Source organism: Homo sapiens, chromosome 13, assembly GCF_000001405.40.
Source record: "Homo sapiens chromosome 13, GRCh38.p14 Primary Assembly".
Lineage (NCBI taxonomy): Eukaryota > Metazoa > Chordata > Mammalia > Primates > Hominidae > Homo > Homo sapiens.
This window is the reverse complement of record NC_000013.11, coordinates 39977493-40265850: the sequence shown is the minus strand read 5'-3', so window position 1 is coordinate 40265850 and position 288358 is coordinate 39977493. Positions and strand designations below refer to the sequence as shown.

The following is a 288358-nucleotide window of genomic DNA, read 5'->3' as shown; positions in this document are numbered from 1 at the left end:
ACGGGTTGTACGGTGATGAAATGCTGTCTAAATATCCCTATTCTATGGAAAAAAGTGTACTTCACCCAAATTGTCTAAAGCTAATTATTCTAAAGTGAATTTGCTCCCTGTAATTAACAATTTGTAGCATTAGGAGGAAAGTCACTAACTTTAAATTGGGAAAGAATTAAATGTTAAATGAATATACAAAGGTAAACAATTTTATGATCTTTGAGATATGGGTTGCGTTTTCTCAAATGTTACTTGTCTTTTTTATGTCAGTTTTAAATATTTTTACCTATTATTCATTCTGACCCTAGTAATATTCTCCTTGCTTAGGAGATCTCTTGTTTCCATACTTCCAATATTAAGAAATTTACTCTCTTCTCCTGCATTCTTACCATTTATAATTACAACATCATCTGACACCAGTTAAGTTAGGATTGTTTGATGATCATTGGTTGTTTGACCACTGTGCCTTGAACCCATTTCTGATTTAGTCTTTATACCACCTAGCTGGGATTATTTTTTTCAATTCTGTCTCCACTACTAGTGGGAACTTCTTTACCAAATTTATTATTGTCTGCCTTAAAAGCAGGAGTCATATGCTATTCATCTTATTATCTCCAGAGCATACCCCAATTATCATCTACTAGCAGGTACTCAATTAACATTTGTTGAATGAATGAATGAATGTAGCATGTGATGTGCTTCAGCCTGCAAATCTCATAAATATAAGATTCGAGGTCCAAACTCATCATTTCTGATTACTTGAAATTCTGCAATATTGAGTCTATTTAAAAGGAGCATAAATGCTGAGGTGAGGGAGAAAGGGAGGGTTGTTGTTAATAGAGTTTCAGATTTGCAAGATGAAAAAGTTCTGGGGATCAGTTTCACAACAATGTGAATATACTTAACGCTACTGAACTGCACACTTAAAAATGGCTAAGATGGTAAAGTTTATGTTATATATCTTGTACCACAATAAAAAGGAGGGGCCAAAAAGGGGAGTATAGATATTTTCTTCTTAATTGGCTCCCCTTTCTGTTGATGGTACCACCATGCTACCAGGCTTCCCATCAGGAAATTCTGGAATCATCCTTGAGACTCTTTCCAGTCCATTACATGTCATATAGACCAGTCACCAAGTTTTGGCTTACTAAGTCTCTCAGATCTGTCTCTTTCCCCTACTTCTACTCAAATAATCATGTCATCATATTACACTTGAATTAATGCAAAAAACTCTGATTGGGGTTCTTATCTCTAATCTCTTTTCTTCCCAAATGACTTTAATCACACTGTGGATGTACTGCACAGGGAGCGATCATGGCTCTCTCCTGCCTAGAGTCAAGTCCAATCTCTCTAGACCCAGATCTTTCCAGTTTCCCCCAGTCAGATTGTACACCCTCATTTTTCCCACTCTCCTCCCCCTGCCTGTACAGCCTCTCCTGACGTCCTGTATTAGGGCTCATTTATTTGCTGGTAATCATACTTTTTCTTGCTTTTGTGGCTTTCCTCTGCCTCCTCTCTTGCCTGGAAACCTTTGCTTCCTTTCCATATATGTTGCATGTATCCTCCTGAAAAGTTTGCTTCCTCTCCCAGTTCTTCTGGAAAGGATTCTCTTGAGACTCCAGCATATCTTGAATTCTCCCATCCTGGGATTCTTGTATCATTTGTAGCCTCCATTATATAATTGGGTACTTTATAATTTAATACAAGTCCTTGCTTGCTTTCATGTCCTCAAGTCTTCTTATAAGACCATGAACCTCTTGTCAGGGGCTGCTGTCCATTTTATTTGTAAACAACACCAAGCTTACTATAATGATAGGCTGTAAAATGTGACCCACTGATGAACTGAATCTATGAATATAGTTGTAGTTTGGGTTCTTAGAGAGAAGCTCAGCAAACTTTTTCTGCAAAGAGACAGATAGTAAGTATTTTAGGCTTGTGGGCCATATGGTCTCTGCCACAACTAGTCAAATCTGCTGTTGTAGTGTGAAAGAAGCCATAGACACTATGTAAATGAATCAATGTGACTGTGTTCCAATAAAACTTTATTTACAAAAATAATTTTGGCTAGAGGGCTGTTTTCTGACCCCTGGCTTATAGTATGGTGTTAACGAGACCCATATCTGACTCCCTTTGTGTCCCTATTCATTAGCTTAGTTGCAATACTAGCATTTCTAACCCTGGCCAATAGTCTGAAAAAAGAGTGCATTGCCTCTGTTGAAGAACTGATTAAAGCAGAGGGCTACCGCTTAAGGACATGCAGATAATGCATTGCACAACTCCAGAATTGCCACAAACAGCCCTCTTGATAAACCAGATCTTTCTAGGGCAGATGAGTCCTGTTGTCCATCATGGGCAGGAAACACAGCTGTCATTGATTTGAGTACCTTCTGTGTGCCAGGTATCCTATACATTGTATGTCACTTCATTAAATACAATTATCCTTTGTGGTATGATGTTACCATTTCCATTTTTCAAATGAGGATACTGAGGCACAGGAGGTTAAATAATTGATCCATGGTCACAGATAGGACATGAGGGATCCTGGATTGGTTAGTCTTTTTTTTTTTTTTTTGAGACAGGGTCTTTCTCTGTCAACCAGGCTGGAGTGCAGTGGCACGATCTCAGCTCACTGCAACCTCTGCTTCTCAAGTTCAAGAGATTCTCCTGCCTCAGCATCCCCAGTAGCTAGCATTACAGATGTGTGATACCACACCTGGCTAATTTTTGTATTTTTAGTAGAGATGGGGTTTTGCCATGTTGGCCAGGCTGGTCTTGAGCTCCTGGTCTCAAGTGTTAAGATCCGCCCGCCTCGGCCCAAAGTGTTGGGGTTACAGGAGTGAGCCACTGCGCCCAGCCCCCGTTGGTCTTTCTGACACTGAGTTTGTGTTCTTTCCACTCCACCATCATACAGTTATTAACATAACAACTCTGGTGCATGAAAAACTAAACAGAATGTAATGCTCCTGACAAGAAAGACTGATGGTAGCAAGTTCGTATTTCTGGTCTTATGATCTTAGCTGAAATTCTGCAGTTAAGTTTATTAATTATCACATTTCTTCTTTTCTTATACTCATTAGAACAATCGGTGAATAATGCACTTGCAATGTCATGTATAACTAAATATCAGAGATCTTACTTTAGAAATAACCACTCACCTGGATGTACCAATATTTTCATTCAGTAGTAATTTTAATACAAATTGTAGTCTCAATGTAAGCTAAAAGGAAATTTGAATGGGAGTTAAAATAATAATTTTTCTTGTTGTAGTGTTTGTCTTTGTTGTGGTAAGTCAATATGAACCACACTGAGTTTTAAAAAAATGGTCACCTCTTTTCTGCACTTACAGCCATCCTCAGGGTAGTCAGATTGTTAAGGGAAGATGTTAAAGAAGACTATCTCAGTAATTCACAATCCCCTTGTGTCCAGGTTGTATTACTCAGGCCAGAAGGGAATGGAAATAGGGGAACAAATCATATTCGTTTTCGGATTTTTAAGGTTGAGTTTTCTAAGACCAAATAACTGCATTTGCTATTTGTTTCTATCTTCTTTTCAAAACAAAGTACAAGTTCAGATTCTTTTTTGCCTTACTTTCTTGCTGTTTTGTTTATTTCTTCTATTTTCCCCTTTTCTCCTTTTTCTCTTGCTCCCTCTCTCCTTCCTTCCCTCCCTCCCTCTTCCCTTCCCTTCCCTTCTCCTTCCTTCCTTCCTTCATCTATCTATCTATCTATCTATCTATCTATCTATCTATCTATCTATCTATCTACCTATCTATCTATCAAAATTCCAGGTTTTAATACTATTCAATGGACTGTGTTCTCCTACTGTCATTGTGTCTGTTGCGCCACTGAGTCTGTCTTGTCTGCGTTATGTTTTTCTCAGTAGTCTTTAACATATACCTGCATCCCCAAATAATTGTGGTTATCATTCTTGATTTAAAAAAAAACCAAGGTATACAGACAACTTATCTTTTACAGTTATACTCATTGTTGTCTTATCCCAGCATTCCTGTTTTATTGTTAGAGTGAAGATCCCAGGAAATGCAGAACAGTGGGAAAAGAATCTCATTGCACTTGGTGCCCTTTTTAGTGGTTTCCCAAAATACTGGATTAAACAATGACAATGACAACATGAAAAACACACTACAACTACCAGCCACAGAAGTTTGCAAACCCAAAAGATCACTGTCCTCCCAGTGCCGAATACATGCTAATGTGTTGTACTTTTGAGCACATGAAAATCAGGGACTTGCTGGGAGATGCTTCAGTTTTGGACCAAAAGGCTTCAAAGGCTTACCGCCCAATAAATGAGGCTTTGAAGTGAGATGGGTGGTGTGATGATGAGAGGAAGCTCACCCCTCGGTGCAGCTACTCTATTATTCCAAGCTTTTGATTTCCAGCTGCAAAGCAAACAAGGCCCCCTGGTGCTCTGACTTACCCCAGGTTATCTTTTACAGGCAGAAAGGGCTAAATTTCCAATGAAGCTAGAGATGCTAACCAGTCCAGTTCGTTATATATTCAGGCATCTGTGCACTTCTCCTTATTTTGATTTAGTTATAATCACGTGCCTTTTGACACTGCTTTTTGGTGTGAAAATTGGAGCTTAAGGAAGTGTAATGGTTTGATTATATACTGTGGTGGCAACCACTAAGTGGCTAACTTCACAGCCATTCTCAACCTTCTTTCTCCAGCAATGGCAAATGAGCCAGTTATTCACTTTCCCAGCTGCCTTCACAGCTAGGGTGGCCACGTAGCCCATTTCTAGCCAATGTTGATCGTAGTCCTGCTGGCTTTTGGGAAACCTTTTGCTTTCCTTGATAAAGGGGACAGTTGAGATGGTGCCAGCTTTTCCTTCTTTTTCCTGTCTTATATGTAGATAAGATGACTGGATCCTCTACAGCCATTTTGTGATGAATCAGTGACAATTACAAAGACATGCTAAGGATATTAGAGATGGTGGAAGGAAAAGATAGGAAGAGCCTAGGTCCTTGATGGTTTTATTGAACAGGTATACCAACATTATTTGCAACTAGTCTTTGGACTGCTTTGATACATGAGAAAAATAAATCTCTACTTGTTTCAGCTCCTATTAGTTGGGTTTTCTGTTACTTGCAGCTGAATGCATTCTTAACTCATGTAAATAAAATAGCAAATCAATGGTAAGAGCAGGAGGGTTTTTGACTTCTACTTTAAATTTGTGTGACCCTGGCAAGGCACTAGTTTTTTATTTATTTAATCAATGAGCATATAAATAAAATTGTAAATCAACCTTTAGAGTTTGTAAGCTCTGACCTCTGTGATCCTTGTGGAGTACTTAATACATTATTCAGTAATTAATGATGACACCAAGATACACACAAATGTAGCACTTTAATTGAATACTTTCTTGTGAACTTCCTCAGCACAGCTTGTTTAGTAAAGCATAATCTTCTCTCTCAGGGTCCCCAAGAGTACCTTTATCATAGGAGAAGCACCTTTTCTCCTAAGTTATAGGAAGTTTTAATGAAAAATACCTTATACTACACATATTAATCATCGAGTGTTAGTTGTACACACAAACAACAAGAAATTCTGGGCCATTAAGGTTCACAAACCTGCATATTTTACCCACAATCAACAATATGTTATTTCTTTTCTGAATCAGGCATGTGAGTTCTGAGATACAGTTCTTTTTGTGTTCAGCCTTCATGGTTTCTGAAGAATCTAGAGGAAACGCCAAGTCTCAGAGGAAGCCAGGAATCTCTCTCAGTCTTGCTCCAGTAGGACTATCTCTTCTTTTCCCCTCCCTACTTTCTTAGGCTTGGCAATAGTCATTGCTTATCTCTCTCCCTCCAAAGAAAACAAGTCACCAAATCCATTTTTTATTTCACCAGTGGGAGGAGAACTCTGTTACTTTTCTTTAGTATACACAGGATAGTCATTAAATGTGATCAACAGGACAAACTTAGGAATTAACAAAGACAGATTCCCAGTCTCTAACACTATCTTCTTTTTCTATGTACCTATATTCCGAAAAACCACTGACCTAGTTTAGAGATAAAATAATTCCTTGTAGTAAGAGTGAAATACAAGTCTGGAGAACCATACACTGCATAGACATCTTCCTGAAATGAGAATTTCTGAGCAGTTTGACTCCAACAAGTGTTTGCTTGGTATCATCATCTAGTTTCCAGAATGTGCCTCCCTTCCTATGAAAACCTCAGTACTAGAACTTTTAATTGTACCAGATATGTTTGCATGTATGTACCTGCCTTCCTTCTAGATTGTAAATTCCTAGAGGGGATCAGTAGGCTTTGATCTGTCTCTGTATTCCCTTACGTTGCCTAGTGTAAGATTTTATACTCATGTGATAACTGATAAGTGTTTGTTAAATGGAATTCTATCCATGCATTTGTAGCTTTGGAATATCTTGATCTTTGAGGTGAGTGACCTCTGAGTCACATACTCAGATGATTCTTAGCTAGGCTTCTGGGATTGTACTGAAGATCAATTTGTTAGTGTCACCAAGCTCTGATTAGTTGATGTTATATGATTATGCTGCAATTAAACTAAAAATAAGCAGCATTTTTAAATAACTCTAGCAGAATTAAGGTGACTGGGTGATTCACACAAACGTCCCTGCTCCTCTTTTCTTGGGGATAAAATTAAGTGTATCATTAGGAAAGGCTGAATCTTTCCAATATTCACTGGCCTCAGAGGCAAGTACACTTACTGGCAATTTGGATTGATATGGAAAATAAAATTAGGCCATTATGTTTTCCCTTTTAAAAGTGCCTATAAATAACATGACTTTAAATAGTAAATTTAAAGTCTGACTCTGTTTTTGAAAATTTAATTATAATCTCTGAAAAAGAAAACAATAAGAAACTTTTGTAAGTGGCCTCTTCTGGGGAGGAGAACTGGGAGCCGAGGTGCCAGGAATGGCAGAAAGACTTATTTCTTACTGAAAACCTCTTTGCGTGCATTTATTACCTATTTCAAGATAAAGACATAAGCAAACAAACAGATAAATCTCAATGCAATTTTGAAAAGGAATAAAATTGGAAGTCTTGCACAACATGATTCTAAGACTTACTATAAAGTTGAAGTATTCAGATAGTGTGGTATTGGGGTAAGGAGACAAATATAGATCAATGGAACAGATACAGAATCCAAAAATAGACCCCCACACATATGGCTACTTGAGTTTTGACAAAGATGTGAAGTTAACTCATTCCAACAACTAGATTCCACCAGGAAAAGAACTTTGACATTTACCTAGCATGACAAACGCCAAATTAACTCAAAATGAAACATAGACCTAAATGTAAAAGCTAAAATGATAAAACTTGTAGAAATGAAAATTGGATAAGATCATTGTGACCTTGGGTAGGCAAAGATTTCATAGGACACAAAAAGCAAAACCATAAAGTGAAAAAAAAGAAAAAAATGGACTTTATGGAAACAGAAACTTCTGCTTTTCAAAAAGCATCATTAAGATAATGGAAAGCAAGCCACAGACTGGGAGAAAATACATGCAAAGCATATATGTAGTAAAAACATTGCACCCTAGAATATGGGCAAAATACTTGAAGAGATACTTCATCAAGAAGATACACCAATGGCCAATAAGCTCATGGAAAGATGCCCAACATCAATAGCCATCAGAGAAATGCAAATTCAAGCCATAATGGGAAATTAAGATGACTGAAAATACTAAGTGTTGGTGAGGATATGAAGCAACTGTAACTCTTTACATTGGTAGCTGAAATGTAAAATTTACTGCACTTTGGAAAACAGATTAGGCATTTATTGTAAAATTAAACATACCACACAACCCCTAGCAATCCCACTTCTGGGTGTTTATGCAAAAGAAATAAAAATATATTCACACAAAGATGGGTACTTGAATGCTGGCTTATTTCCTGGGTTGCTGTAACAAACTCAAATTACGATAAACTGAGTGGCTTTAAACAGCAGAGAAACATATTTTCTCACAGTAATTGAGAAAGAAGTCCAAAACCAAGGTGTGGGCAGGGCCATGCTCTCTCTGAAGGCTTAGGGGAGAATCTGTTCCCTGGCTCTCTCTTAGCTTCTGGTGTTCGTGGCAACCCTTGGTGCCCTTTGACTTGTAGATGCGTTATTCCCAGCTCTGCCTCATCATCTCATGGCATTCTCCATGCAGGCCCCTGTGTCTGTGTCTCTTCTCTTCTTATAAGGATACAGTCATATAGGATTAGGGCCCATCCTGATGACTTCATCTTAATTCAATTACATCTTCAAAGACCCTATTTCTGTCTGTGCCTATCTGTGGCATTCACAGGTACCAGGGGTTAGGACTTCATCCTGTCTTTTTGGGGGACACAATTCAACCCACAACAAATGTAGACAGCAGCTTTGTTGGAAACACCCCAATGCCCATCAGCTGGTGAATGCATAACCAATTCTGATATATCCACATAATAGAATATTACATAGAAATTGAATTTCTATATAATAACAGATGAATCTCAAAAGGTTTTGCTGAGTCCAAGAAGCAAAAACCAAAGAGTACACACTGTATAATTTCATATACATGAAATTCTAGAAATGACCAATCTGATCTAGAAATCTCTCAAAAAGCAGATTAATGTTTGCCTGGGGTTGGGATCAAGGGAGCACGGAATTGTTGGACTGATTGCAAATTGGCATTAGGTACTTTTTGTAGAGATGGAAATATTCTATATTTTAGTTTTAGCAGTGGTCACAAAAGTGTATAAGTTTGTCAAAACTCACTGAACTGAACATTACCAAACTGAACACATGTAAATTATATCTCAATAAAATTTATTTAAAAGTTCAGTTGCAAACAACTGTTTAGTAATCTATGGCATAAAGCAAAGGTTACCTTTTTGAATGAGTTTATATTTTTACATTTACTCTAAATAAAGTTTGATTGTAACATCTATGGAAGGTAGTAGAATCTACCCATTTACCACTGGGAAGTTGGGGAGATGTCTATGTTTTTTTTTTTTCTTCCCTAGTGCCTTTTATCCATCTTCTGCAAGTAGCATTCCCTCTTTTTCCTTCTTTTGGTGAACTGCTTCTTTCTCATTCCAGCCACATATTTTTAGGTGGTCTTCCAATTGTAATGGACTTCTTGACAAACCCCACCCGCTTTGCCTAACCCCACCCCCTTTGCATCCCGCCTTTACACCTTCCAACTCTGCCACTGGGAGCACATGGAGAACGTTGACCCACAGTAGAAGATAATAATGCTGAACTGGTACAAAGAAGCCACAATAAAAGGAGGAAGAGAGAGAGAAGGTCCAGAAGTACGAAGTCTCTGGCCTCAGAAATCTGCCAATCATTCTCCACCTCCTTACCCCATAATTCCCAGTTTCTTGAGCCAATAAAGTAACACAATTTTACTTTTTGTTGAGAACTTACAGTTAAGTTTCTTCCAATTCCAACCAAAAAAACTTCATAAATTAGGATTAAAAAAAATTGTATTCACCGTAATCAGGCTGCCTCTTATATCAAAAGGGGGCAGTTTCTGTAAGAACACCCACCAGTCTATATATTTTCAAGTTGTCAATATTACTCTTAATGAAAGTCAGCCTGGACTTTCCTATTTCCCAATATTCCAGTACATACTCTTGCCTAGTATATTGAAGCTCTGACCTAGTTTCATTTTATTTTTTTCAACTTTAATTAATATGGCATAAAGTTGGGTTAGACACTTTGGTGGCTGTCTTAGTTGTTGCCTTATATTAAGCATGAAGGCAATGAATTAAAACTAAACCTGGATTTTAAAATATAAATTGCCATCAAGCTGGGTTTTCTTCATCAAATGCTTTTGCAGGTGACAGTTTCAACCCCTAAAAAAATGTGCATTTATTGCTGTTCAATTAAATTCTGATATTTTTCCCCTTTCTGATGGTTTAGAAGACCATTGAATCCGTATTCTGTTATCTGTGGTACTCTTCTCAGTTCAGTTTCATCTATTAGTTTAATCATCAATAAAGTAGAAAAAACGCTTTTTCATGTGCATCTATATCTGTCGTGGTGTCCTCCTAAGAGCTCACCAAGGTATGCCTAATACTAGTTTGGGAATTTCCCTGGAAATCCACAGGAAGCTTACGGATTGGGAGCCCTTGCCTTGCTATGAACAACCAATTCTCCCTTTTATGACCATCAGGAAACCATTTGCTATATTTAACCTTTTGGCATTTCCTCCATTCTCCAGGGTATTTAGAAACCCACTAACGTGGCTCTCTGATCACTTCTTCAATGCTTCTGGTAGTTACTTTTGGAGCCTAAAGACTTATACTCATTTTAAGACACTTAATGCTCTCCGAATACATTCTCATCTACTTGGGGCATTAGTTTCCTCCATCTGAGTCTCATTATCCTTGGTGCAGAAGTTAGAAACAAAATGAAAATATAATTATTAACTTCCTGAATTCCCTGCATGACTGAATCCCTGGAGCATCATTTTCCCCTTGTGGGCCTTTTGTGAGGGATCAAAAGAGATGGTATGGGCAAAGTACTTTGTGTAAGGCAAGATGGTAGTGATTGCTGGGCATTGCCCCAGAACCACTGCCCCTAGCAGGTTAATCCCTGGCGTGGACACCACTGATAGAGCAGGTTCTGTCAGGGAGTAAGGGGTATAACCTTTCTCCCTAAAGAGCAACAGCTCTTTAGGCAAATAGTGTCTCTGCCCATCCTGTTGTTGCTTCCAGGAAAGGTCAAGGACAAGGTTTCAGTTCCTGAGAAAGACTGACACAAAGTCCCAGTTCCTGAGGGTTTTGTCGAAAGGAGTCAGGCTTGGCTCTTGAACACCAAAAGGGTGCCCCATGATGGGGGGCAGGGGTGCTGAGACTCAGGGAGACCAGTGGTCGCTGGTGGGACACTGCATCCTCAGTCACATGAATGTGGGACTAGAGTGGCTTAAGATGAGAACAGTAAAAGTCTTGATACAAATGACTCGTTTGACCACTCACACTAAGAGACTTGACCAAACTCTAGAACATCTTCTATCAGCTCAACGCCACATCCCTAAGATGAGGACACCAACTTCCTTAAATGCCTGCCTGAGAAAGCTCCACCATGCCAAAAGCATTTGCTGCTTGTTCCAGCCAAAATCTGACTACAGGCTCCTGACTGCCCTTTTCTTAGAGCATTTACCTTAGAAAACTTATGACTGTAAACTCTTCCTCTGTCTCTTTAAGATGTATCTTCTGCAACCCAGGAATGCCTTTCTCAAGGACCTGGGAGCCATACCTTTGCAGTGAAATCATCAGGAAGGAGAGGGCTGCTGCTCCTAGTCTCTGTGGGAGATGCCTAATTACCCTGCCCAATCTCCCTGGAACACCCCCCAGGACTTTTCGCTTGGTGCACCCCAGCATTGAAAAAGCCTCCGCCTTTTCTTTCACTGAGGGTTACCTCAGTTTATGCTGGAGTCTTTCTCCCTTGTTGCAGTGGTCTGAATAAAACCAGCCTTGTTTTTTTTAAACAACTGTCTGGTGAACGTTCTCTCTTTGACAAGGAATTCAAATGATTACTGGTCTGAGATACTGGGGTAGAACCAAACTTTATGGGATGGGAGGTAAAAGTGGATCCAGCTGAGGTGGGCCAAGGTGGCAGAAGGAGGAGGAAGGAGGTAGTATTTAGCAATGATCCACCTTGAGGACAAGCTGGATAGATGCCAGCCTGGCAATAAGAGGCAGGGTGTCAGATCAATGAGTTGATAACAAAAAAAGAGCTCATAAATTAAGACAAGCCAACAAGTGGCCTCCAGTGGTCATACAAAACTCTATCTTTAGCTCTGTTACCCTTTGTATCAGTAGTTTAGAGAACTGTTTAAAAGCCATGTGTGTAGCAGTCATGATGGCATGATTATAATTCCAAATAATCTTAACAGTTTGAATAAAGAGCTAAAATTGTCAGGATGAAATCTAAAGGAAACAGAAGGGTGGGGAATCTAATATTCTAGGCAGAGCAGGCTACAGAATTTGCAGGGCCCAGTGCAACATGAGAATGCAGGGCCCCAGCCAGGACAGGGAAATTGTCTCCCTGTCAAACAGGCTCACTGCCCCAATCCACACCAGGGGTTGGGGGTTGGGGAAGATCCTCAAGAGACTGCAGCCTTGGTTCCAGGATATTTTTCATGCTTGAGTAGTTAAAAGGCTGACTGTGCTGTGGCACTGTGAGCCCAGGGTAGGACGCTTCCACCTTGCCATGGCCCAAGTTTCTATAGGGTACATGCTTGACCTCAGCTCTCCCTGGCCCATGCCAAGGCCCTTGCTGAGGGTGAAGTTGGCTGTGGGGCAAGGACAGGGAAGTGGAGTTGAGTGGGACCAGGAACCCATCTCAGGGAGGCAGGGCGGTGGTGGGAGGTGGGACTGTGCAGGAACTGAGGCTCCATTGGCCCATGGACTGACAAAATGCAAGTTCACAGGCACAATTCTTAAGAACTTCAAGATGGCGACCATGGAGCATTAAACTGCAAATAACTTCAAGATGGTGAGCATGGAGCATTAAGTCACTTTCCCTTCTGAAAGTGGAACCCTGTGCGAGGGCCCTGGTCTTACACCCACAAAGCTGACCTGGATTTGAGGCTAGAAAATAGTGTTTGAAAGACTGGAAATGAGAACCTTTTTTTTTTTTTTTTGTACAAAACACTTTGAGTAGATAGAATGGTTCTGTAGGGGAATGAGAAACGAGCTTAGGAGGCAGGTTGAACACTAACTTTAGAGAAACCAGATTGGGGATTCATCTATAGAGAAGACATCATCTATAGAGAAGACTGGAGAGCTGGGGAGTGACAAGGTGAACTCGGTATTTTAGAAGAAGTAATTTCCAGTGAGATGTCTTTTAGAAGCTTGTGCCTTTCAACTGTTCTTTTTTGTTGTTTTCATACATAAAAACTGAAGGAACACTTTTTTTGGATCAAAGAAGAGCAGTTGCCTGGAAGGCTTTTTTTCACTCACTTTTTCCTACTGTTCTGTGCCCAAAATCTACTGGAACTTTTGACATTTTGCTCTTCTTTGCCTCTGGATTTTAATGCCAGCAAATTAATGTGTAAGATGTCGGCAGAAAATGACTTTCACAGGACAGAGTGACCTTGCATTTTTGGTCAGGAGAAAAGGAAAGCAGCAGACACACTAATTGCTGAATTACAACGAACATTTCTATGAGCCTTTGAATCTCTCAGAGGAATCAAAACAAAACAAAATTAGAGCAGCGATATCAAGCACCAGCTTTGCAGGCAGACAACAGGTGGAGATAAAAGCCAAATGCTCAATTTCTCTCAAATATCAGAAAAAAAAGTGACTTCTGTTTCTAAGGGACTTGAAATAATTTTCATCTGTATTCCTCTCAACTTAGTAGTAATTTATAAAATCAGGCATTTCCATGGCAAATACATGTGCACACACCCACACACATGCACACATGCACAGGCATGCCCCGTAATACTTACTCCACGTACATGTAATTGAAGCTGCTAGAGAACTGGTAATACAGAACTTCTACAGAACTGGTAATACAGAACTTCTACAGAAGCTGTTGAAATGCTAGTGTTGTGAGAAAGAAAACTTCACCAGAGTGGCCTGTAGCCAGAATAAGATTTTTTTGTTTGTTCGTTTTTGTTTTTGAAACAGGGTCTTGCTCTGTCATCCAGGCTGTAGTGCAGTGGTGTGATCATAGCTCACTTCGGCCTCAACCTTCTGGGCCTAAGTGTTCTTCCCACCTCAGCCTCCTGAGTTGGGATACAGCTATGCGCCACCATGGCTGGCTAACATTACTTTTTTTTTTTTTTTTTTTTTTTGTGGAGATGGGGTCTTGCTAGATTTCCCAGGTTGGTCTCGAAACTCCTGGGCTCAAGTGAGCCTCTTGCCTTGCAGAATAGGAACTTTTATAGTGCTGAAGCATTTGCCAGAAAAAAAAATCTCTGAATTTCTCTAGAGACAGAAAAATGGATGCAACCTTTGAGTGGAAGAGTTTTGCTTTCTCTTTGTCATTCTTTCACTTGCATCACTGGCCTTGAGAAATCTGCCTATTTCCTTGGTTGCCATGTTCTGACTAAGAAGATGAGACAATCTTTCCCCCTAGTTTTCCTGTGCATTTTAAACTAGCCTCAGCCACTATAAAGCTCACTCTACCCCTCAGAATATGTTCTCCTTGCCTTGGTTATGTGCTCTTCTCATTCCTTTGAGCAGCTTTTAAATATTTTCAGCTTTTTGGACAGCTCCCTGCATAAATACACACATTTATGAAGATAGCACTACTGTACCTTTGTTATTGGGTGCTTTTCCCTTGTATAGACAGCGTGGCTTTTCTGAGAAAGTGTGGTTGAACCAGGGTCAGCAGTGGAGCCAAGCTGACCAAGGTCCCAGTCCTGGTACTGTCCTTTGTTGTCTCTGTGACCTCTACCCAGTCACTTGGCTTCCACCCTTCCTGACAATAGGGATGGTGATGATGCCCTCTCATGGGTGTGTTGTGAACATGAAAAACAATCATGTGTATAAAGCACATGAACATAGTAGGCACATGGCAAGTGTTACCACATGCTTAATTCAGCTGCCTGCCCTCCCAACAGTTCACAGAGTCTTGAGCCATAAAATCATGTGAGCAAAATGTTGCAGGTGAAAGCCTGTGCCCTGCTATGACCAGGCTTCCTTTCCTGCATATCAGAAATTCTAAGATGGCAGGTTTGCTTCTCCTCAAGATGTCCAGCAATTTCAATGAAAACCTCTTAGTTTTTCTCAATGAAGTTCAGAGAATCCACTCTTTTGTTGCTTCCTTTATTAGATCACAGTTGAAATTATCATCAGGGCAAGACTGGAAACTTGGCTGATGATCTGTTTCTGGGACACCTTTTCTAGAAGATGCCCTAACCACTGCCACAGGCTTCCTTGGGGCCATTTTGTGATGTCCATCAGGAATGGCCATGTTCCTTATAACACAAGCCCATAATCTTTAATTTCATAAGTTAGAGTAGACTCAATGGCAACTGGCCCTGCCATCTAATTATTTCCCCCCAAAAAGCCTTTCATATTGACTATTTTAAAATTTATTTTTTTATAGATATTTCTCAATAGCTTTTGTCGAATAACAACTGGATACAGTGAAACAACATTCATCTCTCTCTCTTTTTCTTCTTCCAATGAAACATTCCTCTCTTTTGATGTAACATTTTGCAGCCCATTTTTTATGGAAATTTTATCAGGAAGTTATGTAACTCAAAGTTAAATGGGTGCTGCTGCCCCTTATTATTTTCTAGCCGAAGTGAGTATTTGGTAACATGTACTTAAAACATTTTTTAAGTTAAAATTATTATGTCTGTATTCTACAGTGCATGACTTTAATCATCCATTTATTTGTATATAATGTGGGATCTGCATTGAAGAGAATCAATATTCTCCTTGGTCCACCTCCATTTATAAATTAAATACTTGTCTTTTGCCCACAGTGGTTGTGCTTCTGACCTGCAACAGAGAAGAGCTCCTTTATAGAGATTTGTTGTTAAATTTAACTTCAAACTTACTGCTGCTCAATAATTAGAACATACATAAATGAGAGGGACAATATTTATGAAGCATTGCTGAGAAGGTGTGCAACCCATTGTATTTGATACACTAAAATCTTTCCTTGGTTTAAGCTAAAGATTTAAAGTTCCTGAAGCATTACACTATCACTCTGTGTTGAAGGACATTGAGAAAAGCAGACATGTAGAATTTACTGCTGTATTTACTATAGATACTATTGCTGAGAACAGTATTCACTTCATCACTACTTGTCCTCTTTAGAAGACAAGGGAGAACTTTCTCTTAGTTCTTAGGATAAGGCATTTGCCGTGGATTGATGGTTTGAATATGGTTTGTCCACATCGAATCTCATGTTGAAACAGGATTCCCAATGTGGCAATGTTGGGAGGTGGGACCTAATGAAAGGTGGTGGTTGGATCATGAAAGCACCACCCTCATGAATGATTAATGCCATATCATGGGAGTAAGTGAGTTCTCACTCTCACAGAAATAGGTTAGTTCCTGCAAGAGTGGGTTGTAATAGGTGAGGCTGCCTCTTGTGTTAGGTTTCTTTGCACATGCTGCACACCTTTCTGCTTCTTCGCCATGTTGTGATGCAGGACATAGTCCTTCCTGGAAGCTAAGCAGATGCCAGCACCATGCTCTTGGACTTCCCAGACACCAGAATTATGAGCCAAATAAACCTCTTTTCTTTATAAATTATGCAGCCTTGGGTATTCTATTATAGCAACACAAAATAGACTGAGACAGTACCATAGCTGGCTTTCTCTATTATTATCTTGTGGACTCTTTGGCTCATTTAAATGTTACATTTTCCTCTTTGCTTGGGCTGCAGAAAGCTCAACCCAAATTTTCAACCTACGTTTCCTGAGTGTGCAGAGTGTATGGTAACCTCATATCCACCTCTATCCCATTGGAGAGGGTTCCCCAGTGGTCTGGGTGCTCTGCCTCTCTCCAAGCTTTTGCACCTTCATCAGCAGAAATAAAGACTCCTCATGTATCACATTCTTTAGTAAGAGAACAGTTCTTCTTTTCAATATTCAAAGCTTGTCTGCCATTATCTCCTTGAGATCATCATGATGTGTGCCTTTTATTATCCTTACTTATCAGTTACCACTAGATATGAAGACTTCCTAAGTCAGTGCTCGTTGCGGGATTCTCATCCCCTAAGGGTCTCCCATTCCCTTCTCTAATCCCATATCCTATGTCTCAACACCTTCTACATTTTCTACTGTGATTTCCAGAGTTCTGGGTCAGTTATTAGAAAGACCTCCCATATTTCCACCACTTCTAATTCTCTCCACCTTCTTCCTCTACCTGAAATTTGACTCTCTGCTGAAGTCAATATTTTTCCAGCAGTTTTTTCAAGTGGGTGTTGTTTTCTTTCTGACAGCCCTCCTACCACTGGGCCTAGAGGTGGGGTGCTGTCCTTCTTGCTCCACATTACTGTTCTAAACCATTCCTATCTGTCCTCTTTGCTCCCTCACCCCAGCTATGTAATTTATACCATCAGCATATTCCACACCCATCTCTCCTAGTTTCTGTCATCCATAGACCCCTTCCCCTAGGTCATTCTCTTTCATTTTCTGAAGATTTTAACTCCTGGTTCACTGACCCTCTCCTCACCATAGTCCTTTTATAATTACAGGTAAATTCAAGTAGATATCCCAATGCATTTTAGTTCCTCAAGTTTATCGTCTTTTACCCAACCTTATACTCTCAATCCTTTGCTCATATATCTTAAAACTTGACATTACCACAAAGGATTGGAAAGGAAATAAGCACAAGTGAGTGGCTTAAAACAAGACCCATTGATTAGCTCAAGGTTGTGTAGGTTAGACATCTGGGCGCACTGCTGGGATTCTCGGCTCAGTGTCTCACCAGTCTGCATTCTCAAATGGCCCTCACATGGTTGTGGCAGACTTCCGTTACTTGACGTTGTGAACTGAGGTCCCCATTGCCTTGCTGGCTGTCAGTCTGGGCCATTCTCTGCTCCTAGATGCCACCCACATTCCTTGACACGTGACCCCCTAAATCTTCATAGGCAACAACGGAGATTCTCTTTTCTATAGGGTGCTTCTCAAGTTTTGAATGTCTTTTATCAGGGAGAGCTCTGTCCCTTGTAAGGACTCACCTGGTTAGGTCAGTTCTTATTGGTCAGTTCTACATGTCTGATTAGGTCAGACTATCTGAGGCTAACTTTCTTTACTTAAAGTCAGCTGTGCTATGTAACATCACCCAATCACCTATGCAATATTCATATCTTCATAGGTTCCTCCCACACTCAAACAGAGAAGACTATCCAAGGGCTGAGTCATGAGAGAAGGGGGGGTCATTTTAAAATTCTGCCTACCACACCCTCAATGTTCTTAACTTGAAGAGTTCTATTCTTAAACTACCACCTACTATCTCTAGCTCACTTCCTCTGTCTCCATGACTTCAATGATACTTTGAACTCACAATCTCCCACATTTTTATGTCCCTCATCCCCATCCTCTCTCTACTGCCCTCCTTTATCAGCATATGATCAATCACCATAATCACTCATTGAAATATACCATTAGCTCTCTTTTCTTCTCTCCGTTTGTTTAATTTGCCTGACAAAACTCCAAAATGGTTAAATCTGACTCTACTTTTTTCTCATCCCTGTATCCATGTAGATAAAAGTGGCTAGAGAAAAGCATACTCCTACACTGACTGATCATCCTTTAAACCTGTGAGTACTAATTCAAACAGATTCTTAAAGCTGCCTAGCACTCATAAGACATTTCCCTACAATTAGATACCCAAACTTTTAGACGTAGAACAAAGGTATTCAACCATTTTTTACTTACAGATTTCCTAAAATAATTTTTAAAAACTCTGTACCCACTTGCATATTTTACATTGATATTGAAATTTTCATCAGAAATTCAAATAGTTGAAAATCTTATTACAATGTATTATATTTTTAAAAAGTTGCAAAACTCTTTTACTCTAAAGAAATATCATAGCAATTTGATATCCACCATTACCATTAGAAATGTATAAATAAGTTGGGCTGGGCACGGTGGCTCACGCCTGTAATCCCAGCAGTTTGGGAGGCCAAGACGGGCAGATCACGAGGTCAGGAGATCGAGACCATCCTGGCTAACACGGTGAAACCCCGCCGCTACTAAAAATACAAAAAATTAGCCGGGCATGGTGGGGGACGCCTGAGGCTGAGGCAGGAGAATGGCGTGAACCTGGGAGGTGGAGCTTGCAGTGAACCGAGATCACGCCACTGCACTCCAACCTGGGCGACAGAGGGAGACTCCGTCTCAAAAAAAAAAAAAAAAAAAAATTAGAAATTTTATATCATTCTTTTTTCCTTATTGAATTTATATTTCCACTCCACATATAACATAGAATTATATATTTTAAAATTTAAGATGTTTTGTTGTTCACCTTATCATACATTACTGCAGTCAATCACATATGTGATATATATGTCCTGAGTGGAAGGCTCTAAATGTTTGATTTTTTTTCTGACTTAAGGTATCATTACAATCATGATCATTATGTAATTAATCAAAATTATGCAAATATCTATTTTAGTAAATAATCACTAAATATAAAATAATAAAATTTGAAAGCTACATCTTACAGTAAACATAGAGCTGATGTGTATTTCCCAAAATTTTATTTTGGAAAATTTTAAATTCACAAAGTTGCAAGGATGGCACAATGAACACCCATATATTCTTCACATAAATTCAACAATTGTTAACATTTTCTTGTATTTGCATCCTCTCTCTCTCTCTCTAGTTTTCTTTTTCCATGGAACCTTTTGAGACTGTTCAAATGGCAGTAAGGACATGCGTCCATAATAATACAAGGGAAGGCAGAGTGCATGGACATGATACAGATGGTGGGCAAAATGTGGTGGGGGACATATGGAAGCTTCTATTTTTTTGTGTATGTGAAAGAGGAATCAGGAGGAAGGAGGAGGAGTTGTTGGATGTTTATAAAAAGATGAGAAAGTATGAGTCATATTGACCAGTGAACTTGTGTCTGGGGTGGAGAACCCCCCTTGACCATTTTTTTAATGGGGTACAAGACCATGAAGACCTTTTTTTTTAAATGGGGTACAAGACCTTTTTTTTTAATGAGGTACAAGACCATGAAGAGTTTTAAGCAATCCATTTCCATGTGTATTCCTTCCTTAGAATTCTGCCTGCCACTCCCTCCATCTTCCCAACTTCAGGAATCCCATTCTTAAATTACCACCTATTTGCAACTCATTTCCTCTATTTCCATGACTTCAACAATGCTTTGGACTCCTGTTCTTCTCCTTGATGCACTTTCTTTATGAGCCTTCTAGGACACCATATTCATCTAGTTTTCCTTCTGCCTCATTGTTCACTCCTTCTGGGCTTCCACTGCTTCTTCACCCTCAGCCCTGACTGCTAAATGTTGAAGCACGTAAGGCTGAAACCTTGGACCTCTTCTCTTCTCTCTCCATACCATTGTCTATATTATCTCATCCAGTCTGATAGCTTTAACAACCGTGTATGTGCTCACAACTTCTCAATTTGTATCTCCAGCCTGACCTCTTCTCTCAGTTCAAGATTTGTGTATCTAACTACCTAAATAAAATCTTCACTTCTCTGTATAGTAAACATGCAAAACGTTTTAGTCAAAACCAAACTCTTGCTACTTTTGTCTCCAAACCTGCTATACCTGAGATCTTCCCCACCCCATTTATAGCAATTCAATTCTTTTCAGTGCTCAAGTCAAAAATTTCAGAGTTACTCTTTATTTCTCTTTCAACTCCCATTGCCAATTCATCAGCAAATCCTGTTGGCTCTACCTCATAAACATATTCAGAATCCAGCCACTTCTCATCATCTCCACTGTTACCCCCTGGACATTGCCAATGCCATGCCACACCTGGAATTGTTACATCAGCTGCCCTACATCCACTCTTGCCCTCTTCAGCCTGTTCTCAACACAGCCATAATTCTGCTGGCTGCTCAGAATCTGCCAATGGCCAGAGTCCTTACCATAGCCTACAAGCCCCTTCCTGACTGTCCCCATTACCTCTCTAGGTGCACCTCCTGCCATCTCACCTACTCCCATCCTGTTCCAGCCATACCAGCTTCTTTGCTGGATGCCCAAAGTGCCAGGCATTTTCTCACCTCATGCTTTTGCACCTGCTGTTGTTGCTTACAGGGCTTATGCACCTGAGAGATTCCAAATCTTAATTTTCATTAGCTTTACAGTAAACCTACCTCTGACTATTGGTCTTGAGAACCTGACAAGACAAAACTAGGCTCCAGCCCAGAAATGCACTGACACCATGATGCTACATAGGATTCTTTCTGGCCACTGCTATGGTTTCTGACTTGCCCTGACTCCTGTGATCGGGGCTTGGCAGCCACCAACATCATATTGATGGGTGGTCCTCCCAAGGTGGCCAGTGGCTTGGATGGCTCCCATGTCTTATGAACCTGATCCAGTCTGTCCCATTTTTTTGTAGACTGGTGAGGTGAGTGAGCACAAATACTGTTTTGGGTTCGGGGATGGCAGTCAACTATGATTTTTGGCTCTTTCCTCTGATATTGGCATGGATCACTTATTCCGGTCTCTGCTCAAATGCTGCCTTCTCGGTGAGGTTCCACCAGCAACCCAATTTAAGTTAGCAACCCCCCCACCCCCATTTTAATAGTACTCCCTTTTCCCATTCCCTGTTTTATTTTTCTCCATAGCACTTATCTGTTATACTACTACGTTTTGCCTACTTGTTTACTATCTCCATCCAGAAAAACAGTGATTTTTGTCACTGCTAGATCCCTATACTATCTTTTCTTTAACATACTTTCCTGAATGCCTCTCCCTCAAGTTTGAGAATATCCATAGAGTTATATTTCTTCTTGATATGTAATGTGACTCTGCTTCCCCTCCCAACAAAGCTATTTCTTTTGACTTGAGTTTGAGCATACCTTCTGCAACTGCATCTCAACTAGGAGCTCCAGACAACCAAGGTTTTTTTTTTTTTTTCCGAGTGGGGGAGGGGGGCACAAGCTAAGTTGTATTAACCAATTCCCTTATTCATAACTCATAAATGAACATTAAAATCTGATGTCATCAGTATTGCTTCTGACTTCTTGGCTGTTTACTGTTTCGAGTGAATTATTGGGTACATCCCATCCTGTTTTCTTCTTTTTGAGACTGACCCCCTCCGTGTAAACAAGCCTAGGCTCTCTCTGTTTTCTACTCTTCCACATCTACTTCATATTATACTAGCCTGCCCTCCTGCCAAATTATTCTGTTGGCATTTTGAAATTCTTTACCTTAGAAGCTGGGAAAAAATTGGAGGCTGAAGCATGGCATCATTAGAAGTTTTTATGGTTGGGAGTAATCACTTTTATATTTTTATAGATTTGACAGCCTAGCTTTCAAAGGCACAGCTGTAAAACAACACATATTGGAAAATGTCTTGCTGGAGCCCATAACCTATGCTATCAGATACTTCACCCATTAATTATTTTCCCCTGCAAATAGAAGATTAGAAAGTGGCTGACCAAAGGTGCTAAGAACTGATTCAAGACAATTTGCATTTGCACACAGTTTAAAAGCACATTCGGAATGATTTCCACCTTGTAAATGTGTTAGTTATTATTCTATGGTGTGTAACAGCATGGCAAGAACGACATGGTTAATGCAATAATATAATCTTCCATCACTTTTATGAGATATTTGCATCCTTTTATGCAATACCTAATTGACAATTGCCCCACCAGTCCTCCCCAGTGGAACCACCTATTAAATGGAATTTATGGTCGTTGCCTTTTAAGTTAGTTAGATGATGTGAAATGAAAATCTATTTTAAATGATGATCAATGAAATCTTTTCTCTGGCTGGAAAAATTACATTTCAAAAATACTTGTTTATTGTGTACCTCCTGCTGAGTGATCGTGTCAATGTGTGTTGTGTTTGAGCGACCCTTTCTTGTGGGGTTACCTGCTTCTGTTTGAAAACACCAGTCCCTGCCCTTGCTGCAGCCCTTCTGATGCATATCAGGGCAAAGCCAAAGAAATGCCTATTCTCAGGAAACACATACCTCTCTTTGCCCCAACACTCCAGATCTTCTGTATCCTGCACATGCCATCTCCCTGATCTCTCAGCTGTCACTGGTTGTCTATCTCCTTCTGCTAGAGTGTCAGCATCAAGAGGACAGCGATCCTGTTTTTTTCATAGATGTGTGCTCTAACACATGCTAGGCACTCAATAAATATTTGCTGAATGATTTAATGAATCAATATGCTGATCTTGGCCTTGCTATTTAAGTTAGCAGCCGCGCCCCCCCCTCCCCGGTTTTAGTAGTACTAAAGAACTCAATGTACCTTGCTGGCCTTGCTGTTTTTGTGATTTTGAAACAATTTCATTTTTATCCTCCCCCAACCTGTTAAACCCTAACTCTACAAAACCTTTGAGTTTTGTAGTGAAGCCCAGGAATAGATGCTTTATTTATTTATTGTTTAAATGGGTGGATGAGCTCTGCTGTAGCTAATAACTGGCACTTCTTCCAGCTTGACTGGTGGGTGGTCCTCCCAAGGTGGCCAGTGGCTTGGATGACCCCCGTGTCTTATGAACCTGATCCAGTCTGTCCCATTTTTTTGTAGACTGGTGAGTTGAGTGGGCACAAATACTGTTTTGGGTTTGGGGTTTGGGGAGGGCAGTCAACTATGATTTTTGGCTTGGTCAAGGATCACTGTGGAGATCCATGTCCACATCTTCTGTGAGTCACAGGATCAAAAGAGATTGGATGGATGGTCAACTGGCTCTTTCCTAAGCTGTAAGAGCTGAACTGAGGAATTTACCTCATTATAGTGAACGTGAATTATAGGGAATGTGAATCTACCATGAGCTCACTGATGTCCTGACAGTCCTACAAGTTCTCAAACACAAGGACCACATCTACCTTGCTCGCCTGTGTGGCCCCAGTGCTGGGCATTCTTCTCTTCAACAACATTCACTGTGCTCTGTGAGCATGAGTTGGTATTTGGCAAATGTTGTCAAATGAGTGAAGTCATTCATTCTTTTTTCGTGTTAACACTATTTTAGGGGCAGTTTCAGGTTTTGTGGAGCCTGAAGCCTACCTACTTTGTGGGAGGGATCATCTTTAAGAAAAATAATACAAAATTACAAATTAGATATGAATATAAATATTTATTTGGAATGAGTAAAGATATTGTAACAAATTACTGGAAGCTCAGAAATTCATATCTCTTCTTTTCAAGCTCTTTTTGGCCATTTTGCCAGAAATGCTTTCTTAGGAATACTTCCCTCTTCTAAACTGTCTTTCCCTCCTCATTTAGAATTCTTTAAAAGTGTTAGTTATTCTCTGTACTACAGGGCTTATGCACCTGAGGGGTTCCAAATCTTAATCTTCATTAGCTTCATAGTGAACCTATCTCTGACTATTGGTCTTGAGAACCTGAAAAGACCCTAAAAAAAAAAAAAGGGGGTGGGAATGGGTGGAATGAAAGAGGATGAAGTTTTTGACCAAGGTAGGCCATTGACTTTCTAAGAAACTGTAGAAACAATTTGAGGCCCTAACCAGTCTCCAGCCCAGAAATGCACTGACACCATGACACTACACAGGATTCTTTTTGGCCACTGCCATGGTTTCTGACTTGCCCTGACTCTTGTGACCAGGGCTTGGCAGCCACCAACATCATACCTTTGGGTGGCTATTCAGTCAAGCCTCAGGCATACATAGAGTTGAATAAATTCCCATGCTTTGTAATCTATTTGTCAGCAATCAATGGGGCTAATGTAAGGTCAGTTGTTCTTTCTCTCTCTCTTTCATCCGATGTTTTATCTTCTCAGAGAGGGGAATAATAGATGAGTATCTATGTTCTTTGTTCCTCTTCTGAAACCTGAAAAGAAGCTTCTCAGAGTGATTTATAGGAACACATGATAGTTCTGTTTGCTTTTCTCTCCTTACGTCTTCCCAATTCTTTCATAGATCTGTAAGACCACATTTGCATCACACACATTGGATGTTATAGGCCTCTTCCATAATATTTCTGAGATAAAAAGCTCTGTAGGTGCAGTCATGTAGATCAAGTGAATTCAGCAAACATACAGTGTATGGCATTGTACAAAGGATGTTAACAGGGAATTTGGATAGACATGGAACCCTGCGGGGAGCATGTGCTCTGGAGAGGGCAGAGGAGAATGGCAAATGTATTGTAGAGCTATAAGACCAAGCAGATAACAATGATGTATAACAAGGAAAGTTAAAACAAAGCTTTTGGGATGTAGGGTGTGTAGAGAGCTACAAGAATTCAAGAGGGATAAACAGCGCATTGAATTATATATTCTGCACGAAGAGGGTAATATGTTCTATGGAACTTTAAAAAGAGGTAGGATTTCAGCATACATAGATGGGCTGGGAGAGGAGGAAAAAGAGCAACATTCCAGGCAACAAGCACAGCATGAGCAAAAGAAGAGAATCAGAGGAGCATGGGGGCATGTCCAGGGAAAAGTGAGCACGTAGCTTAGCTGCAATGTGGGAGAATATATTGGGAAATAGTTTTTTTAAATTAGAAAGAATAAATTAGGTAGCAATTATGAATGGCCTTAAAGTATTGGGCTTAACAGGTGATATGAAAAGGAGTGTGCTATGTTGAGGAAATTAGAAAGCATGGAATGAGGAGGTCTGAGTTGGATTCTGATGTTATGACTTGTGAACTGACTTGGGCAAATTGTTAAATACTTGGAGGCTGCCCAGTAGAATGGTAGGGTAATGTCTGAACTGGTGGTTACAGGATTATGATGAGGATCAAAATAGAGGAAATCATGTTTGGTCATTAATGCTTGCCAGAAACACATATTTAGTGTAGGGATATCGAGGGAATCAGGCATACAAGTTTATGTTCTCAAAGAGTTGGCATGTTGGTGCAGAGAACCAGATGAAACATGCACAGACCTGCCCAAAAGAAATAATAAGATAATTTCAGATAGTAATAATTGCTGCAAAGTGGGGAGAACTGACAACTGGATAAAGAGTAATGAGATACGGGTAGAAGACCTAGATTTTTGGTGCTTTAGCTGCAACAGTCAAGGAAGGCTTCATGGAGGAGTAGATGACTGATGAAAACAAGTCAGAAATGTGATGATCTGGGGCACTGGAGCTCCAGGCAGTGGTAACAGCAAGCCCAAGCCCATGTTTTAGGATCAGCAGGAAGGCCAGTGTGGAGGGAGGGCAGGGGGAAGAGAATGGAGGAGATGAGCTTCTTCAGATGGTCAGAATGGATGTCTTAAGACCATGAGGTCTTGGGAAAGGAGCTTTTTTTCCCATTCCAAGACCAGTGAGAGACACTGGCTGGTTTAAAGCAGGGGAAAGGCACAATCCAATTTATTCTGTGAGAAGAGAATTATAATGGGATGAGAATGGAAGGAGGAGATAGCCAGGAGACTTGTAATAATTTAGGCAAGGAATAGTGGTGGCTTAAAAAGAGTGGTTGTTGGGAGACTGAAATACATGGTGTGATGGTGAATTGTACGTGCAACTTGACTGGGCTAAGGGATCCCAGATAGCTGGTACAACATTATTGGGTGTGTCTGTGAGGGTGTTTCTGGAAGAGGTTAGCGTTTGAATTGGTAAAGTAAAGAAGTAAAGAAGATTGCACTCCCCAGAGTGGGTGGGCCTCATCCAATCTGCCAAGGACATGAATGGAACAAAATAAGGAAGAGTGAACGAAGGGTGAATTTTCTCCTCATCTGATCTGGGCCATCCATCTTCTCCTGCCTGCCCTGAGACACTGCACCCACCCCATCCCTTTAGAGTTGGACTGGGACCTACACCATTGTCTTTGCTGGTCCTCAGGCCTTTGGATTTAGATTGAATTACACCACTAGCTTTCCTGGTTCTCCAGCTTGCAAATGGCAGATGGTGAAACTTCATGGCCACCATAATCATGTGGGCCAATTCCTACAATAAATCTCTCTCTCTCTGTCTCTTCTTCTTCTCTCTCTCTCTATATATATGTAAATATATACATACACACATACATATATATACACATATATATGTATATATGTATATGTGAGTGTGTGTGTGTGTGTGTGTGTCTGTCTGTCTGTCCATCTGTTTCCTGTTGGTTCTATTCCTCTGGGGAACCCTAATTCAACATAGTTGGATTTGGGATATTTGGGGTATTACCATAAAATTGCTGATTAGATGTGACCTTAGATAAAATGCTAAATGAGAATGCGTTATGATCTGAAAGTCCTGTCTACATGCATATGAAGTATTAGCATTGCCTGACTTGAAATACTGAAAGTTGAAGATTATGAGTTTGGGAGTGGCATGAAGCAGCACCTCGGGGAGTGAATCAGGTAACACCACACAGCACAAAGAGAAGAGGCATAACCCAGGAAGGAGAACATGAATCTGCCCAGTGGTTCTCACCTTGAACTGGCACATGAATCATCTGAGGATCTTGTTAAAATGCCGATTCTGATTCTGTAGATCTAGGGTGAGATTCAAGATCCTGCATTTGTAGCAAGTTTCCAGGTGATGCCAAAGCTGCTGGTCTGTAGGCCACACTTCCAGTAGCAAAGGGTTCAGGAGGATAATTCAGGCATAAGTTAAGGAGGGCTTAAACTGGGTCGGGAGTGTGAGTAAAGAGAGACTTTTCTTTTGTAGTGGAGGTAGAGATTGAAGAACAGAAGAGAATCATTTAAAAAGATGATGTTTTAAATCAAGTTGAGCAATAAATGATGGGGTAAATCATATAAATACTGAAATCAGGAGGAGGTTTGGGGAAGGAATTTTCTAGGCCCAGTTATTTTTTCTTGTGTTACAGCTTGGGATCTGACTTGGGTACCTGGGTTGGGAAACACCCCTCATCTATTCAGTTTTGTCTGGAGGGATGAAGGGTCAAGTTTGCATCTTCAACTCCTCTCTGTTAGACCACAGAGACTGCATGTATTTAGACAGCCCCAAGTGGAAGGAGGATGGAGACCCTCGTTCCAAGCAATGTGATTGGAATTTGAACAGTAAATCATCTTGGAAGTCAAGAAAGGCCAAGTTTTCGTGGACTGTGGAGTCTTAGTCCATGCCTATGTACTGCTGAGTGTCCTACAAGGCCAATCCCCATTCCTCTCTCCAACACATGACGTGCTTCTGGCTTCAGACATTAATGCCATAAACCCTCAGAACTAGTACCAGTGCATCTGTATACTAATATTAATGAGAGGCCACATTATTGAGCATTTGTTATGTGCCTAGCACTCTTCTAAGCATTTTATGGATATTATTTCATTAAAAGCTCACAATACGAGGAGGAAGGTATTATTATTACCCCTCCCCATCCTAAACACCACCCACCCCCATTTTATTAATAAGAACATGAAGTTTTGCAAGGTTCAGTGGTTTGCCGCGTCCCCACAATAGGGTGGCAGAACTAGAATTCTGATCAATCCATCAAGTAATTCTTTCAACAAGCAAGCCCTGGGAGTCTGGTTCCAGCAGCCTCACCTCAACCATTTGTGAAATGGTTTCCCTGGCTGCACATCTACAAAATTACTGTTCTGCTTACCTGGAGTGAAAAAACTTGGCCCAGCAATTGGGATATCTAGGCTCCAGTCCTAGCTCTGCCCCTAGTGATCAGTGTGACCTTAAGTAAAGTACTTGAATTCTTTGGGACAAAATTTTCTCATCTAGGAAAACAGAGAATTGGATGAGAGAGTGCTTTCTCAATCCCTGATATCCATTAGAATCAATGGAGGGGACTTTCACAAATACTTATGCTTCCTCTTCAGAAGTTCCATTCGCATAGTTTGGTGGACGGCCGAGGCATTCGAGCTGTGAAATAGTTTCCAAGGGATTCCAGTGGACAGCCAAGGATGAGGCCCCAGAAGATTGATCACTCTTTAAGGAAGGTCCACACCTTCCACTGTCTTCCTAAGACTTCATCATACAAATCTCTGCATGATGTGCATGTCTGACTCTTGTGACCACCAGAACAAATTTCATGATTTCATGAAGGCTTTTATTCTGGTCACAAAGCTGAGTGGCTCTGTGGTCTGCAGCATTGGGCATTAGGGAGTTCTGATCTGGTAAGAAAAATTTCAGATTTTACATTTGAAAATTATGAATATGGGAAAGAGGATTCATTTTTTTTTTCTGGGTAAAAGAAGCTCCGTCTTGGGTTGATAGGTGCAGCAAACCACCATGGCACACGTATACCTATATAACAAACCTGCACGTTCGGCACATGTATCCCAGAACTTAAAGTAAAATAAAACAAAAAAGAAACTCCATCTCGAGAATGGCTCCTCTGAGGAGACTGAAGCAGCCCTGGTACTTTGTGTGCTGAGAAATAACCTGGAGTTGAGAAATGTACCAGACTCCAGAAGCACCCGCCTCAATTTGGCCAGGAAAGTGCAGTCACTGGATGTCTGAGATATTACGCAGTGACATGAATGTGAGGCACGAGTGCTACATGGAAATTATTTCTTCCTTAGGGTTGGATGTTGAATATTCTCCTGGGCCTCTGGGAACTTGTGCTCCTATGGGGTGCATGTGGCAGCACGTGGAGCCCCACAAAACCCCACTGGATGGAGGTAGCATCACGACCAGTAATCCTTGCCCGAGGGCATTTCAGCAGCATGATTCCTCCTCACAAACTGCTTCAATACATTTTATTTTAAGATGATTTAGTTGTTAAGAATTGAGTGCATGTCTCTCTACGTTGTCCCGATGGAGTTAAGCCTGGGTGGATGCCCTTTGGATCCCCAACTTTTCTCACTTCTGGTTCTGAACTGCTGAACCCAGAGATGTTTGCCTTTCCGTGGCAGGATGACATCAGCGAGGAGGCAGTTCCTCGGCCGAGGGAGCCAAGTCCTCAGACACCATCTCGGAAGCAGGACAAGTACATTTTGTTTCTGCGATTCAACCCAGAGAACTGCTTGGTCCCTGAAGCCTGTGCCAAATGTGTTTGCGCAACCTCAGCGGCGGCTTCCAAAACGTAGTTCAAGAATTTGCCAAGGGTGTCATTTCTTTTGGGAGTGAGGATACATGGATGGCATGACTCGTGCTGGCCAGACATGAGTGAATTGGAGGCTCAAACCTCAGAAAGGGTTAGGGTCCAAAGTGACAATCTTCCTGGCTAGACTAGACATGAGACATTGCTCCAATACTCACCCCAGTGGGGACACACAGCTGTGGAGAACATTGAGATCAAGTTGGCCGGGGCATGGTGCCATCTTGTTTTGGCTAGGGGCATGCTAATGCAGTGGAAAGGAGCAAGAAAAGCTACCAATTTGGCTGCGACTCCTGGACATTTGCTCTGCATTCTTGAATCCTCCTGGTCAAAGAGAATTTCCTTGCAAGTCCTTACACTCCAGGCAATGGTATAAGAACACACACACACACACACACACACACACACACACACACACACCAGAGTTTAAACCTTTTAGGAGATAAAACTCATCTATTGCATGTGTGTCCACATACATGTGCTACCACTAGGAGAAATACAGGACTACAAAAAGTGTGCACATATAAATGACCAACATTTTAAAGGCTAAAATGGTATCTTTCAAAGGCCAATTTTATAATAAACTCTTAAACTTTGTAGTATTTTACAGTTTATAGAACAACTTCACATCTCATCTGATCAGCCTTACAACTTTGTGTATGTATTAGTTTTTTCTCTATTTTAACATCTGAGGAAATTAAAGATCAGAGAGGTTAAGTGACTTGCTCAAGATTGCACAGCAATTAAGTTCCAAAATCAGGGTGAAAAACATGGCTCCTCCCCATCTAACCTCTCTGCCACATTGGCTCTCTAGTCTTGATGTTAGAAAGACTGAAGGCCAATAGGCATGTGACTCATCTATTTATAGGACTAGATGCCAGGACCTGATACCTCGAAGTGTGGTCTGAGGGCCGGCAGCAACATCCGCTTCACCTGGAAGTCATTTAGAAATGCAGAATCTCAGGCCCACCCCAGACCTTCTGATTTTTAATCCGCATGTTTACAGAATCGCCTCTGGTGATTCATGGGTTTAGTCAAGTTTGGGTCACCCTGGAGGAGGGAGCTAGGGTTTCAGTCTCATTTCTGCCACACTCGAGAGCCCCTAAGGGCCAGAACTGCATAATCTGGGGAACTAAGAAAATGATTATGCCAGGATCCCATGCCTGCAGTTCTACCTCTGGAATGGGAGTTGGATTAACTTGCTTAGAAAACTCTCCTGGTGGTTCTCATATGCAGCCAGACTTGAGAACCATGTGAATGGATCATCTCTGAGGTTTCTTCCCATCTTTTCTGAGTCTGTGAGCCTGGTCTTTAGGGAATGGGCCTATATATGCCTCACCCCCATCTAGTGCTTTATTGACATTTCAGCATTGGTAGAGCATTTTGTACTGAACCCAGCCTTTTTCCTTCTGCCCAGAGACTTGACTTTAAAAAGCATCCCTGAGGCCGGGCGCGGTGGCTCACACCTGTAATCCCAGCACTCTGGGAGGTTGAGGTGGGCGGATCACAAGGTCAGGAGATCCAGACTATCCTGGCTAACATGGTGAAACTCCATCTCTACTAAAAATACAAAAAAATTAGCCGGGTATGGTGGTGGGTTCCTGTAGTCCCAGCTACTTGGGAGGCTGAGGCAGGAGAATGGCGTGAACCCGGGAGGTGGAGCTTGCAGTGAGCCACCGCACTCCAGCCTGGGTGACAGAGGGAGACTCTGTCTCAAAAAAAAAAAAAAAAAAAATCCCTGAGTAGGTCAACCTCATGTGGTAACTATACAGATTAGATGGGGTATTTGATTCCCTTCCTCTCCCAGGGCAACAAAGTTAAAATGTCAAGCAGGTCCCAGGCTCCCTGCTTCTATCTGAGGACCTGTGAGAGGCGTAAAGTTTCATGCAGAAGCCCCTGGGATCAGGAGGAAGGACCCGCACAGTCCACTCTTTAGGTGAAGCTCTCAAATGTCTCAGGATTGGTGGAACAGTCAGTATATTGCCAGTGCCACTAAGAACACCATGAGAGCCAGATCCCAGGGAAAGCCTGGCTGGTTTTGGTTAGGCATTGAAAGCCTCAAAGACATTATTGTGTTCATTGCACCTCTTAAGGAAAAAAGCAAAAACCAAAACACAACCTACATTTTCCCATGTGTACAGAGTCATGCTGTAAGATTTGGGAATGCGTTCACTCTCCTGTGGAGCCATCTGCTTGAATATCAAGAAAGAAAATTCATTAGGGAGAGATTAAGCCCGGGTCAGGAGAGGACAGCTGTACAGCCGAGGCCACCGAGCCAGCCCATGTGTGAAGGAGCTCGTAATTCTAGATGTCCCATATTTCACTGCTTTTTTAGATATGCAGGGATGACGCCAGGCAGTGGGACCCAGACTGATTTACTGGGTTTGGCAAAACAGTCTAGAAATTGATGGGGGTTTCTTGTAGAGGCCTGCCCTACTAGTGTTAAGGCAAGCCCGGGTGCTCATATTTTCATCTGACATCTGTGCTTGTCAGGCCTCACACTGGACATGTGAGGACATGTGCTTAATCTGGGTGCCACACACACACAAATGGGCAGCTGTCGCCATTCCTGGCTGCCACACTTGTGCCTGCTCATGTCTCACTTTGCTCACTGCTGTTCCTTTCTCCTTCACTCTCTGCTTCATGGCTTAGCAGCTGCATGGCTAATTATTTTATTTTCCCCTCCTAAAACTTCTTGGATGTCTCTCATTACCTCTCTCTTGTTTCTTCCTGACCCATCTACTCAGGGCACCATCCAATTCCTACAGAAAAGTCTCCCACTCTCCCTCCCATGCTCAGGATCCAGAGAACCAGGAAAGACCGGGGTAGAACTTCTCTTGGATCTTGGGCTAGAGGCATAGCAGGTTTTGGGCTCTTGGTTCCTGGAGTCTTCGATGCTTAATCTCTCCACATAAATTGGCTGTCCTTGACTACTGCACGGCCCGTCAGGGGTGTGATCATCCATCTGATAAAGAAGAGGCCAAGGCGAGGAAGAGTCCTGATCTCTCTGCATGTCTAACAGTGGGATTGGGATGGCGTGGTCAAGTGGCCCCCAGATAACAAAAGCCAGCGGTTCTCAATCCTGGTATATTTCAGAATTCTCCAAGATATTTTAAAAACATTTAAATTCCTGGGCCCCACTCCTGGGATTCTGACCTTATTGGGCTGGGTTGATGTCGGGTGTCAGTATTTTTTCATAAGCTGTGGGCTAGTTTGAGAGGCACTGCTGTTCCACCTTCCTTGGGTAGGGTCTTAAAGAGTGTCAAATCGCCAAACCCCTATCTCCAAGACAGTGGGTATGCTACTTCCTGAATTCAAATTCTAGAGTCCATGTAAAAGGGAGCAGGATAATCTCATGTTTGCTGATCCAATGGGGGAAGGCCAGTGTGAATGAAAGTGTTGGGGAAAATGCAATTTGGCTGCTGCCTGGCACATGCAGTGGCTTATTAACTGCTAACTAAGTGTTGCCTGAGAGTGCTCCCGGAGGGGCTGGCTGTAATGAAAAAGATGGAGGAATCCGGCTCATTTGTAATTATACATTAGTACAGCTGAAGTGCTGCTCACACCTACAGCTCTCCTTACTGAGTGTCTCTGAGGCCAGTCTCTGTGCTGGGGGCAAACTCTCCATTGCGTATTCAATTATGTTGTGTCTCTAGCTAATAGCTTTTAGATTTGCCTAATTCTTCTGCAGGGGAACACCTCTGGAATGGCTACTATTTGTGTGTCTGTCTTAATTACCCTTTTCCTTAAGAGGAGAATGGGAACTGCCACTCTTAGCTGAGCTGATTGAGGCTGTGGGGAGAGGAGGAGCTGAGGACTCCTGCCTGTGGAATCCCAAACCTCTGCTGCTTCCAGCTGTCCCCATCAAACTGGCCTCAAAGACAAGTCAACATGCCTGTCTTTCCTTGCTCACAGTGGAAGCCACAAGTCCTCTTTGTGCCCTTAGACATCATCTCCAACTATGGCAACAGATGGAGAAGGAAAGATTTTTTAAAGGGACACTTGTGCAGTGGCTGTGATGCCCCATAAAGAATCTAGGGTATCAGGGCTGAGAGATCCGAAATGTCACCTAGCCTGGAGTTATATATTCGAATGTGTATGCAGCCCCGCCTAATGGAACTTTTTGCGGCAATGAAAACGTTCTAAAGCTGTGTCCCGTGCGGTGGCCACCAGCTGCCTGTGACCCTTGAGCACTTGAAATGGCTAGTGTGACTGAAGAACTGAATTTTAAAGTTTATTTAATTTTAATTAATTTAAACTTAAATGTAAGTAGCCCCATGTAGCTAGGAGCTACTGGATTGGATGGGCACAGTAGGTCTCTATAGAGTCAGGCAGAGCAGGTCAATGTTTGAGGTGAGCTGGGGGCTCAGATAAGCTCCCACTCAGGATGTGGTAGGGACTCGTGTCCTGTCTAAAGAACGACTCCTCACAACTGCAACAAACAGTTGCCATCTAGGAAGGCGATAGGCTTAGGGATGAGATATTCTAATTTTTTAAGAGAAGACAACAATTTAGATTTTTATTTGAAATCTACTGAGTTTTAAATGTTGGAAACTATTCAAAAATTGTAAATCACTTGTGACTTTTCTTCTAGTACAACTCCATTTTACTGGCGAGGAAACTGAGACTCAGGGAAATTCCAAGTCTTCTCCAAGGCTATGAAGGAAATGAGTGAGCCAGGCTTCCCTGGTTTAGGATTCTAGGTCTACCCTCTCATCTTGAAATCAGTATCCATATTAGTTCTGTATATTCTCATTCTAGACAGTATCTATTTTTATCCTCCAGACACTTTTCTTTTGTCAGACTGACAGAGTTTATCCACTCGTCTTATTCTTCCAGGAAGCAGGAATCTTGCCCAAGCATCTGAAGTACCCCCGTGGGAGAAGAGAGAGAATCTTTGCTCTTTGATTTAGGGGGCTGGAAGCAGTCTGTCTAGAGGTCTAAAATTTCTTTGAAGTCTCATATTTTATCTTTAAAAAAAAAACCCATGCAAACTTGGCAGCCTATTCTTTAATATATTTGTGCTTATTTAATATTAAGACAAAATTCCCCTTCAAATCTAGTAAAACTGAAGTTTTAAAGAGAAGCAACAGTTTTATCTCGTGGTTTCATGAGTCATCTGGCCCACAGCTCCTATCATTGGGCACCTCAGACTCCAGTTTGAAAAGTGCTGATGATGCATGGCAAACGATTTTAATGGTCGATTTAAAGTTATCTGCCATTCCCACTTACCATCATTTAACAGCTAGAGAGGAGACTTCTTGCTTGGGAATGTCAGGATTTCTAGTCATTTCCAGGAAGATGTGAGCAGTTTGGGGGCATGAACTTGGATCCTGTCTTATTATCCTTGAATTTAAAATATGTCAAGGGCATAAATACAGAGATAGGGTAAAGCAGAGACTATAACCAGGAGCAAAGAGAGATCAATCAGTCCCTGGCTGTTTGAATGCCATTGTTTTCCAAGGCTGCTTTTGTCTTCAAAGGAAAAGACACAGCAGATGTTATGGAAGTCATGAGGAAGGAAACTGTGCTGTGGGGAGATAGTAAAAATGGATGTAGGTCATCTTTCCATAGCATGTTCTTTAGGCAGGTCAATGTGGGGAGTGTTGTGATGGATATTCTAGTGCATGGACATATACCTTGAAGGGGGAAGCTGGGATCAAAGGTAGGCCACTGTCACAAAGAGAAGCCATGAGCTTTTAGTCCTGGGTCGGTTTTGTTGCTCTGTGGCTTCTCGGTGAACCAACTTATTATCTATGTATTTTGCGTTATCTCCTTTTTATCTCAAAGACTTCTAGTCAGTTAAAGGATGTAAAGAAAAGTTCAAGAATCCTGACAGTGAGTTTGTAGCTCGTCATGGCTTAAGAGAGGTAGTAGCAGAAAAGCAGTAGCAATGTAGCCTGAGCATTTTCTGCTTAGAGGAGAGGTGAGGAAAATGTGGGAGGCTTTGCATGTCTATTGTCCTCCTCCACAGTGATTGACGCAGGACGCAGTGCCTCGTGGGTTGTCCTGAGTGATTGATCTTACAGGGTTGCTCTGAACGGATCTTTGGGTCCCTTCGGTCTCCTTCCTATATTTTGTTTTATGGTTTGGTTTTAAATCTTGAATTCATCAGATGACATCCTCAAACTCCTAGATAGTTTCAACTATCACTCTTCCAAATTCTTGTGTCCCCAAAACATCACCCCCATATTTTGAATTGCCTACCAAATACATCCTCCCTATTGAGATAACATAAGCATCTCAAAGGTAAAATTTGCTAAACAGAATTTGTTGTGTTTCTCCCAAACCTGTTCTATATCTTACACATTTTCTCTCAGAAAGTAGTGAAACTGGCTCACTCAGTTTCTCAAGTTAGATAATCCTTCACCATCTTTGCTTTCTCTTCTTTCTCTCCTACCACATTCAATTTGTTGCCTGTCTTGCCAAATTTCTCCTTATATGTCTGGTAACATTCTCACTGCTATGATTTGATTCATATCATTATCATGTCCTGTCTAGACTATTGCTATGGCCTTTACACTGTGTTTTTTTTTTTCTTCTGACCATTTCTCTCTTTCATATCTGGGGTGACTTTAACACCATCTTCCTGAAATTATTATTATTTTTTTTAAGATTCAATATAGCCATCTCTTGCTTCCAATTCCATGTTGACCCCTGCTGCTCTAGGATAAGGTGTACATTCTTTGTAAATGTTGCAAGATTTGTCCCAGACTGAGTCCAATCTAGTTGTCCAGCCCATACTTTTGCCAGTTTTCACCTACATACTCGACAATCAAGCCAGCAGAACTGCTCGCCATTCCTCAAAGCTGGCATCCCATTTTGTGGCTCTAGAGGCATTTTCCCCTCTGTCCAGGATGCTCCTTCTTTTCTTTTTATTTTCTATTCATCTTCCAAGTCCAGTTTCAAAAGTCAACTCCTTTTAAAATTTTCCACAACACCATTAATCTGGATTAGGTATCCTGTCTCTTGTACCCTCCAATGCTTTGTCTATGACTCTTTTACAACAGTGATGTTTTGTAATTTATGGGTTTAAAATTTATCTGTGTTCTCTAATAGATGGTGAGATACCGAAGACACATACCTTGTTCATCTCTGTCTCCAGGGTCTGGCAACAGTTTTACTAGTCAACTGTGAATTCCTTTAGAGGAGGGATCACATCTTGTATATTATTGTGTCATCATTGCCGAGCATAAGTGCTCTCTAAATATTTATTAACTCAATGAATCAGCAATCCCCAGAAATCAAATGTAGTGATATCTAAGTCTCTCTCTGTCCCCTCCATTTTGTGGCCTTGGAAAGTTATAAGTCACTGCTGGGAACCAAGACTTCTAAAGTCCATCATGGTGCCACACTTTCTGTGTTTGTTTTATTTATACCCAGAAATTATACTAAGAATAATGATAGCTATATTTATTGAGGGCCTGGCATGCGTCAAGTTTTGCATTAAATATTACCTCATCCAATTAGCATTTCTTTAAAGGCAGCTATGATTGAACTGAGGGCTATCATCAGAAAAACCCTGGAATTTATTTAAAATTACCTTGTGCACATCTGAAAGTCTCAAATTATTGTTTGAGCCCCGCAGACATTACACCACTAATCCTTTTCTAATGATCTCATCTTAAGAAACAGCACTGGCAGGAGGACTGTGGAGCCTCCCCTCTAAAGACGTAATGAGCAGATGTGAGTATTTACATAATATCTCAGAATGATTTCAGGGCATTTTAGACAAAATATACAACCACTTAGATTGCTGTCATTGCAGTTATCTCATCACTCTTCAAAATTAAATGGAGACGGAAATGGAAAAAGCAAAAATCTAGGAGTTTTTGGATGTGTTGCACTTGGTTGAGCTACTTAAATGCTTTGGGTTTGTACCCAAGTGCCACAATTAGGAAATTTGGCTCATAGAAAATGCAACCATTAACGCTTCGAGCAAGATATCAAAAACTGATCTGAGGTAGAAACAACTAGATTCCAGAGATCATTTTGAAAATGGCTGCTACTTCACATTTATGGTGGTAGAGAACTGTCACTCCTAGGGTGAGATAAGTTGCCTAATTACCTGTTTCTGACTCATACGCTATTTTTGTTTAGTATTTTATTTCTATCTCTTTTTTTAACTTCACAAATTGGATATCACATTTAGTATTTTGTACCTTAAAATATTTACCCATATGTTTATTATTTTCTTTACTTCTGATTTCTTCTTGAGAACCATTTAATTCCTTTTGAGATCATTTTCTTCTTCCTGAAATTCATCCTTTAGAAGTTCCTGTACTGAGTGTTTGTTGGTAAAAATCTCTCAGGTTTTTCTTATTTGAAAAAATGTGTTAATTTCACCCTCATATTTGAAGGAGAGTTTTTCTGGGTTGACAATGACTTTCTCTCAGTGTTGTTGCTGTTCATGAATTAGCTGTTGAGCTAATATTGTTTGTAGGTTATCTGTCTTTTTCTCTGAGTACTTCTTTGTCTTTTGTGATTCTGCATTCTCATTGGGTGTGTATGGGTGAAGATTTCATTAGGAAATCTTGATGTTCATTGGGCTTTATGAATCCGAGGATCATTGTCATTAATCAGCTCTGGAAGGTCTCATTCATGATCTCTTTGTCTCACCTTCCCCATTCTCACCATTATCTCCTGTGGTGCTCCCTTTAGATGTATGTTAGAACTTTCCCCTCAATCCTCCTTGCCTTTTAACCTCTCCTTAGTATTTTTTATCTTTTTGTCACTGTATACATTTTGCATATTGGGTAATTTCTTTTCTTTTCTTTTTTTTTTGAGACAAAGTCTTGCTCTCTCACCCAGGTTGGAGTGCAATGGCGCGATCTTGGCTCACTGCAACCTCTGCCTCTTGGGTTCAAGTGATTCTTCTGCCTTAGCCTCCAGAATAGCTGGGATTACAGGTGCCTGCCACCACGCCTGGCTAATTTTTGTATTTTTAGTAGAGACAGGGTTTCACCATGTTGGTCAGGCTGTCTTGAACTCCTGACCTCAGGTGATCCACCTGCCTCGACCTCTCAAAGTACTGGGATTACAGGCATGAGCCACCCCACCTGGCCCATTTTGGGTAATTTCTTCAGCTTGATATTTGACTTTACAAATTTTCTCTGTAGTTCTGACTAGTTACTTTAGCTTTTGTTTCTCAAATTTCTAACTGATATTTTTATCAAAATCTGTCTGATTGTATTTGGTAGTCTCTTTTTCTCTGCCAACTTTTCTATACGATGTTTCTTTTTCATTGTTATAAAAACATGAAATTAATTATCCTCAATACATTTTTAGGGTAGAGTGTATTGTTAACTATAAGCACAATGTTGTCCAGCAGACCTCTAGAACTTTTTAATCTTGCCACCTTTTACCTTCATGTTTTATTTTACTTTATGTTTTGTTTAAGGCTAATCGAGTGAAGCAGTGGGAGTGGAAAAAGAACAAAGACATTTGTAACTGGTTGTAATTGATTAGTTGTAAACACCACTGCACTCAATTGGACCAGCCGCCGCCTTTCAGTTTTTAAACATATCAAACAAACATATCTTACATTCTCATCTGATAATCCTGTTCCTGTATTCTTATATGGTCTGGTTTTGCAATTTATTGGTTCTATTGATCCTTCTCATGGTGACTTGTTTTCTTTCGTGTTTTGGGATCTCTCTATCTCTGTCTCTGTCTCTGTAAACACCAGTTACTAGAACTTTATTGCAGCAATTTTCTGAGACATGGGTTGAAGTCTATTCCTTTTTAACTGCGTGTTTGTCTTGCATTTTTGGAATGAATTCCAGCCCCCAAACCTCTTAAGTGTAGGCTTTGGATAGATATTCTCTGAGGAGATGTTTTTCCTACTGATGCTCCCCGCCATCAAGGGCCAAGAATGAGACAGACTTATATCCAGCTTCTTCTTCGGTAGATTTTATTTTTTAAGTTCAGTTTTTGAGAGCGTTTCCCTTCTGAGGTCCTGTTGTTTGTTTGTTGCCAGGGTTCAGTCTGACTTTTCATCTCTAGCTGAGGCATTGTCTCCTGTCTTTTAGGCACAGAGCCAGTTAAAACCCAGGCTCGAGGTATCCAGTGGTCTTCAGACAACACAGGACAGCACTGGCTCCAATTGTAGCTTACCTCCCTGCGCTCATATCTTCTCACTGTTTCCAGCCTCTCAGAATTGTCCTTACTTCCTGCCAGCTCTGCCATACGTATCAAAACATATTTTAAAGGTATTCAGTGTTTCAGATATCTCTGGATCTCTAGTTAGCCATATTTCCCGGAGCAGAAATTTCAAGAGTGACTCCTTCCATGTCTGATTAATACGATAGTTGTCTTTACCATCTCAAAGCTGAGAAGCGCATGCATCAACAGGAGAAGTGATTTTCTTGATAAGTAATCAGTGTCTACACCAGATCCTGCGCCAGGATCCTAGGTATCACCTTAGCTGACAAGGCAGCAGCATTTGTACTAGCTCAGATGCTGAAGATATACAAAAGGCAGATGATGACCTTGCTTCATACTTCTTTGAGAACACAGAGTTAATTAGATAGGAAATCCCTCATCTTCTCCCTGCCAAATCTGCCAACACACCTGCTTCTGTGCTCACATCTTCACTGCCCTGCCTTCTGGTTCCGTGGGTGAACTTTCTGCTTTTACCCAAGTCAGCCTTTTCTCCTTGCACTTTGGGTCCCTTCCTTCTCACTATGTCCTGGATTTCCTCCTTGCATTTATCCATTTTATTTGCTGCCTCACTATTTCTGTCTCTCCACTGTATTTTATCCTTATCACTAGTGTTCCCACTTAAGAAATTCCTCCCTATGACCCCACCTCCACCTCCAGCTACTACTTGCATCTGCTGCTCTTTGTAGCAACTAATTGAAAATTTATTGAAGCCATGGTCTCTACTCCTTTTTTCCATGTTTTATCTTCAACCATTCCAACTGGGTTTCCATCTCTTCCAATTGCTCATGTCAACATCACCTTTGTGTCATCAAGACCAGTGATCACCAATCAGTCCTTTCCATGCTTGACCTCTGCCAGCATTTGGCACCACTAACTAACTATTCTTTCTCCTTGAAACACTTTCTTTTGCGGCTTGCATGGTATCCCCCACCCTGCTGGTTTTCCTCCTACCATGAAAGCATCCTCTGTTCTTAATTCCTCCTCCTCTGCTGGACCTTTAAGTTTTGTCGTGCTCTGGGTTCTGGGCTAGATTCCCCTTCTCTTCTCTGCCTACACACACCCCAGGGTGATGCTGTATTCCAATGGCTTTTAATGCTAATCATGGTCAATGACTTTCAAATCTGTATCTTCATTGGTTAATGGGTACCATGTATGTTATTTGGATACCCTAAAAGCCCTGACTTGACCACTGTACAATCTACACATGTAACAAAATTGCACATGTACTTCATAAATTTGTGCACATAAAAAAATAAAATCTCTGCTCTTCCCCTAAGCAGCCTGAGGTGATCTGTTAAAATGGTTCATTATTCATTTGAGCCAGAAAACTCCACAAAATCATGCAAATCAAGAGGTTCAAATCTTCTTGTTCACTTTAAGAACTCTCGTGCTCTGCCCGTACATGAACATTCCCTGACACATTGAAATGATCCTCACTGAAAAGGAACAATCGGCTCTTAAACCAGAAGAGGAGGTTGCACAGAAGAAAAAGATATCCCAGAAGAAACTAAAGAAACAAAAACTATGGCATGGGAATAAATTCAGCATAAAATAAATGCAAATAAAAGTTAAAAAAAATCTGTATCTACAACTTCAATCTTTCACCCAGGGACCCCCGGCATCCCCAATACCCAGAATAGTGTCTGGAATATAGTGCAGAGGCGTGAATACTGAGAACACAAGAATCAGAAGACCAAACAGATCATCTCGAAAACTCTAAGTCTGAAGCAAGAAGTGCTTCCAATCAGGCAAAATGATGGTACATTTTAGGATTACTGCCCCTCACCTGGCACATGCTGGCATCTTCAAAGACTTAATGGCAAAAATCCATGAAGTTCTTGGTATCCCTTAAAAGAAAAAATTCAACCTAAGTCTTCTCTTCTATAAAGCTTGAAAACTGACTGGTTCAATCTACTGTTCCTTTAAGTACCCAATGTTTTATTACATAATAAATTACTTAGCAGGTAAAAGAAATTCACAAACCCTGGGGCAATCCCCAGCAGAGCACTGAGGGAGCAAATATTTTTCAAAATCTGGACTGCTTTATTTTCAAAAAAGAAAGAAGTGTATATGTATGTGATTATGTGTGTGTTTGTGTCTCTGTATGCATGTGTCTCTGCACATGTGTCTATGTGTGTGTATGTGTGTGTGTGTGTGTGTGTGCGCGCACACATGCATCAGGGGAGAGGTGGTGGTATGGAGTGGGGAGGGGGCACTGACTGCCACATCAGTGGAGGAAGGACGGGGAAGATAATCTTCCTTACAAAGGCAAAACCTGTCCAGTGTCATGTCTGGGAGGGAAAATACAGATTGCTTCAGATATAAAATCAGGCCCTGGAATCGCAAGGCCTACAGAAGATTAATTAATGTCATGCCCACTTCAACCCAAGGCGCTCTCAGATGGAGTCCTGCAGGGGTCCCCATTAGGCCTGGGCTTATTTGAATTCTGGCTAATGATCTGGAGGAGGGTGTTGCCAGTCCACTAATGACTCTGAATCACATTAATTTTGAGGGCTTAAATCATCAGCATAGACTGCAAAAGAATGCACATTGTATTAACTTTCTATTGCTGCTGTAACACATTACCACAATTTAATGGTTTAAAACAATGTGTATTTATTATCTTACAGTTGTGCAGGTCAGAAATCTGACAAGGGTCTTGCTGGGCTAAATTCAGGGTGTCGAGGGGGCTGCATTCCTCTCTGGAGGCCTTAGGGAAGGACTTCTTTCCCCACCCTTTCCAGCATCTGCAGATCTCTGTCTGGTCCTTACAAATAGCCTGCTACATTTTGGGACCAGGACTGGGACATCAACTCTTTCTGACGCTGTTGTCTCTCTTGGGCTCTCTGCAGCCAGGAAAGCCTCTTACCTCACCAGGGCCCTTATGATTATATTACACCCACTCATTTAATCTAGGACACTGTCCCATCTCAATGTCCTTAACCTCAGTTGCATCTGCTGAGGTTTGCCATGTGTGGTGACTATATCTACACGTCCTAGGGATTAGAATGAGGTTATCTTTGTGGGGTGGCAGCATTCTTCTGTTCACTGCACAGGTAAAGGGATTAGAAATCAGAGCCAGGTAAAACTCCATCCCCCAGATGGAAATGAATGCAAAAGGGAAAATGGCTGATCCAAGCTGCTGGGATTCAGCAGGCCAAGAATAAGGAGAAACTGGAGACGCACTGCAAGCAGAGAACTGAGACACATTTCAACTGTGAGCAGGAAGCCAGCCATGTAAGTACCTTTCTGGGCTTGGCCCAGAGAACCCATTCTGGGGAAAGGTAAGGGCCAGGCCATTGCTTCAAGAGTCTATGAATATTCATCTTAGTGTTTGTGTTTAGTTCCAAATCCAAAGTTGGACTAATGTGTCTTAAATAATAAATTATTTCCTTGCGTAGGGTGTCTTGGAAGGAGACTTCAAGGGAGATAAATGTGCATGCTAATGGTTAAAAGGAAACCAGGAGAGGCCTGAGGACAGTTTACAAAAATGATGTCTGTGAATACACCCTGAAAGCATAGCCAAGGAGTCTAATGAGGAACAATAGGCCAAAATGAAGGTTAGTCAGTTTCAGTCAGGTCTAAAAAATAAGAACTATTGACATGGGGACTGTGGGAAGCAAAATAATAGTCCCCCAAAGATGTCCAAGTCCTAATCCCTGGAACCTGTGAATATATCACCTCATATTTTGGCACTACCTGGTAAACGGACTTCGCAGGTGTGATGAAGTTAAGGATCTTGGAGTGGGGGGATTTCCTGGGTGATCTGGGTAGGCCCAATGTAATCACAGGAATCCTAAACAGTGGAAGAGAGAACAGAAGAGTAGAGAACCAGAGAGCTGGTAGTATGAGAGAGAGCTTGTAGCATGAGAAAGACCCGGTCTGACATGCTGGCTTTGAATATAGGGGAAGGGGCCATGAACAAGGATTGTCTGTGGCCTCTAAAGGCTGGAAATGGTAAGAAAATGGGTTTTCCTTGAAGTCTCCAGAAGCAGGCCAGCCCTGCTGACAACTTGATTTTCACCCAGTGAGACCCAGTTTTGACTTCTGACACTCTGATCTGCAAGATAATAAATTTTTGTGGTTTGAAGACACCAGGTTTGTGGTAATCTATTACAGCAATGATAGGAACTAATAGCAGGAACATGCGTCTTTCGCGGTCTGTTTCCTGTAACAGAGTCTAAGGCTAAATGGATGCTCGCTCAGAGTTTGATTGAAAGAAAGAAAGAATGAATGAATAAATGAATATGTAAACTATGGAACAATCTTCTCATCCCAGAACACTTGGAAATGATGTCACTACTTTGCTATTTAAACTTCTTTTTCTCTTTCATAAGCTTTCTTTGATTAGGAGCATAGAACACCAACAAACCCACAGACACACACACTCTCAGAATACACACAGATACGCATACAAATGAAACAACTGTGGCTTCCAAAGGACAGGCAGAGGCTCCCCACTACCCCTCGATGTTTTTAATTTAAATTAAGCCTCGGTTGGAGAAAACAAAAGGCTGTCCAGTTTGGGGCCCCACAGTGGTCTGGTAGGATGGCCCGTAGCACCTCTAATGTCACAACCCAGGCTGTGAAATGTTCTGAATCACATGACCTTAGACTTTTGGTTCAGGCTAATTAAGCCTCTTCCGACCGTACAGAATGTTCTGGTTTGCAGCAGTTGTTGTGCAATCATTTAAACTGTACACCTTTGTTCCAGAGAGCTAGTTTGATTCTCTCTGCTTCTCTTTTGTTTTTCTGTGGAGAATCCAGGCCCAGGTGGGCTGTTTCCTTTTAAATAAATAAGAATGTAATCTACTTGGTGCTCTCATGAGATGTCTGGGCTTGTGGCCATCAAGGAGGCTATTTTCAGAGGTGGGCAGTGGGATAGAACCAGTTAGTACTTCCACCCTGCAAATCTCCTCTCTGCCTAATGGCCTCTTTCTTCCCTCCTGGGGAGGGCTTACCTACACGCACTCTGTATTTGAAAAGGGACAGTGGTGGGAAAGGTCACTGGGAGTCAGTGGGAGAAAAGTTGTTGCAAATGAATCTCTGTCCACAGAGTTAGTGTGGGAGGGAGAGGAGCAGGTCATAGTTTAAAATTTATTTTATCAGATGTTCCATAAGCATGAACTGGGCTTAATGATCGGACTATGTGACTTGGGTATTATGGTGTTATCATTAAATTACTAGTGAATCCTTACTAGGGGTGAATAAGGAAGAATTCTCACCATCTGTGGAAGTGAGACGATCGCTTGAGGCCAGGAGCTCGAGACCAGCTTGGACGGCATAGCAAGACCCCATCTCTACAAAAAAATAAAAACAGTTAGCTGGGTGCTGCAGCGAGTTATGATTGCACCACTGCATTCCAGTCTGTGAAACAGAGTGAGACACTGACTCCAAAAATAAAGAATTCTCAGAATTTGAGTCTGTGGTGTCTACACATTTCCCACTGTTTCAGCGTCAGCTTGGACTAACGTTTTTACAACCCCCAGTTCTGCAATGGCGTTAGAGGTTTTCTCAATTTCAGATTGCTTTACCTACTGTATATCTAAAGTGATAAAGATCTTGGAAAAGAAAGTAGTGCTTTCACTTTGGGGCAAGTTGCTTAGCTCATCTATGCCTTAGTTTCTTCATCTATAAAGTGGGGATAATAGCACCAAACATAAACAGTTGCTGTGGGGATTGAATGACTAGTGCATGTGAAGCTGCCAGTGTGGTGCCTGCCTCGGGGTGAGTGCTCTGCGAAAGTCAGCTACTCTTGTTATTGACAAATGCTCATGAGGTACAACCACGTGTCAGGTAAAGGCTAGGTGACTGAGTACGAAGATAACTAAGACAGAGTATCCTGCCCAAGGGATTGTTTGCAGCTTGTTTGGGGGAAAGATATGTGAATAAATACGATTAAGAATCACGGGTGCTGTGAAAATTCTGAGTAGGGTAGAGTGAGGGGCCCACTGTGCCTGGGAAGGGTTTGAGGGTGGTCAAGAAGGGCTTCTAGATCAGACAACTCTGGAGCTAAGGCTTGAAGTATGAGTAGGCGTTTACCAGGCAGATGGGTGGGAAGGCCGTTCCAGCGGGGACAGGAAAGCACCCCTTTCCCCCTGCTTGCTTGAGCACCCATCACAGAGGGCCTGGCAGTGAGGCCTGGTGGCACAACCTGGAGCATTGCCTGCACGCCCCTAAACAGACTATTTACTCGCCCTTGCTGCCGCCTCATTTTGGTTTGCCGAGGGTGGGGGAATATGACCATGTACAGGGCGTAATTGGAGACGAGAACAGCCCTCCAAGATAACTCCGTGTTGGTGATCACAGGGCTTACAGGGAATATGGGGGAGGCCCTGCACCCCAGCTCAGCTTCTTCAGGGGCCTTTCTCAATAGGGACTTTGACTTTCTGCAAAGTGATTGACTTCGGCCATGTCCAGCCCTTGCTTGTAGGGTGCGCAGGTGTAAGGAGGTGTGAGAAGTGTAGGGAGAAGGTAACTCTGAGAAAGTAGGCTCCTTGCACAGACACATAAGAAGGCTCTTTTGCACTTGCTCAATAGTAACTAATTCTTTTATTTCTCTGGCCTAAAAATAAGGCCCTTCACAAATTATTCTGAATCTAACTCTCAAGACATTACCTTCTTTTGCCATTCGCTGTATTCAAATGGTACCACTTGCCATTCCATTAATATTGATGTATTTCTATCTTCATAAACTTGCTTGTATGAGTCTCCACTCCTGGAATGCAATACCCTGCTACTCAGTGCTCAGTTTGAATGTTACCTTCACTTACGTAGAGGCAGAGGGAATGAAATGTTAGAAGTTACAGGGACCTCGGGATCTTCCACTTCTGCCTCCTTACTTCGGGGAAACCAAAGCCTAGGGAGGTGACAGGGTTTATGTTAGACCAACATTAAAACCAGGGCTGAGAAAAAAATCTCCTTGTTCTTAATTCACTATTCTTTCCATGTGGCAATGCCCTTCATTCACTTTCAATAACTTCCCTTAAAACACTTTTTACATTCCATTTTGTTTTACAATTTCTTTTAATTGTATTTATAGCTCTGAGGGCAGAGACCATGTCTGAATCATTTTAGTGTATCCCACAATATTTAACACAGGCTTACACATGGTAGGTGCTTACTATGTGTACTAAGCTTGAATGAATGAATGGATGGATGGATGGATGGATGGGTGGGTGGATGGATGGATGGGTGGGTGGTCAAACGGATGAATGGGTGGATGGATGGATGGGAGGATGTGTGGGTGGGTGGATATGTCAATGAGTCTTTGGATAATTGCTGATGTAGCAGTGCCCCAGGAATGTGCTCAGGTGTCCTATTATTCCCATAGAAGACTTTATCTGCAAATGTGTGTGTCATATAGCAGAGGTAAATAGAGCTGCAGGTGTGGCTTGCTCATTTTCTGATGTGGTGAAGAAAAGATTATGAGAGGGGGCTGGGTGAAGAGTATACCCTTCCAGGTGTGTACAATAATAATAACATAGCTCTTTATTTGTTCCAGGTTATGTATTAAGTACTTCTGTGTACATTATCATCTTTAATCCTCGTAGCGACTTTATGAAACAAGTGTTCTTATCGCAGATTTTCACACATTTAAGGAAGTTGAGTAATTTGCCAAGGAAATTTCAGAAGTAGGACTTGAACCCAGGTTGTACTGACACAGAAGCCCAGGCCCTTATCCACTCTATGGAGCTAGGAAATGTCAGGGTGGCAGCTGGCTGCGAGGCCTTGGAAATCTTAGCTGCTATGTTTGAACTGAGTCAGGCCACTAATTTCCTGAGTGGGCAAATCACTTAATTTGGCTTCTTGGTTTACTCTATGGTTTAATGGAAGTAATAGAATCTTCTTAGCAGGAGTGCTGTGAAAATTAATGACCGTGTATAAAGTGCTTTAAGATAAAGATTTTCAGATCAAAGGAGCTGAGGAAAGGGAGTTTGGAGTGCTATTAGGAGAAAGGGAGGACCTTCTGCTTATTCTATTTCCATGGACTGGTTGGTGAATGGGCAATGGATTTGCAAAAAAATCAGCTTCAAATCAATTTTCATTGATGAGGAGTTCTGGGGAGGATGTGGAACCTGGTAAATAATTTCTAGATTCAATTTTCACACGTTTATGAAACACTATTTTTAGCACTATATGATTTTGAAAGAGAATTACTGTGATAAATTAATAATGATGGTAATTAAACACCACTGGGGAACCAGGGGAAAAAGTACACCATAGGTTTCATCTCTGAGTCAGCCTGACTCCTTCATTGACAAACTCAGCATGTCGTATTCTTCTCCTCCATCTGCTTGCACTCAGTCATGGACATGGGAAAGGGACAGAGAAAGAGAAACTCTCTGTATGTCACCACATCCCCTTTCCCCTTCTCTCCAGACAAGAGCATCTCTTTTTTTTTTTTTTTCAGAATCTTGCTCTGTCACCCGGGCTGGAATTATGTGGCATGATCTCGGCTCACTGCAACCTCCACCTCCTGGGTTCAAGTGATTCTCTTGCCTCAGCATCCTGAGTAGCTGGGATTACAGGCATGCACCACAATGATCGGCTCCAAACAGGAGCATCTTGGTATGATTTTTGTAGGTAGGTGTATCAGTCAGTTTTTCTGTTGCCATGAAGAAATATCTGAGTCTGGGTAGTTTATAGAGAATAGAGGTTTAATTGGCTCACAGTTTTGTAGGCTGTACAAGCATGGCTCCGGCATCTGCTTCTGGTGAGGGTCTCAGGAAACTTCCAGTCATGGCAGAGGTGAAGTAGGGAGCAGGTGCTTCAAATGGTGAGAGTGGGAGCAAGAGAGAGAAAATGGGGGAGGTCCCAGACTTTTAAACAGTCAGATTTCACTTGAACTAACTGAGAACTCACGTATCACCGAGGCTACGGTGCTAAACCATTCATGAGGCATTCACTCCCATGATCCAGCCACCTCCTGCCGGGCCCCACCTCCAACATGGAGCTCACATTTCAACATGAGATTTTGACAGGACAAACATCCAAACCTGATCGGTAGGATTTCTGCTTCTTGATTTCTTCACCCTTTATCAGATTGTAGGTGACCACCACACATGCCCTCTTGAATTAAACAACAACAACAACAACAACAAACAAGCCCTTGGCCTCTTCTATCCCAGGCAGGCACTACTGTAGATTCACATATGCTTTCCCATCCACTCCTTTGTTCATAATGATGGAATATTAGCTCTGTGCCAAGTGCTGCTCTAACACGGGGAGCACAATGGATGTGATCCCTACCTCATGGAGACACTCGCTGTGAAGTAATCACACTGCTAAATAATTAAGCTGTGATGAGGGATGACAAGAGTGTTGAGGAAAATTGAACGGAAGTGGGAAAGCTCACGACAGAAGTCTGTGACCCAGTAGGATGAGGTTAAAGAAGGCTCCCTGAGGATGTGAGTTTGCAGTGAGTCTGAAAGACAAGCAGGAGTGAACAGGATGGCCGGTGGGCATTTTCTGTGCTAGGTGTGTGGGATGCAGAGATGAATAGAACCGACAGCATAGCCCTGATCTCAAGGCTCACCTACTCCCATCAGGGAGATGAACAAACACACCAGTGGTGACAGCACCCCGCAGCAGGGGGTGTAGATGGAGGGAGGAGGAGGGCTGGGGCATGGAATCTTACCCGCAAAGTCTCCAAGGAAGTCAGACTGTCTGGGGCGTTTGAACAGCTCTGAAGCAAGAGTGGGATTAGAAGATGAATGGCAAGGGGGCTGGGGAGGAAAATAAAGAGGGGACATTGCGTGCGAAGGTGCAGGTTGCTGAAGCATCCCTTTGAGAAAGGACAAGCAGCTTTTCAAATCCGGGGTGCAGGGACCTGTTGAGGAGTGGCAGTGGCCAAGTTAGAAAGAGCCTTGTAAGTTACAGTAAGGAACTTGAACTCGATCCTATTTTCTGTGGAGAATTATGGAGGGATTTTAGTTAAGGGAGTGAAGTGATGAGATCTGCACTAGAGAGATCTCCCTCTGGCAGGAGTGGGCTGAATGTGGGCTAGATGGGAGGTCAGGAGCCACATTAGGAGCTAACATAGAAAGCATCAAGAGTGCAGATAGGAGAGAAGGCAACTTTGGAATGACCCTGCGAGATGGAGTGACTGACTGCACCTGAGTGGAAGAGTATGAGAGGGAAGTCAAGGACAAGAATCTTCACCACAGTCACTCAACAGTGACAGAGCTTCACTCCGCAGTGTCCTTGAGGACTCCTGCAGCCCAGCTTCCTGATGGATGGTTTAGGTTCTCCAGATGTCTTTGACCATAGAACCATTTCTATTTTTAATGTATTACAACGTTTACTAACATCCAGAGTGATCTTGCTGAATTTAAAAGCTGAGCATATTTGTCCCTGCTTAAAATCATTCAGTAATTTTTGGGTAAAGTTCAAATTCCTTGCCTTTGACCTTGAGGCCCTTCTTGAACTACTGTTTGGCAGGACCCACTTTGGGAGAAGGGTTCCATGATGACTCTATTTGTAGTTCCTCTTTTAGGAAAATGTCTTTTCAAATCTTTTGCCTATTTTATTTGGTTGATCTTCTTTTTCTTATTGAGTTGTAGGAGTTCTTTATGTACTTTGTATATTTCTCTTGTCAAGTGTCTGTGCTGAAAGTGTTTCCTTTCAGTCTGCGTCTTGAGGTAACAGGAGGATGTGAAAGTTCAAGGGAAGTGATGGTGAACTGAGTTTTGGACAAGATGAGTTTGAAATGCCTGAGGGATATTCAGAAGCAGATTCCATAGAGACTATCTTGGTTAAGTTTCTACTTTTTTTTAAGAGGACAACATCTTGGCTATTGTCAAGATCTATGCATCTATGCCTTAATTATTAACACCACTTGCTGTCTACATTTTAGGTTGTGGGCCAAATACTGAAACAGAGAAGCCTTTATTATCTGATCCCATGAATAACTTGGTTGTGAGAAACAATAAGTATAGGAAGATATTTTTTAATAATTTGCAGTAAATATATTTCTTTAGATGTTCAGATCTTCACTTGCAAACAAGCCAGACCATCACATAGTTGCATGGTAGAGCTGTATTGTTTTGGACTCTTAAACGCTCGCTTTATTGTATTATGCCTTGGCATTATGTCTCAGCTTTATAGAAGAAGATTTTTAAACCACATCTATGTGCAACCTGTTGTTGATTCTAGGGTAGGGATGAAGTCCAAAACTTCCTCCGAAATATCCAAAATATTACAAAGCCAGGTTCCCTGCAAGAAATTGTTTAGGATCTAAAGAGAATAAATATTTAGTTTGCTTTTTATTTAGATTTAGTAAATCTAGTAACTATCATATTTCCCTTTGAACTGGCTGATAATGAAGCTGAGATAATTCAACTGTTTAGGGTTACATGGGATCCTGTGACTTTATGATTTTCTTCGCTATATCTTCCCTTTGATATTTTAATCCTTCATCAAAATATAAAATGTATATTATAAATTATATTATATATAATATATATTATATAATATATAATATAGAATCTATATTATATAATATATAATATATAATATGTATTATATAATATATAATATATAATCTGTATTATATATTATATAATATGTATTATATAATATATAATATATAATATTATATATAATATATTTTATATAATATATTATATATTATATATTTTATATAATATATTATATATTATATATTTTATATAATATATTATATATTACATATTTTATATAATCTACAATATATTTTATATAATATATATTATATATTTTTATATATTATATATAACATATATTTTTATATAATATATATATTTTATATATATTGTTTATTTTTTATATATTATATATTTTATATAATATATACATTTTATATATTATATAATATATACATTTTATATATTATGTAATATATACATTTTATATATTATATAATATATACATTTTATATATTATATATAATATGTACATTTTATATATTATATATAATATGTACATTTTATATATATTATATATATATTTTATATATATAATATATATATATATATATAAAATGACCTGTTTCAATGTTCCATGGAAAAAGGTGAGGTGTAAATACTTAAAGAACACTCAGTGAAGATGGTGTGGAGATAAATGAATATAATGGCTAGAGGGTAGTAGGGAGTTCTCATTTAAAAATATGGATTTGGAAGTCATATTAGTGCAAAGGATAGTTGATGCTCTGGTGATAGATGAAGTTCACATGGGATGATGACAAGGGCAAGAGGCAGAACCTAGGGGGTGATGCATAAAGAGCAAAAGAAAGCACAGAGAACACAAAGTAGGCTGGGAAAAATATTTATGGAAGTGGGGGAAAAAGGGTGGTATAGTTCCAGCAAAGAGTGTTATCACTAAAGATGGGGGGAGGAATTAAAATAGAGAGAAGGGGTCCACAATGTCAGCTCCTGCAGAGTTCAAGAGAAATAAAGACATTGGATGTGGGAATATGAAATTTGTTGGTGGCTTTAGCAAATGAAAGATGTCATTTGAGGAAAGAATCCAAGTACAAAGGAAGAAGTTGAAAATGTAGAAACGAAAGGAGAAAATTGGTAAAGAAAGAACCTTGAGGAGGTGGAAAGAGATGAGATTCAAAGCAGAGGGGGAAGATTTGACCTTGAACAAAAGAGGGAGACCATGTCTACTAAGCCTGAGGGCAGAAGGAATGGAGAGCATGGGCCAGGCACGGTGGCTCACGCCTGTAATCCCAGCACTTTGTGAGGCTGAGGTGGGCGGATCACCTAGTTTGAGACTAGCCTGACCGACACGGTGAAACCCTGTCTTTATTAAAAATACAAAAATTAGCTGGGTGTGGTGGCACGCACTTGTAATCCCAGCTACTCAGGAAGCTGAGGCAGGAGAATCGCTTGAACCCGGGATGCAGAGGTTGCTGTGAGCCAAGATCACACCACTGCACTCCAGCCTGGGCGACAAGAGTGAAACTCCGTCTCAAAAAAAAAAAAAAAAAAAAGGACAGCATGGCAGAGGCCAGGCAGCTGTTCACCAGACTGCCAGACCATTTTTCTTTCTTCTTCATATGCAGCCGGTGACATCCTAGTCTTTTTTGCCATTGGATGCAACATATGGTTGAGTTCTAGCCCTTGGAATGTGATTGGAAATGCGTGTGCCACTTACTGAAATTCCCATGCATGCTCCTCTAGACTCTCCTTCTTCTGAAGGATGGGGATGACAACCTTCAAGGAGGCTTTGAAGACCACGTGGTGGAGATAGCAGAGCCTCCTTCAGCCTGAGTGCCAGACTTTCTGTGTTGAGCAACTCCCTACGCTCCTAGTTCCTTTCTCTCCAGCTTAGAATCACCCTGGATTATCACAGGGGTGAGATATAAACTTCTCTTGTGAGAGTCACTAAATAACTACAAGTTGTTGCCTGTCACAAAGGTTGTATGCTATAACGATCCTGAATTAGAGAATATCTTTTATTAATAAAAGGAAGTGAGGGAGGGCCTTTTTGAGGAATGGCATTTAGGCAGAAAGCTAGAGGGTAAGAAGGTAGCTGTGCAGAGAACCAGGGGAGAGAGTTTCAGGCTGGGTGAAGAGTAAGCACAGAGTCTGTCGGGGGAGGCAGGTCTGCGTGTGAGTTGTCAGAAGTCCAGTGTGACTGGAGCACAGTTTGTGTAGGGATGACGAGGGGAGCTTGGATAGTTTGGTAAGACCTGGATGGAGTGTGTCTCAAGATCATGGCGGGATGTTTGGAATTTCTTCTAAGTACAATAGGAAACCATTGAGAGGTGCTAGGTAGAGGAACAACTTGTTTACTTTAAAAGCTCATGCTGGCTGCTGTGTGCAGGAGGAAGGGGTTGTGGAGGAATGGGGAACCCATTCATAAGCCTCTATTTTGTGGTCCTAATGAGAAATGTTGGTAGTTTGGATTATAGCAGGAATGTTTGAAACAGAGAGAAATTGATTAAGTGCAAATTTTTGGAGTAGACCCAATAGGATTGGCAATAGATTGAATGTGAGGGTTGAGGAAGAGGGAGGGATAAGAGATGACTCCAAGATTTCTGTTTTGATCATTTGTGTGAATGGTGGTGCCAATGAATCAGTTGAGGAAGATGGGAAGATCAGTTTTTAGGGGACAAATCAAAGCATGTTTGAACAAGTGAAATTTGACATGCATTGGAGTATGCAAATGGACATGTAAGTAGGCAGATGGATGTAGGAGCCTACTGCTTAGGGGCAGAGCAGGTGAAGATGGAAATTTGGTAATCATGAAAGAGATTAAAATTCATGAGACCGGATGAAACTACCTGGATGGAGGGGAGCAGGAGCCCTGAGGAATGCTGACATACCGACAGGCAGAAGAGGAGAGGAGGGAGGAGGCTGAGAAGAGGCAGTCTGTGAGGTAGGAGGAAAGCCAGAAGAGGGCAGATATCCCAAATCTAACAGAGGAGAAGGCTTAACAAAGGAGGCCATGGTCAACTGTGTAGACAGCTGATGAGAGATCAAGGAAGAAGTTGTCCACGGAAACAGAATGTTCCTAACTGATGGCCTCATTTTCTTAGTGGAGTTGGAGGGGGTGTAGAGGAACTGAGATAAACAGAGGTTCAAAGGCAGAGGAGAAAGTTTGGCTCACAATTGTGGGAGATGGAAGAGGAAGGGGGTCAGGGGAATGGGAAAGGGTCACTGGGCAGAGATTGTCAGAGGTGAAGAGGGGCAGCCATGGGCAGTTGTTGGCCTCAAGTGTCTGGCTCATGAGTACGTTTCTGACTGACATGTGGATTATTGCCTCCTGGAGGCCCCTTTCCCTGTTTATTCCTCCAGAGCTCATTTTCTCCCCTCCCCTCCCCTTCCCTTCCCTTCCCTCCTTTCTCCTCTGGAAGAAGCCTCTGCCAGTCTTGATCTAGTGCTTGGGTGAGATCAGCACCGTGAGCCGGTGAAACAAAGACCAGCTCAGGATTTCTAACACTGGCTCTACCACCCGCTCACTAGGTGTCTTGGGGTGTGATGTCAAGCTTCTCTGTCTCCTTTCCCTTATCTATAAGGTAAATAAATAAAACAGGGGTAGTAGTATCAGCTTGCTCTCCTTCACAGGGTTATTGTGAAGATAAAACAAGATGAAATATAGCCATTGGTGCATGGCTTTTCACTTTTTTAAAGTGCTTTTTCAAGTAAAAGTAAAAGCACTTTGAAAAAGTGAAAAGCCATGTACAAGTGGTCAGGCTATATTGAAATTGTGCATGTTCCTGACCTCTCCCAGAAGGCAAAGACTTGGCACACCTTTCAGCTCCACATCTGTTCTATCTCTTTTCTTAACTTCTTCCTGGCTTGCCTTACACACCTGTAAATTACAAACAACACTATTATCTGTTTACCTCTCACAGTTGTTTGTAATTGGGTATAAGGTGTTTAAAATAAAGCCCTGAATAGGGTACAATGTGCAAGCATTCTGGTTCTGTATTTGTTTATATATTGGTCATTATCTTTATTCAAGTCTTCATCCAACAAATATTTATTGCTTTTTAAACTATATTCCAGACATGGGGCAAATGACAAAACAATACACAGTTCTTTCCCTCATGGACTGAAGTCTTTAGTGGGAGACAATCAGATAATCATTATAATACAGATCATGAAAGGGTGCTATAGGAACATCAACGAGGGACACCTAAGCCAGAGTTGTGCCATCATGGAAGCTTCTAAAGGAGTCACTTAGTGGAGGAAGCAGAAAGGAACCCTTCTCTGCTGTTAGCCTTCATTCCCAAAAAGCACCCATTAGAGGAAGTGTGGATTCACAAAACCCATGCCTCATTTGTCCATGTTAATCTTTCCTTCCCATCCTTTTTCAAGGTTAGTTGATGGAGGCTCAAAAGGATTCATTTTCCTTTTCTTTATTTTTTTTTTTTATTTGAGACAGAGTCTCGCTCTGTCGCCCAGGCTGGAGTGCAATGACGCCATCGTGGCTCACTGCAAGCTCCACCTCCCGGGTTCACGCCATTCTCCCTTCTCAGCCTCCCGAGTAGCTGGGACTACAGGCGCCCGCCACCACACCCGGCTATTTTTTTGTATTTTTAGTAGAGACGGGGTTTCACCATGTTAGCCAGGATGGTCTCGATCTCCTGACCTCGTGATCCACCCGCCTTGGCCTCCGAAAGTGCTGGGATTACAGGTGTGAGCCATCACGCCCGGCCTCATTTTCCTTTTCTAGCCCTCTCTTGAAAGGGAGAATGACAATAAGTGGCTCAAAACCATTCTGCTAAAAAAGAGAAAAGCTGGGCATTTCCCTAACTTGAGTGCCAACCCTTGAGGAATTGACATTGACAAAACTGCCCCTCTCAATGACCACATCCCACCATTGTCCCTAGAGCTATGGATTCAACTGGATCCTTCCAGATTTCCACTGGTTTCATGTCACCTTCTTGCACTGGAAGACAGAGAGCTTGGGCTTTGTGGCCATGATGAGCCCTCTCTGTAGGGTAGATGGTGCTTGGGATGACAAGCACCCCTAGAAAGGCAAGCTCAGGCTTGTGCTGTTGGCCCAGTACTGCCTTGGGCCCTGGACACTCTGCCCTTGAGTGGGCTGTTTGGTGCATAGAGCAAAAGGCTGTTTGTGCCCTGAGTAAGAGTTCAGATTAAAGGATTTATATAAACTTTTTGTCTATGGGCCCTGATGGGTGCCTGCTGTCCAGATGTTTTGCTGAACAGATGTTTTGCTGGACATCTCTGAGTGGGCATGTTGTGCTGACTTCCCCCAGAGGCTGCCCAAAAAGAAAACATGCAATGTGAATCTCTTGTTACCTGCTCTGCAGAGTCAGTGGCTCTCTCCAACATGATGCTGTAGGCCAAGACATTTTAGATACAAATCAACTAAAAACTTAATGAGAGCCTGGGAAATTCACATTGCCTATTCTCCATGCATCTCTGCTCTCTGTTGCCGTGGTGATGTATCTGCATGGAGCATGAGGCCTCATGGCTTTAATGTTGCGTTTTAGATGAATGTGCCCCTAGTTGTCAGGTATGAATCCCCCTTGCTTTAATGGAACCATAGCCTGTAATGTAGCTATTAACTGGTAGGCTTTTATTTTAACCTCCTGTACTCTTCAGAAAAATAATAAAAGAATTTCCCCAATGAGGGAATGTGGAGTTTAGGTTTTACTAAACCCAAGTGATGTTAAATCATCCTTCTTGTGCATGCTTTGCCATTTAACGATGGCCTAGTACAAAGCATGCCACCTAGTAGGGCATAGTAAATGCTGGGTCCTGCCTCCTCCCTAAGTGACTGGCAAGGAATTTAGGCCTCTGGCCTGGGTTCAGAAAGGTTGAATTGGGTTCTGGATGGGTTATTGGTGTAATAGAATTGATGGAGTTTGAGAAAGAGTGTTCTGTTATCTTGTGTTGGAGGACGTGGCTCATCCTGTGATTATCTCTACACGCAGGTGTCATCTGTTGAGACCTGGTGGCACCACCCTTTGTCTTGCAGGTGTGAGAATCACTGCTTTCTTGTTCTTATAGAAGTTGGAAAGGAAACTCTGCCTTTCTGTTTCGGAGGCTGCCTGCAGCCTGCTGATCTCTGCTTGCTGCATGCAGGACAACCCAGTGGCTGTTTCCCCAACTTGGTGGGTCTCAGTCTTCCATGGGCTTCATACTCATCCGGGGTCTATGTTAAACTTCAGATTCCATAGTGCCACCCCCATAGTTCTGATCTGTAATATCTGGGGCAAGCTTCCATGTGTCAAGAAATACTATGCCCAAGCTTTGCGGTTGAAGGGGACTCTGCAGGTTCATAAGACTAAGACTAAGAGAAAGAAGGCCTGCAGCTGGGAAGAAAAAGGGTTGGTACATCCTCTTGTCACTGCTGTACGTTGACCATGGGTCCAATGCTCTGCGTGCCAAATATGCTATGTGACGTTCATTTCTTTAATACCAACTAGGTGCCAATCCCCATGCTATGTGCTGGGAATACAGAAATGAGCAAGAAATAGCTCCTGCACTACGAGATTCATAGTCCAGTGTGTATGGGCAGACAAATACAAATCAACTACAATACATGAAGACAAATGGTGCAATAATGTAGCCTGAGCCCAGCCTGGGGCAATTCATCAATGCGAGGAGCCATGGCATAGAAAAATATTACCTACCTTTTATTGAGCACTTATTATAGCCTGGGCTTTGTTTTATTTATATTAAGTAAATTTATTACAACAAACCTGTTAGGAAAGAGTTCTAGATTATTAACAGTTTGCACAAGGGTGCCTAGTTTATAAATAGCAAAGCCAAAATGTTGTTGCCAAGGGCCATATTCCTAACAGCTATAAAGTCTTTCTAGAGAGAAGGGACATATTATTTACTGAACATATAGTATGTGTGGGGGTCACTTAACTGAACACTTGTGACATTTCTGAGGGTGGCCAGAACTCTGTAAAGAAAAACACTGCAAGCACTGATAAGCCAGGCACACCCATCTGGATGCCACCATGACATCTATTAACCAGAGCTTGAATGGATAACAGGTATGCTGGGATATTGATTCCCTTAGCTTTCCTGCTGGCTGGGAAGGGCTCAACACCTCTTCACTATAGCTCCCTAGTCAGTTTACCCAGCATGCTCACAATGCAGGGCACAGGCTGCCCTGGTCTCTATAACCTTGCCTCCACAAGCAATGGATGCTGCATAGACAACAGCTATTTCAGCCAGAGTTATGATGGAGGACTGTATTTTGCATTTCCATCGTCTGGCCACTTTTGAATATGAGTGAGGTCTTCCCCCAGTCCTTTGAATGAGACGCATCAGGTTGGTAGGTTAGTGCTTGGAAAAAGCCCCCATCTGCTGGAATAGGAGTTAGACTTTTCAGTTCCTCACAGTCCATTTGCATCCCACTGACTCACTTTGCACACATTTTGTCTGTTGGGGTTTCAGTTGAAGACACCCTTCTTCACTTCCTCTCCTAAAAACAGTCATGTCTTGTGTCCCAAGAAACATGGCTGCTCCAGTATTAGCCATGCGTCATGGGTGGTCCCCGGCACCTCAACCTGACGATGGGCTTCATGGACAAGTCCTTAGTCAATGTGCATTTTCCATTTTTCTCTTTTATGTGTTACCGTTTGGGGCCAATTATATTTTTAAAAAGGCACTTCTTTTTCTTTCACTAGGTTCATCAAAAACAGGAAGTCAAAGGTCTGAATACTCTTCCTGTGAATCAACAGAGAAAGCTTTCTCATCTGAGCCCATGAATACGCAGCCTAGGGCCACTGACTTGTAAGAATGGAGAGTTGCAAGCTGGACCCTGGGGTATCAGACAGGCAGGTATGGGAGGTGGGAGCTGTCCCTCCCTTAAACCTGGGAGGTACTAAATAAAAGAGGCATACAAGAAATGATGGAGTGATAGGGGTGGAGCTAGGGCAGGAACAGCTTCATTCCAGGGTGTTATGAATAAGGTAACAGGAAGTGCTCACTCGCAGATCAGATGTACCATGCACTTCAGTAGCAGTGCAACTAGAATGACAGTCCTGGCCTTCTGGGGAGCTAGTGAGAGGGGTGGCTTTGTGTGGAGGTGTAGGGTGGTGGATGTAGGAGATGGGTGCATTTCTACACATTGTGCTGGATCAAGCACACACACACACAGACACACACACAATTGTTCCACAGATCCATTTGGCCTCACTGATTCAGTCCAACACTGAATCACAGGTTACTAATTCACGATTAGCGATATACATTTCAATATTAACCAGTGAGTCATAGGATCAAGAATAGAAAATGGACTGATATGGTTTCAAATCATTCCATGATGTCACTGGGGTTGAAAGACAGTCCTTTCTTGGCTGTTAAGGCGGCTGCTTGCCAGAGAGGAGCCATTCTGCCTGCTCTTGTCAAAACAGGCCTATGTGCCTTCTGTAGCAGCCACCTGCCTGCTTCTTCCCAGAGCAGAGGTAGGGTGAATGAGATCATACATAGAGAACGCTGGAAGATCTGGAAACAAAGGCCCTCTATATCTAGAAGCTATTCTGTCACTATTCCCCGTCCAAAAAACCCAGCCTTTTCTGCCACTGTTTCTGAGTGCTGAGAAAGCATAATAGCATCTGTGCCAAACCTGCCAATTCCTCTCATTCCCACCAGCTTTACCTGGAATCGTGCTCAGGCCAGGCTCTGAGCTTCCATATGGGTGTCTCTCTTTCTCTTGCCCACACTTTGAGCCTGCTCTTGGCAAAACCCTGGCCGAGGCACCAGTTTCCTCAGCATTGCTGACTCTTACATGCTGAGCCAGATATCTGGGGTGGCCCACAAAAGCCAGTCTTTCTGTGAGGATGTCATCTGTGGCCTTTGGCCTTGTTCATCTCTTCATTTTTTCATCTAGATTGTATTTGAGTTCCTGTCCCTATGCCATCTACTGTGGGGTGAGTTGGGGGTACAGAGGAGAGACTGTATGACTCGTGTTCTTGTGTTGCTTCAAGTCCAGCAGCAGATCAAGTCTGTCTATGCAGCAGACACAAGGCACCAAATGATCAACATGATTAGAGGTGCTATCTCACCACAGGGATACCTACGTAGGTAGCTTGTTTCATTTGCTGCTAGATCTAATGGTTAAACTGAGCCCAACTCTCCCTTTCTGTGAGTTTTAGTCATTTTTCCAGATTCCTTTCTCTGGAGCCGCACACACACCCTAGCCTTTCAGAATGAGGGCTTTTTGGATATGTGAAGATGACTATCTTTCTTCCATTACCTTCTCTTCCAAGGCTAATAGTAGTTTCCTAATTCTCACCTGTTTCACCCATGTCATTGGGTCCAGACCTGTCCCTGTTTTAATTGCTCCCTTCTGAATATATTCCTGCTTCTCAATGTTCTTATTGAGTGGGAAATCTAGAACAAAATACAGTATTCTGAGTTTATCTGGAGAGAAAAGTCAGAAATATAAATAAATGAAGAATAATAAAAATAATAAAAAGGAGCTTTGGTGTGTGTGTGTGTGTGTGTGTGTGTGTGTGTGTCTGTTTAACACATGGGTAGAGAGATGGAACATGTTTTTATTTCTAATTTTACATAATGCAAATTCAGTTCAAAGACTTCTCAGTACAGCATAATTGATTTTGACTTTCTTAGATCATAACATATGATACTTTTATTCTCTGGTGTTTTTATGCTAAGCTCTAAGAAATGTTGATGAAAATACCTGACCTACTTCTCTGGGCAGGTATTGTGGCTATCAGGCTGTCAAGTCAATCTCAACTTCCACTCGACCTTCCTCCTGTGGTCATGGCCTTAGCACCTTGGGTGGTGGATCCTCCACAATGTGTCCATTTCTAAGTAGCTCCTTAATCTAGTCATATATATGGCTTTCTTTCCATATCAAAGCTATAACCAAGACCTGCTTTGATGGAGACAGCTCTTGAGAAGACTGGCATAGATTATTCATTGAGTAGCTTCAGGGTTGGCCACTCTATCCATAGTCTCTGTGACTAGTGCTCAACCTGAGGAGTTCATTCCTTTCATATTCTAAGGAATGCACAACCTGTGCAACCACATGTGGCACCTGAATGCAGATTGCCTGTGATGTCTGCATTTAAAGCACAGACCAAGAATCCCATTTCTAATCTGTCTTGGGAGACACTGTTGATATTTCCAAATTTCTGGGTTGTAGGTATAGTAGATTGGCATTTGGCATTTATTCCAACTCTGTATCTCCCAGAATCCCTTGCAGCTAGAGTCATGGAAGCGAAGAAGTTTCCACAATTAGATGTGCCTATGCAAGATTTGAAAAGAGGAAATGTGACAAAAGGGCAGAGTTCTGCAGCTTTGACTACTTTTGCTGGCATGCAAGGTCTTGAAGATGCTGTGCTTTCCTGCAGCCAAATTCTACTGTATAGCCACAAGCTTCATGTGAGTAGAGAAGCAATTGTAGCAGCATGTTGGTAGTTTCTGTATCTCACAGCTCCAGGTTGTGTTCTGGAAGTCAACCATTCCTGTGGCACCCCACCTTCTAACTGGGGTAGAGGGAGCAGCTGCCTTGAAGGCTGGTTCACAGTGTCGTACTGGAAGGCATTCCTGGATCCAACCTTTAGCCTACCCTTCCAGCCCGTCCAATAGTTGTATGAACACTGAATTTCCTGTACTAAATCCCTTTCAGTTTAAAATAGCTAAAATCATTTCTGTTTTCCACCACTGAGTTCTGACAGATAGATTTATCAAAGGCAGCATAAAAAAGGTGATTTCAACTCTTTTTTACCTCAATTAAAAAGTGTTTTGTGACTGTTGCTAATAACTTCATCTCAAGAGCACTGTAAGGACTTGAGTTCTAGTCCTGTCTCTGCTGCCCATATGTTTGTGTGTGTGACCTTGAATAAGTCACTTCAGCCTTCAAAGTTCTTTTCCTTATCTATCAAACTGGGCACATAATGCCTGCTTTGTATGTGTGCCCATAAGTGGAGAGAATGTGAATGAAAGTGGGCTTTGGGCAATAAAATGTGACTGCTGTCTTTTTGCCTTAATATAATATAGTCTCCCTATGAAATCCTATCTCTTCCTCAAGGAAAGTACTAGTTAGAAAATGTCTATTCATCACAAAGTGAGAAATAAATAAAATAACCTGTCTTACATGTTGTTCAGGATTTTCTATGGCTATTGTGTTTGTCCATTTTGCTTTGCTGTAAAGGAATACCTGAGGCTGGGTAACTTATAGGGAAAAGAGGTTTATCTGGTTTACGGTTCTGCAGGCTGCCCGGGAAGCATGGTGTTCACATCTGCTTCTGGTCAGGACCTTGGGAAGTTTTTACTCAGGGTGGGAGACAAGGGGAGCTGGCATGTCACATGGCAAGAGAGGAAGTAAGAGAAAAGGAGGAGCTGTCAGGCTTTTCTTAACAGTCAGATCTTTCATGGACTAACAGAGCAAGAACTCATTACCGTAAGGGATGTGCCAAGCCATTAATGAAGGATCCACGCCCATGATAAAAACAACCTCCCACCAGGCCTCATCTCCAACCTTGGTGGATCACATTTCACATGAAATTTGGAGAGGACAAATATCCAAATCATATCAACTATTTTCAAACCAAATGTCCTGAGACACTCTGGAGAGAGAGTTGACATACCTGCAGGCATTTATAAATGAAGAGATAGATAGTGAGGTCAGTCAAGGGACCTTTGAAAGTCAGACAACTATCAAGATAAACATTAATATTATTTACCATGTCAATTTAATGGCTTACCAACAGATCTTGTGGAAAAAAGAGTCAGTTTATAACATCAAATAATACCATGTTGATGGCAAACCATTCATCCCCCTAGTTAATATATGTTGAATATTTGCAATGTGCAAAGTTTTCAGTTAGACATTGGGGCCCTATGCTAGATGTTAAAATAAGTATATTAGGGGAAATGTTACCGTATGTAAATTATACATCAGTTAACGTGACTAAAAAGAAGACACAAAAGTACGTCTCATAATAGGTATTCATTTTCCATCCTTAACAAAGCCTGTTTGTCGTGAATAACAGACTCACTGCACAATGTGCTATAATTCATGTCTCTGTAGAGGTCATTGCTCTTTGCCACACCCATGCCTGCCCTCATGCCACTGTTCCTCTTCATGGAAATCCCTTTCCCATCCATCTCTGCCTACCCAATTCTCAGCTCCTTTTGGGCCCTCGTCAAAGAAAATCACATACTCTGAGAAAGCTTTCCTGATTCTCTTTAGCCTAAATTAATCCCTCTCTGCTATCATAGTCCTTCATATATAGTATATGCTTTTTAGTATATAGTATATACTTTTCTAGTATATACTTTTTCTGTCTCATACGATTTTTTGTATTATTTTCCAGTTATCTAGATACATAAATATAAAATATTTATGTTTGCTATTTTAATTAATAGAATTTGGCATATTATAGTAGTAGATGGTTAATTAAGTTTGCTGAATTCAATTTTGAATGGATCTTACATCTATTTCACTGTACTGAATAGTTGAAAGAAAATAGCCATAAAATAGATATTGGTGCAGCCGAAGTGAAAAACAACATCTAAGTCTCCATCTTTCCTGTGATTTTCTGTCCTCTTTCTAGCCTCTCCCTGCCTACCTTTCCGTGTGAACAAGTGCACACCTATCTTGTTTGAGGCAGATAATTTATTATCATAGGCAAGGGATATTAGAGTGATAAGAAATGATGTCACCCTTGGGCCGGGTGCAGTGGCTCATGCCTGTAATCCCAGAACTTTGGGAGGCCAAAGTGGGTGGATCACCTGAGGTCAAGGGTTCAAGACCAGCCTGGCCAACATGGTGAAATCCCGTCTGTACTAAAAATACAAAAATTAGCTGGGTGTGGTGGCAGGCAACTGAAATCCCAGTGACTCGGGAGGCTGAAGCAGGAGAATCACTTGAACCCGGGAGGTGGCGGTTGCAGTGACCCGAGATGGTGCCACTGTACCCTAGCCTGGGCAAGAGAGCAAGACTCTGTCTCAAAAAAAAAAAAAAAAAAAAAGAAAAAAAAAAAGAAATGATGTCACCCTTTAGCTTAAAGTTTAATTCTATATAGTGCTAAGTGCATGACATGTCAGGGAGGAAAAAAATGTATAATTTACTCACATCCTGATTAAACAAAATAAATGAAATGCATAGGTGTATTCTGTAAGTGGTTATCCTGTTCACACTATTGAATTGCTAGTTAATTCTAAGGGTTATATAGATCCCTTTGAATTAAGAAAGAGGATGAGAACAACAGAAAGCCAGGAAAAAGAAATATTTAAGAAAGAGTAGAGGGCTTGCAACTGCCCGCCCGATGAAGTGAAATCTAAGGACTCATTAAAAAAGATTAATGTTATTAATAAAATGTAATACATTTATGTAGAGTTTTAAAGTGTACAATTTTGTTTACATGTATCATCTCATTAGACCTTCACAGTAACCCTACATGGTAAGTGTTATTATCTCAAGTTTGCATATGAAGAAATGGACTTTAGTCCTGTGATATGTCTCTTTGACCTCTGCACATGCCAAATTTCATTGTATATGATTTAGAGAAATATGCCAACCTGAAAAATTTATCAGCTACCATTTTATTACAAGATGTCAGACTATATCCCTAATAAACTTAATACCATTTGGTGGTAGCTTACCAGTTGGGGTCAGAATCATTCAATGTTACCCTGGACCTGACAGAAAACAAAATGATTTTCTTTGAAATGAGGAGTTTGCTCTTTGCTCATATGGGCAATAATGTTGGCATGACCATGGTCATGAAATATGTATTCAGCTTAAAGTCTGCACAAAGCAAAGGATGCTAAACATTCTAATCCAGATGTCTGTTCCCTCTCTGCTTTGTAGTGTATATCCATGCCAAATAGACACAAAGCTGGAAGGGGCGTGATTTGAAATGCTCTGGGTTGGTTACAGGTGAGTGAGAATGAAATCTTGTCTACTTTCAGCTCTCTGTCCAGCTGGTGTGTCACCAGCTAGAAATCATCCAGAAGTATGAGCTGTGTGATCTCAGGAAAGAGATTAGGCAACAACTCTCTTTTGTTTCAAATAGAGGCGTGAAAAATAAAAAGGTATTACAAATATAGCAGAATTTTCTCAAGTTAGCTATTCATCTGTTTAGCTAAGAAAATATCACTGTGCCATGCTCTGAGGGCACACAGATAGAGATTGAACAGTTCTCATCCTTGAGGAGCCCATGACCTAATGGAGCAGATAAATAGGCAAACAAAAGCAATGCAAGAAGAATGTCTACAAGATTGTGGAAGTGAGAGTGATGACCCATTTGAAGGGATGGGGAAGCCTCCTAGAGCAGGGGATGCTGCAGGGTTCAGAAGCTAGTTTTAATTAGTGGAGAGTAGGAAAATTATTCCAGGCAAAAGGAATAGTGTAGGCAAAAGCACAGGAACAGGGGTCTGGATGATTTGCTAAAATGGGCAGTGATTCATAAAATATGTGGAAAAATCCAAATTAAATGGGAGGAGAATACACATAAAAATAAAGAGAATTTCTAATAAGATGCTTCCATACTCAAAAGCTTACCTCACCTGCCTCACTCTGGGGAGCACAGCTCTGGAGCAATGTGTCTCCAACTTTAATGAAGTGCATAAAATTTAAATAGGAATCTTATTTAAATGCAAAGTCTGATTAAGTAGATCTGAGGTGGGGCCTGAGATTGTGTATTTCTAACATGCTCCCAGGTGATGCTGATGCTGCTGGTCTGTAGACTGATCTGGGGCTATGGATAGCAAGTGGAAGAAGGGAGGGTGATAAGCCCAGCAACCCCTTCGAGGCCAGTGGGGTATGTGTGTATGCAGGGTATTGCCATGAGCTGGATTTGATGCTCTTGGGCAATGGGCAGCAACCAATTTTGTTTTGTTTTGTTTCTGAGACAGTGTCTCACTCTGTTGCCCAGGCTGGAGTGCAGTGGCATGCTCTCAGCTCACTGTAACCTGCACCTCCTAGGATCAAGTGATCCTTCCACCTCAGCCTCCTGAGTATCTGGGACTACAGGCATGCACCATTACCCCAGCTATTTTTTTTTGTGTATTTTTAGTAGAGACAGGGTTTCTCTATGTTGCCCAGGCTAGTCTTGAACTCTTGGACTCAAGCAATCCACCTGCCTTGGCCTCCCAAAGTACTAGGATTACAGGTGTGAGCCACCATGCCTGGCCAACCAATGTTTTTAAACAGAGCAGGGACAAGATCATATCTGTGTCTGGTGAAAATGTGAAGAATGGCCGGGAGTGGTGGCACAAGACTCAAGGGTGTTGTCAGTAATCTTGGGGCTAATACTGGGGGCCTGAACATCACCAATGACAGCAAGCAAGAGAGGAGAGAGTGGATTCAAGAGATACTCAGGAGTTAAGATAGAACATTATCATTGTCTGGGTTGGGGGGTTGTGAGTAGAGGCAGAAGGAGGAGGAGAGAATGACTTTTTTTTTTTTTTTTTGAGATGGAGTTTTGTTGTTTTTGCCCAGGCTGGAGTTCAGTGGCATGATCTTGGCTCACTGCAACCTCTTCTTCCCAGGTTCAAGTGATTCTCCTGCCTCAGCCTCTCGTGTAGCTGGGATTACAGGTGCGTGCCACCACGCCCGGCTAATGTTGTATTTTTAGTAGAGATGGGGTTTCACCATGTTGGTCAGGGTGGTCTTGAGCTCCCAACCTCAGGTGATCCGACTGCCTCAGCCTCCCAAAGTGCTGGGATTACAGGCATGAGCCACTATGCCTGGCGGAAGAGGATGACTTCTAACGATCTGTCATGGAAGAGTGAGGTTTGGTGTTGCCACGATGAGGTATATCATGCAGAAAAAGGAATCAGTTATGTGAAGAATAGAAAGGAGCCTATGTGTCATGCAAGCCGAGCTCAGAAGGCAGTTATGATTGGGAACCAAGGTCCAGGAGATCTGGACACAAACCTGGGATGTACAGGTGCCACCACACTGTGCAAAGAAAGAACAAGAAAGCAGAGAAATGAATGCAGGATTCAATAAGAGGTGGTCTAGGGAGTAGGAATAGATCAGCAGACAGTGTTATAGCACGTAGAAGCTAAGTGCTTCAAGAATTAGGTAATGTCCGTGTCAAACACTGCAGAATGGTCACATATGGATGAGGATGGATTTAGCATTTAAGTGTTCAAGATGACTTTAGTGAAATGAGTTTCAGAAGGGGATGAGGGCCATGTATTAATGGGTTAAGGAGAGTATGGTAGGCATAATACGCCCCACCCCTCAAAGATGTGCCTGCCCTAATCCTTGGAGCCTGTGAATATGTTATCTTACAGAGCAAAAGAGGCTGCACAGTTGCGACTAAGGGCACAGATTTTGACATGGGGAGATTATCCTGGGTTATCTGGGTGGGCCCCAGTTTAATCACATGAGTCTTTGTAAGTCAAAGAGCCAGCAGGAAGAGTGTCAGAGAGATATGATATTGGAGATGGAGGAAGAGGGCCATAGGCCAAGGAAATGTGGTGGCCTCTAGATGCAGAGAACAGTTCTCAGTTTATAGGCAGGAAGAAAATAGAGACCTCAGGCCTACCAGTGCAAGGAATTCTGCTAACCACCTAAATGAGTAGGAAGTGCAGTCTCTTCTGGGACCTTCAGAATGGAGCACGGCCTGTCAACACCTAGACATTAGTTGGCTGCAATGCATACCAGACTTCTGATCTACAGAACTGTAAGATAATAAACTTGCATTTATTTTAAATACGAAATTTGTAGTGATTTGTTACAGCAGCCACAGGAAAATAACACAGAACCATTAAGACTTAAGAGTAATGACAACAATGAAAACATCAACTACTCTTTCAAGATGTCTGATGGTTGAAAACATAAGATTTTGATAACTGGAAATATGCTAACAGGAAAACCTTTGGAGTCATTTTCTTTGGAGCGGGAGTTGGGATGGTTTGCTGCAGACACCCAGATGTTTGATGCTATGTCCTTTTATCTTCACCTGCATGAGGCCGCTTGATATGTAAGTAATGCTATTTACTGCAGGGAATATCGTACAACTCCCCAGATCCCACGTTTGAAATTTATTTATTTATATATTGACTTTATGTCCTAGAGCAATTTTAGATTCATAGTCAAACTGAGCAGACAGTACAAGGATATCCCATATATCCCATTCCCCTCCACACCACCTCCCCCACTGTCAATATCCTGCACCAGAGGGTACATTTGCTACAGTGGAACCTATACTGACACATCATTATCATCTGAAGCCCACAGTTTACATTAGGGTTCATTTTTGGTGTAATACATTTTTTAACCTAAAAATAGAGAGGTCCCATCAGCAACCTTTCGTTGCTCGATTTCCTTCTTCAGTGATCTCACTGCAGTCCTCACTACATAGCTCATTGGAGTCCACACCATGGCTTCGTACGAGTGTGCACATGCAGTCAAAGGCACCCTTAATGCCTGCTGCTCTGCGTCCTTCGATGTCTCCTGCTCAGCAGTCCAGCTATTACAGTAAGTGCTTAATGTGTGCTCCAGCATTATTGTGGTATCATTTGGATGATTGCATGCTGGGCCGCACAAGTCAGAGGCAGCAAATGCATTAAAGGCTCATCGTTATCAGCTTGCTGAGGATGCAGTTGATGGAATGGTGGTAAACCTCAGATGTTCTGCTGAGACACAATCCTATTTGTGCTCTTTCCTCACCCTGTCCCTTCTCCTTATATTCTGTCCCTCATAAAGGCTGTTTCTCTATTGTTTGATGCAAATGTGTAGCCTGGCTGCTTTTCTAGTCTTGCCCACCTGCTGGGATCGTAGGAATATGATTGGTGAAGACATTGTTATTGGCTTTCAAATGAAAAAGCGTTTGGGGGCACTGTAGTAATGGGACAAGGGTGTTTTTAAACATCTTCAGAAATAGCTATGTACATTTCAACGTACTTTAAAATTCCTGTGAGTATTGCAGTTGTTCCAACTGTACTTATTTGGTGCGAGAAGCAAGACCAACACGCATTTAATGTATACTAAATATGCCCTAAGTATAGATTCCAATGCCACACCACTGATTTCTTAACACTGGTAAAGGTCTATACATCAAAGCAAGTGCTTCCTTTACTTTTTTCTGCATCCATCTATATTTTGCTTTTTCATCTGTCATATGAAACTACTATTATTTAGCATTTCTTTATGCTCAGCCTTCAGTCCAATTATTGGACACATTACAGGGTGCTGGGCACTGGACTAAACACAACTACTGGCAGTAACAATTCTAATTATGATGATAATGATCATTGGTCCAGTTCTGTCTCTCAGGTGCTCTGTGGGACTGAGCAGGCATCCATGGACACACGCATGCTTTAATGGGCACACCCATGCTCTCCTTTCCCACAGAGAGGCACAGAGCTGAGCATATTGCTTCAGACCCAGAAGAATCTCCTCCATCCCAATTGGGTACAATTGTGAAGGAAATGTGTTGGAGGAAGTCACCTTCTGTGAGCTGCTTATCCATCAAGTTGCACTCTGTGTGGGTGTGTATCCTTCCTATCTTGGCTGTCTTAGGTCTCCATATCCTAGGCAGTAGCCGGGTCAGTATTCCTTACCATGCACATTTGGGCAATAGAGGTACTGGACAATATAGGTAAATTCACAACCAATTCTTTCCCTGCATTTTCTCCAAATCTGTGGACCAAATCCTACTTACCCATGGCCCTACAAAGTTGTCTTTCCTATCAACACTAACACACCACACCTTGTTTCTCCTAACCTTCCCAGAATTCCTTGAAGGCTTTCTGATATTTGAGGCTTGACAAAATTTATTCATGCATTGATTAAGCAGCTAGGATTTATTAACCACTGTGAAACAGAAATTTTGCCAGGCAATGAAGATATTTAGTTGAGTAAGACAGTGCTTCTGTATTCAAGAAGTCTACCTGTGACCTATTTTAACTGTATGTTTCCCTGAATTTGGGGCATTCGAATGGTATGTACTAAATGTCTTATTGGATGGTTCATCCTGGAGGAGCGGCTAATGGAGGCTGGAGTCAAGCTAGGTGTCTGGGCTCATGTCTACCTTCTTCTGAGTATCAGAGGGCAGACTCTGATGTTCTCAGAGATAGATGTTCTCATAGTCTTCGGCTGGAGGAAATGCCCTTGTTCATGCCATCTGTTGACCTGTAGCTACCATGTAGACCTCTCTGAGGGCCTGTGGCTCATCAGGAGATCCGATGGACACCTGAATCTCAGAAAAACTGACCTATGGCACTGTTGTGATGCACAGGTATAGGCACATCTCAAAACATACCCGTAAATGTCCCAAGTTTGAATATTTTCAAAATTATAAGCTTGTATATAGCTTATATATTTGCATTGTAATCCATTTGTACAGTACCTAATTCAATGCGAGCAATTACTAATTTGGAAATTGTACTGATATAAATAATTCCTCTCTTTATTGCATGTAACACTGTGTCAGTGATATAAAAGCTATGTGTGTATATATATACATATATATAATATACAGATGTATTGAAATAACTTTTCTATTTGTAAACATAATGGAATTACTGTAGAATATCACCCTCAAGGGAAGGAAGAAATACATGTGAGCACTTTCAGGGTAGTTTGCCTGCATCTGAGCAGTTGTAGATACTTTGGTGGTATAACTGGTGATGAAGAAGAAGGAGGGAAGTTGCAGAGGAAAGAAGCTTGGAGATGTTTGGGATAGCTTTTTTAATTTTCACTGGAGTCGATTGTGCTAGGGCTTGGTTTTGAGGATCTGTGGGTAAATGCTGAGAGGGGTGGGTGCAGTTGCCTAGGCACAAATATCTGAATAGAGCAGATATGGATGAGTGGTTCAGGGGAGGAAATATTATCTGCCTTCTTTTCATTCTGCTTCATGCTAGGCAGGGCAATGATGATTGGTTTTCATTCAGCTTGTGCTCCAAGAGTACCTCAGAAAATGGGGAGCCATTTTTCCCCAGTTTTGGTTTTTAGAGGTTTATATCCCCAACTGGCTATGGTTGGCTGGCAGCCTTTAGCTTCAGTGTAGCCACACATGATTTCACGTCGTCTGTACATTCTTCGGCAGGAACCTGCTCCTTTTACTTCCAGTGGACACAGAGCACTTCAGCTATGGGCATCCATAACTACTTCCTCCTGGATCTGAGGCTTTCTTGGCTCTGAGAGCTTCCTGGGTTTGCTGACCTCACCCCTGTGAGGAGGAGGATTGGCCCGGCTGCTGAAAACATACGTGTAATTGAAGGAATTCTATTAAGAAAAAGGAAAAGAAAAAAAACACAAACAACAAACTCAACCAGATACATCTTCCATGGCCATTGTTCAATGCTGGGAATCTGTGGTTCGGTGCCATGGTAGGGAAGGAAGAGTGACTGTGAGAGGCATTTCCTCACTGAAGATTATAAAGAGCGGGTGAGGCTGGAAGTGGCCGAGCGGAAATGGAGAATAGTGTCTCCCTCCAAATAGGGTGATTCAGAGGGAGTTGATTTGAGGGAAATATGTGACAATGGGAGCCTAACAACTAGAAATCTTGAAACAAAATGAAACAACACACCATTATCAGCACCTAACCAGCCAGGAGCTTCCGTAGAATCCAAGGGTTCCACCCCTTACTACGCGGTAATTAGCCAGACCCATGGATCTTCCGCAGTGTTTCAGCATCCTCACTCAGTGATACATTCTAGTCAACATTCCTCAGGCTGGAAAACTTTTCTCATGTCTCACTTGAATCTCACCTGCTGCAGCTGAAGTTCATTTCTCCTTGCTTTGTTCCGGGGGACATGGAAAAGAACCGGTCGCCGTTTTCTCCTTAAGAATCCTGCGGACATGTGATGAGTTAAAAACACATTTTCCCCTGCCCACCCCTACTTAGCTGTTCAGAACTCTCTGAATTGGTAAATTCTGGAGAAACTCTGTTAAATCTTTATGCTCAGGGGAACAAGATCCAGTTACCAAGCAAAATTAAAGTGCAGCAACAACACCCCTGTTCTGGTTTGTCAAGGAAAACCCTTTGCCTGGACTCTCGATTTCCAAACAGAATGCAGCACAGTTTAAAGAGTATTTTGTTTTCCTTTTCTGGAACCCATTGTGTGTCACGTCAGAGACAATGAGCTGCTCATACAGCTGCAGTTGTCCAAGTATTAAACTTCCCATGCAAGTCCAGGTTAGCTTGGAAGATAGTAAAACCGCTGGGTGAAGTGTGTGTGTCCCCGTGTGTGTGTCTGAGTGTGCGTAGATAGGGGTGCCCGGGGCGGAGGGCTGACTATGCCGTTTTCCAGCTTGAAGCATTCATGGCCTCTTTCTTTCAGGCTCAGGAGGCTGTCCCCACAGCAACACTCACACACTGTGGAACTGAATAATCATTGGCAAGATCTAGGGGACAGTAAGCCAGATTGGGCGGGGAGAGCATTCCATTATTATAACACAATGCCATAATAGGATACAAAATTCTTTTCATATTAATTCTTATACAACAGGAATCTTAAATCTCGACTTTTACAGTGGAAGGGGAGGTAAAATGCAGCCAGCTCTTTGTTGTATTTTTGTAACTAAAGTTATCTGATGCACCTTGGGGGGCCGTGTGGGCCTTAGCTGCCTGTACTCTGCTCCCTCAGTGTCTAGAAAGGCTTTCGTTTCTCCCAAGGAGAAGCATGGAGCTCATTCACACCGCCAGGCTCGGCACCTTCTCTCAGAGTCCTTCCCTGTGTGTGGGTGCTGCTCTTGGGAAACCGTCCCTCCCAGAAGGCTGTGCTCATTCTTCTTGCCCCACGACCAGAGTGCCTTTGAGTGTGGAGACAGACTGTAACCAGGTCTCCTCTGAGGACTTGGGCTTGCAGCGCCTGCAAAGCTGATGGGGACCACACTGGTCTCTGAGTGACATCCAGCCCCCACCCACCCACCCCTGAGGTGATGGCGAGATGCTCACTGCCAGGGCTGTGGAGGACGGGAAGCCCTCCTTCCCGGGCCACTCTTCCTGAGCCTGGCAGAACCCAGCATGTCCCTTGTCCATGTTGTTGACAGGCCAACTCACAGACTGGGCATGGACACTGGGACCCAAAAGCCTGAATGCTATTTCTAACTTGGCTGTGTCCCTGGGCTTTGGTTTCCTACCACAGAGCCTGGGTGGAGAAGTCACTGGGCAGGGGCTCAGCTAGGCGGCTGACTTGGGGTGGATACTGGGAGACGTGGGGATTTCGCTTCATAAAAGTGTAGAAAATGAGTTTAGCAGTCTTTGTGACCTCATCCATCTAACTCCAATCTCTGACTTTGGCCATGGTAGGGATTAAAATATATTCAAATAAACCCCTACAAACTCTGTAGCATTTCAATATGTCTTTGATAGGAATTTAAACTCTTATCCTGAATTCATTCTTGTACTTATTCTTGGAGCATACATTTATTTAGAATATTTCAAGAGAGCCCTTCCTAAAAATCTCTATAAACTTTAAGTGCAAATAAGCTGTGTTTGCCAAGCCTCCAGCCCCCAAGGAGATCAATTCCTTCTCAAGTACCCTACAAGTTTGGGGCTGCCCAGGCAATATTTCAAACCTGTTTAATAACACCTTGTGGGGAAATGATGACACATTTTCTTATTTTCCATTAGTTTTCTATTTGTTCTTTGAATGAAAGAGACTCCATATGTAAATGTGATTATTATTCTCTGAACTTCCTCTGTGCAAGTTGGGTACCAGAATCTCCTGGGTTGTTTGAACAGGATTCAGGCTGGAATTTCAACAGCCAATATCAATGAAGGAAAGCAATAAAATCCATGAAAAATTAACATTGCTAAAGAGTACCACAGGCCCCCCAGGGCTACAACTATGAGGGTCACCAGTAAGTGACCACGATTTAATGAAGTGGCGCTCCCTCTGATTAGGAAGAAGTGGGCCTGGCATCTTCTACAGCATAAATACCGTGTTTCTGAGCATGCCAAGCCAATGCTTTCAGCGTCTGAATTTTCTCCCAGCCTGAGCTGGCAGTGGACAGCAGAGGACATTCCACTGAAATCGGGCCATCGGGAGCTGAAGACAAAGGCAGCTGATTCAAGTGCACCAAATTGGAGTTTCTCTAATCAAATATATTAAACCCACCATCATTCTTGATTGTTTTAATGGGAAGAAAGGGCAGCTGTGGCCTTCATTTTCTAAGCATTTTATTTAGTGCCATGGGGGTTGGAAGAAGGGGAGGGGAGGGAAAAGTGGGTGGGAAAGGAAGAGAGGTAGAGATGGCTAAGAAAGCTACAGGAAGCTAATGTCTTTTGTCTTAAAAGTAAAATGATTTTGCATGCTGTTCAGATCCACACAGAGAGTTCCCAGAGCTGTTACTCACTAAGAAAAACTTGAGATAAGCAGTTGATAAAGCACTTTTTCATAGGAGTAGAAAAGCAGCCCCAGACCAGGGCTTGGAATACTCGGGCAAAGAAATCCTGGTGACTAGCATTAAATGGATCTGCTTCACTAGTTACATGGGAGCCTGCTCAGTGGAGCATTCCCCCCACCTAGCCCCACATATATTTATGCTTTCTATAAAAGGATTTAATTTTCAAGACACTTGCAGGAACTTATCTCCACTCCTTTTATAACCTTCCAGGCTAAGAGCAGAATTCACAAAAGGCTTTTCTCACCATTTGAACAATAGGATTTGAAACTCTAGTTAAGAAACTGATGTCCCAACTTTTTTTTTTTTTTTAAATAGTTTAACAGATGGTCCAAGGGTGATGTTTCCTGGCCAGAGTGCAGTACCACATACAGTGTCTCGGTATGCACCTCCAGCTTCAAAGCCGAGCTTGGGCACGTGATGTCACTTCCTCCAGCTGCTGAGTTGATAACAGGATGAACCTGAACAAGATAGGAACCAGACACTCCACTGTGTAATTAATTATTTCACTCCAATGTAAGGCAGGAGACTTAGGTAGACACTGTTTTAGTACTTGGAGCTTAAATGCACTTTGCAAAGGAACAAAGGTCTGGGAGCTGTGGTGTGGGGCTCACAGGCTCACACAAGCTAACGTGAGTCATCTGGAGAAAGGGCTTTGGAAGCTGGTGCCTGTTACAGCCTGAAGCCAGCCTGTTTCTGAGCTGGAACGTGAAAGGCAGCTGGCTGTGTCAAAGGGGCAGAGAATAAAGCCGCAGTGTAAAATGAAGACACAATTCAGCAAAGAGAAGATGCTATTAAAATGGTTTCTGCTCCTCCAGCTTCTTTTGGAGGGCCCCCTTTTGGAAACAAATGATTCTGTTCTTTAAAAAAAGGAGGTGGAGGTTCCTTTCAGAAAAATGTTATTGGACTCTTTTTAAATGTCCCTATTTGAAGGGAATTAAAGGGAACGGCATAAGGCAGCGTCTATATACTCAGGGGCCATTGTAGCAAGTGACACAATGCCAGCTAAATGAAGCCCTCTGTCCTTTGGAGGAAATCTAATAACACAATCAATCAGCTCCAGTCTCCAGGCATCCATGGTGGGCTGCCAGCCCCTCCAGGGAGGGTCCTTCCTTTGCCACGAGACAGCTGGGCGAGGAAAGCTTTGGGAGAGGAAGAAATTGCCAGTGCATTCCTCCCCACACTCCCTCCCCACTCCCTCTCTCACACACAATGCCCTTTTGTCCCTATGACCCCCATCCCTTAGCATGGCTTGAGCTGGCCTGGAGGCGATTGCCAGGGAGCAGCTCAGCTCCCAGCATCTTCTTCTTGCAGCAGCTCTGTGGGATGGGCCTCCTCCACAGCACTGGAGTTGTGTCAGGAGCTCTGGGGAGGCATCAACTGTTCTCAGCTTGCTCTGGTCTGGAGGGTGCTGAGGATGGCTGTCTCTTTTCATCTATGGATAGTGCCTGGGGCACGGCTGGGGTAGGGGTGGGGGTGAGGGTGGAGAGGACACCAGGCAAGCGATTTAGAGACTGAGTGGCAGCCAAATTTGGTGATGAATTTAGCTACATCACCAAATTTACTGAGTAAGCCTTAGGCAAGTAACCTAACCTCTGCTGTAGCGCATTCTTCTCTGCAAAATTAGAGGCTGGTGGAGTTAACATCCAAGGTCTCTCTCTGGTCCAGTGCTGTGAACCTCTTTTTGGTAACTGAGGAGATAGGATAGGAAACATCGTGGGCTTCTGAGTCAGACAGGCCCTCAGTTTGTATTCTGCCTTCACCACCTGTGGTTTTGTGCAAGGTATAAAACTTGTTTCTCTTTTGAAAAAATATTGGGTTAAGTCGTATCTACTGTATAAAGATGCGTAAGTTTTACGACCCGAATTAAAAGACAGAGTCTGGGATGATGCCCAACACACAGTACATCCTTCTAAACATCAGCTTTCCTTGTAACCCATCTGACATTGAATGTCAAACAACTGCTTAATAAAAATCCACATTAGTTAAAGAGGCTTGAAATTTGAAAACAAATTATATAGCACTTCCATGTCATAGGTTACAGTTCCTAGACATTTCAATATCAGAGACAAGTAAAGTTGGAAAAACAACAACAACAACAACAAATCAATCAGGATTGGTAGCAAGGTAGAATTGCCAGCTTTTAAAATTTTGGCCAAGTAAGTTTGTTAAAGCAAAAGTCTCATCTGCTCTCATTATCCTTTCAAAAACAAGGTCACAGTGACTAATCAATCTTCACTAGGGATGGACACTTGTCCTAATTAAACAGACATATGTAGGTCACATATGTATTCTTATTATACATCCAATGCATATGAGCATTGTCCTTCCATTCCCTGCTATTTACAATTCACTGTGCGTGTGTGACAGTTTGTCCCATTCTGCTACCAAGATGGGGCTGTTAGTGGGAAACCATGGTCTTCATAAGTAAACTTATTTATGTACTTTTATGTGTAAAGTAGCCTCTGCTACTTTCCTTCTTTTCCCTTTTTACTTTTCTCTCTAAGACCCCTACCCCTGTGTACACCCCCGTGTGTGTTTACAAACACACATAACGCTTATGGTGCATTGGGCGCCCAATCTACCCCAATTTTTTCAGAAATAAGCCAACTGAATCGCAAGTGCCATACATTTTGATTCTGTACCCTTTCCCCCTCCTCCTTGAAGTCAAACGGAAAAAGTTGCTCCTTCCCTTTCCTCGGGAGCCTACTGAGCCTTCTCTAGGAGAGAGGGCCCTCCTTTCTTTAGCCTCCACTGGGTTTCGGGGCTGCCTGGCTGTGCTGACCCTTCTGGGCAGAGAACAAGGTACACAGAAAGCACAGCAGCCTCCTCCCTTCCCCTCCTGTGGCTTCAGTGGGCTTGGGGCATCTGCAGGGCTTCCCGCCGTCTCCTCGTCTCAGCGGCAACTTCTCCTCCTGTCCTGGCAGGAGTCCTAGGAAAGAAGGGCTTTTGAGTCAGTCGGTTTGTCTCCGTGCTCCTTTCCTTCTTGGTAGGAGAAGGCAGGCGACCTCTGGGCAGACGCCTGGGCTGCTTTCATGAGCTGGGAATCTGCACCGTCGCCCCCAGCTTGGAGTCGGGGGCGAGGGCTAAGCGTGCGGGAGTGGGATGGGAAACTGGACTGCTCTCCACCTCCTACTGATTTGAGTTCTCACACTGCGACCTCATGTGTTGTGAATTATAGAAATGCCAGACACACCCACAATTAAATATAAGCACCCAAAGGCTTTTGAACGCCAGTGTTAAGGGACTTTGAATGCTCCCTTGTTCGCGCCGCCTCCACACGGCTCACTTCCCTTACACCCAGTGGGGTGGAGCTTCTACCAGCTTGCACCCCACTGCGCTGGCCTGTTTCTGCTGCTTTCCTTTACCTTTCTGCCGCCAGGAACACGCCAGGCCGTGCTGGGATCGCATTTTCCTTGCAAGGGCAGTGACCCTTTTGTAGATATATTTCGTCTCTATGGGAGGTCTCTCTATGGTCAGAAAGGAACACACAGAAAATCCATTAAGCCCAATATCCAATCTCTTTCTGGGGTAATAGATGTCAGCGCTACTCGCTGAGATCTGAGTGAGAAATCTGCAGCCTCCTGGAGCTGAGTGCGGCTGAACTCATTGATCCAGCTGGCGGGCCACACGGACATGCAGCACGGTGCTACCTCTCTCCTCAAGGGGCCCAGACCCTGCAATACGCAGGTGGCAGTCACGCACAGAGGGTGGCCAGGGACTTCGCCTCTTCTGTCTGTTCCCTCCCCCACCCCCTGCTGTTTAGTGGAGCAGGTTCTGGCAATGCATGGGGGAAGGAGCCAGCAAGGAAGTGGGGTGGGGTGCACGTTTAAGCTGGGCTTTATCTTTTTTGGGCTTGTAAGTCTCTTTTGAAGTGATTTGGACCATAAAGAACAACGGTGCTTGTTTTTCATTTGGGAGGCTTCAGTTCTACCAAGAAGCGTCTTAAGTGTTAAGAGATTCACTGAGGTTGGCGCGCTCTCTCTTCATGTGGTTCACAGTTCTCATGTTTTACTTATTTTTGATGTGGTAGCTGTAGCCAATGAAAGCTATTCCCCACCCCCCCCTCCCCGGCCCCAGTTCAAAGTTATAAACTGAGAGTTTTGGGTTTCTGTCTTCAACGTTTCCTCTCTTTGACGTCTCTGTAGGACCAAAAATGCCAGTTTTTCAGTCACTCCCAGAGCCTTCATAGGGGCCAGTGGGTGGCTTGGGAAGGAACATGGGGGGAATTTGGCCTTCTGCCTTGGCGGGTATCCCTGAGTGCAGACCGGGTTCCAGGAACTATGTTAAGAGCTGAGGATGCCTTGGACACTCCCACCTTACCTGGGGACAGAGAGAGGACTCCACCATGCTCTCTTGAATGCCACCAACATCCTCTTAAATTGGCAAATCCAAAGATTGTTTTCAGTTTTCATAATCCTTTACCTCCTTCCAGTTCTAGATCCTGGTGACCCTCCCGTCTTTATTCATTGTTTTATTCAGTATATACCTAATAAGTGGCTAATTCATGTGCTATGGGGAGTGGCACAGCATCATGGTTAAAGGCAGGCTCTGGTGTCAGAGCGTCTGTCTGCACAGCCAGCCCTGACGTGTCTTAGATGTGTGACACAGGTAAGTTATGCAGCCTCTCTGGGGCTCAGTTTCCTCACCTATTAAATGGAGTTAATAATATTACCTATCTCATAAGGTTTTGTGAAGATTAGATAATACAAGAGACGTGCTTAGAACAGTGCCCTGGCACATTGTAGGTGCTCAATAAATAATGGCTGCTGTTACTGTGGTCTCTTCTCTCCCAGAGCTTACAGGCCAGTGATGCGGGACAGCCATCCAACAGGTGAAAGTGAGTTGCTCCGGTGAAAACAGCCAGGACAGAGCTATGCTCTCATGACCTGTGCTGCTCACTATTCCTCATTCCATGGTCTCTAACCCTTCTTTCTCTTTCTCCACCCCTGACTTGTCTTTCTCTTTTCTTCTACAATGTAGTGACTCCACAGGATTCTGTTTTTATTTCTTCCTCATGCTCCCTACACCTACTTCCAGACTTTCCAATAGGGCTAGCAGAGAAGCCTCAGGATGAATCGAAATATTTCACAGCCGTCACCCAGGAGTCATCTGGGGCAGGGGTGGAGTAACTTACATGTGCAGGCTTCCTTGTGACAGGGAGGTGGCTACAGATGGTCTCCCTGCTCAGCTGTCAAGTCTCTTTCAAGTCATCTAAGCTCTCTGCAATTCAGTTTACTCATCTCTAAAAAGGAGAGAATCCCTTATGTGGGATTAGTTGAATACACACGTACATACACACATACCCAACATACATATATATATACACACACACACACACACACACACACACATATATGTTCTGAATTAAATATACAATGTATATGCACATATAAACATATATACATAAATATATGTCTATGTGTATATATGTATATATTTACACACATGTACATATACATACACACATATATATTAATTTTAGTATACATAAATGTGAAAAAAATCTCAGTTCCATGTCTGACCCATAATAAGCACTCGGTCATTCGTAGCTGTAGCTCTTATTATGAGCTGGAGCTTTCATGTGGATTGTGGTTATTAAAGCACAGTTTCTGAAATATGGAAAAGTAGTCCTGTATGGTGCAACTCAGCCTTGTGTAGTCACTAAGCAAGGAATATGGAGACAAAGTTGACCATGACAGGGTCATGTCCTTAAAGGGGTTCACAGGGCAGATTTGTGCACGGGTAACTATAATGCAAGCCAAACTCTAGAAGACGATCAAATTGAGGAAGTCCAGAGGGGAAACAATTCTGCTCAGGCCATTAGAGAAGGTATCTTTAAGCTCAGGCATTTGAACTTACAGAATCAGAAAAATAACCATGGGTGGATAGGGCTGGAGGGAGGGCATTCTTAGTGGAAGGCAGAAGAAAGTGTTTGAGCCAAGGCACAGGTTCAGGCAATCTTGTGGCTGGTTTGGACTCTAATCATCTGGTTGGAGTGCAGAAGACATTGAGAGGCTATTTCTGGAAAGGCAGGCTGGAGTCTGCGATAGAGGGTTTGAAGGTTGTTAAAGAGTTTGCAGCCAACCACTCTTTTGAGCTACAAAAGCATTGTCCTAGAATAACTCAAAGGATCCATCAGGAAGATCCTAGCTTTCAAGGAGAAGACAGATTTAACAAAAGGAAGAGAATTTATAAAATAAGGAAATAAAACTGAGTTGAAGCATGCCAGCAACAGCATCTTCTTTGTTTCTACTGGCAAAGGACTCTGACATGAATAGTCACAGTACCATGGCTGCCATCAGATTAAAATTGTCAACAGATTTCTATGTGTAATAGAAACTTTAAACTTTTTTTATTACTTAAAAGAGAAAACATGGAGCCAAAGCCACAGACATTTTGGTGTTATTAAGCTTTAGTATTTGAGCCTGGTTATGTTGAGGTAATAATCTCAATACCAATCTTTCCCCATTGGATCCATCTTCTGTACACAATAGAACCTTCCAATAGCTCCTCACTGCTGAATAAATAATTTTCAAACTCCTAAGTTTGATTTATATTCTGCTTTACTCCTTCAGTCACTTCTCCTTGTGTTCCTCCTACCCCTGAAGATTTATATATTGAAATCCTAACCCCCAGGATGGTATTGGGAGGTGGGCCTTTGGGAGGTGATCAGGTCCTAAGGGTGGAGCCCTCATGGATGAGATGACTGTCCTTATAAAACAGGCCTCAGAAAACTCCCTCATCCCTTCTGCCATGTGAGGACACAGTGAGAAGACAGCCATCTGTGAACCAGGAGGAAGAGGGCCCTCATCAGACACAGCATCTGCTGGTGCTCTGATGTTGGACTTCACAAACTTTAGAACTGTAAGAAATACATTTCTGTTGCTTATAAGCCACCTGGTCCATGGTAAGTTGTTACAGCAGCCTGAACAGGCTAACACACCTTGTTGTTCTTATGAGTCCTTACCCTGAACATATTTAACTCCTCGTAGTTGCTTGAGCACGCTCTGCTCCTGTCTGCTCTGTGCTTTCGCAAATATGACTCCCTCTTTATCTTCTTGACCTGGTTAATCTCTTCTCTTTACCCAAAGCCCTTTTCTGAGGCCACCTCCTCTGAGCAGCTTTCCTAAACTCCTGTCTCAGGTGGTGCTCCTCTTTGGCTCTCACATAGTAACCTGTGCCTGTGTTTGCAATTGCAACTCTTCCACCTTACTGCAATTGCCAGTTTAACTGAACATCTTCCCCATGTGCTTGCGAGCTCCTGAGGGCAAGAGCTGCTTCTCTCACCCTTATATCCTCAGTGCCTGGCACATAATATGAATTATAAAACTGTTACCTAATTGATGAAGAGCAATTTGATAAGCACAAAACATATTGTTCATCTCAACAAGGCATTAAGATATTTTCAGGGCCTGGAGACAGCACCTAATCTTGAGTACTTAGTATGAAAGAAATAAAATAATCCATCCTTCAGGAAAAGGCAGGGCCCTCTTGAGGATTTAAAAAATGTTAACTTTGACTGAGGTCAGTGTATAAATGCAGTCTTAGACTTTCTTGCTTCAAAATCAACAAATCTGTAGCTAAAAATTCAGATTTCTGTGCCTCTACTTTATATCTTCTAAATCAAATCCCTGGGGGATGGAACCTGGAAATAGACATTTTTAACGTGTTCCCTTAGTGATTCTGATCTACTCTTAAGCCTTGGAACCCCTGACGTGGGCAAAGTCTCAAGTCAATGCAATTGTAATATCAGTCTGGGAGCTTGAGAAGGGACAATGCACATTGATGCAGTTTTTGTGGTTCAAGAATTCTCAGTGACACTCAAACCCCTAGAGTAAACTGCATCCCATGCAGGCCATCATGGGAGAGCAACTAGACTTCAGCATGAAACCTCGCTTCTGCTTCCTTCAGTTCTGTGATTTTTGAAACATTTAAAGAACAAGGAATGGGAACAAGATCTTCTGAATGTTACATTATCTGACTTGGATATTGGAACAAGGGCCATAGACATGAGCAGTCAGAACAGCTTGACAGGCAACTGAAGGTCATTAGAAATGGCCCCACCGTGGAGGGAGTGGGGAAGACCCGCGTGCCTCGATTTGCAAACAGAAATAAATAGACCACTCTGTAGGGCCCCAAGTAACAGGTTTTCCAGTGTTTTTGCCACTTTCTGGTTCCAAAGAGCAAACAATAAATTAACAGACAGGAGCTCTCAGCCTCCTAACCGGAGGGCCGCCATCAGACTGTGGCCTTCCCTCAGGTTACAGATGACGGAGAAATTTGAGGTTGTGGTGGCTCTGGTGTTACTTAGGTGTAGTTTCCATTGAAAACAGGAGACAGAGGGGGCTAAGGACATCTGGCTGGGCTTTTCTGGTCTATCTCTTACTGTACGAGAGGGGGGACCTGTTCCTAGCCTTGCTTCCAGCCTACTGTTTCCTCCCCGAGATAAACTGTGGTTCAGTTAGTGTAGAGAGGAAAGGCTCTGGGCCACATGGTAACTGAGACGAAAGGGAGCTAGGTGGTTGTGCCCCATCAGGATGCTTTGCTAATGGGTGATTCTGGTAGCATGACATCACCATCTGGGGATAACACAGATATGGAGGTAAAACCCTATTCAAGATAATGCTGTAACTGCAAGGAGACAAGAAACATCAACAAATAATAGAAGCAAGAGGTTGGAAATGTCCCTTATCTGTGAAAATAAATGCAGAAAGAAAAACTGAATATATGCTGCCAGATGGCTAAAGAGAAGATTAAGGGATGTGTCTCTGATGAATAAGCAGCTGTGATCTATTTCTTCATTTTATATATTTTTATTTTTTGAAATTGATAATGAGTTAGAAAAACCTTGGAGATTAATTTGACCTAGAAGCAAAGGCGAACATTATTGTGTTTTTTTCTGGTCATTCTCCCTAACACTGAAGGTCAAGGAGACAAATTATTTTTCTTTTCTTCTTTTCATTCATATATTTTCCCCTCTTTGCTTTAAATTTTGTCCTTGAAAATAAAATGGCTTTAGCTAATACAGGATTCTAATCACATTGTAAGACTATCATGATAAAATTGTAACCTTTGACAATGCAAATCTGCAAGATGTGGCAAGATGCAGTGATTAATATTTACTGTGCAGGTACTTTAAAACTCATTTGCCCTGAAATAACCAAGAGAAAGTTCTGTATGATAGAACTTTATCTAAACTCTCACTTACCTTGTAACATCTTTAAATTCTTACTAGTAAAATCTAGAATAAAAGAAGTCTAGAATAAAAAAAGTCAAGTAAAGACCCTCATAAAAAATATAAATCCTGGCTTATGTAAACTCAATGTATCTATCCAATTATAATAATAACAGAACAAACCCCAAAATATAAAATGAGGGGTGATTGTTTCTATTTCCATAGATTTTTTCAGATTTGCTGCAGGATTGTTTTAACCGAATATTCATCATAATTTACTTCTCCTTTTTTTTTTCTGCACACAAATTTTAGGGATAGATTTAGCAAATAAAACAAATATATATAATTACCCATTCGTTGAATCAGCATGTCTCTTGTAACTCTGTTCTTTGACTAGTTAGGTGTCACTTTTTCAGCTGTTGCTTTAAAAAACACTGATACCAGGCAGGTCTTCGTGACCCTACCAGATTGACAACCAAGGACTATTGTGGTGTTTACATTTCTTGGGTAAGTACAGCTTATCTGCCTCACATGCTGTGGGTGTAGGATTCTGGAACATAATCTAATATATGACTCAGCATTGTTAAGCACTGAAGGACTTCATGTGTCCATGGCTAGTTAGACGCATGCTTGCCACACATGGCCTCACCACATGTAGTAGCTTCCCACCTTGGCTAAACTCTCTCTCTTCTGCTTTTCTCAGAAATATGTTTCCAGACTTCTCAGTGAGAATGGCATTTGGGTACCTGTTATATTTCTAGTTGGCCATCCCTGAGTCACCAGGGTATGCCAAAGCATCACAGGGCCTTTTATTGTGATGTTAGACTGAATGTGATCGACGTGATAGACTGAATCATATCTCCCAAAATTGGTATGTTGAAGTCTTAAGCCCCAGTGTGACTATATCTGGAGATGGGGCCTTCAGGAGATAATAAAGCTTAAATGAGGTCATAAGAATGGGCCTCTAATCCAATAAGACTATGGTCTTACAGGAAGAGGCAGAGAGAGCTCTCTTTCTCTCTTTCTGCCATGTGAAGACACAATGAGAAGGTATAGTCTTCAAGTCAGGAGGGAGTCTGCACTAGAATCCAACCATGCTGGCACCCTGATCTTGGACCGCCAGTCTCCAGACCTGTGAACAAATGAATTTCTGTTGTTTAAGCCAGCCAGTCTATAGTATGTTGTTATAGAATCCTGAAAAGACTATTACACATATAAAACCTGGTAAAAAGAAATTGCTGAGAGGGCAATTTCTTCTAACTGAAAATACCTTGCCTCTTTCTATTCTGTCTTTGGAAATATTATTCCCTGTTTCTTCTATGGTGTTATGACTACTCATGGAAATACTAACAATTCTTATACTAATATATAACATTTACTGAGCTCTCACTATGGCCCAAGCACTGCTTGTACCATAAGTGATTACACAGTCTTTGGTATATAAGCCAGACACTGGTCTAAATTATTTTAAAATGTTAATTTTTATAACAACTCAGGTTGTTAATATTATCACCCCCATTTTACATGGGGTAACCGATGTTAAAAAAAAAAGGTTGTTTTGCCAAGGTTATTAATAAGCAAGCTGCAGAGCTCAGATTTGGACCAGGAAAGTCTGGTTTCAGAGTTCATACTGTTAACCCTTCTGTTATCTTGCCTATGAAAAGTTTGTTATAGCTCTTAAACCACACCACAGTCCTACAAGGCAGATGTTATTCATTTCCTTATTTTGCTGATGGAGAAACTGAGGCACAGAATGGCCATGTAATTTTCCCAGCATCAGACAGTCCAACCTGAGCCAGATAATTCTAGAGGCTTCCAGCCTTTTCTCCTCTGTGGGTCACCTCAAGATGACAAGGCTGGAGGCTGACTGTCTTCTGCAGGTGGTATTTAAGAAGAACTTCCATGCAAAGGGTCGAGGTGGTTAACAGCTACTGAAGAAGGGGGTGTGTGTTTGAGAGAAGCAGACAGAGATTTGTGATATTTTCCAGGCTGCAGGTACCAGATCTATGCCCTACTGAGTTCCATATGCTTTACCCAGGAACTACCATCTCAGAGGCAGTGAGAGAATTAAAATCTCTGGGCTCTGACTGTCAGATTCCATGTGTTCAGGAGTCAAAGCTTCATCTGGAGCTGGAACAACTTCTCTGGTTCAAAGTCTGCAGTGCACCTGCAGATTTCCCATTAAATTGCCTGCTGAATCAGGAATAATGATTCTCAGGGGGAAGAGATATTATTTGCATTTGAATTAATGTTGACTTTGGAGTCACAGATTCCTCATCAAGAAGGATTTAGAGCAATTGCTGATATCCTGGGGATCTGTGACCAGCTCATTATTTTCATCTCACAGGGTAGTACTAGAATTTTTAATTTTTTTTCAAGTCTTCTTTCGAAAGTTTGGCTCTCTTTATCCCCATGATCATAATTATAATAATTTTGAAACATCAGTCTGCTCAGATATCAAGGTGTTGAACGGATAATTTCACTTTAATGAATTTGTCTCATATGGGCTTATTTTCCACATCTGTCCTAAGCTGAATAGCTAACTGGTTAATATGAGAACTGTTCCGTCTCATTAGCTTCTCCCTGTTGATTTCCTTGAGGTGGAACTGATGCATTGCCAGTTGCAAGCTCTGTCAGCTCTTTCCTTTTAGGCAAAGCACACATCTAAATTCTATTCTAAGGCACTGATGCCAACTAAGAAGAATAAAAAATGAAATAGTTTGATCATCCAGATAAACTGCAGGATTCTATATACCCAGTGGCTTCTGAGAGATTAGCAAGTACTTGTTACAAACGTCATAAACCCTTGTACCTGAGGCCGTGGTGGGTAAATTGTACAAGTAAGGCCACAAAGCCCTGGCAGGGATGGGTGTGGGCTGAGGAGTAGAGAGTGAGAAAGAGGTTTGACTGGTGAACTCCAGAAGGGAGAGGACAGAGAAAAAGAAGGAAACAGAGTGGCAGTGGACCCAGGAGGCCTTGGTGAAGGTCTTGAGTTGGAGTATAAAATCTCCAACCTTTCAGCACTTTGAGAGGCCGAGGCAGATGGATCACCTGAGGTCAGGAGTTCAAGACCAGCCTGGCTAACGTGGTGAAACCCTGTCTCTACTAAAAATACAAAAAATTAGCCGGGCATGGTGGCAGGCGCCTGTAATCCCAGCTACTCAGGAGGCTGATGCAGAAGAATTGCTTGAATGTGGGAGGCAGAGGTTGCAGTGAGCCGAGATCACACCGTTGCACTCCAGCCTGGGCAACAAGAGCAAAACTCTGTCTAAAAACTCTGTCTTGATTGTTCCAGTAGCTAGGAGGGTATTTTGGGAAGGAGTTTAAGGTGAATGAAACTGTTAGTGGATTACTTAGCCTCCTGGAGAGAGAGGGGTGGTGCCTCCTTCATGGGGCCCTAAGTTCAGCTAAGATGGATAAATAATCAGTTAGGATGCTCTGTCTCTAAGTGAGATGATGACAAACAAGAAAGAGGTGGATCACCTCTCACAGCAAGAACCAGAGTGCACTTAAGGACTAGATCATTCCATGACTCTGTTCACAAGGACCCAGGTTCTTTCTGTCGTTCTGCTCTGATGTCCTTGGCAGTGTTTTCATTCTCAAGCTTGTTCTCCTCTAGGCCGTATGATGACTCCCAGAAAAGGTCAGGGCTGCACGCTTCCTTGCTCACTTTCCTAGGGCAGGGGAAGGGGAGACCCTCTCTGCATTCATGGGAGAAAAATTCTTCATTTAGAGTCTGATTGGGCCAATTTGACCAAGAGACAGAGAAAGAATGAAGCACATACGAGGCCTTGTGCCAGAATCCTTGTGCATCTTCCTTCCTGTCAAGTAGCAATGTGTATGACATGCTGTAGGGTGTGCCTGTGTGGCTCTCCCTGCACCCACCAAGTTGTTCCAGCTATGAAGTAAACAAAAGCGACACCGCAGCCAGCAGGAAACGAGCCGCCAGGCCATTCCAGAGACACTTGAAACTCCTGATGAGGCATAAAGAGTTAAGCAAGTTTGAGGGCTTCCTTGTGAGGGGAAATGGAAGACAGTGAAAAGGATGGAACATACTAGTTTAGTGGTAAGGAGGCCACTTACTGAGTTTAATGCCAGTCCAACTTAAAACTAGAGCAGCTTCTCAACCTCAGTACTGTGCTACTCATGGACGTTTCTCCATCGTGGAAGGCTGTCCATGATGGAGAAACACGTTGAAGGATGTGTAGCAGCATCCTTGGTCTCTACCCACTAGATGCCAGTAGTATCCCTCCTCCCCCAGTGTGACAACCAAAAACATCTCCAGAACATTGCCAATGTGCCCTGGTGACATTTTTGTGCCCTCATTGAGAACCACTGCCTTAGAGTGAGGCAGGAACTCAAGTGGTCAGGAATTATGGGTTTGGTTAGATGCTTCTCTCTAAAATGTTGAGGGACTGACAAAGGTGGCCAACAACATGTACAGATTGCCTTACAGCTGCAGAACTAACTTTGTGCCCATGTGTGAGGAAACTTCCAAAGGAGGTTTTAGGATCAAGAAACCATCGGATTAAAGCACTGACCAGGGCCAGTTTATGCAAAAAGGAGTATAGGGATTGATTGAGAACTGCATGGAATATAACTAAATATCTAAGCATGAACAGAAACCTGTATTGCATGTGTATAATGATAATAATGTGGATGACAGGACTACAAGTTGCTATGTACCTGGTAAGTGACAGGAACTGTGGCAAACGCAGATTATACCCAAGTTATAATCCCACAACTGCCCTGCAAGGTGACAGTTGCCCTCTTTTTACAGATGAGGAATCTGAGGGTTAGACAGGCCCTGTGACCTACTCAAGCTTCCGCCACCAGTTGTGGTGGAGACAGGCTAAACCCCAGTTCTGTCTAATTCCAAAGGCTGTGCTGTTTTCTCTACAACATATTATATATTATCAGGATGTGGGGTGTGTGTTCCACATAAACTATTGTGAGAACTTAATTATCATGTAAGACGCAGTGTGTATTATATACACACATATCAAATATGTATATGGGTAGAGATGCTCTTAACATATAAGATCATGTGGTAGCTCACAAAACTTTATTAAATTCATAAAGCAGCTGATATTTACTATTAGAACCCCAAAACCCTCATTTGCTGGGAGTTCAGAGTTCTGAGACCCCTTGAGTTCTTTTGAATCCAAGAGAGGAGGAGACTGGGTTGTAGCAGCCGGCTAGCTGCTGTGGGTGGAAAGGGTTTGCTGCAAGGGCCGGGATCCGGGAAGGAGCCCCCTAAGTAAAGGCTTCTTCTTCTTCTTCTTTTTTTTTTTTTATCATGGAGTCTTGCTCTGTCACCCAGGCTGGAGTGCTGTGGCACGATCTCAGCTCACTGCAACCTCCGCCTCCTGGGTTCAAGTGATGATTCTCCTGCCTCAGCCTCCCAAGTAGATGGGATTATAGACATGTACCACCACGCCCAGCTAATTTTTGTATTTTTAGTAGATACAGGGTTTCACCATGTTGGCCAGGTTGGTCTCCAACTCCTGACCTCGTGATCCACCTGCCTCGGCCTCCCAAATTGCTGGGATTAAAGGTGTGAGCCACCGCACCCGACCTGGCAAAGGCTCTTGAGAACTGAAATGAAGATTCTCTAGAGCAGCTCCTTAAACTTTCATGGCAAAGAAGTCATCTACTATTTAGTTAAGCTGATTCGGATTCAGAATCTAGGGTGGGGACTGGAATTCTGCTTTCCTAATGAGCCCAGAGTGCTACTGCTGGTGCGGGTCACCCTTTAAACAGCAGCAGCAGCGGCGGCGGCGGCTGCAGAGAAGGAAACCTTATTCTTCTGAATGGTTCTCTATAAAGCAAGTCCATTGAGAAAGGAACTGGCCATAAAGAAGCTACCAGACACAAGTGGGCCAAAGTGCTAAGATGACCAGTGGAGAGGCAGGGAGAAAGGACAAATAGGACCTTCCCCATCTAATACACTATCAGATGGAGAGAGAGAGAGAGAGAGAGAGAGAGAGAGACAAGGGGCACAGTGTGGCTTAAAACATTAGAGAACAAGGGTTTTGGAGGAGTTTGTAAAATTACAACTTCATACAGCAGGTAGTAAACTTATGAAACTCATCATTTCTAAATAGATATTAAAAATATAGTTACAAAAGTGCTATAAATAAAATAGTAAATTACATCCTTGCAGTAGGTTACTGAGGGAAGGGAGGCTGTGTTGGAACATCTCCCTAACTTTTGAGGTTGGCACACATGTAAGCTCTGTGCTCATAGTTTCTAAACCAAAAATGCAGATTTATGATTCAGCAAAGGATTCTGTTTTTTTGTTTTCTGTCTCTGTCTCTGGGTGTGAGTGATACTGGAGAATGCAGTATGGATGCTAGGATATTAGCATTTCTAAGAACTTTGGATGGTTTCTGAGAACAAAATGTTAAACATTTGAAGCCAGTGTTGTACTGGGAGTATTGTACTGTTTGTGGACAGTTCTTCAGATGCTACCTTGGGCCAAATTCCCAGGTTATTCTAGTAGTACTGGGTGTGTGGAATGAAGACTGGACATGTTGTTCTGTGCTTTGGAACTAGGTGGTCTGGACCTCAATCCCTCTATGCCAGCTCTCTATTTATTCCACTACATCAGCTCCTCTTCCCTTACTTCCTAAGGTGGCTTTAGGATGTGTCTTTAAATATTCCTTTCATTACATTTCCTAAACTCACTTATTTATTCACAGATATTTGTAAATTACTATGTACCCAACACTGGGCAAATAAAGGTGAACAAAACTCTCTCTCTCCTCTCATGAAGCTTACAATTGAGTGGAAAAAAGATGGGCAGCAAAGTTTGTCCTTACTTCTCTTAATGATAACTTATTTAAAAAGTGTTAGGAAGCATAGCGCACAATTACACACACCTGGGGACAGCCTCAGATTGATGGGTCCCAGCAGGCCTCTAAGGAAATGTATTTCCAGTTGGAACCCTGAGGATGAGGGGGAGCTAGCTGGACAAAGAGTTAAGGAGATAAGAACGCTCTAGGGGTATGGCAAGATGCAAAAGCAGAGAGAGCTTGGAAGCTGGTGTTGGTGGATATCATGATTGGAGTTAAGAGTGCTCTGTTTGCTGAAACTGGAGAGACTGTTCTTAGGGGGCCTTCTATGCTGAGGTCCGTTCTGGTTCCCTCCTCCATGCACTGGAAATCCATCAAAAAGTTTTGAGCAGGAGTCTGCCTTCGTTTGCTGTGGGGCTTGGAATATTCTAACCCCAAACCCAAGACAGAGGCTTGATACTGAGGCTTGAGTTTGGACCCGGCAAGCTCAGCTGCCCAGTGGGCACTAAGATGGGCAGAAAGAGCTTCCTCAGTCACCCACTGGGATAAACTGAATGGGTTCTGTGTCATGTCCAACCTGTAAGGCACAGGTTGACTTAGTGACAGAGAAGAGGGGTGGTACGAACACGGAACACAAGAAAGGAAAGAGCTACTCATCTCCATGATTTATCCTTTGGCATAAAGTAGGCGTAGTGAGTCTCACACAGAACCCTCAGGCAATTGCCATTAATTACGTTTTGTACTAACAGAGTCTTCTTCCAGGAGTAACTAACAGAGTGCTGTGAAGACCTCAAAAACTATTTTATATTCTGCATTCTCTCACCTGCATATAGTATTCCCTCAGGTTTGGGGGATAATTTAGATTATTATCTAAAAGGATTAGCCACTTAATGGTAGCTGGTAGATTAAGCTGGAAAAGCATTTGTTTTCAATGTGTTACCATGATGAATTAGGAAAGTAATTTGCTTTCTCTGTCTCCTTTTTAAAAAATAATCTTATGATGAATGTAATTGTTTAATTTGAAGGAAGTACATTCACATTATTCTCATATACCTTGGTCCCCAAGCTAGAAATCTCTTAGCCCATAGACAGGGGGCTGATTTTTAGCCCATACTACTGCTTATGAATCAGATATCCCTTAGGAATAAAAGGGTATGAGTTTCAAACCAGAAAAGAGAAATCTTTCCTTAGCTTATAGACCCCTAATTAAATTTTCTGGAGATCCACTTGCAGTCTGGAAAAAAGGGGAAAGATGGAGCTTGGAATTCTGAATAGTTTTTAACCAAAGAATTCACTTTTCTTATATCCGTTTAACATAAAAAGTTTTCAGAAAGAAATTCTGATACTGTTGTACTTCCCTCTTCACCTATAAGCCCCCCAAAAATATATCTCAAAGGTGGGATCCTGCAAAAAAAACAAAAAACAAATAGATGAAATTCAGTGTTTGACTCCATGGGAGGGCAAGTATCGGATTAGAGAAACCAAACTGTCAAAGACTCTAAAGTCAGTATAACTGAGAACTTTGTTTAATTCTACCCAAGAGTTATCACTATTTATTTGTTTTCTGAGTGTCTTAAAGCAGTTTGGGAAGAAGTTGGGGCCATCATTTCATTCTAGCTATTTTGATGTGAGATTTTCCCCATCAATCGCCACAGATGAAGAGCTTCTCCAGATATCGTGTGGACTTGGAGATGAGGGAGAAAGTAAATCCTTAGAAGATTTGCATGTCACATGCTTAAGGCACTGGGAGATGGCCTAAGTTTAAGGTTTCTGTCTCCCTGTGAGACCTCAGCTCAAGAGTGAAAACATAAATAAATAGAAGCTCTAGAATTTCCGAAGAGAAGTGCCTGTGATACACAGAAACAATGTTAGAGAATGATCCTCTGCTTCATGATCAGCGATAACAATAATTAAAGGGTTTTGGGACCTCGGTGGTCACCGCTGCACTGTTTAATAGTAATTATTGGGTAATTACATGTTATTATAGCAGAGATATATAATCATATAATTGTTATTATTAAGCATGATGTTGACCATTGCGGTTCCAAACCCATCTTCATTTGCGGGGCCTCTTTGGGGATGGTAATTGAGATAATAAGGGATAAGGTAGAGAAGAGGGAAAGTGACTGGGTGGGGGTGTGTTTGCTTGGCTCAGCTAGAACAAAGGACTGGGAGACAGACCCTGAGGAATCAGTGACATCTGTGCAGGAGCGGTTGGCTGGCTGGCATCTCTGACTGACCCGAGAGATAATTATTCTCAAAGAATTCCTGGCACAGAGTTTTCTGGCTTCATTTCCCTTCACTGACTTTGCAGAGTGTCTGACGGTGGCATTGCACGAGGGCACAGAACAAATGTCCCCACCTCGGTGTCTACTCTGTGAGGTGCCTGCGAACCCAGGGGATGTGGGGGACAGAGAGGTGGGTTACCAAAGACAGCTCAGACCAGGAGGACAGTTTCCGAAGCCTGTCACCCTGTCTTATTTTATTGCTCCTCCAGCAGCCCTCAGAGGGGAGGCAATGTGTTCTAACCCACAGAGCCCGCGAGACTTACGGTCAAACCCAAGTGCCAGCTCTCCCTGTGCTGTGTGGCCTTGGGAGTGGGGTGACTTAATGTCACCTCGTGTGTCAAGTGGGGAGAATAACGTCCACTGTGCGAGGTGGCCGCAAGGATGGAGTCCAGGTGTGCACAGCATCTGCAGCGGCCTGGGCTGGGATGAGTGTGAGTGACAGCCGTGGGCAAAGGTGGTCCTGGACTGTCTCTGCTGTTCCCTCAGGAGAGAACTGAGCCCCAGGGAGAATGGGAAGTTTGACCTGGGTCGCCAGGGTTTCTCAGTGGCAGCCCTGAGATTAAACCCCCGCTCTCCTTACCGGGGGCTGCGCTCCCTACACGGACGGACTATGACCGCCCTCCATCCAGGCTGCCCCCGTGGCAGTGGCCCTCGGGCGGCTCTGAGGTGCAGGGTTGAGCCTGGGCTTTCGGCGGCTTCCTCCGTTTTTCGGAGCGAAGGGCACGCCAAGGCTTGTTTGCCTCTGTCTTGAGTGTCGCCCAGGTCACAAGGAGGAGTTGCTAAGCAGTGAGGGAGCCTCCCGGGCGGCTGCGGGAGAAGGGGCGCGGCCGCGGCAGGAAGAGCCGCGGGGACCGAGGAGGTACAGCACGGGTGTGGCCGAGCCCCTCACCCCGCGCAGCTCCCCCTCTGGAGGGGTGACAAAGTTACAGGAGTCTTCAAAATGGAGGTAACAGTGGAGGCTAAGCGATGAGAACGCATGTCACAAAGAGGAGAGTAACACACACCGGGGCCTACTAGGGGGTGGAGGGTGGGAGGAGGGACAGGATCAGGAAAAAGAATTATTGGGTACTGGGGTTAGTACCCTGGGTTTAGTACCCCAGTGACGAAATAGTCTGCACAACAAACCCCCGTGACATAAGCTTACCTGTATAGCAAACCTGCACACATACCCTGGACCCAAAATAAAAGTTAAAACCACCACAACAAAACAAAATGGGGATAATGCCCCAAATCATTCCATAAATAAGTCAATTACTTATTCACAAGCACATTTTCAAATGCTCAATAGGAAAATGGCCCTCAAATACACACATTTAGAGTAAGAGACACCATTGGGAGCAGGAGAGGATTCATCTCTGTGGTTTCTTCTAAGAACATTCCTCCTGGAGAGAAAACCAGTTAAAATTAATGGAAGAATGCAGGAAAAAAAAAAAAAAAAAAGGATAAGCCAGCCCATGAAATTAAGTCTTTCAAACTAAGCATTGAGTTTCTCTGGTTCCTTCCGTCCTGAGAGCTCGCATTATTTATATCTTCCTTTAATAGGAAAGAAAAGTAAAAGGTATAGCTAGTCTCTCCCAGTGTGGGCAAAGTCACATCTTAAAATAAGGATCTTATGACTTTCATTTACCGAAACTAGTGCTTCTACCTCCAGACTCTAAGATTAACAAGAGTTTTTTTTATTTTTTTGTCTAATATGTATATGAATTTTTCAGTCTCCTCAGAATCAGAACATCAATTTCCTATTTTCTTATTTAAGAGACTATAAGGTTGGTGTGAACAGGAGGTAAATTTAGCACTGAAATGAATAACTGGCCTGGGATCAGGGAAGTTGAAGGGTAGAGTGGTCATTTTGGGTAGATCAGTGCAGCCAGAAGTGATGAGTGCTGGGTATTTTTAAGTAGCGCTTGACATTTGGAACCTTGGGCAAGTCTGGTTGCTGTGGCAGTATTGAGTCAGCCACAGTGAGTCAAGAGAAAGTCACCTTTGGCGCTACCACCATTGCCAGCAAGAGGTCCTTCTTTCTCAGGTGAGTTTCACTTGATTTGTCACTTGCTATAATCCATGGGGGAGCCAGAGGAAGCGGCTCATTTTGTTGGCTGACTGGTGTTTCAGTGACCATGTTGGAGGTGTGGCCATAACAACCTTGGACCAAGAGTTATTATAGGACTAGGTTCTGCTTTTGACCTGTGGTTAGGGAGACAATACACTTTACCTTTTTAAGACACTCTTGAGAGTCAAACTTTAATAGTTACTATGCAAGAAAATATGGAAACAGGGATTACCAAGGGCAAAGTGATCCATACAGTTACCCCACATTGGTCTTGGGTAAGTCGCTTAACCTCTTTGACTCAATTTCATTAATTTTGAAAAAAGAGATTCTGTCCTGTCTATCTCAAAGGTTTTGAGGCTCAAATGAAATAAATGTGGAAGGTGTTTTGAAAACACCTTCAACTTTACAAATTTACAGGTAATTTCCAGATGTCCAGAAGGGAGCTTAGCGGCTTATCTCTCCTTTACAGTGCTGAACCTGCTAATAAGCTCTACGAGTTTCCATTTTTGATTACAGAGAAACTGCTTGATTGCCATTTTCATAATTCTTGTACCCCTTTGGAGCCAATATCATTAGTGGATTTATCTTTTGGTGTAAGGAGGAGATATAACGTCCACCACGCGGTGGTGGAGGTTATACAATATCCTCATTTTCCTCTCCTGGTCAGAGAATGAGGAAGAGGAGTTTTCTTACTAGTGTTTTGAGACTCCTAATCATGGTCACAAGAATTAGCATCAGAAAGCCAAGGAATGGCATCAAGTTTGAGGTTTTTGTGTGGTTTTTAAAATGTTTACAGAATGACTGGCTATCCGAGCTCATCTGTCTCTGCTTATAACTATTTTGGTGGTCTCTAAGTGGCAATAATCAAAATATCACTGGTTTTGTGCCATATAATTTCTTCATAACACAAAGCCTAAATATATTCCTCTAGGCTTCCTTGGAAGACTGTTGCTGTAAGTGTGGGATATGGTGATCTCCCCCACATAGTATTGGGGGGCCCTCTTGCAGTATCCATGGCCCCCCAGAGCCTCATTAATTCACTGCTGCAAATGCTGACCTTGGCTCAGAGATAGAAGCTGAAGATTTAAGGTCAAACAACAAAAAATATTAGGAAAGTTGTTATAATTACATGGTGGGAGCATAGTATGCTGGGAGCCAAATGTTGATTAATGTTAATTTTAGGGTAAACAGAGGGAGAGAAAGACAGGAAAAGCAAGTGGACTCCAAAGCTAAAAATATTCTTGAGTTGAGACTCAGCATCAATGGATGTTCAATCTGATAATTACTCCTGAATGGTGATTACCTGTTCTTACATAATTAACCTTGAGGCTCATCTGGACTGCTGGATCTTCTTTCCTGGAACGTACCAGTCACTGTGATTCACAGACCACTGAACTAAATCTAGAAATGCCTGCACACTCGGTGACTCCACACTGCCGATTCAGAACAAGTGTCTTCTCTTTCTGGAATATAGGAGAGATATTGTTCACTGGAGACTAAACCTGTTGGGAAGGTAATAAAGGCAGCAAAGTTGCAGATACTTGCCTTGATGAGGGCGATGTGATTTAGAAAGGAGACACAGAGGAACTTAACAGCTTCACTTAATTAAGGCCACTTGAAGAGCCTTCCCATTCTAGAGTCCTCTCAGTCTCACTTGGGAAAGCCTGGACAAGAAAATGTAAATCAGCCCTTCAGCATTCTGGAATTGATTAGTACAAGTTGTATCCAAAATAAAGAGAAAGTGAGAGACCCAGGGAGGCAAAAGAAGGATCTTTAAGTCTGTGAATGTGAACTGAAATGAAATGTAATACTTTAAACTAGAACTGGGTTGAAATGAAAAGGAAGTGAAGGGTGGGGAGGGGGAGAGAATATTGTGCTCTTTTCTCTTTTAGAGACCTTCTGAGACTTGGCAGGACTACAGTCAATCATAGCTAATTGATTTAATTCTTTTTCTAGAGCAGATATTGTTGGTTGCTTAGCAGTGGCTATCCTCCCTTTCATCCTTGGAACAGAACCCTGGCTTTACTTGGAGAATCCACCCTCCTCCACACTGCTGTGTGGCTGGTCATTCCATGTCCTTTCCAGGCACTGGTTTAGGCAAGAGCCTGTGGTGCAATTTTGCCCAGTGACATGAGAAGGAATGTTTGCTGGGGCATAGGGGCACCTGGGAAAGCATTTTCCTTATAAGAAGAGATTGCCAGGAGGAAGAGGGAGGCAGCTTCAGCCTCTTTTCCTGGATGTAAGTGTTTGTATGTGGGGCAGGAGGCTAGTATCTTGCTTCCATGAAATGAGCTACCTTCAATACAAGCCAAACTGTTGAGTAGAGGGGGGCAGAGCTGAAAGACAGGAGCTTTGCTCACCTAGGAGATCTAGAAGCCCATGGATTAAGTAACCTTGGAGCTGTCCTTCCTTGGAACTTCTGACTAGATGAATAAGTCCTTTGTTGCTTGTAGCAGTTGAGTCAGGGTTCTGTTACCATTGGCTGAAAACATCCGAACTGATATAGTATGTTCTTAGGCAAGTTGTATCAATTTCTTTGTCTATATGAGGAGCCTCACATCCTTAGGAGGGAGTCTTCTGAACCCTCCAGTGGACAATGCACAAGGTTAGTAATAACAGCTATAGTAATGAGGTTGGGCATGGTGGTTCATGCCTGCAATCCCAGCACTTTGGGAAGCTGAGGTGGGAGGATTGCTTAATGCCAGGAGTTCAAGCTTACAGTGAGCTACGATCATGCCAATGCACTCCAGCCTGGATGACAGAGCAAGACCCCATCTCTAAATTTAAAAAACAACTATGGTAATAATTTGCACTTATTTAGGTTACATACTTTCTGAAATACTTTTACATTGATCCTTCATAACAGCTCTGGGAGGCAGGCGAGAGGAATATTATTAGTCTTATTTTCAAGATCAGAAAACTAACACAAAGAGGCAAAATGAGTTATCTGACATGTCTAATGACATGTTGATGGCAGAGCTAGGGTAAAACCTAAGTCTGGGAAAGAGAAATGTTTTGACAGTGAAAAAAAGTAAATGTAGGAAAAGATTTAAAAGCGTGGACTTTGGAGGCTGCCAGAACCGGGTTTAAACTCCTACCCTACCTCTTGTTAACACTGGGGTCTTAACACAAGTTATTTAAGTCTGTCAGAACTTCCTCACCTGAAAAACAATAACGATAAAACCCATATCACCAGGACATTTTAAGAAATACAAGAAAAAAAAAGTACTTCAAGTACTGAATTCAGTGCTTGGCATAAAATAGACTTCCCTCTCCTGAGTACTACTCACCTCTTATGAAAGAAATTGTGGTGACCCTGTCCTTGAAGCTTTTAAAAGATGAAATGGGCAACCATGAGTCCCAACCAAGGCAAAGAACTAGTTGGAACTAATTATTTCTAGAAATCCTTCAAAATGCATGAGAAGAAAAAATAAAACAGAGGATTAACACTGAAAGTATTTCTGGCCAGTTGATGAAAGCGAGTGATAGAAAACAGGATGCTGCATAATGGACACAGGGCTGGGTAATTTATATGGGAATGAAAATAAGGCCATAAAAACAGGCCAGGAAGGAGCTGGCAATGTACAAGTATGGAAGAAAAGGAGCTTGGGGTCGTCGTGGTACGCAAGCTAAATGTGAGTCAGTTGTATTTTGCTCTTATTAAGAAAAAGGCTGTCGTGGCTTTGGAACTCATGAACGCACACCCAACATGCAGGAACACAAACTTATCCACCCACCCTGTCCAGCCTCTGTCAGGCCTCTCTTAGAGCTCTGCATTCTCTGTGGCCCAGGCTCTTAAGTGAGATGAAGTGACCAAGAAGGGGTTTGAAAAAAATCCAGGGAAGGCAAATGGAAATGATTAAAGGGCTATAAAGCAGGATAGAAGAAACTGCAACGATTTCTCTTGTGGAAATAAGGGCAGGCAGGGAACCCACGAATTTCCATGCATGAAGGGGTGCAGAGGTCAAGAACGGCCTTCCACTCTTCTGTAGCCTCTGCACCTGAAATTTTTTTGAGTGCTGACTTGATGCTCAAAGGAATGCTCACTGGAACATTAGGATTTCAGATTTTCAGGTTTGGGATGCTCAGTCTATGGTGACTGTTAGTACTTACACAGTGCTTAGGATGTAGGAATAAGTCCATTAATATTAGCTATGATTATTGAGTAGGTAGAGAGTACCAACTTACTCATTTCAGGAGATGCTTTTCAAATCCCTTTGTCTTGGACTCCCAGCTTTGGTGGTGGTGTTCGCTCACTGTACTGCCCCACCCAAACTTTCCTTCCATGTTAACTTCTACTTCCTCCCACCTGAAGAGGGAGAAGGGGTAGTTGTTGTGGTCATGTGGCCTCGACTCTGCCCTGTTCACAAGGTGGAAGGTGTATACTTCCTGACCCTGAGTTGGGCTGCTCATATTCTGTCTCTCCTCCCCTTACTCTTTCTTTGAGGTATTTCAACTAAGAGACACAAGAGACCAGGACTCAACTGGTGGTGGTGTTTAAAGTTGGGAGGTCATATAGATGTGGTGGTGGAGGCCTCCTTGTTAGGACTGGCCATGTAGACCAAGCTGGTTTCCAGAGAGGAGACAGTGAAACAGAGGGGAGTGTTCCCTGCCTGGCAAGCTCCCCATTCTCCTGAGGCCTGGCTGTCCTTCTTCCAAATTCTCCATAAGAAACCCCTTTGTGATTTGAGCTGCTCTGAGCTGCTTAGTTCCTTGAAACCAAGTGACCTCTATCCTGGATACTGGCCCACAGTCTCTTCTATCAAACCTGAGAAGCCAGTCAGTAAATGTCGATGACGATGACAATGATGATGACAAGAAGGACGGGAGGGGGACAAGATGAAAAATCTGTTTTAGAGTCTATGTGCTTCTTAGATACTGCTGTGTTCTTCTGAAACCATCTAAGAGGGTGAGGGGTTTTTGTTTGTTTGTTTCGTTTTGTTTTCATCACTGCCCTGCCCTAGCTGTGGGTCAAAACAAGATGCACACCTGGTGAGTTCCTTGTTTTCTTGGATAACAGGAGAACTTCAGCTCCAGCTCCTACTAACTTCTCTCAGTCTACCCCTTACTCCTTTGTCCTTTTCTTCTTTCTTTAATGTCTTTGACCCAGACCCTTGGCTACCTAGCATCCATCATTCAGCTGAACCCTGGGTCCTTCAGGCTAACATTTCTTTAGTTTACAGTTCTACCAATTAGCATCATTAAATTACCATTTATGTTTCCTTAAAAAGTGGAGATTGCATCTTTTTTTGGAGATTTGGTTCTAAAGTCAGTATGTGAGGCAAAGAGTGAAAGCCTCTTATCTTATCCTAAAGTAGACAGCAGTATATGTGGTTTGTGTACATAAGCCTGTGCAGTAATACTTGAGTATACAAGATTAATAACACATGCAGTAATGTGGATTGTCTGATAAAGACTTTTATACAAAATAAATTTCCTACTTCCTCTCTCCCTTCACCTCTCTTTTTGCTGAGTGCACATAGTTTAATGCACAGGACAAGCCCTGTGCTATACTGAAATACCCTGTCTTTTCTGACATCGGGGGCTCCCAGTGTGGGAGAGGGCATGTGTCATCTCTGGTTTGTTGAGGAAGTTCCTATGGTGCTCCTGTCTCTGTGCACACTTTCCTTGCAGATGCTTCTGCAGCCCTGCAGGCAAAATACCCAACTGAGACCTAATCAGGAAACCAAAAGGAAAAATGAGGAGGTGGGAAAGATACTAAACAGACAATTAGCCACCCGAGACAAGTACTATTGGCTTCCGTGGCATAGACAGATTGTGAAAAGTTGGGGGAAGGGAAACCGAGTGGAAGGGCAATGTGGGGCTCTCCATCCATGGATCATTTTGCCTGCTGCCTCTGCTTTAAGGGTCAGATGTTAAACGGAGACAGCTGGAGCCTCTGGTTTTCACCAGGTGTGGCTAAGTTTCATATTGGAAACTGGCAATTCCTCTGAAAACTTAGATCACCCTTCAGATACTGGTAATGCCACCCCCAGGAATAAAAATGATCTTGTGCCCCCAGAGAGCAGGCTATCTGTATGTTCCTCACAGTGATTCACGCCTGTAATTCCAGCACTTTGGGAGACCAAGGTGGGCGGATCACCAGAGGCCAGGAGTTCGAGACCAGCCAGGCCAACATGGCAAAACCTCGTCTCTACTAAAAATACAAAAATTAGCCAGGTGTGGTGTCCTGTGCCTGTAATCTCAGCTACTCTGGAGGCTGAGGCAGGAGAATTGCTTGAATCCTGGAGGCAGAGGTTGCAGTGAGTCGAGATTGCACCAGTACACTCCAGCCTGGGTGACAGAGCAAAACTCCATCTCAAAAAAATAATAAAATAAGTTTTGAATTCGGCATGACTGACTTTTAAATAAAAATCACCTATCATGGTTTACCATATGTCTGATGAAATCCTGTAAAAATGAAATGCAGATCTCTGCCATTCACTCTTGAGCAAATACATATGCTGTCACATCTCAGAGCTATTTATTTCTCCTTATTTTAAGTGTGCCCGGTGCCATCCATCCAGATGCACATCAAACGCACAAGTAAAAATGAAACAGAATTTCTCAGTCATTTGAACATTTAGAATTTATTTGTAACATGGAACAGATATTAATTATGTTTTGGAAAATAAGAAAGGAAAAAGCCCACGAGTATATGGGCCAAATGTAGATCTCCTAGGAGCTGGAACCTAGATTCAGGGGTTGGCAGATGTCATGTGAGCCTTACTCAGGCTCTGTCCTGCCTGGGGTCATTGGGTAAGTCACCGGACTGCTCAATGACTCATTTCCCTGACTCTCCCTGGAGAAGAGTAATTCTGCCTCGATCATACCACCTTGACCCAGGATGATGATCAGAGGACTGAGAGAAATAAATGCATAAAAGCAAACTAGAGTTCAGAAAGTTGGTCTTATATGTGTATGATTTCATGCATCCTTTTGAGCCCAGCAAGTGGCTCGCTAGTTACTTTCAAGAATATTGCAGAAAAAGCTGCTCTGAAGTGGCTGCTCTAAACCTGAGCCTGCTTCCACGATGGAGGCAGATTGTAGCAAGGCAAGGAACTGCCCCTCCATGGTCTGAGGCCCAGAGAGAGCCTCAACACTGTATGGAAGTGGGTGTGATCAGAAGGTTGGGACCAAATAACTTTGCTGCCCACTCAAGGGGTGCCAGGAACTGAAGCTTCTGCACTGGAGCATGTGTGACTGTAGCTAGCTGCAGGCTGTCCTTGTCTCCTACCAGCTCCTTAACATTCCAGCTTCCTGTGTGGCCTGGCAGCATCCCTGGAGAGGCCAGACTCTCAGCGTCCCTTGAGGCCAGGGAGCTCTCTGTAACAAAGAAGAGGGCGCTCCATACCACCACCGTCACACAGTTAGACCTGCCCATTGCCCAGGAGAACACTTACCCAGAGGTTGGCTCTGACGCCACCTGACTTGTCAAGCAAACTCCTCCGTGGAGAAAGGAACAGCAGATTCATGCCATGCGCTGAGAGCCTGGCTCTGGTTCTCTACTCCATTGGCTCTTACACAACACAGGCCAGGCCCTCCACAGAACAGATGGAACGTTCAAACCGCTGACCCACCTGCATCAACAGCATGATCAGCTCAGCTTGCTCTTCCAACCAACAGACTCCCCTTCTACGGCTACAGGAATCCTAGGATTCTAGTCGAGGAAGAGAGCTTAAAAGATCAGCAAATCCACGTGCACATTGCAGAGATGTCATTACACATGCTAATGACTTGGCCACAGACAGTCTGCAAAACTGGCCTATCTCCTGCCTGTGTCCAGTGAGGATTTGGGGTGGCAGCAGGTGGTCATAAGCCAGGATTCTTAAGTCTTGGCTCAGAGACCTGCTGTTGTGACACTCATCCCTCTGCTGAGCAGAAGCCCTGTGAATTCCTCCCTGAAGGCTATGCCAATCTCTATGCAGTTGTCTCTTTCTTTTATGAGGCCACCTGTATTAGTCAGGGTTCTCTAGAGGAACAGAACTAATAGGAGATACACACACACACACACACACACACACACACACACACATAGGGGAGTTTATTAAGGAGTATTGACTCCCATGATCACAAGGTGAGGTCCCACAGTAGGCTGTCTGCAAGCTGAGGAGAAAGGAAGCTATCTGAGTCCCAAAGCTGAAGAGCTTGGAGTCCGATGTTCCAGGGCAGGAAGCATTTGGTATGGGAGAAAGATGTAGGCCAGAAGACCACCCCTTCCTCCGAGAATGTGAGAGCCTGTGTATTAGCCTGTGTATTATGGCACCTTGGGCTGCCATAACAAAGTGCCACAGATGAGGTGGCTTAAGCATCAGAAATTTACTTCTTATAGCTCTGGAGGCTGAAAGTCCAGGAACAAGATGTCGGCGGGTTTGGTTTCTTCAGAGGCCTCTCCTGGCTTGCGGATGGCCGCCTTTTTGCTGGGCCCTTACATGGTTTTTCTCCTGTACCCATCTCTGTCCTAATCTCCTCTTCATGTAAGGACAACGGGCTGAATGGGTTAGCACCTGCCCTAGAGATCTCATTTTACCTTAATTGCCCCTTTAATGGCCCTATCTCCAGTTAGGAGGTTAGGACTTTAACACATAAATTTGGGGAGGGGGCATAATCCAGCCCATAACATCTTGCTTATATTTCATCTGTCTGGAGCCCACTCTCACCTTTCCCCAAAGCACTGGGCTCCCAAATGCTCAGGAAATGAGTGACCATGCTGGAAAACAAGGATGAGCCCAGCTCCCAGCCCACCTCTCTGGTGGGCATGAACGGCAGCAGGGTGTCCCTGCCTGAGCTTCTTTCCTCTCTGTTCCTTAGAAGGGAGCTCCAGGCAGGAAGAAGGGCTCAGTTCACTGGTCTCCAGCAATGCAAACTGAATCCCTGTTCCCCCACAGCTGCTCCCCTTCTGGTGTTGAGCCCTCATGCGTGAACATTAGCAGTTGTTCTTCATGTTGGCAGCCCCCAGCAATCTGCCTGTGGCTCCTGTAAGTGGCAACTGTCAGGCAGTTATTCTCCTCACCTAATCACAGTAGTAGTTGCCACTTATGAGATGCCTGGCATGTGCCAGCTTGGCTTGGTGCTAAGAACTTGATTGAATATTAGAATATTAGTCCCATAATAATCTGGTGAGGTCACTATTACCACTCTCCTGTTAAAGGTGGGAAAGTGAAGATTTTAGAAAGGCTAAGGGAACATAGCTGGGGAATAGAGGAATTCAAAATTGAACCCAAGACTTAACTTCAATATTTCACTTCTAACCTTGACATGGTACTGCCTCCCTAGCTAACCCCATCGGCCTCTCTTTCAAAATCCTGTGTATTTCTATGGAACATTTTCTCACCTCCTGGAAAAGTTCTCAGGTTCTAACCTCAGTGTCACTCTTTCAGTATCACCTCTTGAAGACAGAGCTCAGACAGTGTGGTGTAAAGGGGAGAGGATGGACTTCGGAGTCAGGGTTGGGTTCAAATACTGGCCATACCGCTTACCAGCCATGTGACCCTGGGTAAGTTACTTCACTTGAATAAGCTTCAGTTTCCTTCTTTGTAAAAAGAGATAACGTCTGTCTCACAGGGTTGAAATAAGACAAGGCAGGCCAGGCCTCTTGCATATTGTCTAGCATGCACTAGGTGCTCTGAAAAGGCAGCCTTGGGCTAAAGGAGACTCAAGAAACATGACAATTAAGTACATTTGGGAGCCTTGATAGGATCTTGATTCAAAAAAGTACACAAGCACACATATTGGGGCAAATGGAGGAATTCGAATGAGGACTTTATGTTAGGTAATAGCGTGGTATTAATGTTAAATTACCTGAGTGTGGTCATGGTATTGCGGTTACAGAGGAGAATGTCCTTCTTCCTAGGAACTACATGCTGAGTCCCCAGGGACCCCAGGAGAGTGTCACAGTGACTCATGCTGACTTACAATTCTCTGGAGAGGAGAATGCTTGAAACGAAAGAGCCAGTTTCATACTGAATATCTGATATAAACTCTCAAATGGTTTATCAAACAAACTAATAAAAATGTGTGTATATGTTCCCACATGCACACATACACCATGGGAAAGAGAACGCCAATGTGATAAACGGGTATTCATTGTATGATGATTACAACTTTTCTGTAGTTCTGAAATTTTTCAAAATAGAAAGTTGTGGGATGAAAGAGCTTCATGCAGAGCATGGACAGTGAGCCTGTAGAACAGCACAAGGCCCACGGGCATTTATTTTGTTTTTTCTCCTGGGCCTGGACATGTCATAGGCCTGCCTCTGTCCAGGGCAGAAGGAACTGCCTCCCTTAGCATATTTCCCCAGAGGGCCTTCCCACACCCACCACCACCTGGACTGCAATGCAGAGCCCACCTGCTCCCTGGCTGTGTTCCTATTCCACATTTTAGAGGTTTTCATAAGCCCACATTTAGGGTTGCTAAATTTAGCAAATAAAAGTACAGAATGCCCAGTAAACAATGAATAATATTTTAGTGTGTCTCAAATATTACATGGGACAAAACTTGTACTGGAAAAAGTATTAATCTGAAATGCAAATGTAACTGGACGTTCTGTATTTAATCTAGCAACTCTAGCTCTATCAGGCTGCTGCCTCCCACAACCAGAGTCAGGTCATCTATGAAGACTGAGTCTTAGGAACACAGTAGGGAGATTTTCAGCCCAATGGCAAGATCTGCAAACCGTTGCAGAGACCCTAGGCCCTCTGCCCCACGACTTATAAAGGAAACACACAAGAGGGTTGTTGGTTGAGCCAGGATAGACTCATGGGCCTTAGGGAGAGAAAGAACTGTCTCAAAAGCCCTGCCAGGGTGTCTAGGCTGATCCACCTGGGTCATGCTCATGCGGGTGTGCCTGAATCCTGGGCATCTGCCTCTTTGTCCAGCTCCTCACCTCCCCAGCTGTGCCAGTCTCACACAGCCCAAGGGCTGTGAGCAGTGAATCCAGGGCTGGCCTGCTTGGGTTTGAATTCTGGCCTTACCACTTACTGGATGGGTACATTCAAATCATCTACCCTATCTCAGTTTCTTCATCTGTGAAATACAGATAAATAACAGTAACTCCCTTGCAGAGGAATAACTGAGCTAATATTTGCAAAGTACTTGGGACAGTGTCTGGCATGTAGTAAGCCTGGTATAGGTGTTTGTTAAACAAATAATCTACTCAGGGAAGAAGACTCGTGCTGTTGTGAGGTCAGCCTTATGGCTTGAGGCCCGCAGAGCCTAGAGGGACTGTGCTCTGGGTGTCTTTGGTGACACAGGCAATGGGCTGAGCACTCGCTGGGATGAAGTCAGGAAAGTGATGTGGAGGTAGAGAGGCTGGCAGCTATAAGGCGTGACTGTGTCCCCATCCCAGCTGGTTCCCATCTACGAGAACTGAGGCACTGGGGGGAAAAGAGGCTCAATGTGGGCTATTCTGTTTATTTTGTGTGTGTTTTTCTTTTAAATTTGAGATGGAGTCTCACTCTATTGCCCAGGCTGGAGTGTAGTGGCACGATCTTGGCTCACTCCAACCTCTGCCTTACAGGTTCAAGCGATTCTCCTGTCTCAGTCTCCCAAGTAGCTGGGATTACAGCCACACGCCACCACGCTTGGCTAATTTTGTATTTTTAGTAGAGATGGGTTTCCACCATGTTGGCCAGGCTGGTCTTGAACTCCCGACCTCAGGTGATCTGCCCGCCTCGGCCTCCCTAAGTGCTGGGATTATAGGCGTGAGCCACTGCACCTGGCCAGCATAGGCTATTTTGGAAGTAACTCTCAGGAACTATCCTATTGCCATGATAGTTTACTCAAAGTGTCTCCTTCACTCTTCGATTCTTTTCTTTCTTCCAGCTGGTGCCCCCTTCCTATTCTCTTTAGTATTCCATTTTGTTTCATAGCTTCTTCTCCTCCAGTCTGACTTACATTTCTTCACCTTATTCCTGGTTTCAAAAAGGAAAAAAAATTACTTACACAGTGTGCAGGGTTAAGGTTGGGGCAGGTCTGATGGCACCCCCAGCCAGTCCCATGCCATATTGATCATGGCACATTACCTGCAGAACAGGGGCTGGCCTGAGCCTTGCAGTCCCAGAGTGGAGGAGACCTTAGGGACGCCAGGAGAGTGTCACAGTGACTCATGGTTACTTACAATTCTCTGGAGAGGAGAATGCTTGAAACGAAAGAGCCGGTTTCATCAGATACAATGTGAAATGTGACTGCCATGTGGCTCCTTGACCCCTTACTTTCCTCATAGGCAAATTCTATGAGAAGCTGAATTATCAGAGGCATAGACATACAGGTATGTGATTCTTATATTAAACAACGTGAGTCCCTGATAGGCTGAGGTGTGCATCTTGACAACAGGACTCCACTTGCCACCTGCTCAGATGAGTGTGTCCTTCAGTGTGGATGCTGTGGCAGATTGCATTTTCCAGAGATGGCAGCGACAATACCTGTTGTCCTATGCCATTTTCTGCAAGCAACCTTGCCACTCCCCCATCAAGAGGTGGAGTTGAATACTTTTACCCTTGAACTTGGGCAGGCTTGTGATTGCATGGGCCAATGGATCTGGCAGAAGTGATGCTGTGTCACTCCTAAGGCTCAGTCATAAAAGGCAGTGCAGCTTTTGTCTTGTTCACTGGACCACTCATGTCAGAACCCTGAGTTGCAATGGGAGGAAACTGCTTACCCTGAGGCTGCATGCTGTAAGGAAGCTGAATCACACCCAGAGAGGCCACATCTAGGGACTCTGATAAGCAGTCCTGGTTTTGGAATCATCCCAGCCCGGGGCCTGAGTGAAAGGGCCTCCAGATGATGCAGTTCCTAGCCTTGGAGTCAACCCAACCTTCAGGTCTTTCCAGTTGAGGTCCCAGATATCATGGAGCAGGGATAAGCCCATCCCACTGTGTCCAGTCCAAATTCCTGACCTGCAGTATCCATGGGCATGGTAAAATGGTTGTTGTTTTAGACCGTTAGATTTGGGGTTAGGATATTACACAGCAACTGCAATGAGGACCGACACATTTCCCATTGTCAGGGAAGTGTTTGCCTTATTACTTTCCTTTTCTTATACTTCCATGGCTGACTAATCCTTCTTATTATTGACATATCTGTAATGGTGTTTTCTGCAAAAATAATATTGCTATAAAAATAGAAATCCAAGATCTAAGACATAAGTTACCCGCATTCCCATCTCCTAAACAAATATTTTTATTTGTCCCAGCTCATCTTTTCTTTAGATCCATGAATGTTTCCTACTTGCTTGCTGTGTGACCGGAAGTAAAGAGCCAACAGTCCCTCTTTTGATGCCCTCTGACAAAACTGTCTTTTCCAGAGTCCAGCCCAGGCTCATAAGATTAAAAAAAATAACAGTTGCAATTAGACCTTGTTCTCCTGAGATATATTTTTTTTCTCGTTAAGGTTGACTTTGGATATCATTGATATTGATCCATTGCATATTAATTTAGTTTGGGGACAGGGGTATGTTATTTACCTAATTTGCAAGTTATTGTTGGTGATGGTTGGCACCCACCTTCTTTCACCCCCATATTTCACCTGCACTAGCTTTCCCTTACTTGTTTTTCTTTCCTCCTATTTTGATATTTTTGCCCAAGATGGGGTTGTCAATCATATTGTCTAAGACATGGGGGTTTAATGAAATCTCAAATATCTAGATAACTTGGAATTTGGACTTAGCCTAATAAGATGTTTATATGTTCTAAGAGTTTAGAAGATTCTAGACAGAATTCACGGTTTATGTTTCCAGTTCTAAAGTCTTCCCCCACCACTTACTTGACAAATAGAAATTGTACATATTTATGGTATACAACATGATGTTTGGAAATATGTATGCATTGTGGAGTAGTTAAATAGAACTAGTTAACATGCACTTTATTTTGACTGAGAGATTTTTATTTATTTTTTACTTAGAGAGCATCTTTAGATTTGTGAAAGACGAAATGCAAGACCCAGAGCTGGGGTTAGGGTGGGGTGAATGTGGCATGACTGCCTAACTGCAGAGTTGTATCTGCCTTTACTTAAAAGTTTGGTATTTTGTTGATGGTGAATTTGCCTTCATTTTCATTTTTTAAAATATTGCTTAAAAACATTTATCTTGACTGCTGAGTTACAGGAACCCCTTTAAATTTTGTATCCTAGGCAAGTGCCTGCGTCACTAGCCCGTCTCTGACAGGACCACCCACCCAGTTTCTTTAAAGATTTATTCTTGTTCTAGCTCTTGCTTAGGGACAAAGGACACAGGCCTTCCTGAACTACTGCTTTTTCTCTTCCTCACGCTTGCTGCACTCCATCATCGCCTTTTCTTAACCTTGTGGGACCCCATCCCATGAAAACACTGAAACATTGAGTTGATGCTGCACCTGCAGCAGGAAATAAAGGACTGAGGCAACCAACAGGATTAATCAGAGCACAAGGTGACTCTCAGTTGACAGATGTGGAGAAATTAAATGGCTTTTTTTTCCCATGAATTATCAGAGCAGTTATTGCAATATTCTTATTCATGCTAGGTGTCCAGAAATGGCACTCCACTGTGACTAGTGCTAAAGGATAACATTTGATGCAGATGTGTTGATGCATCAAGATGGTCTGGTCAAATATAAAAATCATTTTTTAAAAGCAAGTAATACCTGCCCCACAAGTCTCCTTCCTGAACCTCCCCATCTCGTATGTGAGAACAGCAGTCTGAATTTCAAGGGTGAAGTATGGGCTTGTGTGAGGCTTTGGAAGGGGGGCGGTTATCTGCTTCCCCATTCATTTCTAAAAGATAAAAGCTGAAATTTTTTTTAAACATGACAAAATATTCTTTCATCAAAATAGTTGTATCAAAGCAGCAATGTCAAAATGTCATGCCTTGACTTTGCTGATTCTAGGTTCTCAAACTGTACTTGTTATTATGATTGTTAATTTCACCTGAAATTTACAATGTAATAAAACTTTGAAAGAAAAGTTAATGAAATGGCAGATTTCTCTGACATTATGAACATATGCATATATATATATACACACATATATATATGCTCCTTTCTTCCTTCCTTCTTCCCTCCCTCCCTCCATTCATCCCTCCCTCCCTCCTTTCCTTCCTTCTTTTTCTCCCCAACTCCCTCCCTCCCTCACTCTCTATCTTCATCTTTAAAATACTGAAAGTAATTTGGGTTGGCCTGTTAGCCATTTACAGTAATGTATTATGCATATCCTAATGAACCAGATACAGTTTTGTATACATTTTAAAGATGGATAAATTTGGTTGAATAATGACAGTCTAAGGTTTTGCTTGGCCTGACTAGACACAAAGGAGAATATCTTTTTCCAGATGTCTCTGGGCATTGGCCAGTGCAGTCTTCTGCTGCATAGAGAAAAGACACGTTGAGATAGACTGCCATATAGTACATGGCACATCAGAACATCAAAGCTCTTCTTTCCAGAACATGTTTTGACTGTAGCTTAATTCACTCCGTAAAGGAATTTAAAATAGATTCTTTACCTATAACATATATTTGACAACACTTTGAATTTTAATGTGAACCTGTGCAATGTAGACACAACTAAGTCTGGCAGCATATTCATGTCAGCGATAGCACATTTTATTTATAGAATTTACCATCTCCCCAATTCTCAGCTAGAAGCCCATACACAGTAATTAAGCCATTATAAAAACACAATAGGATATAACATAATAGAACCATCCTGCTGTCAAGGCACACAAAGCGGGGAAATCAGGATTAACACAGAAGAACACAATGCTTCCAATTCAGCTCTGCTGCAGAAATGTCACAAACTAGTACCCTCCCCAGGATAAGTAGGGGGGGAAATTACTTCCACAGACAACTGGGTTAATATTCAGAAAATGGCAAACTGACCAGCAAACTAGTCAATCAATCAATCAACCAATATCAATCAATCGATGTCTTTGTATTCAAGAGTCTTACAATCATATTGTGAAGTAAGGCTTAAAACGAAAATACAGTACAACAATGATACCAGGTATGTCACAAGAAGGATGAGATTAAGCAAAGGATGTGCATAAAAGCAAAAGGAGGCCAGGTTCCTATGTCTAGAAATGCCAGGGAACTCTTTACTTGAGGAGGTAGAGCTTGAACTGGGCTTACAAGGAAGTGGAAAATTTGGACAGGAAAAGAGGAAAAAGAAATGGTATGAAAAAAGAAAAATATTGGGAAGGCAGACATTCAAGAAAATACTTACGTGCAAATACTTGGTGCAATAGTTCCCAAAATAAAACATTAGACAAACTATGGATATATTGTTTTCCTTTTAAAATGTGGCAATGCTCTATTATTATCTAATTATTATTAGCAATTTTATATAGGTATAAAATTGTAATATATGTATATGCTTCCATCCATAAAAAATGTTTATATGTAACAGAAAAAAAGGATTGGAAGAAAACACATCAAATGTTATAGTATTTTTTAAATGAGTGATAGTAATATGGGTAATTTTATTTTTTCTGAGAAACTTTTTGCTTTCCAAATTCTAATTTAAACAATAAAATTTCGGGTGCAGCACACCAGCATGGCACATGTATACATATGTAACTAACCTGCACATTGTGCACATGTACCCTAAAACTTAAAGTATAATAATAATAAATAAAATTAAAAAAAACAATAAAATTTCTACAGTGAAGCAAGAACAAAGGGAGACCAAAAAAAAAAAAAAAAAAAAACCACTAGAAATACACTTTAAAATGGCATCTATATATAAATTTTACATTCTACCATTCGTTCATCCATAGATTAATGGACAGTGTATGTTAAAAGGAATTTTTTGAAACTCTCTGTTATGGACTAAATTACATTCCTCCAAAATTCATATGTTAAAGCCTTGTCCCCAATATGACTGTATTTGGAGATGGGGGCCTTTACAGAGGTAATATGAGGTTATAGGGTGGGGCCCTAATCCAATGGGACTAGTGTTCTCATAAGAAGAGAAAGAGATACCAATGATGTGTGCACAGAGAAAAGGCCATGTGAGGACACAGCAAGAAGGTGGCCATCTTCAAGCCAAGGCGAGAGGCCTTAGGAGAAACCAAACCTGCCAATGTCTTGATCTTGGACTTTCAGCCTCCAGAACTGTGAGCAAATACATTTTTGTGTTTAAGCCACCAAGTCTGTGGTATTTTGTTATAGCAGTCCTAGTAGACTCATATACTATCTCTACAAAACTTACATCATGTGGAAAGTATAATTTGTCTACCTATTTATTTTACTATAAAATTAACATAAAACAACTTGTGACATTCATCCACCAAAGTGAAACTTCCACACCAGTTATGTCTTCTACTCTGGGTAAATTCTTCTGCTGAGCACCACCAGAAAACTGGCCATGGGCCAACACTGGAGGAAGCTGCAGATTGTACAAGGAGACCCAGAGGACCTCTGCAGTGCCAACAGACAGAAAAGGGTAGCACTAACCGGCACTGCTGGTGCTGATGTCCTGAATAGGCCATCCAGGTCGGAGATTCTATTTGCTTGTTTTCCTGAATATGTGACTCTGCCAGATCTTCCTTCAGGATTGAAGGAACTGTTTCTGTAGCTTCTGGGCCTGCTGCTGGCTGACAGCACTCCATTCTCAGCTCTCTGTGGGCACTGAGCTCTACAAAGACAGCCTTCTTACCCATGAGCCATCTGCCTGGGACTAGCCTCCATTCAATGACAGGTCAATGGAGGCAACTAAAGATCTGACCCCGTACCCCAACTGAGGATGTCTCTGAAAGGCCAGTCTAGTTTTGGAGCTCCCTGTACAGTGAACTGAGACCTTTTCAGAGTCCACAGCCCAATTTTGCCCTCCGGTAAATCCTGTTTCCTTCCCTTCCTTGACAGGTGTTAGTCCCGAGACCGCACCCTAATAAATTTCCTATTTGGTAATGTCTGTTTCCGAACTTCTAGGGAACCAACCTGCAATATTTCTCAATTTGTTTGCACCAGCTATTCCTGCCAAAAACCCAGGTTGCTTATCTATGTAATCACAAGGCAATTATCTGTCCATCTAGGATTATAGTTGACCTTTTGTGAAACATCTATGTGTCATTTCAAGCCTTCTGGTTGAGGTTGAAAAGGGAAATTTATTTTATCTCTGATTTGATTTCCTACTGAAACTGTCCTTGAGCACTTGGATTAAATCATGAATTTTTTTTAGTTCTATTTGCCTTTCCTACCAGGTAGCTTTGTCCTCATCCAGCATTAGGAGTTTGAAATGAGAGCCTGAATGGGTCTCATTTGGTCCTAAGTGGTTGGTCTATCTATATCAGAACTGTACGACACAAAATGTCAAATCTCAAAAGCACCTTAGAAGTTATCTAACTCTAGAATGACTGAGGGATTTTCATACACATTTTGACTTGGACCAGGTGGTAGTGGCTGTTGGAATGCTGTCTTGAGAAGGGCTTAGCAGGAAAGAGCACTGAGTGGGTTATGGAAGTTGGGCAGGCATGGGTGTGGAGTGGGGACTGGTGCAGTCACCTCACAGACATTCTTGATAGTCCCACTCTCTCATATCACTGGAGATGAAACTGGCTCAAGATGGAGACTTACCCGAGGTTGTGTGGCTGGTTACAGGGTTTGGACCATAACCAGTGTGCCCCAACAAACAGTCCAGACTTCTTCATCCTATAGATGGTATATTTAGCATCTTTGGCTACACCTCCTCCGTTGCAGGCCCTGGTCTACCAGAGCACATGGGTCTTGAGTCAGATTCTTGTCCCCTCCTCCTTCCTGACTGCCCTCTGTTGCCATAAGTGAGCATGACTCCTTGGGCCAAATGCCAACAAATAGTTTCTGTTTCTTCCGTGTTTCTTGGTTAAGCCCAGCAAAGTTCCAGCCCTTGGAAATGGGTATTTTTGATAGATTAATTTTCTGCCTCTGGCCTGCTTCCCTTCTCATTTTTTTCATTTGTTAATTTAAAAAATGTTTAGGGTAGTTGTTATTGGGAATATTAAATTTCCTAACTACAGAGCCCACTAATATCTTTGAGCAGTGACTTAAATGTGTAGTAAGGCCCAACCTGCTTTGAAGGGGACATCTTTTCTCTTCTTTTTCCGCTAATAGCATCCTATTCTTCACTAGGGAGTTTCCCCTTCCCTCCCTTTCCACATGGTTCTGTTGGAGCTGTCAGTCACACCAGCCCTGGCCTGGCTTCCCTAGGTGGATATTTGACCAAGCTCTGGCTGTGGTGTCCACATAATGCTCCCTCCCCAAGGGCTGTGTTCTATCCTCAGAACCCTTGAGTATGTTTTACATATTCATTGCCATTTACATAAGTATGCCATTTATGTATACATTGCCATTACGCAGCAAAAGGGACTTTGTAGATGGAATTAAGGTTGTGGACTTTCAGATGGAGAGATTCTCCTGGATTATCTAGTTGGGCCCAAAGTAATCACATGGCCTCCTGAAAGTGGAAAAGAAAAGCAGAAGGATCAAAGAAATGTGATAACAATAAAAGAAGCAGGAGAGATTTGAAACATGAGAAAGACTTGACTCACCATTGCTGGCTTTAAAGCTAGAAGAAAGGGCTATAACCTAAGGAATGTGAGCCCTTCGAGAAGCTGGGAATGGTCCACAGATGGAGACAGGTAAGGAAACCGGGATCTCAGTCCTACAGGCACAAGGAACTGAATTCTGCTAACAAACTGAATACACAAGGAAACAGGTTTCTCCTGGAGAAAGGAATGCAGCCTTCTGACACCTGGATTTTAGTCTAGGGAGACCCTAATATGGTTTGACCTTCAGAATCATGAGGTAATACATGTGTTTTGTTGTAAGCTAATAAGCCTGTGATAATTTGTTACGGCAGCAATAGCAAATGAGGACACAGGCTAAATCTCCTGGCCACAGGAATTGGTCCAGGGATGAGCATGTGATTCAAGGCCGTACCAATGAAAGTCCTTCTTTCCAGACTCCAGGAAAGAGACATCTTTTCTCTTGATGGGAGCTATAAGGATGTGTGGTCCTGGAAGTATAGCTCTGGCCCCAGCGAAGTGGAAAAGCTCATAAGAACTGTGACAACACACCGGCAGAGCTGTGATGGGAGTCAGTGCAGGTCCCGACGGGGTTCCTCCAGCCACCCCACCCCCACCCTTCCCAGTCACATAAGCCAATTAACTCCTTCTTTCATTCAAATTCATTTCAGTTGGCTTACAGTTACTTGACTAATCTTGTCCAGCCCCTTTAGAATCCCAGTCCTTGGTCATCCATACTTAAAAATACCATCTTCTCCAGAAGGAACCCAACAGGCACATATATTCTCTTGGCACATTAGCAGAAATTATTCTCTCAGATAACCTGGTTGTCACGGAGTGATGACAGAGCCCAAAGGAAATGGTGCACACCATAGGAAGATCTGGTAGAAGACAGGTAAAGGAAAAGACCTGGGTCATGGGGGAAACAGAGGAGGGAGGGTGGAAGGAAGGTGTAATGTTGAGTGAATGAATGTTGCGGGTAGAAACAAACCATTACAGCCCTAGACATCGAGAGAAAAATGGAGGTTAAAAAAAGAGAGGGGAGGTCAGGTGCAGTGCCTCATGCCTGTAATCCCAGCACTTTGGGAGGCCAAGGTGGGTGGATTACCTGAGGTCAGGAGTTTGAGACCAGCCTGACCAAGATAGTGAAACTCTGTCTCTACTGAAAATACAAACAAATTAGCCAGGTGTGGTGGTAGGCACCTGTAATCCCAGCTACTTGGGAGGCTGAGGCAGGAGAATCGCTTGAACCCGGGAGGCAGAGGTTGTGGTGAGCTGAGATCACGCCACTGCACTCCAGCCTGGGTGACAGAGAGAGACTCTGTCTCAAAAAAAAAAAAAAAAAAAAAGGGGAGGTGGCAGCTTCTCAATTCTACCTCATGCCTCTCCACTCCTACTAGGGTTTTCAGTTATTCTTGACTCTCATAAATCTCGATAATGTATTCCAATCACAGTTCCTGGAGCAGGTGGGTCAGCAGTGGGCCCATCCTAGGGGAGGGAGTCCACCTATTCCTGGATGTGCTCCGTGAGCTGCTGGGAGTGGGCACGGACAGAGTGCCCACAGCTTTCTGGAACATCCCACGGTAGAAAAAGGAGAGCCACAGAAAAGCAACACAAAACAATCTCCTCGTGCAGTTTGCTTATTGTTGGAGTTTGAAATTCTGCCAAGTGCTCATACTTCTTTGTTGTCAGCAGTTTAGTTTGAGACAATAGAGAAAACAGCTCTTTTGGCTTCTACCTAAACTTTAGCAGAGAAAAGAACAGCTTCAGAAGTTGAACTCAAATGGTCTTCTTACCTTATTTGCCCTGACCCTGAGTTGCACTGTGCTAGCAAAGAATGGAGAACATGGGGCCTGGAAATGCTGTGTTTATGAGACGAGGCTTGGGCTCACACATTCTCTGAGTCACAGCCTCTGGAGTTGGTGGTGATTAAGTAGGGATGTGGGAGGGAAGCACTGTGCCAACTTGAGAACCCCCTTTTTGGACTCAGCATTTTAACCAAACTTGAAAACTCAAATCTTTCAGCTTTAGGAGTTTATTTTCTCTTGGAAAATATCTGGATCCTTTTTATTTTCTGTACGAGGGAAGGAAAAGGCCAAGAATAAAGATGACAGGTTTATTTGGACATAAAATCATTGTTGGACAACTGTTTTTTGCTGAGTTAAGTGTCAAAAATGTCTGTAATTTACAGAATAAATTTTCCTGAAATTACACAGGGGGTGGTTAATTGACAGCAAACTGCTTGAGCTGTTTGGCTGTGGCACTGTTGTCCTTTCAGAGAACTTGGGTCCCTCCCTTCCAGTCCAGAGCTTCTGGGGCAGAATATTTATTTTGAGCACCAGGGTCTGACCCACACCTGCTCAAATCTTCAGTTCCCAGCTTTGCCTAAATGCCCTCATTTCTGAGCAACCATGAGGCTAGCTTCTAGTTTGTTTGTAAGATCTGCAGGCATCCATTTTGATGGTGTCATTGATAATTTTGTATGTGAATCTCAAAAACACTTGTAAAGAATTTGAGTTTTCTATGGCCTGGAGGGGAGGGAAGTTGTATCCTCCCTATTTAGTAAAGATGACTGACAGCTTTCCTGTATATGGCAGGCTGTCTGTCGATTGGTGGCTTTACATCTTAGAGGAGGGCTCTCTGGAGTTTTCCATTCCTATATCTATGGGTTCTGACCCATGGCTGTCTCACTTCCCTGTTTTCTGGCTGGTTTGGCAGAGATGCCTTATTACATGGGTCCTATCTGGAGGCCCAGAACAGCCTATGAAATTTTATGTCACTGCAGAAAATGGCTTCTTTCAAAATAACATTTTACATAGCCTGGCTTTCTTAATTAATGTGCTGTGGGGAGTTTTCTTAACTCTTACTTGTTCATTGGCTTTCTTGTGCTGGTGTAAGGACTCTACATCATCATTAATTGACATTAATGACATTACTTGACATTTAGGTAGCACCAGATCCACCTTTAAAACCTGAGGATAAATTATAATTTGTTGTAATACATAAGGAAGGAAGAGAATCTGGAAGGAGTCATGAAGCACAGGGAGTGAGACCTCCCTAGAGAAGCTAGCGTAAGCTTTGATTCTGCCTTAACAGGATCCCATACATCTCAATGCAGAAAGAAAACAGTTTCCAGGATGTGGCACCAGGCTTCCCCACACAGGGTCCTGTGGCACAACACAGTTTACTGCTCCATGCCACAGGGTCCCTCGCTGTAAGAGCAAGAATTGGGTCCACTCAGGGCCCGTCAGGAGGGAGAGTTTTATGTTCATGGTATTCAAGTGTTCTGACGTGGGAACACTATGGGGAAGTTCCCTTCCTCTGATATCAGACAGTCTGTGAAGAGGTGAAAGCTCCCCAGTGAGCAACCTTTCCCCAGCCTCTCCTGACTGAAGTGGAAATGATGTCTGAGCAGAATAAGCCAGTCGATGAATTCATTCTTTGAACTTCTCTGACTGGGAAGTGGTTCTGAGACTTTGAAAATCTTCAAAGATCTCAGCTCATGAAATCAATAGTTCATTTTTTAAGTTGCCAGAGTTAAGGCAAGCATTCTACTCAGAAAAGAGTGGGAAGGTCCTCCTAGTTGAAGACCCAGACACTAAAAAGAATAAAAAGCTAGGAAGGCTATGGTCCCTGCCCTTAAGGTACTTTCTAGGGAAGAATGAAGGTCAAGACTGCCCATGGCCCTGGAATCAGCACAGGAGTCAGAGGTGAGAGCAGGCACATTGGGCATGGAGTGGGCGAGGGAAAACAAGGAAGGGATAAGGGCCTTTTCTGTGTAAGTGATTATATATGCTGAAAGTTGAGTGACAATGGAAATAATCTGAAATATGTCCCATCTGTGTGCATTTCTTGACTGATAATTTTGAAACAAGGTACTAAGACTAATGACACATAATTTTTTTGATATTTTCTTTTTTTAAAATTTTAGTTTAAGTTCTGGGATACATGTGCAGAATGTGCAGGTTTGTTACATAGGTATACATGTACCATGGTGGTTTGCTACACCTATTAACCCGTCTTCTAGGTTTTAAGCCCCGCATGCATTAAGTATTTGTCCTAATGCTCTCCCTCCCCTTTCCCCTCACCCGCCCGACAGGCCCCAGTGTGTGGTGTTCCTCTCCCTGTCACATAATATTTATTAAGCACTTACTAGGTATCAGGTATTATGCTATGAATTTACATGAACTCTCATGAATTATCTCATGTAATCCTTACCATAAATTATATGAGCTTTGTACAATTATACCCTCTCTTTTTTAGACAAGAAAACTGAAATGCCAAGAGGTCAAATAACTTGCCCAGGGCCCCTCAGCTAGTTGATGCAAGAACTAGGATATAAATTCACGGTTATCCCACTCCAGTGCTTTTCCTCTTAATCATCTTTTTTGTTGGATAGCTTGTTTTTGGTTTTTGTGTGTTATTGAGACCTGAGTAACAGTCTTACAGCCCCGGATCCTGAAAGAATCTGCCAGAACTGAGGAAGTTGTCATGCGTCTCTGTTTTGGAGTCGTGTGCTGCATGGCAGAAGTGAGCATGGCTAGCGTTCACCTATCTCCAGGATCATCTGCAGGAGGCCTGGGCTGTGGCGGGCGCTATGCAGGGAGCGCCCTGCATGGTTTTTCCCTCTCAGTCATGCTGATACTTCATCCATCTGCCTTGTTGGCTCTTAAACTGCAAACAGGAAATGAAACTGAAAAAAGCGGAAAACGGTGCTTTCAAGAAAAGGAAAAGCATCTTCCTTGAGGCACTGGCACTCTGAGAAGGGGAGTGATGACTAAGAGGTTTGTGAGACGCTGTTACCTGGTGATGAGGAGCCACAAAAACTAGATGCAGAATAGGAGTGCCGTGTGTGCCTGTGCATAGCTGGAGCCCAGCCTCTTGTCAGTGGATGGTGGAGTGTGAGTTGTCAGCTTCAAGCAGGATGTCAACTAAGCCTGCAGCACCCTGAGGGCAAACGGTTCAATAAAACACACACTTGATGAGAATGTTCAGCTTACAGATGTCACTAAGCTTCAGCCATGGTTGCTAAGAGTAAATAAATCACTGCTTGCAACTTTGGATCCCACAAACCTGATGCTCTCTTTTCTCACCCACGGGGGAGAAGAGATACAGGATAAACCCTGCTTCTTGGCAGTCAGTCTCAGCAATATCGTTTTGTGTTTTGAAACTGCTAGCAAATCATGACTGAGCCAGTCCACTGCTTTGAGCAGGTAGTGGTGGACTATTCATTTTGTGTTACCGACGAGAATCCCAAGAAGAGCAAAAATCCCGAGATGCAGGGAAGTAGGCAACATCAGAGTCCCAAGCTCGTCCTGCATTTATTCCTTCTGACTCAAGATGGCAGGAGTAGGGTGTGACAGTTGCTTGATCCTGGGAGGGGCATGATTGCATTTTCTCCTGACTTCAGTGGTCATTGTTCTTTAATGTTGTATCCTTGGGCAGCATGTGATCTGTCAGAGTCTGGGGGACCTGTTCTTTCCTGGTGAAGAAACATTGCTCAGAAATAGCAATGGTGTTTGCAAACAGCAGACACAGGTAGCAAGCAAAGGATGCTCTGCTATGTGTGTGTCTAGGTAATCCTCCCACATACATTTTATCTTAAAAATATGTATTAAATTATAAGACTCTTAGAAAATACTTGTCCCTATACTTGGGAAATTAAGAAATAATACAGGCATCACCTCACCCTCCTCACTTCCCAGTCATTATCATGTTTGCATGTGAATTTCTACTTAGGAAATTTCTTTACATCTGTGGTGTAAGTCCACAAACATTTGCTGAGCCCCTAACACGCACTAGCTACAGAGCTGGCTGGAGAAGGTTTGGGAAGTTTTGGGAGTGTCAATTTAACCAAATGGTAAGTAACTTAAATATGGTTTTTAAAAAGTAAAACAAATGGGGTTATACTATGCAGTAGAATTTTTAAAAGTGGATGAATCAAATTTTAATATAAACTGAGACTTCAAAAAGGGGCTACACAGCTTCTGTATGAAGAATGGACTAAATGGAGTAGAGGGAAGAATGTCTGCAGAGGCCCTTGCAGTTGGTTGAGGTAGACCCCATGGCAGATGAAAACCAAATGAGGTCAGTGAGTGAGAAGGAAGGAAACAGAGTGGAAGATAGAAGTTCTCATAAAGTGGAGCTGAGAGGACTTGTGATTGGTGCAGATGGTGCGAGAGGCAGAGGGAGGTGTTAATGTTATTGACTGCTTTCCTTGACTAATTTCCAGAAATTAGATGTGTCGACTCTGAAGCCACATCGCAGCACTTTGTCTTGTGCCATTGCCACATGATAATGCAAACAGCAGTAATCCTATGAGCTCACGTTGGTGCGTTCACACCACATGCTAGGCATCATGTGACCTCTTCCCACGCGTTCTCTTGTTTAATGTTTACATCCACCTATGAGGTAGGCTCTATTCTCATACTTCTTTCACAGATGGAAAAAACTTGAGGCTCAGAGAGGTTAGGCAACTTGCCCAGGATTAAACAGTTATTCATATGCCAGCACCCAGGTGACTAGAACACCAAGAAGGCATCTTCCAGGATGAAGGACCATACATAAATACAAACAGCAACTCCTCAGTTTTATTAGAATCCATTGACTATGAACCTTTCTTCATAATCTGCTTTGTTTTGGATGTTAGTAACATACCCCCACTTTACGTACCTTCTATAACATTTTAACAATTTTGTAAGAAGCCCTCTTAAGAGGTGTAAACCCCTGACCTCTTATATAGAGAATTTTGCACATAATTCAGCCTTTGGTTGAAACTTTATTTTGCTATCAGGAACACCCATAATGTAATTGGGAGAGACCTGGGGTGCTGAGGTGAGCAGGGTTCTTCGCTCCCAGGAGGCCAGCTCTTCCCTGTTTCTCTAGAGCCCACCTCACTCCACTGCGACCTCCATTCCCACAGCCTTCATTCCCACCTCATCACCCGCTCTGATGCTGCTTCCTTGTCTGCCGTCTGCTGAAGCTTCCCTCCGTCCTCCTGCTTTTATCTTCCTGTCTCCCCTTCCCAGCATTTCTCAGCTTTCACAGGGAACACGCTGTCTTGTACTGATGCTAGATCTATGATATGCTGACTGCCAGACACTGGGAGAGCTCTACTTCCACAGCCCTGCTGAATCCTCACCACAGACCTAGGGGTGTCTCATTCTGGTTCCAGCAGAGAGCAGCAGGCGCAGGAGGCAGCCATTTACCTCCGCAGGCATGCCCACTGCTCTTGAGTGTGGAGCTGGGATTCAAACCCACGTCTCCTTAATTTCAATCCTGCTTCCTTAGGTGCAGGGAGTGCTACCTGTAATAAGGAGGCCCAGGGAAGGAGATTGCTCTTGGCCTTCCATGTAACAAACCCAGACATAAGCTTTAGTCTGTGCTGCTTCTGTTGTTTTTATTATGGCAGTGACAAGCTCAAGGGCAATTCTTAGGGAGGCTGTTGAGTCCTGCCTGGGAGATGGTAAGGAGCACGGGCTCCAGAGGCAGATTGCTAAGGCCCAGCTTTTCACTTCCACACGCTTGCTGCGCGATGTGGGGATAATACTGGTACCTAGCTCATCATGCTGTAAGGAGTATATGCAAGTATATAAGGAGTATTTAAATCAGTCTTACAAGTAATGATGATAGTAGTAGTAGTGATGATGATGATGATGATGATGCGATGATGGCAGCTTGCTCCATGTCAAGTACTGCTCAAGTGCCTTATGCAGAGTAACACACTTACCCCTCACATCAACCCTCTGAGGTAGGTGCTGTGATTTTCCCCTCTCAGGGGTTGAGAGAACTAAGGCACAAAGCGACGAGGCAGCTTGCCTGAGTGCACACATCAGGGAAGTGGTGGAGATGAGGTGCAGACCCAGGCGGCCCTGCTTTAGTGTGTGGGACATCCTGCTCTACCATGTGCCAGGCAGAGCTACTTTGTCTGCCCCGCTCCCTCACCCTCACTTTTATGTCTGGGTGGGGTCTTTATGGCTTCACTCTCATGCCTCTCATTCACTTTCTCCCCTTCTCTCCTCTCTCCTCCTCTTCCGTTCTCCCTCCTTTTTCTCACTCTCTCTTCTTTCCAGTCCCCAGTTGTCCTCTGTCTCTAGAACCTGCGGTTGCTGCAAGGTTGCCTCCAGGTAATGGAGCTGTTGCTGCTAGGTGTGTCTTGCCCCCGCTGCATGGCCGCTACCCCCATAGCCACGCCTGCTCCTGAGCTCATCTGCTGCAGAGCATTAGTTGCTACCTTGCCACCCATTAAGCCCATGTATCATAATTGTACATTTTTTTGGTTGAAAGCCAAATGATGAAGCTAATAAGGTTCATGCTGGGAACAGATGTTCTTACTTCTGCCCAGATGCTGTACATGACAAGGACTTGCTGGCGCTTGGTGTCAGCGAGACTCTTGTACTCTCATTTGAAGTGTTTCTGGCTGAAGGGTTCTTAGGAAGGGCTGAAAAGTCATGCTGTCCTTATATGCAGGAGCTGGGCACAGGTCTTGAGGGGTAGGAGGTAGTCATCCTCGGTACTTTATAATCCATCTGCTTCATGAGGACATCATCCCATGCCTATTTGCAAACTGCCTTTGTTTGCATTTTATAATGACGCATTCAGATTTTTGCTTTTCTGGTTGTTTCAATCTCAAGCTAATTGGCAGTGAACAATTCTTCCATTTTCTGCTTTATTTCCTCATCTCTCCCTACTTGGAAATCAAGAAAAGTTTTTTTTCTCCTCTCATTAAGAATCTTAAATGATTATGCTAATATCATTCATTCATTCAATGTTTATTGAGTGCTTTCTATGTATAAGGCACTGGGATGTAAAACCGGATTTCTTCTTTTACGGCATTTACATTCTAGTCAGGAGAGATAATAAACAAATAAATAAACAACCTAATTTCAAATTAGAGGAGTGCTGTGAAGGAATGAAACAAGAGGATGAGAGAGAGAGAGAGAGAGAAACTAGGGCATAAAGTTTACTTTATATAATGTAGTCAAGGAAAGTATTTCTGAGGAGGTGACAGTTAAGCCGAGGTGAGGAAAGAACATTCCAGCAGGGACTGGCAAGTGCAAAGGTCCTGAGGTAGGGAAGAGCTGGGGAGCTGAAGGCACAGGCAGAAGGCCAGTGTTTTGGGTGCACAAGAGGAAGCAAGGGGAGGCAAGATGAAGTGAGGCAGGGACCACATCTTGTAACACCCTCAGGCTTCGTCTTCCACCCCTTGCATAATTTCTAAAGTCAGTCCGCAAAGGATGACTAACTAGAAATCATTCCCTGGGATTTGTTTTTGAGTTCTGGTCTCCTTCCTGAACCACTCGACAACTAGTTTGTAGCAGTCTGCCCTTCACCAGCTCTCTTCACATGCACTTTGTCCTAAGGGCTATGATGCAGAAGGAGAATAATATAAACTTACCTATATAAGCCATAGATGGATTTCTTTAAATCGAGCTTCCAGACTGTGGTTAAATTGGCCCGCAGCCACAGCTGGCATTTCAAAGTATCATGCCAGGGTTCCAGCACCGTCCTTGTTAATAAATTATCTTGATACAGAGATAAAATCTTGCTGCTTGACTTACATTGCAACGCATACACACAGACAGGGGAAATGTGTGAGTTTTAATAGCATTGTTGAAGCCAGGGAGGTGTGTGATGATGACGGCATACTCTGACTCCTGACAGCTCCTCCTGCTCCCGCGAATTTGCTCCTCATTCATCCCACTCTGAACAGGCAGAGCCTGGGGTTTCATCATGGAGTAGCTTGAAGTCGTCTGTGGCTACATGGTCAGCACCATACTGGAGACCCCCAGGCAAACCTGTGTGGTCCCAGTTCAGAAGCAGAGGCTGTGGTCTTTTCACAGAGCCCTGGGCCTTTTCAAGAACTGGCCAAGCTTCCCTGGGCACTGGCCACTGACCCAGCTTGGCTATAAAACCTGCGTTAAACCCGTCTTCAAAGATAAGGGACAAGGTTAGCTCAGGCGCTTATCCAATTTCATTCATGAGGAAACTAGATCTACATGTGGTCTAGAAACATCACCAGGTGAGACTTTTTTTTTTTTTTTTGAGACGGAGTCTCGCTCTGTCGCCCAGGCTGGAGTGCAGTGGCGGGATCTCGGCTCACTGCAAGCTCCGCCTCCCGGGTTCACGCCATTCTCCTGCCTCAGCCTCCCGAGTAGCTGGGACTACAGGCGCCCGCCATCTCGCCCGGCTAATTTTTTGTATTTTTAGTAGAGACGGGGTTTCACTGTGTTAGCCAGGATGGACTCGATCTCCTGACCTCGTGATCCACCTGCCTCTGCCTCCCAAAGTGCTGGGATTACAGGCGTGAGCCACCGCGCCCAGCCCAGGTGAGACATTTTGATGGACTTTGTGATGTTGATTCCAACTACCCCAATAGGCATTTCTAGGTTTCCCCTGGTTACTCACCAAAGTCAATCCCTGTGCACCTGCCACACTCCACTGCCCTTTGATATCTGTATGCCTATGGATGGCTATAAACACCATCAAACCAAAGGTATCTAATTCTAGCTAATGATAGGCCAGGCATGCACTGGGTGAGGGTCAGGAAACTGTAAGAGATGAGAGAGAAGCAAGGATAGAATGGGCTTTGAAGAGGCAGGGAGCTGCCAAAAAATGTCCTCCAAGTTACAGGAGAACTGGACCTCAGAACTGTCCTACTCAAGACAAAGGTAGGTCATCTGGGCTTGGAGGGTTGCTTCTGTAACAACTGGAGGTTGTTACAGAAGGTACAAGAACAGAACTTGAACCTTTCTTGGTGCAGCTAGAAGACCCATAACTGCTGTCTTTAAATATATAAAGTGGAAGAGAGTATTGGTCTTGTTCTTTGTCACCCTGGAAGGCATAACTCCATCAGTAACTGTGATGATATATTAATGTATGGCATTAATTGAATGGATACTATATCTAGGTCCTGTCTATACTGTACAAGCAGTTCTTTAACCAATCCTCACCGTAGCTCTCCAAAATAGGTAATGACTGGATCCCCTTTTTACCCATTAGGAAACAACAAACTGAGACACAAAGAGGTTATGCCTTTGCCCATGGTCACACAGCCAGCAACAGGGAGGGGCAGGATTAGACTCTATATTTCTCCAGCTCCAAAACCCATCCTATTAATCAGTGCGTGTTGTCACATTGTGATTTGAAATAAGGAATAACATTCTTAAACAATGGAAGGAGAAGAAGTGGGCTCCCGGTGGCCTGAGGTGCTTAAGCTGAGACTGTGTCCTTGTTCAAGGGAAGTCTGTAGGAGGAATTCTCACATTGGAGGTTGTTCAGAGACGTGGTTTCAGGATTGCTGAATCCGGTTCTAACCATGAGACTGTGTCATGACTGCTGGGGAGCTAGGGAGTCACGGGCCAGCTTGTTCCCAGTTGACAGGGAGATGGGGAGTCCAGAAATAGCCTAGACTCATCTAATTGTTCCGTTCTAGATCAGCAACATGTTCCAATAAGGGCCAATATGTATATTGTCTTCTTTATTTCACACACTTCAAATCTGTGGAAAATAAAATTGGAAACCGTGAGATACTGGCCTCAGAGGATGCGGCTGTCAGTGACTCGCTTTGTGTTTTCAAACGATATCCAGCCTGAGCTACTTCTTACAGTAAAAAGTACCACAGTTATTAAGTAAGGCTTTTCTGTATGAAGAAGCCCTTCTTTTCATTTGTCAGAAATGTCTCCAAGCTTATAAACACACTGCACACTGCACACTGCTTGATTTCCCTATTTTTGAATATGGTGATTTGGATGAAGAAATGGTGGAAAAGGGGAAATGGATACAAGTAGGCAGAGACGCACCAAAGCATTGACCTCCTGGCCTCCCAGACCTATTTGAGACCCCACCCCAACCTTCAGACATAGTTTCTCTGGTGTCAGAGGGAAGGGAGCCCCCCTTTTTCTACACCTTGGTTTCATAAAGGTAGCAATTAATATTATTCACTTGAACCTTTGGAAACTGCCATTTTTATGGGTTAAAATGGTCAAATATTATCATAATTACCAATATTATATAGAATAATAGAAAAAATACTAATAATTGAGCAAGTAGTGGGGCATTGAAATTTACTCATTAGTACTGAGATTTGCAAGGAACTAAAATGTGCTTTGATTTTCTCTCAAAGCCTAATTTCTCAGTAGCAGAAGGGCAGATGAGGAAGGGAGGGAACATTTAAATTTTCCAATTTAATGTAATTCTGTCTCTGATTTCTAATGGCCTCTTGCAGGTTAGCATAGTTTATTTGGGGAAGCTGGGGTAGTCTTTGTGGATTTCTGTTGCCCTTCTTTTCTTTCTCTTCTTCTGATGGTGCCTGTGTCTAAAGGGAAGCCTGTGTAGCACCTTGATGGCAGGGAGAAGTCCTCAAGTGTGTCCCAGGTGCTTGCTGGCCTCGCCTGAGACAGTCCTCCTCCCTCCTGGGGCTGGCCATCCTGCACAGGTGTCTGTGAGGGCTCCTGTGGGTGTCTATAGACTGAGTCTCCACTTCTGTCCCGAGAGCCCTGGATCTGCAAGCCTCTCATTCCTGACCTTCTGCCCTTTCTGGTCTTCTAATCTTTGCAGCATCGCTGAGGCCTCTGGAGGCTGGGGAACCTTCAGCCACATTCTCCCTACCCGCCTCTATCATGTGAGGCTCAGGAGGTGGCTTCCGTGCCCTCCCTAGATCTACGCATTTCTACCTGCTCCCTCACCCTGCTGGCTGCCCTGAATCCTAATCGGCCTTCCACAAAAGTCTTTTAGTCTTTCTGATTGTGCCCAAGGAAAGAAGGACTTGACATCAGCACTCTGGCCATTTCCTAAACTTGTAGAGTCCCTCCCTACTACCCTGCTCACCCTGACTCCTCTCAACGTTCACTTGAGGGCTGGTGGATGAAGAGATGTGGGGACCTCCCCAGGGCTGGCCAGTGTCCCGTCCTCTCCTCTGCTCCTGCCTCCCTCTTGTTCTTCCCTTCTAGCTGGAAGGAGCATCCCTTAATGTCCAATCACCCTCTTTCCCACTTGATGGAAGATTTCTACTGATTTATTTATGCATTTCTACTTTATGACCTTCTTTAGTCTAGGTGGAATTAACTTTACCCTTGCTTGGGACAATAAGCCTTGGAAATTTAATAGGATATATTTCAGAAACACTGTTCTCAATGTCTACAGGGGGCGAGATATGGTGCCAACCACAAGACACATATTATTAGATTTGCTCCTGCTAAAAACTAATAATAAACTCATTTTACAGGTGATACAATGCATGTGTAGAGATGGCGTGATTTGCCTTGGGGTCACACACAATGAATGGCGCCAAAGAAGCAGGATTTAGACCCAGGCCTGCCAGACTATGAAATGCGAGGACTTCCCATTAGCTGTGATCCTCACGTGCTGAAATCTCACTAATACATCTGTGGCATACATATCACACAAGTACGGTTTTAATGGGACCACCATATATTTATATGTGTCAGAGAGCATGCCTCTGAGGGAAACAGGAACCTTGGCTTTTGGTAATTTATGTAATGTTTCAACTCCTAACGTTCCCTACCTCGGTTTTTTCATTTGTCTAATCTGAAGTGTGTTTCCTTTCCCTCACCTCTGAAAGGCTCCGTTGACTGCTTGAGTCTTTTGCCGACTGTTGGGTCAGTCACCAACTGTCCCAGATGGGAGTCTGCAGAGCTGGAGCCCCACAGAGTCAGGTTTCCTGCATGCTGTCTTCCCTGTCCAGCCCTACAAAGTCTAGCCCTGTGCACTCCCTGTTCCACATTAGTGTTGACCGAATGACTAGCTAACTGAGAGAAGCCACAGGGTAGATGGATGCCTCTGGCAATAAGAACTGGAGGGCATTGTTTTTGAGTCAAAGTGTTGGGGAACTCTGAACTCCAGATGCAGGTAGGAGGAACTCCAGACTCCACAAACATTGGCAGCTCCCACAGACCAGCTAATGGGTGGTGTGAGCTCAGCCTGAAAAAGCGCAGTTTGTCACATGTCGGGCACCCGGCCTGGGCCTCAACATCAGGCAGTGGGGATTGTCCCATTCTGACCGTGAAGGGCAATGACTAAGACATGAGCTCAGTGTGGCTCTGACCACTGCTCCTTCTCACCGTGCCAGCCTGTCTGCCCCGAGAGTGAGCTTGGGGAGACATGGCCTGGGCAAGATCCTCCCACTGCTCTCACCCATGCAGACTCATTTATGGCACAAATGCCATGATTGATTCAGGGACAGAATAGATCCCACAGCTATGCAAGGCCAGGGACCCAGACTTGGATACCGTGGGGTGCTGTGTGGGCTCACAACAGCGTTGACATGTGAGTTGGCTTGTGAAGGGTGAGCTAGAGTTTGCCAGATAAAACAGGGAGAAGGTATTCCAAGGAAGAGGGAAGAGCAAATGCAAAGATGGGAGAGTGGAAATGTGTGGCCTAGGTGGGGTCTGGAGAGTGTTTTGTTGTGGGGCAAGAGCCCATTACACAAGTGTGCTTTGGAGATAGCATTCCCTCCTTCCCAGTGCACCTTTGAACGTCATCATGATGACACATGTCTGCTCCTCTTCTTTGGTCTCTGACTGTTTCCCAGTGTCTCCCTGCATGGGGTCACCCTCTTAGCCCAACTTACGTCAGCTCACCCTAGTCCTCAGCACCAATTGTTGACCTTCATATCTTAGGAGGGATCAAAACAAAAGAGCTCTGGTTTAACTCAATTCTGGATTCTATCTAGGCTGTTTCCCAAAGACTTTTGCCTGGTTCACATGGACTCATGGGTAGGCCCATAGACCAAAGGCCTGCCTAGTTTTAAGAATATTTCTCCAAATATTTGAATCTTTTTCCTAACTTTAGTTTAATGGCTGTAAGACTTCCCTGGTACAAGCTGCCTCTAGATTGATCCTGTATTTGTATAGAGGGGCTAATTCTTCCATTATTCTCTGAACAAAAATCCGGCTTCTGATTATTTATGGTTCCCCAGATTGCTTCTGTCTGTGTCTGTTGGCCCTGAAGCTTTCTCTCATGTATGGCTGTATATACCCTGTGCTCTCAATTATTGGTTCTTGGCACTATCTTTTGTGTTTTCTATACTATGTCATATCACAGGTACTTCCATTCATTCATTCATTCATTCATTTATTCAGCAGATACTTACTAAATACTAACTATGTACTAGGCATTGGGAATGCAGAGGTAAGCAAGACAAAGTTGCTGCCATCACAAAGCTTTAATTTTAGTGAAGGGAGACCCATAATACCCAAGTAGAGAAATCAACAGGCAAGATATTGAAACACTCCGAGATATGCCAGGAGCAACAACAACAAAAACACTGTGGGAGAGAGAGCCTGGTGGGACAGATGAGGCAGTAGTGGGATGACCTTTCAAGAAGAAACCATTTAACATGAGAAGTTAATGATGAAAATAGCTAGGGAAAGAGCACTGCAAGAAGGAGGAACAGCGAGAGCAAAGGCCAGGTGGTAAGAGAGAAAGCTTGGAGACGTGCACGACAGGGTAAGGTAGGCGAAGAGACAGAATAGTAAGACAGAAAAGCCCAGTTTTGGAGAGCAAGGCAAGGAATTTGGGTTTTCTTTTGGGTTCATTCTCTGTTGAACCATATTATGTGGGATCTACATTAGTAAGGATGGATTCATTAAAAATAATTGCATTGAAAAATCCAACAAGCGTGTGATTAAGATAGAGGCTTCAGTGAGGGTACCAAGTTCTACTTGAGAGCCAATTCAGAGATAGAAGTTCATGTTTCTTGGCAGTGTTCAAGGGGGCTACAGTGAGATAGCTGATACTGATCTTAAATGGCCATAATCAAGCAAAAACTGTGAAACTACCCAGAGGATAGCAATTGCTACCACCCCTTTGACCTGGCAGCATTATCGTCTCTCTTGAGAAGGGGTGTGTGTTGGGTGGGGGTGGAGATGGGGCTTCTGAAATGTGTAAACCTGCAGAAACCCCCATCCCCACCCCCACCCCCACCCAACACACACCTCTTCTATCTGCTGTGGCTTGGATAAACTACAGCCATTTCGTTCACATTTTATTGAAGAAATTATTTTGTTTTACTATTAAAAAGTTGTTTTTAGCTACACTGGCATAGATTTGCTTTGTGTAAAATTTCATTTGCTGGAGATAGCCCTAATTCAAACATGTGCTGCCACATCTCATTTTTTGCAAATTTTATGCTAACGCTTCTCTTGCCATCTCAGGTGAACTAGATCATTTCCTGGGCCCCCGAGGCTGACCTATTTATTTTAAAAGTTACTCTTCGCAAGTATTTATCTGTATAAATCAAAATTTACTTAAGCTGGTGTAACCAGAAATAAAATAAAGTGGATTCTGAGGTTAATATAAGACAGGAACTGCCTTTTTTTTTTTGAGACAGGGTCTCACCCTATCACCCAGGCTGGAGTGCAGCGGCACCCTCATGGCTTACTGCAGCCTTAACCTCCTAGGTTCAAGTGATCCTCCTGTCTCAGCCTCCTGAGTAGCTGAGACTGCAGGCATGCACCACCATACTCAGCTAATTTTTTCTTTTTTTGAAGGGATGAGGTCTCTCTATGTTGCCCACACTGGTCTCCAACTCCCAGACTCAAGCAATCCTCTTGCCTCGGCCTCCTACAGTGCTGGCATTATAGGAATGAGCCACTGCATCCAGCCTGCCCTCTTAATATAAGCAGCAACTGCTTAAAATATTGAAATGGCTTCATTGTCTTTATTAATTTAACTTAATGTGTTCTATAAATACTGGCACTCACTGAAGAACTATTGTCATAGGAAAAAAAGTAACCCCAAGTGAGGACAAGAGTAAGGAAGGCACAGGCAGGTGTGGAGCTTGCTCTTTACGGGTCCTCCTCTGGTCTTGGAGCACCAATATCTTTATACTTGCCTTTGACATTGGTTATAATTTCAACAGCTATTCCAATATGCATATACACAAATGCATATACATTTACATATACATAAACATAGACCTTTATACACATTTACTTACATGTACATATATATTTGTTTGTTACCAAAATATTTTGGGAACATTCCTGCCTTAGTCAATTGACTGACAAATGTTTGAGTCTCGACGATGTGCCAGACACTATTCCAGGGGGTAGAATTATAGCAGTGAACAAAACAAACAAAAATCCCTGCCCTGATAGTTTCCATTTTGTTGAGGGAGACAGATAATAAAGATGACACATAAATAAAATATATAGAACATTAGATATTGACACATGCTAAGGAAGAAAGCAAAGCGGGGAAGAGAGATAGGGAGGGAGGGAAGGGTTAGAATTTAGATAATGGCCAGAGAAGTTGAAATTTGAGCCAAGTCCTGAGAGAGAGGAGGGAGCAGGCCCTGCAGGCAGGAGGAACAGTAAGAAATGAGTGCACAAGGTGAAGAATAGTCCATATCTATGTCCTTAAGCTCTGAATTGTAGAAGCTTAGGTAGCAAGAAGCAGAAGCTTTTGGCACCCATTAGCAACCCAGGCCCCACCCCAGGGGCAAGCTGTACAAACAGGGGAATGTGTCTCCTTCCAGGCTATCTTTAAACATTATTAAGAAACCAAACACTAAATATATTATCTAATGAACTGATATTTTTCAAATTACATCTTTTCACATCACTCTTTATAAACATGAGCCTACTCCATTAACTCCAATAGTTCTACGGTATGCTATTAGATGCTTGGGCCATATTCTGCTTAACCATTCTGCTGGTTTTGGACCTTTCAGTTGTTTTTCACAATGATTAAAGATATTGCAGTAAACATCTTCATGTGCATATGAACATATATCTGTATGATAGAGTTCTTACCCAAAATGTTCATAGGAAGTTATTTTCTCCAATTAAAAGCTTTTAAATGAGTTTTATTAAGCTTTGGTTAATGCCATTTTGACAAAGCCATAAAATCATGTTAATAAAAGGTTAGGGAAAAACTCCTCTAGTGTTCTCTTTCAACTTCTCGCCTTTTGCCATATGCCAAAAAGCCTTTTTTTAAATAAGTGATTTTCTTGCCAGCAACTGCTTTTGGTGTAGCCAGAAGCTGAACATCACAGTGGGGGTGGGCAGGGAGGTTTTGCTTTGAATTGCATAATTTGGCAAACTCTCCTGCTATGGCAGTCATGTTTTTGCAAGATTCAGTGAACTTTTTTTTTTTTTTTTTTTTTTTTTTTTTTTTTGAGATGGAGTCTCGTTCTGTCACCGGAGCTGGAGTGCAGTGGAGCGATCTCGGCTCACTGTAACCTCCGCCTCCTGGGTTCAAGCAATTCTCCTGCCTCAACCTCCTGAGCAGCTGGGATTACAGGCACCCGCCACTACGCCCAGCTAATTTTTTGTATTTTTAGTAGAGATGGGGTTTTACCATGTTGGCCAGGCTGGTCTCGAACTCCTGACCTTGTGATTCACCCACCTTGGCCTCCCAAAATGCTGGGATTACAGGCGTGAGCCACTGAGCCCTGCCAAATTCAATGAACTTTCCAAAGGCTGCTTCTCCATCCATAGCTTGCTACTGTAAAATCAGTGACAGCATGGCTACCTGTCCTCCTGGATGCCTTCTTCCTTACAGCTCAGGGCTCCGTGGAGATCATTCACTCAGGTCCTTGGGGGTGTCTTCTTGTCCATGTTGTAGGTCTGCTCCTGCTTTATTCTTTCTTACACTTAAACCCTTTCCCCTTATGAATAGGATACTTTAGAGATGATAATAGGATGAGCAGTTCACCCCCAAACTACACTGGTGTGTTTGTGTGTGTGTGCACATGCAGGGTCCATAAACGTGCTTCTTGGATGACTGATAAGATGCCATTTCACCTTTGTCTAATGCAGTAATAATAACCAAGAGTTGCAAATATTGTCGAGCACTTACTTTGTGCTAGGCACTATGCTAAGCCTTCATCCTTTTATTTCATTCCCATAACAGCCCTATGAGGTAGAAACTATCCTCCTCAATTATATGGGGGAAAATCAAGAATAAGAAAGTAACTACCTAAAGTACATGCAACTAAAGGGTGACTGGTTTGGGGTTTGAAGCCAGGTCTTTTGGACTCTAGAGTCCTGCAGTCTTGACCACTGTGCGTTCTGCCTCACCTCCAGCGTAGTCTGTGTTTGAGGGCTTTTTCCTGTTGAATGAGCGTCTTCTCTGTACTCCTCTGATGCAAGTCAAAGCCACAACCATGGGCCAGTGCTGGATTTCAGAGAAATGTGATGTAGGTGTTTATGGCAATGCTGGTAATAACCATGACTCATCTTCCAAGACAGACCTACTATGTGGGGTAGAGGAGAAGAGTGGTTTAGAGTCAGAGACCTGAGTTAGAATATTGTCTGTATGACTTAATGAGTAGTATGACCTTTCTTAGTTTCTTAATTTGGAAAATAGTGAACATAATATCTCCTTTATAGCTTATTGTGAAGGTTATGTGTATAGTACCTGGCATAGATAGCACCTGCTACAGGATATTTTTATTATTTATTATTATTTTTTCCAAGGGAGTCAGATAAAGTTCTATGGGAAGGAACAGCATGAGTTTGAGTTCCTAACTGAAAAGACACAGATGTTTTTGAGAACTACAACATGGATGGAACTTGAAAACATTATGCCAATGAAAGAAGCCAAAGGCCACATATTGAATGATTCTATTTATATGAAATGTCCAGAATAGGCAAATCTATACCAACAGAAAGTAGTTTAGTGATTGCCCAGGACTGGGAGGTTGAGGGGAAATGAGGAGTGACCACTAATAGGGACAGAATTTCTTTTGGGGGCAAGAAAAATGTTCTAATATTGATTGTGGTAATGATTGTACAACTCTGTGAACATATTTAAAATTGTTGAATCATAGACTGAAGTGAGTGAATTGTAAGGCACTATAATTATATCTCAATTAAAAAGTATTAAAAATAAGTTTCTGGTATATGTTTAGTTAAAATAAATGGATAAATACCATGCTTATATTGAATACATTTCCCTGAAAAGACATATCCTATCTCTTTCTTAGCCAAGGCACTGAGAAGAAAGTTTCAAAAAATGGATATTAATTTTTTTTTTTTTTTTTTACAAAAAAGCGAAAGGCAAAACAAACTCAGGAAGAGAAGCCAGATGGAAAAAAATAGAAAGCCCGGAATGAGATTGCCTATAAGTCTGCCCTTACCCTGACTCATGCTCAGCAGGGCATGCATTTAAGCTGTTTGTTACAAGGGTGATGGATCTGCTGTGACTCATCCACACTGTCTTGTAGGGACTACATGTGACAAAATGGCCTCCAGGAAAAAACACTTTGACCTTGCCCCATGGGCCACACAGATGTGTGCACATTTGTGAGCCAAGGAAGTGGAGGACAACTTGTTGTTTGTGGAATCAAACCAGGGTGTCTGAATCCCAATTAACTGACCTATCCAAGTCCAGCTCGAGGTATTTAATCCTCAGCAGGTATAATACCTGCCAAAATATGAGAAGATGCAGAAGTTACTTGGTCATAAACATATTGTTTCTTGTCTTTGAAAAAAGAAAATAAACTATAAAAGCACCTGGCTCATGTGAGGACCTTACTGGATGTTTGTGGAATCTGTTGTTGTTGGAATGAATCCAGCCATGGAAGATCTTGTCTCCATGACTTTTACGTAATTAGTGAATTCAGCGGAAAAAAAGGAGTTGAACTTCTTTTATGACATAGAAATAATTTTTATTTTTGTAGTCCTTACAGTTCATAGAGTGCTTCTACGCCAATGGCTCCTTTAATTTTTGAACAACACTATGGAGACATGGAATGCTAGAGAGCAGACTCAGAGCAGGTGAGTGGTTTTCAAGGCCACATGGTCAGGGCAGGAACTAGATCCAAGTCCAGTTATTTTCCCAGGACATGTGAGCTGAAATTACTTGCCCTAGTTGATGAACTCAGTTTTTCAACTTTGCAAGGGATTACACAGATGCGCCCTAGCATCAAAGAGTATTGTTGGTAAAAACATTACATATGACAATGATAGGGGATGGCCAACCTAGCCACTACTTCTTGAAGCCAAATGAGTGTGAAAGCCTAAGAGTAGAGAATTCGCCTCCTATGGGGAAAGGAGCTTAACAAAGGGGTTAGGAGTGCAGGTTTGGAACCAAATTCTGACTCCACTACAGTTTCATCACCTGTAAATTAGGGGTAATATCACTACTATATAAGATTATTGTAAGGATTGAGTGTGCTGCTGTGTGCTAGTGTTTAGCACAGTGCCTGGCACAGAGTATGTGCTCATTAAAAGCTATTTTTTATTGCCCATTTCTTTCTCCTACTTCTCTTTATTTCATTCACTCATTATCATCCTCTTTACTGTCATTTGCTTGAGAACATGCAGGGTCATCTCATAACAACTGTAAATTTACATCACTTGTGAGGAGGCATAACCACAGGATTCCATATCTACAGAATCAGGGTAATCTGACTTTAGGAAGGAATGATGAGCTCCCCTTAGCTTCCTTAATATTTGAGAGCTGAGGCCAGTGTGGTTATGCTTGTTCTCCAAATGTTATTCACCCATCAATTCAATTCTCCATATTTTTTTCTATCATTTGTTAAGCTCCAACCATGCTTCGAATTTAAAGCCAAGGCAGTTCTACCAGTGAAGACTGGATCATCTGCTGAGCTGGAGAGAGCTGGTGGCTCTTTCAGGGCCAGGTCACAGAAGCACAGGTCAGAAATTGAGGCAGGAGAATAGGGCCTGGAGGCAGGGAACCTAAAGCTGATTCACTCTGACTTTCTAGAACTAAATCAAAAGGAAAACCCTAACTATCCACACCCAAGTAACAAAAGGACCAGAGGCTACTCCCTTTGCAACGCTCCCCTTTTCTGTGTGGCAGAAATTGAAAGTACCTCTGATTGGTCCCCTCCCACAACCAATCAGGCTGGTCGCAGGCCAAGTCTTCATTTACATAGGAGTATAACTTTGTAACTTCATTTCAGCTTCTGATTGGTTGCTTCCTGCAACTAATCAGATGCTTGATAGGGCGTAACGTTGTAACTTTGCTTCAGCCTCTGATTGGTCCTCTCCTGCAACCAATCAAACTGGTAGTGGGCCACTACTTCATTTACATAGGGTATATACCAAGTAACCAATGGGAAACCACTAGAAGGTATTTAATCCCCTGAAAATTCTGTGACTGTGATCTCAGCTGCTTGCTCGGCCCGCTCCCACCCTGTGGAGTGTACTTTCGTTTTCAATAAATCTCTGCTTTTGTTGTTTCATTCTTTTTTTGCTTTGTTTGAGCATTTTGTCCAATTCTTTGTTCAGGATGCCAATAACCTGGGCACCCTCCACTGGCAACAAAATGACCAAAATAATTTACAGCTGGGCTTGGGGATGGACCATCTAAAGAGCACATGGCACCAGAGGGCCAGGTGGTGAAATAAGAAACAGGATTGTTGTTAGTGTGAGTCACAAAGGTAGAGCTGTGGTCAGAACCAGAAGGCATAGCCATGGCCTTGCATCCCCATAGGCCAGAGGAGGTTTGCCCTTATCTGTTTGCCCTCTTGTCAGAGGTCCAAATGGGGCAGCAAGTACAGGTAGGGATATGGTGAGGGTGGATGTCACAGCTCAAGACCTCAGTCATGGAGGCTAAGGCAACAGGCACCTCAGTGTTGCAATCTAAGCTCTTAGACACAGGCCAGTGCAGAATCTGGGATAGGTGAGTGGTTCACTCTGCTCCCCACCACACACTGGGGAATGGTTGTGCCCTGTGTCGGGGGCATCACACCTCTAACCTCCAGGCAGGCCCAAGCCAGCAGATGCAGGTGGTTGCTTCTTTTCCAGGCAAACACTGTCATTCAGAGACTGGGGCTTACAGCAGAGGACCCTAAAGGAAATCATACTAGCTTTCAAATGCCCTAATTTATTATCGACCTGCCTAAGAAATGAGAGGTAAATGTAAACCAATACAAGGTTCAAGTTGAAAATCTTTTGATTTCTAAACTACAAGAGTTACTGACCCATTAATCAACTCTGTTGATCAGCAAAGGCTCTTTGACCCCAGGAACCAATCACCACAGCTGCAGGTAATCTCTGTGTGGCCAAACATCCATCCTCTTATCTTCTGCTAAATCTTTTGGTGGTGTGCACCTGTGCAATGAGGTAAACTACATTCTTTGCAATTTGTCCAGCTTAAACCAGTTCTTGCTGTAGGTGAATGTTGATTAAAAATCTACCTTGCATGAATTGTTAATGGTGTGCTATTGGGGAGAGTGGAAAATACTCTGAAACGCATCTCTGTGAAGAGATGAATTAAGTAAGCAGCATAATGAAAAGAGCATTGAGTTAGGATTCAGAGACCTTAATTCCAGTCTTGGCTCTATTAACTAGACTATAATCTGGATTGGCCTCAGTGTTATTGACTGTTAAATAGGGATCGTACTTTCACTGTCACAATGATCTGATGAGATAATGCAGGTAGAAGGATTTTGGAAACCAAAAAGTACTTAATTCTTTCATTCAAAAGTATTTGCTAATAGCAGCATGTTTGCTAACTAAACGTAGCAGGCCAGGAGAGGGCAAACAAAGAGGATGAACAGAGCTGGCATCATCTGGGACTCCATGCCAACTAGAGGATGAAGCTGGGCCTCAACTTTTATGAGAGAAGGAAGCATAGTGGGGAGGCCTAGAGAGAGGAGCAGGGTCTGGAGCCTGGGAGATAAACTGAGGCGGGAAGGAAGAGGCAGCTGCCTCAGGTTCAACAGGCAAAGATTATATCCAGGAAGCCAGACTGCAGGGACCAGAAACTACAGCCAGGAGCCTGAAAACAGAAGATGAGAGGTTCAGGAAGGGGGACCTGGGAAGAAATGGCCAGTAACCCCAGCTGCTATTCTGCATCAACAATCAGCAGTCTGAATGGAGAACAAGCACTTTCAAAGTTTCTTCCCCTTTCCAGACCAGTTGAACAAATGGCCACAAAAGCAAGCTCTAAGAAGCATGAAATGAAATAGTAGTTCTCAAACTTGAGTGCACATCAGGAACTCCTGAAGGGCTTCTGAAGACACAGGTGGCTGGGCCCCACCTCCAAGGTGTCTGATTCTGGAGGTCTGAGGTGGAGCCCTCCTCTGGAGTATTTGCATGTCTAATAAGTCCCCAGGTGCTGCTCATCTGTAGGGCCTGGGGAAGACACTTAGAGAACCCAACAAATTGCATCAGTGACTGTGAATTCCTAACCCAGGAGAGAAAAGGTAAGCAGAGGGAGCATGTGAGGAGCACCCTGGCTCCCTTCCTTCAACCTGCCTTCTGCAGCTCTTCTCACCTGGTTCCAGTGCAGGCTCAGACCCACCCAAGGAAGGGTCCCAGGCCAAGAGCCCTGGTATGGATTGCACTGCTGCTGCCTTCTCCATCTCACCTTGATTTGGGGCATGGGCAGATTAACTCTTCACCAGAACACCTGGTGCCCTTTCTGCTTTGCCTCGAAAGACACAGGTTTAGAACTTCCACTTACGGACACAAAGTTTGGGGGTATTTTTTTTTGTTTGGAATATTGCAAGTGGGAAGATCGTGGGCTGTGCCATGTTAAATCTCTTCTCTGATGCTTTGTCTGCCTGCCTTCTAGAGTTCCATGTTCTCGCTTTCTATGATTCTTCTGCAGTAATGGTGCAACTTAAACTGGGGGATGTTGGGGTCAGTTTAATATCCATTCTGGCAAACTTTGCATAGTTTTAGCAGTGTGAGAGATCATGCATGTAACTTCTTCCTTCCCCACCCCTCACTTCCTGTCCCCACCCTAAGAATACACCCAGAGGCTTACATTCTTCATTCATTATTTTCTAAATGCTTTGGTGGTGAAGAGAAAAAGACTAAGTAGAATAAAAGAAGTGAACTGCTACTGAGGCCCAGAGGAGGGAGTGGGGATGGGCATGACTGGGACATAGAAGTTTCTCTAAACTGGTATTTCCAAACTTTGGCTACTCATTAGACTCACCTGGGAGCTTTTTATAACCACTGATGCTGAGGACATGGAATTCTGATTTAGTTGATCTGGGGCCGGGGCCTTTGCATTGGAAAATTTGAATCTCCCTGGGGGATTCTAATGTGCAGCCAAGCCTGAGGGATTCTGTTTGCAACCAATTTTATTAACAACACCTGGCTGCTGAGCACAGCTGCATTTTTGTTCAACTCCCTTTTAACAACCACAAGCCACCTATAGAGTAAAAGTCCATGCTGCAAACCTCTAAATTTAGACAGGTAAGAACCGAAACCTCCTCTAGATATCTTGAGACTAAGTGGGATGGCTCATGCCTCTAATCCTAGCACCGCAGGAGGCCAAGGTGGGCAGATCGCTTGAGCTCAGGAGTTTGAGACCAGCCTGGGCAGTATGGCGACGTCCCATCTCTACAAAAAATACAAAAATTAGCCAAGCGTGATGGCATGTGTCTGTGGTCCCAGCTACTTGGGGGGCTGAGGCAGGAGAATTGCTTGAACCTGGGAGGTCAAAGCTGCAGTGAGCGGTGATAGCACTACTGCACTACTCCAGTCTGGGTGACAAAGTGAGACACTGTCTCAAAAAAAAAAAAAAAAAAAAAAAAAAAAAAAAAAAAAAGGACTAAATGGGAAAGATTTTAAAAAATGCAAGTTCAGAGAGAGCAGCAACAAAATCCCAGGCTGGGGAAAAAAAGAGACTGAGACCAATTCAGGGACATGAGCCAAAGAAGGTGTCAGAGCCAAGAAAGCAAACTTCCAGGATCAGGGATGAATAAAGCTTGATTCTAAAGCCAGTTGTGTATGTCCCGTGTTCTGGGCCAGTCCTGGGTGGGTGAGACTCAATTCACCTGGGGTGTTCACAGCCAGGATATAAAATATGGGAAGCTAGAAGGGTCTTCAAAGGAAGGAGATAAAAAGTAAAGAGTGCGGAGAAAATAATTTGTTTTCTATGATATTCCATAACCAGTTCCACTGTGTTTTATTCACCAAATCAAATATTTTTGATGTTTTATAGATACAGCCTGAGACTATGGGACTCCAAGCACAAACATTCTCTTAGAGCAGTAATTCTCAGACTGTAATAGCGCAAATGAATTCCCTGGGGATCCTGTTGAAAAACAGGTTGATTCTAATTCCATAGACCTGGGGTGGGGCCTGAAGGGCTTGAGATTCTGCATCTCTCACAGTCCCCGCAAGTGATGCTGGTCTGAGTAGCAAAGACACAGAGGACAGAGATGGTGTCTATTTACAGTGCATCGAAGGACACCTTGAAGAAACCTGTCTAGTTGTTATTGACATGTTGGTTGACACCTGTGTTTCCTCATTACTCAGCTAACTGAAGGGGGTCTATGGTTTTTGAGGAAAGTCCCATTTCTTGAGAAAAGTAACTTTCTGAAGACGTTAAGTACTGGAACATACCTATTTCATGTCACCCCCTCAGACACTCCCTCTCTTTCCCCACATCTTTCCCCTATAAAACCCTGATATTCTAATGACTGAAACTAGACTTGCATTGACCTAGTGAGGCAAGAAGCACAAATAAGTAACCTGTTACCTGGGAGCACAACAGCAATTCTTTCATAAATGAATGTCAATGAGGGATAATTTTCTTCTGTAGCAGAATCTCTACACCTGACAGTATTCTTAATATACTTTAATTAAGAGGTTAATCTGTTGTAGAAATTGCTTTTCTCTGAAGCCACCTGAAATCAATTTAAACTCAATTACAAGTGGTTAGCTATTGTTTATGTGGTTAAAGATTAGAGAATACATTTTTGCCTGTCAGGAGCCATCAGAGCAAATTTTGAATGTCACGATCAAAGGAGAGTCTGAATAGTTGAGTGCTCTTTAATGGGCATAGAGAAACCATTAGAAAATGTAATCAGTCATATTTGATGACTTGACCTTGGGACTCAGCTAGAAAAAGGTCTAATCATGTCTATCCCATAAGTGACACCAGGATGGCTCTGCTGAAATTAATTGATCATTACGTACTTTCTGAGAGTCTCATATACCCTATTTGATGGAATATAAATTGCAAAAATAATCTGTAAATTATATAACAAGCTTCAGAGTACATTTGCCCTCTGTCTCCTTAGCAGAGATTAAATCTGACAGCTAGTTTCAAAATGATCAAAATTGCTTAACTCCTTCAATAGTTTGGAATGCTTGAGATTTACAAAGGAAAAAAAAATCTATTGCTCGGCATGTGCCCAGTATATAAATTTGAATTACAATCCATTCTCTATCAGTAAAATGTAGAGATAAAAAGAGGTCTGAAAAGGTTTTCTGGGGGCTTGAATGCATTATTTTATTCAATTGCTTAGTAAGGTACTTAGCTGCTATTAAAAATTTGGATGCATGTCAGAGACAAGGAAGCTGTTTTGAATCCTATCCACTTCAGTGCTAAGTATATGAAAGAATTAGATGTCTCTAATAAGCCAGCCAGCTTGCTAATGTGATATCCCACAGACTGGCTGAGCCATTCACAATGACAGTGCACTCCACTGATTATCTGTAGGTTAAAGGTTTCTTGTCATCCTTTCAGGTGTCAAAATGATGATTCCAATTACCTCTCTCTGTTTATGTGTACTTTTCTGGGATCAAGACATTCTGCCATTATAATGTACACATTCCATGACATTTTGGTTAAAGTTGCAGAAAGTCTCCCTCTAGAACTGCCCCTCCCACCTCGGAGAATTATTCAAATAATTTTCCTTTGGGCTGGCACTTTTCATATTTGAAATAAACCCTTCTAGGATTTTTCTCCATAAATGTTGAATGGTTAACTGTTGAGTAGAGGAAGACCATCTGTTCTTGCCTAATTGGCATAATAAAGGAAGACCACATTTTTGGAGCCTGGAAAAAAAATATGTGTCATGAAATGGGCTCAAGCTAGTGTTCTGCATAAGAGACTATGCTCTAGATGCCAGGACAGTGGTAGGTTTTCCAGAAGAAAGCTTTCTGGGAACTTGACCTTTGTTATCTCTTGGGAGTGGAGTTAGGGGTGGCTCAGCTATAGGAACCATATTTATTACGTTAGGGCTCTGAATGACACTATACAGATTCAAATCCTGGCTCTATCACTTCCTAACTTTGAGTCTTGGGGCAGATTTCATAGCCTCTTAAAGTCTCAATTCCCCCCGCTGTAAAATGGAGATAATCATGAAGATTATATGCAATAACACGTGTAAAATGCTTGGTAGGATGTCATGCACATAGACTTGCTAAACTCTTCATCGTAATTAAAGCATACAATGATTTGGTGTCTATTTTTTCTGAGCCCTAAATTGGGATGTGCGATTTGAGAAAGGATTATTTTTCTTGGCGTGTTAAATTTTTGATATGAAGAGTCTTACAAAGATACCAAAATGCACTGTATTCGATTTTTCATTTCACAAATCCCCTTTGCAACAACTTCTCCTGGAGTGAGGATGGGGGTGAGGGATAGGAAAGGGTTTCAAGACAAGGTCTGCACTGAGAGGCAGGGGCCTGAGCTAAGGTCTCAGCTCAGCTGTAAATCAGCTGTGCAAAGTTGGGAGCAAGAAGTCTGTTTCTTCTTTGGGCTCAGATTATTTGTGTAAAATGACAAGGTTGAAAAGACTGTTGAGGTTGTCGGGAGCACCGAATGTCCAAGATTCTATATTGCTGATCGTCTCTGTCAAAGTATTTCCTGCCCCACTAGCCATGACATGGTCTATAGGCAGAGAGAGTGTGGGCACATACATGCCTGCATGAGTAGTGGTGGTGACCCCACACCTGTGGACTTCAGCCTCATGCTCCCTGACTCCTCTGTTCACAGCACATGGTCCCATGTGTGTGGCTTCTTTTGGGTGGCCACTCACTAAGGCAGCCTTTGGGAACCATGGCTTTCTTTAAGAAACATCAAACAAAAATCCTACACTTCCTCTCTTTGCGCCACCCTGGGAGACTCTGAAAAGCCTTCTTCAAAACCCCCAGTACCACTCCCTATGTTACAGGATATTATTTTGGGAGTGTTGCTTTGTCCCACTTTGTTTCACCCCTCCCTAGATACCCACTCCAGCAGAGGTCATAAAAGGGCATTCATTGAGGGCCAGTTTCCCCAAAAGGAGTTTTCACAATTGGAATTAGTTTCCAACATTTAAAAATAAAAGGATATTACATAAAACCCAGATTGCTGACTTCTTTTGAAAAAATTTAAAAAGGAAAATATGACCAGAGTTTTCCCAAGAAGGATGACCTGGTCCTTACACCAGAGGGTGAGGAGTCAGCCTGGGATCTGAGCAGGGCAATGCCCTGGGTCCCCACTCCAGGAAGTCTCAGTAGCACATTGAGCACTGTCCCCTCTCACCTCTGTTAGCTCCACAGGACCATCATGTTCACCAGTCACCTTGAGACCCTTGCTGGTAGAGTGTCAGGCACATAGGGTTGCTAAACTCTTCTTCATTATTAAGCAAAGCATACAGTGATTTGGTGTCTCTTTTTCTCTGAGCTCTAGATTGGGAGGCATGACTTGAGAATTATTTTTCCTGGTCCCACTTTGGAGAACCTCACTTCTGTCCCCTGACTTGCTTCAGTCCTGAAGTTACCTGCTGGGCATTTTCCCCTTTCCTTAGGTTCATCCATGAAGTCAACCTTTATAAGTTACAGTCCTTGAAGATTCCATCCTTGTGATCATGCAAATCCCTGGAACAGGAATTGCATTTTGAGCTTTAAATAAGTTATGCATTTAAAGACCAAAAGCCCTGAGCACACGTTTTGCTAAGAACTGGGAGGAATGAGTTTGAGGACACATAGCAGCTGGGTTGGGTTAGAGGATTAAACCAAGAATCTGAGAAGGGTGGGAGTGAGGGTGGCAAGAGACTGCTAGCTTTTATAATCCTTCCTCAACTAGTTCTGGAATTCTGAGTGGAAGCAAGAGGCAGGGAGAAATGGGGCATGAGCCAGCCCTGTCTCATACAGTTATTCTCCTCTTGCCTAGACCAGCTCTACGCAATGTTTTGGGGCATTGGTTCTTCCAGCCTTCTGCTGTCTATAAGGTAACAAAGAATCCCCTAGGGACAAGAGGACAGTGGAGAAGACACTTGGAGAGGAGATTTGGAGCAACCTCTCTGAAACACATGCAAATAATTTATAGCCCCTGGACCTGATTTTCCTCAGATGCTAAAGTGCCTTTTAGCTGTGGATTTCTATAATCTGGTTTCGTTTGCTGTACCATGAGAATTGTGTCTTTTGGCCACATATGAGGGCCCATCACTAGTGTAAGTATGCATTAGACTTTCCATCACCTACCACAGTTTGTTTGCTAAAAAGGCCACAGGTAAGTCCTGTCGAAAGCAATCGAGAATAAATTGTACTCTAGAGAAGGTTTGTATTAGAACCACAGAATCATTAAATTAAAACTAGTGAGGACAATACCAGGGGTGGCTAACGTCAACCCATGAGACCAAGTTCAATGTGCTGGTCAATGACTGACCTCAGAAGGCGTCAAAGGCCATGAAATCAATATCTACAGTGTAACTTCAACGCAATATTCACTGTTACTTTAAATTGGGTCATTTACTTGAGGACTCGACTACTGAACCGAAAGCAAGAATAGATGCCTGGAGAGTACACGTGCAGACAAAGGAAATTCTGACTGAGGGGATAATCTTCATTGATTTAGTCATACAATGAAAGTTTTCACTTATGCAAAATACTTTAATAGCCAAAGGCTTTTTGCTTTGTACTCTAAAAGCTCTAATGCCATTCCCCTAGAAATAGCAAGCATACTATGTCACATTAAATTCCTTCTGTCAGCTGAATATTTTGGCATGGAATTTCTGGGTTGAATCATTTTGTCCAAAAAAGAACAAAAAATAGGTCATTTACTCTTTCTCTCCGTAATTCTTTTGTTAATTCACTGGTTACTTCAGCAAAACCCTACTGAAGAAATGAAATGTGGCTTATGCCACATTCAGATATGACAAGAGGTTTGAGTTCTCCACTAAAGCTGTCAGAATATTTTTTAAAAAAATAGTCAAAAACACACATCCTGCCATCCTTATACAGCCATCATGTATGTATATTTTCCTCTAACCTTTTTGCATGTATATTTATATGGCTGTAATAAAAGTTAACACATAATATTTTCTTTTGTCCTTTTAACTTCCTAAACTTGCTACGTAGGCTTCACTTTTAATGACTGGAGAAAAATCCACCCAGTGAATATACCATTGTGGTAGATTGCAAAACAGCTCCTAATTCTTCACCCCTCCCTGTTTCTACATTCTTTGCAATGTGATTTTGCAGCTTCTCCCATTAGGGAGTGAAGTTTATTTTCCAGTTCCTGGAATATGGGCTGGCCTTGTGACTTGCTTTGGCCAAAAAAATATAGCAGAAGTGATGGGGTGCCAATTCCAAGCCTGTGCCCCAAGAAGCCTTGTGCACTTCTGCTTGCCTCCTTGGAACCTTGCTGTAGACAAACTACCATCATATTGAGATTTGAGAAAAATCACAAATTAGTGGAAAGAAACCCCAATCTTCCCAGTCATCACAGTTAAGGCTTCCCAGACCCGTCAGCTCCCAGCTGAACTGCCAGCTGACCTCAGTTGCAAGAGTTCAGCTGAGACTAGAAGAAACCCCTAGCTGATTTGTAGGCTTATGTGCAAAAACAAATGCTTGTTGTTTTCATCCAAAACAACAGAGTTTGGGGGCAGTTTGTTAGGCAGCAGTAGCTAACTGATACACCCACAATCCTCTTATTTCCCTTTTTCTTGTTTATGTAGGTGTTTCCAAATGTTCTCTATTATAAACTAATGTGGTAATCAATATCTTGATGCAAGTGGAGAATGTTTCTGTGAGTCTTCATTTGGTTTAAAAAAATGGACAATGACATTTTAAAACCTGTAACTTATCAGATACTACGTGATTGAAATTCTGGAGTCATCTCTACAAAATTATCATTGTCAAGCAAATATAAGCTTTCATATTGCATAATTGTTTCATATAATTGTTTTATATGTAAACGAATGTAGGACCAGCAAACATGTATTTTTCTAAGGAAACTTATGGCACAGGATCCTATCCAATCTCACACCAGACAAATCTCAAGAAACCTCAGAAGCCCATAGAAACTTATGTGTCAGCCTAGCAAACCCTGAACATATTGACTTCTTCCAGATGGTTCCAAATAATCATCCATATTAATTTTTTTATCTACCAATCTTTTCCAGAGAAAAGATGGCTATCCCGCCCAATGTTTGGCCCCCTCCTGCAAAGGCCAAAACATTCGTTGGGTAAGTTGTGGCTACTCAGAAGGCATATTGGAGGTGGGCCTCTAGCAAGTCATTTGCCTAAACAAAGTCATTCTAATTTTAATTTAATGACTGCTTCATATAAGTTGAATGACCTGATAATAATAGCAGCAATCATTTATAGTGCTTTTTCATTGCATGTATATAGGCCTTGCCCAGTCATGCCAGTCTGAGATGGTTGATATTTGAGAAGTATTGTCTAAGGGAAATACTGACCACCAAAGATCTATTGCAATATAGTCATGTTATTTATTTTAGGTCCCTTGGTTCATTATTATTATGGTCATTACTGGTGGTGGTGGTTTGTTGTTACTGAGATCTCTTCAAGAGAAAGAAACATCATGAAAAACATTTTTGGAGCTTTGAAAATCTGTTCTTACTGATATTGTCATTTGTGTTTTTCACCATTTCTTATATAATGAACCAGACAATAAATTCTGTTTAGATTTTGAGGCTGTTTTATAGTATCTCTCCTTTGATAAACTATTAAGTTTCCTTTTATTAGCTATTGAGAATTATAATTGCCCCATTCCCTTTTTTGGACTAACAAGGAAGCGTAATCACATATGTATCTTCAACTTAGAACATTCTACAACTCTTCCACTCCCTCTGTCTTTTCCTCCATGACTTAATTATTATTTGTGCCTTGACTATAATGGTTCTATTACATTTATATATTTTTGTAGGCTCCTTGGACTGCTTTTTGGTAGTATTCCTGCCCTATTCTGACTATGTAGGCCTCTGGAAAATTCTTATTTATTCTGACCTCTTATCTTACCAGAAAATAGAGATATCCTCATGGAGTATAGTACCACTTGGCTCATCACTCATTTTGCAGAGAAGCGAAAGCTCAGAAAATCTTCCTACCGAGAGGGTGTTTTTGTGGCAAGTGACAGAGCCAGCTCTATATCAGAGGCCCTGACTCATGCTCTCTTTGAATTACTGAAAATGTGAAAACTCCCTGTATATAATTTCAGACAGTATAAGGGGCTTCATTTTGTTTTAAATTTATTTATTTATTTTTGGTCGGGGGGAGACAGGGTCTCACTCTGTCACCCAGGCTGGAGTGCAGTGGTGCAATCTCTGCTCACTGCAACCTCTACCTCCCGGGCTCAAGCAATCAATCCTCCCACCGCAGCCTTCCAAATAGCTAGGACTACAAGTGCGTGCTACCACACTTAGCTAATTTTTAAATTTTTTTTGTAGAGATAGTGTCTCCCTATATTATGCAGCCTCGTCTGGAACTTTTTGGCTCATGTCACCCTCCTGCCTCAGCTTCCCACAGTGTTGGGATTACAGGCATGAGCCACCATGTCTGGACTGGGGCTTCATCATAAGAGAAAGATACTAGAACTTTTTTGTTGTATCAGTGAAAGTTATATTTTCCAAGCATTCCTGGCATTTACTCCTTCTTACTCAAATCTAAATAAAGTCCAGAGGTTGGTGAGATAATTATCAGTTTAAGTCCTGAATTTTATAGTGTTCTTTTTCACTTATATAATTTCAGAATCTTAAGTTCCACTCACTAACAAACCAAGGGTCTGGGTTATCAGGCCCAAGATTCTCCCTGTCTCTACCATACCATCCTGAGACTCCAGACTGGAATACTCACAAATCCTCCATATTCCCCCAGGGGCCACTTGTCACCTTTCTATGGATGGAAAGAGAGAGAAAACCCTGTAAGTGCCTGCCTCCCTCTCCCCAGGCAGTTGGTATCTCTGGTTAGAGTCACTGGGGAAAGAGGGCTCCTTCCTCCCCTCTGCATCCCATATAATTCTCCCACATCCATCAGTCTCCAGTCTTCTCAGGACGCTTCTGGGGCAGCACTGTCTTGTGAGACCTGGGGCTGTTATATACTCAAGGCCTGCTTGGGTCAGGTGCCTGCCTGAGTGACCAGGTAAAATTAGACCTAACTTGTAAAACTGGATCATTTGTATCTGAGCTGCCACCATATAATAAAATTGCATCTCCCTAAAGGCATGTTTTTTAAATGATCCTTTCATATATCTACATGGAATACAAGAACTTAGCTGAACTCAGGAACTAATAAGCATCAATCGTTAGCTGTATACTAAAAAACTTTCAAATATTTTTTGCAACTTTTTTTTAAAGAGTGCCTGGTGAACCATATCAAATCAAATAGATATATAAGTGCATTTTATTGAAAGAAACTAGAATCTCAAAATGTTCTCTGAAACAAATTGATTAATCAGTCTCTGCTTTTTGACTGCCTCATGGTCAGTGTTTCCCTGCTAATAAAGCCCTCTATCTTCTTATTACTGCTTTTACTTGCTCATTCAACAGGTTTTTCCTTTACTGTCTAAATAAAGAAGAATTTGTGCACAGTCTGAGTGGGTCAGGATTTCATCCCATGGCCATGTGGGAGCTCCAAGATTTGATCTCCGGGCTGGTACGTCACTTAAAATCAGAGACAGACTACCTATCTGTGAGAAGAGGACCTAGGTAAAGTGAAGAAGGTGGGAAGGAAGACAGAAGTGGTAAATCTGAGGTGACCCAAATGAAAACAAAAATAATGATTATGTTGTTGGCTAACACTAATTGAAGACATATTTTAGGAAGTCATTTAATCTGCCTCCATTCTCTTTTTTAAACTTAATTATCTATTTACAAATTCCCATAAATATTTACTGAATGCCTTTATAATAGATGTTTGATTAGATTCATTAATTCGTTCATACCTTCTGTGAGCTGGATAGCGACTTCTATGTTGGGGATATAGCAGTGAAAGTAACAAAGTCCCTGTTCTCAAAATGTTTATATTCTAGTGGGTCGTGGGGCAGACATAGACAAATGTATGGCACATCAGGCAGTAATAAGTGCAACAAGGAAAAATATATCATGCAGGGAAGAGTTATGGTGATAAAGTCAGGGTGGGAAGAGAAAGAAACTTTTATACTGGTGGTCAGAAAGAGTGTAAACATAGATTTTTGTTGGAAAGTTTTGAAATTGCTAGATTTGTTTTCTTAGAATACATTCAGATAATTTAAACCTCTTTTGGGCAGCAGTTCTGAAATTGAGACTGCAACTTGCTGAAAGCCCCCTTGCTATGCATTTATACACCTTTAGCCATGGGACCTGGAGGAAAGGAAACAATCTAAAGAGCCCTGTAGCATGTAACCCTGGAGGTCACTTTGTCCTTAACTTGTAAAACACCCTTTGTGGCTGGTCTGACGTCAATCAGCAAGGGTTGGCGGATGACTCATCACCATGTTCATATCATTGTTGGTTCCTGTTATTGTTTTTCTCCTCACGTTGTAGTTAATCATTTGTTGGAGTTGGGTTAAATACTCACGTGCTTTATTAGGTCTTTTCCTACAGTTTCATGCAGGCCAACTCCCTTGTGAAAACGTAGGTGTGGATTGGGTTCTATTTGGTTTGAGGCCGTGTTTCCTTTTCCCCAGGGGGCTAGCACATTGAATTGAGAGGCCAGAATAAGGGAATCCAATCTGTGAAACAAAATCATGAGTCTCCATAGGTTGGAGGACAGTGTGCCACTCTTTGGCACAAGAAAACTTACCTGGAAGGTCTTAGTTCTACTCTGAAATTACCGTAAATTTTAAAATAGTTCCATAATAAGGCATTAACCTGAATCCTTATCAGCAGATAACAAGAGAAGGGAGGGCAACCAGGATTTAAGAATAAACACGAGAAGGGTGGAGACCAGACGCCACTAGAAACCCAGATCTGCTTTCAAAATATATTCTAATCCCAAGTTTCTGAGTTGAAAAGTCACTCCTAAGCTATGCAGGCTTGAAGGGAATAGCTTAATAAAACTCTCCCACTCCCTAGCCAGGGTGAGGTACAGTCAAACAGCAGGAGGCCCTTAGCAAGCCTTTCTTTCCTTTTTATATTTTCTTCTAAAATATCCTCCTTCTTAGCTTTACAGCAAACAAGACAGACACTGCAGACCTGACTTGCTCTGTCTGGATTGAGACTCTTTCTTTCCACTGGCTTGTCAGAAGACTCTTTGTCCTTAAACACAGAAAAAGATAGATCTCACCACCATCAACAGCGTATTTCTGACCAGGCTCCAAATGAAACTTCAGACCAGACCGTATTCTTTCAAAGCCAGGCCGAGCTTAGGCTGGGTCCTGCTTGCAGAAACTACTAATGACTTGCTGGTAACCACCCAAGTCCAAAAAGCCTACAAACACTTGAAATAGGGCTTTAGAATTGAAAAAGAAGTTTCTTCTCTTAGTTCATCTCAACACCATCTGGCTAGCTTTTATAATCCTTATTGCACTACGATTAATTTTTTATGCCATAGATTTCTGCTAATTAATTGTAATTACCAAGGACAGGAAATTTCAGTGTGACCAGATCATGTTTATTCAGAACAGCAAAGTTAGAGAACTATGCCTAAAGAGATGTTCTCAGGATTATAGAATTTTTAGAGCTGGGTAGAACCTCTGAAATCAACCAGTTCAAATAGTTTACTTAATAGATGAGGAAGCCTGAGCCCAGGCTTTGTAGCCAGTTAGGAGCAGAGCCCTTAAGAGAATCCTGACTTCCACATTCCCAGTCCAGGTATGTTTGTACTATGCCCCACTGCCTTGAGAATGGGTGCAAACCAGAAGCAGCCACTTTTCTCCTTTTGGGTGGATTCATCAAATTCAGGATGGAATTTGGTCAAAATGTCTCATTGCATCATCATGTCGCTTTGAAACTCCAAGTTCTTTGGACATAGAGTTCTTGTCTATGTGATGTGAACCAATAAATTCTCTGGAAATAAAAAAAAATTAGTCCAAACACTTGGCTGGTGTCTTAGAGGAAAAAAAAAGTCTAGGTGATTGAATTTCTTAAATTGAATTAAGCAGCTGTTTTTGCATCTTGTGGACACTCATGTTGGGTCTAGACAAACTTGTCCGAAGCTGGGACTGGGCAATTGAATTGAATGGAAATTGTGTGGCAGCTCTGTAGCACGTGACTTACCAATGCTTGCCAGGCTTCTGGGCCGATGGGGAAGCTGCTGCTGTAGTCCAGTGGTTTTCAGACTGTCAGACTACATGTTTACTTTTAAACCGCAGAATCCTTATTTCAAATGAAGTATTTTTGTGTATTATCTACACGTAAAATAGATAGGGGGCATATTTTTGTTTAAAGTGATAACTTTCCCTTTACAAACAGCAATAAGTGAGAAAACTAAAATGGGCTTAATGAACTAACATTTGAAATTGTGAGCTACAGGAATCCATTTTAGTCGTAGAGCAGCATTGGCACCTAATTTGTTTCTGTATGTGGATCTACCGGTGCAGCAGCTCACTCATCTGGTGTAGCCAGTGCTCAGTGCATGATCGGGCCCACAGGAAGGATGCATGCATCGATTGCTCCTGGCTTGTGAGCTTCTGAAGGCAGGAGCTATATCTCAATTCACCATTTAATCTACCCCACTCCAAAATGACACCTACTGCCAGACTTTAACAAAGTAGGCATCTAGCAAACAGTGGCTGCATTAGGAGGTAATGAGCTTGTACCTGATGAGGTTAACTAATGGTGGTGTACTGGAGAGCTCAGAGGAGCTAAGAGCTGTGGTCACGTCAGTAAGTTTAATGGGATACTCTTAACTGCATCACGAAGGTTGAATCAGAACTGAATGTGCCAGCTTGGTTCGTACAAACTCTCCCTCCTTCTTGCGTAATCTAATTAATGAGATTCTCTTCATTCAAGTGGTCATCAGAACAGGGACATTTTTCAACTCTTTCTAGCTTACTCTCCTCCCCTTCCTCAGCCAGTGATAAGCTGCATAGATTTTATCTCCTATATGGACCTTTTTGGCCTCTGTAGACTATTCTTTTTGTTAATGCTTGGGCTCAGGCCTTTATCATCTTTCACCTGGACTATTGCGATAATGTTCTAACTGACACACTTGTCTCAAGAGTCAACCTTTTGTAGGCTATGTTGTTCTTTGTTATAAAATCTATTTTCTAAAAACCCAAACCTTGTCAGTTAAATCACCTGCTTCCAAAAAACCTTCAATGGCTTTATAGTGTCTATTGGTTAACTTTCAAACTCCTTTGCAGGAAATTCAAGGCCATGCTTTGCCCTCTGTCCCCACTGCCCCACCTCATGAGACCCTTACTTTACCAACATGGTGGACACAGGTCTTCTTGGGGCCTCTACTCTTTTGCTTGTGTTCTTCTGCTTGAAATGGCCTTGCATGCTCTCTGCCTCTGATGCCTGTCTCCCAGTAGACAGCACTTCCCATCAAGGCAGGTCCGTGTCTGTTTCTCTGTGCTTTATTCCCAGTGTTAAGTACATTGTCTGGCACAAAATTGTTATCCAGTTAATATTTGTTGAATAATTAGAAGAATATAAAAAGGCTGATAAGTATGATTTGCATTGAATTAATATTCCATTGTATTTCCACTACTAGGAGGTAGTACACCTTTTAGTATACTTTGCATTGAATTGACACTCAACTGTATTTGCACTACTAGGAGGTAGTATACGTTGATTGAGAGTGCTCAATTCAGTTCAGCACCAGACATAATAGGAAACACAAAGATTGGTCAGACATCATTTCTACACTTTAGAGAGACAGTCTGAAGTAATCAGTGCTGGCAGAGAATGTGATAGCCATCAAAAGAACTGGGCAGACTATAATAGGTAAACTGAGGTAGTGGTCTCCTTACTGGATTCCTATGATTTCTGTCCCTTCCAATACAATCTGCATATGTTTACCAGATTCACCTTCTCAAGTGCTCTTTTGGACACATCCTCCCTCATCCTAAAAATCAAATGCCTTGTGATCCTTGTTAGCTACAGATAGAAGTCCAAACAACTTATTAAAGCTGTGTAGTCTTCCCAAAGGATCCCAAAGGATCTGACGGTTGTGACCTGCCCTTGTGGGATTCTGTCTTGCTCCAGGGAACATCTTGCATCCCACAAGCCTGTGTTGCTCCATTCCTGGAAGGAAGAGCCATGGCATGAGGCAGCAACACCGTCCTAGGAGCAGTAGTCATTTGTGCTGGTTCATGATACCCTTGCTTGTCTGGATCCTAGAAGGCAGGTCTCAGTGTCCTAGACTGAACTCTGTTCTCTATTTCTTGCTCTACAAGCTGCACCCCCCTCCACCGACTCAAATCATACATTCAGGGTGCTTCTGCCAGCAGGAGCCTCAGAAAAACAATTGGAGTTCTCTGTCCTGGACTTTCCCTGCCCTATAATCAGGAGCTCGTAGAATTACTTCTTAGCTTAACTTACATTGTTTTCCAAAGTCTGCTGTCTCCCTACTTTATAGCAAAGATTCTAGCAATTAGAGCTCATCAGAATCATTTTAGAAGCTTACTAAAATGCAGATTTCTGAGCCTCACCTTTGAGAATGATGAGTTCTAAATCAGTATTCTGGTTGATTCTGGTGCAAGTAGTTCACTAACAACATTTTGAGAAACATCTAGAGTGTGGTCACCAATAGTTCTTCTGCATGTATTTATTCATTCATTCATCCAACTACAAACATTGGCATTTCTTCTACAACAGAGCTTTTGTAACAAGAATTGGATATGATGGGATCAATTAATTAAGAATAATGGATTACACCTACTGTTTATTCCAAACAACTGTATTCTAAAACCACCCAGTAATCATAACTTCTTAAGGAAGAAAATGTTCAAGTTTGCCCTGCACAGCCGCTTGGAGAAGCTGTGTAGTTTATTTGGCTCATTAGTGAATGATAAGAAAATGTGAGCAACTCTGCCCTTACATGGTGATAGGAAAAGAAATGCCTTTCTTAAGCTAGATGAATGGCTTTGCTCAAAGATGTTTGGTTTCTTAAAGCTATGCTCTTATATATGTATTTTTAATTCCAGAAAGAAAAAAAACTTTGTAATTGCACATCTGAAAATTTAACCCCTAAGTCCCTATATGATTTTTGATAATTAAATATTTATCAGGAACATAAGTTTTAAAGTATAGAGAACAAATTGCATTAGCTCATTTAGCCTACTAAGTTCCAAATACTGTGATAGGGACACAATGATAGAATGACAAACAGGACTTGCTTTCTTGGCTTGAAAGCTTTTATCAGGGTTTATGATGATCACAGTTTCCCAAACCAAAAATTAGGGGCTGTAATATGATATATAGTCTTCCAAATCTGAATGTGAGATTATTCTTAAAATTCCTGAATGCACATTCCTCTTTCTGTATGAATTCACAACTTCAGCCAGACTGATCTATTCACTATCATCAACCTTGCCACGCACATTTCTGGCGCCTCTCCTTTATTCTTTGGAGTACCCTCGTTTCTCTTGTTCTACTCATCTAAACCTAACTTTAACCGAGATCCAGTTAATGTTCTACCTCCTTTGCGAAGCCAACCTAAACCATCTCAGACCACAATGAACTACAGTGCACCTTTCTCCCTTATTGTCTACCTTCTTACTTGGCATTTAACAGATGCCAAGGCATTGTTATAAATCTTTTTACGCACAGGCTACCTCCCCAGTTACACTACTAAACAATCCTTTGGAGGGTAGTCATTATACCTTATGTGTCTTTGTAGTTTGATTGAGCATAACCTCTGACCCATAATGGGTACTCCTTAGACCTAAGGTATGGATGAGAAGGTGAACATTGTATGTATTCTATATTTACCAAATATTCTTCATTGTCCATTCTGTTATGCAGATTCTGAATTCCAGTTATGTCTACAATATCTACAATTTCAATGATGAGTGTTTTCAGGTTGATAACCCCAAGCTATTGCCTAGGAGTAATGTCCACTTAAAACCAAGAGTTTCAAACTCATGCCTTCATGGGGCAGGCAAGCAATCAAGTTGGACTATGTCCGTCTAGCTCCATATTTTTCCCACAAGGGAACACCAGGAAGATCAAACCAAGAAGCCTGTCTGTGTGATGGCCCCTTCTGGCTGGTGGGCTGCCAGGTTGCAGTCTTGGCTTAGAGCCAACTGGGCTGAGCAGGTTCATGCCTCTGTAGTGTAAATTACTAGGCCTCTAGCTCCATCAACTCTCCATGGTCTTTTAACCTGTTGCTATGGCAGTTTGTTCTCTGGTTAAGGCCCTTTTGCCACCCTGATCCAAATGCAATGCTTGGCTGAAACCAAGTACAGAGATCTGTCTCTGGGTCTACCCTAACTAATTTAGGTCTATCTACATAGATCCTTATTCTCAAAGATCAATACAAGCTCACCAGGCAAAGCTTTTTGTTGCCTTCCCTCTGAATTTGACAGCCAAGGGTGCTCCAGCTAGTTCCAACTCTCCACTGCCCTTAACAGGTCCTTGACCTCATTGCCTTCACCATTTAGTCAGGTTGACTCTCTGAGTTCCAAAAAAAGAGATAAAGAAGATCTTGTGCTCTGAGATTGATCATGTATTTTGTGTCAAGTGCTTTTGTGTGTTTGGCCATTAATTTTTGTTCTGATTGCGTATGGGGAGGTGATTTTTTCTTAACTTACTTTCAATTGTAGGCACATTCTGGTCTTTCTTCTTTATGTATCCACCATCTTTCTTTTCTTCAACTTAAAACAACAATGCTATAAAGTAGAAGAAGTTGGCTATTTTGGTAAAGACAGAATGGCTTAACCAAAAACACATGAAATTTGGGGTGAGGTAGATCTAGGTTTTAATCCAGCCTCTACTAATCATTGCCTCCATGAACTTAGGCAATATTATTGTGGTTTTTCCTCTACAAAAAAGGGCATTATGTAATTACGTGCAAGCAAAACTGACTCATAGATGGTGCTCAATCCTGTTTTTTTTCCCTTCCTTATGAAGTATTTTCACTTTGAGTAAAGTAGCCACGGTATCTGCTTTCTTGCTATAGAAATTAGCACTCACTATATGGGAGACATTTGTAACCTACTCCCCTCTCCCTTCTCCTTCTTCGTCAGTCTGTGGTCTCTTAGATTCAGGAAAGAGAATATACATTGGGCAGATGTTTAGTCAGCAACTGAGCAATTACTTTCTCCCATCCCTGACTAAAGGGATCTCACTTGGCCTGCAAGCTCGGGTAGCATTCTTAGACTGTGAGCCACAATGCTTATGCAATGTTAGCTATATGAAAACTAGGCAGCCTGCTGTATCCTGTTAAATGACACTGAGTCTGAGATGGCTCCTTGGAAGACTTACTTCTACTTCCTAAATATAATAGGTAATATGATTCTACTAGCTCCATCATAGTACAGGGCAGGACCTGATTCAAGTTATGGTTTGTTGTCAGGCATTTTACCAATTATATTATGTAATCATCAGGAGAACCCTGTATGTTAGGCTATCCTTCCCATTTAACAGATGAGGCAGCTAAGGCTCAGAGAGGTTGAAGTACTTGCTTAGGGTCATTGAGTTAGTAAAGGTCAAAGATAGGATTTGAGCCAAGTTCTGACTGGACACTAGTTTGTGCTTGTATGGATTGTGTTCCATTGCCTCTAAAAAGCAAGGGATTCTGAGAGTCAGCCAGTGGGGAGGGCAGCCTGCAGGGATATAGATCTTCATTCGGCTCCACATGGAGCCACAGGTATTTGGCATCTCTCATTGCCCTATGGGGGCTTGTAAAGAGTAAATCGAAGGCTAGTTTTAACTGTGACTCCATAAAATAATAATGTCAGATCATAGCCTTTTGTCTGTTGCTGTTCCAGTGTTGACTGATAGGTTACATTTTTAAAGATTGCATCGGCAATTCATGCTTTATTACTCCTGAATTAGCGTAATGCTTCAAATCATCTTGTTGTAATTCAGAATAATTATCTATAATTAAAAATAAATTCTTGTAGGGTGAGAATATCAATTTCTATTCAAATCCCTTTATTTTGATTGTGCCTATCAGCCATTACCCAGCTCCTACCCAATAACTCTGAGCACTTGTTGTGGAGCTAACTTTGCTCTATCCAATGCTTTTGTATTTTTGGCACCATTGTGTATTCTCTTTTGAGATCAGCATTCCTCTAGGTATTTTGCCTTAGTTGATGCTCTTAAAGGTACTGGCTTTTGTTTGGTTGGTTTGAGATTCTGATGAAAGCTATGAAACACACGTTAGAACAAAAATCACACAGGCACATACAGACAGATCAAGCATGGAATTTCAGAAGAATCAAGCATCCCCTAGGACTCACGTTCTCTAAGTATGTCCCTGACCAGCAGCATTAGCAGTACTGGGAACTTGTTAGAAAAGTAAATCCTTTGGCCCAACTGAATCAGAAACTTTGGGGGTGAGGACCAGTAATCTGGGTTTTAACAAGGTCTTCAGGAGATTCTGATGCCTGGAAGTTTGAGAACCACTACACTAGGAAGAGTTAAGAACTCTGGTCTGGCAGGATGTCGCTGAACATGCTGGAATAAATATTAGCACTTCTGAGAGCAGAAAGGGTAACGGATCCATGCAAGCTCTGAACTTATTACCTTCACCAGGTGTTAACACCTGCTTCATGTTTCAGACTAAGGATCCATTTGCTCCCATGGGAGCCAAGCCCGTGGCACTATCATCTTCCATATGGAGGGGTGAAGAACCAGCTGGGGACACCCCTGGGGAAATGCTCCCAGGCTGGAAATATTAAAGAAGATAGAGGAGGTGATAGAAATAGGTGGGTTCTCTCACTGGGTACATACCCATACTTAGATGGCCCACCTGGCCTGGCCTAGGAGTCACCCTTCCCTGAGGCAGGCAAGTACTGGAGACTCTCATGCTGTATAGCAGAGTCTGAGTATGATTAGAGAAAACACAATTTGATGCTTAGAGTTTCAAGACGTCAGAGACTAGTCCCAGCTACTCGGGAGGCTGAGGCAGGAGAATCGCTGGAACTCAGGAGGTGGAGGTTGCAGTGAGATTGTGCCATTGCACTCTGGCCTGGGCGACAAGAGCAAAACTCCATCTCAAAAAAAAAAAAAAAAAAAAGAAGTCAGAGACTGACTTTTAGAGTCAGAGTCAGTCTCTAACTTTTTCCATATAAGAGGTTGTATGTCTCAGCAGATAACTGTCATTAGATTTAATCTTTTAACTATGCTTCCATGCCTAGGTTTTACAATGTGAGTAAAATCTAAGTAAAGTTACGTAGATTCCTAAAGAAGTTCTCATTTAAGACCTGAATCTCTCTTGAGTAAACATTTTCATACACACAGTTTATTGCCCTAGATACCATAATCATTTGCCCTCCATGAGGACAGAGACCTGGTCTCCTTGCTTATGGTGAGCGCTCAAAAAATTTTTGTCTAAATAAGTACATTTATTATCTCATTGAATTTTCAAAACAATGCCCAGAAATCTGACCTGAGAATTATTAGGAGGCACAATTCTTCCCCTCTCCGTATTTCTATCTTAACCATAAAGTGAAAAGATCTGACCTTTTATTTCACCCTTCACAAAAGCGGGGAATACCTGAATTTCTCTGGCAAGTTTGGGAAAAGAAACTCTTGTTTCATGCATCTGCTCAGACACAGGATATGCTGTGCTCACTGCTTGCTTATTGCAAAGGCTTCTGGGGTGAGTAGACTTGGGTTATTTCAGTTTGACTAATACTGATGCAGGTAGATTTGCCTATTTCCAGCTTGAAATATTCCGAAGTCCATTTGGTGATGGGTCTGAGCTACATTATCCAGTCCAGCTTTATCTATGCATAGATAAAGATTCTTTTCTATCTGACCTCTTTATTTCCTCGATGGCTTCAGCACTAAGGACAGGTGTTATTTAGTATCCAGATAGAGATTACAGCCTTCTGAGATGTTGCCTTTCCCTGTTATAGTTCATACCCTTGTTCCCTGAGCTGACTAGGTTTGAACAATTTGTTTTCTGCAGATCCTGGTAGAAATCTCAGAGTTCCTTTTTTCCTCTGAAACTCCTTCCCTGTTCCAGCACTAGTTGTTCTGAATGTTTCAGTCACTTCCTAATGGCATCCCCAGAGTCACTGGCTAGAGAAGACTATCTCATCCCCTAGCTGCTGGCCTCATCCAGGCTTCTAGTACGAGAGTTGCCTCAAGCTGACTGCGTCCTGTACACACCACACAATCTTCCAGCCCACTGCAATGTATTTGACCAGGGGTAGACACTGGACCCATGAGTAGAGACTCAACGGAATCAAATTTTACATGGCTTGCAGCCTGTGGGTAGTCTGGTACTAAAGCAGTGTTCAAATAAAGTCAGAAAATCATTAGGCTCAAACTGGAATTCTTTGAAGGAACTCAACTGGAGATGTAGACAAATGCCCACTAGTTAGAAGGAGAGCCCAGGAACGAAGGTGCATAAGAGAGCTGGAATCTGACAGTAACTGAGGCTTGTTAAGGAGGAACACCAGAGAGAAATCACCAAGCATCTGCTGCTGGTTGCTACCTGGATAATCAGGTTGCTAGAATTGCCATGGATCTCAAGTCTAGTCATGTTCTACCTCCAATACTTTTGGGAATCTGGATATGTCTTTTTCCTTTGCAGCCAACGAAGCCCAACAGAGACTCTCATAATCGATGATGCTTCCATTTGTCTTTCCTGAATTCCCTTTCTGCTTCTCCAGCCCCCTCAAGAAAATTCCTGCATGTTATTCCTCACACAAATAGAGCATATCTCTCCATTCCATACCAAACAATTCTGTCCATGGGTGGGTTACTCCCCACCTCACATAGGACCTTCTTGGCCTCAGGGTCTTATGTAATTGATGGGGTGGAATAGAGGAGGCAGAGTGGGGCAGATGTGGAAAACACAGCTTGGGGGCTGGTCTCCACTCTGATGTGCCTAATTTGGCTTGCAAGTATTTGTAAGAAAACATTTTTTGAACTAATTTCTAATGTTTGAAGAGGATATTTCCTCCCTAAAAGTTCAGATTTCTGGATTCTCTTAAACTTTGCACACCTGATGGCACTGGGCCTCCTTTCCCCTGAGCATAGTCGTCGTTCAGAGGTGGGTAGCAGCCAGCCAGCCTTCTTCAGTTGAGCACTTCCTTAGCGCTAGTTCCTTTCTGGCCTGCCTTGGTCATGTATGTTACCTCTCTGACATCTGCTATCATTTGACTTTGCACTCACTGATAGAGACAGAATGAGGGAGCAGATGTGGAGGAGAAATGGAAGAAGTTATTCATTAAGCCAGGGCTAGGAAGAGCGCTAAGGAAGAAGTTCTAAGGATGAGAACCCAGCAATGTCATTGAGTTTGATAAGGAGGAGATCATTGATGGCTTCCGTGAGTCCAAAAGTCAGATGGCAAGAGAGTGAAGAAGCTGATGATGGTTATGTAGGGTATAAGAGATCCACAGAACTGAGTCATGAAATGCAGAAGAGAGGTATGACAGTTTCAGAGATGTAAAATAGTGACCATTGATAATGTCTTCAGAATGAGACCCATGAAAGAAGGTTAACAAAGAAGGCCATGCTTATGATATGAAGGAAAAATAGATGTTGTCCAAAAGGGAGGTGGCATATCTATGACAAAATACATATGGTGGGATGGAGCATTCTGATTAGACGTGGGGAAGATTAGTTTTCCAGAGCTAGAGAGGGTTCATCTGTCTCCTCTGAGATTTGTAGACTCTGATGGCATTTTGTCCATGTTTTAGTTTTCCTTTTAAAATGGAGGGAACCTGAAAAGATTTGATTCACCATTGATAGCAGTAAGTTCCATTAAAAAAAGATCCCCACGATAGTTTCTTTTGCTGAATATTGTCCTGTGGCACTGTTTCCTTTTCTTGGTGCCCTTAGGAAGATCACACATGAAATTAGCACCTCAAATTTACATAAATAAATTTGATTTACTGAAAATACTATGTAATAGCCATTAAACATCATTTGTGTAGCCTGCTTGTAATCACTGCGAATTATCACTTCTGTTTATGAAATCCACGTGCCTCAACCCACAACTACTGAGACGTTACCTCCTTCAAGACCTCGAGTAGACTTGGTTCATGTTCTACTTCCTTACCTTCCTAGGATTCTTACTAAATATACCCACTTCTGTCTTCCTCAAGCTCCCAGACTGGAAATATTAGCTATTGAATAAATACATAATTATTCATCGGGGCTGAATCTTCACACATAGCCGTGACCAGCACTTGATCTTCTCATATAGCCGTGACCAGCACTTGAAGGAAGCCAGGACAATTCTTTTAGATTCTCTTCCTTGAAATGCCACCTCTTCCTTCCTCTGTGGCCTCATGCTCCTCAATTCCTGCTTTTTTGAAAGCCATAAGCCAGGCAGTAATGTTTGCCTCCTTGGCTTGATCTCTGCCTGAAGCACCCAAATGCCCCTCTGAATTTAGCAAGAGAAGAGACTTGGCTCCCTGCGCTGGTGGCTGCTATCTTGTTTCTACTCCCCAACTCTGATATTCCCCTAATCCCATCTTGCAACTTGGCTACTTTTCCCAGTATAAACACTTTTCCGTATGACAACTCCCACAACGCCCAGCTAGGGAGTTTCTCTGTTTACAGTTTGCAATGGGTTCATTATATTTACTTGATGGGGAAGGTTTCAATTACACCTCAGCCAGCTCATCCTCTTTAATTCATACTCCCACTACCTGCTCTTGTTACCTATCCTTCTAAATATTAGTCACCTATGTGAAGATAATAAAAAGATCCTTCTGGGTTATCTCCAATTGTATGTCTCTTTTCAAATAACGACTGATTGCCTGAAAAAAAAAATTAAAGTCTGAAGGCAGTGAGCGATTTGTAGAATGTGCAGCATCCACATTCATTGGAGCTGGAGAGATCTTGGAGAAAATTTAATCTAAATTCTTACTTTCCAGATGAGGCCTGGGGCAGAGAAGGGATTTACTCCAGATCATTTTATTCATTAATGGAAGATCTCCCGCCTTCCCACACAAGACTCCACACATGCACGATTCTTTTCTGGTTTTTTATTTCTGCTATGACAACACAGTCATATCTATGTAGTCCTATCTACATACAATGTAGTCGTGTGTGTGTGTGTGTGTGTGTGTGTGTATACACGTATGTACCAGGAGAATGGTTCCCAAACCTGTCTGAATCATCAGAATCATCTGAGATTCTTTTTAAAAAGACAGTAGCGAGAGTTTCTATCATATGTCCTGAAACAGTCTCTGAGGCTGGGCCCAGGAGTCCAAGGTCTGGCCTTGGGGTTGCTGCTTGATAAAGTTCCCTTGCCCTCCCAGCCTCTTTTTCCCCTCCCATAAGGCACTGCATTTTTCAAGATTGGCCGCAGATTTCATAACATCATTATCAATGTGAAAGGGACCCTTGGTGGGTTTCCTATGTTGTCATGGAAGAGCCCAGCATCCACAACAAGAGAGGCGTGCATGAGGCAGCCTGCGGCCCCAAAGGCAAGGCCCTGTAACTTTAAGCAGAGCTTAGCAAGCCTAGTAACTGGCTTTGTTTGTGTGTCTACGTGGAGGAGGAGACCAGCTTGTGAGCAGTACCTGGAGCCCGTGGGCGTACTCTGGGGAAGCTGCTGCATGAGTCAGGCCTGCAGAGGGTTGGGGACTGGAGTCCTTGACGCACTCAGCAATGATTCAGGGGCACAGCCGAGACCTCGGCATGCCAGGTTAAGCGGGTAAGCCACTCTCCCTGCCAGAGTGGGCCCTGGATGCATGGTAGGGAGCCATCTTAACTTGAACAGCTGTGTAATCACCAGTACCAGTAAAAGAGAGGGGACATGAGACAGTTTTCTCCTGGAACCTCCCCTGGAGTGTGAACACAAGGGAGTGGAATTGTGGGGTCAAATGGTCCAGGAGACCTGCTCCCAGTGAATAAACAAATTCACTAAGGCGTTAGCTCTAGAAAGATTTTATAACTTAGCTGGGTGTATTTGAGGGTGTTATCCATCAGCCAGATACAAGAGGTGGGGAATCTAAATACCTGCATGTGTTTTGGGGGTTGAATAAGTCCCCTCTGTTGTCGATGACTTGGGACAGTCCTAGGTGAAAGAGGTGAGGTTGATCAGTGACATTCAGGCTGCTTCTAGCCCCGCTATGCACTATGTACATATCCGAACTGAGTTCAGGTACTCTTTCTTCTTGATCCCTCTGAGGGTGAAATATTGGTCTCTTTGACCCTACAGTTGCCCAAAGTGGGGCAGTGCTCATAAATATTCACTCTCTTCTGATTTTATGGCTGATTGTACCCAAAACCTTGCTGTCTGGCAGGACAACTAGAGGCTGAGGCATAAGAGAAGAAACAGTGTGTCACTCTGATTTTTTCTGGCATCATTTTTACTCAGAGTTGGAAAGTGCCTCTCCTGCCACACACCTGTGAATCATTTAGAAACCAGGACTCACAGAACAGAGGGCGGACTTCATGCATAACCAAAAAGTTTCCTGGAGGCCGATAAGCTGATACAGCCAGAACAATTGTCTCTTTCCAGGTAGACAAAGGAGTGCAAGGCATATGACCTTTACGTATTTTTGTTTGTTTCTTTTTACCTTGGATCCTTTAGCCATTCTTGTTGGAGAGCCAGTTCTGGGAGAGGGAGTTTTTGACTAAGCAGCCAGTCCATGTTGAAACAAGCATTGTGGGGCAAGTGAGCTGAGCCCCATGGTGGAATGACAGCTACAAGTTAGTGGCATGGCCCCTTGGCAGTGCTGCCTGTCAGTTTCTCCACCACCCAGGCACAGGTGGGAGCAGCAGGTGTGGGCTCATTGAGTTACAAGGAAGCATGACCCATGATAACCAGGTCACATAATAAGGGCTGGTTTATTGCAAGAAGCAAGGGGTAATGAAGAAGGAAGTTCTCTCATAAGAAACTGCTGTGTGGTTAGTCCACACAGAGACTAGAGCTGGAGGCAGTGAGGCTCTAGGGACCTTGGCACTTGGGGGCGGTGAATCCCATGCTCTGCCATTAAAGTGGCTTGGCCAACCCTGGCTCTGGTTATTCTTGATGTATGTGCTTTAGCTTCTCCTCTCACCACCATGACTTAACACAACTTCTCTACACTTAATCTTCTGCTCAATGGTAGTTTCCACTTTCTCACAATTTTGGCTTACTCTACACTTCAGCTAACTCAAGGCTACTCGTGCACTCTTTCAACCTCAGCCCCTGATAGCAGCTTGAGTCTCTGTGTATTTTCCAATTCAAAGTCCTGTGAGTGAGAATATGATTGGTCCAGTGAATTCCTGGTAGTGCTCAGCTCTTTACAGTAGATCTCCCGGTAAGCCTGGACAGGCATCCCTGAGGCAGGTGTCTACTTCCAGACCAATCAGATGAGGACAGATGTAATAGGGGTCCATCGAGAACTGCCATTTCAGCAGTGGCCCTGGGTGGGACAGTGTCCCTTAGAAAGGGCTGCGGATGTGTTCTGACCATGTTGTACTACAAGCAGTCAAGAGTGAAAAACACTTCCATTAAAGGGAAAACCAACAGTTCTAATCACAGGCAAATGTCATAAATTGGGATATTGTCACTAGGTACTTAAAATATGGAGAAAATTTGATGTGGCCTAATAAACTATGCATAGGATAAAATATAATGTTGCTGAAAGCAATAATAAATTAAGGCTGGGCATGGTGGCTCACGCCAGTAATCCTAGCACTTTGGGAGGCTGAGGCAGGAGGATCACTTGAGGTCAGGAGTTCAAGACCAGCCTGGCCAACATGGTAAAATTCCATCAATACTAAAAATACAAAAATTAGCTGGGTGTAGTGGCACATGCCTATGGTCCCAGCTACTTGGGAGACTGAGGCAGGAGAATCACTTGAACCCAGGAGGTGGAGGCTGCAGTGAGCTGAGATTGCACCACTGCACTCCAGCCTCGGCAACAAGTTTTGAGACTCCTTCTCAAAAAATAAAATAAAATAAAGTAAAATAAAATAGTTAATTAATGTAATTTTATTTTGTTATTTTTTAAAAAATTATTTTTTATTTCAATAGATTTTTTGGGGAACATGTGATATTTGGTTACATGAATAAGTTCTTTACTGGTGATTTCTGAGATTTTGGTGCACACATCACCTTTAGGGGTAAAACAAATTATACAAAGATATAGAGATATTGGGGAAAGGGAGAGATTGGGAGAAAGGAGGTGGAAATCCAAGCAAGCATGACATACAGAGATCTAGGGGTCATAGTGGAACACAAGCACTGCTGAATATGAACAAGCAAAATATGTACAATTAAGTTGAGTTAGAACATGATTAATAGGAGCCAATAGAATTTCTTGTGTTCTTAGCGTTGCCTAAATCTTTATTACATTTAGTTTTGTTTTCATATCTTTTAAAGAGATGAAAAGGGTACTGAGGAGATTGAGGGATGTGGGTGAAAAGAAAGAAATAGAAGGGCTGTGAAATAATCGTTAGATTCCTTTGGTCTGGGAATTTAAAAAATAGTCCAAGGATTGACTTTTTAAATTAAGCTTCAAAATCTAAGGCAGCAGATGGATAGACTATCCTTTTATTCCAATGCCACAATTAAAATCGGAAAGAAAAATGAGGAGGCAAGGACTATTGGCGAGTTGATTGCCAAGCAACCGATCAAATTGCAAAGGGCCAAGCCAATTCACTTTTCTTAACAGAATAATTAGGCAGTATCTGAACTATGTGAAATTTTCTCCATCTTAAAGACACCAAATGAATTTGATTGTTTAGTAATCAATTCACTCCTCAGCACTAGTATCTCAGCCACAAATTCTAGGGCTCCTTGGGCTTCCATACTTCTGACCAACTGGCTACAAATTCAGGGGTTCCTACAACCCCCTCAGGCTCAATAGTTTGATAGAATAACTTGTAGAACTCAGGAAAGTGTTATACTTAAAATTACAGTTTAATTATAAAGGATGCAAATCAGGAGCACCCAAAAGAAGATATTAGGGCAAGGCCTGGGATGGTCTCAAATGCAGAGCTTCTGTGCCCAGTCTCCATACAATCAGAATGTGTCACCCTGCTGGCACGCTGATGTGTTCACCACCAAGGAAGGGGACCCAAGCCTCAGGGTCCAGAGTTTTTATTGGGGTTTCACTGTGTATGGATGATTGAATCATTGACCACATGTCTGAGCTCAATCTCCAGTGCCTCTCCTGGGAGGCTGGTGAATAGCAAATGGCTTGAAGCCCCGAGCCTCTAATCACATGATTGGTCTTACAGGCCTGGCCAACCTCCATCCTGAAACTATCTAGGGTCCCACCAGGATTCACCCTATTAGCAAAACTCAGGTGTGGTCCCAGAGGCCAATGTCTTCTGGTGAGGCTGGAGGCTCCCAAACTGCTGCTGTTGCTGCTGCCACTTCCCATGGGGAGAAACAGAGAGCTTAGGTGGTATTTCTGTGTCATAACCTGTCTCCAAGTGGCTTGGCCCTTCCCCTCCCCTCAATGCCTTTTCCTTTCTCCTCTCAGGCTTTCTTACTTCATGCCCCAGAGCTCTAAGATGGAGAAGTCACTCTTTCCTGTCTCATTTTTTGATTCAGATTATGATTGGGTTCAGATCCTGGCTCTGCCAGTTGTGAGCTGTGTGATGTTGTGTGCATTGCATGGCCTCACAGAGCCTTGTCTTCCTCATGTTGCTGTTGTGAGGACTCAGTGAGATGATGTTGGTTGAAGCTTCTGTGTTACCTGGCACATTGAGACCTTTTCCCTCTTCCTCCCTGTCCTCACTGGTGCCTCAAGACCTGTACAATCATCCTGCCTCATTCCATTTGGCTGAAGCTCCTGCTCCACTTCTTGCTGGGCTGTGACCATTCAGGATCCCCCACTGTCCACCAGAGTCAGCATGTGCCATGACAAAAGATGGTGGAATATTTATCCCAAAGCCCCACCAAGAGTTCCAAAAAGAAAGAGCTGGTTGTTGGCACATTTTCCAGGGTCTCAGTTGAGTTGCTTAGACTGTGTGCACTCCTTATCATCAACGTCATCCACGGTAACCCGGAAGCAGTGGCCCACTAGTGTCTGGAAGAGGCAGTCGTCTGTGTATCTACCTAGAGAGCAAAACTAAGCTCTGGGGAGGGAGTAGAAAATGGACCAGCAGGCGCAGCAGGTGAGGTGGGAGGAAGAGAGAATGGGGAGGAAGGGTGTGAAATGCAGGCCTTCCTGCAGACAGCTGGAAAGGCCAGGCTACGGTCAGCCAGAACATCGCCTCCCATGGAGACCAGTCTGTGGGGGCAGCCAAGGCCAATTATTTGAAATGGAATGAAGGATGGCAGAATGATAGTGGATGACAGCCCTGGACCCAGCCCTCTCCCCTTTCCGGATGCAGGGGGCAGGTGGAGCACAGGCCAGCACATGGGCTGCGTTCATGAGATGCCCACATGGGACACACACGCCAATTACTGTGGCTTGGTTGGGTTAAGTTGTTCGTTGTGGGGACACAGGGACACTCCTGGTTCTCCTCTTAGTTGCCTGGTATGCAGTCTTGGGGGGCTGTTTGACATCAGGCTGTTTGGGTTCAGATCCTGGCTCTGCCAGTTGTGAGCTGTGTGATGTTGTGTGCATTGCGTGGCCTCACAGAGCCTTGTCTTCCTCATGTTGCTGTTGTGAGGACTCAGTGAAATGATGTTTGTTGAAGCTTCTGTGTTACCTGGCACATTGAGACCTTTTCCCTCTTCCTCCCTGTCCACACTGGTGCCTCAAGACCTGTGCAAGCATCCTGCCTCATTCCATTTGGCTGAAGCTCCTGCTCCACTTCTTGCTGGGCTGTGACCATTCAGGATCCCCCACTGTCCACCAGAGTCAGCACCTAAAAGTGAGTAGCGCTGAATTCAAGCTTCACATTTCCCCCTTCATTCACCCAGCCAACGGCTCAAGGACAAGCAAGGCCCTTCCTTTGCTCTGCCAGCTTTCCCTCGAAGAAATAAAAATAAAATCTCCCCTCTACAGTACCTGCTGAAATGCATCTACTGGTATTTTGTTCTTTTGTTTATGGCTTTTATGCATAGTGAAAATGCAAATTTTCTTAGAAGTCATTATATTTCAAGTCATTCTATTTGTTTATTGTATGCACAAATGAGTCACACTCTCTGCTCTGAGGACCCTGTGGGAGAGGCCATTGGCCAGGAAGGAAAAGGAAAAAATTCTACTTACACCTCCTTACGCTTCCACTCTACTTACACCTGCTGCACAGTTTTGCTTTGAGTCCATTCCAACAAAGTGTACAAAACCAATTTCTCATCAAGTTTGCAAAACTCATGTTGTCTGCCTTGGAGTTTTCTTCCCCTCCCCCTCCACACCCCATTTCCTCCCTACCTCCTATACTCCACTATTGCAGGAAAGAAAGATGTCACGTTGGTTGAGGGCCCACTGTGTGAGGGCCCCTGTTGAGGGCTGGGAGATGACCTATGGCATATCATTTAGAGCTCACTGCAATCCCAGCAGCAGAGACCATCAGTCTGCTTTATGAGCAGAACAAACAAATAACAGGCGAATTAGTACGTTCCCCAAAGACACCAAACCTCTGGATGGTACATCTGGGATGTGGGCCCAGGTTTGTCTGGCTCTAAAGTGTTTTCGTAAGGCAGTGTTAGCCGTTTGCTCTTTCCTCTGGATCTTACTTTCCCCTTTCTATTTCTGGTTTATTAACCTTATTACATGAAGTTTTTTTTAAAAAAGTTTCTAGAAAGAGAATAATATATTTCAAACAAAAACAATCCATCACAAACTCCTGGCATTTTAAAGACATCTTATTATGAAAACATTTAAATGTCCACAAAAGGTTAAGAATAGTATTACAGCCTTCCTAGAATCATAGCCTATTTTTACAGGTTAACAGGTAAAGGCAGGTTAACCAACTGGCAATAAGAACAGCATCAGCAGAGGCACAGAACAAGCAAGCTCAGCTTATATTCTCTTCACAGCCTTGCAGCAATTCCTTTCTGCAACCACCTGTCCTAGCTCAGGTTCCCATTATGTTATTCACTGGGAACAATGATCACTAATCCTTATTGAGAGTTTACTACGCAGCAGACGTTATGCCTTGTGCTTTGCAAATGATAACTAAGTGATTCTCACCATCTCCCCACGGGGAGGGCATAATTTCCACTGTCCTATTTTGGAGGATGCTGAGCACAGAGATGTTCATTTCCTGCTCACGGCCACATGTCTAGTTAGTCACAGTGCTGGGGCAGGGACCCAGGCAACCAAGCTCCAGAGGCTATGCTTTATACCCTGAACTTGACTTCCTCCACTCTTTCCCTGGCTACATTTATATTGCACAGCAGAATCTGAAAGCTTCATGTTCCCCATCTTTTGTCTGTTGACAGAGCTATGCCAGCCATTCTTGTTTCTCATATCAAATGCAAACCATTTAGAGTTGTCATTTGGAAATTCTGCAATGTTTGTCCCAAGAACAGGGGAACAGGACTTTGAGCTTTCAGCCCAAATGTTGCTCGCCCTCCCCACAACTCTCTCTTTTATGTAAGCTTCACTGGGAAATCATCAGAAACAGGAGCTATACAGTCCCCCGACCCAGCCCCAACCCTCTGATCTATCCTACACTTCACCCTCCCATCCCTATTTTTAAACAAGATTGAGACTCACTTGTTTGTGAAGTCGCCAAATCAATTCCAATTTATTAACTGAGAACAAGCAGGCAGACAAGTAAACAGAGTCTGAGGTGCAAAGCCAAAAATGCAGGTTAACAAACAGACAATGTGAAAGGCATCTGGACAGGCACGAGAACAAGCCAGGCTGATCGCTCGGCCCCTGCAGACAAAGTGCCACAGAAGGGATTAGAACACACAAGGACTTCAGCCCCACTGAGTCCCTTTCTAGGAAAACCACGTCTTGTAGCCATGCGATAATAGCTCAGCTTGCATGAGACATGGGGGCCAAAAAACCTGGCCCCAGGGAGCCAGAGTGCGGCCACCTGGTCTGCTCTGAGAAGGACTGTGGCCAGAGGAGAGGGCCTGGATGCCTTGCACCAGAAATGAGGGAGAGAGAGAACCAAGGGGATGTGGAAGCCTTCAGATGGGTCTGGGGACATGTGCTGGGTGGGACACCCCCATTCCACACTCAGTGCTAATGCCTTACACCCACTACCTCTGGGCAGCTAAGTGAGGTAGCCCTTCTTATGCCTCTCCTCTCCAGTGAGTGGGTCCTACAACCAGTGCTTGAGAGCACGGCCTCGGGACCAGAGCACCTGCCTTTCCATCCAGTCCCTGCTTCTCATGAGGAAGGTGTCCTTGGGTAAGTCTCATAATCTCTCTGTGCCTCAGTTTCCTCATCCAAGCTATGAAGACCATAATAGTCCTTATTCCATAGAGTGGTAGTGAGGATTTAGTTAGTATATGTAAAACACTTACATGGCCGGGCACAGTGGCTCACGCCTGTAATCCCAGCACTTTGGGAGGCCAAGGCAGCTGGGTTACCTGAGGTCAGGAGTTCGAGACTAGCCTGGCCAACATGGCAAAATCCTGTCTCTACTAAAAATACAAAATTAGCCGAATGTGGTGGCAGGTGCCTATAATCCCACCTACTCGGGAGGCTGAGGCAGGAGAATCACTTGAAACCAGGAGGTAGAGGTTGCAGTGAGCTGAGATCATGCCATTGCACTCCAGCCTGGGCAAAAAGAGCGAAACTCCATCTCAAAATAAATAAATAAATAAATAAATAAATAAATAACAAAACAAAAACCCACTTACAACAGTGCTTGAAAACTAGAAGGCGCTATATTATACAAAGACATGGTCAGACACCAGAGGAGGATGCTATGGGGTTTGGTGTCTGACTGTCAGAGTCCAAATCCAGCCACTGCTATTTTGTTACCATGTGGCCTTTAGCTAGAGACTTAAATCCTCTTGGCTTCAGTTTCTTCATTTATATGGGGAAGATAATAATAGCTGTATCATGGGGTTGTCAAGAGGCTTAAGTGAGTTAATATTATAAAGCACTTCAGATAGCACCTAGCCCCTGAAGAGTAGTTAGTAAAATTATTATTTAACTATATGGCTTCTGTCAAATCTTTCCTGCCAGGGTGACACTACGAAAAGAGATCATCTGTAAAGGAGGTAATAGGGTGGCCTGTGATATCTATGTTCCTGTTACCATGAAGAGATAATATGAAGTTTTGGTGAGAAAATTACCCCTTCTATTGGTCACTTTTAAATATCAGCCAGGACTCATTTATTCATATTATAGCATTTATTTTCGAATGCTACACTTTCTGTCACCAAAGTCTTCATCCAAAACCTCTCTCCAGCTACTTCTGCCACCTGAGTCCATGCCCCCTGACTTTTCCACATCAGTGATCCATCCATGTCACGGTCTTTTGTAACCAGCTCACGGGTTCCTGCCTCCTGCCTGAGTCTGTACGTTAGCCATAATTGCATCACAAGGTTATATGGCTCATAAAACAGAGCAGGATATTGAATGGAAAATTAAACCACAAGTAAGCTGGTTTCATCACACCTTGCAAGGGTGCATTAGTTATTCCATGCAATTTGATTCCAGCTCAAAATTTGCAGTAGGGTTTAGTAAAGGCAGCTGTTCTTTACCTATTACAGTGTTCAAGGGGGTTTTCCTGATTTTCTCAACGTTATGGGAATTCTGTAAGTGTGTTGTCTCTCAGCTCCTCCCCTTATAGAGCTGCTAAAAGTACATAAGGAACATGAACTTTTGAGATTTGCTTAACCCGTGGCCACAGCGCTAGCATAGCTGCTTTTGGAGAAATGGAGAACGTAGAAGTTGATCTGGACGCTCCTGTTTGATCCTCTCTGTGTGGCACTGGATCTAACAGTGGGCTCTGCAGGTCAGGCCTAGGGCTGGAAAGCTGCAGATAGAGAAACAGATCCGTCAGAGGTCATGGGCAAAGGATCTATGGATTTGGTGTTAGGGTGAGAGGAGATATTAAAAGAAGTCTCTTCTTTGAGCCTGGAATTTAAAAAAGATCATCATGATGGGAAGGTTGGGAAGAGTCAAGGGCTTAAAGAGAAGAAAAAAACACCAGTCTCCTGTTAATTGAGCACTGCAGGAGAAAAGTGTAAACCATGCAAAGTACTTACACTCTCCCTGGAGAGAAAAGTCACAACTACACACAAACCTGAACAGCAAACAATTGGTTTTGAGATCGGACCATGAAAAAGAATGCTTTATGACATTATAGAATTAGTTTGCTGTTTAATTACTTTCCGAATGGTTTATGTAGAGAAGAACCATTGGAAGGTCACTTCTGGCCAAGGGTAGGAGGGGAGATAAGGCTGCAGATAAGAAGTGCTGTCTGAGCTGCCTTTGACACATTGGTAGGAATTGCAAAGGTGAGAAAGACAGGCAAAGTGGCGCAAGCAAGAGTATGGAAGCTGGAAGGCCAAAGGGAGGATGAGTGCTCAAAAATCGGGCCACAGGAGGTGAATAGTTGGATCTAAAGCTGAAAAGTTAGAACAACACGCAGGTCCTTTTTAGCTGTTTTGGCAATTTACTTATCCTCTTTCTGACTCAGTTTCCTTGTGTACAAATGAAAATCATGACAGTACTTACCAGATGGGGAATTGTGAGGACCATGTGATACAACGTCTATGAAGAGATGATCATAGTGCCTGGTACATAGTAAACACTCACTGAGTATTTACTCATGATGATGATGATGATGGCAATGATGATGACAACCATCAGTGGTTCACTGTTACCAGAAATGCAGTGGAAGGCAAATGGTGAGCAGTGAAGCTGAGGACACATTGATTTTTTATTCTATCGGCCAATGGGGATTTTTAAAGGGTTCTAAACATGGGAATGACCAGATTTAAAATTCAGATAGTTTGTTTCCTTCGGGGGTCAGTGCAGTGAATGGATTTGGGGAGGGAGGATCAGACTAGAGGCCAGAAGTCCGGTGAGCAATATTACAGTAGTCCAGGTGAGAGGTAATAATGGCCTGCCTAACCCAGGGAAGCAGCCACGGGGATTAAAAGGAAGGGGCGTATTTGAGAACTTTAGGTGGTAAATGTGATAGGAGCTGGTAACGGAGAAGAAAGAACTGAGGACATCCCCAGGGTTTCTAAGCTAGGTGACTAGATGAACAGTGACTCATCTACTGATATAGGAGACATGTCAAAGAAGCATATACAGGAAAGACACAGGTAAAGATTAATCAGTAACACTGAGTTTGGCAGGGTAGGTGGCTCATGCCTATACTCCCAGCACTTTGGGAGGCCGAGGTAAGTGGATCGCCTAAGGTTGGGAGTTTGAGACCAGCCTGGCCAACATGGTGACACCCCATATCTACCAAAAAATACAAAAAGTAGCTGGGTGTGGTGGCACCCACCTGTAGTCTCAACTACTGGGGAGGCTGAGGCAGGAGAATCACTTGAACCTGGGAGGCAGAGGTTGCAGTGAGCCAAGATCCCACCACTGCACTCCAGCCTGGGTGACAGAGTGAGACCCTGTCTCAAAAACAAAACAAAACAAAACAAAAAACCGAGTTTGAGGAATCTGTAGGTAGCCAGGTGGACCTCTGTATATATGATACTGAAACTTGGAAGAAGATCCCAGCTAGAAACACAGACTTGGGTGTTGCCAGCACATTGATGATTATGGGACCATGAGAGTGAATGAGATTACCCAGGGAAAGAACATGGTGTGAGAAAAGAGAGATCAAAACGAAACACTCGGAAACAATACCATTTAAGGAGTATAAGAAGAAAATTAGCTAATAAAGCCAAGAAGGACTGATCAGAGAGGTTGAAGGAGAAATAATAGAGTGAGGTGTGACAGAAACTAAGAGAATAGAGAGTTAGGAGAGAGAAGAGATCCACCATCTTAAATGACATGTGTAGGCCCACCAAGGTAGGACAGAGAAGGGCCAACTGATTTTGCAAATGTAGGAAAAGGAGGTGAGAGTGGGGAGGAAGGAATGTGAGGTGAGGGAGCAGAGACAGACAGCACTGACCCTTTCTTTATTTCAGCTATTGTGTTGAGAAAAGAGAGAGAGAGGGAGGTAGCCAGAGGAAGGAATGGAAAAACAGAGCTAGAGTATGCTTAATGTTTTTTGTTCTAGTGGGAGAGATTGAAGAAAGTTTCTATCTAATAGGAAAGAACTTATGGAGAGGAAGAGGTTTTAGAGCCAAAAGAAAAAGAAGTTCAGAAAGAGACAGGTGGACACAATACCAAGAGCTTCACAAGGAAACAGCCTGGTCTAGAATAAAATAGGAGAAAACAAACAGGCAAAACCCACCATCTTTTCCATCTTTTGTTAGGTTCTTGGCAAAAAATGAGTGGATGAAAGCTTTTGTAGGTGTGCACCACCTTGAAGTTTGCACATAACAGTCTCAAGTTTTTAAAATATGTGGAAGTGGAGGCCATGTGCTATAAGTGAGGGATACAGTAGATTATTAAGACCTCTCTGGAGAATTGTGAAGATTTGGAGTTTCTACCCAAAGGGGACTGTGGAAGGACAAGAGAAAAATGGAAGACCATGAATTGACGGCAGCACCCATCTGCAATGCTGGGCAATATTTCTCCTTCCTCATTTAATGAATTGAGTTTAAGATGAGAAATGCAGACTGTAGTATTCACTCAGGCTTGGAGCTTTGCCACTTAGGCACAGAGAAAGTCCAGGAATGCAAAGGCAATTGGGGATGCTGGTGAAATGGTAGTTTCAAGGAAAAGCCATGAAAATAAGCTCAGGAAAGCTAATGATAGTCCTTCTGTCTTCTTATTTATCCCCAAAAGGCTCAAGGACAAGAAATTATCTCAAAAGAGATTATGTCTGTCTTATCATTATTTCATGGATGAGACCCCATTTTTATTTTTGCTCCAATTCATAATCATGAAAAACAATATATTTAACCTTAAAAGTTTCTTTCTAGACTGGTACAGTGTCTCACACCCATAATCCCAGTGCTCTGGGAGGTCCAGGAGGGAGGATCACTAGAAGCCAGGAGTTTGAGACCAGCCTAGGCAACATAGGGAGAACCTGTCTCTACACAACTTTTTTTTTTTTTTTAATTAGCTGGGCATCGGGGCTGCACCTGTGGTCCCAGCTACTCAGGAGGCTGAGGTGGGAGGATCACTTGGGCCCAGGAATTTAAGGCTGCAGCGAGCTATGACTGTACCACTGCACTGCAGCCTCAGTGACAGGAAAATTCTGCCACTAAAAAAAAAAGTAAAAAATAAAAGTCTCTTTCTCCTTGTCCTGGGGTTATCAATCAGCTTAAAGATTTGGAAGTTCCTGACTTCACTGGATGAGCTCCCATAGCAATCAGGTATTTCCCTGTGACCTGGGGGCTAGCGTGGACTTCATGTAGTGTTAGCAAGGGAAGAGGGATCGTTGTGCAGAAATGCTGAGGGCAGGGCATTCAACTCTAGATAGAAGTGACAGAAGGAGCTGGGTGTGGTGGCTCACACCTATAATCCCAGCACTTTGGGAGGCTGAGATGGGTGGTTCACCTGAGGTCAGGAGTTTGAGGCCAATCTGGGCAATATGGTGAAACCCTGTCTCTACTAAAAGTACAAAAATTAGCTGGGCGTGGTGGCGGGTGCCTGTATTCCCAGCTACTCAGGAGGCAGAGGCAGGAGAATTGCTTGAACGCGGGAGGTGGAGGTTGCAGTGAGCCGACATCGTGCCACTGAACTCCAGCCTGGGCAACAGAGTGAGACTCCATCTCAAAAAAAAAAAAAAAAAAAAAGAAATGACGGAAGACCTGGAAGTCACTTAACAAGCATCTGGAACATATAGGTGGAACAAAATAAGAGTGGAACAAAAGACCAAGAGTTTATTTTTAAAAGAAACAGGCAGTGACTTAATAGAAATCAATTGGCTGGATGAAAATGTTAAAAATTTAGTAAATAAGTTTGTCCTGCTACCTTAGTTTAATCAGCAGAACCATCTTTTTTGGTTGTTGTTGCTGGTGGTGGCACAAGAGCAATAATTACTTCCTCTCCCTTGTTAGGGACCCACCCCCTCAGTAGTGGCCATAGAGGAAGAACCCCCACCCCTCTAGAAGTGCCTCCTCCTCAGGAGGCCAAGGAGCTCTGAGAATGCACATTCTGATTCCTCTGGTACATAGTTTAGAAAGGCCTCTCGTTATTGTCAACTGCAAAATAAAAAGCTTCTTTGAGATGGCCTGTCCCATTTTAATGGCCCTTGGAGACATGCAGATAACTTATGGAGCCTCCTAACTTTGTACAAAAGACAAATGAATTATAAAGGTCACATAAACATATTGTTGAAAGTAATAATGGCATTTGTGCGGCACATTATGGTTTGCAAAGAAATGCCTCCTGTTACCGTATTTGAGCTTCGTAAAAACTCTTTGTAGTAGGTTGTTATTCTGAGTAACAATAGCCCCTTATATTTCTTGGCTTGAAAATGTACTTTTTCATTATATTTATTTGATTGTATTTCTCTATTGCTTTCTTTGGTATTCCTAAGTCATTTTTATTTCACTCTCCTACTCCTAAAACCGTCAATACATTTCTAGAATTAGATAAAATCTCTCATTCAATGTCCTTCATATTTCAGCTCAGACCATTCTTCCAACATATGTCCTTATGCTCACCTTCTTGAAAACACCTTTATCTTTGTTCTCTCTGTTCTCCCTCCTCCAATCCTTTTTTTTTTCTCTTCTCCCATCTTCTCTGCTTTTACCAAGGCTCCATCCTTGACTTCGACCAGCCCCTACAGGCTTCCTTAGATATCACCTCCTTGGTTAAAGTCTTTCCTGCCAATACCCTCAAACTTGGATGTGATATTTTCCTTTTCAGAATTTTCCATTTATTTGATATATTTGTTTCGAAACTTATGTCGTAACAGTGGCAAGGACATTTAGTGAACTAGTTTATTAGATTAAAATTTCTTGAAGGCTATGGCTTTGTTTTCTTCTTGATTCAAACCCCAGATCAAGTATCATTTCAACTATGAATTGTTTTCCATGGACAGTTAATAATTCCCTTTTCTCCCTATCATGTATTTTTTATATACTTTACCCAGATGTGCTAATCACGTTGTATTGAAATGGTTGGTTTTAATGTTTGTCTTCCCCGTTAAGCTAAAAGCACCTCAAAGGAGCACAGCATAGTTGTTAAGCGGCCAGACTGCCTAGGCTTAAATCTCAGCTCTGCTATTTACCAATAGTGTGACCGTGGGCAAGTTACTTAACCTCTCCGTGCTTCAGTTCCCTTATCTTTAAAACGGAGATAAAAATACTACCTTTCAGAGTTGCTGCGATAATTAAATTAATTAATGCATATAAAATGCTTATCAGATAGTATGCAATTATAATTATTATACTATGTTGTCCTTCATATTTTTATTGACAAGAACAATGCTTAAACTAAGCAGGCGCATGACAAATGTTTGTTGAATAAATAAATAAAAAAACGAGGGAAGATGCATAGGATGCTTCTTTCTAATAGATTCTAAACTCAAAGATAGAGACCGTCCTTCACCTGTAGATTTTCCACAACAAATTAATGACGTTTATAACAGATGATCAATAAGTATGTGTGGCGCATACTTTATAAATATTAATCCAGTGACTGGCAGGTTGAGAAAAATAAAAATAATAAATTGTGCAATGAATTCAGTTTAATCAAATAAATGATCACACAGGATTTTACATTAAGGTTGTGAGACACATTTCCCTCTTGTTTTAAAGCTCCCTGTTGGGAAGATGTTTCAACATGCATGGCTGTGCTTAGCCAGACCTTAGCTCTCTAATAATACGGAGGAAACCTGCCAGGTAGACATCAATTGGGGATGCCATCCCTGGGAGATAGATGAACATCACAGTGGGAGCCAGGATCACGCAACAGAGGTGGAGTATTAACACAGCTTCTGTGGCTCCCAAAGGGTGGAATGCAGACTCCAGACAGACCACTCTTTGGAAAGGTGTAGACAGCTGTGCAGTAGCCCCACTCTAGATCTGATAGATGTGGACTTTGAGCCAAAACGGAGGCTTTGGCTGGAAGAGTGAATCAACCGGGATTTTGAAAAGGCAGATTAGAAAAAAGAAGAAAAAAAGCCCTTCTTGGCAGATGAATCAGACAGGTATGGGGCTATTTCACAGTCCAGCAAATGTGCACATGCACACTCATGTCAGCGACCACAGCATGAAAAAAGCAGGGACCTGTTTGTTCAGTTAGAAATGCTTACCCCGGCCTCTTCCCCTCCCTTTCTGCTTTGTCACTCATTCTGTGTTGGATAGGTGTTCTTTTTCCCCTCATCCCCTCGGCTTTTTAAAGTAACATTAGCGGAGCAGTTAATGAGGCGGTGGAAAGCAAGCTGGTCTGTTCAGGGTTGCTAATGACTCCATTCCCGGGAGCCTAATCAAAGATTTGTACATTTAATTGCTGTCAAGCCACCGCCAACCACCTGCCATTTCGGCAGCACCTCAGCTCCCAGCTCGGTAGCCCCTGATTCTAAATGAATCCATCACCATTTCTAAAGGCCAGGAAGCTAGGCTGCTGGGCAACTTTGAAGTGGGCTTGTCCAGGAGGGCAGAGACCAACAGGCCTAACGGAGAGGTGTCACTTCCCTGACAGGGCCAGCATTGGAGAGGCGCCTGCACTTTTCTAGGATCCAATTTCTGCTTTTTTTTTTTTTTCCAGGGGGAGGAAAAGATAGGTGTGGTGAGGGTGACAGTGCGGAAAGGAGGAGAGGAGGAGAGAAGGTGACATCTAACCACATTCTTCAGAATCTACTGATGCTTTTATTCTCAGGGGTGACAATTTCTGACCCCAGCGCATGGTTGTGCCACAGATGAATGTTTGCTGGAGATCCTTTCCAATTAAAATGGTGATTGTTCTATTGCTTACCCCCATCCAGATTGTAGTTGTCCTCTAAGCTTTTTTTTTTTTCTGGAGATTTGGAGAATGAGAAAACATAGTCATTCTGGACCTGAGTGTAACCTAATGGTGAAACAGGCTAGCTACTTCATGGGGTATAAATCAGGCAAGAAAATTATGTTTAGCCATTGTTTGGACTGCAATAAAAATTCTTTAAGCTCGGCCGGGCGTGGTGGCTCACGCCTGTAATCCCAGCACTTTGGGAGGCCGAGACGGGCGGATCACGAGGTCAGGAGATCGAGACCATCCTGGCTAACACGGTGAAACCCCGTCTCTACTAAAAATACAAAAATTAGCCGGGCATGGTGGCGCGCGCCTGTAGTCCCAGCTACACGGGAGGCTGAGGCAGGAGAATGGCGTGAACCCGGGAGGCGGAGCTTGCAGTGAGTCGAGATCGCGCCACTGCACTCCAGCCTGGGCGACAGAGCGAAACTCCGCCTCAAAAAAAAAAAAAAAAAAAAAAAAAAAAAAAAAAAAATTCTTTAAGCTCACATACTAAATTCTGAGTGTATTCTTTGTACCTGTAATAGGCACATCAGGCATACCTATGATAGCTGATCTTTCAAAATCCGTCTCTAGAGTAGCAGTTCTCAAACTGGAGCATGCCTCAGAATCACCTGGGGGATTTATTAAAACACAGCTTGCTGGGCTCCCACCCCAGGGCTCCTGGTGCAGTAGGTCTGAGGTAAGGCCTGATGATTTGCATGTCTAACAAGTGGGTGGTGCTGACACCACTGATTTAGGGAGAAACATCTTACAGCCTCTTCGGAATGTACAGCTTACTGTTTGTAGGTGGATGAGATTCTCATTTACCAAGAACTTCATCTGCTGTCAGTACCTGAGTTGGCCATGGGAAAGAGGCACCAATCAGAGAACTTATGAAGAGAAAAGAAGGGATTTCTCCTTTTGTTTACCTTCCCAGCACAGTCCACTCACCATGTATTCAGGAAGGAGCCAGAACCACCGAGTCAGTGGGTGGGTAGGAAGGGTGCTTTGAGCTAGACAAAAAGCCCTTTTTATTTCAGAATTTCTTTGGTGGGAATGGATTTGGGAATTCTTTCTCTCCCAGGGTGATCAACCATCCTGGTTTGCCCAGGACCAAGAGATTGCCCCTGGGACTCCCAGTGCTATAAAACTGGGGGAGTTTTGGGCAAACAGGGGCTCTGTTCACGCATCTCTTCTTTAGTTAATAGAATCATGAAGGGCATATTGTTCATTCAGATTTACAGATAAAATGAAGGTAAAGATCGCCACAGGATTTCTTTCCATACCTCTGCCCCCCTCCCAAAGGAGAAAACTAAGGTATTCAGGCTGATAAATGCTCATTTTTCCCCCCAGCTTGCCATTGACAAGTACTTGCTCTAGGTGACTGCAGCTGGACCCATTTTTCATTATTTACTAACAGTAAGGACATTTCTTTTTTATTTCTTTACAAAAAAAAATTTGCTAAACTTCAACTGATTTTTAAAATAAATTAGGAGAGACAACCCCATCTTTTCACTGTAACATATAGCTTCTGCTCGGCTTGGAGCTGAATTTCTAGCATAGTCCTTTGTGACTAACCTGTTGATCTGATGAAGATACTGTAGGCACTAGCTCGGTCCTAAAGCTTTCTACTAATTGTTGTTTTCTTGTATTTACTTTCTCCACTCCAAATAGTTGTCACTGTGTTCCAGACAAATGCACACTTGTTTTGATTTCCTTCTTACTCCTTAGTCTATTTATATCAGGGGACCCTGGAAAGTGTGCAAGATAACCTTACTAGAAAGCTAAATTAATTCTAAAGAGCAAACACCATATGATCTGCCAATCAGATGGGAAAATATTGTTAATTGTTATTCATTTACTACCCTAAATCTTTCCCAAGAGTGCTTGAAATCACAAAAATGAGGTACATTTGCTCTCTATTCACCTTTGGAATTTAGATCTGAATGCCTCCCTGACCTGGGAAGATAGAACAAAAGAAATAATTGCCATCAATCTGACAAGACCGAGAAGGGCAAGTGCATGCATGTGTGTGAGTGTATATATTTTCATGGAAAAAATTAAGTTGGCAGCCTTCCTGATAGAAAATCCATTGCTTTTTGGGTTGAGAATTCCTCGAGGCAAAAATGTCCTGAAGAAGGGACTCCTGGTTCTGGAGTCATTGGAGTGGCTGAATCAGGATGGTGAGGGCACCGCATCGCTTTCTGCTCATTATCAGCACTCTATCAAGCACCATCCTCTGGGGATATCCTCCCCTGACCAGAGCAACTCCCACTTACAGGTCACTGGGACCGCCCTTACCTTCATGTTGCTTTATTCCCCCGTTTTAAGTCTTACTCACATAGCTCTGGGCCATGTGGGTATGTATGTGTCTTCTGACTTGATTGTAGACTCTTTAAGGCCAAGATCCAGGATATATTCATAGTGGGTTCCTTGCTGCCTGATGTAGAAAATGTCACCCAGTAGGTGCTCAATAAACACTGGTTGATTGAATGAGTGGCTGTTATGCTTGAAGCAGTTTCCATGATTCTAAGCCCATTCCTGGCTGATCATTTCTACAGAATTCACTGTGATTTTAATGCGGTAAATAGCTTTGGGCCAAGTCAAGTGATTCTTAGTGTAACACTCAGATTGGGCACAGGCATGCTCAAAGGTTAAACTGGCTGCTACTTGAGAGACAGGATTAAAAACATATAGTCAGAAAGGCAATTGGATTGCTTCATTTCACTCATAGCTTATGCACTCCATTCCCTTTGGCCCCATAAAACCCAGAACCATGGAAAATAAAGTCATCAGGAAGCTCATCCATTTCACTTTCTCTTTCCTCTCTCCCCCTTTTCCATGTAACTTGGGAGGCTGCCTTCTATGCTAGCACAGGACAACTCTGGCCCAGAGAAAGCTTTATTGTCACCCTGTAAATCTGGCAAAGAATAATGCTCAAAACGGTTCCACTGTGGCTTGAGGCAGAGGTCTTTGCTCTGCTCAGCCTAGCTCTCGTGTTCACTGCTTCTGCATTAATCCCAAGTATTAGGGTAAATGGTGGAAGAAATGGAGAATGTCCTTCTCTGGAAACCTTGACTTTATTGCAGGCATGACTCAGTTTATGCAATAGGTGTGGTCTCAAAGAGCTATGGGAAAATCACATTTTTAGAAATCAAGTCATATTTAAAGTGTACTACAAAAAAAGCTGACCATTTAATGAAGGTATTTATGAGTACTTTCAAAGTATCATCGTTGCTAGTGGAATATAAGTCCATAATTTCTCTTCCATGAACATCCAGATTTTCACAAGCTGTGTTTGCTCCAAGAGAGGTTCAGGAGATTGTGAAAGGTTGACTGCAGGTGGCATGGACATGTATAATTACTGTGTTTAGAGTCCTCTAAGACACTGGGGCTTGAGGGCTTTTGCTTATTCTCTTTCATCCACTGTTGTGCTGCCTCACTGGTGCCCCTCTCTATCCCATCTCTCCCCTACCTTCCCACCTACGCCCTCCCAGACCTCCAGGGAGAAAGAGAAGAGAGACATTTGAAATACTCTTCACTTCATCCTAAAGAGGTGAGCCACTTGCCAGTGGGTTCTAAGGAAACTTGAGGTTTGTGCCAGGGTAGGGTCACTGTCATCATCAGAGTGCAGGGAGTAGCAGCAAGTTGGGATTCAGCCAGCTCTAAACTCCTTGCTCTCTTTCGGACACAGGGCCTGAGAAGGGGAACTCAGTGTGATATGTCATGGTGCACACACAGCACTTGTCCCATCCCCACTTCCATGTTCTCTCTAGGCTCACTAACCCTGCACTCCATATTTCTGGGCCTCAGTTTCCCATACAGGCACTTCAGGGCCTCGAAAGGTCTGCGGGCAAGGGTGCCTTGGGAGGATGCGGTCCATTTTGTTTTGTGTGACTATTACAGAACCACACGAGGCGCTCTTTCGGCTAGGCCATGTGCCAGAAAGAGAAGAGAGAGTCTAGTCAGGATATTTAACTTATCATGGTCACAGCAGGAATTTTTCCTGCTGCAAACTTCCTAACATTCTGACCCTTCTGGTCTGAACATTTCCAAGGCTGTTCCTATGCCAACCGAAAAACATTCCACAATCTATGTTTCTTGTGCAGTATAGCAGTGGGCTTTTCAGTACCAGGAAGACGTATGAAAGGTTTGATTTATTGCCCATTCTTTTGTGTGGGAGAGTCTAGTGATTTCAGATATAACAACAGAACTCTGTGAGATGCTGAATTGCCCAGGGAGTGCTCAACTGCCCCGTGTCTTCACTTGGGAGGGTGTCAATCAATCATTCCTGGATACCTGACCAACATGGACGATATCATGCAGTTAATCTCAAAACAAAATATCCAGGTGTTTTCAGTTGTGTAGTCAACATACCCAAATGCTCCTCTGAAATACACCATTGTATTAGTAAGTCAGCTGCTTGGTTTCATGTCACCATAGCCTGACTATTCTGGACAAAATTCTGACCTTTGTTTTGTCTTTTATTTTATTTTTTTATAAATCACTCCTGTGTTTATGTTTGCAGGGAGAGAAAATCTTTTTCTGTCTGGTGTTTTTCAAAATTTTGATGATGGACTCACATCAAGGATGAAGAGCTTTGATGTCATTTGAACACCACCACCATCACCACCACCAGCATCAACAAACAAACAAGCAAACAAGCGTGAACTCAGGAGCCCTGTGGCCCAGCCTCCAGTCCATTTCCTCACTGTGATCTGGCTAAGTCACCTCCCCTCCACCTCAGTTCAGTCACCTACACAACAGGAATGGTGGCTCCTGGCGTGAAAAGTTCTTAGGAGCATTCAGCATGATGCTGTGTGGAGCACTTGGAAACTGCGTGTGCATCACCTCATATTTCTGGCCACAGGTCATTCAGACATCTGCCCTTTGCCCTGGAGGAGAACCACTAGGGACTTGTGCCCATAAGCACCAATTCTGGCTTTTACCCTACCCATCCTTTGCCATCCCAAACTATGCCATCAACAAATTCTAGAAATCAAGTTAGAAATGCTGTTCCCACGAGGGTCTCTGTGGTCTCTCAGAACAACAATCAGCTGGCCCTGCTGGGCAGATGTTGCCCAATCCTAACCCACACTTAGCTATCAACTTAATCATTCTCAACTAAAAACACCTACCTGAACACTTTTAGGGGTTAAGAATAGTATAATCTCACTTAGCCATTTGCATTTTTTCTTCTTTTTACAAAAAGAAATTTATCTTTTTTTTTTTTTGAGACGGAGTCTTGCTCTGTTGCCCAGGTTGGAGTGCAGTGGCGCAATCTTGGCTCACTGCAAGCTCCGCCTCCTGGGTTAGCGCCATTCTCCTGCCTCAGCCTCCCGAGTAGCTGGGACTACAGGTGCCTGCCACCACGCCTGGCTAATTTTTTTGTATTTTTAGTAGAGACGGGGTTTCACCGTGTTAGTCAGGATCGTCTTGATCTCCTGACATCGTGATTCGCCCTCCTCAGCCTCCCAAAGTGCTGGGATTACAGGCGTGAGCCACTGCGCTCTGCCAAGAATAGTATAATCTCACTTAGCCATTTGTATTTTTTCTTCTTTTTACAAAAAGAAATTTATCTCATTATTATGTTTAATCAGTTTCTTGAGGTATAACTTAAGTGTGCTAAAATTTGCTCTTTTTAGTGTACAGGTCTAGGATTTTTGAGAAACACATATTCATATGTGACCACCCCCATGATCAACATATGGAACAGTCATTTGCCACCCAAAATTACCTTGTGCCCTTTTGTTGTCAGACTCTTCTTTCTCCAGACCCTGGCAACCACTGATGGATTTTCTGTCCCTATAGTTTTGCCTTTTCCAGAATGTTCTGCAAATGTAATCATTTAGTATGTAGCCTTTTAAGTCTGATTTCTTTCACTCTGCATAATGCATTTGAGATTCACCCACGTTGTTACCTGTTACAATGGTTTGTTCCTTTTTATTGCGGAGTAATATTCCCTTGCATGGATGTACCACAGTTTGGGTAACCATTCAACAGTCAAATGAGATTGAATTTGTTTCCATTTTTTGGTGATTATAAATACAGCTATAAACATTTGTGAAAGTGTTTTGTATGTACATACATTTTTCTTAGACATTTGGTTTTAAGAGATGTATTTAGGTTTAGTTCCAGATGAACAATGAGAGACTGAAAGACTTAAGGGACCCCTGAGAAGAGCAGAGGGAATATTCCCTGAGGCAGCCATCAGTCAGACCTGGCCCTGTCATTTAAATGTGGGCTAGTGGTAGCAAGATGCTGTTATTATTTTCACCAAGGACATTTTTTGAGTAGCAATTAAAATGAAGTCTATTTCTCTGAGCCCCTGGAGAAGAACATAAGCACATGATGGTAACCATCAATTTAGTGGGCCTAACGTTATCTAGGTGGTTAATGTTTCCATGGCTTCTGGCAATTCCCAGTGTAAGTCACCTGTGTATACTGGGTGGATGCTTCTTTAAATTAAAGATAAGCTGTTCAGCTTAATAACAGCTAAGGGAGAATATAGAGCCCGTGGGTGAACTGTTTACTAACAAGCTTCTTCAGGGTCATTCAACTTGAATGAACTCTCTTTTAGGCTAACTTGGTTTGTGGAGGGAATGCATGTTTCTTAGTTAAAATAGTTACATTGGAATCCCAACTGTGCACAGGACTTCAAGGGTAATTATGAACCCCCACTGCAGATTTCAGGCTTAGCACCAATTCTCCTTGCTTTCTACTTGTATCCATCAAAAACAGAAGTTACGATGGAGTTACAGCTATACTTGTAAGGGTCTCAGTGAACCTCTCCCACTATTCTGCCTTATCACCTTTGGGTTCCTGTGTTCTCTACCCCCTCCCCACTGCATGTTTTCATTCAGCCAGGAAACATTTACTGCCTGCCTGGTATCAAGCCCTTGCATGAGGGTGGGAGCTCATAAAGATGACTACACTAGAGAATCATTTGACCTTTCTCATGTAGACCTCAACATGAATGAGTTTCAATGCTGATAGGGCAATCATTACCTTCAGACAAATTTTCAGGAACAGCCAAGACTAGAGAATGTATGGCTAAAACACAGCACTATGCATTTATAATAGTCATGGGTTCTCCTGTTTTAATTGTACATGGAGAATATTTCAGCTTTATTTGTATGGGCTGCTCTTATGTAAAACATTATTTCAATGAGGAAATGTGTTTGGGGTTCTAAATGACTAACTTACAAACACAACTTTGAATAAAGTCCATGAATAATTTGAGGATTTATGTCTATCAATGGCTGATTTACCAGATTGTTGGCTTTGGGTTTATTGGTATCCATGTTGAGAGGCATCAGATCATCCAAGGTTTAAGTTTCGTCCTGACCACTGACTAGCATTGAGACCTTAATGGGATTAATAACAATGATAATGATAGTGACAAGAGCTAGCTTTTCATGAGCACAGTGGCTAAGAGAGTTAGCATCAGTTCTAGCTGCTTTCATTGACATAGATGTAAATGGGGAGGGAAACCATGACTAGACTCAAATCTCTGCTCTAACGTCTGATACCTGAATATCACTTTGCAAGCCACGTCATCTCTCTAAGTTGTAGCTCTTTGTCTGAAAAATGTGGATAGTTAATACATTATAAATAAATTATTATTACATTAATACACAGAAATTCATAATGCTATTGTGGGGATTACATGAGATGATGGAAGTATTTAATCTAGTGTCTTGTATATGGCAAATAAAAAATAAATATTCACTGCTGTTAATATGCTTGTTGTCTTTTATGTGTGTATAGCCAGACTAAATGAATTTGAAAAGAAATGAGTGAGAAATTATGCTTTGATATTTCAAAATGATAGACTCAGGGTAGAGATTATCCTAGCTTTCCACAATTTGAGAAAGAAACTGAGATCTGGACAAAATATTTTAGTCCAGAACATGAAGGAGGTAATCTCATGCTTGGGCTGAGTAGGGATAATGTTGCCTCTAACACAGCAGAAAAAATTTCCATAATCCTTTGTAAATTCAATTTTCTTCAACAACAACAAAGAGAAACGATTTTCAGATCAGACTAGAAAGGATTAAGCCAACGTGAGGAGGGAAGAAATAATGTAATATGTTGGGACAATATCCAAGTGTCCAGAGAATCATGGAGAATGGAAAAGGTGCAGAGGACTAGAAATGAGAAAATGTCTTAGTTTTCAAAATTCTGGTTTAGATGATTAAAGAGATGACCTGTAATTTTTTAGAAGAGACTAGGATAGAATAAGGAACTCTCATGGGTTTGTGAAGACCTGGCCGTACCAACCCTCCTTTTCTTTCTTCACATGGTCACTAGCTTGAAAGATACAGGGAACACGTTGCCTAAAGTTGTGAAGAGAGACTTAATGAAATCTGAAATTGTGAAGTACTGGCATGATGGACAAATACAAAAATGTTACATTTAATAGGAGGAAATGTAATGCTTGATTCTTGACACACAAAAATCAGCAGGCTAAGAGTCCTGGTTAAGTCTCCCTGGTTTCAAGGAAACAAAATGCTGTGTGTGTTTCCAGTGTTTGTGTGTGTGTGTCCCTGGGGGGAGGCACCGTGGTGAGGCACAGGAATAAGTTTCAATGCTGATAGGGCATCATTATCTTCGGACAAATTCTCGGGAACAGCTAAGACTAGAGACTGTACAGCTAAAACACAGTACTATAAGTTTCTAATGGCCTTGGGTCCTACTGTTTTAATGATACATGCAGAGCATATACATATGGTTAGTGAAAGGATCTAGAGTCACCCCCCCCAACCCCCGCCCAGGAACAAAGCCCAAGTGGACCTCACATAACTAGACCAGAGACTGAGGCAGCTCTCTTCCTCCTCCTGCTCCTTCCCCCTGCCTCCCTCTCTTCTACCTGTCTTTCTTCCTGTAGGATCTCTTATCGCTCTTTCTCTGGTGTCTGTCCCATTAGCCCATTGCTTTCTGCTAACTGAATCTCTCTGCTTACTCTTCAGTGTGCACATTAATCAAAGGCTGCCTCAGCTGTACCTAGCCCCACCGCCATCTAGCCACATCCTCCACGGGTCTTAGCTCAATGTCTAGAAGGAGGAACTGGTGGTCCAGGCCCCAGGAGGAGCTGAGAGGCCTATAAACCATCCAATCAGCTGTGGTCAGGGGAGCAAGGGTCATGTGGGCAGCAGGGATGGTAGCTAGCGAGGTCTCTAGAGAAGGAGGTGTGTGTACTGCACATTCCTAGAATGAGACATCATGACACAGAAGCAAGTCATGAGAAAGAAATATTGGGTAGGTGGAGTTTAGACGTAATATATACCAAATAGAACAGGTAACTTTCTTTAGGTGTATTTAGTCACAGCTGTACAACCAACTGCATAGTTACGTAATTGGTCAGACATACATGGGATATTTCGTTCCGCTCTAGAACTCATCCAGAAAGAACTATCAGGAGCGTAAAATGTCTGCAAAAAGTATTTTATGAAGAATAATTGAAGAATGTTTAGTTAGGAAAAGATAGTATTTCAAGATAGTTTTCAAAATTCAGGGTAGGACTACCTGTCTGTAAACATTAAAGACTATGGTGTGGGAAGCCAACTTATTCCACACTTCCTTCCTCTTTCTTCACTCCTTCCCCTTTTTCCCTCCTTCCTTCCTTCCTTCCTTCCTTCCTTCCTCCCCCGCTTCCCTACCTTCCTTCCTTCTTTCCCTCTTTCCTTCCTTCTCTCCTTCCTTCCTTCCTTTCTTCCTTCCCTGCCTCTTTACTTCCTTCTCTCCTTCCTTCCTTTCTTCCTTCCCTCCCTCCATCTCTCCTTCCCTCCTTCCATCCCTCCCTCCCTCCCTTCCTTCCTTCCTTACTGCAACAAACATGCAGAGACTGGTTGAGCTATGCTACTTCCTGTAAGTCATACACTTTGCTATTCCCCCAGGGCTCCAAACATGGATAATTTCATGAGGTTACATTCTAGTAGGGAGGTAAACATTTAAACAAACACCACTGAAAACAATAGTCATTGTGATTGAGGTGGACAAAAGGCTCGGTGAAGGTACAGTGAGACAGAGAGGGGGTCACGGGAGAGTGGATGCTAGGGCACAGCCATGAAGGATCAGTGGCACTTCACTACGTAGACCAAGGAGACAGTCTTTCAGGCAAAGTAACAATATTCATGAAAACATATGGGGTATGAATAACCACTGCACATTCCCGGAACTAACCATAACTGTTCCATAGGGCTGGCCTGGAACAGGCAATGAGAAGGGTGTTAGGAGGAGCACTGATGCATATATTTGGAGAGGTAAGCCAGAGCCTGATCATAGGGGAAAGGCTTCATCCTCTAATGTTATAGGGCTTCATTGCAGGGCTTTCCCAATTAAGTCTCGATTCAGCTTGGGTGAGGGACCATAAAGGGTGAGATTAGAGGCAGAGTGATCAGTTAGTGGCTAATGCGATAATCCAAGAAAGAGGCGACAAAATCCCTGGGACAAAGAGAAGGCAGCAGGCCCAAGAGGCTATTTTAGAAAGACAGACTCACTTGGGTTTGGTAATCCATTGAATGGAAACAAGAAGGCTGTGTAGGGCCTGGTTTTGAAGTGGTTGATTAGTGGTTCTATTAGTTAAGATGGGAAACATAAAAGAAGGAGCATTTTTAAGAGGAAGACAAGTTTGATTGGTATCATTATGACAATTGCTAGAGACACAGTATAGCTCGATGTAAGGAAGATCTTCGTAATATTTACATCTGTGCAGAAATGAGATCCCCAACCCATGTATTCAAACAGAGGCTTGTATAACCATCTATCAAGGTCACCGAAAAGGCAATTCCTGCATTGGGTGGGAAGCCAGAGTAAACAAACTTTAAAATCCCAACTTTAAGATTCAATGATGCTATAGTAGTAGAAAAAAAGGCTGTTTATTTCATACATTGTTGGTGTCTCCTGACAGATTTTAAATACCACTGTGACATATACCATGAAATGAAAACAAGTAGAAGAAGGGAGTGACAAATGCACACTTTGGATGTGTGTATTGATAGCTGTGTATTTCCTTTATATGCATTTTTACATGAGGCTGTTTATATACAGAACTGTAGTTGCTGTTTCACAAATCAACAGTCAGTATTTGACATACTTGTCAATGTCAGGGGCACTGACACAGCCAGCTCTACATGCTTGTGTGTAAATATGTGGTTATGTATGTGTAAATAAGAAGAAAAGGACCATGATTTGTAACTAAATGATTACTATTTTCCATTTAGTGCAATATCAATTCTATTACTGCAAAGCAGTCATTTATAAATCTTTTGCAAGGCAATGATGCTGAGGAGAGTTAAATATCAATCTAAGTATAACATCAGTATGTAAACAGATTGATGAATTGCTAGATTGCTAGGATATAAACCATATGGAACTGCAAATAACGCTCTAAGGAGCTGGGGATAATTTTAGCATTTCATGAAAGCCAAGGATGAAACGGAGCTATACTACCAGTTGATTAAACTTCCCAACGCTCTTCTGCTTTCGCTCTCGGGGCTATGTGGGACAGTTAGCATTGTGAACATTAAAAGTATAACTTGATAGATGGTTCCTCTCCTAATGCAGGATGAATGGGCCCTGTGGGGATAGTACTGAAAAATATTGTAGAGGTGGACTTGGGAGAGATTGGTACCTGAGGGCTGGCCCTGTGCAATGCTGCCTCAAATTTTGTGTGTATTTGATTAAAGCTCAAAAGCATTCAGCAGATCTTCCAAGGAGCCTGTGATGCAAGTAAAGGTTAAGAACCTGTTACTTTTTAAGTGGTAGGAATAAGGCTTGAATCCAGGTTTCCTGTCTCTCAATTTGGGGCTTTTTTAATGAAATCACACTAGCTTCACATACTAAATCCTGTGATGGCGTAATACATTTTATACCTTGCTATCATCAAGATTCTCTCTCTTTTCTGGGTTATGAAGGTAGATCCTTCTCCCTTTCCAGTTATATATGTAGCACCCCTACTAATGCTCAGGGTGGGTAGAATTAAGTTGTGGGGTCTTGGGGCTCTTATGATTTAAAGAATTTTCAGCTAAATCTATGCAGTCAGAGTGGAGCACAGAATTAAGCAATTTTCAGCTAAATTTGAGCACAAAAGGCAGCCAATGTGGAAAATTACTTAAGCCCTCTCTGAATCTGGCTTCTGCAAATCTGACCTGAATTATCAAAGAAGAAAGCATTTTCTATGGAGTGCTCAGAGGGGAACCACAGAGATTAGTAAAGAAGGCTCCCAGGAAAGGCTCTAAGGACTGCAATCATTTTGACAAGGAGGCCGTGGGTGAATATGCTAATGGCTGCCAAGTTTACACAACATTTTCACACAGAGAATTACGGCCTGCGGTCTCTGAGCACAAAGGGAGGTCAGGGTTAGCCTACAGCTTGTGGCCTTCATGTTAGCTCCTGGGGTCCTGTTGGCCTGACTGAGGCATGGCTACCATTTGGGTGATCAGGGAGTGTTTCTCTTCTGACTCTCAAAATGGCAAGCCAAGGACAGCTCAGGGAAAGGCTGGGGCTGCCACAGCCTAAGAGCAGAAGGGTCCCTGAGTGGGTGGCTGGGTTCTGGAGCAGCCAGGCTTAGAGCAACTCTGCACATCTCATCCCAAACTGCCCTCCTCTCTCTCAGCAGGGACTCCAGGAGGAAGACTGGAAAGTGACTGGGGTAAGGACCATCATTTTGCTGCATTTTCCTTTTTCTTTTTTTTTTTTTAACGGAGTCTCGCTCTGTCACCCAGTCTGGAGTACAGTGACGCGATCTCGGCTCACTGCAACCTCCGCCTCCCGGGTTCAAGGGATTCTCCTGCCTCAGCCTCCGGAGTAGCTGGGACTACAGGGGCAGCCACCATACCCGGCTAATTTTTTGCTGCATTTTCCATTCCATGCTGCTCGACTGTGGATTCTTTTCATAGTGGTTTTGCCTGTTTGTTTGTTTTTTTAATTTAAAAAAACAAGTTAAAGTGTTGTTATAGTTTTCCTTTGTGGACTATCCTAAGTGCCTCTTACCGTTGAATATAGTAATTTATTCTAACTTCATTAGGTATTTATCCCAGATTTGTCTCTTGAAACTTCCTGGCTGCCCTTCCAACATGCTTAACTCCATGTAGCGTAATAAGGTAGGACCACTCATCAGCACCTTGCTGGGACAGGCATGAATAGGACCCAAAGGAGATACAATTTCTTGAAGTGAGTATATTAAACAGGGGCAGAAAATGTATGCACACCTTTAGTAGTACCTGGTAGGACTTGGTGTAAGGTATATCTTATGAGGTTTTAGTGAAATAAAAAATTACAAACACCAACCTGGCCGACATGGTGTAACCCTGTCTCTACTAAAAATACAAAAATTAGCTGGGCGTGGTGGCAGGTGCCTGTAATCTCAGCTACTCGGTGGGCTGAGACAGGAGAATCGCTTGAATCCAGGAGGCAGAGGTTGCAGTGAGCCAAGATCGCACCACTGCACTCCAGCCTGGGCAACAAGATGAAACTCTGTCTAAAAAAAAAAAATTTAAACACAGATATATGAAAGAACAGACTTTGAGTTAGATAGATTGATTACTGTTCTATGAAAGAATGGATAATGAAAAGAAAATGGAGGAGGAACAGGAGGAGGAGGAGGAGGAAGAGTGGAAGACACCATTTTGAACCTAAAGACACTAAAACCCACCACCTTTCCCAAAGGAAGTTTCTGAGTTTCATTTGCTACCTAAATATTGGTATCATCTCTTCATCGCATGTGCCATAGTTAGAAGCAGTCACAGTGGTGTCAGCTGCCACCCTAGGTGTGTAACCTTTGGCAGAAAGAGAATGCATTTGCTCCTGCCTGACTCCCAGTGGCCAGTTAACTTAGATAAAGCCCTCCTCTCAGGGCCATCCCTCCACTGATGACCTCTGTGGCCGTCCGGATCTGCTTTCCTGCTCTGAGAACTTCCAGTTAAGCCCCCTTATCAACTGGGAAAACTTGACCTCTAGCACACAAAGCATGTTATGGAACAGGGGGAACGGAACTTTCTGACTTCAAAGTCAATTTGGCTTTGCTTACCTTTGAAATTGAGCATTTCTGTTTTGAAACTGTTTATGAGAAGTTCTCTGAGAACTGACCTGCAAACACAGATACCAAGAAATTCAGGGGCCAGAGTGTCCGACTAACTAGGATAAGGACAATTGAGTTGAATAATAATAAAATCTGGCACCTATCTCTTGAGCTTTTAAATTCTCCAACCGCAATTCTTCCTTGTCCTGGGCCTTTGGTCCAGGGAAAAGAGCACAGGCTTTTGAAATGTTTGTCATAAAGAAACAATTTCAGTCTCCACTTGCTGTTTACTCCCTTTGAGAACTTAGGTAGGCCGTTCCAGTCATGAAACTGAGCTTTGGTTCTAGCAAATGCAAAAAAGGAACAACATCTATTGCACAGCGCTTTTAAGAGGACTAGATGGAGTAATAAGGGGTTTCTAAGTGTTTACAAGTATTTTATTTTTTTCCAAACTTTAACGATAAAGAAACTAAAGTCCAGAAAGGTTAAGTAACTTGTCCAAGGTACAGGTAGCACATCTGGTAAATATCATATTCTAGAATTTAGGTCAGAATAGGTGGTCAAGAAATGCCTGTGAAAATCAGATTAACATCGTGTTACTATGACCTTACCTCCCTCAGAAATTTGCCTTTTGTGCTAAAAGAACCGTGGTGCTCCTTGATTTCTTCACAAACTGTTTTGGGTTCAATTTTCTTCTATAGGGCACTTTGGAGATACAAGGAAGAATGAATTCCTGTTGCATTTGTTCTGTGATCCTTGTAATACAAAAATTACAGCAGAATTAATCCAGAACTATAGATACAAATTCAGGAAAGCATCAGCAAATTTAGCCCTTAGAATAGGGTTTGCAAATAGTATGTGTTCAACAAATATATGTTGATTGGGTGATTAAAAGAGTTCACCAATAGTTTGGTGAATGGTCAGGAAGTCTTGGAAAAGAGACATTTCATATTGCACTAAGTGTCCTACTCTGGAGAAAAATAACCAAGCATAGAGTTATGACAGCAGAGCTGGAGTCAATAGGACACTACAAATCTAAGAACTACAAATCAAAATGGTATTTTGGCCAACAGAGCAGGTTCTAGACACTTGCCACAGCACCAGGTGATGTGTATTCCAACCAGAAGGTTGTTATAAGGCATCTCTTGAATTAAGTTTTTCTTATTACTTGGACATTATGTCATATTCTGATAAAATAAAGTCATGATAACTCTGCTTTCCAAATGTATTTTCTTTTCACCTTCAAAAGCACACCTCCATCTTTATACATTGCCTTTTTGATTTGATCCCCAGAACCATAAGAAATAAAAATGTCTGTGATCTTTAAGGGGTGGGGCTGGAGGCTCGTGCATCTTCCTTGCACCTAGCAAAGTTACTGACACATAATGAGTCCTTAATAAACAACAAATTATAGCTAACATGGAGTGTTTACCGTGTAGCAGACACCGCTCTGAGTACTCACATATATTGGCACATTTCTTTAAGGAGTTCAGCATAATTGTGATGGGTGTGCAAGATTGCCACTTGCTAGCAGAGTGACCCTGGGCAAGTTACTGAAGCACTTTGGCCTCAGTTTCATAATCTGTAATATGGGAGTAATAACTGAGATAATTTCATAGGGTTGTTGCACAGATCATCTGAGTTAATATCTATCATGCCTTTGGAACAGTGCTGCATACATGATTGCTCAGTAAGTACTGGCTTGTGTTTGTATTTATCCTAAGATCACCTCTCAAGTCATTGGGGGAAATCAAGATTTGAACTCAGACTGCCTGGCTCAAGACCCTGTGTCTCTAATCACTATTTATTTTGAATGAGTTACTAAATAAGTGAAGAAATAACCCAAAGTCATACGGTCAGATAGTGACAGAATCCAGATCTCCTGTCCCTCACCCCACAATTCTAACACTAGACCCCTACTGAGTTGCCACAAGTGCACAGATCCAGGTTGTCTGGGAGGGAGGCAGGAAGTTGCTGCTGTACACATGGGTCTCACACTCCTCCTTCCTCCTCAGATTACACCTCCTTCCCAGGCTGCGGAGGCTGGTGGTGCCAGTGCACGCAGGTAGAAGCCAACATCTTCTCCATGGGAGCAGATTAATGGTAAAGGACTGTACTCTTCAACTCATGCAGAGAAAAATGAATGGACTGAGCAGAACAATAATAATAAGTGACATTTGAAGAGCACTTTCCAGTTGACAAAGCCCTTTCACATCCATTGTCTCACTTGACCACTGGAGCAACCCTGTGATGTAGGTTATTATTTCCGGTTTTGAAGATGAGGCAACCTGAACACAAGGATGTCACGTGACTTGTCCACGTTTGCAGGGTGGGCAAACCCTGGAGCCCAGGCTTGCACTGGAATCCCCTGACTCCAGATCCCAAGTTCCTTCCTTAACAAAATATTTGACTCAGTACACTGAGAGAACTTTGCCCCTGGCCTCAGAAAAAGTAGCTCATGGTATCTCCCAGTGTAGAGTCTGATCTGCTTAGGAAAGTAAGTTTGAACCTTCCTGAAGGCAGAGGTATGGACGAGATGACCCAGACCTCATCTAAAGCCAGGCAGCTTTGTGATTCCCTTCCAGGATTTTATGAAAGAAATAAAATTATTCACTTGGAATGTTTGCTACCAGAAATGTCAGAGAAGCTGTAAAGGGCCATTTATTTGGGACCTTCTAACCATGTGTTATGGTAGAAAATTTGAGAGAAGGAACAGGCCATTAGGAAAATTATTTTATTCACTTCAACTATTATTGTCTTGTTCTGATAATATTCTATTTGAAAACTTGCATTCATAGCACTCTTTCACATAAAATCGTGTTCTCTGGGTCCTTCCCACCTCATCATGCTTCTTTCTCTCACATGTATAGAGATTGTTTTTCATTTTGAACCCAGTTGCTTCCTCTTTGATGCTGTAGAAAATCACCCTTCTGGGCGTGTGGCATAATGACTTCCATGGCAATGGGCTGAAGTTACAGACAAGCCATTACGTGAGCACGACAGGCTGAGCAGAGAGACCAGAGCCAGTTCTTTTAAAACTGCTGTCCTTGATAATAGCAGGACAGAGGTAGAAAATTACTGGCATTATAAATTGCTTTTTCGATAAAGGTTTTGACTCTGTCTTTTAAAAAGCTGTGCCACACGGGGAAAATCTCTCTGCATTTTTAATTGTAGATAATTTTGTGTAAGAAAAACCTCCCCATGAAAATGGTCTAATGAAATGTGCTTCGTTTGACTTTGGCAAAGCTCCATGTCATTCTAAACGAGTGCATAAAAACAGACACAAACAATATTTGCTATTACCTAAAAGTGTAAGAGATAATTTACATCAAAAGCAAAAGAGGAGATTGAGAATTGGAGAGTGGTCCCTAAAGCAGAGCTCCCACTTCTACACGCACGCATAAAAGAGCAGGAATAAAGGAAGTGTGGTGTACTGCCACCCAGCGGTGAGTCAGGGAAGACTGAGGACTACCATGACCCCTCAGTGTCCAGAGCCCAACCTAGGTAGACAAAAACCAGGGCAAAAAGAAACAAGGCCCCAGTCCTGCTAAAGGAGAAGACATGTTCTAAAGTTTATGCTTTACTCAAAGAATGCCATCTCAGAATCTTGTTAATGCTTATCTTAGGCATAATTCTAACATGCATAACTTTCAAACCCATCAGGAGATCGAAACCATCCTGGCCAACATGGTGAAAACCGGTCTCTACTAAAAATACAAAAATTAGCTGGGCATGGTGGCGCGTGCCTGTAGTCCCAGCTACCCAGGAGGCTGAGGCAGGAGAATCGCTTGAATCCGGGAGGCGGAGGCTGTAGTGAGCCAAGATCACACCACTGCAGTCCAGCCTGGGCAACAGAGTGAGACTCCATCTAAAAAAAAAAAAAAAAAAAAAAAAAAAGAAGAAGCAAGTAAATAGAATGGAAAGAGGAAAGGAAGGCCTATTGCATGTAGGCTTCTCTGTGTAAGCAGTACGGTGCATCCCGTAGAGGACAATGGTGGACTCCTTAGAGTCAAGTGTCTCTGTGCCTTTTACTAGCTGGGGAACTTGCTCAAGTCATATCACCTCATTGTACTTCATTTTCCTCATCTGAAAAATTAGCATGATAATTGTACTACCTACCTCATAGAACTGTTTTTGAGGATTAAAGAAGAAATTCGTAGAAATAGGGCAGTTCCTGATACTTAGTATGCATTCAGTGTCAGCCATGAGCATTTTAGAAATATAGAAGCTCAAATCCATTAAGGACTAAATCCTGGTTGTTATTTAAATTATTCATTTGTTCATTCAATTCACATTTATTAAGCACATATTATGAGCCAGGTAATGAATAGCCGCTGTGTAAATAAATATCAATAAGCGACTGCCCTTCCCATCTAGGAACTCAGACATGCAAGCAAAATTTACATCAATGGTGGGAAGTGCTGGAGGAGCATTTACGTGGGAACACAGACCCTATCCCTGGAGAGGTCAGGATGGCTTCCTAGGGGTGACGTTCAAGGGGGTGCATGGGAGGTGAGGAGGGGGAGTGCATTCCAGAGGAGGATGCAACATGTTTAAACAAAGGCTCAGATGGAGGGAGAGCTGGTGATTTTGCTCCTCAGGGTGTAAGGGGTTCTGAGAGGGGAGTTGAGGCTGAAGAGGCAGGCGGGGCCAGTGCTGGAAGGCCCTTGCCTGTGCAGCTAAATCCTTAGGTTTGCTCCACGGTGTTCAAACTTCTTCAGCATTACATATATTTTTCCCCAACAAAATCTCATGGAAAACTCCAGCATATGAAAAAAAAATAAAAGCAGCATTTTGTTAACAGACATTTAGTTTGTAAGTTCAAATTTATGACGGTTACAGAATGAATCAATAAGATCAATAAAGAAGTATTAATTAATACAACATTTTGGGCATATGTGTGACAAACCCAACTTCCATTTTATATATATGTATATATTTATATATATTTCTAATTATATACTATTGAGAATATTCTGATTCACTCTGAGAACTAGTTGCAAAAAGTAGTTTTTAAAAGAAAAAAAAAAAACTCAGTTTGCAATCTCTAAATGCCCTTAACTGTTCTGGAAGTTTAAAAGGGCAATAGTAAGACATTTTTACTTTAAATTTGAATTATCATCTATCAACGTCTTACATTTCTTATCATAAATAGAAAAGTCAGATGAGAAGCACCATAATCTTAAAACCATAACACATCATTATCGACGTGTGGCCTGGTTCCTGCCCACTTGTCATAGTCTGGCTGTTAGCTAGGATGAGACTGTGTACTGAGATATTACACCCAAGCCTTACCTGGCCTATGAGTGAGGAAAGCGTCTTAGTCTGTTTATGCTGCTGTGACAAAATACCTAAGACTGGGTAATTTTCACAGTTTTGGAGCCTTGGAAGTCCAATAAAGGTGCCAGTGGGCTCAGTGTCTGGTGAGGGCTCGGTCACTGCTTCTAAGATGGTGCCTTGTTACTGCGTCCTCTGGAGGGAAAAAATACTGTGTCCTCACATGGTGGAAGGTGAAAGGGTTAAAAACAAACAAACAAACAAACAAACAAACAACAAAAAAACCCTAGCTAGTTCCCTTCAGCACTTTTGTAAGATTGCTAATCTCATTCATGAGGTCTCTATACTCATGACTTAATCACCTCCGAAAAGCCCTACCTTTGAATATCATAACATTGGGGTTGAAGTTCCAACATGAGAGTTTTGGAGAAGACACAAACATTGAAAGCACAGCAGAAGGCCGTGCATGTGAGCTCTGGGGGCCAGAGAGTGCTTTACACTGAGCAGCCAGCATGAGGCAGGTTGGCAGGTTTCTCAACAAATGGCAGCAGATTTTTTTAAAAGGTTTATTATTGTTGTTATTATTACTATAGGTTCAAGTGAAAAAGTCAGTAGGTAGTTGGACATAAAATCATATGTGAGCTTTGATGGCTGACATCACATTTTATTCATTTCCCTGTGTCCATTGCCCAGCTCGGGGCCTGTTACCTGGCAGGTTCTCCATCAATGTTCGTTGAATGAACTGAAGTTTAGGAGAGAGTGTTGACCTCAGGAGCTGGAGCTGAGCATTTCCAGAGTGTGATGTTTAATATTGAGTGTCAACTTCATTGGATTGAAGGATGCAAAGTATTGATCCTGGGTGTGTCTGTGAGGGTGTTGCCAAAGGAGATTAACATTGGAGTCAGTGGGCTGGGAGAGGCAGACCCACCCTCAATCTGGGTGGGCACCATCTAAGCGGCTGCCAAAGTGGCTAGAATAAAGCAGGCAGGGGAAGATGGAATAGTAGACTTGCTGAGTCTTCCAGTCTTCTTCCTTCCTTCCTTCCCTCCTTCCCTCCCTCCCTCCCTCTGTCCCTTCTTTCTTTCTTTCTCTCTCTCTCTTTCTTCTTTCTTTCTTTCCTCTCTCTCTCTCTCTCTCTTTCTTTCTCTCTCTCTCTCTCTTTCTCTCTTTCTTTCTCCTTTCTTTCAACGGAGTTTTGCTCTTGTTGCCCAGGCTGAAGTGCAGGCTGAAGGTTTGATCTTGGCTCACTGCAACCTCTGCCTCCTGGGTTCAAGTGATTCTGCCTCGGCCTCCTGTGTAGCTGGGATTACAGGCACGCGCCACCATGCCCAGCTGATTTTTGTGTGTGTGTGTGTGTGTGTATTTTTAGTAGAGACAGGGTTTCACTATGTTGGCCAGGCTGGTCTCGAATTCCTGACCTTAGGTGATCCACCCACCTTGGCCTCCCAAAGTGCTGGGATTACAGGCATGAGCCACCACCCCTTGCCTAGTCTTCATCTTTCTCCCATATTGGATGCTTCTGCCCTTGAACATCAGACTCCAAGTTTTCAGCTGTTGGACTCCTAGACTTCCACCAGTGATTTGCCAGGGGCTCTCTGGCCTTCTGCCACAGTCTGAAGGCTACATTGTTGGCTTCACTACTTTTGAGGTTTTGGGATTCAGACTGGCTTCCTTGCTCCCCAGCTTGCAGACGGCCTATTATGGGACTTCACTTTGTGATCCTGTGAGTCAATACTCCTTAATGAACTCCTCTCTCTCTCTCTCTCTCTCTGTGTGTGTGTATATATATATATATATAATATATATATAAAATATATATATTGATATATATGATATATATATTATATATATATAAAATATATATATTGATATATATGATATATATATTATATATATGATATATATATAGGATATATATATATATAAAATATATATATATATATCCTATTAGTTCTGTCCCTCAGGAGAAACCTGACTAATACACATAGTGTGTGTATGGCAGCTGAAACCCTCCACAGCTGTTAATAAACTCCTGCATGGAGGGTGGATGGAGTGAGGGGAGAAGAAGGTCACAAACCTGCAGAACATCAACATAACTGAGGAACATGCAGGAAGTAAAGCTGGTAAAAGAGACCAAGAAAGCACCAGCTGAGTTTTACAGTCGGCCCTAGAGAGTTGACTATGGTCTGCCAGATTGCACTGTGGGGATTTCTTGCCCGCACTATATACACCTACTTGCTTTACCACTAGATTTAAACTACTTTTCATTTAGTTTAAAGGCCTATAAAAGAGAAAGAGTAAACAGTGGCCACACAATTAGGGATAACCTTTTTTCAAGAATGTGAATGTGCAGATATAAAGTCTATACTACTATTACAAAGTCATGTGTAGAAGATCATATTAGGCCAGAGCACCTTTGGTAGACTCGTCTATCCCTCATCTTCATTTAAGTTTTCATCTTAAAGTCTTATGCTAGTTCTGGGTAGTACAGCACACTTGCCTCCTTTGCTCCGTCAATACTGTAATGGTGACTCATCGCATCCCTTGGGAGAGCTCTCACTTGGAAAGGGTTGGTTTGACTCTAGAGGATTATTGGGTTGGCAACCAAATTGGTGTATATTGAGGCATTGGGCTCTCTTATGAGGCTGAATCATATGTCCTGATGGAAACTTTCCCCATCCTGGGAGTCATTAATGTGTCATAACCCATAATTTAAAAATTATTGGGTTTTTAGGACTTCCTTTCTTTCTCAGCCCACAGATTCTTATCCTCACACACAGAATAAACCTTCTGAATATAAATGAAGGGGAAATCCTCCCACCACCTCCTCCTGGAGCAATAATATGAGAACAGACACGGCCAGAAGCCATATCGTCTGAGCTCCTTAGGAGGACAGTAATTTTTACCCTGCTACGCTCTTGTGTCTGGCTGTCACTTATTGTCCTCAACATCCCAACACTTTTTGCTTCTTGGAATGCCCTGAGTGACCAGACAAAATAAAGTATTCTTCTCTGTCTAGTAACTCGATGACTCATGAACAGCCAGCCAGGAAGGGGGACCTCCAGGATGAAGTGACAGAGGTCGTGCTTCTCTCAGGGTGGAAGCCAACCTTGCCAGTGTTTTACAAGCAAAGCCTGATTCCCAGGTGCCTTCAACATGAAAGCATCTTTTTATTTCCACGTTGGCCTTTGGGGATTAGGAAATGGAAGTTGAGAGGGATGGGACCAAGTGTTTGCAAAGGTCTTTCAATTTCCTGTCTGAAAGTGAGCAGTGACCCCAGGTCTCAGTGGGCAGACAGTGAAGACGAGGGCAGGATGGCAGAGAAAAGGGTGCGTGAAGGCATAAGCACCTGAAATTTTCTCCATTTCCCCCTCCTGGGGTCCTTTTGTGCACCCACTGATACATTTAGATCTTGATGTCTATATTTAATTTTATCTGTGGAAAGAAGGGAAAATAGAGCTAGTTAGACATTTAAAGGCAGGCATCTGTGTTTCTTATTTACTTTCAGATAAGCAGAATACCCACATAATTTACTCTTGATAAAGACTACTGGGCTGCTTGTTTGCCAAAGACATGTGACTTTTAAACCACGAACAGTATGAGATGTCACCAGCACAAAACTCTGAATTCTGACTTGCCAGCTTTCACTCCAGTCCCTGATCCCTGCTCCTCCCACTCCACACAGTACTGTTTAAGCTCCTACTTCCAGGTGTCACCCAATCACCCTGTGCTTCCATCCATTCCTGCTGAAACATCTGCATGTCCATATGTTTGGCTCATAGTATCTGTCACACTTTGCTTTCTGCCAGCTCTTCTGTGCTCCCCACATGCCTGGGGACTCCCCTCCTCCTCTCCCCAGCCTGCAGAACCCCGTCTCCCTGCAGAGAGTTTTACATGGAAGAGGAGGGTCTCTGGGTGTGCACTGATAGAAGAACCCAACAGCCAGGCCCACGGGACGAGGACATCTGTCTCACTGCTCTGCTCCTTCCTGCCTGTGACCTCACAGAGGCCTCAATTGGATCAGGCAATTTGTATGGTCAGGATCAAATGCTGCCCAATTTAATTCAATTACTCTTCACCACAAGAGAAAATATGGTTATTATAATGACAGGACCTCTGTGAAGAATGCAGGCTCCCAGCCAGCGACCTGCCAGCACGTTGCCAAGCTGTGAGGAACAGCCACGGTGCAGATGATGCTGATTGGAAGGGATGGGGCAGAGCTGTGCCTGCTCCCGAGCACTCACACGAGTGACTGAATCCTTTGCCACAGTTGCCCAGGGGCACCTTTCCCACAAACCCACAGAGAAGTGGGCATAGCTGTGGCTGAAGCTCAGAGTGGAGCTGCCAGGTTGAGCTGTGACATGATAACTGAATTATTTACCAAATCCTGGGGAGAAGAGAAGAAGCAGAAGTAGTGACAGCAGCAAGCAGAGGAAAGGGAGCTATTTTCCAAGATTACCATTTTAAGAGAAATTTCTTACTTATGGTTCATAAGTCTCTATGACAAATTTGACAACTAAGAAGATAATGTCGACCTGGAATCTTTTCTTCAACTTCATCTTATCCTAACTGCTCGTTACCTCACCATATTTAATAATAATTGAAACCACCATTTACTCGGCATTTACTGTTGGCCAGCTGCTGTTTTCATGGATCCATTCCTGTTGGTCTCTCAAGAATCCTGTGAGCTAAGCGTCCTATTAACCCCATTTTAGAGATGAGAAAAATGAGGCTGCAGGAGACTGAGCAGCCTGCCCAGGGTCATATCGCTAGTAAGTGACAAGATAGGACTTAAGCCAACTGATCACAAAGCCCTTCTTCTTGACCTTTATGCCCTTGGCCTTATTTTCTCAAATTGCCTTTGCCTTTATAGATGTGTCCTCATGTCACTGAAGAGGGAGAAATGCTCCCCAATACTCTCAAGTACATTGGATACACAGAACCTGTGTCTACACGGAATCATATCATCATTTCTTAACCAGTATAGTGGCTGGACACATGGGGCTCTGGGTTCAAATCTCAGCTCTGCCACTTCCTAGCTGCACGGCTACTGTAGGTTACCTAATTCCCTGTGTTTCAGTTCCCTCATGTGCAAATGAGGAGACTATTTCCTCATGGGGTTGTGGAGAGGACTAACAGAATCAACACACTTAAAGCACTTAGAGTGGTACCTGGAAAAATTGTTCAAAAATTAGTGGCTATTATCCATTTTTATCACTTCCCTTCTGAAAGCAAATAATGCAAAAATAGGAGGTGAGAAGGTGAGGGATGTTTTCTTGGCATGCACCCAAGACACTTCCGGAGGTAGTCCAGGGCATATTTGCAGTGCCAATGATAGAGTTAAGCTGGGTGCCATGGTCAAGAGTAGTAATACTGACTACCAGCCTAGCACCCGTGAGGGTGGGGGAGGCTGTAGGAGATCTGAGCAACTCATAAGCAAAATCCTTCTAGGATCGAGTGAAGAGTTCCTTTAACTTTATCTCCTGTCCTAGGCTCTGCCTCTTTTCACTCAGGAGCACAACCAATGGCAGAGACTGGAGGACTGATACAAGACAAGGGGGCAGTACCCACTCCTCAGGCCACCTTGTTAACAGGCACTGGCTGGGCTGATCCACATTCCCTCAGGCCCACTTCCCCCTGCTAAGGAGGAAGAGGGAAGCTGTGACTCTTTTGTAGACCAACTACGAACACAGATAAGCAGGGGCCTCTTGGCCCAGTACTCGGTGTCCATTGACACAGAATGTCCTTCACCCATATCTCTGAGTTTGCCCACATGCTTCCTTTAGAAGCAGTTGGGTCTAGCAGCCTTTCAGGGAATTATGAAAACTCTAAAAACCCACAGGAATTTTCCCAAGCCCTTACCACACATCCCACACTTGCCTGGGTCATCATGGTGACTCTGTTGCAAAGCCAGGGTGAAGCGTCTTCAACCTGAAGACATGTAGTCCAAGTGAAGACATGTAGTCTGAGTGCTTTGAGTCATACTTACATTGTTAATGATCGTTCTTGGACTTGAATTTTATTTTAGGGCCAGGATCACTTTTTCTAGGTGTCATAAATCCAAGCTAATATGCATATCAGTATGTACCAAATAGTACCAGCTTTGGCATCCAGCTATATGGTACTTTTGATGCTAGGGATGGCAGAGCTCAGCATGGGGGAGCTGTTCTTCTCCATCAGAACCCATGTGAGGGCATGTTACTCTGACGTATGGGATGATGTTCACCATGGTCAGTGTCTGTTGTGATTGTTTACAAAGACTTAGTCCTTGTCCTTTGCTTTCAGATCCCAGTGGAGGGCGCAGCTCATTCTAACAGAAGCCAGCTTTTTTTGGGAAGTTTTGACTGAACTTTAGGGAGTTGTGATTCTGAGAATGGTGTTTTCATACAGTAAAGAGTAACCGGTTTGCTGTCCTAACTAGAAATGGTATTTTTTTTTTCTGTGAGATAGTAGCTCCAAGAAATGGGATGAGACTGAATAGAAAAGCAAAGACCTGGCTTCTCTTCTTTGTTCTACACTTTTGAGCAAGTCCTTTTGCCTCCCAGACTCAGTTTCCCCATTGCTGTGGATATTGACATCAATGATTCCTACAGCCCACCCTGTCTCTTGCAAATGAATTGAATTAGTCTTTAATGCCCCAAATGGTTCAGTGGTAAGCACTGTAAATCTAAGTTAAAATTGCTGGTATTACACAAGGGAAATAAATGTTTCCAGCTCCAGGAAGATCAGCAGCTCACAGCTGTAGCTGGAAATGAGGACATACAGGCTGACAAACTGTAGACACGACCATCTCTTGGGTCTTCCGAAGGGAACCTGGGGAGAAAATGGCAGCCCCATCAGGTAACTGCATCAGTGTACCCTGAAGAGATGCTACCTTGATTTCCACACCAGCTGAGCACCTGAATAATTATATTTGAAGCAGCACAGGGCATAGAACAGATTTACTTAGCATCTGGGGAGCCAATTGCACCCAGGCCTGCCCAAACTGGTCTTTCTCATTGCAGGGTGTGGGAGAACATAGGGCTTTGTGGGTCCCTGGGGACCTGCCAGGCCCAAGGCTGTTGCTCAGCTGTGGGAGGCACGCCAGTTCTCAGGTCTGCTAATGAGTGGTGTGGTGTCTGGCAAGGAACTTGCCTGGAGTGAGTGTGACTAACCATGAATCTTTTCAATAATGCTGACAATTCATTCTCTTTTCTCTCCTTTACCCGCTCTCTTTGCTGGAGCTGGCTGAAATAGGAGCAAATTAGTCTCATTCTGGAAAAGGCAGGGCATGATAAAGGACCCCCTAAAAGGTTTCCAGAGCTCCGTGCCTGAATGTTTTGCAGTCCGTGTAATTATCTGACTTGGGTGAGTCGACAGGGTATTTTTTTTGTTGTTATTTTCTACACTCAATAGCAGGTGGCATCTGAAGAAGTGCCTTGTTACTGTTCCACTGGACTATTGAACAAATTTACATTTGACACCAGCAAAGGTAGTGTCATTATTATTCTATGTGTGTTCCAACCCGAACTGATGACCCTCCATTTCCTGTTCAAAGGCTATGTTTCTTTCAAGGGAAAGATAATGTTTCCACCCCTACATGGAAATGTGGTAGACCTTAAATGCCCTGGACTTCTAACCGGGGGTGGGAGCTGAAGAGGGAATGAACCTTTCCTCTTCTCCCTGCTGCCACCCGTTTTGTTGTTTGATTAAGTGTTCTCTGAGTGTCTAACACCTGAGCTGAACCTTGCATTCTCTCACTGGGAAGGTGTGTACCTGTGTGCTGCTGCGTGTCTCTTGGGAAAGTTGGTCATGCCATCTGTTGGTTAGTGAGTTGGAAGGCTTTCAGGTTCTGCTAATATTGGATCGAAACTTTTAGAAAGGAATAGAAGTTGTCTAATGAATGTGGTGTCATCATCATGGGTTAGACCTCTGAGTATGACTCAAACACACTTTCTTAATAACAGAGGAAAAGCATTTAATATTTGAAATACATGAGCAAGTGAAAGAAAAAGAAATACACGGAGAGTTGGAAAGTTTCAAACAGTTTTAACGTTCCTTATTCTCTAAAATAAACATACTGTCTAGCTCAAACCTGCTTTCCACCTTTTCGTATTTAGGCTTGTTTCTTCTTTCTTTCTTGGCCTTGTGGGACTACTATTAACTTCTAAAGAGGTTCAAAATGGTAACTGGAGGTATCAAAGCTATCTTTTCCAGATTAAAACTTGGGACATGTGTTCCAGCATGTGTCAGAATATTTTCAGGAATGATACGTGAATGTATTTAAAATTAGAGTTTTCTCTGACTATTCTGAACATAGAACTCCTTTCATTTTCTGACTACCTTGTATTCAGAGGCATCATAGATTACAGTTTCATGTAGGAGTTGCAACTGATGGCCCAAGGTCGGATCTCGGTTTTAGTCATGTTTTGTATAATGTACAAAATGTGCTGTTGTGTAATGTACAAAATGTACTGTTTCAAAAACCAGGAAATTTCACATAAACATCTAGATTTCTAACTTCTAAAAATTCTAAAATCTGGCAACACTGACTACAGAGGCCCAGAATGGTAATGCTATTAGAACTAAATGGCTGCTGCCTGTTCACAGGATGCTTTGCCACGTGCCTCACCACTGTCTAGTGCCTCATATTTAGCCTTCCTCACCTCTTTCCATTGTGTGTCTGGCCTCTGTAAGCATTTGAATTTGTGTTTGTTGATTTTGTCATACAGTCCACTTGTGGTTGAGGCTTCTGGCTACTCATCATCAGAGAAGGGATATGGCTTCTTGACTTTGGTTGAGTCAGGTCCCATCTCAGAGAGCTGGTCCTTAGTACAAAGTTGGTCATAAGCTGACATCTTATACCTCAGTTATTGAAAACCCCAATACCTCTGATATGTTCCATTTTTGCTTCTTTGATTAGAGTAGATCTCATCATTAATGGGTAGTTTGGTTTATTCCTTGGTATTGTGAAATGAGAGACATAAACATCTTGTATGTATTGTTTGCTACATGCTTGTTCATTGCATTTGGAACCAATTTTGTAACCACAATAACCATTTATAGAAGAGTAGATGGCCGGGTCAGGGGGTGAGAATGGGAAATAAGACAACTATTTGGCTTCTAGAGAATAAATTGATTGATTATGATATATTGAATAAATTAGTAATTCTTTTTTTTTTTTTTTTTGAGACAGAGTTTTGCTCTTGTTACCCAGGCTGCAGTGCAATGGCACGATCTCGTCTCACTGCAACCTCTGTCTCCCAGGTTCCAGCAATTCTCCTGCCTCAGCCTCCTGAGTAGCTGGGATTACAGGCATGCGCCACCACACCCAGCTAATTTTGCACTTTTAGTAGAGATGGGGTTTCTCCATGTTGGTCAGGCTGGTCTTGAACTCCCGACCTCAGGTGATCCACCTGCCTTGGCCTCCCAAAGTGCTGGGATTACAGGCATGAGCAACCACGCCTGGCCAAATTAGTAATTCTTACAATGTTTCACACTTGTTCAGTAAGGGAAAAGCATTACATCTATGGAGCTTTTTGAATTCTTTGACGTTGTCTTAAACAATGCTTCATAACTTCTCTTTGTCTGAGAATATTAATAAACTGTCTCTGTCATTTTCTTATAAAAACCTATAGATATAACTTAAATTTTTAACAAAATTCTTTTGGAAAATGAAAAGGTGATTGACATGTACATTCAGGCAGGTAAACAAGTATTACTGAAAATTATGGTGTCATTTAAGAGCCTTGTCAGACAGTAGGTCAGCAGGAGTGGAACTTTATTCATTCATTCATTCAGCAGATATTTACTAAGCACCCCACTCCAAGTGGAACCACATGAAATTGGAAATATCTATAAAGACAGAAATCTCCTGTGGTTCAATCTGAAGCCTGCTAGGTGCTATGTTAGGCACTGTGGATACAAGGAGAATAACAGGGATAGTCATGCTAACAAACAGTGCGATGAAGAGTTCTAAGTGCTGTGACAGATGCATAGAGGAATCCAGTGAGGACCTGGAGAAGCAGGTGCCAATTCTACTTAGGGGATAGGATTGGCAAACAGCTTCAAAACAAAGGGGATGCTCAAAATGAATCCTTGAAGAAAATGCTAATGATATTAAAATATTCTTGCCTGTGGTGAAGGCAGAGTGGGTGTGGGCATGGGTGGGGATGGAGATCAGCATACAAGCCCAAGGGAACAGTGAATAGACATAAAGGCATGCCACAAAATTCCTGGAGTTGTGAGTGCTTTGGGCATGTGGCAGGGCTAGACAAGTGGGCTTGGGGCCACAGAGACCACCTTGGGAGCTCCTCATTATTGTGTTAGAGAAGAAAAGCCATTAATGCATTTCCAGCAGGGATGGGGGCATGGTGAAACTCGCCTCTCAGGAAGGTTATTCTCTTTTCAGTATGGGACAGAAGCCAAGATGTAGGCCAGGAGAACTGCATGTATCACTGATTTGACCGGAACAAGAGCTTAGTGAGGTAGGTAAGTGAATGCCGGTTATTTTATGTCAGAAGATATTCTGGAAGAGATTCATAGATTATTCAAATGAAAGAGATTTCAGAGATATTTCATAATGGATATAGTAATCCCCTAGATTTATATGCAATATTTCCATGACCTAAAATCCATGGAAAATGCAGTCTTCTTTTTATAATTATTAATAACATTGGCTAATATAAATTAGGGGATACTACTACAGCATGTGTTCAGGGGTTCGTATTTATCTTATATTATGCTCATATAACTCTTATCAAGTAGGTATCATTACAATTCCCATATTTCAGAAGAGGAAACTGGAGCACAGAGAGGTTGAGTACTAGGCCAAAAATTACACAGCTCCTAAGTGTTGGAGGCAGGGTTCACGCTGAGTCCATGTTGCTCTAGTTGTGACATAGAAATGACAATAATAAGGACTTCTGACTCTTCAAATACTTCTAGAGATCCATAATCAACTAGGTTTCAGTCCCCAGGATGCAGTTTTCAGGTGCCAGTCTAGACCACTTGATGTTGAAGGGAATAGGAACCCACCCATGCATTTGCATGTGTGCTCACACAAACACTTGGAAATGGACTTACCCCATTCTGAATCCTGAATTTGTACATATCCAAGAATACAACAAAAAAGGCAATAAGATGTTCATATTGGTGATGTTTCTCAAGCAAGTTTCCTCTTAATGAAATAGAACTAGAATACTGCCATGACCTAAATTCCAGAGATTTTGCAGGCAACAGCCAGCTACCATTGATACAGTAATTGATTCTCCTTGGAAGAATGGCAATGGCAATTATTCATTGGCACAACCCTAGGGAACATAAAGGGAATGAAAAGAGAGAGAATTACAGGTGAGACCTCTTGAGGCCCTTTGTCAATCACCACCTTTTCACAAGCACAATAGGATTTGGTTTTCTGTGTGGTCCCAAAACCCTTTATGCTGCAAGTCACTGGCTCTGTCCTTTCCAGAAGTCCAGAGGCCACTTTTGCAACTTTGCCTCCCTCCTGATCTCAGTAGAGCACTAAAAGCCAGGACTTGGTATGACTCAGGTAGTCCTGGAATGGAAAAGAGGAAGAATGTGGAAGCCCCCAAGGGGACACAAGTCCCATCATCTCTTCCCTTCCCACCACCCTCCTCTCATTTCCCTCACTCCTGAGCTCAGCTGGTAGCAGTAGTAGCCTCTGTAAGAAGAAAACCAAGACTTGATCTCAGATGGATTGACAGGTGTTTCAAAAGAGACATTATTGGGAAAATGCCAAAGGGAAAGTATGAAGAGCAAAGAAGTGGAGAAGTCAGGAAAAGAACCTTCTTGTTAATTACTATTAGTGTAGGGAAATCTTAGCCCTGGAAGTGGGAAAGGGGAAAGTGTTCCTGGCACACCACAGCCTGCCATTCTAATTAACCCTGAGCTAACTCCAGTGATGGCTAAATCCCCAATTTCATTGGCTTAGAACAAAGTTTAGTTTTTGATTAAAGAACAACGTAAGGTGAGTCCTTGGCAAACAGCCTTCCACACAGTGTTTCAGAGATCCAGGCTCTTTCTATATTGTGGTTCCACCATCCCCAGTGCCTCAGATCCTTCATTCCAGCCAGTGATGGGGATTGAAAGAGAGCTTGGAAGATGACAGGAAGGTTTTCATGGGCCAGGTCAAAGTGACACACATCACTCCCATCCATGTTCCTATGCCCAGGTCTGAGGCTGTGTGAACCCACTTTGATAGCAGGGCAGCTGCTTCCTGGTCACAACTCTGTAGAAGGGAAGCCTGAATCTTTGGTAGGTAGCTGGTTTCTTTGCTACCAAATATAGTGAATGAGCTTCAAGAGATGGTTTTGGAGGGTTCCACTGTCTAAACCACTCCCCCATTTCCAATGATCACTACCATGCCACACAATTTAAGTCGGACCTTGGCTTATTTCAAGTGTCAAACAATTGAGGAGACTTGTGATTGTATTATTATGTGTGAGATAAATTCTACTTATTATTAATGCCATTCTTTTTATGCTGCTATAATTTTGAAATGTTTTCTATTAGAATCCAGGTCCATGGAAGTATTACTGTATTAACTACTACTACCAGTGTTAGCATTTTTATGGTAAATTGAACTTTTCCAGTATACTTATGATATTGTAGACACTTTCTTTGGTTCCTGTATATGATAGAAACATTACAAAGGTAGTTATGCACATGTCTGCTTTAAGAAGCCGAAGTGAAAAAAGGATTTGCATGTAATGAATCTTTAAATTATTTCCTTTATGTCTTAAGAAGTCATCTCAACAGCTTGCCCAGTGTTCTTGTAATGCAGGAGATGGACTTATGATGCATAAAAGAGAGGGGACAATCTTCTCTATGGTTATGATTCTGTTGGTTCGTGGTTAATGAGGGGCCCTCTCTAAGTTCATGGTAGGAGCCAGGCATTAGTGATTCTTTATAGCTGTGAAGGGTGAGTGGCCTTTCTCTATCTCATCTTTTCTAAGAGTTTCAGTTCTGAACGCATGAACGTCTGTACTGAAACTATATTAGTGTAAAGGGAAGGAAAGTGATCATGTACAATTCAGTTAAAGATATCTACTTTATAAACAGATTAAAATATATCTATATGTATTACTTTGTATCTGTATTTATTCCTTGTATATGTTCTGTTATCATTCTCACCAGGTGAGTCCTATCCTTATTACATTCTTCTTCGTGTCAGAGGTTGCTTTGTCTATTACTTTCATAACCCCACCTGTACTCCCAAAGTGTGTACATGTGTGTGACGTTGCTTAAAAAAACAGTCCCTGACTTTAATTTGCTTTTAATGTATTTTCACTGAAGAAACAAGACATAGGTGCAAAAACAATACAAAATAATGTATAAGAACCAAGTAACATGGCTAGCAAGTGATAAGAGAGTGCCAACGTTTTAGGCAGCAAACTGAGTAAGGGCGAGGAAGGGTCAAAGTGTACACTCCACATCATTATCTTATGTAAAGCTTACTCTGCAAGCTCCACACAATACTTCAACTTGTAGCTCCCATTCCAGAGTTTAGTTACAGGTCCATAACCAGCCGCAAGGGAGACTGGGAAGCATAAACTCTGGCTGGATGTTCTGCAACTGGGAAAAAAATTACAGTATTTTGGCAAGAAAAAAAAGAAGAGAATTGACTTTAGGTAGGCAACTCACAGTCTCTAGCAAAGCCAAGTTATGCTCTGGAGGCCATTATTGGGAATGAAGTTCTAGAACAAAATTTCAAAATGACAAAATAGAAAGAATTGCTCAACTATATTTTCCCCAATTTGAGTTATATTATGGAGATTTCAACTCCTCAAGATCCATGCTGCTGTGGTGATGGTAGTCAGTTGGAAGACCTCACATCAGTGAGCAGAGAGAAAAGGCATGGTGTCAAGTGAAGCTGAAACCCAAGGACGGTCCTCTGTTTACTGAAACATGCAAGAGCTTTGCCACCACGTGATACACAGGAGATGACCAGGCAGCAGAAATCAATGTCTACAATGGCTGCCAAGGCTGAAGGTCTGCCCTCTCTACTCACAACAGCAGCAGTCATTCCAGAGCCTGGAAGGGCATTGGGAACATACACACAAGGGTTGGGAAGCACCAACTCCAGGCGCTACACCCTGTTCCACCCCACTCTGCCTCTGTGTAGCTGGGCCTGGAGAGGACGAGTGGGGTTGCGTTAAACTCAATCACAGGTTGATGTGAACTAAGGCAGCTCTTTGAACTGTGCATGGCATTTTAAAAAGTACCCAAATGTATCAGGCTGATGCCCAAATGCAGCTTAACACAAGAAAGACTTGATATCTCTCCTCTCCCACTTCTTTCTCCTTACTCCTATTTTTGACCCAAAAGTGAGTGAGTTTGTTGCCTGAGCAGAATTAGGTCAGACTCAAGCTGAATATCAAGCTGACAGAAGGGGTGGGGGTTGGTGCCAAAGCTGATTAAATGAGAAGTGAAAAGAAAGTTTCACTCTGTATCCAAATATGGGAATTTAGAAGAGAAAAGGCTAATATTAGACTATTTAAGAATAGTACAAAAAGATACATGTATTGTCAAGAATCTGGGAGTTTCCACCCATGGCAATACTTCATTGTAAAAAAGCCACACTCTTATGTTGATAGGTATTTAAGATACGCTTTAACTGTTAATATTAAACAGTTAATTGCTGTTAATTGGATAAAAATTGCTAATCTTTTGTATGGAAAGTCTTGGAAAACTGTACGCATTTCTGCTCTTCCAACATATATTATGCCATACATTGTTATTGCAGGGTCATTTTTTAAGAGTTCTTTAACTGGTACCATTCCCCTCCCAGAGCTAAAACAGCAACTCTCTGTCATAAAGGGGACAGCTTCTGACAGTCTGGCTTCCATATAGAAATGACAATCTCATTAATGATACTAAGTTTAAATTGTAAATATATTATCATCACTCTTACACCAACTGCTTATGTTAAAAAATAATTACTAATTGGTTTCAGCAAATGTATTATAAAAAGGTGGCTAATTTTAACTATTTTCTTCCTCCCCATTTTGGGAAAAAAAAATGAGTGATTCAGAGAAAGCAATCTGTTACCTGGAGGAATTTAGAATTTTTTAATGGTCTTTGATCGGAGTTTTTGAGAATCTCATGAAAATGGTAGTTCATGTAAGAATGAGAAGTGAGTTGCAGCCTGAGGCTTGTATCTTTCTGCCCAAAATTTAACTATCAAAATTAAATCTACTAACTGATTCTACCTTTGTTTCTAATTTATTTCTAGGATGCCTTAACAAGATATGGTCTGGACACCCATTCTACTCTCCATGACTGCAGGCTCGTATCCTTCTAGGTCTCTCTCTCTCTCTCTCTCTCCTCCCTCCCTCTCCCTTCCTCTCTGCTCTTCAGCCTCATTCAGGCATCTGGTCCTTTCACTACTGCACTCACTCTCTTTGCAGCCTCCCTATCCAGCCTACACTATCCAAAATCAAATTTTGTTAACCCTTGTTAACCTCTCCCTCATACCCTAATCTTCCTTGTCCATCTTGTCTTCTGCTACTTTCCAGCATAACACAAGCCCAGAATCAGTCAACTATCCATTTTCTCCACTCTTAACCAGGACTGCCAGGTAATGCTAGAGAAAAAAACACACATTTTTCATGTATTGGTTCTATCATGAGTCTGCAGTTTCCAACGTCAGTTTCTTCCTTAACACTTTCCAGAAATCCTATTCATTCCCAAAGACCATTTATTCCTTATTGTGGTGGGACTATACTTTACCCTTCACCACTCCCAGCTGCCGTTTGGCTTTGACCCTAAGGATGGCCTTGACACAGCTCTTGCCAAGCTCAATGGTTCCTGGTCTTGGCTGAGTCCAGGTTAAATGGCCACAAGGGAGCACTTGGGATGGACAGCTGGGCTCAAATCCTGACTCTGCCACTCATTACCTGTGTAATTTTGGCAAGTCTCTTAACTTTCTGAGAACCCATTTTCACCTTTATAAAAGATATAAAAGGGAAGAATTTCAAAAATTAAGTAAACAAAATGGAAATAATTTTAAATTTTGTCTAATATTCTTTATCTTTTAATTGGAGCAATCTGTTTACTTATTACTAAATTTAGCTGCTGATATATTGGGTTTAAATTTTACATCTTACTGTTTATTTTCTGTTTGTCCCATCCATCCTATTTTTCCTTTTTTACTCCTTTCTTGCCCTTCTTTGAATTAATTAAACATTTTAATTATTATTTTTTTCCCCTATCATCATTATTAATATAATTTTTGTTTGGTTTAGGGTACTATCTATCATAAACTGGAATTAAGGATTTAGAGAAAGGATATTAAGGGTAGAGAAACGCACAAGGATAAAATTCTTCATTTGGACAGCAAGCTATTGTTCTTTCATTTATTGAGCACTTACTATTTACTACATTCTGTTCAAGTCTCCGGGAATGCAGCAGAAAATAAAAACAGGCAAAGGCTCTGCCCTTATGCAGTTTATGGTCTAAAGGAGAAAGAGAATGAATTTTGAGGTCAGACAGTCTTGGATTCAGAAACTAATGTTGTCATTAACTAATTGCGTGACCTTACACAATTGCCTACACATGATTTTTTCAACTGTAAAGGTTGAAATGATACTTTCTTTCAAGGCTTATTATAAGGACTAGAGATTAAGTATAGAAAGTTCCAGTACAATTGGGGCACATAAGAGGTAATGAATGGTGCTACAGTTATTATTATTATATTCATCAAACTTCAATCATATGATTTTTAGCCATAAACTAGTATTATTAAATACATTCCAAATGGTATATATTTAAATATTTCCTGCTCTTTCTCTCTCTGCCTATGAAAGAAAGCTGTGTTGTATATCTGTTTTAAATGTTTGTACTTTTCTGCAGTCTGGTTTTCAATTTTGTGAATATGATTTAACCCATGGTACACAAGTTCGCAATAATAAGGCCTTGGAATAATAATAACCATGTGTAACATATGGTGACATTTGCCATCTTCCTTGTCAAGGCAGATGTTCACAACTAGTGTTATATTACTTCTGGTGATTACTGACTGACAAATTTAATATTCATGCAAAAGGATATGTTAGGAAATCAAGATCATGACTTAAAAAAGAGTACTATCTACAAATATATCCACCTAGAACTGCATAATTAATATGAAATCGTTCTTCAAAATCTCTGGCTCATGACGACAATGTTTTAGATTGGAACTACTAGAAATTCAAACTCTTTGTAATCATTCTCATGTCAAAGATACTACTGGCACTTTAATATATTTATTACTTACTTGATTTCACTGACGTACCATTAACTGCATCTCTAATGCTGCTCAATACAATGTGCTTTCAGTTATACCTCCCAGGAAAGTGCAATTGAACTGGGTAAACGTGACTGATTATATTGCCAGGGAAGGTTATTAGCAGTGGCGCTGGAACTTCACTGTGCATAAGAATCACCTGGGAGGGAGCAGGAAAGGAGGGAGGGTATGTTTGGGGGCAAGGGTTGGAGATTGTCATAAATGCAGATTCCCGGGCTCTGCTCTGTGAGACTGCTTCATAGGTTGGCTATAAATAATCTCTTAATCTAAAGAGGGGCACTCAGTGGGGATCTTTGATTTCCTGGACCAGTGCCCAGGAATGAAATCTGAAGGTGGATTCTACACTGAATTATCACTCTCCACATCTCTTCTTATAGCACTCTAGTTAAGCCCAAAATTTTACCTGGACCCCACTTAATTTTTAAATGGATATTTATTTATAATGAAATTATAAAAGCCAGATTTCTTGAACTGAAAAGTGGGCTGTACAAACTGACAAGTATAACTATCAGTTGAAGGAAAAACATGAAATTGGAAATATCTAATCAATAATAGACAAAAGTCGTTTTTAAATCAATTCAGTTACAAAGGTACTTATTGGGCCAAATGCAGTGGCTCACGCCTGTAATCCTAGCACTTCGGGAGGCTGAGACGGGTGGATCACTTGAGGTCAAGGAGTTCGAAACCAGCCTGGCCAACATGGTGAAACCCTGTTTCTACTAAAAATACAAAAAAAGGAAAAGAAAAAATTAGCCATGCATGGTGGCGGGTGCCTGCAATCCCAGCTAGTCGGGTGGCTGAGGCAGGAGAATCTCTTGAACCCAGGAGGCGGAGGTTGTAGTGAGCTGAGATTGTGCCACTGCACTCCAGCCTGGGTGACAAAGAACATGACTCTGACTCAAAAAAAAAGTACTTATTGAAGGCCTCTTGAAGGCCAGACAACCCAATAGGCGTAGGGTAGAGAAATATTTGAGCTGTCAAGGAGCTCCATGTCCATCAGACCAGGTACACACATAAACAAAAACTAATAATACAATATGTCAAACATTAGAGCGTGTAAAATATATTATGGGAACAATAATGAAGAAACATTTCATTTCATCTGGGTGCCCAGGGAAGAACTGACATTTGAGTGGACTTGGAAAAACAGGTAGAAATTCATAGAGTAGAAAAGGGAGAAGGGCTACTACCTCATCAGAAGGAAAAGTGTGAGTGAGGATGTGGCTGGGGCACTCATGTTATTCAGGATGGCTGGCGTAGTAGAAATCAAATGAGCCAATTCGGAAGGGCTTTGCATGTTTGCTAAGGAGTTGGGACCTCTTTCTGCAGGGAGCAGGAAACCATTAGAGGTTTTTGAATAGAATGACATCTGTGTTTTAGAAATATAATTCTTGCTGTGACACAAAACTGAAATGTGCCATGATCTCGCTTGACCCTGGAGTGTTGTATGTGGAGCCCCCTCTGCTAGGATGCCTTTCTTCTCGCGATTCCCCTTGGTCTGGATTTCCTGTCTTGTCTGATGTCATGTCCTGAGGCATGCAGCAGGATGCTCTGGTTAACTTGGCTCCTGCTCATCTCCGGGTCTCACCTTTATATTGTTCTTTCAGGAACTCTTTTCCTGTCAACCCCACCCCCACCCCCCCAAATGGGTCAGGTGCCCCTGCCATATGCTCCCTGAATGCCCTGCGATTATTCCTACCAGAGATCTTATCAGACGGTATCAAAATGCTCTAGGTTTCTCAATAGACTGCAAACTTCCTCCAGTGAGAGAAGGTGTCTTGTTCAGTTTTGTATAGACAGTGGCTGCCACCTCCCTTCTCTGGCACATGTAGACACTTTCTTCTTTGAATTCACTCATTTAAAAATGAGAAAATTGTGAGTTTTTCTCAGTTTAGGTGCTGTGATATTGTGAAATATGTATTTGGTCTTACACCCTGTCCTGGTATACAAGTCCTAAAATTCTTAAAATCTCCCAGGTGATGTCTTTGGTATGATAGTGAGTCGACTGGTGGCTGGCATCCCCTAGGTAGCTTCAGGATGGGGCTGGTCATCAGAAAGATCAAGCAAGATTAGAGGGTTGGGACTTTCAGCCATCCCCATTCTCAAGGGAGGGGTGAAGGACTGAAGGCTAAGTTGATCATCAGTGGCCAATGGTTTAATCAATCATGCCTATGCAATAGAACTTCTACAAAAATAATCCAAAATGAACAGGGTTTGGAGAGCTTTCAGATAAAGGAATACGTGGAGGTTCCTCCAGGGTGGCACACCTGGGGAAGGCATGGAATACATAGAGAGAGGCATGGAAGCTCTATACCCCTTCCTCTGTACCTTGCCCTTTTCATCTGTATCCTTTGTGATATCCTTTTAAGTAAACTGGTAATCATTTTCCCCTGAGTTCTGTGAGTCACTGTGGCAAATTAATGGAACCCAAACAGGTATTTGTGGGAATCCCAACTTATAGTCAGTAGGTCAGAAGCACAAAACAACCTGGGGCTTGCCATTGGCATTGCAAGTCGGGAGCAGTCATGTGGGACTGAGCCCTCAACCTGTGGGAACTGACGCTATCTCCAGGTAGATTACGTCCGATCTGGTGTCTGCCACAGAATTGACTGGTTGGTTGTTGGTGAGAAGAAATCCCACACACTTCTTGGTGGCCAGAGGTAACAGAAGTCTAATGTGTTGATGCTTGTGGTGTGAGAATAGAGGAAAAAAACAAACTTTTTTCTTCACAGAGGTGCATGGACTAAAATCAGACCCTAGGCTCTACACCTATTCTGCTGTTCGCCACCATGTGATCTTGGGGGATTTACCTAATTTCTCTGTGCCTCTAGTTTTCTTGTTTCTCACATGGGGTTAACAATAGTACCTAATTTGCATGGTGGTTGTGAGTGGTCAATGCAATAGTGCAAGGAAAAGCTTAATTTCAGTGTCTGGCACTTATTGCATGTTCAAGAAATGCCTGCAGGACATACGTAGAGAGACGCTCTGCATGCTGGTTGAGAAAGAGGCTGGTCCTCAGACCTACTGACACAGAATGTCTAAGGATCAGGTCTGAGAATTTGTATTTTAAAAAATAGATGTATTTTTTTCTTTCAAAATCAATTCTTGCTTACTTTATAACATCTAAATGATAAATGATATAGATGTGTACAAAATAAAAGGTAAAATTTCTGCACCTCTTAATCCCATGATCCAATCCTACCAAGAGAGAAAGGTTTTTATAGCATGCATACTCTTTTCTAGGTATAGATATCATCAATATAGCCCAAATATATATTTCACAATATCACAGTACCTAAACTGAGATAGATGTGGATTAATAGATGTATAGATACATGATAAAGCAAGTTTAGTAACCTATTGGTGGAATCTAAGTGATAGATACACAAGTATTATAAAATTCTTTTAACTTTGCTATGTGGTTGAAATTTGTCATAATAAAATGTTGACAAATAACACAGAAATCGACAGAGACTTCTATAATATATATTAAGCAGGAAAGAGGAGGTTACAGAATACCGTGTATAGTATGATGCCAGTTTGTTAAATACTAGATAGATATTTGTAGTTAGAAAGTAAAATATACTTTTAAAGTAATAATGACATAAATTTAGATGTAGATAGCATAGTAGATATAGATCTATCTTTTTCTTTGTATCATACCTGTGTCAATATTCCTATGTATATCTAGATCTGGAACATAATATACAGCTTAAATATACAGACACAAAAGTTGAGATCATACAAATGCTTATCAAAAGAAAGTTGGTATGGTTATTCTTATATCAAACACAGTAGATTTTGAGGGAAAAAGCATTACTAGACATGAAGAAAAACACTTTATCATGATAAAATGGGCAACTCACCAAGAATATATAACAATTCTAGATTTATGTTTCTAAAAACATAGCCTCAAAATATATAAGGAAAAAAATCACTGAATTAAAAGGGAAAGTAGATAAAGCCACAATCAGAGAACCAAATGTCAACCAGCGGACAAAAAGTTAATAAAGTATAGAAGATTTGCACATACTAAGTAACAAATTGACCCAATATCTGAAGAAATATTTACCAAAATGTAGACAACATACTGAGCTATAGAGCTTTCTTGTAAAAATTCAAATGATTGAAGTTATTCAGAGGTTTCATGTTCTCTGACTACACTAAAATGTGGGTAGAAATATACAAAATAAAGCAAATGAAAAAAGTGGAACTAGAAAATGAAAATTAGAACATATTTTAAACTGAACCATAATGAGAATTATATATATCAAAACTTGTATGCAGTTGAAGTCATTCTTAGACTTTCAAATATATGTAGTTGAAAAAGAAATATCAAAATTAGTGATCTGAGTATCTATCTCAGAGAGTTAGATATAATAAAACCAAATAAAATGGAAGGAAGGAAATAATAAAGATAAGAACAAAAATCAATGAACTAGAAAGCAAATGTGCAACAGATTCAACAAAGCCAATATATTAAATTTTTTAAGACGAAGAAAATATATAAATTCCTAGCACAACTGATTAAGAAGAAGTAAGACATGGTGCAAATTATTCTTATCAAGGGCTGAATGAAGGAACTTTGCCACAGAAATTACAAACATTGAAAAGATAGTAAGGTGATATATAAACATATTTATGCTAATTATTAATTAATGTGAAAATTTATATGAAACAGACAAATTTTTAGAAACACACAATTTCCCAATACTGATAGAAATGGAAATTTCTAAAATCTGAAGGTTCCAATATTTATTTTTTTGAAATGAAACTTAAAAAAAATAGATAGTATTGTGTGTATTTGAGGTTCACAACAATGCTATGGGATATTAATACATATAAATAGTAAACTGTTACTAAAGTGAAGCAAATTAACAAAGCTATCATCTCACATGGTTACTTTGTGTGTGTGTGACAGGAGCAGCAAAAATCTACTGATTTAACCAAAATGTCTAATACAATACAATTTTGTTAACTTTAGTTCTCATGTTGTACATTGTTTCTGTAGACTTGTTCATCCTAAATATTTGGATATAAAGAAATGGAATCTTAATACAGATAATGATGATGATGACATTTGGAGAACCTCTTAGACCCTGGCTTCAATTTTTTTAGATCATGGGATTTTTTTGTTAGCCTAACGTCTTGTTCTCTCCCCATCCCTTATTTATTTGTCCTGACTGCAGAAAGTATTACCTGACGGAGGAGTTGGGAGAAAGAACTGGGCATGCTCAGTTCGGTCATCTCTTTCCTGTTTTCAGGTCTGACTTCCAGCAAAGAGGAGCTTTCTGGGCTCTCTGCACGTAATAATTTGCTTGCTCTTCCTGAGAAAACCTGCAATTGTTCAGTGATATCTGTAAGTGGGAGGACATGTTGTCTTTTTGGACAAAATATTAGCAAGGGTAAAGATCTGAGGTATTTCCTTTGATTGCCTTCATCAATAATAAAAGCAATATTTTGAGATTCATCTGGCTTATTCCAATGTCTATCTCTCAATTCTATTCCAGCTTGGGAAAGTAAGAAAGTAGCATTATTTATTCATTTTTTAAACTTTCAATAAGTAGGTAGCTCCACTTTCACATCTGAAAAATGGGGTTAATAATATTATTAAGTGAGTTAATATGTATAAGGTGTTTAGAACTTTGCCTGGCAAATAATAAGCACTTAATAAATATTAGTTACTGTTATTTGTGTTAAATTACTGCATGCCAGAACTGGGCTAAATCCTTTACACTGCATCTTCTTGTATAACATTGAGAAGAAATCTCTAAGGTGCACACTGATTACTCTTAGGTTACAGAGGAGGAAGCTGCAACTTGGGGAAGTTAAGTCACCTTGTTGAAGGTCACACATTTTGTAAGGTCTAACTTCAAAGTGCATAGCTGTCTTTTGCAAACACAAGCCATTGGTGATAAGTGGGAGAAACAAGAGAGAGAAAACCATTTGTGACAAATTTGTCACTACTACTGGAGAAGAAATTTAGAGTGCAGTTCCTACTGATGATTAGCCAACTAACAGCATCGAGTCCTGAGAAAAGGACAGTTAGTTTCTCATGATCTTTAGAAGGACCCAGTTTAACAAGAGTTAAATCCAAGTTGATGTTACATGTTCATGGATCATCAAGCATGCCCAAGAGTATTCTTGAACAATTTAAATATCACACCATTACCACTGAAAAGATTTGGGTCTTTGCCAAATGTTTGGAGCTCCAACTCCAGTTCTTTTGGTGCTTTATCTCCTTCATGAGAAAGTCTGAAGAACCCTATCCCTCAGCATTCCAGTGCGGCTTAAGTTACACCACTCCACTCTTAAAAATGGTTTCAAAATCACTTAGCCTTTTCTCTCCTCTCCAGTAATCTGGGCTAGCCAATACCTTTCTTTTCAGCATTAACAGCCTTGCAGTCAGGCTTACTGCACGTGCTTCTCCTAATCATTCCTGAAGAGGAGAAGAAAAGATCTTTTAGGAAAGAATATACGCTATTTGAAGCAGATCTTGGATCAGTGCTTGGTGGAGAAAACATGAGTTGTTAGAGAAAAACATACAGGTCCCTCAAGCAGATTTGGATCTTGCTAACATTCACGCAGGTGTTTGGAAAACCACGTATCTTTACAACCTGAATCTGAGCCAGGAGTTAAAGAAAAAGATATGTTTCTTACACTTTTGTGAGAAGATATATGTGATGGGGGACTTTCAAGAACTACAGTCATCTCTGGAGCCAAAATTTTATAACACTGAGAAGGGGGCTGTGCATTAAATTTCAAAGTGTTATTCAAATCAAGCCAAGCTGTCCAAATATCTGGAGTTAATGAATTAACAAATATTCAGAACATGTGAACAAAATCAGACAAACTTTGAAGTTTTTTTAAAAAATATGTATCGTATTTGTGTGAAGTCTAGTTTTTATTATCTGGTTTGTTATGTCTTTGGGCAAGTATAAATAGATTCTCAGGGACCTCAGTTTCCCTATCTGCAATTAGGACTAAATACAGCACATTGGCACATAAAGAGGCTTCTTATATAATGCCTATATTTCACTCTGACTTTCTTGGTTACAGCAGCTATAAAACCACGAATATCTGAGCCAGATTTTCCTTATGTCTGAACAACTCCCCCAAGGAATAAGTAAAGCACTTTTCAAAAGTACCATTAGCTCTTCTGAATTGCTGCTTTCTTGGATTGTATGGTACCCAGGTGGCTTTTAAGTGTTAACCCAACCTCCTGAAAACTGTCTCCCTGGTTTCCAAAGATTAACTAAGGCAATCGGAAGGTAAGATCTGCTCATTATTTTAACATTTTCTATATTTTCTTTATAGGGCATATTCAGCTAGCCCACCCCAGAGTTTCCATTTTATAAGAATGCTCTTTCCTAACAAAAAGGAATATTTATGAAGCTTTTTCTGACATCTCCAAAATCAGAGTAATAAAAAATTGTTTAAATTGCTAATATGAAACTAATGTTAAACTATGATAAGCAATAAGGTATAATTGCATGAGAGATTTAACAAAATTCTACCGTATTACACACTTGTATTTGTAACTATTAAGTTCCAAGCTTCAGAAAGAGAAAAAGAGGTAGTTTGTTAAATTATAGGATTCAGTAATCATAAAAGGGATGGTCTCTGCCCAAACTTCACATAAATAAAATTTGTGCGTGTCAAGGGGTTTTGATGGAGACACAAATTTTACTCATGCATTTTACTCTTGAGGCTTTATTATGTTTCCAGGATCACAGTTGAAATTATAGCTTTGAAATGTCCAGAAATGTACTCTTGATTTCTTAGGTAAATTATATATGAAGATGTGCTTTAAGTATTTAAAAAATTTATAGTTGCTTTAAACGGTATTGAATCCAAGGGTCTTTGGGCCTCAAAATAGAGGAAAAAAAACCACTGCTGATTTAAAAAATAACATTTCCTTTTTCTTAAAACATTTCCCTTTTCTTATCTGCATTATAGAAAATTTAGGAATTGTACATAAGCACAAAGAAGAAAAAATCATGCATAATTCTAGCATTTAGGAATCAAGATCATTGTACTGTTATTACATATTCTTTTCTCCATCATTTATAACGACCATGTGGTATAACATTGTATGGATATACCATAATTTATCCAACCAACTCCTTATTGTTAGAAATGTAGGTTCTTTTTTTTCCAAAACACATAAAATGACAATGGGTACTGCTGTAGGTAAATATCTGTACAGATCCATTGGATCATCTATGATTAACTTTGGGCAGAGACAGAACTTACAAGCGGAGAAAACGTAAAAGGTGGGGAAGCAAAGAAGCCTTGTTTTTTAAGAAGTCTGCTCTGGCTTCCAAGGTCATCTAGGCTGGAGTCAGACTCCTGCTGCTTGTGGAGCTTTGAGAGGCAGCCTCCTCCTTCAAAGACTGCTCCGCACAGCTTCATGATTAGAGATCTTCAAGATTCTAGGAACACCTCATCTTCCGGTTGCTAGGAAGAGGCATGGCTCTGGGAATAATAGTTGTGACCAAGTTGGAGAAGGTTACAAACAGAATTGTAGGCACGAGGGGGAAGTCAGTAAAGGGGGACGGGGTGGAAAGTTTCTCTCAACATATGTCCTATTGATGCATTGCCTCATTCACTGTCATGCTCCTGATAGGACTTCCCCTATATGCAGTGAGCCCTCAGGTGGGTGCAGACTGACAAGAACAAGCTACTGCCTTGGTTTTGCCCTGGCAGGGACGAGCCTCACTCGCTGCTCTCCAATTTAAAAATTGTCACTGACTTCTTAGAACCCATTGTGTCCGGACTTGGTTTCTTCAGATGTGTCCGGAGTTTCTTCTTGGCCTCACCGACTTCAAGAATGAAGCCACGGACCTCGCGGTGAGTGTTACAACTCTTTAAAAGGTGTTTGCCCCTCCCTGTGGGTTCGTGGTCTTGCTGACTTCGGGAATGAAGCCCCAGACTCTCGCAGTGAGTGTTACAGCTTTTAAAGTTGATGCGGACCCAAAGAGTGAGCAGCAACAAGATTTATTATGTAAAGCAAAAGAACAAAGCTTCCACAGGATGGAGGAGGACCTGAGCGGGTTGCTACTGCTGGCTGGGGGTGGCCAGCTTTTATTCCCTTATTTGTCCCCGCCCATGTCCTGCTGACTGGTCCATTTTACAGAGTGCTGATTGGTGCATTTTACAGAGTGCTGATTGGTGCATTTTACAGAGTGCTGATTGGTGCATTTACAATCCTCTAGCTAGACATAGAGCACTGATTGGTGCATTTACAATCCTCTAGCTAGACAGAAAAGTTCTCGAAGTCCCCACCCGACCCAGAAGCCCAGCTGGCTTCACCTCTCACCATGCAGGGTGAAGTAGCTTGACGTATAAATAACTCCTCTCCTCTGAGCTCCATCCTCAACTCCAGACTCACTATCAAAGCAGAGTCAGGCCTCAATACCCTTGGCGCCCCCAGCTTGAATATCTTTCCTCACTTCCACAGTCTTCCTCTTTCTGTAAAATATAGGATAACGTTTATTTTCTCAGTAGAACCTCCTCCAAGATTCCAGGCAGAATTTATTTCTCCTTACGTTTATGCCAATAGCAATGACACTATCAGGTTGGTTGTCTACGTGTTGCCTCGCCCAGCAGGCTGTGAATCTTTTGATGGTGAAGATGAAGGGCTCTGTATGAATGTCTCTTGGTGCTGAGAACAGTCTGACATATGCAAAACACAGTTTTGATTTCTTTTCTAATGAATGAGTTTAACTATTTGAGACCACTAACTCAGTAATTTACATGTCAGTATTTCTAAACAGCACTCATTATACAATAACCACTTTTATAATTCAGTCATTCATGCAACTCATCTGACCTGGTTATTAAAATGGGAAGAAAATTCACAAAACGATTTTTTAAAAAAACATTTGCTTTTCATTATATGTTGTTCTTAAAATAAAAAGAAGCAAAACCACAGAAAAGTTGTAGCATCATGCTCTACTGTTAAGAAGTATCTCTCTCTCATTTGCCTTGGGTCACTTTAGTATTCACAGAATCTCAGAATTTATGTTAAACCAAGAACTGAGTCCCAACATATGTTCTTATTGGAAGGCTTAGTATAGTACGGCCTCAGTACCTTTAAAACAACTAGGAAATATATATGAAGATGGAAGTTGTTATCATATGGTTATAAATCAGTAATAGAAACATACAATAAGTGCTTCAAAAGTAAATATAAACTAATACTTAACTTTACATGGTCTTTAATTTTCTCTCCTTTAGTTCCTAGAAAAGGCCACCAAAATTCATGGTGTGCAAATGGCCAGAAAATTTTACTGTGTTGTGGTCATTTTAAAGAAATAATATCACAGTTTAAAAAGTATCCTTCCAAAACTTGAACTTTATTTTGATGATCAGAATTTGGTAAAAAGAGAGTTTACCTTTTATACCATCCCAAGAAGTGAGGCTAATTTAATGGTACATATAAGGTGAGCTTACCTGCAAAGCATATCACAGTGCAGAATCAAAGAATAGTCACAGGGAACCCCAATATCAAAGTAAGATGTGCCTATTCATTTTGGGGTAGGCATGTCTTCCTTTGAGTGTCAATAATCTGGGGATGAGGAACCTGTGCATTGTGTATGAAGGGATAGCAAAGACCCTGGGCAGAAGAGAGGAAGGGAATAATATTGTGTCTGAAGGGGTTTTGAAAGGAATGTCACCTTGGAGAATTATGTAAAATGAGAGTTTCCAAAGGAAAAGAAGCCTGCACTTTACCTACAATATTTCTGTGCTTGCATTCACATTATATTAAAGTGCAAAAGTTGTTAACATTTTGCAGTTTTTTTTCACTTGAAAATCATTTAAATAATAACCTAGATAATGTATTCTCTGGGAACATGCTTGAGAAGCACCCAAGATGTGTTGCTTCTGGGGAGAATCTTAGGAAATTATGGGTTAGCATACATATGCTTAAAAAAGCACAGTTCTTAAAAAGCATAGAGGCATCTCGTATAGAATATAAGACCACCACCAGAGGAAATAAATTTAGAAACTGTTGACAGTTTGTGCCTCTGGGTAACGGGAGTAGAGGAAGACTTAAACTTCTTATTTTGGCTCTACTGTCTGGATCTTCAAAAAATTTTTATGATGTGTATGCCTTGCTTGGAATGAAGAAAAAAACTTAAAATAAGTATAAAGGATATACCCTTTAAAAATAAACAGCTTAGATCTTAGATCCTCAGGCTATGAGTCTACACACTGATTCTTTTAAAGAAGCAGGTGCACACCACCATGCCTGGGCAATTTTTAAATACTTTGTAGAGACAGGGTCTTGCTTTGCTGCCCAGGCTAGTCTAGAACTCCTAGTTTGAAGGGATCCTCCCAGCTTGACTTCCCAAAGTGCTGGGATTACAGGCTTGAGCCGCTATGCCCAGCTAAATTAAATTTTATTAAATAAAAAAAAGTTGAATGAGCAGACCTATTCATCCTTCTTGGAACTGTTCTTGAGTTCTCTATCACCATTATCTCTTGGTTTTCTTTGTACCTCTCTCAGACGCCTTCACTGAGCTTATCTACTACTTAAAATGTGTTTCACTCTGGAATTTCAGCCTAGGTCTTTTCTAATGTTTAACCCTTTCTCTTTGGGAAACCCCATTTATTCCATATCTTTGCATAACACCTGTAGGTATGATCCATATATCCAGTGGGGATGTGAAACTACTATATCTTCAGCTTGCATATTTTATCTGAGCTTCATATTTATGTTTCCAACTAGACCCGGTTATTAGAGAGATCTGCTTACCACATGGCGATGGGGTGGCCAAAGCACTATTTTCATACCACACCTCACCAAGGTTTGCCTGCAGACATCAGTTTTCAGTCACTGCCATCAAACACATTAGCAGATATGTATGAAGAAGCTACCTCTGTTGGAGAAGTATGTGTATCAAAAATTATACTTACCACATTTTGTCTTAAGGAGAGTACCATATAAGATGGTAATGTTTGTGATGTGATGGGTAACAGCTGGCAGGCTAAACTACATTCTTGGAGAATGGATTATTTAATTCTAGGCTTTTGATTTGCTGATTGGGGAGTGCAATTTTGGGCCAAGAGCCAGACTGTTCAGAATAATACAGGAAGGCTGAGAACCTGCCTTCATTTCTCGAACTTTCCCCACACTGTACTTATTGCCTCCTCTAAACAAACAAACAAACAACAGCAACAACAAAAAACTTCAGTAAAGTTTCAGGATACAAAATCAAGGTACAAAAATTAGTAGCATCTCTAACACCAATAACATTCAAGCTAAGAGCCAAATCAAGAATGCGATCCCATTTAAAATAGCCACAAGAAAAATAAAATACCTAGGAATACACATAACCAAGGAAGTGAAAGACCTCTACAAAGAGAACTATAAAACACTGCTAAAAGAAGTCGCAGATGACAAAAACAAATGAAAACACATTCCATGTTCATGAACTGGAAGACTCAACATTCTTAAAATGACCATACTGCCCAAAGCAATCTACAGATTCAATGCTTTTCCTATCAAACTATCAATGCCATTTTTCACAGAACTAGAATAAACTATTCTAAAATCCATATGGAACCAAAAAAGAACCCAAATAGCCAAAGCAATCCTAACCAAAAGAACAAAACCAGAAGCATCACATTACCCAACTTCAAACTATACTATAAGGCTACAGTAACCAAAAACAGCATGGTACTGGTACAAAAACAGATACATAGAGTAATGGAATAGAATAGAGGCCCCTAAAATGAAGCTGCACACCTACAACAACCTGATATTTGACAAAACAAGCAATGAGGAAAGGACTTCCTATTCAATAAATGGTGCTGGAATAACTGGCTAGCCATGTGCAGAAGAATGAAACTGGACCCCTACCTTTCACCATCACCACATAAAAAAAATTAACTCAACATGGATTAAGGATTTAAATGTAAGACCTACAACTATAAAACCTAGAAGAAAACCTTGTAAATACTATTCTGGACATCAGCCTTGGCAAGTAATTCTTGACTAAGTTTTCAACTGCAACAAAAACAAAAATGGACAAATGGAACCTATTTAAACTAAAGAACTTCTGCACAGTGAAAGAAACTATCAACAGACTAAACAGACAACCTATGGAATGGGAGAAAATATTCAGAAACTATGCATCCAACAAAGATCCACTATCCAGAATCTACAAACAATGTAAGCCATTTAACAAGCAAAAACAAAATAACCCAATTTAAAAAAATGACAAAAGGACATGAACAGACATTTCTCAAAAGAAGACATACAAGTGGCAAAAAAAAAAACACATGAAAAAATGCTCCACATCACTAATCATCAGAAAAATGCAAATCAAAACCACAATGAGATCCCATCTCACACCAGTCGGAATGTCTATTATTAAAAAATAAAAAAAAAAAAAACAGATGCTGGCAAGGCTGTGGAGAAAAGGGAATGCTTACACACTGTTGTTAGAATGTAAATTCGTTCAGCTACTGTATAAAGCAGTTTGGAGATTTCTCAAAGAACTTAAAACAGAACTACCATTTGACCCAACAATCCCATTACTGGGTATATATCCACAAGAAAACAAATCGTTCTACTAAAAAGACACATGCACTTGCACGTGCATCACAGTCCTATCACAACAGCAAAGACAGAAACTCAACCTAGGTACCCATCAACAGTGGATTGGATTAAAAATTATGGTACATATGCACCATGGAGTACTACACAGCCATAAAAGGAAGGAAATCATGTCCTTTGCAGGAACATGGATGCTATTGAAGGTCATTATCCTATTATCCTAAGTGGATTAACACAGAAACAGAAAACAAAATCCCTCATGTTCTCACTTATAAGTGGGAACATTGGGTACTCATGGACATAAAGATGGCAACAGTAGACACTGGGAACTACAAAACAAACAAACAAACAAACAAACAAAACAAGAAGCTGCCTTGGTAGACTGTCACACTAAATTGTTACTGTTGCTTCAATTTAACATCTATTAACTATAACAAAATGGTTTATAAAATAAAAAATTAGACATCATTTGTAGCAATTTCTTCAGTATTTAAACATTCGTGGAAGATAGAGAAAATAATATGGGCTTAAAACAGAATCTTCTCTCCTTTTCCCACAAATCACCATGTTTTATGTGTTCTCAAACAAAACCATCTGATGCCATGAAGCTAAATATTTTCAACTGAAATATAAGAGTAGTCTATAATATTATCAAATAAGGGTACTATTTTAATAATGTACCAAAAGAATCACTGGGGTTTGAATTCTATTTCATGAAAATCTAATTTTCTTCTTAATTCTGCAGCCCAGATGAAATTATATCGAGTCTTAATGAAGCATTTTGTTTATTGTTTTTTGTTCTCTTGTTACAATGCTATTTATTAATGGGGACCAATGAGACCTTTTAAATAAAATGTAATTCAATAGAATTAGTTTGAAAATAAATACAGCACATGTAGTTAGCTTTGCTTTTGAAATTAACCTATCAGGTGCTGATCTCTGTAATTAAAGAATCCTAATTCATAATTCTCTGAATCACTGAATTTGGCAGGCAAATGCCAGTAATTTTCATTTCACAACACAGTGCCTCAGACAGTAATAAGCCAGAACAAAACACATGCAGGTTTAATCAGGTAACAAAGCATGTCAAATACTTATCCTGAAATAAGGGAGTCTGGCGCATGAAGTGTGAACCTCTGAAAAGTTCCTTAGGGGATGTTATAGTCTCTGATCTGTACCTTTTCACAGCTTCTACTTACACCTTTCAGATTAAAAAAAGTCTCACCTGAAAAGGCATCAGTATTCAAAACAAATCACTCTCAGTGGGACTTCTGGGAGCCAAAGGTACAAACACACACATGTGTGTGCACTTCTGTACCACAGTGCACAGGTGCACACATGCACAAGCATGTATATAAACACAAATATAGATGCAGACTGAATAAAGAGTACTTGAAGAGTAGCCTTTGTTTATGTTCATGTAATTTTGCTTCAAATACCAGAAGAAGAAAAAATATGCTGTGTTATTATCTTTTAGGAAACGGTTCTGTGTCTCTCTCAACCTCAGTCTATAGGGTTCCCAAACAGCTGTTGTAGAGTCAGAAATAAACCATCAAGGGCTGGGCATGGTGACTCATGCCTGTAATTCCAGCACTTTGAGAGGCTGAGGTGGGCGGATAACTTCAGACTAGGAGTTCAAGAACAGCCTGGCCAACATGGTGAAACCCTATCTCTACTAAAAATACAAAAATTAGCCAGGTGTGGTGGCACATGCCTGTAATCCCAGCTACTCGGGAGGCTGAGGCACGAGAATCTCTTGAGCCCAGGAGGTGGAGGTTGCAGTGAGCCGAGATAGCGCCACTGCACCCCAGCCTGGGTGACAGAGCAAGACTCTGTCTCAAACAAACGAACAAAACACGAAATAAGCCATCAAGTATCAAGTTCTCCCTGTCATACGGAGAGTCAAGCTGCTGGAAGATTTTCAATGGCCTTCTTATGGCAGTTCCTGGGATCCTGTGTAAGTAACTCAACACCTAAGATCCATGACATAGGTGATGCAAGGAGCTAGTAATGAGAAAATTTTGTGAAATATTGGTATACCATGCACAACCCGCATTTCCAAACTAATCACATCCACCAGTGAACATGCATTGCCCACAATAGTAAGTTCTCCAGGCCTAGATGACCAGGTTTGCTGGCCTCTTCTACAGTGTGAAGAGGCTGTAGGACCAAGAGAAGTGCTTGACTCAAGCCCTACCCACCAGGATCCAGGTATGCAATCCCCAGGATTCCCCACCCTGACAGCTGTGAGCCTATTTCCAAGGTCAGTCCTCCTGAGGGCAGCCTTTGTTGCTGAGGTGCACACCGCAGGCCTGAGAGGGTGGCCCAGGGCTGTCTCTTGGGGTGACTATGGCATGCACCTGTGGGCTGGGGTACCCATAGGTATGTGCTCAATGCCTTTGATGGGTCAGGCAAGGCCTAAACGGGAAGAAAATGGGAGCAAGCCCTGAGCGGATGGGAATGGACTTATTTGTTCACTTTCCCCAGGCCCCACATACAAGAAAAAAAGAACTTGGCCACGTTTCTGCAGAGAAAACTTACCTAGGATAACATGAGGTTTCAGGACCCCAGAAGGATGACTTGCTAAACTTCCTTTCATTGTCCTATCTAGTTACGACCAAGAGCCTCTCTTCTGTTGCTTTCAGTGGGTATTTGACATACAATGACAAAATAAAAATGCTTGGTAAAGAAATACAGTGAAAAAAATTTTTTTTCTTGGCCATTACTGAGCCAGTCAAAGTAAGTTTAACATTTTACAGTACAAGAAAGGAATCAAGTTGTGGACTAAAATTGTTTAAATTAATGTATGATTTTTGCAAAGGGTGGAAAACCTATTAGGTTGGTGCAAAAGCTATTACGATTTTCGCTGCTGAAAGTAATGGCCAAAACCACAATTTCTTTTGCACCAAACTAATACATGTTTGTAACAATAAAGAACAATACATTTCAGTTTAATAACAAGTGCAATTATAGGAGTGACAAATTCTTTTTTTTTTTTTTTTTTTTTTTTGCTAGCTCTGTCACCAGGCTAGACCGCAGTGGCACAATCTTGGCTCACTGCGAACTCTGCCTCCTGGGTTCACATGATTCTCCTGCCTCAGCCTCCCAAGTAGCTGGAATTACAGGCATGCGCCACCACACCCAGCTAATTTTTGTATTTTTAGTAGAGACGTGGTTTCACCATGTTGGCCAGGATGGTCTCGATAACCTGACCTCGTGATCCACACACCTCGGTCTCCCAAAGTGCTGGGATTACAGGCATAAGCCACTGTGCCTGGCCAGGAGTGACAATTTCTAAAGAAAAATAAATTTAAATATCAAAGGTATTATTTCAAAGCAGTAAAATACTTTGGGTATGAAAAAAAATTTGCATATAGCAAACAAAAATTTAACACTTTGCAATTTGTACTCTTTTTTTTTAACTGTAAACACAAATTAAAACACTGCATAGTTACAACAAATGATAGAATTGAAGTAATTACGGTTCTGTTTCTTGTTTTTTTTTTTTTTTTTTGAGATGGAGTCTCGCTCCATTGCCCAGGCTGGAGTGCGGTGGCACAATCTTGGCTCACTGCAACCTCTGCCTTCCAGGTTCAAATTATTCTCCTGCCTCAGCCTCCCGAATAGCTGGGACCATAGGCACATGCCACCACACCTGGCTAATTTTTGTATTTTTGGTGGAGACAGGGTTTCACCATGTTGGCCAGGATGGTCTCGAACCCCTGACCTCAGGTGATCCGCCTCCCTGGGCTGCCCAAAGTGCTGGGATTACAGGCGTGCACCACCATGCCTGGCCGTTTCTTATTCTTTACATTCACTATCTGTTATGAACTAAATTGTGTCCCCACAACCCCTAAATTCATATGTTGGAACCCTAACCCCCAATACAACTGTATCTGGAGATGTGGCTTTAAAGGAAGTAGTTAAGGTTAAATGAGGTTATTAGAGTAGGGCCTTAATCTGGACTGGTGTCCTCATAAGAAAAAGAGACCCCAGAGCTCTCTCTCTTTCTGCATGTGCTCAGTAAACAAGGCCACGAGAAACATAGAGAGAAGGCGGCAGTCCGCAAGCTCAAGAGAGGGGCCTCAGCAGAAACCAACTCTGCTGGCACCTTGATCTTGGCCTTCCTGCCTCCAGAAAAGTGAGAAAATAAATTTCTGTTGTTTGAGCCACCTCATCTGTGATATATTTTCTTATGGCCTCCTGAGCAGACTAACACACCATCATTGTTATATCAATTTTTATTTTGAATCTAATATTTATGCACATGAGTACATAGTGCCATAGGAAACAGAGACACACAGGGCTACCAAATCTTGAACGATTCCAAACAGCTAGCCACAACCTCTGGAAAAAAAACATGCATACATGCATAGCCAAGTCTGTGAGGATCAGAGCCACTGGGAAACTGAAGTTCTCTGCATTCATTATAAGTAGAGTCACTCTTTTTATATGTAAAATCAACTCTTATATGTAAATTCAGCCGTTGTTCTAAATGTTATAGCATTGGTGAAAAAAATATTTCAGGAAGGAGTGTTTTATCACTGGCATTCTTTACGTTTTCTGGCACATGGTGACAGTGAAGAGCAGACAGACTGCTAGTCAATGTTATTGCTTTTCAATTCTCTGCATACCCACACTGTGCACCCCCTGATTGCCTGCACTCCACAGTGCTGCTTTTTTTTTGAGACGGAGTCTGGCTCTGTCACCCAGGCTGGCGTGCAGTGGCATGATCTTGGCTCACTGCAACCTCCACCTCCCGGGTTCAAGCCATTCTCCTTCCTCAGCCTCCCAAGTAGCTGGGATTACAGGCACTCGCCACCACGCCCCGCTAATTTTTGTATTTTTAGTAGAGATGGGGTTTCACCATGTTGGCCAGGCTGATCTCGAACTCCTGACCTCAGGTGATCTGCCCACCTTGGCCTCCCAAAGTGCTGTACAGTGCTGCCTTTGATGTGACTCTGCCTCTCCTTTTATCAGGGTTCTTCTAAGAAGCAGCCCATTTGCCTCATGAGACAATAGCCAAAGTCATCCCAAGGAACCCCTCTCACATAATAATTCAGGTACCATTATGCCTGAAAGAGGGGAACTGGCAACCTGCCACTGTCGAGGTCGAAGCGTGAACAAAACCTCCTAGAACTAAGATTTAAGAAGTGTTTCCTTCAGGGTACGGTGACCCTAGTTCACATGGGAGGAGAAACCACGAGTGTTAGAGAATACATTGAGCGTCCGTCTAGCTAAGAAGCATTTCTTAGACTTCCACTTTGTCAGCAAATGATAAACAGAAGTCTTTCCGAGTCTGTTTCCTGGTGGATCCTTGGATTCATGTTATTATAGCAGGATGTGCTGATAGCTGGGAGACCTGGATTCTACTATTGGCTCCATACTAATGTTCCTTGTGATTTAATGCGTCTCTGAGTTTTGCATGTCTAAGGTTATTTACAGCTTAAAAGATGCATTTATATTATGATTAGTCACCGGTGAGCTATGAAGTAGAAAGAAAGGAATTTGGGTTTTAGGAGCCACAGGGGAAGTCTGGTTGCTGAAATGAAGGGATGATAAGAAGCTGTAGCTCTTCTTTCTGAAGGAGCCCCACGCAGACCCATTGCTGGAAGCCTGAGCATTCATCTCTGCCTTAGCAAGTGTGCTTTCTAAGGGCTCCCTGGTTCCACATCACTTATTGGTTGAGTGCCAACTACCTCCTTGGTGTAGAACAGACTCTATTCCTCTGTCTCTTGACATATTTGTGACCGAGGGGAGCAGAAGAGTCACCTAAACACACCATTAAAATGATGTTTAAAAAGGAAAAGATTTGTCAATTTCAAAATATGTAATTCAAAGAAAAGGTGGGATTTGAAAAAACAAATCAACTGGACTTCTAAAGGAAACAATGCCTGGCACATGGATGAGCTCAGTAGATACTTGTTGATTGAAAGGTTCTCAGCACCTCAGAAGAAAGTAATGGCTCACTCTGTTTTAGTTGACTCTTTAAAAATACAAAATACATAAATATTTTACCATCATACTGGCAAACTCTATGACTAAAAATAAACAGAAGGAAGAGAAAGAAATGGGGCTGGTTGGGTAGTGGTGCCCATGGGTTGCAATGACAAAATTAGCATCAAGGAAGGAAGTCCAAGCATCCACATCTGCGGCCTAGAGCAGGCTGTCAAGATGTCTGGTAGGACAAAAGATCCTTCAACAAAGGTTAGGCCACAAATCAGAGCACAGAGCAGTGTGACGGGCCTCCTAGAGTGGCTTGTCACAGTGACATGTGGCAGAGGAACAGAAAAAAACCTGGAAACAGAGCCAGCGGAAGTGCTGGCCACAAATGTTTGCAGACCATTTGGCTTCTTTTCTCACCTCATCTTAAGCTCTTTTCCTTGCACAGGGAAGTGCAGTCGGCCCTCCATATCCGTGGGTTCCACATATGCAAATTCAGCCAACTGAGGATTGAAAATACAGTATTTGTGGGAAATGGAATCCATGGATATCGAGGGCTGACTTTTCATACCCATGGGTTTCACATGGCCAGATGCAGGAATTGAGCATCCATAGATTTCAGTATCGGGGTGAGGGAGGATCCTGGAACAAACCCCCTGCAGATGGCTGAGATGTCGTAGTAAATAAGGCTGACCATGTAGTAAATAAGGCTTCCTGGAATTGCAAGAACTAAAGATGGAAAATGTCATCCAGCATTCTGACCAGTGATCTAACCAGATTATCAGCATAAAAAGCCCATGGTCGAGAGAATGAGCATCTCTGGCCCAAACTTCTACACTTCTAAGAGTGGGAGGGTCCCCTTGAGTACACTGCATCCTTCTCAGGACAGTGGTATCCACACTTAGAGTGTGCTGCCCCATGAACTGTAATTATACCTAGACACCAGGTAATGGCTTGGCAGAGATGTTATGAATAGTTTAGACTGTAGATTGTTGGGTAGAATAGAAATGCTTTATGGTCCCTTCCCCAGCCTTATTCTATGATTATGAGATTGCTTTATATTCCCACATAGCATTCCCCCTTCCCACAGCTTTAATTGATGCTGGGATCAAGTAGGTATAAATTGATAAAGTTCAAGTGAGACATGGAGAGAAAAATCATCTACCCTCCTCTCCAACCTATCCCCCTCTTCTTCTGGATGAAAACCCACATCAATAACGCAAGTTCAAGGTAGGCATCCAGTACAGTGTAGCTTACTTGCGCTTTACTTCCACTGAGCTATGCTCAAGTGAAGTGCAATCCAGAGACAAACAGACAACATTCCCTGAAATTCTTCCCTAGATACAGAACATCATCAAATTGCCATTTTTTCATCCAGCAGTGTAGGCCACCAGATTCTATCCCAGTCCATAGATGTTGGAGCAGAATACAAAAATGAGGGGATCTTATTTGCATGACTGTTTGGGGAACACAGTTTCTGCTTTGTCTCCTTAAGGGGGAAGAAGCAAGAGTCCATTATGAAGACTCTTTCCAATATGAAGCTCCTCAAATGGTGTGTTGTTTTTTTCTCTTAGCAAGATGTTTGGAAAAACAATCTTTGTTAGGATTCAGGAAACAACTTTTTTAAACTTTGAAGTGAAGACTAGGTGCTTATTTCCTCTGGCCCTGACCATGGTCAACACACGCTATCAAAACAAGCCTTAGTAGGTTACCAGAAGAGATACATGGGCATGGAGAGAAATAACTACAGAAAGGAACGTCACTTGGTGAAAACCATAATCACAACAAGATGGAAAAAAGCAAAGAATTGCACCAAAATGCAATATCCCATTCAGGAGGAAAAGCTTCATGGTTTTTTTGCTTGTCTGTTTTTATGTGGGGCAGGGGGGGATTTTTTTGTTTGTTTGTTTTCTTTTTGAATCCACTGTTTTTGGACTTTCAAAAGTAGTAAAAGCAGCATGTTTTAAAACACTTGAACTTAGCTCAAAGAAATGGTGTCATTTCATCCTGATAGAAATCTCTTCCAGAAAAGACTATCTGAGCTACTCTGGAAATGAACGGAATTCCTTCAATTACGTCTGAATTTATAAAAATCTGAGAGAAAACTCAAGTTTACCAAGAATGCATTCTTGCTTGCATGGTGTTCCTTCCACATGATGCATTGTTACCAATAAGGATGCCATGCATGCCTTTCAGCCACCCATTGCTTATTGGAGAAAGAACTGACATCAGATGAGAAGGAAAGATCTACAAATTTAGTTGTTTTTTTTTCTGTTTCTTTTTTGCCATTTAGACTTCATTTTATCATAATTTTAGGGTTTTTAAAATTGTATAACATGGTTTTGTACTGGTAAATTTTCTTTTTTATGTAACAATTCTTTATTATAGGTATGTACTGATTGCTAAGGACTAGTAATTCAAGCATAAAGGAGGAAGGTTTTATTTTTATTTCAAGGACTTAATGGGCTATTGAAGGGGATGTACAGTGATGACACTGTACGTCACTGAGCCAGTGATGACAATACCAAAATAATGACTGCCTCAGTATAAGGCATGTGCAACAGTGGGAGGCTGGAGTGAAGGGACGGCTGCATACTCCATGGGGAATAGACATATCAGGGGTTGCCACGAAAATGTTTTTTCTTTTCTTTTTTTTTTTTGAGATGGAGCCTCACTCTGTCACCCAGGTTGGAGTGCAGAGGTGCAATCTCGGCTCACTGCAACCTCTGCTTCTCGGGTTCAAGCGATTCTCCTGCCTCAGCCTCCTGAGTAGCTGGGATTATAGGTGCCTGCCACCACACTGGCTACTTTTTGTAACTTTAGTACAGGCAGGGTTTCACTATGTTGGCCAGGCTGGTCTTGGATTCCTGACCTCAGGTGATCTGCCTGCCTCAGCCTCCCAGAGTGCTGGGATTATAGGTGTGAGCCACCATGCCTGGCCAGAAAATGTTATTTTTCCATGAAAATCCCTGTGGTGATAATTGTAAGATAAATGATCCAAAGGCATATATTAAAATTCATTTTGAGAGCCCATCATATAATAAACTTTCTGTGGGTAAGGCTGTGGATATTAAAAAATATAACATATTCATTCATTTGTTGCCAGGAGGTTTAATTTATTTTCTTCCTTCTTAATAAAGTAGAAGGAAAAAACATCCATGTTTATACGATGTCACTGCAGTTCAAAATAAGACTCATTAATTATCAGAATGAGTGGCCACTGAGCAATCTGCTCCAGTGAGTGGCTTGCACAGCTCACTGGAGTTTATGTTACATTTGGCCATTTACGCACTCACTTTCCAGAAAGCCCACTTTACTTGTGAGCTAAGTCAGATCCCCAAAAATGGATCTTCTTATGTTGAAGTTGACTGATCTTCCAAGATGGATGAATTTTTAATAAACTGATGAGAAGTCCTGTTTGCGATACATTGTTGATCATCACTCAGCCCCAAATGACTGGAAAGGTTATTTAGGGACTCAGGAAGCCCCAGCATAAGCAAATACCATAGGTACAAGCCCTTAAAATCAAAATGCCTAGATGTTAAATCAATGTCCCTATTATTGTTTCACATGGGACTCTGGTGACATTTCTAGAGAAGGAATGATTCTTGGCACTTTTCTTAGAAGAATGCCCTCTGCTTGTCGCTGGCTAGATGAGGGAGCATCTGCTATCCAGCTAACAAGGCAGGGGTCAGCAGGAGAACAGACTGGGGAGGCCGGGGATATGGGAAGGGTCCTCTCTGCAGCTGCTCTGTGGGGCAGGCGTGTCCTGATGACAGGGTGTCCTCAGCTGGAGCCATGGGGGAAAGAAGCAAGGCACGTCTCCTGGGTTTCCCCTTAAGTTCCAGTGAAGAGAAATTCAAAATACTTTCATTTTCCTACTAACCACACTTCTTCTGTGGGGAAATATGAGTGCTTCATAGCACCTACAGGACAACACCTCTTGTAGATATCAATTTGGAAGCTTCATCTCTTTGAGAAGTTGCAGGATAAAACAGCATTTTTAATAATCTCTTTGATAATAATCATTTGGCCCTGCATAATATATACATATATACTGTACATATGTATTATATATACACAATTTATGTATATGTTTTTATATGTGTGTGTGTTTACACATACACACAGAGATAAAATGAGAAAGACCAGAGGCAGAGAGAGAGACACACACACACACACACACACAGAGAAACACACTCTTTGATGATGATGAGCCAGATACCACAAAGGAAAAGGTTTCTGCCTACAGGTCTAGGACTATTGATGAGTAAATTCTGTTCTTTCCTTCCCACCGTAATCAGCCCTTGGTTGAGCAAATCTTGAGGGTTGAATAGGGTTTCACTTTCAACCTCACGCGGACAGAAATGGTCATGATTCACCTAAATTCCCTGTGAACAGAAACAGGCTGGCTTCTCACACCTCCAGTGAAGGCTGGACGGTGGTGGTAGGCTGCTCTTATCTCAATTTCAAGTTCTTTTGCCTCATTTCATGCCATTGAAAACATCATTTGGATTGGCCATCTGCACCCTGAATGACATCCGCATTTTACCCACTGACATGGAGCAGCCACAGCTGATTAATAGAGCCAGAATTCCTCATGTGGACCAATTTGCTATGCAGTTGTCAAGGAGTCAAAACCCAGCTTAGCTGTGTAGTGGTTTGAGAATGGTCATCTTTCAATGCTATAACAAAAATTAAAACTCTACTAATAGCTGAGCCCTGGATTTCTGTTGAGAATTCTGCTCAGTTTCATGTTAGGGTAATTTGCCTAAATGGGCTCAACCTTAACAGACAAGAATGTCCAAGAACAAGCTGGATGCTAATGTTTTGTTCTGAAAGAATGTTAAAGAATTTTTTTTAAATAAAAAGGTCTTGTTAATAATCCTTTTTTAAAAATAATTTCAACTTGTATTTTAGATTCAGAGGGTACATGTGCAGGCTTGTTACATGGGTATATTACGTGATGCTGAGGTTTGGGGTATGAATGATCCCATCACCCAGGTACTAAGCATAGTACCCAACAGTTAGTTCCTCAGCCCTTGGTGACCTCCCTCCCCCATCTAGTAGTCACCAGCATCTATTATTCCTATCTTTATGTCCATGAGTATGCGATGTTTAGCTCCCACTTATGAGTGAGAACATATGATATTTAGTTTTCTGTTCCTGCACTAACTCAGTTAGGATAATGACCTCCAGCTGCAACAGTGTTCCTGCAAAGGACCTTATCTGTCAATGACATTGCTAGCTTTTCTGAGATAGGCAACTCAGAGGAGTATGTGATTTCAGGCTTGGGATCGTTTGGTTCCAAGTAGCAGAAACTCACCAAGGAGTGTTTGCTAAAAAGTGGGATTTGTTGAAAGGATATGAGGTTAGAGGAGCAGAAGGTCTGGATGAAGACCTGGAGTAGAGTCAGGAACCAAGGCAATGCCTCCCAGCATCACTCCCTGGGGGTCAAGCAGCTGCTCATCCCCACTTCTCTCTGGATATCAGCATTATTTTTCTCTCTTCGCAGACTGTTTTTTCCTGATTTTCTGGAAGAGTGTCAGAAATGTGTTGCCTAACCCTTGTCTCTGCATCGTTCCCCAGTCTCAGGCTCCCAACCAACTGACCTGTCCCAAGAGAGACAGACACTAGTAGGTCCAGCTTAATTAGAGATTGGCTTCCTTGATCCACCTTTGACTCAGCTAACTATGGCCAGGGGCTAGCATCATTTGAGTGATCTGGCTCCTGGTGTCCAGTCCTGTGCAGGGGGAGGCATTTCTTTCAGAAAAGGGAGGTTTGGGCTACACGAACACCCTTGAAGCAGCCTCCTGTAGTTGTCATTCTAGGAAGGGGCTTAAATCGATTCATAGACATTGTAGAATTTATTCTAAGGGTAGCAAAATGAGCAAAACTGTTTCACAGATAGGAAAATGAAGGCAAAGAGTTGTCAGGAAATTGCCAAAGTCAGTTTGAAACCTGAGTTGCTGACTCCTGATTCAGGCTTGACTATGTCAAGTATTTCTTTCTTGCACTGTGAAGGCTGGCTGGCTGTGGATGCTTCATGGCTTTCAGAAAGGGGTAGTGGAGTTTGCCCAAATAATCTGCAATAAAGCAGAGCAAAAAATCTAATAGATTTGTGGCTCATGCCATATCATTTAACAAATAAACCATCTCTTCCCCAAAATACAGGCTGGCTCACCAGGGAGTGGCCTGGTCCCTTGAGCATGTGTTCTTTCCAGATCAAATGGTGGTGGTTCAGCTCAGTCTGGGTGAGCCTGGCATTTTTTCATCAATAAAGAAGACCTGTTAAAATTAATGTTGAAATAGTCTCCCATCATTCTGAAAGTATGCACTTTGCTCATCTGAAAAATATAATCAACCTGCCAGTTTCTAAGTTGAAATTTGTGTGTATTGCCTAGAATAACATTGACTCAGTATTCCTTTCAACATGAACCTTGGTAGTGTTTCCTCTTAGAGTTTTCCTCTTCTATACACTTCTTATGGTCTTCTACCTAGGTTCATGCACGCACACACAATGCACATACATGCACAACACAGACATGCAGAAGTGCACATGCAACTTATATCCCATGTATCACAAATTCCAAGGAATTAATGAAAATGGAGTATTTTGCACTGAAAAAGCTCTGGAGCTTAACTTCTCCATGTCAGGGGCTAACAAGTCAAGAATGGGATAAGTCAGTCCCTTCCTACACTGGGCACCTCACTCTTCATCTGCAGAATCCCAAGAATTTCTTGTTTAGAGATTACTCTGATGTTTCTACATCATTGTTTGCTGTACAGAATGTTTGACAGCATAGTTCTGTTAGATTTCAGCCTGATAATGCACAATGCAGTTTTCAAAGAAAAGAAAAATTAGTTCTAATGGAATTAGCACAATGATCCTCTAAGAATACAGCTTATGAACAACCCTTGGATGGGCTGTAGCAAATTCCGAAGCCAGAACCCAGGTTCTGTTCTTCATTATTTTCTGATTCAAAACACTTGTGGAGTGATTAATCTTTATGAGAATTATTGTCTCCCGTGCACATGTAGAAATAAAAACCAGAACCTCCAGATGCGGAGTTGTTACCTTAGTTCAGAGCTTTCTTCAACCCACTTACCACTCACAGCTTTTGTTTATTCCTTTACCCAAGACTCCTCTGTTTGCCTCCGCTCGACCCCATTCCCACCCTACCCCATGCCACGTGGAGGGCAAACATGCCTCTGGCAGGCCTACATAGCACATGAATAATACATGAAATAGTCATAGCTGTAATCAAGATTTCTGAATCCTTTCTATGTAGCTGTAGTGTGCTCAGGCCACAACAGATATTATTAAATCTCGTCTTCATACAGCCCTGCAGCATAAGCTTAATTTCCAGGTTAGATCTAAGATCTACCTGATTCCAAGCTCCATGCTCTTAACCACTAAACTGAATTTTTCATTCACAACAATATTCTTAACAGTTATTTAGAGTATTTAATGTAATTCTTTTTTTTTTTTTTTTTTTTTTTGAGACGGAGTCTTGCTCTGTCACCCAGGCTGGAGTGCAATGGTACAATCTCGGCTCACGGCAACTTTCACCTCCTGGGTTCAAGCGATTCTCCTGCCTCTGCCTCCCGAGTAGCTGGGATTACAGGCATCCGCCACCATGCCTGGCTAATTTTTGTATTTTTAGTAAAGATGGGGTTTCACCACATTGGCCAGGCTGGTCTCGAACTCCTGTCCTCAGGTGATCCACTCACCTCGGCCTCCCAAAGTTCTGGGATTATAGGCATGAGCCACAGTGCCCGGCCTTAATGTAATTCTTTACTGTTCTACTCCAAGGGTGTTAAAGGAAGAAAGAACACTGATGAGAACTCTGTGAGGGCAGATCCCAACCTTCAGCTCCAGCTTTGACCTCCATCCTGGCCCTAGACCCACAGAGAAGCTGACACACCAGGGTTCGTAGAAATGTGTGGCATAGATGGAGAGAATGCCAGCCTAGGATCAACAAATACTTGTAAGATCTGGCATTGGTACAATTCTCCCTCCTGGTGGATTACTTTTGTTTTTATTTTCCATCCCCCGCAAAAACAGGTGTGCCTTCCTAAAGACAGAAAGAGAATCCCAGAAAATGTGAATTAAAAAGAGAATGAATTTTAAGGAATTATTAATTTTCTTTAGATTTACGTGAGAAAAATTGGAGATCAGTACCACAGAATCACAGAGTCTTTAAGTTGAAAATGATTTAAGCTTCATTTTATCTAGTTGTCTTTGTTTTATAGGCCAGGAAAGCTAAGAGAGAAATAAAACATCTTAATTTGCCAACTCTATTGCGGTCCATGAGGCCTAATATAATCAAAACACATTTGAAAATGTAGCATGTTGATAAAATTATAGTAAAATACAAATTTTATTAGTACCTGAAATATTAATAATACCATTGTCAATACTAAAGCCTAGCAATTATAAAATGAAATTATTAAGTGACTATTCAATAAAAATGCATTCTGTAGCGGCTACCTTATTTGACATTGGTTCCACAAATATTTGTTGAGCACCTACTACGTGTCAGGCACAGAGCAAGGAGCTATGACTTCAGAAGTGAAGGCATAGTTCTTTCCTATTAAGAACCAAAAATCTAGTGGATAATCACCAGCTTTAAAATGTAACCGTAGTGGAGACAGCCTTGTTGAAAATTTTAGTAATTTTGCTAGTTTATCAAAAGCCCCAAACCACTTTATTTACCTGGAAGATCACATACACACACACACACACACACACACACACACACACACACACACACACACTCTCACACACACACACAATTTAAGTACCCTTCAGCCTATATTGTTTTAAATATCAAAGCTGCTTTCATTTTATTTATTTTATCACTATTATATTTCTTTTGAGACAGACTCTCGCTCCGTTACCCAGGCTGGAGTGCAGTGATGCCATCTCGGCTCACTACAACCTCCGCCTTTTGGGTTCAAGCAATTCTCATGCCTCAGCCTCCTGAGTAGCTGGGTTTACAGGTGTGTGCCACCACACCTGGCTACTTTTTGTATTTTTAGTAGAGACAGGGTTTCGCCCTGTTGGCCAGGCTGGCCTCAAACTCCTGGCCTCAAGTGATCTGCCCACCTTGGCCTCCCAAAGTGCTGGGATTACAGGCATAAGTCATCACGTGGGGCCTATTTTATTTATTAGTTTTAGAGACAGGGTCTTGCTATGTTGCCCAGGCTGGTGTGACGTGGCTATTCTCAGGCACGATCATAGTGCCCTACAGCCTCAAATTCTTGGGTTTGAGTGATCTGCCTGCCTCAGCCTCCTGAGTAGCTGGGACTACAGGCGTGTTCCACCATGCTTTGCTCCCCTTTCAGTTATATTGATGTTAGTGCCAAAACTTTGAAGGCTTTGAGATTTTTCCCTCCTTGCAAGCTAAAAAGTTAGCCTGCCACAGTCTCATGGATGCTGTTAGAGGACACAAGACTCCTAAATCAGAGACAAAAGCCTTTATTACTCACAGTAGTAGCAGTAGTTAGAATGTCAGCATTTTCTTGTGTTGGTTACTCAAGCCCTGAGCCTCCTATAGAGACACAAAGAGGGCCAAGGGATACTTGCACACCCAGAGGCCTGTGTTACTGGAGAGGAACCCTGAGCTTAGGGAACCTAAATCTTTTGTAATGGGCATTAAGCATGCCTACCCTTTGCTCTTGAGGGAGATTATCTTTATTGTACTGGGCAATAAGCACACCTTTCCTTTACTCTGAAGGTGGACACTATATCCATCCTTCAGTGCTACAAACAAACGTGCCCTTTGTCTTGGAGGAGACACTGTCTCTTTATCTTCTAAGGCTGTTAATATAAAAACATCCTTGGAAAGATAATCCAGAACAAAGCCAATCAGAGAGTGACTCTGCTTACAAGATGCACAGAAACCCAAGCAATCCAGGTAAAGTTTTTTCCCAACAGTTATTTGGTTACTTTATTACTAATATTATAGACATTTTTATCACTGAAGTTCTCATGAATTGTTAGAGCTGCATGTAAAATAAAGACTCCTGATATTTGTTCAATCATGTAGATTCTTGTCCAAATGACCACCAAATCAGTAGGTTGCATTTATGGTGGCATTTATCTTCCCAACTCATCGCTGGTTTACCCATAAAAGGGAATTATCACACTAAAAATTTGAATTTGAAAAATTCTTATCATCCCCATAAAGCAAGCACCATGTTGTCAAGTATCTTCCATGGCTAATTTAGCAAGAAGATGTTAGCTTTAACTCTTCAATTGTGAATGACTCAGAGAAGGCTATTCAGCCTTAGATAGAATTAGTAAATTTGTTGATTAATTCCCAAGTTTTGGGTTATCTTAAATAAATGTCTCTCTAAAACTAGGATACATGTATATGCATCTCACCATATAAAAGTTGGTGTTGATTGACTCTTTGTGTGATACATAGACTTTAAAAAGTTACCTTAAAGGAAAAGAAAATAATTACCTCCACTCTTTCCCAGTGTCCTCAGGGCATGTTATTGTCAATTCATGAATCTGTAATGGTGGTGGCCTCCAAGAACACTTAAATCCATCTTTTTGCTTAGCCAACAAATGGATCAGCCATAACTTACATGGGGCAGTTGTTCCCTAGGGCATGGGGAGCGGAGAAACACTTAGTTCTTCCATAGCAAAAATTACTAATAATAAATATCTTCAGTAGCAGATACTGATATAGGGCCTCTCATTGAACTTGGACATTTGTTTCATAGAAGCAGCATTGTTTTATGAGCTATAGTGACACAGCTGATCTGCTATCAGTAATGATCTGCTTATTGTATCAGTACTGGGACTGTGCTAGTTTAGTATACAGCCACAATGCGCAGACCAAGATTTTGCCCCAGTTTTCAAAGACATGATGAAGACCAGGGCTTCTTTAAATTATTACTATTAAAATCATATAAATGACATAGGTTCAGAAAAGTACCTTTGGAAAACATTGGCAGATCATTTTGAAACCTATAAGAGGAACAGGTTGATGTGGGAGACTTGACTTCTGTAATTCAGAAAAAGTTAGTAAATGCTTATTATATGTTGAAACTTGTATACAAACCCTTTCGTTTCCCTATAGTAATCCTCTGGGGTATGAATTTTTGTGCCCATTTTATAGGCCAGGAAATTAAATCTTGGACAGCTTAAATAGCATGCCCAAGGCCACACAATTAGCAAGCCTCTTGTCTTCTTTGTCACAGCTGCTTCTCTTTCCATCAGTGAAGAACTGCACCCACAAAGATGCAAAATAGCTCATCTTCTACAGAACCATGAACCATAAGTTCAGCCCAAATGGCCTATATATACTTTTACAAAACTATATAAAATAGCCATAACATATATGTTTATTTGCACATATATGGCAAGGTATCATTTTCAGCAAGTATTGTATATATGTGCAATTCCAAACATCTTTCAAACATATTATTTGTAATGTATTATTACATGTAATATTTCATTTCATCCTGACAAAGTGAAGAGGTATTATTCTCCCATTTCAAATGAAAAATGCTAAGATGAGAGATATTCTGAAGCAATTTCTAGAATGATCAATGCTGTTTTTTTGTGCGTTATCAATTTCCTTTTCCTGTTAGATTGTTTCAGTCAGTAAAGAAATAGGCTGTGTTTTCCCCTCCAGCCACTGCCCCATGTCTCTCCTTCCATTCACAACAAGATCTCTTGACATAGACTATGCTTTCCAGCCCAACGTTCCCAGCTTCTCTTGAACCCATTTCAAGCAGGCTTTTGGCTCTTTGCCACCTAAACTCTTCACATGGTTACCGATGACCTCCACATTGACCGACCCAATGGTTAATTCTCAGTTATCATATTACTTGACCTCCTGCAGCACTTAACTGTGTGGATCCTGTGAATAATTTTCTTTTCTTCATTTCCAGGACTTGACCAGTTTTCACACTGCTTTTCTAGCTGTTCCTTTTCAGTCTTCTTTGCTGTTTTCCTTTCATAGCTATAAACTGTAAATGTTTAAGTAGGCAGGGGCATAGCTCTTTAATCTCTCCTCTATTCAGACTCCAGCCTCTTAGCTTCATGGACCATCGATTTGCTGAATATGGATCTGCCCTCTGAACCCCAGACATGTATATGGAGCTGTACCTTGGCATGTCTACTCAGATAGGAAAATGGTAACTTGCAGTTACTCTTGGCTCCTTTTCTGACCCTCCACATAGGTTCCCCCAGAGAACCATCAATGTCCAGTGTATCTGGAACACAACTGCTTTCATCAGCTTTATCCATTGCTCCCACCACCATTTCTTGCCTGAGTTATTGCAAGAGCCTCCTGACTGATATTCCAGCTTCCATTCTCAGCACAGAAGCCAGACTAATTCTTTTAAATAGTTAGGTCCGGTACTTCTGTGCTCAAAAAGTGCCAGTGGCCTTTGTTATGAGTTGAACTGAGTGGAATTTTCCTCCCAAAATTCATATGTTGAGGTTCTAATCTCTACTGCCTCAGAATGTGACTTTATTTGGAGACAGGGCCTTTACCAACTTAGAATGAGGTCGTTAAGGTGGACCATAATCCAATATGACTGATGTCCTTATAAAGAGGGGAAATTTGGAGACAGGTTCGAGTACAGTGAGAGCACCACACAAATATATAAGAACAAGCAGAGGGCCATCTGCAGGCCAATGAGAGACGCCTGTAACAGATCTTTCCCTCACCTCCCTCAGAAGGAATAAACCTGCCAACACCTAGATTTCAGACTTGAACTGTAAGACAAGAAACTTCTGTTGCTGATGCCTCTGTTTGTGGTTATTTGCTTGCAGCCCTAGCCAAAGGAGGCGGCTTTGCTTCCTCTGTCCTCAGAGTAACAAAAAGGCTCCCCTAGTGACCTACAGGGTCCTTCACTAGGGGTCCCTTACATTTCTGAGCTTTTCTCTGCAGCCTTTCCTGCAGCTCTTTCTGCTCTAGCCCTACCGGCTTCTTCATTCTTCCTCGAACAAAACAGTCTTGCTCCTGCATTACCCCTTTGTACTTACTGTCTCCTTTGGGGAGTATTTTCCTTCCAGATTGTTCCATAGCTTGCTCCTTCATTTTCATGCTCCCTCATTTCAAAATCATTTTCATGGACTTTATTCAGATGCCACCTTGTTCTCCTTAGTACTTTACTGAATATTTAACTGACTTATTTTGCTTATTATCTATCCTTCCCACATGAAAATGCAAGCCACATTAGGTCAGGAATTTTTTTCTGTTTACTGTTGAGTTTAAAACAGCTCCTGGCATGTAGTAGGAGATCAAAAATATTAACCGAGTGAAATAATGAATCATGAAGTTAAGCTCGACTCTGCCATCGAAATGCACCATGTACAAGAGGCTCGGCATACCTTCTGAAGGGTAATAGGGATTCTCGCCATACAATCACAACAATGAAAAAGAGCTTCCACAGAGTAAACGCCACCAAAGGAAGGAACAAGTACAGCTTCTGACCTTGAGACAGAACACATTAATTGGAGACCAAACACATAATGCATGAAAAAAAATAGACTAGATCCACAGAGCAGCATGTCAACATTAACAATTAGATACAGCAAGAGATTATTTCTAAAAGTGGTGAGTCATGGAGCTTTATCGTACAAGAGCCTGTTATATAAAAACAAATCAATAGGTACCTAAGCACTAGATAGTCTCATATAAACCTTATATAAGGACATTTGCAGAATTATTTTTAGAAGGGCTCAAGTATATACACTGAAAGTGTTTATAATGTGAGTACATAAAGCATATTTCTTAGCAAATACTTTGTTCCCTGAATAAACACATTCCACCAAGTGGCAGCACCAGCACCTTAAAGAAAGAGAAAACTTGAAACTACTAGGAGCGCTCTGAACAGGCACAAGGTAATCACCAAATTGGGATCTGGGTATCACCTGATAGAAGCCAATTAAGTCTTGTAGAGGTGGAAAGAGACAGAAGGAAATAAAGTTAAGGGTAAAGTAACCCTGAGATATTTGCTTTTGATCTTTCTCCTGCTCCACCTATTTCTTTTTCTTTTGTTTTTCCTTCTTTACATTCAATCTCTCCCTCTAATTTCTCAGATGAGCAATTAAATCCCCACTTTAGGTATAAGTCCCTGAAGGCAGTCATTAATAAAAAACAATCTGCAGGTAGCTTGTGTTATCCGTTTTGGTGCTGATTCACCAAGTGTTCTTAAGTTGTGTATGAAATGCTCTAAGTTCTTTGGAAGAAAATCACTACACAAAGCAGAGGTTTATTATGATAGCATCAACTGCTGTTCTTTGCCTAAAAATAATCCCAGTTTCACTTCTGATGTCTAGAAGCTTCTCTGTTTTTTCTTTCTCTATTTTCTTTTTTTCCCTCCTCCTACCATTAAAACTTCCAGCAAAACAATAAACTAGCTCATGGGGGTGGCATAATTTCAAGATTCAAAACAGAAACACATCTTTACATGAATCTACACAGTTGTGGACATTAAAGAGCCTCTTATTAAGGGTCCAACACATTTAGATAGTAACAGAATATGTGAATTTCTGGAAGTATAATTCAAAAATATGTTTTCCATTGCATCAGAAAACATTATATTCATTGGAATGGCTCCCTTACATTACAGTGAGCCAAGTTTCAGGAGCATAGCTGCAAGGTGCAGCAGGTCCTTGAGACCAAACCACACATGCATTGGAACATAGTGAACTTGATCCCCACGGTTAAAATGTTCCGCTAAGCTCATTTCTCATCACTTTGTAGTTCAGAGGCAGACTACTTCATAGTGGAGAGTAAACCCAGACATAACTTAATGTTGTGTTACACTAGATTGTACAGCCATGCAGTAAAATGTTTGAGTGACTCCAATAAATAAATATACACCTATTGATTTAATCATAAATTACATAAGGTATGGAATAGTATGTACATTAAAACATATAATATAGAACAGTTTCAATGATGAATCAAAGACAAACAGGAATTTTAAATATCTTGCTAATCACAATGGCTGTATATTCTGATTAACTAACATCTGAAGGCTTAACATAAGCTTTAGCCAAGGTTCATCTTTAATGATAATGAAAGTAAATCCCAATTTCAAAGTCTTCTTAATAATGCCAAATGTCTTCTGCCAAATTCTTCTCAGGTGTGATGAGACCATCAATGTCTTGAGCCCATATTGTGGCTGACACAGAGCCTTTACTAGGGAGAGAAGGAAGGCCAACCTACCACCTTCTTTCCTTGTGCTTATCTCACTTGCCACGATGCATTGTGGGTTTCATCATGGGTTCTTTGCGGGATTACTTTTAAGTCAGTTTTTGTGATGGTTGGTTTAACTAAAACTAGATCATATAATCCTCAAACTCAAACTCTTTCAACAAGGGCACATGTAAATGCCATGTACTATAATATTCTGGAAGCAACGGAGGCGGAAGGGCACCTGTGACTCTCAGTGGTGGAGCTCTTCTTTCATGTAACATCAGACATGAGGACTCATAAATGATAGTAAAGTTTATTATCTTTCTTATTTTTTAGATGAATATAGAAGATCTACTATGTTGTTTTCCACGTGGGGCATCCACTTTGAAAACTACTGCTCTAGAAATTTTTTCAAATGTGGGCTTCGTCTTATTTTGAAAATATGATATTTTATGATGTTGGTGGTCCCGGTTTTAATTTTGAGGTACCTGTATGAAAAATATCACATTAGAATAAACCTGGCAAATCTTTCCCCCATTGAGGCGACAAGATAGCCAAATGTCAGATTTTATGGTCCTTGTGTTTTATTGTCTTTCCTGGCACCAGCTGATAATGATCCTTCATCAGTAACATTGTGCCTATAATTGCTACTGTTTCTTATTAAAAAGTTGAAAGTGGCCGGGAGCGGTGGCTCAAGCCTGTAATCCCAGCACTTTGGGAGGCCGAGGCGGGCGGATCAGGAGGTCAGGAGATCGCGACCATCCTGGCTAACACGGGGAAACCCCGTCTCTACTAAAAATACAAAAAATTAGCCGGGCGTGGTGGCGGGCGCCTATAGTCCCAGCTACTCAGGAGGCTGAGGCAGGAGAATGGCGTGAACCCGGGAGGCGGAGCTTGCAGTGAGCCAAGATCACACCACTGCAGTCCAGCCTGGGCGACAGAGCGAGACTCCGTCTCAAAAAAAAAAAGTTGTAAGTGTATGATATTTCTTTAGTAAATAACTTATGAAGCTAGTGGAGTCAGTGAAGTAATATGCCAATTAAGCAATTAAAAGTGTGTTAAGGCATAAACTACCAAAGATGCAGCAATATGGATGAATTCCAAAAACATTACGTTGAATGAAAGAAATCAGCTATGAAAGAGTACACATTCAATGATTCCATTTATATGAAGTACCAGAAAAGGCAGACTAATCCATGATGATAGAAGCAGAAGGGTTTAGCAAGGGGAGGTAGGATTGACTCAGAAGGGTCACATAAAATCTTTCTGGAGTGATGGAAATATTTCGTATCTTGGTAGGGATATGGATTAAATGGGTGTATGCACTTTTCAGAACTCATTGATTTGTACAGTTAAGATCTGTGCATTTCATTGTGTGTAAATTATACCTCAATGAAAAAATTTAGGCATGTTATAAATCAATTTCTAATGATCACTTTATGTCAATTTTATGACATCTTATTTAACACCTGAGTAGCTAGTTTCATTTAGTCACAATAAATGGAGAAGATATCAATTGCTAAAACCTGTTCATGAGATAGCAGAATAAAGTGATTCTAATAATAATATTACTTCATTGCATACTGACTATATGCCAAGCACTATGCTATTGCTATCTTTGAGAAAACACTCAGACATACAGAATTTGAGTATTGTCCCAAATATTAATAAAAAATAAATGGCAAAATTCAGGTCTCTGTGAACATGCAGTCCCTTACCTTCAACTACTGGGGCAAATGTGGTCTCTTTTAGAGAAGAATGTGAGAGTTTCCAGTCTTTTCAATGATGCAATATGCAAACAAATACTTACTGAACCTGTGCTCTGTTCCAGGCACGGTGCTAAGTGTTTCATGTTGCTATCTCTGTAGAGTTACTATTGCTTTCTTTTTTATGGATGAGGAATTTGAAGGTCCAAGAAGTTAAGCAACTCCCTCAGATCACAAAATAGGTACAAGATCTCAGATTCCATTCCAGGGCCAGTGAAATCAAAGTCGCTAGTATTTTCTACTTTCAGTGATGCTTAACTAGGAGCTACATCAGAATCAATGATAGGGAATTTTTAAAGTAGAGATTTCTTGACCCTTCCTTGGGTGTTCTTATCCTATAGATAATAGGAAGCTCAAAGATTGATCTTTTTTATAAAGCCCCACTGGTGATATAAGGAGCTTCCTACCTGAGAACCAGTATACTAAGCTGTCATTGGTTTGTCAATAGTATTCCTTCCTCTTAAAATGTCTATGAATTTATCTTATTGTAAAAATTAAATAGAGAGGAGCCCTCCTGTAATGACAGACAGACAGGAATAGACCTCAGTACATCTCAGTTTAGCTTTCACATCTGCCGTTAACTGACCGTAGGGTTATAGGCAAAGTCAGTGAAACTCTCTGAGCCACAGTATTCTCATTTGTAATATTAAAGTGTTGAACAACACTTATCTTTAAGATCTCATTTCGTTCTAACAATCAATAAATTAAAATCAACTTATTAGTTAAATTCTGCAACGCTTTTGAAGTACTTGGAGAGATTCTGGAGTTTCGTACAATTGGGTAGGAATTTGTTGAAATGTTGAAAATAAACATGAGACCAGGTGTGGTGGCTCATGCCTGTAATCTCAGCACTTTGGGAGGCCAAGGTGGATGGATCACCTGAGGTCAGGAGTTCAAGACCAGCCTGGCCAACATGGAGAAACCCCGTCTCCACTAAAAATACAAAAATTATCCAGGCATGGTGGTGCATGCCTGTAATCTCAACTACTTGGAAGCTGAGGCAGGGGAATTGCTAGAACCCAGGAGGCAGAGGTTGCAGTGAGTCAAGATAGCACACTGCACTCCAGCCTGGGCAACACAACGAAACTCCATCCCAAAAAAAAAGAAAAGAAAAAGAAAAGAAACATGAAAAATAGCTTAAATGTAGTGATATTTTCCAGGGGAACCTAGAGATACCCATTAGTTTCTAGACAAACTGATTTACCAGAGAAATCCAAGTCCTTGTTACTTCAAGAAAATTAAATAAAAATAACAATTCCATGTTTCATACCTGGGTAAAAGTTACAGCACTGTTCAGATATAATGATGTGCAAGAAGTGGTCTTTACCTCCAAGCAGGGTTCAGGAGATGCCACGAAACAGTACATAATAAACTCTCCAGTGTCTTTATAGACTGTAGGTGCTTCTAGTTGTGTTCAGGAGGTGGCAGCAGTGCAGGTTACAGTCACTGGGCCATTTGTCATTTGACTTGACAATATGAAACCTGTGTCTCACAACAGGTCATTCATTGAGAAATTCCTCAGAAAATACAGGTTAAGACTTTAAACTTGCTGTATTAGGAGTAAGAAGTCAACCAAAGACCAGAGAAGCCTGAATTGAGAGGAAAAAGAGAAAAGCACTTCATTTGTAAAACTGGAAGAACAAACACAGATGGAAGGAACTGGAATCACGAAGAAAGGGAGCCAACAATGACAGGTAGATATATGGAATTGGAAAAGCACAGAAAATAGGCTCAGCAGCAGCTGCCCACTCAGGCCCCACCAAAAGAGGGGTGCTAGCTACGATAAAGCAGTGATTCTGGTGTCCACATTGCTCTCGACCCCTGTTTCTGCACTGACGCTGTTCTACAACTCTGATCCAGCTAGGCTCACTCTTCTTCTCACCCTACTGCATGGGCTTACTCAGATCCCCTGCTGTGTGGGGCATGCCTGCTGCCTTCTTTCCCCTGGCTTCAGCCTCCACTCCACTGCTCTGGTCTCTTCTCAGAGCCAAGCTAAAGCCAGGTACTTATGAGGGGGAGAAGCCTGGGTGAGGGACTTGCTTGAGTGAGGGAAGTCAGGGCCTGGGTTCCTGCAGTCTCAGAGAACATGGTCCAGCTTTGATTCCCTTTTTTCTGCTTCTTTCTCAATTTTGCTTTTATACTGCTTCCTCTCATACGTAGTCATATATATATATATATATATATATATATATATATATATACACACACACACATTTGTATATATGTTTGCTGCATAAGTATATATATACTTATATGTATGCATATATAAATTATGTATGCCGTATAAGTATATATCAATCTATATATACTTATACGGCATACATAATATGCCATATAAGCATAATATGCTGATAAGTATATATCTATATATATACTTACACAGCATACATAATTTATATATGTATATATACATATATAAGTATACTTGTATATAAACATGTGTAATATGTAAATCGTATAACATGTAAATTTATATATGTATATAAATACAGATATACACATAAATTTACATATTATATATGCATATGCATTTATGTATATATAAATAAATTTATATAGTCTTTATATATTGCCTTATTTTATAGTTTATATATAGTTTCATATTTATATAGTAATTTATATATAGTTTTATATATAGCAGTTTATATTGTTCTAATATATAGTGTTAATTATTTTGATTAAAAAGTTTGAAAAAATACTTAAAATAATATTTTAAAGTTGATTAAACTAACCTGATAAAAAGCTGAAAAGGTACATGTTTAGAAAGAGGAAAAATTGAGGCATTCAGCTATCTTCCTATAGACTTTTGCTCTCTCTATGTATTTTGTATTCTTCAAAGAAGAGGTTTGATTTTGTTTTGCTTTTAAATATAAAGCAGTTAATTTGGGAAGAACTCTTACGTAAAATCCTACCTCATGGCTGTCAGGTTTTCTTTGGGGCTAACCTGCAGATTTCTGCCAATAACTGATTATACCGATCTCTTGTCTAATCAGTTGTATCCAGGGTTATGTTTACATCACTTAAGTAGGAAGCCTATGGAAAAAACTGACCTCAACAATTCCTTTGGTCATCCTGTTTTAGAAAGAAGCACTGGACAGAGCAATCAATAAAGAGTTTATGGACTTTTCATTTGTGTCATCAGAAACAACTAGATTTCCCATAGTCACATTTTATTAAAACAAGGAGAATAGCATGTTTCCCTTTAATTAAGCTTTTCCATTATAAAACACTAAACGTAAGTTTTTAGTGACATAGATATCAAATGCAACTTAAAGTTTAAAACAATGTTTACAAAAATGTGTAAGTAAGCTCTCTAAAGCACGGATGTCTTACTGAAATGTTACTTATAGACAATAAAATTCACCATGTTGAAGAGTATAATTTGATGACTTCCACAAATGTATACAGCCATGTAACCACCACTACAATCATGACCTATAATATTTCCATCACCTTCAAACATGTCCTAGTGCCCCCTTGCAGTCAATCTTCACCCACACATTGTCCTTGGAAGCCACTGATCTGCTTTCTGACACTGTAGTTTTTCTTTTCTAAAATTTTATATAAATGTCACCATGCAGTATGCAGTCTTTTGTGTTTGGCTTTTGTCACTTATCATAATTCTTTTGAGATTCATTTATGTTGAAGTAAAACATTCCTCAGCAAATGCAAAAGAACTGAAATAATAACAAATAGTCTCTCAGATCACAGTGCAATCAAATTAGAATTCAAGATTAAGAAACTCACCCCAAACCTCATAACTACATGGAAATTGAACAACCTGCTCCTGAATGACTCCTGGGTAAATAATGAAATTATGGCAGAAATCAAGATGTCCTTTGAAACTAATGAGAACAAAGAGACATCATACCAGAATTTGTAGGACACAGCTAAAGCAGTGTTCGGAGGGAAATTTATAGCACTAAATGCCTACAACAAAAAGCTAGAAACATCTCAAATTGACAACTTAACATCACAACTAAAAGAACTAGAGAACCAAGAGCAAACAAACCCCAAAGCTAGCAGAAGACAAGAAATAACCAAGATCAGAGTGGAACTGATGGAGATAGAGACACAAAAAATCCTTCAAAAAAATAGATGAACTCAGGAGCTGGTTTTTTGAAAAAAATTAATAAAATAGGTAGACCACTAGCTAGACTAATAAAGAAGAAAGGATAAGAATCAAATAGACACAATAAAAAATGATAAAGGGGATATCACCACTGACCCCACAGAAATACAAACAACCATCAGAGAATACTATGAACACCTCTATGCACATAAACTAGAAAATCTAGAAAAAATGGATAAATTCCTGGATGCATACACCTTCCCAAGACTGAACCCGGAAGAAATTGAATCTCTAAATAGGCCAATAACAAGTTCTGAAATTGAGGGAGTAATAAATACCTACCCACGAAAAAAAGCCCAGGACCAGATCCACTTATAGCTGAATTCTACCAGAGGTACAAAGAGGAGCTGGTACCATCTCTACTGAAACTATTCCAAACACTTGAAAAGGAGTTTCTCTTACCTAACTCATTTTATGAGGCCAGCATCATCCTGATACCAAACCTGGCAGAGATACAACAGACACGCAAAATAGAAAACTTCAGGCCAATATCCCTGATGAACATCAATGCAAAAATCGTCAATAAAATACTGGCAAACCGAATCCAGTAGCACATCAAAAAGCTTATCCACCACAATCAAGTTGGCTTCATCTCCAAGATGAAAGATTGGTTCAACATATGCAAATCAATAACTGTCATTCATAACATAAACAAAACTAAAGACAAAAACCACATGATTATCTCAATAGACACAGAAAAGGCCTTCAATAAAATTCAACATGCCTTCATGTTAAAAACTCTCAATAAACTAGGTACTGAAGGAATATGCCTCAAAATAATAAGATCCATATATGACAGACCCTCAGCCAACATCATACTGAATGGGCAAAACCTGGAAGATCTCCCTTGAAAACCAGCACAAGACAAGGATGTCCTCTCTCACCAATCCTATTTAACAAAGTATTGGAAGTTCTGGCCAGGGCAGTCAGGCAAGAGAAAGAAATAAAGTATATTCATATAGGAAGAGAGGAAGTCAAACTATATTTCTTTGCAGATGACATGACCCTATATCTAGAAAACCCCATCATCTCAGCCCAAAAGCTTCTTAAGCTGATAAGCAACTTTAGCAGTCCTAAGATACAAAATCAATGTGCAAAAATCACAAGCATTCCTATACACCAAAAAGCATGCAGAAAACTAAATCACAAATGAACTCCATTCACAATTGCTACAAACAGAATAAAATACTTAGGAATACAGCTAACAAGGGAAGTGAATGACCTCTTCAAGGAGAACTACAAACCACTGCTCAAGGAAATAAGAGAGGACACAAACAAATGGAAAAACACTGCGTGCTCATGGATAGGAAGAATCAAAATCATGAAAATGGCCATACTGCCCTAAGTAATTTGTAGATTCAATGCTATTCTCATTAAACTACCATTGGCATTCTTCACAGAATTAGAAAAAACTATTTTAAAATTGATATGGAACCAAAAAAGAGCCCATATAGCCAAGACAATCCTAAGCAAAAAGAACAAAGCTGGAGGCATCACGCTACCTGACTTCAAACTATACTACAAGGCTACAGTAATCAAAATAGCATGGTACTGGTACAAAAGCAGACACATAGATCAATGGAACAGAATAGGGAACTCAGAAATAAGACCACACATCTACGATTATCTGGTCTTCAACAAACCTGACAAAAATGAGCAATGGAGAAAGGATTCCCTATTTTATAAATGGTGCTGGGAAAACTGGCTAGCCATATGCAGAAAATTGAAACTGAACTCCTTCCTTACACCTTATACAAAAACTAACCAAGATGGATTAAAGACTTAAATGTAAAACCCCAGACTATAAAAACCCTAGAAGAAAATCTAGCAATACCAGTCAGGACATAGGCATGGGCAAAGATTTCATGACAAAAACACCAAATGTATTTATATTTACATATATTTTGTTAAATCTGAGGTAGTAAATTGCCAAGAGACTGCAGCCATTGATTGCTATAGGTTAGTAGTATAGGAGCATTGGATTTAGAACAGAAAATGAATTTTGATCCTTGCTATCATGTACAGTTGACCCTTGAAAAATGTGGAGGTTATGATAACTGACCCTTCACCCCCATACAGTCAAAAATTTGCACATAACTTTTGACTCCTCCAAAAGTTAACTACTAATAGCCTACTACTGTCTAGAAGCCTTACAGATAAAATGAACAGTTACGTGTTACAGGGAATTGGCGTATACAGCTGTGGGGTCCGGTTGAGCCATCTCTTCAAGGCTTTGTTTCTGTGTCTGATGTGGAACTTGAGATACACGTGGCAGACAGTCACAACAAGATCATGACTGGGCAAAAATACTGCAAGCACAAAGCTGGGACCCCACAAGAATAGACAGACAGCCTAGGCTGTTGTTTTGCCTCTGACTTTGGAGTGTATCCTGCAGATGCTGGCCCTTGTGTGTTCAGCACAGAGCTGAACACACATGTACCTGACCTGGGGGTAAGAGAAACTGAAGGAAGATCCAGGGGAAAGGGGAGCAGGTGCAGGTCCAGCTGCTGCCTCACACCCATGAGGTAACTCAGCAGATCCCAACAATGCTCATGACCTTCAATGTGGCCACTGCCTCCCCTTTCCTCTCCTCATCTCACAAGAATCCTCCTTCTGACTCTGTAACCAGAAATTTACAAGAAAGGTAATTTTGGAAAATGTAGCTCAGCCTATTCAAACTGTCACATTATAAGTCCCCACAGCAGCTTTTAACATTTCATTTTCTTTTGATATTGAACAGTTTTGCAAATACCGATCCACCAGTGAAACTGAAGATTCCTGCTTTGAGCTCTCTAACTCTAGGCAAAAATTGCTAAATGAGTGTAACTTATTTGAGCTGTTTCTAGTCAAGAGTTTTAGATGACCTTACCATCTTGCTGGTGCCCAAGCTGTGATTTGGTGGCTAATTCACTTTTCCAAAATCTCTTCTCAGGGAAGATGCTGATACTGTTCATAAACACCTTTCATAAACACCTTTAAGTCAAAGCTCTGTCTGCTGGGGGCACTCACTTCTTAACCATCATCTCCCTTTGGAAACCACAGGCGTCAGTCACAGAGGACCTTAGAGGCCTGTAAGGACCACATCTGGCAACAGTGGTTCCCAAAGAGTGGTATGGGTACCCCTGAGGGTATGCGAAATGAGTTTAGGCAATATATGAGTATGCTTATTTTAAACATGTCCTTTTAATGTGTATCAAAAAACATATTAAGAGTTATAACAAAATGAGTAACAATTTAAGGTTTTTTTAAAAAAATTGTCCCTGTTTGCAGATGACATGATTGTATATCTAGAAAACCCCATTGTCTCAGCCCAAAATCTCCTTAAGCTGATAAGCAACTTCAGCAAAGTCTCAGGATACAAAATCAATGTACAAAAATCACAAGTATTCTTATACACCAACAACAGACAAACAGAGAGCCAAATCATGAGTGAACTCCCATTCACAATTGCTTCAAAGAGAATAAAATACCTAGGAATCCAACTTACAAGGGATGTGAAGGACCTCTTCAAGGAGAACTACAAACCACTGCTCAAGGAAATAAAAGAGGACACAAACAAATGGAAGAACATTCCATGCTCATGGGTAGGAAGAATCAATATCGTGAAAATGGCCATACTGCCCAAGGTAGTTTACAGATTCAATGCCATCCCCATCAAGCTACCAATGACTTTCTTCACAGAATTGGAAAAAACTACTTTAAAGTTCATATGGAACCAAAAAAGAGCCCGCATCGCCAAGTCAATCCTAAGCCAAAAGAACAAAGCTGGAGGCATCACGTTACCTGACTTCAAACTATACTACAAGGCTACAGTAACCAAAACAGCATGGTACTGGTACCAAAACAGAGATATAGATCAATGGAACAGAACAGAGCCCTCAGAAATAACACCACGTATCTACAAATATCTGATCTTTGACAAACCTGAGAAAAACAAGCAATAGGGAAAGGATTCCCTATTTAATAAATGGTGCTGGGAAAACTGGCTAGCCATATGTAGAAAGCTGAAACTGGATCCCTTCCTTACACCTTATACAAAAATTAATTCAAGATGAATTAAAGACTTAAACATTAGACCTAAAACCATAAAAACCCTAGAAGAAAACCTAGGCATTACCATTCAGGACATAGGCATGGGCAAGGACTTCATGTCTAAAACACCAGAAGCAATGGCAACAAAAGCCAAAATTGACAAATGGGATCTAATTAAACCCAAAGAGCTTCTGCACAGCAAAAGAAACTACCATCAGAGTGAACAGGCAACCTACAAAATGGGAGAAAATTTTCACAACCTACTCATCTGACAAAGGGCTAATATCCAGAATCTACAATGAACTCAAACAAATTTACAAGAAAAAAAAACCCCATCAAAAAGTGGGCGAAGGACATGAACAGACACTTCTCAAAAGAAGACATTTATGCAGCCAAAAAACACATGAAAAAATGCTCACCATCACTGGCCATCAGAGAAATGCAAATCAAAACCACAATGAGATACCATCTCACACCAGTTAGAATGGCAATCATTAAAAAGTCAGGAAACAACAGGTGCTGGAGAGGATGTGGAGAAATAGGAACACTTTTACACTGTTGGTGGGACTGTAAACTAGTTCAACCATTGTGGAAGTCAGTGTGGCGATCCCTCAGGGATCTAGAACTAGAAATACCATTTGACCCAGCCATCCCATTACTGGGTATATACCCAAAGGATTATAAATCATGCTGCTACAAAGACACATGCACACGTATGTTTATTGCAGCACTATTCACAATAGCAAAGACTTGGAATCAACCCAAATGTCCATCAATGATAGACTGGATTAAGAAAATGTGGCACATATACACCATGGAATACTATGCGGCCATAAAAAATGATGAGTTCATGTCCTTTTTAGGGACATAGATGAAGCTGGAAACCATCATTCTCAGCAAACTATCGCAGGGACAAAAAACCAAACACCACATGTTCTCACTCATAGGTGGGAATTGAACAATGAGAACACATGGACACAGGAAGGGGAACATCACACTCTGGGGACTGTTTTGGGGTGGGGGGAGGGGGGAGGGATAGCGTTAGGAGATATACCTAATGCTAAATGACAAGTTAATGGGTGCAGCACAGCAGCATGGCACATGTATACATATGTAACTAACCTGCACATTGTGCACATGTACCCTAAAACTTAAAGTATAATAATAATTTTAAAAAAATACATTTATATTTTTAAATGAATCTTTTAAAAATTATTAAATAAATAATGAGTTTGTGTTAGAATCTGTTAACTAAATATCATTGCAACTGGTTCACCAACACTTCAAAAATTGGGAATTTGGAATTCAAACTGTAGAATATTGAGAAATACTCCCATTTGTGGTAGTTTAACGTCCTGATGTTTAAGGCAGTCCAGTGAGAATCCTGAATTCTACAAACCAGTTAGTAGAATTCTCCCCTCTGAACCTGAAACTCTGACCCAATCTCCCCAGCTCCCTCCTGAGTGGATTTCACGTTCACATGCTCCCGTGCTGTAGCCTCCTGAAGGCATTGACACTGTCAGGTGCTTTGGTTTGTACCTAACTAAACAGAAGATTGCCCAGACACCAGCTCAGGGACAACTTATTCACTAGAACAGGCACACCTGGATATTTCAGAAGCCCTTGATATCACTGAATACATGGTGTCTTCCAAAAACACAGGGAGTAAAAGCAGAATATGCCCACACATTTGGACTTCACCCTCCTCCCAACTTCTTGTATGTGCAAAACTCTAAATGAATTCTCCTTCTCTAGAATTCCTAGCCAGCTCTTGAAAATTGAAATGTTTTTGTTCCAGGGCTGTGGGTGCCAGAGTCTGAAATGCCGAAAAGGAGTTCTGCCAAAAAGGTTGTGTGAACCTTGAGATTGGCCTTTCTGCTGAGTACCTGAAGGCCGACCTTGGCCAACTTTGGCTGGTTGGTTTTAGGTTTACTGGAGACTTTTTAGAAAAGAGGCTCCAGGAACATTCATTCCTATGATTCAGTCATTCTCGGTTACTCTTCATAGGTTTCTACCCCTTGGTCTCTATAGTTTTGTCTTATGGGGAGTTTTGGGGGTGCAGGATATCTGGGTACACCAGGGGTTTTCTGCAGCTAGCTGCCCCAGCCTGGTCATGCCTCAGAAGCAGCCGGATCAGCTATCCCTTCCAACCTAAAGAAGAGCTTTGGTGATGATCAACTGTGTCTCAACATGGTTCTTGTTATTGTTGATGCCGATGCAGCTGTGCCTAGAGTTTGGCCTCCAAACTCCAATTAATGGCAGGAGAAGATGGTGGATGCATACAAGCCAGGTCTGGTCTCATTTCAAAAACATATCAATTGTTGATAAAGAAAAGATTATTGTAGAAAATAGAGGAGAAATAACTAGTCAAGATGGTCTTGGTTGGGTTTCTCGAATGTGTTCTGGTGTCTCTGTGTCTACGTGTGTGGGGGGTGTGTGCCTGTGTGTGTGTCTGTGTGTGGGGGTGTATGTGTGTTTGTGTAGGATAGTGTAAGTAGAGAGGAGAGTGACTGGGGTCTTGGAGGTGGTATCCTGGCACACAGAACCTGGAAAAGGAAGGGCCAAGGAAGAGAAAATTAGTCTCCCAAAATTTATTGTGGACCCCAAACTTGTGATCTTTCAGATCTTAGCTAAGATTTAGAGATTTCAAAGGTCTAATATTTCCTAGCACCAAAAACTTGCTGCTACAAGCATACAACTTGCTATGACCCAGTCCCATTTTTTCCCAGCTCCAGGCTCATCCAGGAACTCAACTGCCATAGTTCCCAGTGTCTTTGCCCTGTTCTGCTCTCCAGTTAGCCCCCAACCCAACAAGGGAAGAAACCAGACAGTGAACTGTGCCTAAATACACCCGATCCAGCTTCATCCTCCTGCCCAGTATGCAAATTCTTCTTGCCGATGGGCAATTTGGCAACCACAAATCATGAGCGTTATTAAATGGGGTGTTGGGAGACATTTGGTGCCAGATTTCTGCATTTCAGAGTTTTACTTTTAAAGAGGACTTACTTTTCTGTTCACATTTTATTTGAATGATTGTGATAGCCAAAACCCAGAGGTAAACATAATCCCTAGCATATAAAACTTAGAATAGGCTTAGACATAAATTCCAGGACATCTAATTCAATGCTTTACTAAATCCATATTTAGGTCATTTGAAATAATGTAGATATGCTTCAAAGGGAGTTTTTGCCCAGTTGAAATAAATTCCTGGTTTTTACCACAAGTCTCTCCACAAATAGTCAAACCATCCTGTAAGGATTAATACTGAGAAAGAGCCGCAAGACCTAGTACCAAAGCAGCATCATTAACCCTATGCAATTCTCTGCAGTTAACTTATACAACAAGTTTTGTTTACACTGTTCATTGCTAAACAGCTACTTTTGTTTAAAGCTAGCACCACGTATCTGTGTGTATTTCGTAATTGAAAGCATTTAGGCTTTACGTAATTACGCCAATGATATTTAGAACCAAGTGAGCTCAGTATATTTAATTCCTGTGGACCATTTAAAAGTAATCATGAGGTCAAATATGATTTTTGGATTGCAGAGCATTTCAAAAACAATGCTATAAAGAGAGTTGCTTGAGGCATATAAACAATCCTGGCTTTATAAACTCCACAGTCTACACACCCCAAGAGTTACTTATTTGGGGGGAGAATATCCATATTTGTGTGAGATTCTGTTTTAGAATCAGTTTGCAAAGATTGTCTGATTGATTGTATATTTTCATTTGTATTTGAATCATTATTATTATAGTAACAAAAAATTAGAAATTAGTTTTGATCAACCCTCTTTAATGAAAAATATATTGTGCTTTCCTGTTTAAGATTACAAAGCCACTTTACAATGTGATTTTCCGCCAAATGTTTTGGTGATTGTTTCTACCAACTTTCTAAATCAGTTTTATTATGAAAGCTGTTACATCTGTAGCTATTGTTCATTTTGGAAGGTGTCGATTCTGATTCATATATACCATATTCTTCAAAATGTTATGTGGCAACAGATTTTTAGCATATTTTTGAAATTTTCTCATTAGAAAAAGAATGATCTCTTGCCACCCCTCACAGCTCTTTTTCCTGTGTGCCACAGGGCGACTACTTTCCTATTGGCTTTCCCTAATAAATTATTTGCTAGTCAAATTCCAACTGAGCCCAAATAAAGTGTCTTACTTTGAATTTTTCCATTGCTCAGCCAGTATCGTGTCTATCACAAAATAAAGGCAGAGTAGGGAGGAATTGAGGAGCAGGGGAATGTTTCAATCTAAGCTTTTCATTCAGTATTATAATTATCCTTTTACATGTATCCCCCCACCAGAAGGAGACTCTTGCAAGTTGGGGTCATATCTCATTCATCTTTTTATTCCCACCTACAAGTACAGAGCTTGATTCAATTCATAACTCAAACTTTCATCAGGGTAATGTTTTTGAAAAAAAAATTATTTTCCCTTTTGCATGTCTAAGACTTTCTCTGAAGTCAGCCCAAGATACTATCTGTAGGGCAATTGAGATGGGAATGCAAAGAAACAGTCAATATTCATTTTTTATTTTCAATTACCAAAGTAAGATTTTTGCATTAAATCTTGGAAGCTAGGCTTTGTCAAGAGTGAAAGGATTTTCTAGGAAGTTTCCCTGTTCCTTGGAAGGGATCCTGATGTTAGCTAATGGTTGCCAGCCTACATAACCACCATTGGGTTCTCTATCGTGGCCTCAGAGGGTTCTGATATGATTTGGATCTGTGTCTCCACCCAAATCTTGTCGAATTGTAATCCCCACTGTTGGAAGTGGGGCCTGGTGAGAGGTGATTGGATCATAGGGGTGATTTCGCATGAATGGTTTAGCACCATCCTCTTGATGTTGTCCTCCCAATAGTGAGTGGGTTCTAAGGAGATCTGGTCATTTAAAAGTGTGTAGCACCTCCCCTCTCTCTCACTCTTGCTTCTCCTCTGGCGATGTGACATGTCTGCTCCCCCTTTACCTTCTGCCATGATTGTAAGTTTCCTGAGGCCTCCCCAGAAGCCAAGGAGATGTCAGCATCATGCTTCCTCCACAGCCTATAAAACGGTCAGCCAATTAAAGTTCTTTTCTTTATAAATTATCCAGTCTCAGGTATTTCTTTATAGCAATGTAAGAATGGCCTAATACATTAGCCCTCCAGCTGCAGGGAAGACCCCTTGAACCAGGGCTCAGTTGCAACCACATCTCACGGGAATAGTCAGCAGCCATGTCAAAGCTGACATGGGCTGAGACAAAGGGAGAGTCATGTTAGAGGTGTCATGTATGAAAAGAAATATCTATATCCATGAATCTTCACAGGTATTAATAACTGTATAAATTTGGATATCTAAAAAAATATATTTCATTCCCTTACCTTTGTTGGTTACTGATTTGAATATGAATATGGTTACTGTGAGCATTCAAAGTAAAGAAAGCTATGAATGAAGAACATCAGTCCTCATCTTTTCACTGATGACATAAGATACAATATGGATAAGGAAATGAACATAGCTATAGCTAGAGATGCAGGTATAGATCAGACAAAATATTGGGGTCTGCTGGATGGAACCAGGAAGAACAAGAGATGGTCAATTCATAGCCTCCTTAACATTCTCAAAATGTGTTTCATGACAATGGCAAAATACCTGCCATGATGGTTCATTTTATGCATCAACTTAATGGAATTAAAGAATACCCAGATAGCTGGTAAAACATTATTTCTGGGTGTTTCTTTGAGGGTATTTCCAGAAGAGATTAGCATTTGAATCCATAGACTGAGTAAAGAAGATCTGCCTTCACTGACGGACATGAGCAGGCCTTATTGCTCTCCCTTCTTCAGTTGAGATGTCCATCTTCTCCTGCCCTCAGACATCACAGCTCCTGTTCTCCAGTCTTCACACTCCAGGACTTAACACCAGCACCTCCCAAACCCCACCCCTCCAGCAAGACTCCCCTGGTTTTCAGGCCTTCCAACTCAGACTGGATTATACCACCTCCAGCTTCCCTGATTCTTCAGTTTACAGATGGCACGTTGTGGGACTTTCCGGCTTCTATTATCATGTGAGTCAATTTTCATAGTATATCGTCTCTAACACGTCTAATCTCTCTCTCTCTCTCTCTCTCTCTCTCTCTCTCTCTCTCTCTCTCTCATTGGTTCTGTTTCTCTGGAGAATCCTGACTAATATACCTGCCTTTCAATGGCTTGATTGTTTTGTAGGTCAGAAATATGTGAGCAGGAGAGGGCTTGTTAGGTTTGGAACTTGGAAATGTAGCTTCCAGAGGACCAGATTACCAACTGCCAGAAAACGGAAAATAGATAAGTGCTCATGTTTTAAAAAGTCACTTCATATGATATTTTTCTTACATTGGAACATTGGCATATCAATAACCTATATTACTTCAAAATGCCTCACCCTGTTCTATCACCTTAAAAGTTGGCAGTTAGTGTTTCATTTTGATCAATAAGCATTATCTTTAGAAGGTAAATTAGTTAAATCTTAAAGTAGATAAACTTAAAAGGTATACTCATCTTATTGAATTTTAATTGTTTTACAACCCAGCAGTGATTTGGCCTTAGGGAGGGTTCCTCTGAGGTAGACCTTGGTTCCTCTGAGGTAGACATTTGAAAACACCTCTAGAAGATTCTGTAGGTTTTCAGGCACATTTAACTCAGTCTTATTTTGATAATTAATTCACTTACAGACATTAACAAGTTCGGTGGCATCTAAATCAAAACACCACTCTCACGTGAGTAAACGGGCAAGAGGGGTGAGGGGATTGGATAGTCATCTGAAGGCAGGAGAGGATCCTAGAGATCTGGGGGAACAGGCAGAACAACTGGGAGAGGGGTACAGAAAGGAGAAAGGGAAAGACCCTAAGGTGAACCTTCCTTTTCTGGATGCTTATGATTTCAGCCAGGTGCGGTGGTGCACACCTGCAATCCCAGCAACATGGGAGGCTAAGGTGAGAGGATCACGAGTTTGAGTTCCGTCTGGGCAAAACAGAGTGAGACCTCATCTCAGAAAGAAAAAAAAAAAAAACTAGCTTACAATTTTGTTGTCGTTGTTGCTTATAAAATAACAACTAAAATCAAGTAAGCATACTTACCTAAAATACCAAGGCCCACCGCGAACTGACCCCATTTGACCAGATTATAAGCTCTGTTCCCTGGCTCATGGTGTCCACATTCTTCTTTCTTTCTTCACGCACCCCAAGCCTAGATCAACCGAAAGCCTTTGTTCTTTCTATAGTCTTTGCTTGTAAGTCTCTGCAAGACTCTGGTTTTTCCTTCCTGTGGTTAAAATGTCAGTGCAAGTGTCTCATCCTCAAAGAGGCCCTCCCAGGCCACTCAATCTAGCTCCTTTCAATTAAAGGAGGCTTATTTTTATCCAGATCGCTCTTACTCTCTTGATTTTATTTTCTTCATGGCACTTAGGGCTTTCTGACGTGATCTTTTTTTCTTTTGTCTGTCTCCCCCAACTAGAGAGCATCGTTTTTGTCCATCTCATTCACCACTCGTTCTCCAGCACCAAGGGCATCTTCACTGAATGAGGGAATTCATGAATGAATATTTGGATAGTGCTTTATATTTTGCGAAGTGATTGACAGAATACTACTTACATTCATGTTACTATTTAATCCTGCAACAAAGCTGTGAGGTAACATTGCTGTTTTCTTCATTTATACAGGAGAAAGCTGAGGTTCACAAAAGTAGATTTCTTCTCCGACATCCTGAATAATAAACAGAAAATTAGGACTTGGACTCAGATTTTTTGTGTCTGATGTAGATGTGCTCAATTGTTTTTTTTTCTTAAAAATAGCATTTATTATGTGTATTATATGCCAAGAATTATGTCTGGAAGCCACTGAGAAGATTTCAAGCGGAAGAGTGACATGATAATTTTGACTTTGGAGTATGAGGTGTGAGTTTGTTTTTATCCCAACACTGCTTTTAAATGTGTCATACCAGGTCTTTCTTCCTCAACATTTGAAAACATCTGTAGAAGATTCTGTAGGTTTCCAGGCACATTTGACTCTAAGACCAGTCTTATTTTGACAATTGACTCATTTACAGATATTAACAAATCAAGTAGTATCTAAATCACAACACCACTCACATTTAACCGGCACCTTCTGCCCCTCATCTCCATCCTGACCTGGGGGCTGGAGCCTGCAGTTTGAATCTACTCTATCATCTCTGTTTCTTGCTGTAAGATTTGAAAGAGGTAAAAGCTGAAGGAAAAGGCGGAAATATTCTTGTGTGTGTTTATTTTCAGATATTTTTTGGAAGGTTCTGCAAGACCTTGATACTGTGCACTTCTTTGACATAGGTGATGTATTCTAGAGATTGTTTCTTGTGACAGCTTCCTAGCTCTTGCCTCCGAAAATAGACCCCTGAGTCCCTTGGATGGCAGGAGTCCCACTTCCTTCTGTGGCATGTATTTTCCCATGGAAATGTGTGTATCCTTGCTGGGAACTCAGGTGGGTCCACTGTTTCTTCTCTTCCCCTATCTGAGCAGTGTTCAGACTATGGCAGGTGAGAAGCAGTCTCCTATCTGCCTCTGTCTTCACATATGTTGACAAACTCCAGAAGATAGAAGTCAAATTCTCCCAGGGGCTGTCTGTCATGCTTTGTTTTGGGTGACTGGGATGGGCCTCCTAGTTACTGTCATTCAGTAAACATCAAGCTGGGAGTGAAGGCTCAGGGTCCTTCTGTGCTGGCAACTCCACTCTTCTGGAAGAATTCTCTTATATCGCACCTCCCTGGGGTACATGGAGGGGTAAAGCCACAGCACTCCTCCCCTCCACTGAAGGGCTCAATGCCTCCTCTTCCTTACTGCTCAGACCTAATGAGCTCCAGGCTTCTGTATGTACTTGCTGGATGCAGTGGTGGGAATGAGAGATGAAGCACCCATTCGGCCTCTTCTCAGCCAGCCCTGGAAGGAGGTGACTGGTAGCTCTCTCTATGGCTCTTCAGAGTGCCTTATGGTTCTCAGCAATGGGACTCTGGGCAAAGGTGTAAGACAAGTACAAACTTCCCATGACAGAGAATGTTCCATCTTGTGGAAACACTAACATGATAACACTGTGAGGAGCTGACTGGAAGATGAGACTGGAGAGAGGGATTCCAGATAGCAGCCAGGTGAGGAAGACAGGGCATCTGAGCTGAGGTCTTGGTGATGGGAATGGAGAGCAAGAGACAGATTTGGAAGATGTATTCAGGTTTCTGGCCTGGGTGAGTGATAGTGCTGTTCACAAAGACATGAATCAGAAACAGGGCAGGCTTTGAGGAACACGGGTGAGTTGTCCTGCCCCCATGGAGTCCGATGCTTCTGGAGGAAGAGGGAGTAGAAGCACAATAGTTAAAAGGGTAGGCTGAGGCTCAAGAGTGGGGCTGACTTGGAACTCTCGATGGGAGAGTCCTTGGAATTCGGGTAGCTACTGATGCCACAGGAGTATCTGGCGATTCCTGGGGACTGTGTATAACAGGAGAAGGCAAAGGGCTCCACTGGTGCCCCCTAGAAGCCCCAGCATTTAAAGTTGGGTTGGTTTGTATGGGAGACTGAGACAGGGCCAGGAAGGTGAGAAGGAAAATTCCCTGAAGGATACTGAAAAGAGAATTCCCCTCCCTGAGGCCTTTTACTATAGAGGTCACCAGTCGGCCTAAATTATGCCACTTCTATGTCTTTCCCTTGTCCTGCAGGTTCTTGTCTTCATCTTTCCTCTTCCTTGATGAGCTATTTCATAGGCCCTCAAAAGGAAGGGGTTAATCTGTTTGTTCTTGGGCTTCGACAGCTTCCCCAAGCCACAGGCTCCTTAACAAAGACTCCTGGGATGAAAGCTAACTAATTGGAGGAATGTTCTTTCCATTTCTCAGGTGTGCCGGCTTCCCCTGCAGATGGGCAGGGAGCCACGATCCTGCTATTGGCCTCTGCCCCTTCTGCACTCACAGTCTGCAGCTGTCACTTTATAGCGGGGGCTTCTGCATTCTCTTCCTCAGCATCCTCAACCCTCAGAGGTCCCAAAAGGCTATGCCTCTGGTACCCCTCACACTTGACAAGCAAGTGGAATTTGGTGGGCCTGGCCAATTCTTCCCATTGCTGGGAAACAGCTCTGTGTTCCTGGCATCAGAGGAAGACAGTCACCCAATGCCACAGGTGGTACTTTGTTGTGGGATTCCCAATTCTCCTCTTCAGAAGTGATTATTACAAGGGCCCTCGTAAATTCTCTAAGAGAAAGAGAATTTTATTCTCACCAATGGATTTTTATTTGGTGGGATGGAGAAATGGAGAGAAGAATCATAAGAATGGCAAAGAGAAAAACTTAAGTTTCTCAAGACAACCCCATATCAAATCAAACCATTTGAGGGGTATCAGATAGGTAAAATCTGGTTTGCTTACAAAGTCATTGGGGGAGTAAATGGCCATGTTCAGCAGTTGTATACTTTGCTTGCTTAAAACAATGCTCATTAGCATTCCCGCTTTTCCTGTGCGCTCACCATTCTCAGCTCCCAGAGTGTATGTCAAAACTCACGTCTGCTTTTGTTTCCCAGTTCTTTGAACTAGCACGCCAATTTGCAACTATTGCTTTCATGCCAAGATAACCATGCCATTGTGTGGGCCAGCTTTGGGTTCTATGCCCTGGAGAGCTTTGCCAAAGTCACGGAGGAAGCTGGTGGGGAAGCCCGGAGCAGAGCACACAGCTTCAGCCTCTCAGGCCCTCAGCAAGCTGCAGGCTTGGGACTCTCGTCTATCTCTGCAAGTGCTCCTGGCTCTGATGGAAAGTAATTTTCCCCATTCAAATGAGAGACATAGGTGGTCCCTTAAAAATCTCTTGCAAATATGAGTCTATGTCAGCATGTACATTGATGTAGGGGCATTGTGTGCAAATTCCTAGTAGCTTCCTTAAGACAGGAGTCTGTGCTACTATCAGAAATATCTGTATCATTTAGGTTTGGAAGAAAATAATAATTTATGATGATAAAGATGATTATCTCTGTGGACCGATTAGAATTTTTTAGGGCAGGAAAGTATTTTCCATATGTACATTGAGGGCACTGAAAATGTCAGTTTGCAGCACAGGCAATATGATCACAACCACAGAGTAGGTGAGAGGAGAAACATGTCAACGGTGGTATGGCGCTTGTGAACTTGCCTTAGACTGGACAGTCGTATTGGATCAATAGTAAATACTTACCGAGCACTTCTTTTGTGTTGCTCACTCTGATTCTCATTTAATTCTTTTTTTTTTTTTTTTTTTTTTTTTTTTTTTTGAGATGGAGTCTCACTCTGTCACCCAGGCTGGAGTGCAGTGGCGTGATCTCGGCTCACTGCAACCTCCACCTCCCTGGTTCAAGCGATTCTTCTGTCTCAGTCTCTCAAGTAGCTGGGACTACAGGCATGTGCCACTATGCTTGGCTAATTTTTGTATTTTTAGTAGAGACGGAGTTTCACTATATTGGCCAGCATGGTCTCGAACTCCTGACTTTGTGATCTGCCCACCTCAGCCTCCCAAAGTGCTGGGATTACAGGTGTGGGCCACCGCGCCCGGCTCTCATTTAATTCTTACAACAATTGTGAGGTAGAACTATTATTTACCACATTTTAAAGATGATGAAACTGAGGTGGAGGTAGGTTTAATAACTTGTAGGGAGTCACCCAACTCGTAAGAGAGTAGTGGGAATAGAAGAAGATGCTATTAACTAAACTGACTGTATTTGCTTTTTAGAGATTTTTTCCTCCTACTGGGAGTGATAGAGGAAGATGTGCAATACAAATTTTCTTACTTGACCTCTTTTACTTGGAAGCCTGCCAGAGATAAAACACAATTTGTAGTCATAGAAATGAGCTGCTGCTGCTTCTTTCTTTTTTTTCTTTCTTTTTTTCTTTTTTTTTTCTTTTTTTTTTTTTTCTGAGGCAGGGTCTCGCTTTGTTGCCCAGGCTGGAGTGCAGTGGCACGATCTTGGCTCACTGCAACCTCTGCCTCCCGGGTTCAAGCGATTCTCATGCCTCAGCCGCCTGAGTATCTGGGATTACAGTCACATGCCACCATGTTCAGCTAATTTTTTGTAAAGGCAAGGTTTTGCCATGTTGGTCAGGGTGGGTCTCAAACTCCTGGACTCAAGTGATCTGCCGGCCTTGGCCTCACAAAGTGCTGGAATTACAGGCATGAGCCACCATGCCTGGCCAAGAGCGTCTTCTTGAAGCTTGAAAGCACTTAGTCCTCAACCTAGAAAAGTTCTAATAATTATTGCATATTTTAGAACAAATATTACATATTTATGACATTACCACAACATTTCAGTATTTATCATGAAAAAATGTTTCTCTAATGTTTACTTTTTAATTTTAATAAGTATGATAGAATAAAAATATCTAAGATGATGTAAGATAGTCTAGTGTCTCAGGTAATTTTTCTGAACACAGAATTGCTAGGGCACACACTAGAAAATGTTAAGCTCTGATTGCTTTCTTGCAACTTACCTCCTTCTCCTCTAAGTGTAGCTAAAAGCAAAATAAAACAAAAGGAGTTTGTTATGATTTTACCAGCAGAACAATAACATCTATCAACCTCTGGGCTAATTTTCTTTTCTACACATTCTTCTTGACGGAACTTGTTTCTATCTGTCCCATCTGTAGGTATAGCCCAGTTGAGTGGTCTGAGGCCTTATCGCTGTATTGGCAGAACTTCATCTGTCCAAGGATTTTGGAAAGTCCTTGGGGTGCAGACTTCAGGACCTTGGTTTCTCCACCTTATTCCTGGGCTGCCAGGCTGCTGTCGCTGTGGTTGATAGTTGTCTTGAGGTCACAAATCCACTGGGCACAGTGGTCAGGAACGACACAGTCCCTATCCCTCCCCTCTTCCCTTTCGATGCTCAATGTCAAGCTGTGGACAGCCCATTTCTCGGAATTCCTTATTCACAAAGGAGGTTAGACTGTAACTGTTAACAAGATTAAACTTAAGATATAGCTATAATGGAAGTGTCATGTAAATAATATTTTCAATGTAAATAGCAATATGAAGACTACATATTTCCCGCATGAGAATCCATAGTTTCCTCTACAAGAAGTGTTATATACCAGAGTCATAGCTGAAATTAGCAGAGAGAGGAGAACGCCATGTTCCTTGGTACATTCTCTTTCTTTTGTTGTTTTTGTTGTTTTGAGATGGAGTTTCGCTCTTGTTGCCCAGGCTGGAGTGTAATGGCGTGATCTTGGCTCACTGCAACCTCTGCCTCCCTGGTTCAAGCAATTCTCCTGCCTCAGCCTCCCAAGTAGCTGAGATTACAGGCGCCTGCCACTATGTCCAGCTAATTTTTTGTATTTTTAGTAGACATTGGGTTTCACTATGTTGGCCAGGCTAGTCTCGAATTCCTGACCTAAGGCGATCACCCACCTCGGCCTCCCAAAGTGCTGGGATTACAGGCGTGAGCCACCGCTCCTGGCCCTCATTGATGCATTCTAAGGCCAACTTCCTCATTTGCCTAGGATATCTTCTCCAGGATGATTGACTCTGTAAATATTCATTCCTTCAGGAAACATCCCACCCTTTCCACAGGTGTGACCCAAATGTAAGTCTCCAAGGAAATTCCACAATAGCTCCATTTCATTAGATTTATCAAAGCCTAGATTCAATTTTAAGCAACACTCTATGTGAGAGAGCAACAATCCAATCCACGATGAACCACACAGAACTCTGACTGACTCCTCTCCAACCTCTCTGTTATCATGGCCTGAATGCTTGGCTCATGTCTTCATCATAGTTCTGCTTTTCCTGCAAACAAGTGCTCAAGAAAGAAGCCGCAAAACTAGGAACACCAGCAATAGAACAGTGCATGGTTACTACAATAAACTAATTAGTTTGTACAATTTAGTTCAAACTTCGAAAATTTCTGTTGTTGCAAGAGACATAAGATGCAACACACATCTGCTGACTTTTTTTTTTTTATACTTTAAGTTCTAGGGTACATGTGCGCAACATGCAGGTTTGTTACATATGTATACATGTGACATGTTGGTGCGCCGCACCTATTAACTCATCATTTAACATTAGATATATCTCCTAATGCTATCCCTCCCCCCTCCCCTCAACAGGCCCCGGTGTGTTATATTCCCCTTCCTGCATCCAAGTGTTCTCATTGTTCAATTCCCACCTATGAGTGAGAACATGTGGTGCTTGGTTTTTTGTCCCTGTGATAGTTTGCTGAGAATGATGGCTTCCAGCTTCATCCATGTCCCTACAAAGGAGATGAACTCATCCTTTTGTTATGGCTGCATAGTATTCCATGGTGTATATGTGCCACATTTTCTTAATCCAGTCTATCATTGATGGACATTTGGGTTGGTTCCAAGTCTTTGCTATTGTGAATAGTGCTGCAATAAACATATGTGTACATGTGTCTTTATAGCAGCATGATTTATAATCCTTTGGGTATATACCCAGTAATGGGATGGCTGGGTCAAATGGTATTTCTAGTTCTAGATCCTTGAGGAATCGCCACACTGTCTTCCACAATGGTTGAACCAGTTTAAAGTCCCACCAACAGTGTAAAAGTGTTCCTATTTCTCCACATCCTCTCCAGCACCTGTTGTTTCCTGACTTTTTAATGATTGCCATTCTAACTGGTGTGAGATGGTATCTCACTGTGGTTTTGATGTGCATTTCTCTGATGGCCAGGGATGATGAGTATTTTTTCATGTGTCTGTTGCCTGCATAAATATCTTCTTTTGAGAAGTGTCTGTTCATATCCTTTGCCCACTTTTTGATGGGGTTGTTTGTTTTTTTCTTGTAAATTTGTTTAAGTTCTTTGTAGATTCTGGATATTAGTCCTTTGTCAGATGAGTAGATTGCAAAAATTTTTTCCCATTCTGTAGGTTGCCTGTTTACCCTGATGGTAGTTTCTTTTGCTGTGCAGAAGCTCTTTAGTTAATTAGGTAGATAAAACCACAAAGATGGGAAAAAAACAGAGCAGAAAAGCTGAAAATTCTAAAAATCAGAGCGCCTCTCCCCCTCCAAAGGAACACAGCTCCTCGCCAGCAAAGGAACAAAGCTGGACGTAGAATGACTTTGATGAGTTGAGAGAAGAAGGCTTCAGACGATCAAACTTCTCTGAGCTAAAGGAGGAAGCTCAAACCCATTGCAAAAAGGCTAAAACCTTGAAAAAAGATTAGACGAATGGCTAACTAGAATAACCAGTGTAGAGAAGTCCTTAAATGACCTGATGGAGCTGAAAACCATGGCACGAGTACTACGTGATTGAATGCACAAGCTTCAGTAGCCGATTCGATCAACTGGAAGAAAGGGTATCAGAATTTCATATCCAGCCAAACTAAGCTTCATAAGTGAAGGAGACATAAAATCCTTTACAGACAAGCAAATGCTGAGAGATTTTGTCTCCACCAGGCCTGCCCTACAAGAGATCCTGAAGGAAGCACTAAACATGGAAAGGAGCAACCGGTACCAGCCACTGCAAAAAAATGCCAAATTGTAAAGACCATTGATGCTAGGAAGAAACTGCATCAACTAATGAGCAAAATAACCAGCTAACATCATAATGACAGGATCAAATCACACATAACAATATTAACCTTAAATGTAAATGGGCTAATTGCTCCAATTAAAAGACACAGACTGGCAAATTGAATAGAGTCAAGACCCATCAGTGTGCTGTGTTCAGGAGACCCATCTCACATGCAGAGACACACATAGGCTCAAAATAAAGGGATGGAGGAAGATCTACCAAGCAAATGGAAAACAAAAAAAGGCAGGGGTGGCTGACTTCTAATTCATCACATCCAGACCTTCCCCTGAGAGTTCCATTTGCTTCGCTAAGGAGCCTACTCAAGAGTCTTTTTTTTTAGAACAAAAAGACAATGGGCATCAAAGGTAGTTTTAAGGTGCCACCTCCTAGAAAGCATAAAACTGCTTAAAACTTCTATAATGAGTTCAAAGGCACTTAGAGTTTCTACTCCGTTGAGTCAAGCCTGCGCCATGAGCAAATATCTCCTTGTTTGTTCAGAACTTCACTTGAAAAACAGAAGCAATGCCAGATGCATTTAGGAAGCAGTGTGTCTATCATCCATGGGAGGGCAGGAGGTGTCACCTGTTATCCTGGCCATGGGCAAGTGTGCTGCATGGATCACACCCAATAGACTGGACAGGCAGACAGCCTACTGAGGAGAGATGGCAAGAGGGTTCCCTCTAGTCCAACTGAGCATTCTATAGTTAGAGTTATACCCAGCTCCGACATAAGCAACCAAAGGGGCTCAGTGAAGCACCCACATTTAGGCTTAATTTCTTCCAATGTTCCCATAATTGAAAGTGAACAGTGTCTGTGGCCTTTTGTTTGTTTTACTGAAAATAGAACTAATAATATTACTGACTCTAGACATTTGTTGTAAGAAATAAAAGGCATGATATACAGGAAAATACTTTTCATTACAAAATACTATTATAGATGTTAATTATAATTATTATCTTCCATAAGAAATTATGGGTTTATTCTAGTTCACTCTTTTAAGTACTAAACTGCTGAGTCTATGAAAGCATTATGAAATTCTATTCTCTATCATGATTTCTTACAGTTACTTATATTTCCTCTGTGTTCTTTCCGCAGAGTTTTGTAGGCACTTCAGATGGGAACCTGCTGACCTAACATTACTGCTGTTGGCAGGGATTGCCTTATTTTTCTAAGAACAAAAGTTTATGATACCTTAAGATCATCTCTAAAACGTCTTGATTCTATAATGATTGTGTTATTTTTGAAACATTCCCTGAGACTGTACTATATCCAGGACTCACATCTACAGTTGTTTTGAAATTGTATAGTTGATCAAAAATATTTTGGGGAACAATCGAGCAGTAAGTATAATTTTTAAATCGGCATGGTGTCTGAGTTGGTGCCCTGGCCCCAGATCTGATACTTAAACCAAAGCCTTGCCTGTGGGAACTTATTCTGCTCAATCGTTTCATTGTTATTGAACACAATGAACATCATGACCCTGAAAATTCAAACACTCTTCCCAGAGCTATCTCTTTAGACCACCGCCTTATTTTTCTAACTGAAGCGTCTAAGATTTCTTTTCTGCTCGTTATGAAGCATGAGAATTCCAAACGGTCAACCACGGAGGCTTTCTTCAAACCTATTTCACATTGAATGAATCTTTGTTCAACACTATGTTAGGTCCTATGAGGGGGGTGTGAGACATGGTTGCTGTTCTTAGAGTTTTATCTAATTGCTGAGATCCAGCAGACATACTAGAGGGAAACACAGGTGCTTGCTAGGTCTGGTTAGCTACAAATTTAAGCTGTCTACCTTCAGCTGGACACAGAGTATGGCTCCAGGAAGGATAACCTATGTTTTGCTGCACTAGCAGATAGATCACAAAATGTCAGTGGGTTAGAAGAAAAGTCCATATCTCCAGGGTTGCTGTTTCAGGAAGAGAGAGAGGAAGATGACCCCGCAGCTCTCAATGATGTGTTACCCCTCATCAGGGAGGAAACACAAGGCATTTATACGCACATTTCACTGGTCAGAATTCTCCATGTGGTCTCACCTCACTGCTCATTGGCTGGAAACTGTAGGGAAGAACCTGGAGTGTGAAGTCATCATAGCTTGTGGATTCCTTCACTTCCAATTAAATCCCATTCCCAATGCTTGACATGTTATCTTGCTTCCACTTCACTGAGAAAAATCAAGCTACTATAATAAGCATTTCCTCCTTTCTTATCCCTAGGTTTTCTTTATAGCTCAGCATAGATGTCCTGAAGAAGTGGCTCTCCTCATTTCTAAGGTTTATTCTGACACTATACACTTCATTTTGGCATTTTGCTACCTCCAAGGCAAAACTTAATTCTATAATTATCTATTCTCTCCCCAATATCTTCAAATACTCACAGTGAATATCTCAAACTCAGGGGTGCAAGAACTATAATTACCTTTATTTTTTTAAAACATCATCATTTAGGTGCTGGGAAAACTGGCTAGCCATATGTAGAAAGCTGAAACTGGATCCCTTCCTTGCACCTTATACAAAAATCAATTCAAGATGGATTAAAGATTTAAACGTTAGACCTAAAACCATAAAAACCCTAGAAGAAAACCTAGGCAATACCATTCAGGACATAGGCGTGGGCAAGGACTTCATGTCCAAAACACCAAAAGCAATGGCAACAAAAGACAAAATTGACAAATGGGATCTAATTAAACTCAAGAGCTTCTTCACAGCAAAAGAAACTACCATCAGAGTGAACAGACAACCTACAACATGGGAGAAAATTTTCGCAACCTACTCATCTGACAAAGGGCTAATATCCAGAATCTACAATGAACTCAAACAAATTTACAAGAAAAAAACAAACAACCCCATCAAAAAGTGGGCGAAGGACATGAACAGACACTTCTCAAAAGAAGACATTTATGCAGCCAAAAAACACATGAAGAAATGCTCATCATCACTGGCCATCAGAGAAATGCAAATCAAAACCACTATGAGATATCATCTCACACCAGTTAGAATGACAATCATTAAAAAGTCAGGAAACAACAGGTGCTGGAGAGGATGTGGAGAAATAGGAACACTTTTACACTGTTGGTGGGACTGTAAACTAGTTCAACCATTGTGGAAGTCAGTGTGGCGATTCCTCAGGGATCTAGAACTAGAAATACCATTTGACCCAGCCATCCCATTACTGGGTATATACCCAAAGGACTATAAATCATGCTGCTATAAAGACACATGCACACGTATGTTTATTGCGGCACTATTCACAATAGCAAAGACTTGGAACCAACCCAAATGTCCAACAATGATAGACTGGATTAAGAAAATGTGGCACATATACACCATGGAATACTATGCAGCCATAAAAAATGATGAGTTCATGTCCTTTGTAGGGACATGGATGAAATTGGAAACCATCATTCTCAGTAAACTATCGCAAGAACAAAAAACCAAACACTGCATATTCTCACTCATAGGTGGGAATTGAACAATGAGATCACATGGACACAGGAAGGGGAATATCACACTCTGGGGACTGTGGTGGGGTCGGGGGAGGGGGGAGGGATAGCATTGGGAGATATACCTAATGCTAGATGACACGTTAGTGGGTGCAGCGCACCAGCATGGCACATGTATACATATGTAACTAACCTGCACAATGTGCACATGTACCCTAAAACTTAGAGTATAATAAAAAAAATAAAAATAAAAATAAAAAAATCATCATTTAATTTCTGAGTCCCCTTTCTGTTAAGGTCATAGAAAACTTCACCTTCTTTGCTTTCTTTCTCACCAAATAAGGCTGAAGTTGCCTCTGATATTTGGCCCATGATGGTGAATTCGTTTTTTGAAGAAATAGCTTTCTTCTGCAATGCCCTGTGCCCATGTGTATGTCTGAAGTAAGAGGGTTGGACACAGGCAAGGGGACGTGGCCAGCTCTTCCCCTCTGGTCATCATTTATAGTCTGAGTCAGATGCCACCTCCATCACAAAATTTTCTCTTGGATGTCCTAGCTGAAATTCTCCACCCATACTCTGATTTCCAATAGCATTTTATTTGTGTCTCTACCACAGTATTTATGACTTTGTGTTCTGAACTGGGGTGATCATGTTTACATTTAAGTTTTTCCTTTACAGCAGCAACTACATCTGACTCTGTATGCTCACTTCCTAAAAGAGTGTGTTGCAAGTAGGTGCTCCATAAATATTTACAGCAACAATGCATAAGCTGTTTCTGATATCCGGGAGTTGCTTTACAATATTCTAGGGGAAAAAGTGAGTGGGTGGAGGGAACATTTGAAACAAGCTTTGTGAGCCTTGATGACCAATGACACTGGGTGATGAGCACATAAGGGCTTATTATACTGTTCTCTCCACTTTTGTGTGTGAAGTTTGAAATTTTGCATAAAAATGACTGAAAAAAGCGAATAATTGAATGTCTTATTTTTTAAAAAATCATGACTCATGCCTGTAATCCCAGCACTTTGGGAGGCCTAAGTGGGTGGATCACCTGAGTTCAGGAGTTTGAATCCAGCCTGGCCAACATGGTGAAACCTTATCTCTACTAAAAATACAAAAAATTAGCCGGGTGTGGTGCCATGTGCCTGTAGTCCCAGCAACTCAAGAGGCTGAGGCACGAGAATCACTTGAACCCCAGAAGAAGAGGTTGCAGTGAGCGGAGACTGCACCACTGCACTCCAACCTGGGAAACAGAGTGAGACTCCGTCTCAAAAAAAAAAAAAAATTAATAAAATGGTTGCTTTTAGAGATAGACTTCCCATTTCAAACAGCTGAGTAGAATAGTTCATTCCATTAAGTTAATGTTAAGATACTGAAAGAAGAGAATCCAAGAATATTTTTTGGCTCCCAGCCTAGCTCTTTAAAAACTGTGAGTTATATACATTTTCTTTCACTGAAAGCTTCTCACGGCTATTCTTAAGTGAGCGAGGACTTGTTGGTGCTGCTGGGCTCTATGACATTGCTCTCCCCAGTTGCAATGCTCCATTTCCACTGTGCTACTTCTAGATAAAGATGATTTCCTGACACACTCTGTAAATCTGTGTGCAATATTACTATTTCTATTTGGTTTTATAATAGTCATAAGCATAACCTTTTATTGTCCCACCTCCCTTTGCTTTTCAACACCTTCTTTGCATGTGAAATCACTTTTTAAAATAAATGTTTTATTTTAGAATAGTTTCAGATTTACAGAAAAGCTGTGAAGATAATTCTCATATATCCACACCCAGTTTCCCCTATTATTAACATCTTACATTGCTATGGTACATTTGTCATCACTAATGAACCAAAATTGATACCCTATTAAGTCTATACATTTTATTTTATTTTATTTTATTTTATTTTATTTTATTTTATTTTATTTTAGAGATAGAGTCTCCCTCTGTCACCCAGGCTGGAGTGCAGTGGTACGATCTCGGCTCACTGCAACCTCCGCCTCTCAGGTTCAAACGATCCTCTTGCCTCAGCCTCCCAAGTAGCTGGGATTACAGCACATGTCACCACACCTGGCTAATTTTTTTGTATTTTTAGTAGAGACAGGATTTTTCCATGTTGGCCAGGCTGGTCTTGAACTCCTGACCTCAAGTGATTCACGTGCCTTGACCTCCCAAAGTGCTGAGATTATAGGCATGAGCCACCATGCCTAGCCTCAAATCTATACTTTATTCCTATTTTCTCAGTTTTTACCTAATGTCCTTTTGCTGTTCCAGGATACTATCCAGCATCCCACATTTAGTCTTGCTGTATGAAGTCATTTTTTTTTCCTATTCTTCCCTTTCCTCTTCTCTTCCCAGCCTCCAGTATCCTCTGTTCCACTTTTTACTTCTACAAGATCAACCTTTTTTTAATCTTTCACATATGAGTGAGCACATGCAGTATTTAACTTTCTGTTCCTGGCTTATTTCATCTAACATGAAGTCCTCTGGTTCCATCCATGCTGCCACGAATGACAGGATTTCATTCTTTCTATGGCTGAATAATATTTCATTGTGTATATAGGCCACATTTTCTTTACCCCTTCATCTGGTGTTGGACACCTACGTTGATTTCATTTCTTGGCTATTATGAATAGTGCTGCAAGAAACATGGAGATGCAGACGCCTCTTTGATATAATCATTTCCTTTCTTTTGGATAGATTCCCAGTAGTGGGATTGTTGGATTGAATAGTAATTGTATTTGTAGTTTTTTGAGGACCCTTCATACTGCTTGCCATAGTGGCTGTACTAGTTTACATTCCTATCAACAGTGTTTAAGAGCTCCTTTTTCTCTGCATGAAATCATGTTTAAAAGAACATTTAATTTTTTTCTAACCCATGATATCAACTCAGGGTTGTCCTAGAATATCCATCTTGCCTGAGAAATGCATGGTCCCTTTGCTTCCTTTTAAATAGTTTCTTGATTTAAAATTTGCCTTTGTTCTGATCGTCCCTTTATGAATAGGTAATGGCACTTTGACATTTCAGGATAGGGAAAAAAAAGTCCCCCTTTCTCCCACCCTGCAAAAATCTTCTCACCTCAGAGAAGGCAATTTGAGTTGGACAAGGCTTCAGGCTTTGAGCTCAGGGCTTTTTAAAGTCTAAAACAGAGGAAACATGCCCACAGAGAGATAAAGTCCTCTACATGAATTTGCCTGCTTTCCACTGTCATCAGTGCAAATTAGCTCAGGATCCCCTGAGCGGACGCTTCTGGTGAAGAGGAGAGAAATGAGAGCTTTTGAAATCTGAGGGATGGAAGCCTGGTCCTGACAGCAATAAAATATGCCCAAGGTGCAAAGTAAGTGGCACAAAAAATGACCAAGGAGCCCCCAGATTGAAGCCTGCCTGCCTTTGTCCTTGGATATATGACCATCCCCATTCCCACTAATATCCCTGTCTGACTCACAGCCAGGAGCAGGATCACCAGGACAAGTGAAGAAGCAGTGAGTGTGAATTTACTGATAGAGATGGCTGAGTAAAGGTGGGCAAAAGTTTAAAAATTATTACATTAATTTGTTTGTGCTCAGGACAAACCTCCAGCCCTTGCGCAGTTTCAGATGGCCTCAGAGTGAGTTTCAATACAGTAACCAAAAAGGAAAGGTAGGTGTGCAGGAAACAGCCATTGCCAACTGCCTATTGTTCAGAGGGGCCTGCTTGTCTTGTTCCCAGGTCAGATATTGCTGCCAAGATCTGAGTCCCAGCCAGCTACAAATGTGACCGGCCACACCTTCTCCACTCTGCTGTCACCACACCACCTCCACCCTTTGCACCTGCGCTCCTGCCGCCCACCAACTACCTCACAGCTGTGACAATCCTGGGAAAAGCCCTGGGTTTGCTGTCAGAAGTCCTTGGCTGTAAGGAGTTTGCAGCCAAACACTACTCCTGCCTGTAATGAAAACCCTACTGAAGGGCATCAGAGAGCTGCCGAAACTACCAGGACTGGGGGCTTCGTCGCTCCTAAGAGAAGAGGAGCAGTGGATACTGAGCTGAGAGTCTTCAGCCACTTTCTTCCTGGGAATAGTTGCTGGTTCTGGGTTTAGGAAAAGAAGCCAAAAATCTGCGCTTTGTCTGGGCAGAGGGACACTGCTGGGGAGAAAAGAAACCAGCAGAGACTGTGGCTGTTATGTGGGGCTGAAAGCATACAATTAGCGACTTATTGCACTAAGCTCCTGGTGAGAAGAGCAGATCAGAGAACTGAGCCTAGCACAGTAATGGGTTTCCCTTCAAGATATCTACCTGAAGTTTAAGAAATAAGCAAGATGTTTCTGAAAAGCATATTTGAGTTTTTGGTAATCTTTCCATTCTTAGAAGACCAGGATTAGAGCTCAGGATCAGCCATAAGGAAGAGTTCTAAAGGGAGGACATTGGGATCCCATGGTAGGCTTTGGAAGAAGTGTCGCCAAAGAAAATATAGGACAAGGCCCAGTTAAATCTGAATCTTAAATAGACAATAAACAATTTCTAAGTATGACTCATGCAATAGTTTGGACATAAAATTTAAAATTGTCCATCGTTTATCTGAAATTCAGATTTAACTGGGCATTCTGTGCTTTTATTTATTAAATCTGGCCACCCTACTTGGTGGACTTGTGGTGGGCAAGATAGTGACCTCCAAAGATGTCTGCACACTCTAATCTCCAGAACCTTTGCATATGTCACCTCATCTGGCAAAAGGGACTTAAAAGATGTGATTGAATTAAGCATTTTTAAATGGAGAGATTATCCTGGATTATCTGGGTGGACCAATCTAATCACTAGGGTCCTTATACAAGAGAGGTGGGAGTATCAAAAGTAGAAAAATATGATGTCACTGGAGAGGTGGAGAAAGAGAGGCCCTGAGGATGCCATCACTTCCTATAGGATGGAAGAAGGGGCCATGAGCCAAGGAATGTAGACAGCCTCTAGAGGCTAGAAAAAACAAGGATGACAAGGCCCAGTTAACTTTGAATCTCAGATAGATAATAAATTATTTTTCTTATAAGTATAATTCATGCAATATTTAGGACATAAAATTTAAAAATGATTTATTGTTCACATGAAATTCAAATGTAACTAGGCATTCTATGCTGGCATGTGACTGAAACAAACACCAAATACTTATTCTTCCCTAGCATCCCCTGAAAAGAAGATGACCCTGCTATAGCTTGATCTTAGCCCAGTGAAACCCATATCAGACTTCTGATGTACTTATAGTAATTTTGTGTTTTAAGCTACTAAGTTTGCAATAATTTGTTACTGGAACTCCAGAAAAATAATATAGGGCTATTCCTTAGGAAGAAGTTAACCCAGGGATAAACAGAGTCTCCTTAAACCTGCAACTCAGCTTCTAATGATGTCAGTGCATCCTTGGAATAAGACATTCTATCTGCCAAGCAGAGGGAAGGATGAAATCTCTCTGGAGGAAGATTAGCATCATCTGGAAGTTCTAAAAAGTGTTATTAGCCAAGTCCCACATTAAATAAAATTATTAGATGGAACCATATGATGAAAACCTGAGGAAAAACTAACAACAGAAAGTCTCACAGTTGATCCAGATATTGAAATTAGTAGACAAAGACTTTTCAGCTATGATTAGTATGATTAAGAGTTAAATAAGGTGAAAATAGATTTCAAAAATAAACAATTTCACAGAGAATTGAAGTCTTTCAAAAAGAATAAATATTCTTGAACTGAAAAGCTAAAAAAAACAATAACTGGAATTGTGCCCTCAATGAATGAGTGTAATAGCAATTTATACACAGTGGGAGAGAGGAGAAGATACTCAAGGACAGGTCAATTAAAAAATCCCAAATTGAAGCATGGAAAAAGAAAAATAGTGGAAAGTAAAAAGGAGTTTTAAAAGCATGTGGGACATTACAAAAGAGCCTGACCTTGACATAATCAGAATCCCAGAAGGGAAAGAGGAAAATGGGGAGAAGTCATATTTTAAGAGACAACAGTGAAGAGTTTTCTAAAATGGTGGGAAACATCAAGCCAGAGATTTGAGAAGCTCAGCAAAACCAAAGCAGAATGATAAGACCTATGAGATGAAAGTTTTAACACTATTGAAGATACACAAGGAGAATTGGACAAATAAAAAGATAGAACATCTACTTGGATAGAAAAATTCAGCCTTATAAAATGTGAATTCTTTCTGGGTTAATTTATAAACTTAATGTCACCCCAATTTTTAAAACGTAAGTTATTTTTTCTGAATCTAGACAAATTAATTATAAATTTTATTTGACAAGACAAACAGGCAATAATAATAATGGAAAACAACAAAAAGAACAATGAAGAAGATCTAACTCTACTAAATACTGAAACATCTAAGACTGACAATAGAAGAACATGGTATTAGCACATGGATAAACAAACAGAACAGAAGAGAAAATTCAGAAGTAAATTCAGTTGCATATAAAAATTTGCTGTATGATAGAGGTGAAATCTCCAATCTATGAGGAATAATGAACATTATATCAGGGAGTGCTAAGATAACTGGATAGCTCTATGAAAAAGAATAAAATTGTGTCCATTTCTCATACCACATGCCAAGATTAACTTAAAATCAATCAAAGATTTAAATGTAATCATAAGTTATATGAGTTCTAGAAGAGAACATATTACTATGTTACCTAGAATGAGAAAAGCTTTACAAATTCAATATCTAGAGGCAACAAAGGAAAAACATAGATAATTGGTTTTTTCACTCTTTTGTATGGTGAAAACACCAAAAGAGCAAAGTAAAAAACTCAATCATAATAGAATGAAATACTTGTATCACAAAGTGATATCACAAAATATTCCCCAAATTCAATGAACTTCTAAAAATAAATACAATTACCACAAATGCTATAGTTTATTGGGAAAAATGTAAACAACTCAAAAAAGGTGCTTGATTTCATTCACAATAAGAGATGCAAATTAAAGATACAATGACCTACAATCCTCATCTTTGGATTGGCAAAAATTTGAGAGTGTGACAGTGCAGTCTCTTAGCAAGGCTAAGTGAAAATAGGCACGCTTGTATGTTGAAGGTTGGAATGCAAAATGGTAAAAATCTGATGGAAGATAATTCAGCTTCTAAAACCTGACTCCTGGGATACACTGGCAAAAATGCAAATGCCGAAGGCTATTTATTGCCGTGTTATTGTAATAAGAAATCACTGAAAACAACCTAAATGTCCATCAAATGGGACTATTTAAATTACCTAGGGTAAATCTACAAAATGGAGTATGTTAAAGCTATAAACAATGAGGAATAACTCTAAATACTGCTATGGAGTGACCTCCAGGATATATTAATAAGTGGAAAAAAACAAGGTGCAAATAGTATACATAGTGTGCTACTTTTTATTTAAAAAGTACAAAGTAAAAATTTCCATTTTTTTAATGAGATGACAAACCAAAAATTATTTTTAAATGATCACCTGTGGTGGACAACAGGAACAAAGTAGGGGGAAAAGGACAGAACCAATACTTTCCTGAATATACCTTGTTTTATAGATTTGTCCTTGAAATGATATATACACATTTAAATTAATTATAAAGCAAAATTAAAATAAAAAATCAGTCCCTAAAAAAACAAAACTCTATAGTAAGTTGTTGACTTAATCTCAGAAAAGAATATTTCAAGTGACAATAAAACATTCTCATTTGACAGTACGTCTACAGTTGGACTATATCCTGTGGTCAAAAGGAATTACAAGGAAATTTTAAACTATTCTTAGCAGTCATTTCAAAAGTAATGGCATTGCATTTGTCATTGCAAAGCTATTATATTTAGGAAGCAAAGTTTTTGGCATAAGAGAAATAAGATTAAATATAAAATAAAAGAAGATAACACCACTAAATCGTAAATTTGAATTGGATGTATTTAAATAAACACATTTAAATACATTCTCTACTTCTGTCTATTGGAAATGCCGAGGAATGATGACCAGTCCGGTAACACTGACCACTTCTAATAACCAGGCTGTGATCTCCAAATATCATTTGGCAGTAAAAGAAGACAGGATGATTTGGGAAATAATTGATTTCAGATTATACTCAGAAAAGGTCCAATATGAGTCTAGACTCTAAAACATTTTGTTTTTGTGGAAAGCAAGGAAGTTATTCAAGGTTACTGGGGTTATGTTAAGAGAATTTAGTAACCAACTTGTAGGCCGTTACACTTGCCAAAGATGAAATAATTTGAATGTCAAAAACAAGAGTAACTATAATGAATTAAAACATATTAAATATATTAAAATTCATGCATTCATAATTACACTAAAAGCAAACAGTACAACATTGGTGGCCACCTTTGAAGAATGCTAGGGAACCAACTCATTCTGAAAACCTGTAAAGTGAAAAATGCGAACATGGATAGTTTTTCCTGCCCGTGTTTTACCTAAGAGTGACCAAATGCTTGTTGAGTGAAAGTTTTTAATTACAAAAGAATTCCAGCCAGTAAATAGAAAAGAGATGATAGAATTAGAATATCGATATTTTGCAAACCCTAATGAAATACCCATAGCTAAAACCATTCCATGAACTTTATGATGAATGAATCAGGCTGACCATGCTCAGATCCACTGATCGATCTCAATACCACAAAGAAAACCACACAACATATGCCTCCTGAAGATGGAAAGGGAAGTACGCAACATTGTCTATAAGGTATTCTTAATATAACCTTGAACCTGAATAAGACTCTGGATCCAATTTCCACCTTGCAAGAAATATACGAGATAGTAGAAAGCATTAAAGACATGGGGATGGAAGCAGCAAAATCCAGAATACAGGAAGAATGTAGGAAGCTCTACAGAACAAGCAGCCCGATTTCTTTAACAAATATATTGCAACAGGAGGAGAGAGAGGTTGAGAATGAGAATCTATAGATGTGATATAAAAGACATATCGACTGAATTAACGCAGCAAGAAATCTTGGGAGAACAAACACATTGACATAGGGTCTCCAAAGTATTTATGATTGAGGATGGCCTGTGTCATCAGCAAGCAAATGCTGGTATGAGGTCACTGGTATGGAGGGGGAGGTCTCAAAGAGAAAAGCACACAAAGAGAGAGCGTGAGTGGAGGCCCTGGTGACCAATCTTCCCTCCTTTCACTCACATTCAAGGTCCACATGGCTTGCAAAATGTGCACTCACATTTAGGGCATCTACGGGGCA

General features: G+C 41.8%; 1 protein-coding gene, 4 long non-coding RNA genes and 2 pseudogenes across 6 annotated transcripts, besides 7 other annotated features; 4 read left to right on the top strand and 3 right to left on the bottom strand.

Annotated features, from left to right (window-relative positions):
• RNY3P9 (RNY3 pseudogene 9) lies at positions 38919-39024 on the bottom strand (annotated as a pseudogene).
• On the top strand, positions 40966-41263 carry RPL17P51 (ribosomal protein L17 pseudogene 51; annotated as a pseudogene).
• Positions 45349-71342, top strand: LINC00548 (long intergenic non-protein coding RNA 548). Its single transcript, NR_033877.1, has 6 exons — positions 45349-45414; positions 58799-58952; positions 61333-61523; positions 67974-68086; positions 68440-68583; positions 69460-71342. It is a non-coding gene; the product is annotated as a long intergenic non-protein coding RNA 548 (long non-coding RNA).
• LOC124903162 (uncharacterized) lies at positions 48158-186747 on the top strand. The gene is made up of 5 exons (XM_047430821.1): positions 48158-48273; positions 146326-146388; positions 148711-148816; positions 167884-167994; positions 183535-186747. The coding sequence occupies exons 1-5, from the start codon at positions 48221-48223 to the stop codon at positions 183598-183600; spliced, it is 399 nt and encodes a 132-aa protein (XP_047286777.1). The 5' UTR covers positions 48158-48220; the 3' UTR covers positions 183601-186747.
• Positions 58992-59091: an enhancer, noted in NCBI's record as "active region_7602". NCBI's record gives its function as "activates an Ori minimal core promoter by ATAC-STARR-seq in GM12878 lymphoblastoid cells {active_cell/tissue: GM12878}" and the evidence as "EXISTENCE:reporter gene assay evidence [ECO:0000049][PMID:35858748]".
• LINC00332 (long intergenic non-protein coding RNA 332) lies at positions 76821-84042 on the bottom strand. The gene is made up of 4 exons (NR_046870.1): positions 83989-84042; positions 79598-79705; positions 77829-77930; positions 76821-77392 (listed from the first exon to the last, which is right to left on the bottom strand). It is a non-coding gene; the product is annotated as a long intergenic non-protein coding RNA 332 (long non-coding RNA).
• Positions 92891-93419: an enhancer, noted in NCBI's record as "H3K4me1 hESC enhancer chr13:40746569-40747097 (GRCh37/hg19 assembly coordinates)". NCBI's record gives its function as "activates a minimal SCP1, AML or CMV promoter by ChIP-STARR-seq in naive H9 embryonic stem cells {active_cell/tissue: H9 hESC(naive)}" and the evidence as "EXISTENCE:reporter gene assay evidence [ECO:0000049][PMID:30033119]".
• Positions 93420-93948: an enhancer, noted in NCBI's record as "H3K4me1 hESC enhancer chr13:40746040-40746568 (GRCh37/hg19 assembly coordinates)". NCBI's record gives its function as "activates a minimal SCP1, AML or CMV promoter by ChIP-STARR-seq in naive H9 embryonic stem cells {active_cell/tissue: H9 hESC(naive)}" and the evidence as "EXISTENCE:reporter gene assay evidence [ECO:0000049][PMID:30033119]".
• Positions 164985-165155: a silencer, noted in NCBI's record as "fragment chr13:40674833-40675003 (GRCh37/hg19 assembly coordinates)". NCBI's record gives its function as "represses an EF-1alpha promoter that drives an FKBP-Casp9 reporter gene in an ReSE screen in K562 erythroleukemia cells {active_cell/tissue: K562}" and the evidence as "EXISTENCE:reporter gene assay evidence [ECO:0000049][PMID:32094911]".
• Positions 186748-191252: 4505 nt separating the features above from the next.
• Positions 191253-195166, top strand: LOC107984569 (uncharacterized). Its single transcript, XR_001749970.1, has 3 exons — positions 191253-191280; positions 191626-191661; positions 195045-195166. It is a non-coding gene; the product is annotated as an uncharacterized LOC107984569 (long non-coding RNA).
• A 6286-nt stretch (positions 195167-201452) lies between these two features.
• On the bottom strand, positions 201453-202282 carry LOC105370171 (uncharacterized). 2 transcript variants are annotated; one of them, XR_941894.2, is made up of 2 exons: positions 202201-202282; positions 201453-201741 (listed from the first exon to the last, which is right to left on the bottom strand). It is a non-coding gene; the product is annotated as an uncharacterized LOC105370171 (long non-coding RNA). The 2 variants fall into 2 exon arrangements; XR_941895.2 differs by having other exon boundaries at positions 202031-202241.
• Positions 205213-205342: an enhancer, noted in NCBI's record as "active region_7601". NCBI's record gives its function as "activates an Ori minimal core promoter by ATAC-STARR-seq in GM12878 lymphoblastoid cells {active_cell/tissue: GM12878}" and the evidence as "EXISTENCE:reporter gene assay evidence [ECO:0000049][PMID:35858748]".
• Positions 206589-206778: an enhancer, noted in NCBI's record as "active region_7600". NCBI's record gives its function as "activates an Ori minimal core promoter by ATAC-STARR-seq in GM12878 lymphoblastoid cells {active_cell/tissue: GM12878}" and the evidence as "EXISTENCE:reporter gene assay evidence [ECO:0000049][PMID:35858748]".
• Positions 266470-267669: an enhancer, noted in NCBI's record as "CDK7 strongly-dependent group 2 enhancer chr13:40572319-40573518 (GRCh37/hg19 assembly coordinates)". NCBI's record gives its function as "activates an origin of replication core promoter dependent on BRD2, BRD4, P300/CBP, MED14 and CDK7 cofactors, with strong dependence on CDK7, by STARR-seq in HCT116 cells {active_cell/tissue: HCT116}" and the evidence as "EXISTENCE:reporter gene assay evidence [ECO:0000049][PMID:35650434]".

What these genes read in the sequence shown, in the direction of transcription:
- LOC124903162 (XM_047430821.1), top strand. Translation starts at nt 48,221, where the DNA reads ATGCACCACAATGATCGGCTCCAAACAGGAGCATCTTGGTATGATTTT. An exon ending in TCTTGGTATGATTTTTGTAG is followed by an intron (nt 48,274 to 146,325) that starts GTAGGTGTATCA and finishes AATCTTTTCCAG; the next exon opens with AGAAAAGATGGCTATCCCGC. An exon ending in AAGGCCAAAACATTCGTTGG is followed by an intron (nt 146,389 to 148,710) that starts GTAAGTTGTGGC and finishes CTCATTCAACAG; the next exon opens with GTTTTTCCTTTACTGTCTAA.